The sequence below is a fragment of the Neolamprologus brichardi genome, chromosome 23, assembly GCF_056152115.1.
Source record: "Neolamprologus brichardi isolate AB-2024 chromosome 23, ASM5615211v1, whole genome shotgun sequence".
In the NCBI taxonomy this organism is placed as follows: Eukaryota; Metazoa; Chordata; class Actinopteri; order Cichliformes; family Cichlidae; genus Neolamprologus; species Neolamprologus brichardi.
In genome coordinates, this window is record NC_142125.1 from 11,881,025 (window position 1) to 12,138,511 (window position 257,487).

The 257,487-nt window shown below is 41.5% G+C and overlaps 4 protein-coding genes across 10 annotated transcripts in view; 1 reads left to right on the forward strand and 3 right to left on the reverse strand.

Annotated features, from left to right (window-relative positions):
• The window catches only part of creb3l3a (cAMP responsive element binding protein 3-like 3a), a 5,825-nt gene extending 5,269 nt beyond the window's left edge, over positions 1-556 (reverse strand). For both annotated transcript variants that reach the window (XM_035907537.2, XM_035907536.2), the window contains exon 1: positions 254-556. In XM_035907537.2, coding sequence (XP_035763430.2) covers positions 254-274 — 21 coding nt within the window. In that variant the 5' untranslated portion in view covers positions 275-556. The remainder of the gene's footprint in view (positions 1-253) is intronic.
• Positions 557-21,550: 20,994 nt separating this feature from the next.
• celf5a (cugbp, Elav-like family member 5a) lies at positions 21,551-215,703 on the forward strand. Of its 6 annotated transcripts, none has more exons than XM_006790373.3 (12): positions 21,551-21,997; positions 41,727-41,809; positions 127,528-127,576; positions 171,786-171,914; positions 174,120-174,199; positions 182,044-182,190; positions 189,307-189,472; positions 207,242-207,457; positions 207,775-207,870; positions 208,661-208,804; positions 210,748-210,911; positions 211,380-215,703. In XM_006790373.3, exons 1-11 carry the CDS (start codon positions 21,640-21,642, stop codon positions 210,873-210,875), a joined length of 1,596 nt encoding a protein of 531 aa, XP_006790436.1. In that variant the 5' UTR covers positions 21,551-21,639; the 3' UTR covers positions 210,876-210,911; positions 211,380-215,703. The 6 variants fall into 6 exon arrangements, with proteins under 6 accessions (XP_006790436.1, XP_006790438.1, XP_006790437.1 ...); XM_006790375.3 differs by having other exon boundaries at positions 207,775-207,864; XM_006790374.3 differs by having other exon boundaries at positions 207,245-207,457.
• Positions 192,598-194,234, reverse strand: LOC148096019 (uncharacterized). The gene is made up of 4 exons (XM_087835728.1): positions 193,704-194,234; positions 193,394-193,549; positions 193,036-193,128; positions 192,598-192,909 (listed from the first exon to the last, which is right to left on the reverse strand). The coding sequence occupies exons 1-4, from the start codon at positions 194,148-194,150 to the stop codon at positions 192,598-192,600; spliced, it is 1,008 nt and encodes a 335-aa protein (XP_087691854.1). The 5' UTR covers positions 194,151-194,234.
• A 4,877-nt stretch (positions 215,704-220,580) lies between the features above and the next one.
• On the reverse strand, positions 220,581-232,204 carry rgmd (RGM domain family, member D). The gene is made up of 5 exons (XM_006790377.3): positions 232,144-232,204; positions 228,770-228,810; positions 226,950-227,098; positions 223,814-224,325; positions 220,581-222,083 (listed from the first exon to the last, which is right to left on the reverse strand). Exons 2-5 carry the CDS (start codon positions 228,805-228,807, stop codon positions 221,391-221,393), a joined length of 1,392 nt encoding a protein of 463 aa, XP_006790440.3. The 5' UTR covers positions 228,808-228,810; positions 232,144-232,204; the 3' UTR covers positions 220,581-221,390.
• Between the last annotated feature and the right edge of the window lie 25,283 nt (positions 232,205-257,487).

Below are 257,487 nucleotides of genomic sequence, written 5' to 3' on the forward strand. Positions count from 1 at the left end.
AACACAGCAGTAAAGATTTCAGATACTATGAAAATCTGTTTCACTGCCAACAATTCACCAACCCACACAAGTCAGTGTGATTTTTTTTTAAAACATTAACATTTTTAAATTGTTGGTTTAAGAATATACACTAAATACAGGTTTTCAGTTTTCTCTCAAGCGTGAACTTTGCTCTCCAGGTCTTGAAGGCTTCCTCTGCAGCTTTGTCTTAAATCTGTAAACTACGATACAATGGAAATACTAAAATGTTTACCTGATCCGGGTAATGCTCCATAATTGTCCTGCTTGAGTGGCACACCAAAGAAGCTGTCAAAACAACTGCAACCCAAACAAAATATCTAATTTACTCTGAGGTCTCCGTTTCTGAAGAGTCTGCTCTTAATCTCTCAGCTCTTCTGGGGTCCAAAGTGTAAACTCCAACTCAACACACCCAGCTGACTAGATTGCTCCGTCCTTATTGGCTCTTAGAGGATATATTAGTAATCTTATTGGTAGTTAAGAGTACACAGCTACCTAGATAGAAGACCGGGATAGAAGAAATGAAGTCACCAGTTAGATGTGAACATCAGAAAGGGCAAAGTCTCCTGTTTTCTTTTCTCTTATTTTTTTTTTTTTGATAGTTTGTTGACATAGGGATAGTTGTGACCTTTAGCACATATCCAAAACACAATGATCAAACAAAAGTTCAGCCAAAAACTTTGGTTTTGAGGAACTTTATATTAATTTATCTGATCATTTCACAGATGTGCATCCTACAGTTGTGTCTCAAATCATGTGATTAATCAAGAAAGGTTACAGTTTTATTGACTGACAGAATAAACAAAACATGTTCTTTGTATTTGTGGTTTAAGGCATTTCTGGGAAAATTTAATTTGAAAGTTGAACAAAACATTTATATATTTTAAATCAGTAGCACTTTCTATTACAACTCGGTAAAAAAGGGGTAATAGTAGGGTGACAAGGTTAATAATGTGGTAATCTCTAAGTTATTACTATGCAATTACCAAAGTAATAACTATGTAATATATAAGTAATATCACATTAGCAACAGTGGTTAAAGTTGATTAATATTACCTTGAAAGGATAATAAAAGCCTAAAAACTTTGTTTAACAATGTGGAAATACAAATCGGTAATAAAGTGTTAATAATTCAATTTGTTTCAATTCAATTTTATTTATATAGTGCCAACAACAGTCATCTCAAGGCGCTTTATATTGTACAATAGAGCCTACAATAATAGATGCAGAGAAAAACCCAACAATCATATGACCCCCTATGAGCAAGCACTTTGGCGACAGTGGGAAGGAAAACTTAACTGTCGGAAAACCGTAACTGTATGCTTTAGCAAAAAGTAAAGTTTTAAGCCAAATCTTAAAAGCAGAGATAGTGTCTGTCTCCTGAATCCAAACGGGAAGCTGAAAACTGAAGGCTCTCCCTCCCATTTTACTAGGAACAACAAGTAAGCCTGCAGTTAGAGAGCAAAGTGCTCTAATAGGCTGATATGGTACTATAAGGTCATTAAGATAAGATGGGACTGGATTATTTAAGACCTTGTATGTGAGGAGCAGGATTTTGAATTCAATTCTGGATTTAACAGGGAAGAAACAAGGTTATTAATATGCTATTAAATAGAAACAGACAGTTTTGCATTTTGCAGCTCTGTTTCGAACTTATGACACAGAAACTACCACAGTTATTGAAATTACCACATTATTACCCTATTATTTCCCCCTTGTTATCCAACTATTACCTATTTATTACCAAGCTGTAATAGAAAGTTCTACCTTTAAATCTTCTAAATAAAATTTTCTGTGGCCACAGATGTGTCCCAGCACACACACTCCTTGTTCTGAGTTATGTATTTCTTTTATTACTTCACACTGTACAATGTAATGTTTCGGGCATCGCCCGGTGTAGCTTTAGCAGCATCGCCTGCTGTTCACCATACTGCTCCTCTTTAGTCACAGCACCGTACTGCATAAATAAGATAGACAGAATTACAAAATATGCACCAGCTGTGCCATCTGGATGTTCCTAGCACTGCCACCTGAACTCTTCACTCCTCACATCCTTCTGCAGCTGAGCTACAACCACACCCCATACAGTTTCCCTAAAATTATTTCTGTATACCTCTTCACATACAGCACTCTATGTTTTCATGTACTGGCATCTACCAAACCAGAATTAGTCGGTGCAGCTATCAATGTTCAAAGTCACAAGGTTGTACTTTGACACAGAGCTTGCACTTGAAGTTGCATTTGTTTGCAGGTAATAGATGTTGCATTTTTAGTGGATTTTCATATAGTTGGATACAGTTAGACTTTCAGGTTTGGAATTGATTGCATCCTCTCCTTTTTTTCCACCAATTACCACAATAGCTGAATGACTGGTACACTTGTTAGAGCTGAGGGCTTGCAGACATTTCCCTCTGATATGTCTGACTGTGGCTCAGAAGGTTGTGTGATCTCTGGCTGCTCAAGTATGAGTCACTTGCCCGACACTAAATCCTGAGTTTCTCCCAATGCATCCATCAGAGTGTGAATGTGTGCTTGAATGTTATATATGTTATATATATTTGTATGTAAAAGTGTTTGTATGAATGTGTGAATGAGATATGTTGTATAAAGTGCTTTGAGTGCTCAAATTGAGTAGAAAAGAGTTATGTAAGAACCAGCCCATTTAACATCCAATATGCTTCTTGGGTTCTCAAACAAACAATAGAGTCCCAAGTATTTTAAGCCCCCAGTGGGGCTGTCCTGTCGAAGGACAACCTCCAACAGGCCAATCTCAGTAGTCTTCGTAAACTGAGAAGTTCAGTTGTCTTTTTTCTTTACCCATGCACTCAGAACGACCATGACCTGCATGATTAAGAACATAAATAAGCATATTTTAGATTGTTTTGCTTACCAGTTTCAAATTTGGAAGATTTCTACCATTCAGAGTTTACTTTTCAATTCAGTTTTATTTATACAGTTTATACCGTTATTTATACAGTGCCAAATCACATAAACAGTCTCCTCAAGCTGCTTTATATTGTAAGGTAGACCCTACAATAATATATACAGAGAAAAACCCAACAATCATATGACCCCCTATGAGGAAGCAGTTGGTAGGAAAAACTCCCTTTTAACAGGAAGAAACCTCCGGCAGAACCAGGCTCAGAGAGCGGCGGCCATCTGCCGTGACCGGCTGGGGTGAGACAGGATAGAAATCATGCTGTGGAAGAGAGCCAGAGATTGAAAACATGTCATGTCGTGTGTACTTGTGTTCTTTTTTTAATTAGACTCATAAATAAAAAACTAATTCCTTCAGTAGGCTTATTTTAATTTTTAAAGGTATAATTCCCTAAAAAGCTTTCAGTCTTAAAACAAAGTTTTGGCATAATTTTTTTCTGCCTTCATTCATTACAGCATTGAAATAGCTTGCATACAGCATCCCAGGAAACAAAAGTTCCACTGCAAGACACTTTAGAAGAGAAATAAACAACAGGGTTAAAAAAAAAATCAAAGAAAGTGCTCTAAGCTAGAACATAAATTTGACTGGTTAATTAAAATAAATTACTAGACAGGGTGGAAAGGATGTTTAAACCATGATTGCATTTGAAAATTGTGAATGAAAATGTAATTGCGGGGAAACCGTTTGCACTGTGGCTTTATTTTCTGCCTGATGTGTTTAAGGCTGTAATTTAGTTTTCACCAAAAAACCAGACCAAAAAAAAAGATAAAAACTGAATTTTACAGTTAGAACGAGGCCACGATACATTTTCAAAACTGGCAGAATAAGAAAAATACAAAACTGGTTAGTTCAGTGTTTTCCAACATATTTTAAAGAAAAAGTACAAGAACAAAAAAAGACACTGACTGAAAATTATTGTGCTGTTATTCTTGGATACAGTAGGTGACTTTAGGGGTACAGCTCTAATGTCTACCAGCACTAACGGATGATGGCACTCTTAAAACCATAGCAGAAATGTTTTACTGAGTTACTGTCATTTAAGTGTTACTAACATCTAACTGGGAATTCAGTGCTTATAAAAATATAAATTTCTGCAAATTAATCCGCTCTGTTATGAGATTTCCCAGCTACTTTATGAATGAACTGTGCTGTCAGACTGCTGGTTCCGGTGCAGCAGGAGGGGAGGACTCATATACAGAGCCATTACCAATACCAATTTCACCTTAGAAAGGCAACTTTCCAAAATAATAATGAATTTGTAAATGAGTAAATCATAATCCACAATAAAACAGCTTTTCGTGTAATCTGAAACTGTTTTTGTTATTTATAGGAGAACTTGAATGTAAATGTACCTGACATTTTTCATAGTGCATGTTTGAGGTAATAATAATAATGGATTTATATAGCGCTTTTCAAGGCACCCAAAGCGCTTTACAAAGCCACTATTCATTCACTCTCGCATTCACACACTGGTGGAGCAAGCTACGGTTGTAGAAGCGAACTGAACAGAAGCGAGGCTGCCATATTGCGCCATCGGCCCCTCTGGCCAACAACAGTAGGGTAAAGTGTCTTGCCCAAGGACACAACGACCAGGACAGAAAGCCCGGGGATCAAACCGGCGACCTTCCAGCTGCAGATGCGCTTCCCAACCCCCTGAGCCACAGTAATGGCTCTGGGGGCAAATGTGTGGTCACCCCACATTTGCTGACTTACTTACTTTTATTTCCAAAATACAATATCATTAAAATACATTTAACACAATTAAGTGGCCTACATGCTGAACTTTGAGGATATAAACAAAATATTGATCCTATCACTCTGTTCCTCGCCACAGTCTTTGTAATCTAGCTTATGTTCTCTGTTACTCATAGAAGTTTCTGGATTTTAGTTTGTGGACATTTTGAATATTAGCTCCTTACCTTTGAGGGTTTTTAAAAATATATATTTTATTGTCTTTGAGTCCTACTTTTAAATCTATTTCTCCTGCAAATATTGACAGCTGCTAAGCAGACTTTGTTAAATTCTCAAGCTAGTTTCTACCCATTTACAATCATTGTGCTAAAGGAATGTTAGCACAAGCATGAAAATCAAACTATCAAACTATTTGATATATTTCACCAAACTCTCACCGTCATGTTTTCTCTAAACCACCACTATGCAAAAGTTCAAATGAAGTCAACCCCAGTAATTATCATTTTATCAGTTACTGATGTCAGCTATTGCATTTACAGATGGCAATAAGGTTGTCTGCTTCTGATATGTTGTTGGGAACAAAAGCTTTCAGCAGTAGGAAACATAAGAGCTGGCACATGAGAACATAAAGGGAGCATGCCAAATAACTAAAGAAGCAACTAATAATTAGAAAAACACAGCAACCACAGACATCAGAGGAAGGCAGAGCCTGAGTAGGTGGAAGAACAGGCTTTTATGAAGCTATAGCAACAGTGCACAAGCCTTTAAAACACAGCCAAGTCAGTGTGCTGCCTTTGATGAGTAAGATAAACTAGCTGTCTGACACAGCACAAAGTCAGAGACTTTCAGGGAGCAGTCTATTGGGATTTCATAAAAGACATATTACATAATCATTATTGCTTTGTTATCTGAATAAGGATGGTTCCAAAGGGCAAAAACACTAATTAACCTACAAGTTGATACAGAAAAAAATCCAACGCAGAATAAGTAGTGTACAGTAGAAAACAGTTTAAGTAGGGCCTCCCTGCGTCTGCGCTATATTGGCATCAGCATCCTCAGAGAGTAACAGATGAATCAAATCCTCTGACTAAACCTTCATGTATGTCTTTCATTCCTGCTGTCTGAAATAACCCGAGCAAGCATTTGAGTATCGTTTTCAGTTTAACTGTAGTTACCCAGTCTGTGTCATCAGAGGGCTTTTGGTCGGCCCCAAAGCTCGATTTTCAGCCAGCAGATTAGAGTACGAGTCTCCTGCAGTTTACTTTTGTTTTCACTTATGCTTGTACTGTGTTAGGAAAAGATCATGATTTGACAATCATCTGAAAAAAAAGGGGGTCAGGAGACAACATATTCCTAATTGAAAGCCACAGGGAAAAATATGGTAATGAGTCTGAATAACACAGTTACTGAGATATATAGACCGAGAAGACCAAATGCCAATCATTACTGTAAATGCCAGGCTGACAGGAACTGTCACACTGACCTCCCAAGTGAGAAGCATAATTAGAGATAAACATCCAGGAAAAAAAAATCAGTTTCCCTGAAAAAAGATCACATACTGGAAGAATATGCATTATTGAGCTGTTATACAGTACCCTGGCTTACAGATGTGAAATGTGAGGCAGGAGCTGTTTAATTCATTCCCTGATTCCTAATGTCTGGAATTCAAAGCATCCTTTGGCAAAATTCCTTACCCCAGAATGACTCTGATGCACCAGCCTACTGTCCTGATTCGTGATTTGAGGTGAAGACAAACGACTGCAGAGTCCCAGTAAGGTGCGTCAAAACAATGATTTTATTTAAGCACAAAAGGAAACACGCACCAAAAGGGTGTGATGTCCACAGTATTAATACAAGCCCCCTCTAGCCCATGTACCTATTATGGTGTTTGGGTCACTTACATTATTTGAGGTCCTTCCTGTGAGCGTCCTTTCACACCAACTTGGGTCAATTTCTCCTAAAGTGTATTTCACGCTGTCCGTAGAAAATTCAAAACAAGTGTAATTATTTTGTTTAGGTATGAATGATCCTGTTTGTGTACGCTTGTCAATTGGTGGATATAAACTTGACAATGTAATGCACTCTCCTGTAGCCACAGCTTCTCTAGTTAGTCTCAACATACAATTATAACCCCACGCATCCTCTGGATACAGAGGCGCAGGCTCAGTGAACAGACGAGGCCTAGCTGTGGCACAGGCAACACAATCATCTACATGCCGTTCCCTAGCATTTTGAGCCACCCAGTCCAGCCAGAGATTACTGTCACTGAATCCGGTGGCACGTTTGATTAAATCTTGTGGCTTCAGGCGAGTGTAGTCGACTACAACTACTTTCCTGTCTAAGTTTTGGTTAATTTTTATCAGTGATGTCCCATTATCCCTTACTTCAGGCCTTATTGGCTTAGCTTTATTAAGAAAATTAACCTTTATTAACCTCTTTGGATCTATCCCTACAGTTTCCACACCCAGAACTAGATATAAGGAATTTTGACGCCACCAGTTTCCCATTGACAGGGTCAATGGATTCTGGGTCGGACTATAATCCCTCTGAAGTTTTAGCTCATTCTCCGGGCCCTGTTCTGACGCCTCCCAATTTTCCCCAGTGTAACCCCTTACCTGATTCCAGTTCCGACACCAATTGTCATAAGGACGCCTTCCCCTTTCACAATGTGTGTTCACAGCATAATCCCAACACACCCACACATTAAATCCCCGCCAGCTACTATCTGCTCCCTTACAGTTAAAAACTTCGCACAAATCAAACGTGAATGAAGAGGTGGATCCATTAACATAATCTAACTCTAGTCCACCATATATGCTGAGGCACTCATCGCTTTTACCTGAGATTTCACGCTTAACTTTTCTCGGCGACTTGATCAATTTGGACTCTGGAGTGGGTAGACCTTTGCGTCTGGGCAATTCACCTGTCTGCCAAAAAACAAAGAAACATATTAGAACACTCACACATGCCAACACCCCGGTTATTTTACAATTTCCCCACAACCCCATGGTTTTGGTTCCCATACTCTCCTCTAACTCTAGACTGGAGCCCCAGCCTATCAAGCTTCACGCCTCTTTGCCACCTCCTCTTTGAGTGAAGAGATGCTCTGCGATCCTCCTCTTCTTTCTTCGACTTCCCAGGTAGACTACTGGTTAGTCGCTGCACGGGTGAGAGGATTATTCTGCCTCTTTTTTGCCACCCGTGTTATTTGGAGATGAGCTTGTCTCCACCAAGCTCTCATCCGCCACGGCACATTGAGACCAATGGAACCAGGTCTCGCCTTTCCCCTTCAACCGGACTGCTGTTGTGGTACGAGCCGTCACTTCATATGGTCCCGTCCACCTAGGCCCTTTCCACTTTCGCTTGATGACCTTCAACCACACCGCCTTGGCGTCGGGCACGGATCTGTCCACCATGGTCACTCCTGCTGCAACCTGTTGTGTGAAAATAGACACAAGAGCTTTTAATTCTTTCCAATATTCTGCATGCGTTCTGTTACTTTTTACACTCTCTTCGGGACTGCTGTCCAGGGACCTGGAAACTGTCGTCCTGTCAACAACTCGTACGGTGTGAAACCTGTGGATTGACTAACAGAACGTCTTATGATCATTAATGCAATGGGCAGGGCTGCGACCCAGTTTAGCCCCGTCTGAGCACAAATTTTGGCTATTTTGTTTTTCAAATTTAGATTCATTCTTTCTACTTTCCCTTGGGACTGAGGATGATACACAGTCCCAAACCTGTGTTGCAACCCCAGCCTCTGTTCTACCTCTGCCAAATCTTTGTTTTTAAAATGGGTCCCATTATCTGACTGAATTCGTTTGGGAAACCCATACCTAGGAATGTAATGATTCAACAGCTTCAATAAATGCTCTAATGAAATGATAATGATAAATCATAAGTGATGCAACAGTAATAATAATGGTTATGAATAGTAACAGTAAAATAATTTTCATCTCCACACTACCTATGTGTATGACCAATGGTAGATGAGGTTCTGTTTAAATGTGTGTTAACAGATGTATTCGGCACTTTGAATGTCAGAAACTGAAACTAGAGTACTTCTAAGAAGTTGAGCTACAGCAAATCTTCTGCAGCAGAGCTTCTCCGGCAAGAAGTTGTTAAGGTACAGAAAACTACATAGAAAACCAATTCAATTCATTTGTAACCTGCTGCTTAAGATTTCTTAAAAAACAATATTCGATATGAATGTGATTACCATACTAAGGCATATTTAAGTTTAATTTCAGGTGGTGGTTAGCAGTGTCACCTGACAGTAAGAAAGTCCTGGGTTTGGATGTTTGCATGTTCTTCCCATGTCTCCTTCAGTTCTCTCCAGGTACACCTCCCACAGTCCAAAAACATTAGAATAATTGCTGATTCTAAATTGACCACGGGTGTGAATGTGAACATGAACAATTGCCCTATCACAGCTGGAATAGGTTCCACCTCCCCCGCTCCCCGGCCCTGAATTGGATGAGCAGAAGCTCCATCACCTCCGAGTGTGGCCCTCGTGCCCAAAACCGAGTGGTGCACAATGAACTTAAATTTACATGTTGAGCTGAAAGACAAATGTCTGCACTCATTCTGCACACCTCACCCACCTGTGTGATATCGTGGATACACATCCAGAGTCATGTAATAACTCAAAATCCCACACATTCCCACACTGAATATTTCTGACATAAAATGTGGAATTACTGAATGACCTTGCTTTGTCACTCATAAGCCTCCTCATACAGGCTCAAAATGAAGGAGTTATATTCACAGTAAATGGAAAAACCTCTGTAAACACCAGTACTTTCCACATAATTCTTTTCCATGTGTGCATGAGTGACTGCGATTTCCAGTTTGGAGAATTTTATGCATTTTCTTACTGGCATTGGGTTATGTTGGTAAAACCATCAAATGAAGAGGAAGCAACAGTAAAAATCACTAAAAAAAAAAAGTATAGAAAAAAATAAGCCATTTAAACATTAAAAAAGATATTTTTCATCATTTTCAAACATTGAGGAGGAATTCATTCAAACTGATAAAAGAAACAGCTGAACTTTGTGACAGGGAGCTCCTACAGCTGTATGGCTTTCCAGATAACAGCCAGGTAAACATGTTTTGGCTGGGGTATTATTTTTCAGTATCCTTTGGATCGACACAAACACGCTGTCAAATAAAAATCTGTTATTTCTGGTAGACGTGTGCCGGTGTTGTTCTTGGTGCTTTTAATTTGCCCCTGCAGGGTCTTGAGCAGTGCACATCCAAAACACTGTGGTGCTTCTACTTGGAATATTTTCTATTGTTCCTTCTTAAAACTTAACATGATCATGAAGTAGGAATTTACCCTTATTAAGTTTCCCTTTGAAGCACAGTTTACTGTGAGATTAATGTATTAATTTAGTACATATACAAGTCAAGGGGATATTGTTTGCTCATTGACTTTTGTGTAAATGTGAAATGAATGCTTTTTGTTTTCAAAGCCATCCTCATACATACGTGACTGTGCCTGGGGTCAGGAGTTTCATCTTTTGTGCTATTTTTTCAAGCTGTATTTGGGATGCCACTTATATATCCTTAGAAATGTGTCTCTGTTAACATACCTCAGTCATATATCAGCAAAGTTAGAAAAAGTTTACTTAAGCACAGAGAGCTCCAGCACAAAACCAGATGAAAACAGATCATTGCTAAATGCTACCTCACTGTAGCTGTTTTACAAAGCGTGCTTTGACCTTTGTTAAATTTCCTTTCATGTCAGTGCTGCTCTGAAAACACTCGCATCATAGGAGGATTTGTCTGGATTGCAATAATCTTTCACTATAAAGAAGACATTTTTATAAAGAGAAAAATGGTTAATGATGGTTAACTTTCAACACGGCAGCAGCACTTTAGGGCATGTTCCAACTTGTCTGCATTTTTTCTGGCTGCTCCCATTTCCTCCTACAAGCTTAAGAGATGCAGGTCTGAAATGTAAAACACAAAATTACCCATGGGTATGAAAAATATGAGTAAATGGAATTGCCTGTGAGGACAGTTTGTCCCAATGCCTGCTAATTTACACTCAGATAAGCTCCATGACCCTGAGCAGGATAAATCTGAATGAAAGATGGCTGGACAGAAAAAACTCTTTGATGTTCCTATAATATTCCTAAAGACATTAAACATCAAGATTAACTAAACCTGAGGATATTTTTGTATAAAAACACAAAAGTGGTCAACAGTCCAGCAGCGGTCAACCACAATTTTAATCTTCATAGCCATATTTACTCACTGCAAGTCAGTGCAGCTCAACCTGTTCCAATTGAGATTTTTTGAAAATAAAAATGTAGGAAATGTGTTTAAGACTCAGTTATTTGGAGTTAAGTTTAGGAGCCAAACAACCTGAGCTTCCCAGAAATGTTATTTATGCCTTTTACTATTTTTTTGTTTTACCTTATGTGGTTCAGTGGTCTGTGTGGCTGATTTATTTATGCTCAGGCAGTCTGATCAGACTTGTGAATTGGGAAGAGACTGGAAACATGGTCAGCGGGTCCAGCAGAGAGGTCTGAGTGCGGGTCACCATCAGGGGGCCCCACAGTGGTTCAGCAAAAATAAGGTCTTGATGTTAAGAGTTATTGCATTTCTTTTGTCCTTCTTGATCTCATTTGCACCTAAAAGAAATTAATGTTTTTCCCTATTTCTTAAGTGCTGCATCACATTCTTAAGAGTTGCCAGCCATCATGAGAAATCTATATTTTCCTCTGTTCCCAGTATTTTTTTCCCCTATTACAATATGAAAAGTATGATGAAAAGTCTTCACTGGGTTAAAGGAACCACATCCACTCACAGTGACACAATAACACCCTCCACGTCACTTATTTCCCTTCATTGGGGAAGTTCTTGATAAGTGTTCCTCATATTTTGCCTTCTCGATGTGAAAAACAGTGAAAAAACACTGGAAACATGTTTTCATGTTGTATAGCTAAATACAAGATGATCCATCAACATTCTAAAAATAAAAAGACTTCTCAAATACACAACATATCATGTGTCTGCAGCAGTAAAGTCCATATTTCTATTTGGTGATGATGTGTATTGCTTTCTTGGCAAATGATGAAATCACAAGCTCAATAAAACACAGTGTATCCTGAAATAATTAACTTGCAGTAAAAGTAGCTTCATCTTGTGTCATAGCGAACAACGGACACGTGTGAATGAGCAGAGAGGGCTGCCGAACAAAGAGAAAATAAGAGACAATGCGCCGATGCGATCCTTTTCGGCTCTTGTTGTTTTCTCCCTGTTAGTAAGGTCAAAGGCATTCGACATGTCTAACACAAAATCTACCCCACTGTTCACCACAGAGTGAGGTCACACAGGCTGGACACTTCAGCTGCTAAATTTCCAGGGACTCTGTCTGTAAATGCAGATTCATTTTGACATTTTGACAATCTTCTGCTTCCATTATTAATAACAACAATGCTATTCTTTATTGGCATCAATGTATATTTCAGCCAAGTTGTGTTAACATCTTTTTAATTAAAGGTAGCGTTAAACACCTGACTTTATGTTCACTAAACTAAATCTATGTCTTTGTACAAATTAATACACTTTTCCCACACATTAGTAGCATGAATTAAATTATTATTATTTAATTAGGGATGAGAATATCTGTTAATTTGATCTAGCCAAACAATTTTTTGATGACAATGTTCTCAGAATTTTTAAAATAAAAGTACAGGAAGCAAAATCATGGGCTCAGTGACTGCACTATTCACTAAAATGATTGCAGTGCCATAAATATATGAATGTAAATGTGAAGACCTTTTACTATTTTTCAAGATATATTACTAGTTGTTTTATTAAACTAATGAAACACATAATGCAGCTTTATTAAGTATGTGATACTTTATTAAGTATCACATATTTATACTTGAAGAGGACTTCAGTATCATTCCTCCAAAGCTCTGGAAACTTCTGTTTTCCAACTCAAAGCAGAGCTGCTTTAATTCTACTTTAATTATGTGTCAATCATCAAGAAATATGGTGTCGAGCATTGTTGAACAATGTGACTGAACAAAGACACTGAAAGCTGAAAAGCCATAGAGTCAGTTAATGAGTTTTTGGGTCACTTTTTTAAAAACCTGTCTCTCTGAAACCTAAACGCCTTTCAGTTGTTCTGAAGCAGCCTTTTATCAGTTTGGACAAACCTAACAGCACAAAAACAGCTGCAAAAGTTATAAAAATGAAACAACATTAACTGCTATTATCCTTCCACGTGGTAGACCATTTTTAGTAGTCCGAAGAAACCTTTGTAGTAGCTTAGTTCACTTTGAGAGTGTTGCAGAATCTTTTCAAACACATCTTATCATTTTTAATGTTGTTAGCTAGGCCTACCAAGAAATTGAAAGTGACTGACTCGAAGCCCTCAACATTGGCTCGGCAGTTACAGTATATTCCTCAAAATATGTTGCGGAGTAGGGGAGACCAGGGATAGTTGTAACGTGGGTCAGTTGTAACACTTCCAATTTCTCCAATCAGGGCTAAGTGTCAAATGATGTGATTCATCCTGTACATGCTCAATTCAGTTCTGCTATCACATGTGAAAAATCAGCACATTTTGTCAAACACAGACAATTTAAGAAGAAAAAAAGTAATTTGTATGCCAAAAAGTAAGTTTTTTTTATACTTTATTTCAATTTTTAATAGCATTATCTGCTTTGCCGTTAAACTCATCAAACTTAAATTATTTTATTTGTCTGGGTTAGGTGTAACAATAATGCAAATGTTACAACTTAGGGCTGTGCGATATGACCAAAATCTTATATCCCGATATAAGAATTCTATCGTCAGATAACGATATAAATCACAAAAATGTAACATTTTCTGTAAATTCTGTGAATCTCGGGCAGCTCGACTTGCGGGAAGTGTTTCCTGCTGCGCGTCATGTAGCTGGAGTCCAGTGTTTTAACCGATGCATGAAACGATACATTTTTAGACATAAGTTGTAACGGCCGCCGTTTTCTTTGTGAGTATTTATTATTGCTGCGGGGAAAAGCCTGTTCTAACGTTTGAGTCTAAGGTTTATTTTTTAGCACCTGGCGGCTCTTTCACGTGATTCAGTTTATTTTGAAAAGTATCGACAGGATCTTGAGCTTTATTGTGAAAGGTTTATGTGGAACATAAACAAGCGGACACGCGATGGTGTGACGTAGTTGTTGCTAACCACAACGCATAAAAACAGGGAGAGAACTTTAAGAAATTAATATAGCCACTACAGTGACCATCAAAACGATGAAAAAATATTGCTGTAAACAGTTTATTTTGCGACACCACAAAACAAACGATAGCGTAAAATGAAACGATAGACGTTTTTATATCGTCATCCGGTATATATCGTTATATGAACAGCTCTATTACAACTTACCGCACTATTACTTTAAGTTATATTAAACAAGTTGGGGCAATGACATCAGCAGAGAGAGGTTCACTGGTCACCTTAGTACATGCGGTTAATGCCATTGGCAACACAATTTCTCCACTGTTTGTGTTCCCACGCATACATTATACAGGCCACTTTGTCAGAGATGGACCAGTAGGAAGTACTGGTAGTGGAAATAAATCAGGATGGGTGCAAGAAACAGATTTCCTCATCTTTCTGAAGCACTTTGCAAACCACACCAAGGTAAGCCATGAAAAAAGTAATGGAATTGTGATGCTGGTGCACAACTACATTTTTTCAGCTTCATTGTTATGTTCAAAGGTTGGTGCAAGAGTTGTAGGTTACAATGCCCACTGAGCCAATGAGGCCAAAATCAAGGAAGACCAACAAAAAATAATTAAATATTCAGTTGCAGAAAATTCCATAATTTGTCCTTTTTGGGGGGTTGGAATATGTTCAAAAGCTAGATTTCTGCATTCTGTCACACACACACATAGCTACATAAATGGCTCTAAGTGCATTCATGTGTTGAATAAAAAAGATTACATGTTAATGTTTTGTCAGTACCCTTATTTCATTGTGTTACATTTCACCCTGGGATATGTTACAACTAACCCAGACTATGGGGTTTATTGTAACATTTCACTCTTTGTGTTTGAGACCATACCATGCAATGAGTAATTTTGCTGCAGAGAAAATAGCTGTACTATTTAATAGCAGAGACATGTAAATACTTTGCATTCCATTTTGAATCCACTACCTTAAAAGAGTTCCACTTTACAGACAGAAATGTCAAAAATGTTACAACTATTCGGGTCTCCCCTACTGTTACCAAATAGAAGCTCCCTGACATAAAAGTTGTGCAAAAGCCTCCTCTGCACGGACTGTGCCAAAGCAGAGAAGTAATCAGCTAACGAAGGACGCCAAAATACAGAGCCAGCTACTAAGATTTGCTTTTTTGGCTTTCCTAGCACAGCTTTAGGGGAAGTATCAATAGTTTATCATAGGTTAGTCATTATTTAGACATGGGTGTCCTCAAATGACTGGGATCAGAGGGGAGCACGAAGTGGACCACGACTGCCACCTTGTGGTTATAATGTGCAAGTATAAACTGGGACTAGAGTCGGTGATCATTTGTTACATGTCATTTTGTTTTGGTGGAAATTCCCTTGAAACAATGCCCTATAAATGAGTATAAAGAAAATTTGTCGACTTCTTTTAAATCACAATGACCAACTTTTATAAGGATTTATAAAATGTTGTTTATAGTGTCTGTAATTTCTACTGTTCTGGTACAGATTTGTATTTTCTTTTTTAAAAAGGGTGTTTGGAAACACTTTCATTCATAAACCTTGGTGCACCATTTCACCTGTTTCAATATTGCAATGATTTACTTGTAACATTGCAGTGATTTTCTCTTTCCAGGCATATATACTTATCATATACACACACATAGGAAGGGCAGATCTGCTTACAAAATGGGCAGTTCTGCATACAAATAAAATGGTCACCGCTGACCCGAGGTTGTGGAAAAGCAGCTTGAACACCATGTAATCTGCTGATCTAATGATGTTTTTCTAGCGATAATTGTATCTATACTAAAACAGCAGCAGTCCAGGCAATCTTGAAATTGAGGTAGCTGTTGAGGCTACTCAGATCACAGCAGTGACTCAGATTAGGAGACATGATTGCTCTGCAGGCTGACTATTTCTCTCCTCTGCAACAAAACTGCAGTCACAGTGGGTGACAGGATTCTCCGGGAAGCAATTTTGGGTGATAAAATTAATCTACAATATGTCAAAATTATTTTCAATGATTGTCCCTTCTCTTATCCGTCAACACATATAATGCACAGCAAGAGACTGGTGCAGGAGAAAACAGTCTGCTTCACTTCCTCCATGGACAAAGTACAAGCAGTTCCTCCAATTCAGCTGGAGGAAACCACAAACTGGATCCGTTTAGTGCCAAAATGAACTGCTACCAACCAACCAGAGTAAAAACACGGAAAGTAAGCAGGGACAATTAGAATGAAATATAAATAAATACACCCCCTGGGTGCAGTTTAAATCTGAGGTCCCCTTAAAAATTATATTGCTCATTCTACAGAGAGTTAAGGAAGGTTGATGTAATTATTATTTAGACAGCTAGTTACTGTAAGCACGGCTCCAAGAGGCAGCTCATTTCCTTCTTTTTCCTAATGATTACACTCCTGGCCTTTCTTAACTGGAAATGAAAAAAGGAAATTGGTGTGTACTCTTCGGCTGCTTTTTAAATTGGCTCTGTTGGATAATTATGTATGCTCACCGAGATTGTAGAATTCATGTGCAAGTCTTTACTATTTTGTCATTTCGGGTTGTGGAGTTTTATTAGAGCAAACAGATGTAGTGAAGTAGCACTTATCTCTACTTTAGATCTTAAAAAATATATCACTGTTTCAATTATTTAAGCATTTAAGCTTATTTTCCTGATCTCGTTTGACACACAGTCAGAACGGTGCCGCAGTAGTTAGGCCTGTCCCCTCGCAGTGAGGAAATGCTTGCTGGCTTCGACCTTGTGGCTGGCTAAAGCCTTTTTGGTGGAAAGTTTACATGTTCTCCCTGTGGGTGCGTGGCTGTTCTCCAGTTCCCTCCTGACGTCCACTAACATGCATGTTAGGTTGCATTTCTAAATTTGTGTGGTATTTCTGTCTGTGTTAGTTGGGTGTGAGAACTCCACCTTCGCCTAGTGTCTGCAAAAATATCCCAGCGTAAACCTGGTAAGATGAACAGTAAAGAGAGTGGATGGATGGCTATTTGACACAGATGACGCTTTTAATGATTGCAACAGAACCAAAACCACAAAAAAAAAAAAATTCTAAAATGTCCTTCTTTGTTGGAATAACTGGTTAATATCAAACAGCTCTAAGCTACTTTCATTCCAGGGATCTAAGGCTTGTAAAGAAAGGTGCATCACCCCAGCTCCGCAGTTCAACCAGCTCTTATCACATCTCATCAGCCTGTTAAGTCACTGGTCCATAAAACTGTCTCAAGTGTGATACACCATCATCACATCACACCCTAATTTTCTCGAAAAACATCTTACAGCTGAACAAGCGTGCTTTGCAATGCATAACCAGAATGCAACGGTGAATTAGGCACCGGGGGACACATCTTACTCTTGCCGCTTACTAACCCACAACTGCAATCACCAAGCCAGCCCGAGCGGAGAGGAGCTTTCTCTCGACAGCAAAGTGTTGCGCACTTTGTGATGTCGAGTTCCTAATTCGCTCACCAACATCAACTCATAACAAGACAGCATGCAGCGTTTTAAAGTGCGCGTTCACATGGACGGCGTTTGCTTATTATGCAAGCGAGTTAGTCAATCTGGAGAACAATGCTGAATTTGGATAATTGGGTGGCGTGTGTGTTTATGAGTGTAGGAGTATGTCTGTCTTGACTGTACGTCTACAAGAGCTCGCAGAATGCAAAATGACTCCCAGAGCTGCCTTTGTCTCCCTCGGGCCTCAAAGACTTCCCAAGCTGAACAGCTCAAGCTAGGCTGCCTCCCTCTCAGGGTCCAGACTGGTTAACAAGCAGCAAAATAAAAGCCAGCAAGTTAAATTGTATGTAACTTTTTAGTTTGCACAAATAGTGTGACCTTTATTGATTTCTTGTCTCTGCCGTCAGCCTGGTAAAACACTAATGGCATTGGTCAATAAAAAACCATGAAGTGGAAGTTCTCAATACCCCTCCCCCTGCGCTGACCATATCCCTAAAAATAGCCACTCAGCCTCCCTCAGAGGCCACTGAGCCAGAGCCATGACAGCTCACTACCCTTATTCAATATGAGCTGTACTGTGTCCCTGTTTGTTTCCCCACTGCAGATGTAAGCGGGCTGACACGCTGAGCCATATGCCAAACACATCTACTTCGATTCCTGTCCCTGCCAACTCCCATTCAGATGGCCAGAGAACCCTGCCTCTTTTAATCAATAAATTAATAACACTATGAGTGGAGCATAAAATAAGACTTTGACTTTGGTGCGCAAATTGAAAACAAACAGCAGCTTCAGCAACTCTAACTTACATGGTGTTCTGGGACCTACTGCTTCAAAGAGTAACATTCATTTTTCAAAATGCCTTGTGTCTATGTAGTCACCACCCGCTGTTTTATTGACTGGTATGTGTCAATGTGTACCCCTGCCAGCTTACGTCTTTCTCTCTATACTTGCGCTTATTGAACTTTGCAAAAATAAATTATACGAGCAGAATTCAATAAAGTTGAAATGACCCCCACTTCTCTCCCAGAGAAAACAGCCATCTTCTCTTTGTAGCCCATGTTTTTTCTCCAAACTTCTCAACACCGAACTTTGTCGACCAGTCTGTGTCTGCTGCATGTTAGGCCCTTCGGAATTGAGACTCGCCTAGCTTTTCAGGTGCGCCGCGGAATTCAAAACAACAGGGGCTGCTGAAGGCGGTTCACTTACACAGTGATGCAGATATTCAGAAGTTAAAGTTCTGGGAGAGCACCCCTGTGGTGCCGTTCCTCCACGGTGAGAGAAGCAGCAGCAGCAACAGCCAGCAGTATTGATTCACCTCGCAGCCTTGAGCCTGCTGTCACAGACAGTATATCACTTCATTTAACCCACTGTTAAATAGGCTGTAATTAGAAATCTGTCCTGCAGATGTGTTTTATTTAAAGGATGGTTTGTGGCTAAGTTGCAAAACTACCTACTCTGTTTTGCATTAGTTTTGTTGCTGGCGTTCTCTTGTTCAGCGTTTCATTTTCACGAAGGATTTGAGTGCTATTGACAGAGTCTGCAAAGAGAAAGCAAATGATGCAAATAAATCCCCTCTTGGGGGATTAGTCTGCATGCTATTTGAAAAAAAATATGGTAAGTCTCTTAATTGTAGTTAATGCTTGTTGGTCTCTCGACTCAATCTGATGACAATAAACTGTTTTTACAGCCAGCATTTTAACTTTGAAAAGCACAGGTGAAGTAAAATCCTTTAAGTTTCCATGTAAGCCATGACAACAAGCCCGGCTGCACACAGATCACAGATTTTGTATCTACAGTTTTGTTGTATATGTGCAATGACGATAAAGAGCTATTCTATTCTATTTTAATTTTTGACAACAAGTTGATATTATTGCTCTGTAGGTTGATCCAACAAAAAGCTCTTTGCCTAGTTTCCTTGTGGTTACTATTCTTTCAAAAATTAATCATAAAATTTTGTCTTTTGGATGTTGGATTATGAATTTGTTGTGGTGAGGAAGAACAAGAAGTTCAATGCTCACTTATTTGTCTACAGTAGTTGATATTTTGTCATTTTATTTGCTGAAAATTGGCTATTGAAGAAGAGGGTCTGTATCTTTCCACGCTCTCTCTCTACAATACTCGCATGCCAATGCTCATTAAAACTGTACATGCAACTTACAATGAAAGCGTTGAAAGTGTTATTGATCTCTTCATTCATTCCTCCTCTCAGCACCGGCTGTAAAGTGATCTCTTTCAAAGCAAGTAAATGAAGGGGGGATAAAATCCACAGTCTTTGCTCAGTGCAGAAATCCTTATTCAACTCAGAGACCTAATATTAAGATTCGGGAACCCAAATTAGCCAAATGAAATGGCAATCTTCTAAAGGTACATTTTAATTAGAACAAAAGTTCTGCTGGGCTTTTCTGCGCTGTGATAACTTTGTAGGCACAGAAACAGAAAAAAGGAATGTCTTACTAAAAAGCCAATCTTTGATTATTTGATTTAAGAACAACCTTTGGATACTGTTACAGTGCCATTAATTCAAATACATGGTAATGGCCTGCACCATAGCACTGTTTAACCTTCAGCTGTTTTAATTTAGAGAAAAAAGAAATAAATGTGTTTTTTACCTCTCCTGATGGTCCTTTAAAGACAAAACAGTGTTGTGGACACCAGAGGGTTCATTCATTGTTGTTTACACACTGACAGATTTACAGCTGGCTTCCACATTTATCTCAACATTTAAATGATTTCTATGATGATTTGAGGACTGATGGGGTGCCGCAGCACTGTTTACAAACACGAACACAACTACGGCACAATGAAGTTGCTTAAATGTCTGTGAGATTTGATATATTTAGTTTTATACTGAAAAAACACATGAAATTAAGTGATATCGAATAACCTTTGTGATAACTTTACCACACATCAGCAATTTACTCAGTAGTTCAACCTCAGTTGGAACCAAAGGTCAATACTGGGGTTATAAATCATTTGACAAAATTAGCATTTAACCCACTTTAAATCAAAACCTTCTTTTTTTAAATAGTCAAAAATTTTTTTTTAAATGTGATCAAACTTTAAGAGAAGACATTTTATAAATTACAGCTAGAAATATGCAAGCGTAAATAGTCGGGCTATTCTGCTGCAGACTTGCATACTGGGGCGCTTAAACAGAACAGAGCTGTCATTATTGTAATTGCTAACACCTGTGTTTTCCCCACTGTGAATGTCAGCTGTGGAAAAAAAAATCTCTTGAGTAATTTTCTTTGTGCTGCTACTTTCACTAAAGTAAAGGTTTTGTCTTCAGTCTTGACAGCGATTGAAAACAAAACAAAAGCAAATCCATCTTTAATGTTTTTCATTTTTTTTGTTTTGTTTTTTTTTTTTTGCCAAAATTTCTTTCTTGAGTTGAGCTGAACCCAGCTACGTGGGGCCACAAGAGAGTAGGGAACATGTGGAAGAGAGCCTCGACAGGTGGAGGTATGCTCTGGAGAGGAAAGGAATTTAATTCAGTAGAAGCAAGACTGAATACATGTGTGGATATATGAGGGAGACTGGTGGAAAGGTGGATTATTGATAGTCAAGGTGGAGGAGTGTAAATACTTGGGGTCAGCCATCCAAAGTGACAGACAGTGGACAAGAGAGGTGAAGAAGAGAGTGCAGGCAGGGTGGAGATGAGTGACAGGCGTGATTTGTGACAGAAGCATAGCAGCAAAGAAAGGGAAGGTTTGCGAGATGATAGTGAGCCCTGCTGTAATTTATGGAGGAGGCAGAGCTAAAGATGTTAAGATTTTCAGTGGGAGGAACCAGAATGGACAAAATTAGAAATTAGTACATCAGAGGGACCGATCACGGTGAGCTGTTTGGAGACAAAGTGAGAAAGAAAAGGGTGAGACGGTTTGCACATGTGGAGAGGAAGGATTTTGGACAGTGGATGTTGAATATGGAGCTGCCAGGCAGGAGGAAAAGATGGAAAAGATGAAAACCTCAGAGAAGATTCATGTAGTGAGGGAGGACATGCAGAGGGTTGATGTGACAGAGGAGAATGCTGGGATAGGGTGGGATGGAGGCAGATGATCCGCTGTGGCGACCCCTAAAGGAAGCAGCCGAAAGAAGTCTTTTCTGAGTTCAAGTACATCATAAACACCACTGGGTGTCGCTCTATAGTGTCTCATATCGCTTCTGCGCGCTTATTTCACCAATATCAACCCCCTCTTCCTCGCTGTGTGTGCGTGTGTGTTGTGTGTCGGATAGAAAGTCAGCCTGGTTTCCAGCTGAGTGCTTGCTCTCTCACAGTGTGTGTGTGTGTTGTCATTATTATCCACTCTGCTCCCAGCTCAGAATGGCCAGATTCACTCAGACTGAAACAAGAAGGCAGCACCATCCACAGCAGCCCCAGCCCTCTCACTCCAGCCTGGTTTTCACCGGACCGGGGGCACCACCGACCCAACAACCACTACTACTTATCCCACATCAGCACCAGTACCCTCAGATCACATTTCCGAAACCCATGAACGGGTCAGAACCCATTTCAATTCATCCGGAGAGCGGCAACATGAAAGACCAAGATGCCATTAAACTGTTTATCGGGCAGATACCGCGGAACTTGGAAGAAAAAGACCTGAAACCCCTGTTTGAACAGTTTGGGAAAATCCACGAACTGACAGTTCTCAAGGACCGATACACCGGCATGCACAAAGGTAATGTGTCGCCCCTCGAATGGCTGCGAGGCCCATATGAAGCTTAATATCTGCTTATTAGTATCTGTACGTACTGAACTGATTTGTAGTGAAATGCGGATTTTTGTCACTTTTATTTTCATGTTTAATCGGGCTTAATCGCTCAGCTGTCAATCCCCCCAAATAATCTGTATCGTTATGCTCATCACTGCTCATATTTCTGTATAACATTCATGAGGTTTGGCATTTTGCTCCAGTTGCTTTTTTTGTGCGTAAGGCAAGTTTTTAGCTTTTTAGTAATTATCAGATTGGTTTGACGCGCTTTTGTATTTCTATCTCTAAATTTCAGCATTTATTATGACCACAAAAAGAAAGATTTGCACATATTTTGAGTGTTTTGAACACGAGGAACAATTCTTTATTTTATTGCCTTTGAGTGTTTCCTTAACACGCTCCTAAGTGGGGCAGAGGCGCTCGGAAAGGATGCATTTTTCAACAGCCTCCTCTTGCCAGTCCCATCTTTTGCGGAGGGGCGGCATCATTTATTCATCCATATGCTTTCTTTAACATCTCCCCATGTGCAAATAGAGCGGGCTGGGTGCAAACGCGACACGGCGAAATCAGTTCAATTCTACAACGTCTCCAAAGGGCGCACGAACTGTCACGAGATGACGGACGTCGCCACGGAGAGTGGGGCAGTGATGCTTCTGCTGAAATGGAAGCAGCGGGTGTAAATCCACTCAGCTCACTATACATACACTGACAACTTCCATCTTCCATAATGAAGTTGGCTAGCAAGAATATAGATCACTGCCTGGGTGGGAAAAGCATTTCACGATACAGCCCCCCCCGCACCCCCCATCCCCTAGATTCAAGCAGTGCAGACGTCATCATTGTCATCGTCATGACCCGTGAACCCTCACCCAACCTTTAATTTAGACCAGAAGTGCATAACCCCAGAGCTGCACTGGTTTAGCTGATCAGTGACATTCAGGCTTTGACTATAAGCACTGTGATCACTGTTAGTTTCATTGTAACGGTCAGGCCAGTGCACTGTACACAAAGTTTGCAACATCTTATTCATATAACGACAAAAGGGCAATTGCATACTTAATGCATTTGGAGAACATTTATGGTGATTTCATTGCTGACACATAGAAGCCACAAACAAAAGCATGCAATGGCCTCGACTATCATTTAATCAAATCCACAGTTATAAAAAACCCTTTTCTTTGTGTTTTTTTCCACACGTGGATTCTTCATTTCGCAGAGCAGATGCAGATGTGTGAAGGATGTAAGCACAGGAGATAAGCCTTTTATTACAGTGACATTTAGAAAAGACAAATGATAATGTATGACAGTAAACATTACAAACCCTGTCGTGTCATGCATCAAGTCCATCGCAAGATATTAAATTTGTTTCTGCTACAAAGGTCGTCCCCATCTCCTTCAGAATAATTAATACAAGTCTTTGTGAAGGTTTCAAACCAGGATACAGTTACAGTATATAATAATAATAATGCTTGCCACATATTTTATGACGGTCGTAAAGTTGACGTTATTGTTGTGGAAGTCATTTCTTCAGTATTGCACTGATCTGGTTTGCTTTGGATGCGTGTGTTTTTGTGCTTGTGTTCATGCATATACTAAAATGTCATTTCACCCGTGTTACAGTGATGGCAGTATTTTGGGTCCTGAATGATGTCACCTTATCGTGCTATCAGGGAAAAGACAATTTAGGCTTTCTACATAACATAAACAGGACATTTCCATTACGCATACAAAAACACTGATTTTTGGTAGACATGTATATAATTCAAGTGAAATATTTGACACCTAGGCCATAAATTTGATATGTCATAATTAGCAATTACTTTTTCAATTAATACAGTGGAAAAACTACATTGTTATTCATTTGAAAAGGTTTTTTTTGTCAGATTTCCTCGTAGCATTATATTATCATCAATTTATTACATCATTCTTGCCCTGGTGGTAAAGTAGAAGAAGTGGGAAAATGTGTAATTGAGATGTACTGCTTGCTTTCGGTGAGACTCTGTATGATCACCCTCCTCAGTTCTCTATGTCAGTTTGAAATGCAAAACTCAAAAGAGCCTTTCAACAAAGTGAAATCCCTTAAAAATATCCAGTGATCTGTTCATTGTGCATTATGATTTTTTTTTTTTTGCATTTTACTAAACAACAAATCTTGTTTAAATGTAGCTGGATAATCTTCTCTTTCTGATTTAGCAAAAATGCTAAAAATATGATTCCAAATGCATTTCTCATGGCATTATTTACCCTGAATTTTAACGTACAAACTGCTAATGAATTTTAGATAAGCATAGTTCAGTCAAATTAAATGAGTTAGGATGTAATGAAGCCTCGTTGCACAATTAACAATACAAAATCAAACTCTAATGTGTCAGTGATCCTTGATGAGGTTATTTTATAGTTAATCACGTTATTAAGCAGAAAAAGGATTATGGGGTACGCATCCTGATGGAAACACTGGGCAAGCACCCTCAAAGTGGCACATTCACACTAACAAATCGATGGACAGAGGAACACATGCACATACACACATGCGCACATGCGCACATGCTATTTTCATTATACTAAGTGTTGTGCATTCGTAGCCATTGTGCTTATTCTGTCATTTGGATTTTTTTGGATTTTCATTTCATCCACATTGTGCTCTCTGTGTTTATTTCCTCTTTTCTTATGCAACTGTTTTTTCCCCTTGGTAATCCGAGAGGGAAAACATGGAATTAGTTTGTAAAGCGTGATAATAATGCATGGCCATAATAACTTGACTCAAGAGGATTAGCAAATGTGCATTGTCTGAAGCAGCAGTCTCTTGGGTGATCAGCTGGTTGCCTCCCTAAACAGTGGCTGCCTCTGCCAATTAAAAATTCAGTCTAGCCTGCCTCTTCAAATGATTAATTCTGCCCACGCTGTCGATGGCCTGCCAATTATTGTCGCCCAATTGGTATTAATAAGTAGAGGATTTCCTGATGTTGAATTTATCACAGACTGTGAAAACTTCTCCCTTTGGCTCTAATTACCTTTGACCAGCACATGCAGAACAAATACATACATGCATATATGCACATGCATATATCCAGAACCAGTGTTCCTTTTATGCATTGTGCCTGTTATGTTGCTTGCTATATCAAATTCTTTAATTAAAAGTGCAGTTTTCTGGGTAGATTATATCATGTGAGTTTCCACAATGCACTCAGATCAGAGAGGAAATGTATAATTTAGCACAACAGGTAGATGCACAGACAAAAAAAAATCCCTAGGTTGCTCCAATCTGCCGGGTAAGGCTGCCCGGATATCAATACTAAGCTTGTGTTGAGTATTACTGTGTTAATGCATTTATAAATGGAGATATTGCCGTAGACCCCAGCAAGCAGAAGCACATTAAATCACAGAATAATCTAATGAAATATTTATTCAAGTTTTTATTTTTTCCTTCGTCTGAAGCAGTCTGATGGATAGGGTTTCTCTGTAAGTTGTGCTCCTCAAAGAATAAAGAAGGAAGGAAGCACAGCTAGTTGGAACAAAGCATATTCATCAAACCAGAACTATACATTCCAGTTTTCCTTTATGAAGATGGAGCTTAAAGGCAACAGCACTGGTTAAACCAACCGTTGGTTTGTTAAAGCTGCTTTCTTCCTTTGATATTATGGAAGTACATGCACACATTTCCATATTACGTGTGCCTTATGGAAAGTGTCAAAGATCACGGCACTGCTGTAGGACAGCATCCCTCCTGGGGAAACAGATGGGAAAAATTCGCTTACATCCATAAACAGAGCTGTAGATACGACATGGACTGTACAGAAAGACCAAACTGTGTTAATATTACAGATTTAATAGACAGCTTTGGAACTTATTCCTTTTGACATTATTGCCTATTTACTAATGAAATGAACCAATATCATAAATGCCATGAAAGCTACACTCCGTTCCAGCTGTGCGTGTGACCTCTGAGTCACCTGAAAAACAATTCTCATTCTCCGCGCAGTTTTGTGCAGTGATTCAATTGAACAAATCTAGAATAAAATCTCCTGTCAGAGTCTAGTGAGCGAAGGCCACCGAGCCAAGCTAATGCAGTAACAACACTCGCCTCGCAATCTTTAAACGTCTGTAAATATTGTAATAAGCAACAGGGCTTTCCTCATAAAAGATGCAGCAGCTCAACGGGTACTGACAGGCGCTATGGGCCTTGACTTCAGGATGAGGAGTGCTGCCTCCCTCTCTCTCCTGCTCTTTTCTGTTGGTTTTCCAAGCAGATTGGCAATCTTAGATGGCAACAAGGCTGCGCTCTGCTGGAGGTTTGTATCTGCTCACCAGGCTCACCTGACTTTTATTCCGTCTCCGCTTCCCTCTCCTTTAATACCTGCCCAGGAGAGCCTTTGAGATGGATTGATTTCCTGCACCAATGCAACATTCATTATTGCTTGCAGTATATTATACTTTCAGTTTGTTGGAAGTGCTGTTACTCCATGACCTTTGTGGAATGTGTTTGCTGTAAATGGGTGCCCAGAATGGGAACAGAGATGGGAAAATGAGCAGTGAGGTCTAACTCATTAATGAAACCTATAATGTTTTTGCATTTCATTAACTCAAGTAAATAAAGCTCTTTGGTCCTTCATTCTACATTTTCTGGACAGTGTTTGTGTTTCAAGGGATGGTGGTGATGCCATGGTGTTTTAAAAAGTTATATTGGTAAGTTGACTGTTTTGATGACAAACTATAATAATAATCAATGCGAGATGGAAGGCGATTTTAATTTGGTAGCACTGTTGATTTGATGAATGCTCTACTGGCTTTTTCCAGAAATTTTAAATGGAAGATTTTTGAGTTGAATTATTTTTGGCTGTTTTGTGGACACATTTCTTTTCTAAAGGTAGAGTTGGCAGAAGCGCGCTGCCTTCCTGCTCAGGCTCAAAGGTCAGAGCTATTTTCTTAGTCTAAATAGAGGGAGATAGAAGCCTATCTATTTTGAATGGGCAGCTTTGCAGAGTGCCATTGCCTACAGAGCAGAGTGTACTCTTATGAGGGGGGAGGGGGGTTATAAAGGCACAGAGGGGGGAAAAGGGAGAGCGCGAGGAGGAGGGGGTTGGTGGTTTCTGTTAGAATAGCATGAGCTCTTTAATGTTGTGTTTGAGCCTGGCTGGGCACAGATTCATTTTAGAAGGAAAATGAAATAACAAGGGAGAGGGGAGAGAGGAGATTTTAATGCAATGTTTTGTGATAATCCCTCTCCATTTTGGAATGGTTCAGGAGAACTCATGCGATAAAGCCTTGTACAAGCCTGGAAAATAATAAGTTATTTGTCTTGTCTTATAGTACCGTGCCCTTGGAGGGCTTGCTAGCCCCCGTGTTTTGGACAAAAAACAATCACAGATTAGTCAAGCTGTCACATTTCTCTGATTGCCAAATCGTCGAGTCCTTGATATTGGTGTGAATGAACAACGCATTTATGTCTTACATGAATCTGCCTGAGAGTGCACGTGAACACAAAGCTTTGTGGATACTGGACTTGGTACTCTCACCTAATCCCCCCCACTGTCATACAGCCCGGTGTGACAGAGAGCATTTGCACAGTTAGGATGGAAACACGTATGAAGCGGGGCTCACGAGGCAAATGACAGACAGACACACGGCACAGAACAATGGATGTATGGACAGATGGATAAGTGTTTGTCAGAGATGCAGAAACAAATGGCAGCTTTTATCCTAAGGCGCTGGGAGAGCAGAGTGATGGTTCAGCTTGGGACATGGAGGATGCCTCTGACAGGCTGTTTGCCGTTTGGGCAACAGTGGATGGGATGGATTGAGGAGGAGCAGAGGCCAAGCTTGGCAGATAAAATAATCACCTGAAAGCTGCTGACATGAGAAAATCCCTCTAGTAACACTAGTAATATGTAATTCAATAATACCGCTGCTACTTGTAATGTTAATTCTGTGCTGTCCAGAGGTGATTTCTTATTTTATGATTAGAATGTAAGCAGTAATAGCAAAACTGTTTATAATTAATGACAAAATATATTATGCGAAAAATGCTAGTATTTTGACAGTGTGAATAATATGGTAGTTTGCCACCCTAAGTGGGGATAAGCAGAACTATTAGCAGACCTTGTTTTCCACAGATATTAAGCAATCCTTGAAATTTAAGGAAGGCACATTTTAGATTGGAAAATGTCTAAGAATGCTCAAGTCCATGAGGGATGTGTGAAGATACATGCGGCTCAGCGCGGTTATAAATAGATATTCTGTGGTATTTCCGAAAATAGGTTAAGCTGCCATCGCTGCACTGCTGGCATGGCATCGCTGATTGCCTGCCAGCCTCCCCAAAAGACTGCTCCCGTACTGTGCTCAAAAGGAGGGAGAGACAGAGGGAGCATCTGTGGGCGACTGCAGGCCTCGTTTCCAGCGCCTTTCCATGCCTCCCCTCACACCCCGTCTCTTCCATCGCTCAGCCATCTCTCTCCACGCTCCTTCCATCCATCTTTCTCACTTAAGGAGTGATGCCGCAGCCAACAGTCTCTGTGCTCTATTGCCAGTGACATAAACTGGTCAGAGGCTTTGTACGAGAGATGTATCGCATCCATTTTTTGTGTGTGTTTGATACAAGCAAATTGCATGCCAGAATAGAAAGATGAGAGACAGAATTTGTGTTACTTTTCTGGTGATCAAATATTAATTTTGTAGAATAAGCAAAGTATATGGACTTTATATGAGTTCCATTATGGCATCTGATCTGTGGTACACTGTACAACGGTAGATCTGGCTTAATTAAAAAAGACTGCTCAAATAATTAATGCCTCGTGGGTTCTCATATCTGTTTTCACTGCTCTTCAGACTCTATCTATCTATCTATCTATCTATCTATCTATCCATCCATCCATCCATCCATCCATCCATCCATCCATCCATCCATCCATCCATCCATCTGTTTAATCCAGGAAATACAGTACATCGAGGCAATTAACACCCCGGTGTCTGCTTGTTAGTCACACCATTAGTGTTAATTAATTGTCTCCTCCAGCTGCAGTGGTGATATGAGATAAATAAATAAAAGTTAGGACAATGACACAAATTATATTGTTGGCAAGCAGGGTATAAGTGAAAATGAGCTTTTGGAAGATGGAAAATAAAAAAACAGTATTCAGTGCCAGCGTCTTTATAAAGGCTTGTGTATATACATCAGTCTCGAAGAGGAGGTCACTGATTGCATCGTGACTACCTTCGGCACCACTTGCTGGACATGCAACGGAGCACCTTCTGTAAGAGACTGATTCAGCTTCACTGCCACAAGGACAGATACAGTATTGGACACATTTTATACTTACTTCACATTAACAAATTAATTTCCCAATGTGGGATAAATCAAGTGTATCTCATTTCATTAGGTTGCCCATGTACAGCGGTATACTGATAGAGAATGAATGTGTGAATGATTTCACCAGGTAGTGTTTTTTGCTCTCCTTGCATGTCTGTCTTTCTCATCCCTCTTTCAAACAGTCCATCCAAGCAACCTCCGTGCCTTTGAAGCGATGTCTTTTAAGGTACCTTTCAATTTGTAAAATCAAAGTGACTGAGAACCTGATCTGTCTCTTAGTCCATAGTCAGTTTGCAGCTGCCAGTCATCTATGATTGTGGCTTTGCTATGATCAATTGAGCTGTCTCAGAGGTTTAAATGCCTTTTAGTTTTAGACAGAGCACATGCATTTTTAGTAATATTGCATCAAATATGCCATACATTAAAGGGAATCTTTAAATACAAACGGTGTGGGCCAAAATGAAAGTGATTTTAGGGTTTCCTTTCTTGTAGTCCTGTTTTCCTCTTTCAAGAGGTTGTTAGAGTACATGAAGAGGATGCAGTTTTCTGACTTTGACTCGGACAGAGGGAGGTGGGGTGGGGGCACACAGAGTTATTGATTTCTGTAAATCCCTTGGCCGGAGCAGACTTGGCTCAGGGAGGGAAGCAGGGATGACAGGCTGGAGAGACGGGACTTGGCAGGTAAACTCTTGTTGCCCTCCCAGAAGTAACACGGCAGGAGGCAGTAAGTGTGAACCTACACATTATTTACAGCTCTGTGAAACTCTATCCATTAACAGTGTCAATTAGCTTGCTCATCAGGGATGCAGGGCACTGGACTACTATTTATAGATTGGACCATGGCTTTAATAGCAAAAGAGGGATGATGTACTCAGAGAGTCTACAAAAGTCAAGACTTACTTTAAAGGCTATAGAACAGTGGAGGATGCCAAAGTGCTGGATCATAAGTGTTATCCAGCCAAACATCAGGGATTCTGGCCAATTCTGGGGATGGGCTGCTGGTTGCAATCTGCCATGTCACCAACAAAACCTGCATTTGCTGCCAACTTTATAAGGTGCTTGTTGGAAATTCCTTTTTAATGCTAATACGTGTATATGTCATAAGTATGTTTGCCAACATGCAGATCAAATATAACATGGACATCTACAACTGGCACAAGTTCCCTTAATAGGAAATATAACAAGTTGATAATTAAAGGATTTATGAGGTTTCTCTTCCAAAGTCTCTGTGAGTTGAGACTTTCCCGCTGCTAGCAATCCCTGTGTTTATGCTTGCAACTGATTGTAGGAGTCTTTCCTTTGCTTTTATTAAATAGTTGCACATTAATAGGATAACATTAAGGAGATGGCTGAATATTTGCATCCACAAAGAAAAGCACATTTATCGACATGTCACAACAATCTCCAGATGGGTTGTTCTGAGTTTGAGCTCTAACCTCTATTATATGTTCATAAAAATGCGGTCCATTTTCTCAATTTAAAAATGTATTGGAGTGCATGATAGTAAACATACAAAGGAGCCTTGCATAATCTTACTGCCAACCTTACAATCCTGCAACAAGAAGTCTAGTGACAATTAAAGTGTTTAATTGTAGCACACATTGCATAATTAAATATATTATAACTGAGGCATTATAATAATAAGACTTATAATTAATGTGAACAACATTTTCAGATAGTTTGTGATTATAAACAAACAAATACAAGTTCGTGACAATGATTTGACATGTCAGTTTTAATTATTTATGGTTTATTAGGGAATGAACTATTGATGTGTTGTAGTACGTTGAACTTTTTAACTCTCAAAAACACTTAGTATGTCTGCTTTATTTAAGGCTATAGTTCACAATGATAGTTTTAACACATTTATACAGTTATTCTGTCATAGAAAGATAGTCAGTCATGACTTACCAGCTGGAATATATATGAAGTACCACTTAAGCAACACTTATTCTAGTAAGTGACTGTGAAGGTATCAGTATACAGTGTGTGCCTGCATTGCTGTGATGGTTTCTATTTCCCTGTATTGATCATGAAACATATACTGAGCATTTCAGAAAGAATTAAATGTAATTGTCACACTCTTTAGGCAATATATCACATGTACACACAAATACATGAATGCATGCACAAACACACACACGAAATCCTTTGGGAGGTTCTGCCTATGGATCTGTTTGACCGCTTCTTGGAGGCTATAGTGTAGTCTATGTGAGCAAGTAGCAACAAATCAATGGCTGAGGTTCTTCTACTCAGGGGTCAGAGAGGATACCACGAGGGTGCAGGGGCTATTTGTTGCCTTCATGATAGACACCGATGCTCCTCAGTGCTCTGCAGTGTTCATCCTCCCCCAGTTTACTGCTCATGGTGAAGGTGTGATGGGAGGGTTAGTGAAGGAGGAAATGGAAAAGGATTTTGGAGCTGGGTGCAGCAGAGATGAAGGGTTACAGTTATTAGTGGAGGAGTGATGGAAGAGTGCACGAGGATTCAGGGTCAGGAGATGTTTACTGTGCACAGTTTCTGGTGCTATAGAAGGTGAATGTCGGACATAATTAAGGTTTACAGGTTAAAGAAGGCTACTGCTTTTATTACACTATCATTATGAGGCTCATTACTAAGCTGGGGCAGCAAAAATGTTGTTGTCAGAACAATGACTGAGACTGTTTTGAAAGGTCCCTGCCATCGCTAGCTGTTCTTCTTTGCCCTCTTTCATCCTTCACCCTAATTATTGACATGAGTGTTGTGTGTAAACAGATCAAGAAGTGTGGTTGTGTTTTTTTCAAAGATAAGAAAATGATTAGATCAACTAAAAGATTCTATGAGACCAGACTGATTACCCCCCTCGTGGTCAATCTGAGAGCCTCCCGCCTAACCGACTGGCGATGATTCAGGTCATAATCACGTTGCATCCACGCCGATGATGTGTGTTTCAGCTACCGACCCTTCTGAAAGGCTCTCAGTTCCCTTAGAGCCCCGCATGGCAGTAAATGAAGTAAGCAAGTAATCTAGCCACAGTGATAGCGTTTTCCAAAGAGTGCAAATGATGTGTGAGCGAGCAGACAAGGCTGGTGCCAGGATTGGCTCAGTTTCTGCTACCTTCACACTTTCTATCCAAGGAAATGCCACAGTGAGAGCAAGTTCACACTTTTTCATTACACTGGGGCAGCTTGGCTCCTCTGGGGCAAGGAGATGGAGAAAAGAGGGTAGGAAAGGTGGAGTTTAAAAGAGAGAGGCTGTGGTTTAAACCGGGCCTGTCTCCTCGGAATTGCATTCATATTTGACGATTCTGCAGTACACATTTTATGCCCACTGCCTACGTAGAAGTAGGGTGCTCGTATTCAGCTTACCAGCAGCTACCAGAGTGGCAGTGCAAATTACTAAATGCTGAGATTGTGAAAATTACAAAAGATGGAGACAAACACTTTAAGTAAAAGTTCCAGACTCAGAGAAACATTCAGCAAAAATTCTAACAAATGATAAAAAAAATAAAATAAAATGAGGGGACGTGACTTAAATTTGGGAGCTATTTTAGGTCAAACTTTAAAAAAAAGAACCCACAAAAATTAAAAATAATCATAATAAAACAAAAGAGCCAAACATGAAAAAGCTGCATATATCCAGACAGAAATGTACCAAATTGAGAAACTTTTCATTTTGTATAGAAGAAGGAAGGCACAATGCAATAATACTCCAAGTATTATACTTCATCTTGCACTTAGACCAGTTACAATTCTGCACCAGGTTATTATAATTATGTTAGCCAAGGGAGTAAAACAAATAAAGCAAACTGTAAATTCAAATCATTTCAGTTTTATTTTTACGGCGCCAAATCACAATGACAGTTTCCTCAAGGCACGTTATATTGCAAGGTAAAGACCTACAATAACAAAGAGACATATTTCCAAATCATATTTCCCAGGAAAAGTCTGTTTGCTGAGACTGAATTATTAATTCTAGATGACAAACTTGAATAAACTTGAATTTTCTCTAAAACAGTAATTTGAAAAAATATCCTCAAAGACTTTGTTTTGGGGGGTTTGGTGGGGGAATTTTCTTGATGCACAACTTTAATGCCACTACCAATAACAATAGCCAAAAATAATTATTTTAAATGGCCAATAAAGTAACAGCAGTTTTCAAAGGAATCACTACTGGTCAGAGTATTTCTGGCTGACTAATTTAAAACAATATTTCTGAAAGAGTAAACAGATAGCTGGTCAAGGAACCAATCCAGCCACAGTATTCTCAGTAATATCTCAGTAATATTTTACTATCTTTTTAAAATTCTTTTTAATTGTCGCGAAATCGATCAATGTAGAGCAGTGAGACAAACCACGGAGGCCCCAGAAAAGTGCAATTAAACGATGAGTTTATTAACACACAGGAGAAAACATCAGCATATGTCCTCTGACCAAAATACATGTTGTGGACACTTATAAAGCCGTAGGGTACACGCCCCCCCATGGCGTCAATTACAGATTAAAATAGGGTCCAGACATTAGTCACAATTAATGGTACATCTTGTACATTTTTAATGGCTATAAACAGACATAGAACTTCTCTTTTCTATAACACCTTCCATACAAGGTAATAAACTTCAAGCCCTCAGGGTCTCTGGGGCTAATTATTGACTCTGGTCATCTGTTGCCAAGTAGAGTAAAATATAGTAAGACACCAAATGAGTTAAGGCCTCAGGCCTGACACATTCCTAGATTATATGTGTTATATGTATTGTAAGCATGCATTGCAGTTATCCTTCTATGTTCTAGTTTCCCTCAGCATGTATTACCTGGACAGTCACGCCAGTGAAGCTTAAGACCCTTAATGAACCGAACATCAACTCGAAATAAGCACAAATATGCAATGTGTATGAAATACTTCTAACTGTACTTGTAATAAAAGTTAACATAATGGAAGGATCCTCAAATGGACATCTTCAATAAACAACTTTAATGCAATATCAATACTGTGTGAAATATTATTAAATGGAATAATGCTGTAAAGAATGTTATTAATGCAGTTATAATGCATTATAACTGCATTAATAATGATGCAGATTGTATGGCAGCAATAAAAAACTTCTGTATCTCCACATAATTTAGGTGCGTGAATTTTTTTTAGTGTTTCTTCATTTGAGCTACTTATTATTCTTTACACCATAAAGGAAACATATGTGTGCTTTTGCAGGACTTCAGGAATGTATTTCATTGCCAAACAGACCTAAAGAGCACTGAAGGATGGCACAGCAGGAGTGCCTCCTGTGTCTCACAGACCCCGTGGACATACACTCGTGATTTCTACGACTGAGCAGGAACGCACTTCTTACTTACTGTCTCCCGTTCTCCCTCTGCCTCACGCGCTCCCTCCCTCTCTCCCATGTAACACTCTTTAATTACATGCCAATTCAGTGCAGAGGAGATGGAGAGACTCGGCCTTATTTCCCAGTACACACGTACCCCACTTAAAAATATATCATTAAGAAATGGGAGACCAGACACGGGGAGCTGCTGATGGAGATGAGAAGCTGGGAAAGACGAGAGGAGAAGAGGAATCTCTTCTCTTTGCAGCTGAAATCAATGTTTTAGACAAAGCTGTTTTAGGTTTCTGTCAGATGATGCAGAGGATCATCTCCTCGCAGTGGGAAGGCTTCCCCCATTGCTGTGTCAGCAGGCTCTGATTACAGTGGCTTTTTGTTGTATTTCAAACAATTTCATCATGCTCCCCCCCACTCACACTTTTGCACTTGGTATGCAACGCAGCGCTGGCAATTTGTACGTGTTTGGATTCCAATTATGGAGTTGTTAAAGCTTTTTCGCCTGTGGCCTGCAAATTCTTATTAAGCCATACATTAAAGAGCACAGAATCACATTTAAATGGAGTTCATGTTTCTCTTTTGTTTGCCAGTGTTGTGGTTGCTATTAATTTATTCGCAATGCCCTATGCATTACACATTAACAAATAAGTCGCGTTTGTGATTGTAATGCAAAATACTTGTTTCTTATTCAGAGATGGGGCAAGCGTTTGTCAAGTAAACCAACAACAAGCCCAGAGAGAGTGAAAAAGAGAGAAAAACAAGCACCAAAATGGAACCATTCCCTTCTGCTACCCTCGCCCATTTAAGAAACAAACAAACAAAGCCAAAACAACAACGTGTAACAGTCCGGGTATTGCGTCAAGTTCAAGCTAATGAGCAATACAAATTAAACGGTAGTGTGAGTGACTGAGGGGTTTAATTGGGGAACGCAGTTTGAAACGATTATTTTTGGGGTAACTGGGACAGGTAAGGCACCATTAATGCTGTCAGAGACTTGAAAGATCGCAACCTGCATACACGTCGCTGCTGTTTGTCTTTCATGCGATCATTTAGACTATAGTGGTTAAATATTGTAATGAGGGTCAGCGCATCCGCAGCCATGAAGGCACATATCCACGTTACAGACACTTTAGGCAGCGAGGCAAAAAGAGGTCCAAATCAATGAATAGATCAGTGACTTATATGACAGTTTAACCTTCATTGGAGAAACAATCGTAGTACAAGGGTCAGTAAAACTGTAAATACCGTACATGTGCTGTTCTGCTTTATTTATGCTTGTAGAGGGGCACAAAGAGTGGTGCATGGATGGGTAAAAGTGATCCCATCTGAAACAAGAACAACAGATTGAAATATTGTCTGTATGAAAACTCTTAATATATCACCACCCACTGAATATATTTGGCTGTTGAAATGAGATCCAAAATGCAGCGGCTGCTAATAAACCATATTCAGAGTGGCAGAAATATGATGCATGCTAACCCATATGAACCTCATTAATAGAACACAAGCAAATCTATTTATTCAGATAGTCAGGGGGAAAATGATTGCCTCATTTTTCCATCTGGCTTCTCTCCTCTCCTCTCCTTCCTGCACTGCATGCTGGGAGTGTGAGTGAATGGGTGTGTGAAGGTGTTTGGTGAGTGCGTGGAGCTGCTGAGTGAGTTTGGGACGTTTGGACTGTTTTTTCCGGAAAACTTTGGGCTTAATGGGTGGTTAAAAGGTAAGGCAAGTTTATTTCATTGTGTTGTGTGAAGTGAAGAATTTTAGTTAATTGGCCAGTTTTACCTTGAGTCATGGCGTCCCTCCCCAGTGAGGGTTCACCTCCCCTGTCTATTAGACATGGGGCCAGGGTGGTGGCATCCCAGCAGTACACCGTGGAGCAGGTTCTGCTAGCTGTTGGTGAACAGGTGGGCCATGAGAATATAACTTATGGCTCTCGGATGAACAAGGCTGTGATCCGCTTGGTTCACCTGTTAGTTGAAAGGGGGATCATTCTGGATGATTTGTTTGTGGCTGTTTCGCCACTGTTTGTACCATCTACGCGGGTCACCCTGTCTGGTGTCCCGCCGTTCATCCCCAATGAGCTACTAGAAAAGGAACTGACCCGCTTTGGAAAGTTTGCTAGCGGGTTCAGGGTTGTTCATCTTGGCTGCAAAGACGCCAGACTGCAGCACGTTCAGTCACTAAGAAGGCAGGCCTTCATGTATCTGAACGATCCTTCGCAGACACTGGAAGTGTCGTTTAAAGTAAGATTTGAAAACGGCTTATATACTGTTTATGCCAGTGCAGGTAGCATAAAGTGCTTTGAGTATGGTGATGTTGGCCATAAACGCTCATCCTGCCCTCACAAAGAGCAGGAGGTGCGCCGTGAACAAGAGGCTCATGCTAGTGGGGCCAGTGAGCAGGAGCGCGCTGTAGATGCCGGTGTCGTGCCAAAGTATGGAGGTCGCAGCCAGTGCTCCACAGGCTGCGCCAGAAGAACAGGGGATAGTACAGGGGACCAATGAGGTGGAGGATGGATGTGATGACATACAGGAAAGGGAAAGTGTGGAGGAACATCAGGACAGTGGACAGACCAAAGCAACGGCAAGTGAGGTGGGTATTGCGAATGTAGTTTCAGGTTCTTTGAGCGTAGAAAATGAGGAAGACTACTTGTTGGAAGATGATTCCCTGTCACAATGCTCTGATATTGTTTTACAAGAAGACCATCAGCAGTCGTATTCCTTAGAAGATATAAACCGCTTTTTGGATGAGACATTTGGTGTGCAGTCTGTGGAAGTCACTGAGTTTTTTTTCCAGATGTTGATCTTTTTATAAAATCTGTTCTGAAAATAAGAAGAGTTGTTGGTTATGAACAATTGAGTAAACAGAAAAGATTCCGTTTTAAAAAGATCCTGACTAAGTTGAGGAGGGAAAAACGAGAAAAAAGCTCCTTTAAACTAAGGGTGTCTTTCTGGAAGCGTCTCACTGTCTTTTCTCTTTTTCTCCTCCTCTTCTCTCCGTCTTATATGGCAAATTTGAGAGTAGGTACACTTAACATTAATGGGGGTAGGGATAGGGAAAGGCGTGCAGTCGTGGAGCTTAGCAAGAACAAAAACATTGATGTGTTCTTTTTGCAGGAAACACATAGCACTATAGATAATGAGACAGAATGGGGAATGAGTTGGAGTGGGCAGGCTTTTTTAAGTCATGGTACTAACCTCAGTGCAGGTGTAGCAATTTTATTTTCTAGGTACCTTCAACTGTCACATGTTTCTGTCTGTGAGATAGAGCAGGGAAGGGCACAGTTAGTAAAAGCAACCATCAAGGGAATATCTTTTGCTTTTATGAATGTATACGCCCATAACTCAGCTGCGGGTCGTGTGCGATACTTCATAAAATTAATGATGAGTTATCAAAATTAAATAGTGGTTCAATAATAGTGGTGGGAGGGGACTGGAATTGCACAACCCACCCTTCAGTTGACAGAAACACAGGGGGGCCTCACCCACCTTCGGGCTCACTTTTGTCTACAATCATTCTTCAGAACGATTTGACTGATGTGTGGAGAAAGCTCCATCCCACAACCAGACAGTATACATATGTAAAAGTTTCTGAGAGCAATGTGAAGGCAGCTCGACTTGATAGATTATATATCAACCAGATGTATAATAATAGACTAGTTAAAGCAGAGATTTTACCTGTTGGTTTTTCTGATCATCATTTAGTGACTGCAGATATTTCTTTATTGATGCATTCTAACATCTGTTCCCACTGGCACTTTAACCCGCAGCTGATTCATGACAAAGAGTTCTGTCAAGCTTTTTCTGATTTCTGGTGCCACTGGAAACAAAGGAAAACGGACTTTTGCAATTTGGCTCAATGGTGGGAGGTGGGGAAAACACAGATTAAGCTTTTTTGTCACCAATACACATCACATGCAACGGCCACTGTTAAAGACTACTTTGAGGACTTAGAACGAGAGCTCAAGAGGCTAGAGACTGAGATTATAATTGGGACAGATAATACAAATAATACCTGGGACAGTAGGAGGAAGGCTTTGGGCAAGTTTCTTCACGAAAGAGCAAAGGGTGCTCTTATTAGGAATTTCTACTATTAAAGAAATAGATGCCCCAACAAGGTTCTTTTTTTAAGCTGGAGAAAAGGGTTCGAGAGTCACACCAAATCTTGCACTTAAGGCTTCCAAATGGGAAGGTGACATCTGACTCAGTAGAAATGAGGAAGCTTGCCATTGACTTTTATGCCAGCCTCTTTAGTGCTGACACGTGTGACCCTGAATGTGTGACGAAGATGCTGGTGGGGCTGCCACGGCTGTGTTGGAGTCTGCTATTTCCTTTGAGGAGATGTCTTCAGTGGTTCAACAACTCAACGGTGGTCAGTCATCAGGAGTTGATGGTCTTCCTGTGGAATTTTACCAGGAATTCTGGTCGCTGCTAGGAGAGGACATTCATGAGGTTTTCACATACTGTATGACCACTGGGATCTTGCCAACAAGTTGCACAAGGGCAGTTTTGACTTTACTGCCAAAGAAAGGGGACCTGGGCTTGCTCAAAAATTGGAGGCCTGTCTCTTTTCTTTGTACGGACTACAAGATTCTTGCAAAATGTCTTTCTAACAGGTTGAAGACCTGTATTGACATGATTGTTGATGTGAATCAAGCATACTGTGTCCCTGAAAGAGCTATTATGGAGAACTGGTTTTTAATTCGAGACATTGATCTGGCCAAGCTCAAGGACTTGGATGTGGGGTTTTTATCTCTGGATCAAAAAAAAGCTTTTGATAGAGTGGATCACCACTATTTGTTTAAAACTTTGAAAGCTTTTGGGTTTGGGAACATTTTCATTTCTTGGATCCAATTGTTGTATTCAAACGCTGCTGTCATGTTAAAGGTGGGGGGAGGGTTAAGTCGGCCTGTTCCAGCTCAGAGGGGCATCAGGCAGGGATGCCCTCTTTCTGGTATGTTGTATACACTGGCCATTGAACCCCTTTTACACCATCTTAGACAGGGACTCTTAGGTTTTACCTTTGATGAAGCAGGAAGTCCAGTAAAATTGTCACCTATGCTGATGATGTTACGGTTTTTATAACCGGTCAAAGTGATATTGAAACACTCAGACAGACACTGGACTTATATGAGCGAGCATCCTCCGCGAAGGTTAACTGGTCAAAGTGTGAAGGTTTCATTTTGGGAGGGTGGGTTGATAAAGAGGAGCCAGTGTTACCGGCAGAATTACAGTGGAACAGGGAGGGACTGAAGTGTTTGGGAGTGTTTTTGGGAACTGATGCTTTTCAGGGGAAGAACTGGGAGGGTGTTGTTGAAAAAATTGCTCCCCGGTTGTCTTGATGGACTTGGGTCCTGCCACAGTTGTCTTACAGGGGAAGGACTTTGGTTGTTAACAACTTGGCCGCTTCTGTACTCTGTCACCGTGCCACTGTTGTTGAACCTCCAGCCTCTCTTATCAAGGGGATACAAAAAAGACTGGTTACTTTCTTTTGGGGAGGGTTTCATTGGATCAGGTCTGCTGTGCTGTCTCTACCTGTGTCAGAGGGGGGTCAGAGTTTGATTGACCTTCGCAGCCGTATCACAGCGTTCCGTCTTCAGACAGCACAGAGTTATCTTTATCAAAGACAACAACCACCCTGGTTCAAGACTGCATCTACGCTGCTTCACAGAATAAAGGACCTTACATATGACAAGCACCTGTTTCTTATAGACCTAACTGGCATGGATCTTTTGCAGACCTCTGTTTTTTACCAGTCTGTTTTGACTGCTTGGAAGACTGTTTTTTAAAGTACAGAGAGACTGTTCTCAATTTTATGGTGATGTTGGTGAGGAGCCTCTTTTTTTACAATCCCTTGGTGCCAAGTAGGATGCTCAGCACTGCTAGTGTGCAGAGGTTCCTCGTAAATGCTGGTCTTATCAAGCTGGCGGGCCTAATTTTTAATTATTAATTTTTTAATAAGTCAGGCGAAGATGAGTATATGGCTTACAAGGAGGAATAAAATTAAGGGAACAGGATCTGTTAATTTAGGAATTATGTTTAAAGGGTTCGTAGGTGCACGTTTGAAAGTAGAGTTTGTTTTTTACAAGATGGTGTCCAACATTGAAGAGTTTGTCTCTATTTGGAGCATTAATTGAGTTTTGTGTAATATCACTGATGATGATTTAGTTTTGAAGCCGAATGGAGTGTCCTCTGGTTTTGTTTTTCTTTTTTTGTGTTTATTGTATTTGGGTGGGGTTGATGGTGGGAGGGGAGGGTCGTTCATATGTTGATTTGGCATTCATTTTCGGTTATGGTTGTGAGTTGAAGTATTGCTGTAATAAAGGTGTGTTAAAGGTCAAAGGTCTCTTCTCTTCTCTTCTCTTCTCTTCTCATGTGCAGTTAATTCCACAGATGTGTGTATGCTTTGGTTCTAGATCAATGTCTCATAGTTGGGCATCAATCCAAGAGAGTTTTAATGGCCTGTTCTGTCTTTTCTTTTCTTTTTTTTGGCAACATCTCTTTCCTTTAGCCATCCCTAAACTATTACATCCCTTCTTCTCTCCTTTTCCACCCCACTCAATACTCCCCTGCAGTCTTGTTTCTTTTGTCTCCGCTGCTGTCACAGCCTCTCAGGGTGAGGACACTGGCCAGGCTGCTAAGAGCTTTGAACAGGACATGGCACTAGTGTTGGGGAAGCTGGGCAGGCTTGGCTATTCATCCAAATAATGCTCTTTGCATCTCCTACTTTTTTTTTTTTTTTATCTGTGGTTGGCTCTTCTTTCTCCCTTTGCCATCATCAAAAATTTTCTACATGTAGCCTTGTGTCTTGCATGGTTGCCTGTTTCTATTAACTTGCTCTGTTTAGTCTAAGGGATGTTTTCAATGGGTTTTCAGTAACTCAGGAGACCTTCAGCACAGATTTGGTTCTTTAATTGTGTTTAATTGCGTGCTTGGTAATTGTCCAATTCCTTCAGTTCATTCTCATTAATGTACCAGTTTCTTTAGCTGATATTTCTTGCAAATGGCTGTGTCCTTTTGCCTTGTGTGCATAATTTATGTGTAAGTGTTGTTCTGACTTTGATCTTTGTGTTGCAGGTTGTGCATTTCTCACCTACTGCGCCCGAGAGTCGGCCATAAAAGCCCAGAACGCCCTCCACGAACAGAAAACACTGCCAGGGGTAAGTGTCTGCCTCTCTCTCCACCGCTTTTCACCCTCTTTCTTTTCTCTCTATGGTGGTCAGCCATGCCACCTGCACCCGGCTGCACATCAGCCGGAATTCTCCTTGTATAGTGTCAGAGATGAAAAACACTTTAGAAAGCAATTCAATCAATAGCTCAGCCTTTTGAAGGCCCGGTTGAAACTTTTTCATGTGTCTGTTCTCAAGGGGATATTGCCAGCATTGATCAGACCCACTCTGCCTCATACTTTCGAAGTAATAGCATAGAATGACATAGAAATAGAAAGCTCTGCATTTCTGGAAAGTCAAAAAGACAACGTGAAACGGAGTGTAGGTTTTAGTTTCATTTGTATTTGTTGAGGCAAACACAAGTTTGCACACATTTTTATTTCGCAGGAATAACATTTTGATGTACATTTATATGCATGTATGCATTAGTGCAAAGCTTTTGTGTGAGTTTGTTCCTATGTTCCAACAGTGTAGGTGGATTGAGTGTCAACGCTGACATTGTGTCATGTGTCCTGCCCTCTACATGCTCTGTCCAGGTAGCGCCCTCGCCACACGGTCTAAAGCAAATATTTCTAGTAGCCAGAATATGGCTGAGGCAGAATATCTTCTCTGTTGTGCTACATGTGGGCAACTTTGGACAGAAGCCCTGCGTGATTCTTCCAACAATGTCTGAAAGCCATATGTGAAAACAACCAGAGAGATGCTAATAATACGGGAGTGGGCAGAAGTGACTATCACAGAGTCACTGCTGCTTCATGCGGTCAAGACTGCATCGGGACAGTTCACTAGCTGGGCCCATGTCCTCAATTCAGGTTTGACAGCGTTTTGTTGTAGATAAAGGCGAATGGCTTAAATATGAATTGAACTGCGGTTTGGGGAAGGCCTCAGAGGGGACTGGCGACGGCTCCCGGGCCTGGCAGATCCCCATGTACTAATGAGAAGTGAAGAAGTAAAAGAATTAAAAAGGGGCAGGGAGGGTGGGGCACAAAAACGAGAACGAACAGCTCATAGAGCTGGGGGGTCATATATAGATGAGAACCGGAAGGGGCGTGTTTAGAGGCGTGGTTCCGCTTCTGAAATTCAGATAATTTATCTCCAATTACGCACATACACTTCCAACACCCTTTCTGATAGAAGACAAAAAGCCAGAGAAATTCAGACAAAAGGTGCATGCCGGAGATTAAACATATAAACACAACTACCAGCTTCCAACGTTTCTCTGGAAAAACTTTTCGTCCTGGAAAAACAAGTTGTTTCATTTATCCAGCAAATTAGCCAAGCGTGAGGTTAGGAGGCATAACTCTGCTCCCCTTTTCCCTCTGCATTTGTATAATAGGGCAGAAGCAAGAAAGAGAGGACATTAAAAACTCTTACACATAATGCCAGAAGATGTGTTCATTAGAGTTTTTTTTTTTTTTTTTTTTTTTTTTTTTAGCTCTGTTCAGTTATGTGTTACAAAAGGCAGATTTGAGTCTTGATTTCTTGATTTTGTCTGTGGTTTGGCTTTCCACTAAGTTTTTCCTCCCATGGCTCGGAGCCATTAATAACTTCTCTCTTAAAAACCTGGAGGGGCATCCATAAGGGCTGATGTGCTATTAGGATTAAATAGAAGATGTGGCTAAATGTATAAAGGAGAGATTCAAGTCCTCATGCCCCTTTGTTCAAAGCGAAGAGAAGACCTCCAAATCACCTGGGCTCAGTGAGGTTTAACAGTCACCTTAATGGAGAGCTATAAACAGCCCCAGTTAATAGTAACAAAATAAAAAATCGTATGATTGTACAGCTGTATTTATAAATTTAAATGGTGTAATTTTTACACAAAGAGTCTGAAAGTTTGTCCTTTCATGTTTGCACACACACACACACACACATTCACTGGCTGCTGAAGTTGCCGTGTATCACATGTGAGAAATAAAACCCTTTTCTTGTACCTTTCATTCCTACTTTAGCCCTCCTGCTGATTTTTCCCCTTTACCCCACCCAGTCCTATCCACCCCACATCCTTCTGTCTCCCCCGCTCCCACTGCTCCACTGCTGCTGCTCTCCCTGAGACAAAGCATGTCATAGAAATGTAACAGGCAGACGCTGATGGGTGTCAGGCTGAGGGTGCTTTACTCTTCCCTTCAACTTCACTCACACACACAAACACCACTGGTCCAAGGAAGCACAGGCAGTGCGTTCTGTATACTCGACTGGCCATAAGTAAAACAGTAGCTACACACGGCACGCCAGTGTCTCTAATCATCCTGTATGCATGGTTAGGTTTAGGAAGAGTAACTTTCATTTACATTATAGAACATTGTGCACATCATAGGAAGAAAATCCATGCTGCAGTGTGTGTGTTTGACATGGGCCTGCCTCCCATAGCTTTTACCGTCCTCTCTTGAGCCTCGCTGCTCTTAAATCTTTTGCGATATGACCCCTGTTGCTTCGCTGCTTGATGGTAAGTAGATATGCCAGTTGTTTGTTTGCAAAATCCTGCTTGATATGCAGTTTGCCAGGGGCTATGGTATAATTAATGTAAACTAGGAATTCTCCCGAGATGGGTTATGAGGTATTAACGTCTGCGTTTTGTCATTATCCCCTGCATCGTTGCTCTCGAGCATTTCAGTTTGACCAGTGTGGCTACCCATCCATATTTGCTGTTTTAAATGCCTGAATTGGAATTAATGCCAAACCACCAAAATCCTACTGGACTTTACTTTTTGCAAATGACTAGAACCATGCATGGAAATTGTACAACCTAACTAGCTTTTCTACGCCTCGAGCAGGGCCGACAAACAAGCACCCCCACGTACACACATGACCGCAAAGACACGGACACAAGCATTCACATACTTGAATTTCATGAGATGGACTGTTTTGAATTTTGGGTAAGTGTATAATTCAAACTCTGTGTATGTTGTAATGTCCTTGAGCAAAGTGCTGAATCTCTGACCTCTACTTTGCTTTTCCTGCTGAGAGGGGGAACGCAAACTGACTTGAGACTTGTAACTTGTAGGAGATTTTTATTCCAGTTTGATTTTGAAACCACCCCTAGTTACTGGTTCCGTATTCAAAGGTATAAGACTTTGCAAATTTAGCAAACCTGTGCGTGCTTTGGCAAAAGACAAGCAAATGTTGAATTCGTAATGGGCACTATTAATCTACTGTGTTCTCAGCCATATGTTTTTCTGGTGCTAGTAGTTGCTCAAGGTCAAAATTTCCTTCTAACAAAATCTAGATTTTTTTTGTATCTCTGTGTAAATAGAGTTTCTATGCAGGAGAATTTTACTTTGTAAAACAATGAAAGACAGAAGAGTACAAAATCTGGTAAAAAAAGCAGGTGGATAATAAAAGTATTAAACCTTCAGGTTAATTCAGGTTTACAGTTTTATTCCAATGTTTACATTTTAGCTTTACAAAAAGCTATAATTATGACTTATTCATATTTCATATCTAAACACTCGCTGAGTCACACACAAAAACACACAACCCAGTGTTATTAGAAAGAAGTGCTAGTGTTCTTGGATGTTATTATCTGTGTCCCCCTGTTACACATTAGCTGCTGAAAGGAACAGTATGGCCTAATGGAAGTGTACTGGACTGGAATATAGATTCCTGCAGTGAAGTGTGATGGGAACCTCGGGGACACGAGTGCCTGACATAAGTTTGGCCACAGAATAGGAGAAGCTCTGACAGTTTACCAGGTGTGTGCCGCTTGGCTCTATTAGTCGTGTGTGTTTGTGTACATGTGCTAAGCTGGCTTTGCACTGCTGCCAGTTCTGTGTATATACAGATAGCAATGTATAAAGGTGGGACGAAAAACATGCGCACATGGCGGTGTGCCCTGATTGCATACCCCCGATGACAGCGAGTCTGGAATATATTTGTGTGCCGCTGATGGAGAGACATTTAATTTTCTAACATATACCAAACTAGTGAGCTTTTGAGTATGTGACTGTTCAAGCATGTCCTATCAGTATTTCTTTCCAAGCCAACTGAAATATAAATATCCCCTGATGGCCACTAAAATGTTTTCTGATGACTCTTTATGGCAGTTAATGCCCACTTCCTACCGCAAATGGTGAGTATACTTGTGAGTTTCACAGCTCCCTACACAAGTCTGCAGGAGATTTACTCCTCCCAGCTTAGCATCATGACAAAATCCCGCATCCCTCACACTATCCGCCCACCCATCCCCCCTCCCTGTCTCCATCCTCCACCTCCCCCCACTCTCCTAAAACTCTCTGTCCTCTCACTGCAACTCCTCAAATCCAACAGATCCAAGAAATAATCTCAGTCGCAGACTAGCAAGTCTACCTACTGTTGCATAGAACAAATCACGCTGCCGTCCCTTTTTTTTTGTGCTAGCACTGTGTGTAACGGTGATTGTCTTTGAGAGGCATTGGTGGAAATATGTTTGCTGCATGCATTTAGTCCTAGTATTAGTACAGCCCGACCTGGGGGGGAGTGTAAGCGGCTGGCAGTGATTCAGGAGGCAGGTTTATGGAAATAGCAGCCACATTAAAAACCCAATGAGAGCAGGGGGAAGATTATGCTCCGGCACACACATGTAGCCTCCTGCAATGTCAACACTAGTAGATATCCTCCCTCTCGATTGCTTTCCTCTGTCTCCATTTCTGTCTCTTCTGCTCCCTCACTGTTGCGCTCTGCCCTCTGCTACATACATACCTGCACTGTTAGTCTTCTGTGTGAGTGCACACGGATGCAGTCTGTTTCTATACGTGTGTGACTTTGCATTTGTTTGTATGTGTAATTGTGTGTACATGCCGGTGCTCACCTGAACCATAACAGCATGAGAGAGGAGTGAGAAGCAAAGTGTGGTTATATTGTGGAGAATGGCTGAGCTGGTACTGGGGAAATGAGGCTGGCTCCACCATGCTGCAAATGGCCCATCTTTACGTCATTGGGTTTTATTCATACACGTATATGCACGGACACACACATAACATATTTACCTATGCTTACTAATGCATCCTATCCACCTGTTTATTGTCTACAGCCAAGGCTTGCTGTGTGCTGCCTGGCTGCTGCAAAGGCTGAATAATTCAGTGCTACGCTACGTAGTGTGTTGACATTGGTGACAAAGTAAGAAAAAAAAAACTTGAACCCTTGACCCTGCAGTTAGGGGATTTGGTAGCTGTGTTCTGCTGTCATGGTTCAGCTCCACATGGCCCCTCAGTGGAATAGCTTATTGAAAATCTAAAGAACATCGCGTTGGCTTCGTGCCTTTAGGTTATAACGAAACACGTCTGACCTGATGGAAATGCTCTCTTCAAGAATGGCATGTGCCTTTCACAATCAGCAGATCTGAACCCAAATGAACCCCTACAGGGGTTTTTGCATATAACACACTCCACTAGAGTTGCAATGATTTGTAGAATTGTAAGAAGCACTAATGCTGTTTCAGTGGCATGTGGGAGAGCTGCTTGTGAGAACACAAAGATGCATTCAGATTAGAACCGAGCTGGTCTTTGCCCTGCCTGCTCTGCAGTACAAAATGTGTGTGATGTCAGATTGTGCCACTATGTGCAAAGCTAATATTCTGGCACATTCAGTTCTGCTAGTTTTTGGGAGTCACGTGTGCCCCCTGCACACTCTGTCCAGGTTCCTCCCTCGCCTAAACCACATCAAGTATTTCCAGAGGTGCAGAGATCTCCGAAATGGAGCGCTTCCTGCTTTCCTGCTGTGCATTACATGTGAGAAAGGATAAGTGTGGAAAATATCTTGACCTGAGTTCGCCTGTGAAAGAGTTTTTCCTTTAATATGTCACCCCTCCGTACATGAATGTAGTGTACTGGCTGGTTGTGTATGTGCTGTATGTGACTGTGCTGAGTGGGTGAGAGTGGGGGTGGATATAGAGCAGACTGGTCAGCATGAAGCCAATCGGTGCTGGCAGGATTGGAGACCTTGTAGTCAGGGAGAGGGGACTCGTTAGAATTTAGCCTTTGGGTAACTGCAATATGTGTACATGTGTCTGGGTGTGTTCGTATGCATGTGTGTATATTTTCAGGAAAAAGATAACATTATTGTATATGTTAGAAAGGGCATGGGGGTGGTCTTTAATTTTTTTTTTTTTCAGTTTTATGAATTGGACAGGATTTTGTGTTGCAAAGTTTATACTGAAATGAGAATAAGATATTATAGATATTAGTTTTTAAATCATGTTTGTGATCTCTTTTGTTCTGAACTTAATACCCAGGTCTGCTGATGTGCTACGAACTGGAGATCATTTATCCAAATTTCAGGAGCCGACCACATGTCGTACATTTCTCCTTCTGGTTCTTTGACTATGCTTGTCCCGTCTTCCATTCGCTTATCAGAAGGTTTGTCAAATGTAACTGAGGGCGTGGTCCCTACTAATGCAAAGTTTTTAACTTAGTGTTAGTGTGCATGTGTCAGCAAACACTTTTTATTTACCTATTATTGGTGGGACTGTGGTATATGACACCTAACAACGTTCCCAAATCATATCAGCGTGTGACCGCAACAGAACAATAGTTTTTATGGATTGTGTGTGTGTGTGTGCCTCTCCACGTGTCTGTGTGTATGTCTGTTGTAATGGTATATTCGTGTAATGTACGCAGCAAAGAGCTGTGGTGCTATAGTGCTCCCAGAGGAACTGAATATCCTTAAACACGCACGCACACACACACACATGCACGCACACATACGCAAAGGGTAGCTGTGACAATGTTGCTTGCAATCCACCTTCTGCTTCTTCTCATTGTTGGTCCTCTGGTACCCATTTAACGTGCACACACACACACACACACGCGCTCACACACACCTCTCTTTTGTTCGTCTTGGTTTTCTGTGTGGTAGATTAGCTACATATTTAGAGAAGCCTTCTTTCTCTCAGGGGATTGGCCTATGAGAGTATTTTGAAGAAAAAAAAGTCTGGATCTGCTCTCTGCACCTGCCTTTGGAGAATAAAGAACACCAACTGAAACATTAAAATGTGTTTCATCATAGAAATTTCATGTCATTATATACAGCCAGTGCATATGAACTTCTAAAACTTGACCTGTTAAGAGTTTTATTGTAATGCAATTATCGACACAAGTAAATGAAAAGTAAATGAATATAAAGAAAATATTATTTTCTTTTATGAAGTTAATAGTCAAAAATGACATTCAACTTGTGGGGAAATACAAAGCAAAGCAAATCCCTTACCAAGGTTTAAAAAAAATGGTAAGAACTACCTCAAAGTTACCTTTGAACGCTTGTTGATATCACCTGTGACATTAGCAGGGATGACAGTTTGGTGCTGTGGCCCCTCCCAGTGCTCACTGCTAACTACCCTACCCATTAAACCACTTCACTGTATAATGTGTGCTATTTTTTTCTGAGGTACAGGTTTGCAAAAAAGCTGAATTATTAATGTTTTTGATATTTTTAGCCTGTTTAACCTATTTTTTAGTTATGGCTGGAGACTGCTTGCCCGCCTGTCTGTGAAAAGCAATCATGTGACACAGCTATGATCTGGGTTATAGAGCTGGGTTTTGTGTCTAATGGGTGGGAGGGGCTTTTGTAGGTTTTGTTTTTCAGTTTGAAAATCACCGCTTGCACTTCTGTGCCCGTTTGATCCGTTTTTATGCCGTACAGTTGCGATGACCTAATGCCAATTTGGCACTGTGAAGCATCACCTGTACCAGTGGAGCTGAACCAGATGAGTCTGGTTTTATTCCAGGCTTGCGGGCATGGCTGTGCAGAGCCTTGCAAGAGGCAAGGCCCAGATACCGAGTGACAATCCATCTGCGAGTCCCCGTAGAAGCTTGTAAAGGTGCGATTCTGCCCGCAGACACAAAGAAAAAAAAAAGTGCGAGGGCTATGCGCGTGGATCATAAGCTATAAGCAATAAGGCCCTGAGTAGAGGGGTGTGTATGTCTCGCAGTGTGAGTGTGTGTCCTTGCATGCGTGTTGAAATAGATGGTAAAAAGGATTAGCTCACAAAAAGTGGATATCCAAATAGACAAGATGACCGTTTTAGAGGCAAAAACATGCATGCCTGAGAATATTTCACATTACTCAATAATGAAGGACAAACTTAAAACACATCAACTCGATGTGGCTAATCGGGGCTGACATCTCACTGGGTGGACCGTGTGCCTTTGGGAGAGAGTGGGGGTGAGGAGGAGTGTGTGAGAGATTAGAGGGGGATGAAGTGACAGAACAGTTGAAATATTGAGAAAAGAGGAGAGGAGGAAGAAGGAGCCACGGGGTCACGCTGCCAGCTTTAAGTCATACCTCCAATCTTAGAACATCTATTCTCATGTATTTGGATGTCTGTGTGCGTGCCATCCGCATACACAGCGAAATGGTGCACTCGCACATGTTGGAACCAGAGAGAGCTCATTTGTAAGGCACATCTCGCCATGCTTTGGTGTAGTGTCCACAGAGAGAGGGTAAGGGGGCTGCGCAGCACGACAGCCAGCGTTTGTCAGCAAAAAAATCAGGACTAATGATATACAGTACACATGGCTGGAGGGCAAGTGTGACTGACAGGAGGTATGAGTAGAAAAAAAAGCCCGTGGCAGCCCTCTATCATGGCTGTGAATGCATGAGCCAGACCGATTTGTTTTAAGCCCCAGCCCCCTTCTCGTCACAGATAAGGGTAGCAGCATGAGGCATAGGGTAGACGAGAGGAACGGCGTGCGAGTCCCCAGGGATAATGACATGGAATACAAGTGTACGGGGAGTGCTAGTGATGGTTCTGCTCATGTGGAAGTGGTTATTTGCATTGCAGAGGAAGGTTGTCAGTAGAGCTCGCTCAGGGAGCCAGTGTCAGGGTGATCGCTGCCGGTGAAGGCTTCTGTCGTCTGCCCCACAGAATACCCGGACACTGGATATAGCTGAGCTTGCAGAGGCGAGATCAAGCATGTAGGCATATTCTTTTTGCTGGGATTCTGACAGTTATTTTTTTGGGGGGGGGGTTTCACCTGACACTTATTTAAAGTAGTCATGTTTTGTCCATCATGGCAGTTGTATAGCCTTTCATATAGAAAAATAGCAATAAGCTGGATGGCTGCAGAATAGCTGGGAATATAAATTATATAGTTTTATGCCAACAGCTGTAGTCTGTGGCATCTAAACTATTTCAGTCCAAGCTGCAATAACAGGCAGCTTTTAATAATTCAGAGTAAAACAGTATACTCGATGTCTTCCAGGCAGCAAGCTCACATTTAGGTGAAACACTAAATTCCCCTCAACATCCCACTTCCACCACAGCCCCCAAAACCATTGCAGGGCTGTATCATAAACCTGCGAAGGGCTCGTAGGGACACATTGGGTTGTGTTGTTGTTTACAGAGTTTGTCGGCACACTGAAGAGCTTTACATTTCTGTGCGTGTCTGCGTGCGAGACAAAGTGACTTGTGCTGTGCTGTGGATAGAGAACGCTTGGTCTTTAACTCTTGTCAGGCCTTGGGGTTCCCTGCGCAGCTGCGGCACACATGCAAGAGGCAAGTTTTAGAGGATCCAATTTAGAGTCACGCAGCTCGGCAGGTTTAGCCAGTATGCATCCTTTAATGTGCTTTCTCCAAGTTCTCAGACAGGAGGCGGGTCTGTGAAGTGAGATTGGAGGCAAAAAAAGAGCGAGAAAATGGAAAAGGGGAGAAAATGATGAAGATGTGTGGATGAGAGAGAGAAATGGAGGGAGAGCGAGAGGAGTAGGTAGGCATGGGTCAAAAAGAAGACTTGGAGACTGTGAAATGGAATGAGAAGTAGGAGGAAAGGCATTTGAATCACTGAGTTGTAAAGATTAAGAAATGAGATGGAGGGCGTGAGATAGAGGGAAATGGAGAGTGGGAGGTTATTGATGGAGGGCCTCCTTGCCTGATCAGGACTCCAAGCTTTAACCTGTACTGTATCAGTCTGAAAAAAGCAGCATAGCCGTGGTCCTTCCTATTTTGAATCCTGTGGAGAAGTCCAAAGGCATCCCAGAGGCAGTCATTAGGTTTTCAGTGTGGTTTTCGCTGTCTGAATATGAGCTACGTCTCAGATTTTCATAAGGATCGGCTAAAGGAAAAAAAAATGATAAAAGCAGGGAGGAGAATCAAGTGAACAAAAGACTTAAGAGCCAAAGCAATCCCACAGCTTCAATCCCTGTATATTTGATGGATAATCCATGTGATGGTATGCTATATTAATATCTGATATTGATCATGCCATTAAACCTTTCACAACAATTCTCTCTGCAAAAGACTCACCCTAAGCACCATACTTTTACCTCTGTGCTGCCGTTGTGCACCGAATTTAATGCATTTGCTCACATTATTAGCAAAAGGACTAGTTATAGCAGTAGATGTGTAGTATGTGAGAGAACATTAAGTGCGTTGAATCTAAACAAGAATGTCTTTTGAAATTGTTTCGGTGTTGCATGCATTTGCAGTGCTGTTGGCAAAATCATTACAGAAAAGTAGAGAAGTTAATACAGTATATTTGAATGCGTTGGGAAGTTGAGGATATGAGTACTTCATTCTGTGATTTTGTTTGTTTTAATCAGGGAGAGCCAGGCTCACTCAAATTACTTACTGGGAAATAATAACCTCTCCAATTTGACTGTTTGATTGTGCACAGCTGTTACAGGTGATGAAGCTCAGTCTGGATGTGAATTGCAGAATTATACTGGTGGTAATCTTTCATTTTGAAGTTTAGGGTTGAATTATCTTGAACTTTCCTTCTCGTTAATTAATTTCCACTTTGTTTTAGAAACGCATGTGGCAGCGTATAATGCAGCCTGCGGAATCTGGTAGGACATTTCAGTTGTTATAGATTTTGATTATGAGCGCTCATAAAAAGCTCACTGATACATGTGGCGATGATCGTGTAGCCGTTTGTGTGTTTCTATAAGGTAGGGTAAAGCTGTCGCTCATCATCATCACACATCAGTAATGGGGGCTGAGGCAAATGATTACCATGGCAGCGTGGGCTGCGACGCATTTAAATTACGTACACACGCAAGCGAAATCCATTAGGCGATTGGGGCAGAGGACACAAGGCGGCACATTTATTTACAGAATTTATTTTATCTGTTTTTTCTTGACTCATTATTTATGAATCTATCAGTCTGTACGACATCACCGCAGCATATAGATTTTGACTGGCTGCTTGTCCTGTCTGTTTCCTCTGCCAGCTTATGGGTTCTGTCTGCCTATCTGCCCTTGTAAGGCTACTTCTTTGTCCATCAAAATATGTCTGCTGTCTCTTTTTCTCACTTCATTTCTCTCTTTTCTGCCTCTCCTCACTTTCCATCGTACATCTTTGTCAGTCTAGTTCCTTTTATTCTTTGATCATTTATTCTGTCTCTAAAACATTTTAAATTATGATGATGACTTGCAAATTTATCTCAGATTAATTTGATGGGTTCAGCTTGTCCCCACCTCACCGGTGTGCTTTTTACTGCAGTGTTATTAATATATTCTTGAAAGGCTACTCTCCCGTGCCCCCCCCCCCCCCCCCCCCCCTTTCAAGATTGGGAAAGGGCAGAGCGTGTTGTCCAGCTCACTTCTTTGCCTGCTTTTCTATCGTGGAAGAGAGGACTACGTCTTTCTACCCACTATTACTAGTCTAGTATTCTAGTATTTGCTGGTCGACATGCTTTAAGTGTACTTTCTCGGGCTTATGACCACAAGTGGCACTGCAAAGCAAAGATTTCTGAAGCAGGCTGTAATGTCTTATTAGTTTGCCACTAAAAAGCGAGAAGGCAAGAACAATGGCTTTGCAAAAGTTTTGTGAAGTGGGAAATGCATTCGTGTCGTCGTTAGGTCTCAAAGACACACAGACTGCTTTGGTGAAAAATGCTGTATATAAACAAAACCACAAAAGTGAACATTTAAGGCTCTACAGGGAACTGTTAAGTAATTTTACAAAGGATGAATGGGAAGTCATCAGCGGAGCAATGAAAGTCTGTCATGTCCTCTGACACATCTAAAAGCACTTAGGCTGCGTCTGCTGAATGACTGGGATCTGATAATGCTGGATTTATTATTGTGTCCCTACATACTGAGAGCCCTGTGGGTATAGTCTGGCCATCTATAGTTACACTGCCTGAGTATATTTCAGTTTGTAGTGAAGACTACAAAATAAAAACTGCCCTACCCATCTCCCTCTCTCTGGCTTTTTCACCCTCTCTCACACCTCCTTTCTCTGGAAATACTGCTGTTCTTCTCAGCCCGGCCCCCTTATTGGAAGTTGGTCGAAAGCCGTCTGCTCTGCCGTTAGCTTACCGAAATGCATACAGTAATAAAGGCAGGGGAGAAGATGAGATGACAGGTTATCTATGGATCAACATGGAGCCCTGGCAAAAGCAAAGAAATGAAAAAAAAAAATTGTATATCTCATAAAACGTTGGCCCTGCTCAGCCCAGCCCCCGTCTGTGAATCCAGGCTTATTTCTGCCGCAAACTAAAAAGCTATCGCCTCAGTGACACATTTCCCGGTGCAACGTGAATGGATCTGTATGATGAAAGGGTACGCGCTTGATATCTGCATTTGCTGGTGAGACTGATATCTGCGTATGCCAGACGTTGCTCTATAGGCGCAGAGTGTGTTAGGATGAACAGTTTGGGCTGATTTAAAATTAGGGAATGAGATCAAAGTGTTTTGAAGTGAAGTGGCTACAGCAGAAGAGCTCCACTAGTAACATGTTTTTCATTTTTTCTTCATTTTTTTTTATTTTTTGAGAGTGGCACCACACAGAGCTTGTAAGACAAATCCTTTCTAATAGGAAGCCTCTGGGGCCGCGGAGGAGCACGGTCGATACAGAAACACACAGAGGGCTTTGAAGATGGCCAATCTCTCTGCCTCCAACCAAATGGAAAGGCAAGAGAGGGGCCCAAAGGGACAGAGCCAGGCTAAGTTTCTATTAAGACTATCTACATAACACCTAAGATGTCCCTGCGTTTGATGTGACAGCATCCAGATTAACTCACATTAGGGAGAACAACAAAGCCCTGTGTGCCGCATGCTCTCTTATTGCCCGGAAGACAGGAAGCGACAGGATGTTTTCTGACTGACACAGAAACAAGGGCGTTCAAAAGCAACGATTTAAACATCTAAATAGGAATACGTTTATAGTTTCCATGTATTACACATTATGTCATCAACATATAAAGTCTTGAATGTAGTTCTTTTCATTTTTTTTAACGGTTACTTTTTCAATAGAACAAGATTATCCATTGTGGCTGCAGTCTTACTCACACAAACCCATAGTGGATGGCGTACAAAATAGTCATGACCAAAGGCATAAACTGTTCCCAAGATTTAAAATGACACAAACATTTAAATATCCCCCCTCTGGTAATTTCAGATTGTGCATTTTTCCGCAGTTGGCAGATATTATTCACCAGCCCCCATTTCCAGCTATCACACTGTTGTAAAACAAATTATGTGCTACCTGTGTGTTTGACATTCTAAGTGTCAGTGTTTGGTTTGACTAATGGATTTCTTCTGACAGAGAAGTGGATGGGTTCTCTTAGTGTCACCATGTGAATTGCAAACACAATGAAGGAAATGGATGTCCTCGTGCTTTTTAAGTGACTGTTATTCTGTTGTTAGCATCCTCAGTGATGGATGGACCAAGGTTAATAGGAGGTTTTCATCTGTGAGCATGTTGTTGTGATGTCCTGGCCTGACATATTGGAGACAAAAATTATTCCGATGATCTTTGAAAATACGTCTAAAGACGAGCACGTAAAAAAAGCAAAATTGAATCGGTCTCATTTGTGGCCTTTGATGCGGCTTTATTATGGTTTTACACTGAACTTGGATTAAGTGCAGAGTGTTTTCTTCACAAGTGTGTCTTGTTATTGAAGATGTATATGTGCTAGCATTGGATGCAAGTGAATTTGTTATAGAACTTGTTCTGCATTTGGGGAGAGGCTTTAATATAGTATGCAATACATAGCAGTGCTCAGGTACTTGCCTTAATAGTTAAGCCAAAATAATAGCAATATAAGACTTCAAAAATAAAGCGTGGGTCTTAAAAATATTAGAAAAAGAATGGTTTTAGTTTATCAGCTCACTTATGCAATAAACAAATAAGCCAAATCAAATGAATATTCAGTGAGCAATGTGCTTTTAAAACTGTACCGCTGTTTTGTACACTTGCACTTGGTTTTGGCCTAAAAACATCATATGCATCTAGTGAAGGGTTTTAAGCTGCATACTGTTGTGGTTATATGTATATATATATGTATATAAGGCATTATAGAAAAGTAAGCCGACCCTTATGTTGTTGCAACGTTTCGTGCGTATATAACGTTGCAGCAGTGGCATAAATGTAAAGTCAGCATGGAGAGGAACATGTGCTCTTTGCCCTCGGGGGATGCACTGGTCCTCTGGACCTCTGATTGAGACCTGCTTGCTGAATTATTGCTTAATCATTTAACATCACTGGTTCAAATGAAATGTCTTTGAGTAGATGATGCTAGTTTAACGCTGTAGTTGAGTAACTATGGAATGTCTTCTTCTTCTTCTTCTTCCCTTGAGCCAAAATGTGCTCTAATGCATTTCTTCTTCCCTTTGATGTTGGCTATAAATATGAATGGGCTGTGGGTATTATTGTATAGAAATCTTTTTTTGGACTTGTTTGTGAGTGTTTATGGAGAGGAGCACTGACAGCAGGGGAAAACAGCGCACCACGAGATCTAGGCACATCTTTGTACTCTACTTTAACAAAGATATTAGAACGTTAATGATATCATTCATGGCATCACGTTTCACATCGTTCCTCCCGAAATATTACGAGATAAATGTGTCCTGCTAAACTAGGCTATGTGTTGTGGGAATGTACTGTTCAGAGTAAGGGAAATGATGAGAGATAAGGCTGTCTTAATATTGCAGAGCTTTGTTGAAGTAAAGCATTGCATCTTGAGCTTTTCACCAGCCCACACGCTCCCACGTCAAGCCCATATATTTAGCAGGGGGAAAGATTTTTGTCTTCTCCGTGCGCTGTGGTGCGAGAGGTGCACGGGAGTTCTGAAATGTTTGTCTTTGTTCTCCTGGCAGAGTTTTCTGTGTGTGGGCGTTTACAGTTTCCAGGAGCACCTCGGGAATGGATTTCAACAGATGGAGGTTTTAACTGGAGTGTTAGCTTCCAAAATCAGGGCTATATGCTTTTGTAGCCTCCTATTTTAATTTGTTTGCTTGTTTGTTTGTTTGCTTATGTGTTGTTTTTCCAGCAGGATAATTACAGGGTATGCAGACAAGCAGAGCTGCAATTATGTTGTCAGCTACAGGTTTTAAGTGCTAATCCGATATATGTGACATCTGACACAATATTTTAATTGTCAGTGCTGTTTTAATGTCACAACTGATCAGGGATGACATGTTTAGCAGCTTGAAGTTTCGTACTGTACAATCAGCAAATCCTGCTGCACTGCAAGATTCACTTTTTTGGCAGCGTGTGGTGCTGTCCATGGTCCTAAATGGCTAATAATTCAATTCAATTCAATTTACACGGCACCAAATCACTAAAACAGTTTCCTCCAGCCGCTACTACTTTCTTCTACTACTATGTACAAGCTTATCTCTTAAATTTAAATGCTAAATATCCTTAATTCATCTGGTAATATGAATTTGGATGCTGTTTTTTTTTTGTAACAGTATGGCTGTTTGCAGTAGTAGTACTGATGCTATCCAGTGGTGGCTGAAAATTGCACATTAAAGAAAATACTTTTTGCGAGGCAAAACAATTCCTACCACCCCGGGGCAAAACTGCAGTGTGTTATGACACCCATCTAGCAGACTGCTTTCCGTCTTTTGTCTAAAACACATTTCTTATTCGATTTGACAGCCTCAGAAAAGTGTAATTGCTTTTCTGACCTGTAATTTTAGCTCAGCCTTTGTATAAACCAAAATGCGTACCTTTGATTTATGTCTTTTGTCATGCTGCCAAACTCCTTTGAATTACCTGAACCCACGTGGGCCCTGGCTGTAGCAGTATTTTTCAGCTCTCCCGAAACCCTCAGTGGAGTTAACACTTTTAGTACACGTGAGCTTTTTTTTACGTTCATAGGCAAATGAATGTGTTTTATAATTGCGGATGCATCATATTGCCCTTCTCAGTGCTATAAATAACAATGGATTTGCTACTGTATGAGTCTGTCCTCATATTTAAGTTTTGGATGGAAATATTTCAAGTGCTTATCTGAATGCACAATGCTGTCCTCAGTTTTCTGTCTTTGTGCTTTTCTTCCTTACTCTCTCTTACCTTTTTTATTTCCCACTCGCTGTGTGTCATTCTGTCTTTTCTACATTGTTCCATCTCTGTATCTCAAAGCCATGTTTCTCCTTACTCAGCCGTGGTGGCACTTCTCTTGGGACCATTGGTGCTAGAGTGCCGCAGGGTTCCCTGGAGCAAAAACGTAGCCTACAAATACTCTGTCCGAGACCAGACAGGACTCCTTTATATTAGTCCTGCTTAAATAAAGTACAGTCACCCAATATTCGGTAGTAATAGGTGGTTGACAATGTATCCAATGTCAAGGTAGACCAGTGTAGCAGTCTGCAGTTTGTAGCCTTTAATCCCCCCCCCCCCCCCCCCCCCCAAAAAAAAAGAACCTTTGATTGTAAAATAAAATTCCCGAAATGACATGTCCTTCATGATGCAGTCTCTAATTTCATCTCGAGTTGGCATGCAGTGTGTGCGGTATAAAATGCGGTGCCCAGACAGTTTAGAACCAAACAAATAGGTCACTGTTATGGTAATGTGCTATAAATAGTTGTGTGTGTGTGTGTGTGTGTGTGTGTGTGTGTGTGTGTGTGTGTGGGTGGGGGGCATGCATGCATCCTGGCTACTGTGTTGTAGTGTGTGTCAGGGATGTTTTGTCTAATTTTAGTCTCTCGGGAGAAGAGAGCAGCGAGGAGATCAGGAGAGTGAAGAAGGACTGAGCCCCGGCTTCGCCAACTAATGGTTTAGTGTTTTTAATAACTTGCTTGGGAGGTATCTCCGGCTGTAATATATCTCTTCAGCAGCAAATAGCCCTTACATACATTACCACTGCGTGAGAGCATTATAAACATCTGAATACAGCATTGGCTTTCCAATAAACTGATTTTATTAAAATGTCCATGTCTAATAAATACAGTAAAAGGGGATTTAATCTACTGCACCCCCCCGTTTAAACCTTATTCCGAGTCAGAGTGATAGCACAGGTTCAGTGAGAATAAAGCAGATCCTGACCAAAATGAATAGAGACAGGGGGAGTAATTTATTAATGCACTTTTCCTAACCTATTCTCCATCAGACTGGCTTGCTCTTTCTGCATAATTTTTAAGAGAGGCTCATTAAAATCTAGATGTGCATAAATAGAGATGATAGAAAAAAACAGATAAAATGCATTCGCCGGATTTTGGATATGAAACAACTGTTTTGGTTTCCAATTAAGCTTACACTTTATAATTAGCCAGTAGGGTCCCACGCCTCAATATCAACTGAGCTTTTTCTTTTATTTGTCTTTTGAGCCTATTTTTTTCTCAAACCACTACATTGCATAGGAAATGAAATCAGTGTGCACCCAGTCATTCATGTGGAAAGCTCTGTTCCTGTACATTTTCTTTTATTGCAGTGACAGCTCTGTCCTTTACCCCTGAGTTCCTGACAAACTGACCCTGAGCCCTCCACAGTCAGGTGCTACAAGCACAAGCCTTCTGGTCACTGCCTTTAGTAAGCTCCAGATTCTTGTAATACTAATAAAGATGGCTTCTGAATAGCTCTGGATTCTGACTGAGCAGGGAATGCATAATGCTGACACTGGTGATATACTGTATGATGATTCAATGCACAGTAATACAAAATCTTAGGATTCAATTGATTTTATTACTTATCTTATTAATATTCTGCATTGTCAGCATCACACACCGCTTTGCTTGAGCCTTTTGATACTTGCTAAGCATCGCTCTAAGCTTTTATCATCTTATATAGTGTCAGTTCTCATTCGAGGCTCCATGCAGCACAGTCACAATTCAACGGCGGCTCCTGCTCGACTAGAGTAAAGCTGAGACTGTGAGCAAACTCACTCGCTGCGCTCTTGCAGCAGAAAGCCATCTCTCTCATGACCTAGCAGAGACAAACAGCACACATAATGGTCATTTTTTACTCTCCTTTGATATACCTGCTCAGTTGCCTTGAGAGAAAACAGCGGATTGTTTGTTTTGCTGAGGCCTCTTTCATTTGGCACAGGTGAAAGAGACTGTCTCGCAATTCATTTTATATACTGATAATGCAGGCATTGCTTGAAGATGAAAAGAAATAGTGCATTACTGTCACCTTGGCAGATGACACATGAAGCTCTCGCTGGGTGCTTGCTTTGAATAACCTTAATGGTAGGGGAAGCAGATGGAAAATGCACACCAACAAATTGAGAAAGAAATGTGGAAAGAAACGTAGGTGATGTGGTGAGAGATGAAAAATTAGGTTTGATTAAATGGTAATTTTGGGAAGGAAAAGGAGATTCGAGTAAATGCAAAAAAAGACACAATGTATGCGAAAGCAAAGAAATCCACAAAAGCCGTTGCAGGAAAATCTCAATATTACTTGTATGATTCGACTTCCACAGAAAGCAAGTAAAAGAAGAATAGTGCTGAATTTTTTACTGCAGTCTTCACTTGGATTGGCTGATTGAAAGCAAGATAGGGTCACATACAGAACATATGCACATGGTCTGTATGTCCTAGGAGACTCCAAAACGCTACGTTTCAGTAGGAGCAGTGTAAATAAATAAATAGGATTCAGGACGATAAAGGAAATTTGAATACTGACAAGAGAATGCCTTAGAGTCTTATGACTTTTATCCAAATGTTGGATTACATGCATTCATAGGGCTGTGCGATATGACCAAAATCTCATATCCCGATATAAGAATTCTATCGTCCCGATAACGATATAAATCACAAAAATGTAACATTTTTTGTAAATTCTGTGAATTTCGACTTGCGGGAAGTGTTTCCAGCTGCACGTCATGTAGCTGGAGTCGAGTGTTTTAACCGATGCATGAAACGATACATTTTTAGACATAAGTTGTAACAGCCGCCGTTTTCTTTGTGAGTATTTATTACACGGCGTGCTGCGGGGAAAAGCCTGTTCTAACGTTTGAGTCTAAGGTTTATTTTTAGCACCTGGCCGCTCTTTTTTACTTCTCGTCCGTAAATAATCTGCTCTTTCACGTGATACAGTTTATTTTGAAAAGTCTCAACAGGATCTTGAGCTTTATTGTGAAAGGTTTATGTGGAACATAAACAAGCGGACACGCTTGCTAGCAACTGTCGTTGTTGCTAATCACATAAAAACAGGCGCTTGTCCGTCTGTAGTGTGGTTATATTAAATATAAGAGAAAGAGAGAACTTTAAGAAATTAATATAGCCACTACAGTGACCATCAAAACGGTAAAAAAAAAAAAAAAATTGCCATAAACAGTTTATTTTGCGACACCACGAAACAAACGATAGCGTAAAATGAAACGATAGACGTTTTTATATCGTCATCCGATATATATCGTTATATCGAACAGCCCTATGCATTCATATGTGTAACAGATGTCCAAAGAACACTTGAATTCTTCTAGTTCACATACACAATTCACAATTATTATTTAATATTGTAATGTTACACTGCAGCAGGTTCATTGACAACATGCCATGGTTTTAGCCTGTTCCAAGAGTGTCTCCTCCCATCTGCCTGCATTCATACTTTACTATCCTGAATCGTCACACTGCAAATTTTATATCAGTTTTTAAGTATTGAGAGAACAACTAGAATGAAACGGAATCAAAATGCAGCTCCTTTTTGACGTGAACTTTTTAGTGCTTAAATATCCTCCAAAGAAACCCCAACTAAAATATGAACTTTATTATTTATATATATATGTATATATGTGTGTGTGTGTGTGTAATATATATATGTATGTATATATGTATGTATGTATATATATGTATGTATATATATATGTATGTATGTATATGTATATATATGTGTGTGTATATATATGTGTATATGTATATGTGTATATGTATATATATATATACACATGTGTATATATATGTATATACATAAACACATGTGTGTATATATATATATATATATACATATACACATGTGTGTGTGTGTATATATATATATATATATATATATATATATATATATATATATACACATATACACATGTGTTTATATATACATACATATACACATGTGTATATATGTATGTATATATGTGCTTGGTTTCTAAGGCCATTGTATATTTCTTAAGCATTTCACGTCTCAAAACATTTTGTAAGTTCTCATCGTCCTCCATTTTCGTCGGGAGTTGCTGCTCTCTCACTCTCTGATTTTCACTCTCCAGCTGTCTCTCTCTCTGTGTCTCTCTGGGCATGTGACCTAGCAGTAGACTTGTGGGAACTGTAGTGATGCTGTCAAGCTGAAAGTCTCCCTGGAGCCTCAGAGGAAATAACAGAAGGAAACATTAGAACAACCCCCAATGTCGACAAAAACCTGTGTATTTGTCAGGCTGACCTGGATTTACTTAAAACAGCACTCAGTCTTACCACAGAAACTGTCACCACACAACATATTGCTTTTTGAGAGATAGAAAAGCAGATGGGTTTGACATTGTTTAGTGTAGCTCCCCTCTTCGGATGCAGCTGTGCCTGCTCACATGTCTGCTAGAAGACCCATGCCGAGACTAGACATCGTTAAGAGCAGGAATAACTCGTGACAACAAACAAGATCTTCCTCTTTAAGTGAAATGGGACGTGCTGCATGAATGTAAAGAGGGAACAGAAGTCAGCGTGAATCATAGCGCACCAAAGTGCATCCCCACTCACGGAAATCACACTGACATGCATGCACAGTCTGGTGCACAAATCTGCTCCTATACACTCAATCAGCCTTACATTTCTGTTGGAAACCTACAGTAAGAGTATAAAACACAAAGACTGCAGCAGGGAGAATTTTCTCCATATGCCCCCTCCAGTTTTCTACCATTCCACTTTCTACCCTCGTTTCACACTGCATCCATAACACTCCCACCCCCGAACTCCTCTCCCACTTTTGCCTCAGTGGCAAACCAAGGTTTATTTCCCTGGTGGAAATATTGGACTGTCAGTCAGATCAATTGCCAGTGTCCAGGGCACTTCATGGTCCCTCTAATTATAATCCTGTGCAGCTGGCGCGGGCCCACGTAGCTGTGGGGCAGCCATTGTAATAGAGGCATCACTGGGCTATAGATGGATGGAGCGAAGCGTCGGCCAAAGCCTTGCAGTCATTGCTTGCGTTGGTGGAGAGGCTTTACTCCAGCAGTCAGAGCAGGGGCCAGGGTGTCTTATCTGGCTCCTCCATGCGGCTCGTTGTATGCTGGGGGAGAGCATTACCAATTCTCTACCCTTCTCTCTCTCTCTTCTTTCTCCCTGTGCTGTTCCTCACTTCTCACATCCTTATGAGAAGTCTAGGCATTTTGCCATGTTTGCGTGTAGAGACAGAGGTGCCGTCTTCTCAGCAATGCTACATTCTTGATGGCACCTAATTATGGCTTTGATTGTTTTGTAAAGTATTTGGAGTGCTTGTGGAAGTGAAACTTTGGATTTTAGGATGCAAACTAGTGCATCCGAAAATTAAATTTTAAGCAAGTGTGAATACTATGTAGAAATGGCACCGTGCCGTCCTCCTCTCCTCACTGGAGTTGTGCGATCTCCACGTGCAGAGGGAGGTGTGAGAGAGGAGAGCATGTGAGCAAGAAGGGGTGAAAACAGGAAAGAAAAGGGAAAAGGAGTGAGTGTGACAAGGAATAGAGTGAGGGTGGAGACGAACAAGAGAGAATGAAAATGAGTGCAGACAGCAAATGGGTGGGGGTGGCGAGCGAGGAAGTTAAGAGATGTGGTGGAGGGAGAAGAGAAAGAGACAATTGTAATACAAAATGACACTAAAATGAGAAAGCCTGCAAAAGTGTGGCGTTCAAGTGCACAGAGGATGGGAGCAACCGAGACAGGGAGACACAAGACAAAGAACAACAAAGAACAGAAACGAGGGAAACCAGGAGAAAACCAGCATCTAAAATAAACAGGCTAACTGAGTTACATAAGCAGATGATGCTGCCGGGGAACTGTGGGCATCTGCTTGAGACAAGGACAGCTTTCTGTCACCAGGAGAGGGGAAGGAGAATAAAGAAAGGGGCAATAAAAAGATGTGGACAAAAACTGACAAGGATATTGAGAAGCGCATAAAGAAATGTCGAACAAAACATGAGAAGGACGGCGTCAAAGGCGCGAGGTGTTATGGAGAGACAGGCTTGAGCTTCCTGTGTGGATGAGAAACTAGCCAAAGGTGGAGAGACTGTAGAGTGATGTGTGCAGCTACTCAGGGAAGAAAGTAAAGAAGCTATAAGATCACCAGAGTCCCTAAAAGCGAGTGGGTCGATGGGGGGATTACATGGCTTAGAAGGAAAACTGGGAATGTGCTTGTTCAGACTATTACATGTGGCATGTATGTGCTTGTGCTGCATCTTGTAAGTGTGCCCTTGTACGAAAGGATGTTCAGAGCCACTCAAGACATGCTACACATGACTCCATTGTTTTATTAATAATTTACATGCCCTACGATACTCAAAAGCAGAAGCATCTGGAGTCCTCGATATGCGCACATCATATGCATGCGTGTATCCTGCTACGTGTGCATGTGTGCTTTTGAGTTCAGACATACGTATTGCACTAGCACTTGCAAAAGGAAGGAGGAAGGTATTTAAGCTGCATGGTCTGGCAAACCAAATAGACCATGAAAAGGAAAAATAACAAAATCTGACCCCCCCCTCCCGCCCCACTCCTCAATTCCCAGCAGATCACAGACTGCAGATCTAGCCCACTCTTCACTCCATTCCTTTGTGTTTCAAACCACTGACTCCCTTTGCTTCCCTTTATCTTTTATTTTGTTTCATTTTATTTTTTATTTTTTGGGAGGGGGGCGTTCTATCTTAGGTAATGTTTTCCTTCACTGCCTTTACTGTTACACCCCCCCCCTCCTTCTGTCTTTCCTCTCTCCTCTGTCCTCGCAGCCCCTTCCATCTTGACTCTTGGTCTGTCAGAGGTGTGACAGGTGTGTCACGGCTCTCTCCATCACTCTCTCAACTTGTTGACCTTTGTCTTAGAAATGACTCGACTCACAGTTCCTCCTTGCCAGCTAGGATTGACAAGATTGCCTGGCAACAAAAGCTCCTGCTGATGCGCTGTGACCGTGCCACCCTGTCGGCTCCCAGTCAGCTGCCCCTATCTCGATCTGCCACCAAGTTGAGATTGGGCTGTGAGTGTGCATGTGTGTGGGCAAGTTCATATTTATGTGTGGGAGTGTAACCTCTGAGACACTCTTTTAATTCTCAGTCGATGTGGGAGAAAGAGGCAAGAAAATGGGCAAAAATTTAGAATCACAGGCATCATAAAATAAAGAAACTGTGACGGTAATGAATAGCAGAAAAAGTAGAGAAGACAGAGTGAAAAAAGCAAGGAGACGAGAGTGGGGATGGGGGCTCGGTGGCTGAGGGTGTCAGTAAAGATGCCTATAGAATTCTCAACTATTGTTTCTCCCAGTGTGAGCAGTGTATAATCACTCAGCCTTACCACAGTAATGACACCATCTGGGCCCAGAGAAGACGGCAGCTTCTCTCCAGCTGAAAAATGGATAGCAAAGATCCAGGGCGATTAGAGGATCAGCTGTACGGGACCTACTTAGAATGAATTCTAGCAGCTAATAACTAGCTATTAGAGATAAGTCTGTACCCACAATCATGAAGGTGCCATGATTTTAGAGAATGTATATATTTTGATATATGCGGAAACTGTTTGCGTGCGTACGGTTTCATTTCTGTTGGTGTTTACGCGTGGTTTAGCTGTCAGGGTCTGAGGCGTGATTACTGCATACAGATATTTCCCTTTAAACCTGCAGCCTAGGCCTCTTTAGTCTGATTGGACATTGTTCACCCTAATCCGTCCACCTTTTCATTTGCTAACAGCAATCTCACTTTAAGCCTAGACACATTGTTACAAGAAAATGGCTTCTAGTCCTACAATCAGACATGCTCAAATAAAGGTCTGTGATGTTACTTCAGGCTGCGAGAGTTGTGCGTTCACTGTATCTGTATTCGAGCGTCCATTTTCGTTTTGAAATGACACATCTTATTTATATTTTGTTTCTGTATTATGTTTTGTGAAGATGGTGCTAAAAAAGAGGAGAAAAAGAACATGACAATGATGGCTCTCGATGACCTGTTGCCATGGCAACACTTCTCTATTGATCTAGCCAGCCCTCATCTCCTTTTACATTCGCCTTCACTCTCACTTCGCTCTCACTTTTCCACCCTCTATCAGTCTCTCTTTAGTTACTCTCTCCATCTCTGGCCTCACTTGCTTTCCATCTGTCTGTCGTGTTCTGTCTTGGAGATTGATGCCTCGTGGAGCTATGCTAACCTTCACCTGGTTCGAGAATACATTCTTCTCTTCTGTTCCAATCTGTCAGATTGAATCCACCGCTACCTGCCTCATCCATAAACACATTTATTCAGAATTTAAATCCTAACCCCGGGCGATGATTCAGTAAATACTTTGAAGTGCAACTGCATAACGTGATTGCATTATTAAATGTTCTCGTGCCCAAATATAGACAAACTGCAGGCTAGGAACAAAAATGTACTTCATGCTCATTTCATCTCATTTTAATTCATTCTGTAATCTTTGCTACATTTGCCCCCTGACACACTGTTGATAACATGCCATGCACATTTTTTTTCCACCTTTTATTTGTAGACCTGCTCTTGCATCAACTCGCGCACTTCACTCGGAAAGCTATAAAAGTTGTTCAGAGTGCACGGCTGCTGATTATAACATTGCATAGTCTTTCGATCCTTCTACCGTGCTATTAGTGCATACCACACGTCGAGGTAAAGTAAGAGTAGCTTTGCAAGTTACGATTTCATTTTGAGATATTTTCTGTACCATCGGCACGATGAAACCGTTTTTTCATGTTAGATTAATTTCAGAGTTAATAATCTGTTGCAGATAGAAATCCATTTCATCTGCAATGGAAGCATGTACACATGCAAACACCACCTTACTTGCAATCAACGAAGCCGATTGAAGTCGAAGATCACGATGATGGGATTCACCTGATATTTGTCAAATATTTTCTCTCTTATTACGGCACATCTAAGAGCACATGTTTTTTCTAAGGCCAGCGTAATTGTGTTTTTGTGTATTTCTTTTGCACAAATTAACCTTAAAATTCAAATCCATCTCTGTGCCCTGAGGGTTTCTCCTTACTTTCAAAGTTTATCTGTGTGTGCTTATTTAATTTTCCTGTTCAAAGGGTTTTTTTCCCCATTCCTATTCAAATAAATAATTTTACCACAACAGGAAAAGAGCTTGCTTGGTCTGTGTAGGAAGTCGAGCGGCACGCATGTACCTGCTTGTCACAGACATGTACAGTCATGCAATAGATTCAGCATTTATACATTGCCACCCTATGCAGTTTCCTCATCCCTTTCTTTTGGATGGGACCGTGACTAATGCTATGGAAATGATAGGGAATATTTTGGAGCATGCAGCAGACATTTTTATGGTCCAAGAAGAATACATTTTAAAGTATAAATTGCATGGGCCTCCTACACAATAGCACCCTTGTAACACATGTGTGTACGTGTGCGCACATGTGTTGTGTGGGTGCATGAGCACGTGCTGCTCCAGCCCTCTCGTAGGTGGCTGATACATCAGATTATGACTGTTAAAAGACAGCAGGCATCATTGCAATTTACCTCAGTGGAAATTTTTTTAACCCACTGAAATACATATTATTATAATAAATGTGTATGTCTTATGATATCATATATCCTTGGTCCTAAAGGTACAAATAAAATTAGTATTAAAATATGCGTTTAGTGAAACGAACACACTGACAAGTGGGTTTGCCAAATGTATGTATGAGAAAGACGAAAATAGTGACCCAACTTTCACCAAAGTACTCCGACTTTACTTAGAGCAAACCAGCAGTAGTGTTTTTATCTTCCTCTCCATTGTCCAACTTCAGAGTCTTTCAGAATATGATAACGGGGACACACAACTGATTCTTTGCATGTCTTTGTGTCCTGCACTCTACACTGAAAAAAAGGCCATGTTGGATTTACTTGATTCAATAGTGGACATTTGTTGCACACAAATGTTTTGCTTTGGCAGAAACCTAAACAACTGAGTTAAATCAACACAACTTTTTCATATTCAGTAAACCTGTGCATTTTGTGTTCATAAAACACGGTTGAAACATGTTCAGATGAAGTAAGTTGAGCTCTTGGAATATTTTAATCCTTCACAATTTTGTCATTTTATTTCAACTCTATTCAATAACTTTTACCCCAATACTACTTGGTCACTTAAATACTACATGCTGTCTTCATATTACATAATGTTCAACAAAATCTACAGTCTGGTTACCATAATAATTGAATGGATTTACAATGACTACCATCCTCCGGGTTGCAGGAGGGCTGGGAAATAACCCTGAAGTGATAGGTTACGAGGCAGGGTACACCCTGGACAGCTCACCAGTCTATCACATAGAAACAAACAACCACGTGCACTTACATTCACGGGTAATTTAGAATCACCAGTTAACCCTAACTCTAATAACTGCATGACTTTTAACTGTGGGAGGAAACCAGAATACCCAGAGAGAAGCCACTGCAAACTAGCCAGAATGTGGATTTGAACCCAGGACCTTCTTACTGTGAAGCAACAGCACTAACCACCATGCCAACAATCTAGGAAATACAGGAAAGCTATGATTCCCTGTATTTGATGCAGAATTTTTTTGTTTTTGTCCTCGACAGGTTAATCCACAATAAATAGCAATAACATGCACGTGGTGTGTGTGTAGTTCTCTGCCTCTTATAACTCCACTGATTTTCCTGCAGTTTGAAATCTTGTGCGATCTTGTGAATTTCATGAGTTCAGCAACTCACCACTCTTACTAGATTGTATCCTGTCATCTCAACAAGAACAAATTAAGTTTTTGAATTCCATGCAAATCCTACATGATTTAATTACGTTCATAGAAACATGAAATTATTGTGTTCAAATTACAAGGTAGACTTTTTTAATGTAACAACCACCCAATTTACTTTTTTTGGTATACCAAAAAAAGTAGAGGTGGCTGCTCGACTTGACTGAGATGGATGCCTTCCTGAAACCACGATCCAAAGAGTGCGAGACTGAAATCCCATGCAGTGTCGCGGGATTTAACATTGCTATATTATTGACTTACTTCACTTGAACATGATATGAACAATTTAATCTACCCTCTCTGCATATCATGTAGTTTCTACACTATATAGTTACACTTAACTTTAAAGCATGAGGCAATTGTGTTAAATACACGCAAGATGCTTACGTAAATCCAAGAGCTGGCCAATCCCTTTTTTTCAGTGTAACACCACAAATTAGGCCAAGGTTTTTGGTGTTTTTTCTGAACCATTTTGCAGGTATACCAAAATTCGATAGCCATATTTGACTGAAGATCCAAACAAAGCCTCATGGAAGTTACCAGACATATCTTTGTTTTCAAAGTTGGCTAAGAGGAAGTTAAATCTATCAAAACCTAATGTGCTACATGACCCCGGCACCCATTTTTGTGGAAACACATACAACAATTATGCAATTTGACCATTAGAGAATGCTGCAAGAAGCCAGAAATGTTTTTTTCCCTAATAAAGTTTTGTAAATTATAATGATTAATATGTCATAATTTCATATCAACCTAAGTAAATAACATTAATGTATTTTGTAATTTATAAAAATGGTTCTCTATTAGAAATTTGAATCAGGATCTTTAGCAGTAATACCAATATTATCAGATGGATGAATTATTCAGCTTCACTTGCCTTATTAGGTTTACAACATTTACAGAATTCTCTAACTTCTCATTATTTTCTTCTTCTTTTTCTTTCTATTATGAAGCGCTTTCCCCAAACAAACACAAGACATGCACTCATAGGTGCAAAATTTCATTTTTCTATTACTGAAACAGTCCTGATATAATAGCCTGGAGCCTTAAAAAAGGAGAAGTTTGAAGACACAAGGCACAAAACAGGTGCTGCACAGGTGTTGTTAATAAGCCTGCATCAGTGCAGTTTGTGTGTTGGAAGACTTAAGATCACCTCAAGTTAGGGTGCACGGGCCAGACTGGAATTGGGCTTTAGTTTTTGGACAAAGCATCACTCCTTGAGGTTTTTCAAAGTAATCAAAATAAAGTTGAGTGATTTGACCATTAGGGATACTTTAATAAGCAAAACGTACTTTTCCTGTCAGTGCCTGTCAGGTAAGTCCAGTGCAAACTTTTAACACGTTCTGGTCAAGTTGGCATGGCAACTGAACTGTTTGATTCTCTCATCACTGCCCTTAGAAACATTTGTGTCTCTTGGAGCGAAGTTACCATGTTTTCAGACCTCAGCAATTATTTTCATTGTTATCACTGAGAACAGAAATGATGGCAAAAGGCATGAAAATTGGATTCGTAGTATAAAATTTCTTAAGGGCCATCTCATGTCAACCTCATCATTTGGTTTGTGAGTCATTCCAAAGAAGCTCTTATTCCAAAACAATGGATATGTTACACTGTAGGTCTCACATTATTTCTTCTATCTGTCTCCATTTCTGTCTGCACTGAGTCTGCCTTTCCCTTCCCCTCCTCCTTTCTCACCTGCGTGACTCCCTACTAGTCTAACAGCCTGCCTGCCTGTTTCATTCTCCAATGCCTGCCTGCACTCCTGCCTTACACTGTGGCTGCCGTCACAGTATGACAGCCCACTAATGAAAGCAAGATAAGCATGCCAAGCAAACTGTTCATTTCAAATAACAAAAAAAAAAGATCCCCTCGCACATAAAAAATACAAGTCCCTCCCACCCCCACCCCACCCATGCCCTCGCTATCATTGCTGTATTCCTCCCTTCTCTGCCTGTCCCTAGCTAGCTGGAGCAAATTTGATTGGGTCCAGATAGGGAGAGAATGGCAGCAGATAAGGAACTCGAAACTGTTGCCAAACGAGGCCTGATGCAGCAGAGGATAAGGGGCGAAACGCAATTATGCTGGCAGAATTCTTGTATTAAACCCAAACACCAGTATAACACTGCTGCCACCACCGCTGCCAGTCCTCCACCCCTCATCCCTCTATCCTTCCGTCCCTACCTTACTGTGAATGACGAGTGTCTAATCTCTGTGGGTACAGATCTCTCTCTCAGGTCTTAACATGGCTGTAATCACACCCCTTACCCCCATTTCTCCCCACCCTCTCTTAGTCAGATGGACTGTGGCTGATAACGGCAGCAGTGAAGAAACATTTTTTTCCCCCCTCCGTGGAATAGGCCAGCACTCCTGTCAGCTTGGAGATAGTTACAGCTGTTTTCCTCTTTCTACCTTAATGCATTTCACACTTACTCTGAGCATCTTTGAGGCGGTAATGGGGGAATACATGTCACAGTTAACAGCCGCGCACATTATTTTGTGTCTTCCATTTCCTGGCCCACCAACATTATGTGTGTGGTGCCATATTCCATTTTTTCCCCATTATATTTATATTGCCTTACCTTCTGCCTTATTTATTAGGAAAGGCTCAAGGAATTCTATGGAAATACTCGACAGTCGCTCCCCTAGTCACTTAGTCATGACCCTTTCAGGAGGCAGTTACTGGGGCTGGAACATTTTCTGCTAATGACAGAGGGGCATTCCCCTTTCCCAAAGCTCTCTGTCAAGGAAAATGGAGTCTAATTATAATGGTGACTAGCTGTGACAGTCAATAGAAACGGCCTGCCATTATTCCAAACATGGCAGTATCAATATCAGAGGACAAATGTGTTTTATTTTGTTACGCTTGTGCAATGCCGGGCAGTTTTAAAGATTTTTGGAGCGTGCTAACACACACAAAGCAACGTAAAATCCCACTCCCAAATTTTGATGTAAAAGAAAATAACTATTCTTGTACTGAAATCGGACAAAGCCGGGCTGGTATTCAGATGAACCTGATGACATTATTATACAGGAAGAATATGTTTAGTAGCTGGCATGGCGTCGGTGTGAATAGGACTGATGATAGGGTGTGAAGAAGGGTGTATGGGATATTTGCAGGGAGCTGCAGTTTGGACGATGTGTGGGGTGGTAGTTGGGCAGGCGGACTGGCCATCACGCAGGATTCTTCGTTTTCCTGTTCTCCAGCTGCGAGGGCCACGGCTGCCACAGCACTATTAGGGGGTCCGGGTCACCGCCTGCGGAGTGCTCCATTGTCAGCTGCCTGCTTAACAGACAGAGAGGGGAGAGAGAGGTCCAACCTCTATTGTGGCACCGTTGCAAAACAGCAGCGGAGATGAAAAAAACCCACATCTGATGACTGTATAATTACACAGTGAATACAGTCCCTCCCCCACCAGCATTTTTTTTGTTGTTTTTCCTTTTCATTCCTTTTCTCTCCCCCCCCCCCCCCCCCTTCTTTTTTTCTGGTAGAGTGTCTGCTAATTAAGCACTTCCATTAGGCAGCCTGTAATTGGTTTGAAAAGTAATGACAAGCAAGTTTATTTACAAGGTAATTAGAATAAAGGCAGGCTTTGTTCAGATAATAATCATTTACAACTGCAGTAAGGACAGGAAAAAAAAAATCCAAACTCACTATTATTTGATAGACAGGCACACTATATGTAGTTATCAGTGTTTTATCCTACTTGTAAACACCACTGCACTCTACACATGGGCAGACCTTTTTTCATCCCGCTGCTGTTTTGTTCTGTGTTCAAATACAAGCCTTTCTTTGATAAATGGATGAGATTGAGCTAAATCAAAGAAGACATGCTGGGCAGCTTTCTTCATCTCTTCCCTCCCTGCCATCATTATGCTAAATGTACAGAACTGGTCTGTCAGCTGAAAGCTGGGGACTCGGCTTAGTTGGTGTGCAGCCTTGAAAGGAAGAGTCAGACATTGTGTTATTCCAATAATGTACAATTTTCCTCTCACAGCAGATTGGTAGGTTGATGCAACAGAGATGGCAGGCTAAAAGAGGGAGGGCTGACAGAGAAAGAGTGAGAGTGTGAGAGGGAGGGGGTAATGCCCATACACTTGGACATCTCTGCCCTTCACTTTCCAGGCAACAGATGGAAACAGTGTATTAAGGCACCCAGGGGCAACCCTGGGCACCCTGGCATAGCTGAGGCATGGCCAGGTTCAGAGGGAGCAGGTGGGCATCTGTTCCATGCCCTTAATCGCTTGCCGCACCCGCCATCCCTGTGGTGAGCTTGGCTTTGTGTGCGTGTCTGTGTGTGCTTGTTTGCGTGTGGATGTGTGGAAGGATGTATTTATATCTGTGTACAGTATGTGTGTCTAGGTGTGTCACCCCTGTGCTGCCTCCAGTCAGGGGTAGGGGGGATTTACTCCCTTGTTGCAGCTTGGTTTCACATGCAGAAGATTAGGAATAGCGGTGCAGGAGGTTTATTCACCCTAATGCCACAAAATCAAAATCATCTTTAACTCCAACTCCAGGAAAATGTGAGACTGTGTCAAGCAGGAGCAACAAAATCTGGTGACCATAAAGACTCCTGAGAGTCAACTGGGAGTCATCACACAACATGAAAACAGAGACGTGGGTTACCATGTGTGGTCATTCTCATTAGGGTATGCAAGTTTTTTAAAATCTGCTGCTTCAACATCAGTAAACATCATCAGTATTTCTAGTGGTGCTAGAATATTTGATCCAGGCTGTGGATTGAATTTAATTAAATGTAAAGCTCTTTGTTGGTACCGCAGATAGAACATGAAACTACGTGAGGATCAGAAAAATCCAATCAAAACAGCCTTGCATGTGTCTGTGGACTTAATATGGCCTTGTATCTTATTGCTTTTTTTTTTTCCTGAGCTAAACGACTGCAGACAGCTTCTCCTGTGTTGAAGAACCAGTGAAGTTTTTGTCTTTCCTGTTGTCGTCTCTGTTTCTATGCCTCGCTTTAAAATATTGAGTCAGCCTCTACAGTAAACATAAACAGCCTTCAGTAAATATGATTGGCAGCCATGTTTCAAAGCCAGGCTAATTCCATTAAGCTATTGATCTCTCCCCCTCAGCTTTGGCTCTGTACTAGCTATGAATACCTCTTTACTTTACCCTGGCCCTGGGCGCTAGCTCAGTTTCATGCTGCCCCGTCCGTCTGCCCAACTATTTGCCAATCTTGCAGAATAACTTTTCAAACGTCTCTCAATGCTCAGTGTTTAAACAAGAGAAGCAGCCTGCCCCCTGCGTAACAAAGACGAGATGATGGTGGCTGGTTAATCCAAAAAAAAAAGGCAGTTGCACTTCTGACATCATCCAATTCTTCTTCCTAATCACTTATCCAACCCCATGGTGGTGGTCATGGTGATGCCTAACCCAACTGAAATAGGGCAAAGGACAGAGTAGGCCTAAAACACAGAAAGAAAACAGTGATTCACACTCCCATCTACACATAACTTAACATGCATCCAGAACAGCATCCAGAAAGGCCCCAGCTGACCAGTAGGCTCAAACCCAGAACCTTGTGAGGCAACAGCACTACACCGCTGTGGTACCAGCTCTGCACCGTCACTGTCTGGGTCTAAATGGTCATAATTCAAAGCATTTTGGTTTGATCACTGAATAAAGTATTCATACGTGTAGCCTTATTCTCACACTACCTTAAAGGATTTCATGTGTTCTTAAAAAAAGTCACCGTCTTTGGCTTTCTCTGTAGTTTGTGAGTCATTCTCTGCCATTCCTTTGTACTATATTCATCTTCTGCCTTTGGCTATATCTCAGTTCAAAATTATCTGTATGAGAAAGGTACATTACTGGCTCTCTGTGCCTGGGCAACAAACTTTATTGCTGTCAAACCAAGCTTGAGATTTGGTAGGAATTGGGAGTAAAAGGGATATGAGAGAGGGGGGAGACGGGGTGAGGGGGAGCGAGTGAGAAAGAGAGAGTTCGCTGTTGTTCCACTTGAGTTTAACTTTACAGAGCAAATCCCCCTCACTCTACCCCCACCCACCTCTACACACACATCCCATCCTCCCATCTTCTGTGCCCCTCTGCCATCTCCTCTGGAGTGAAGAGTAAGGTGCGTGTACGGCGGTGTGAGTAGCTGTTTCCCCCCATGTCCCGCTGATCACGAGCGGGGTTATAAGCAACGATAACTCACCACAGCGCCCGGATCGCTGAGCTGTATGGGTGCAGATGGGGCTATTATGTGGCCTCACTCGAGCAACATCATCGAATGAAGTGCGTCTGTAAATGTTGCTGTTTGTGTGTGGAAACTGTCCTACTTTATAGTCAATGAGGAGCTTATGAAATTTTAAAGTTAGTCCCAGTAAATTTTCCTTTGGTTCTTGTGCAAAGACCACACAAAAACACGAGCCCACACATGCACACAAAGACATATAAATGATGCATTATCAGTCTACAGTAGAGTTTATTGTCTATGCCCCTAGGTATGCTCTGTGAGCTACTTCACAGCACCGCCTGACATATTATGGACTGAGGAATGAAGTGCTACTTAGAAAAGCAAGACCACATCCTGATCTTGTTTCTCCTCTATACACATAAACGCACTTAACTACACACGCAGACAAAAGCCACACATACAAATACAGGAACGCACACGCGCGCGCGCGCGCAGTAGCCGAGCTCTGAGGAGTAACGAAGCAAACAATGAGTTTCCCCAGTGCATTGTGGCTCGGCTGCCCTGCTTTAAATGTGAGCCGAGTCATCAGCACTTAAACGCTTGATTGATGGCACAGAAGTGAGGATGATTGTGGGATATGCCAGCTCCAAATGACAAGCAATTACTCATTTTGTGTAATGAAAACCTTAACACCAATCATTGAAGCTTTACACCGTGCTAAAGCTTTATGTAATATTATATGTTCCCTTCATCCACCCCCGCTCCCACCCCCGCTGCCATCCCTCGGGTGCCGCGGCAGACGTTTACTAAATAACATAATTTGTAATGGCTGAAGTGATGGCACAACAGGCCTCCTAAGTGAGTGAGCAGAAGCAAGCGTTTTATGGCTGAGAGTTTTTTTTTTATTATTATTATTTTTTTTTTATTAAAGCAGATCTATGGAGAAGTGCCGAGAATCCTGGCAGGTCTACTTATGCCAGTCGTGCAGACATCAGTGCCATTAGGTCTTCTGATTACCATTCTAAATATTTGTGCCTCCGTAGCCTAACGCCATCATCCATCCAGCTAGGAGTTGCCATGGAAACTCAGACTTAATTGTGATATTTGTACATGTGTATGCGTGTGTATGGGAGCGTGCGTGCGCACGTCGCCCTCAGCTTTAGTCATTATTATATCAGTTTGTGTGTGTTAGCGCGCACGTAAGCGGGCGTGTTCGTCAACAGCTCTGTGCTGTAAGATAGCGAAAGTGCTGTCCTCCTTTTTCTCCCTCTTCCCTCTGCTCTGCCAAAACTACAATTACCCCTGCACTCCTCTCCTCCACAAAATCACTGTAATTATCTGTGGCCTGCATGGGCACACTGGCTGGCAACAGGTGCCATGTGAATGCTAATCCCCTCCCCCTGGCCACATGCTATTCTTCTGCCTGGCCTCTGACAAACCAACTGTCACTGGCAGAAGGAAAGACACTCCAAAGCTGCACAGTCCTTCAGAGCTGCATGCATGTGGACAATAATCAGGCCGCCTGGAGATGTTAACTTGTGGGATGTCAAGAGTAGTTAAAATGTAAAGCCGCTGTCGAGTGCGTATAGGACATATGTGTGGATTATGTCACGGCAGCCTTTCCTACTTATGGTAGTACGTGTTACTGAGCCTAGTCTGCACACACAGGCACATGCACAGGTTTGACATCAATCCATGGCATTAAATGAAGTGTGAAAAACAGGTCAGCGAGGACTTCCTGTCTTTATAAACAGCCTAAATGCTATCCAGATGCTCCATGCCTCCCCTGTCCCTACGAAATCTGCTCACGTCAGCGCTAAATGGCAAAATATAGCCTCTTTAAAGTGATATACACTAACAGAAGCAAGGACATCAGTACGTACTACCTCAGCTGCTGCACGGTGACTATGGTATGGAATAAAAATGTCAGCTCCTGTACCTGTATTTATAGTCCATTTCACCGCCTTTGCTTGAGTGCCATCCCAATGAAAATGAGCAATATCTCTTTATTTCTAGCTTTGCCTGGCCACTGGGGATCAACTTTTCAACACACTTCTTATAGACCTCACCTGACTTGACAGAGGTACACAGGAGGGTACACGCTGGCCCACTCACTGTTATGTAAATACGGAAGAAGGTGAGCAAAAGATGAGGAGAAAACAGAGAGCACTGTGGAAAGCCTTCGGCAGCATCAGTACCAATGTTTTTTAGGAACGAACAGACTTCCTCCGCGGAGCCAGTATTTGTAGAACATGCACAAACAATAGTTGCATGCACAGTCAGTGTGGTATAGGCAAGTTGGTGGATTCAGTGTCCCTTGTCTCCGTGTGGTTGAGTGTATCCTGGGTATTTGAGGCAGAGCTGTCTGGCTCCTCTCTCACCCCGTCTGCACATGAAATTGCTGCAAATGCACGGCAATGTCACAACGAGGCATACTGAACATAAACCATTTTGCTGGCTTTTATTTTGAACACAGTACATTAAGAGGAACAACACAAGTGGTGGGGACAAACCGGATCAATAAATGAATAAATGATGATGGCTCTTTACTTTCGAGGAACCCCTGAATACTCACAAAGCGCTCCGGCGTGGCAGCATTTTCTTGGGTTGCTCAACCTTTCCGTCTCTGCAGAGAAGCAGAATTACTCGGGACGTCTGGTTGTCGTCTCTCTTTTCATCTCACCTCTTCTGTCCTGGTAACGAGCCCATTATTCCAGACACAATCCTTTTGACATGGGGGCCACGTTCAATGTTTAATGCTGTTTGTTTTATATTCCTCCCTCATTTCCTTATATAAAAATTTATGATGACATTCTCTACCTTCCATAAAATATTCATAAATGTCATTACTAATAACTTTCATAGATCATCGAAATTGATCCTTCTGTCTTCTTTCATCTTTGCTGCCCAGCATGGATCCATTAGTCTGAAGTGTGAGACATGCTACTCGTGTATTTGGTTATGTATGGACATGAGAGAACAGATGTATTTGTGCTGTGTGTATTCATGTGTGGGTTCGGCATGAATGCTAGCAGATGTAATTATTAATCAGAGAGGGGCTTTTTTATTACTCTTTTTTAACTAAACAAATAACTTCATGTACTTCAAGGTGGCTAAGGACAGTCTACTTGAGACATTGAGGGAGGGAAAGGGCTGATGTGGCAAAAGACTCAGTAGTTTTTTGTCCTAGTTGGGATGATTTTTGACACAAATAATTTGCAGTTTTACCATGAATTAATGTTTGACTTTGATTAATGTATGACTCCCGCCTCATTCCTGTGAGTCTGGCCTAATTTTTAATACATGACATATAGAAAAGAAGATTTTCAACTTATTGTACTTATTGCAGTTAAGGAATTACTCATTTAATCGAATGTCTATCCAAAAAGAGTGTTAGAGGTGTCATAGTTTTGATTTCAAGACAACGTGCAATATAAAGATATAAACTTCCACTTCTTATTCTAGTTTGGTGTAAAACTATTTCCAAAATTAAAGTTGTCCCAGCATCCTCCACATTAAATCCCCATCTCCTCGGTTTCACCTGTGACCTCCATGTCCCTTTAGATTAACTTAGAAAAGACACAAAAATCCAACGATTTTCACCATCATCAGAGCTAATTCTGGGGAGGACGTGAGCGAGACTCATTGAAATGACAAGAATTTGTTGTATTGTTCTCCTTGACTGTTCCCCTGGATTTGCTGGATGTCTGTTTTAATGATAGGTCCGTGCCTCAGAGTGTCCTTCTGTCTGCCACCCTGACACAGAGATGAGAGATGAAATGGAGATTGTGACTGATGCAATTACGTTGGTGCTGATTGAAGGAGAGGCCAAATTATCACCGCCCTGATTGGGCTTTGTCTGGACTGAGAGCATGCCACGCTCTGATTAAAGTGCCGCAGAAATATGTGTGCCTCTGTGTCGACGTGTGTGTGTGTGTGTGTGTGTGTGTGTGTGTGTGTGTGTGTGTGTGTGTCTTGGGCAGTAGAAAGGCTTTGGAGGGTAAAGAAAGAAACAAAAATTGACCTTCCTTCTTCAGAATACCCGTTCAGAAAATCAGAATTGATGTAAAATCTACTGAATCTAGATTGTATGTGTTCCTGGATTGTGTTAAACTTCTCCCATGTGCTTTTTTTTTTTAACAATAATGTCCCTTTTTTCAGTCTCATTTTTATTGCATATTAAATACCTACTGCAGCAACTAGTTTGGACCACTGGAGGCCTCCTCTCTGTTTTTCTTTCTCTGTCTAGTTCCTTGTCTTGCCTTATAACCTCATGCTCGTTCCATACATTCCTCTCTCTGAGTTTATGCGTAATTTTCTCATGGATCCTTTTCTCTCTCCCCTCCACCCCTTCCCCTCTGCCTCTCTGTGGCCTCTCTCTCATCTCCTGCGCCACTCTTGCATCAGTCTTTTTCAAACAGCTTGTGTTCAGCTGAACCCCAACTTCAAACATACATTTTAAAAGAACCGAAACTATCTCATGTTTGAAAAAAAGAAGAAGCCCCTGAGTCTTATTTGCCCAGCACTGCCACACTCCCTCCTTCCCTCCCTCTCTCTCGATCCAGCCCTCCATCCGTCCCTCCCCATCCAAAATGTTGTTTGTTTATCACCATTGGAGCATTCTTGCTCCAGGTTGTTGCATCAGCATTAGCAGGCTGACTAGCACCAACAAATATGTGTGCGTGCGCATGCGTGTGGAGCGGTGCTGTTGGTTCGTTCGTGATTTCACAGGGAATTAGTTCATCCCTGTAGCTGATCCCAGGAGCCAGCTGATGGCTGTAGACATCGGCAGCCTTACAGCGAGGCAACATGGAGGAACACATAATATAAGTTACCTCAACATCTTTGTGCACAGGACTAACTTTAAAGGCTTTACTTCTCTCAGCAGGAGACTGATCCCTCCTTCTATCCATTCACCCGTCCCTCCATCTCTCCCTCCCTGTTTCTGCTCTCTCCCGTTGTAGACTGCAGTACAAGGCCTTTAAATAATTACACAGAAAAGTCTTCAAGAGCGGCTGAATGGGAAGCTAGGGCTCAGTGAAATTTAACCCTTTCACCACTCATTGGTTTATACCTTCTTAAAGGATACTCCCAATAGGTTAAGCCTTCATCTCATGCGTGTCCCTTTATGTCTGTTTGGCTGGCTGTTTAAAACCAAGTCTGATGTAATCTGTGGGAAAAACAGCTTTCTAGTGACAGAGTATCTGCTTGAAGATCCCCAGGCTTTATCTGTAAAAGGAATCTGTCAGCTGAGAGCTCTCTAAGTGACAAAGTCTGAAAAAAGAGGATGATCCCTGCTGAAGAGTTTATAGAGATCAGAGGTTAGGTTTCTATGTGGCTGAGCATTGGCTGGAAAATTTCATAATTTCTCATTTTTTCACTGTTTTTGGTGCAGATGAGTTCTCCCCGCATTCTTATACAGCATTTACTGAGGCGTTGAAAACGCTGACTATTACGCTGGATCCAAACATTGCAGCCAGAAGTATATTATGGGGTTAGTATATATAGTTTGAGGTGATGCAGATGGAGAAACACGAGTTTAAACTCTTTTTATATTGCAAACAAGCAGCAAGTACACAAACCGACCAAGCCTTGTATTTTTCAGCTACAGTTCTGTGCGGAGGTATTTCAAAAAGTAGCATAAAAGTAACACTCGCCCACTAAACACTCCAAACTAAGATCATGTGGAACAGCTATATATGGCAGAGGGTTACTGTAGCATCAATAGTCGAGCTGTACTTTGCACCATCTCACCTGCCAAGTGTAGGTTGCTTTGGAATCGGGTGCTGGGATTTGGCTTTGCCTTGGCTCTCACTGATGTATATACATACGAAGAAGGGTGGCGGATGGAGCCGAGCTCACAGCTTGATTCCCGTTAATGCAGATGGCTGCTTCGGCTGGCGTATGGATAGGGTTTATGTGTAAAGCCAATGAATATTTATGTGTTTAAAGCACATTTGTGGTGGGAGGCTCCTGTGGATATGAGAACAAGAATTTCACTCAGAGCCTCAGCGAGTGTCAGGGGCCTGTAACGGGCATTGGAGTGTGGCTTAGGGGGATGAGGATTCCTATTCACCTGGCTTTATGGCTTAAAATGTCTTTGTCTTTATCGCTGAAACTTGAACGTGAACGTATGTTCTGGAAGTGTGAGTGGGAAGCCTTCCTTTATTGGAGAATTTTAATACTACGAAATTTGAGGTAGAAGAGAAAACAACATTACTATATTATGACTAATGTGAACATAATGTGCTTTATTATCACATAAATTGTCACCATAAATCCTTTTTTTTAGCAAATAATTACATGGATGGTTAAAAAAAGTGTCTTGGGTTTTAACTTGTGTTTGGGCTCTTGATTTACAAAAAGTCTTTCAAAAAGCTTTTACGATCTTAAAATAATGTTTTTGAGTTTGTAAAGCTCAAGGTGTTTTTAAATCCATGAAACTGATACTACCACATAGGAAATGTTGCAGTAATTTTCAGGGCGGATTCGTGCAGACTTTGACAGCAATAATGGAGTGTGCTCGGCTCCCTTAGTACTTCTGTGTTGAGCATGTACTGTAGACAGTACAAGGCCATCACTAATCAAATTCTCTCTTTTTCTCTCCCCCATGCCATCGTCTCTGGTGCATCTCCAACATCAGGTAAGAAATTGTTTTATCATTCCACCAATCAATAGTAATATGGCCCATAGCTAGCTACGCACCGGCACTGTCTACACTCAAAGATTTAGATACGTGCAAATAGCAGCAGTGATATTTTACTTCAGACACCAACAATATTATCACAGCCCGGGTGGAGTAGCACAGTAAATCCACCTCTTGTTCTTTGTTTGGATCTTTTATCAAGACTGATACTTCCCGTGTAATGAAAGCTATTTGGCAAGAGCTGTCGCTGTGTGGCGTGCTGGGAGGGAGCTAAAGACGCTCTGGCTAATGGTGAAAACAGCTCAGCGCCTGGCTCGGGCTGCTTTAGTGCTGCTGCCGTTGTGTGGTGTGTCTCCACAGTCTCCAGCTCTCCTGTGACAGCCCTCCCCCCCGGTTTATGACAAATGGTGGGGCACCGAGCAGGCTAACAGGGAGGTAATGCCTGTTGGTTCATTAGTAGGCCAGGTCACTGTGGGCCCAGGACCAGGCGTTGGCTACTCCATGCTCCTTGTTCCGAGGCTGATGGACGGATATATGCACATATAAATGCATGCATGGATGTAAAAATACCTCACTGACATTGCAGAGTGTATTTTTGCCATTTCTGCACCTAGAAAAAAAAAATCATTGTGCGACCTAAACCTTGACCTATGTCCCGTGACCTTGGCCCAAAGGACTGGGATGAAAAGCTTTTCTAGGGATTATCTTGCAATGGAGATGATTGCACTTTTAATTGCGCCACTTTTTGTCCCGTTTTTCTCTACTGGCAGCTGTGAACAATAACACTTATTATAGCTTGCAAAAAGCAGGAGGAATCCACACATCCGTTCTGTCCTTCATTTGCTCAGTTGCAGCCCTGACTCCACACCCTTCCTTTTTTATTGTAGTCACTCACACACACTCTCCATCGTAACTAAATGCTCTCTGAGGGCCAGAGCCCAAACTGCTGGCCCTGTCTGTCTATTAATAAATGGCATTAACCACCTGGCCCTTCAGGGACAATTCATTTTAAAGATGAACTACCTTAAAGTACAACACAATGCCGTCTCATTTTTACTGCTTCCTCATTACTGCTCAGGGCGGCTCAGGACTCATCACCGACCCTCCTTCTCTGTCCCCTTTACCCAGCACCCCACTATTTTTTCCATCCTATTTTAACCACTCCTTTCCCCCACTGTTCTTATGAGCAGAAAGCAAACAGAGCATTTTTACCTAAATCAATAGTAGTACAAGAAAAATGATTATGATCACAATGGCAAGAAAGTTGCCTTTTCTCTGGATGGATTTCTAATTTTGCTAAACTCCCATCGACTCAACGGTTTGGCCTTTGAATAGCCAGTCCCAATTCCCAGCTCTGTAAATGCGCTTAAAGCAATTGTGATGATAAATCTATGCACTCATGTCAAATGTTTTATACTTATATAATTACCATAATAATCAAGTTTATTGTAGAGTGGCATGCCATGCAGTACCATGGGCGTTTCATTCGTAGCAATTACTGTTATAAACGTGCTACAGTGACTGTGAATCTGCAATAAGCTGCCCGGGCCAATTTACTGTGATCCATGACAATGTGGTACACTGCTGGCCTGCTAAATCATTTACAGCATAATGTATAGAGCCTGTTCTTGGCTTTAATTGCTCTCACTCTAAATAAGCTCCAATATCATGCTTACAATTTTCACAGTTGACAGCTAATATCGGGATCAAAGAACTCACTACAGTGAAAAAAAAGAAAAGAAAAGAAACAACATAAGCATTTGATTGGTCTCTCGTTCTCATTTACGGTACACTATTTTAAAGGGTTTTTCTCCTTATTACTTTTTTTTTATTTTTCCTTTGTTTTTGTAAAAGATGAATCAGAATGCTTGGAATCATTGCACACGTCTTCCCTTGTGTCTGAATGTCAAAATATTTGTTCCGGGTTTGTTTTAGAACCCTGGCAAACGGGTGAAGGGAAGGTTTGAAGTTGTAGAGGAACAGCCTCATTACACTCACCAAGCTGCACAGTTATTCTGTATGAAGTGGAGATAAAAGCAAGAGAAAAGCTGAGAGCAAGAAGAAATAAAGAACATGGGGAAAAAAAAGATGAAGCTTGGAGGAAGAGAAGTGTGGAAAGAAAAGGAGGTTGGATCAAAAGGATAAGGGGGAGGAAGGAAGGAAAGCACCATGTGTTTCTAAAACAGAAGCAAAATACAAAGAGAAAGAGATCAAATTATTGCAAGAGATAGTGACTCCACCGGTATGACTGGTTTATCAGCTGAGCGTAATGGTTTAAAGTCTCTGTCTCTCAGTCTGTCTCTCTGAAGTCCTAAAGACAATTTCAAATTACTCCGTGCTGATATGGCTAATGTTAATTAAAAGCTGAATGCTTTCGCCCTTATTGTGCGCTTGTGTTTGAAGCATCAGACCCATTTTCTTTATTCTTTTCCTTTTCATTTAATATGCCCCCAATATATGCGCACATAGATATGCTGAGTATATACAAATAGACACGTCAAGCAAGATGAGAGTATACTCATTTTCTCTTTGTTTTGTTTAGAGCTTGTGTGTTGGTGAATGGATTTAATTGCAGGCAGCTTGTGGAGTGCAGTGTGTTCAATTCCAGCCATGGCAGCAGCGTCCACATCAGTTTCTGTGTCAGCATGAGTACACGACAATATGGCTTTGACTTTTTCCTTTTTTCTCAGAGAAAAAAAGCTTCTATTAAAAACTGAAAAACCAAGAAGCAGCCTGGGATGTCTAACAGTCTAATAAAAGGATATTATTCCAGAGGATATGCTTTTCAAGTCTATGATATTTTAATCATAAAAGAAACTGAACGTATATATATCTTTGTTCTGCAAGCGGACTTCCTCAAAACACTGGAAAGACAATAAAGAAACATGTAAATCCATTCTTAAGGGCTTTCTCTGCATATGAACGCTAATTCTCACATGTTTGTCTGTGTTCATGTGTGCGTGTGTTTTCATGCCTCTGAGTTATAGTCGTTGCATGGCGTTCAGTACAATGGACGCGTCAGCCTAGCATGTCTTTGAAGACCAGTTCAGAGGCAGCGGCATGCACATTCTTTAAGCTCACTAAAGTAAATGCCTCTTGTGCAAATTTGTGCAAAGCGATCGAAAAGATCCTGAGCTCCAATGCACGTGGACAAGCAAGTTTGAGCGCACACACACCTGGAAACACACTTACATGCTTTCCCCTGGTAGGTGGGTTCAATCTAGACACAGTCCCGACATTCTTCAAAGACCAGGCTCCACGGCTCTCTTTCATTCTTGTCTTGTCTCTCTGTTCAAGGAGACAGATGTAGTGTATAGTTTTGTTGAACTACTGAGTCGAAGAGAATCACTCTGTTTTTGTACTGAGATGCGTCAATCACAATCCCTCAATAAGCCATCTGGCATCTTCTTGGCTACGGCTACTGTTTATGGACAGCATAATTATATTCCGATTGCATGACTGATTGTTCGGCAAGTAAAAAAGCGTGTTGTTTTCTGAGACCATTCTAACCAGATTGAGTCAACTAGAAAAACCACGGTAGCGAACACAAAGCCACTAAGACTGCAGAATAATTGCTTTTATAAGGGGTTTTTTTGGGCATGTTTTTAAATACATTGCCACATGTTTGTTACCCACTAAACTCTGCATTTGAAGCTGCACATCACAGATGAGAAGGGATAATCTGACACGTGGAAAAAAGCTACCACTGCTACTATAGCTTCTATAGCTGCCTGTCTTGACATTCTATCATGTTTGTATCCTCCCACATTGAATATGCAATAAAATTGCTCCCCCAGCAGATGAAATGGCATCCAGTTGACTCTCATATCCTCCACATGCATGATGCGAAGATTCCTCATAGTGAGTGTGTATGTGTGATGAGCGCGTTGCATCAACCCCTGGGATCTGGTCTGTGATGAAACATTCAAGAGGAGTTGCTAGAGGAGTGTATTCAACACAAAGCTGTAAAATGAAGCTCTGGAAAAGCAATCTCCACTAACAGAAACCTTATGCTTTCATTACCGCTGACGGTCTGTGCATCACAGGCTGTATTTGTTATGTTTTGATTCTTCGACAGTGGGAGGGTCTGAATGGTCATTTGCATACCTTATGCCGTGTGCGCAAAGTGCTCGATAAAAATATTACTGAATTCTTTTTATTCCATTCTAAACCCATCATACATTATAAGTGTGGCACTTGTACAGTTGCTCATCCCACACATATTAAATGAAGATAAATAGATTGCATTAATTGTACAGTATCGGTGCTAAATCCGCTGATTAATGCAACTGTTTGCTGATTCAGACCTTGCCATGATTTATGAGCAGTTTTACAGCTGATAATTTTCAGCACACACATTGTTCATTTTAAGTGTGTTTCCGAAAGCGAGCGAGGGAACATTCAGCATTTGTTTAGCTAATCAGGCAAATGAATGTCATAAAGCGAGCCAGAGGCAAAGTGCGGCTGGATGGGGTGTTGTGGGGGGTTGTAGCAGAGTACGGCGCAGAAGAAAACCCACCGAGTGAAGAGTCTCATCCTTGGGGAATACGCAAGCCCACTCCGCCACCCATGTCCCATACAACATTTGAGCAATTAAAAATTGACTGATGACCTGACCGATCAAGGTTACTGGGCCAAGGTGAAGCCACATGATCAGTGTCACATTGCTTTGTAGTTCCAGTCACACAGGTCTACATCGGTGTGGAGTCTAAAGTGCACTAATGCACTCTCTACATTAAAAGTGTCAACATTACTTTGCCTACACTTGTGTACTTCTGGTAATTGACGTTGTGTGGTCATGGAGCAAGTGCAGCTGTCATCTTTGCTGTTTTTAATACAAAACATGTTTAAATTTCTTTTCTACAAGAAAAGTAACGCTGCTGTTCTGATTCATGCTAGCCTTTTACCATTATAAATGTCTGTGTGAGAGACTGGGATGGATGGAAGGATACATAGCACAATTGTGAAACCCTGTGCATTGTTTATATACAGGGTGGGCCATTTATATGAATACACCAAAATAACATTGGTTGGTGATATTAAAGTCCTGTTTGTCGCACATTAGTATATGTGATTGGGCAGACTCCTCAAGATGGGTGGTGACAATGGTGGCCATTTAGAAGTCACCATCTTGGATACAACTTTTGTTTTTTCAATAGGAAGAGGACCATGTGACACATCAAACTATTGGTAATGTCACAAGAAAAACAATGGTGTGCTTTGTTTCAACGTAACTTTATTCTTTCATGAGTTATTTATAAGTTTCTTTTTGTTCACAGCCATTGAAATGTCAAAGAGGTTAACAAGTGAGGAGCGGATCGAAATTGTGTTGATATCTGGTGAACGCAGTAACCGGGTCATTGCAGCAGATTTCAATGCAAGACACCCTACGAGACCACCCATCTCCCATGCTACAGTTAGCAAACTACTTGCTAAGTTTCGTGAAACTGGTTCAGTGTTGGATTTGCCAAAATGTGGACGCAAGAAAACTGTCACTAATGAAGAAACATCAGCAGCTGTCCTAGCTTCATTCAGCAAGAGCCCACAGCGTAGCACTCGCCGCATGTCACTGGAGAGTGGCATTAGTCGAACATTCCTTCGGCGGATATTAGCTACTCACAAATGGCACTCTTACAAACTCCAGCTACTGCAGCATCTCAACGAGATGACCCAGATCGGCGCACAGAATTTGCAGAATGGGCAAAACAAAAATTGGAACAGGACCCTCAGTTCATGCAGAAGATTTTGTTCAGTGATGAGGCAAACTTTTATGTGAATGGTGAAGTTAACAAACAAAACCACCGCTATTAGTCTGACACTAACCCACATTGGATGGATCCCTCCAAGGCTGTTGGAACAACAAAAGTGATGGTTTGGTGTGGTATATGGGGTACAACGATAGTGGGTCCATTCTTCATCAATGGAAACCTCAAGGCCACTGGATATTTGAAATTGCTACATGATGATGTGTTTCCCTCTTTATGCACTGAAGCTGGCATGTTCCCTGAGTTTATCCAGCAAGATGGTGCACCAACACATTATGGGTGCCAGGTCCGAGCATTCCTAGATGAACAGTTTCCTGGAAAGTGGATTGGTCGTCGTGGGCCAGTTGAATGGGCCCCAAGGTCTCCCGATCTGACCCCCTTAGACTTTTATCTTTGAGGTCATCTGAAGGCAATTGTCTATGGTGTGAAGATACGAGATGTGCAGCACCTGAAACTACGGATACTAGATGCCTGTGCTGGCATTTCTCCTGCGGTGTTGCTATCAGTGTGTGAAGAGTGGGAGAAGAGGGTTGCATTGACAATCCAACACAATGGGCAGCACATTGAACACATTTAATAAGTGGTCAGAAACTTGTAAATAACTCATGAAAGAATAAAGTTACGTTAAAAACAAGCACACCATTGTTTTTCTTGTAACATTACCAATAAGTTTGATGTGTCACATGGCCCCCTTCCTATTGAAAAAAACAAAAGTTGTATCCAAGATGGCCGACTTCTAAATGGCCACCATGGTCACAACCCATCTTGAGGAGTTTGCCCCCTCATATATACTAATGTGCCACAAACAGGACTTTAATATCACCAACCATTCCCATGTTATTAAGGCGTATCCATATAAATGGCCCACCCTGTATTACAGAAGGCCAGATATGCCAGAACACTGATGTGCAGGATTTATGATTAAAAAGTCTTTTGGTGTCCATATCGGTTGACTCTTCAGTTTAACAATGCTAAGCTTGTGGGTGATGGATCAGAAGGTTCATATGACTGTGGCACTTTCTGACGCTGACAAATGACCTACTTTTGTGTTTCGGTAAAATGACTCTTACTGTATATGTATAGCTGCAAAGAGCTGTTTCAGACATAGGGAAGTTGTAGTTTAGAATCGTGACTAATGCTGATTTTTCTTACTTTAAGCCTTTATTTGAAGCAGGCAGGCTTTTATCTCTGATTACCTGTTCAGTGAGTATAATTGATAACATTGAAGTATGAAGGCTTGTTTAAATCTTCTGCTGTTCTCCCTGTTCAACACACTGCACTTAAATATGCCTGTGTGACTCAAGAGTCAATGGAGTTCAACTCCCATACATTTCTTCATCATGGGTTCATGCATATTAATACCCTGGACATATTCATACCCTGCAATTTGTTGTCAGTGCTCAGACTGCAGCTACAAGGGCACAGACAGACAGACAACTATAAAGTAGAGCACTAACAAAAACTACACATGATGTCCACAGCTTACCTTTAAACATAAAGGAACAAACTACAAAGCTATTCATTATCACAGAACACAGAACATGCCTAAAATATGCTTTTACAAATTTAGAGTAGAACCTCCCCAACATGTTTGCCTGGCCTAATTAAACTATCCAATTAAAAGTCCTAGTCTTTCACTGGACAAAAACCCTTCATTTCTTAATAAGGCTGTTATTGTGAAACATTTACTGACAACAGTTGTGCGGGATTGTTCTTTTTCCAGCTTTAATCTGGTTGCCAAATTTTTATGACTACAGCTTTGATTTGAGGAAATATGGAACTCCAGAAACCAAAAGCTCCTTCAAATTCCACCTAAAGTAGGCTAAATTAGGAAAATAATGTGCACATGATCGAAACAGATACATGAACAGCAGTGACCTACAGAAGTTAGATGTTGTTATATACTTGTGAATGTGTGTGGAGGTGATATTGCCCATTTTGATCATGTCTTGTTTTGGGGTTTTTTTGGTCCCAAAGGAGAAATGTAGGTTAATCAGACATGTTGCTCCGAATTAGAGTTTCACAATGTGTCACCACCACACTTCCTCCCTGCTTTTCTCAGCCCGCCATCCTCCATTCTGTGACTTTTAGAGACCGAGTTGCTCAGCAGTAATGGAGATAACTGCTGTGTAATAGACTTTTTTTGTCATATCCACTGGTGTCAAAGCAGCATGTGTTCCCTGTGACATGGATATTGATTCCTGATTGGACTTGCTCACTAGAGAGGTTAGAGAGATGAAAGGCCAGCCCCAGGGCTAATGGGCCAGGAGGGTAGTGCTGAATGGTAGGACTAGGCAAGAAAAGAGTTCTTCAAAAACAGTTCCTTGAAGCTGAACTATCCTTTAGATAAAGTACTCATTTCATTAAAATGATTTACTGGAATTTCCTCCTTCTATCCATCTCTCATTGCTTCACTTTTTAGCTGTCCATTGCTCTCTATTGTACTCTCACACGCTACTTTATTTTCTCCTCCCACCATGCTTCCATATTTCTATCTACTAGCCTATCAGGGTTTGGGTCATAACTCAGGTCAGGTCTATAAAATCATCAGCATGGCAGCACGCGTGGACCTCGCATTATAGGGTCAGCCTGGACTTCATTACCACAATTAAGCTGAGGTGCTGGTGGCCAGCTTAATGGGTGACTGCTCAGCCCATTTGCTACTGTGTGTTTCTTTTAGCGCCAAATGATTGGAAACCACAAAATGCTGTGAGCCTCCATTAGACAGCCTGTTCTAAAACTCTCAGTTAGTGCTGCCATGTTCGCTGCCAAAAACTAGCACCAAAGAATGTTTGCAGTAGAGGACACAAGAGCCAAATTGATATGTAACAGAATGTTGCTGCTGGAAAAAAAAAGGGAAGCAAGCTGAAAATTGCAGTTAGCAGGGTTTGTTTGGGGGTGGGGGTGGGGGGGGGGGGGGGGGGGAGAGAGTGGGGGTCTGGATTTGGTTTCCGAAAGTTTTAGAGACAAAAGACGAAATAAATAAATAAATAAACACAGCTAAGCCTAATCTAATACAGTATGTGAAAGCCTGTCAGAGGAATGGGGGCTCAGGGGGGAATTTTGTGCATGTGAAAGGCCAATGGAGGATTAGCGTGAAAGGCCAGACAGGGAGAGAGGGAGCGCAACATAATAAAGGCAGTGCAGCTGTTCAAAAGAGGACAAGAGGCAAAGACAAAACAGAAGGAGGGAATGGCAGAGAAAGTGAGAGCGATACTGCAGGAAGACAAGACTGTGGGTTTTTTTTTTAGGAACTAAAGATTTATTGAGTGGCAGAAGAGCACGAGCAAAGAGAGAGGGAATCCAAGAGAGGAGTGAACATGGGCGATCTTTTCAAAAGGCCTAATTGGAAACACTTTTGTCCTTGTCATTTTAATTCAGAATTGAGCAACACGTCTCAGTTTAGATGATGGAGGGCGAACAATCATGCAGGCACACAAATAACCCTCCGCCCCCCTCCAACCTCCACCAACCCCAGAGGCTTGGCAGTTTTCTTGTACCTGATCCAAGTTGTGTGAATGAGTAGTGAGGGTCAAAGGTTGACCTCCCTGCTGCTAGGTTTCCTTCATTAATTCATGGAGCAGTGGACCTGGGTGCTTTCAGTGCATCAGGTGTAGCCTTGAATGATGCCGTTAAAAAAAAAAAAAAAGACCTCATTTCCATTCTGGGGACTTAAAGCACTTAGGCCTGTTATGCCCTGGAGGGCAGTATGGTGCTGTATGGAGTAAAGCAAGCAAATCAGTGTGTGAACCAAACCACTTTGACTCACACTGCGTAAAACTGAATGGGAGCATGCTGTGGTCTTTGCTACTGACTAGCTGTGACTTTTAGAACTGGCTGTGAGGCTTTTTTGTCGGATTCTTCAGGGCGATCTGGCACAAAACCAGACCCCCGTTGACCCCAACGCCCCCCACCCACCGCAGCCCCGATAGCATTAATATGCACCAGCAGTATTTCCCCTATCCTTTTTAGTACCTAATCAGACGTTATTCAGATTTGCACAGCTGTAGTTCATGTATTATGCAGCATTAATTGGTACTTCAGTAGTCATTAATAAAGCGTTGGCTGGCCTCTGAATAAGCGATGATGCAGGAGGATGATGAGGTATGTGAAAGACAGAGGGCACGGAACATAGCCTGTCATCTCCTACAATCTGTCCTTCAAATGGTTATTTATTTCCTTATCATGTGCCATATTATGATGTCAACGAGGACAATGGCATCAAGCATAGTTATAGCAGTGGCAGCTTGGGAGACCCAACTTTCAGTTTAAAAACTTTTTGAGGTTTTCAGGGGGCCCTGGGTGCCCTCTGTTGAAAATTCTATTGAAATATTTGTTTGCACGGCTCAGTGGCATTTAATCTCCTGTTGTTCATCAGTTTCTGCTTGATTTATTTCTTCACCTTCGCCTATTTATTGAATTTAATTACACCTCAAATCCCAATGCAAACCTGCTGCTGTTAAGGGCTCAGGGAGGCGGAGATGGAAGGAGGAAAGGGGAGGAGAGCGGGGGGCAGCGTAGGGAATAAGGCATGACTCAGACAAATCAAACAAATAACCTTCCCTTTCCAGAGACATATAATATGTGCCTTATTTTTATTAAAGCAAGCTCACGTGTAGGCAAACGCAGACACAAATTAGCAGTGGAGGGCAGTAAATCTGCCTAAGAAACCATGCAGTAAGACATACATCCTCTCAAATCTTGGCAAATAATCTGCAGTCTGTCTGCGGGCTCACTGACCACATAAAATATCGGCCGGTTAATTAGACGGTAATTGCGCAATGTGCTCCCCTTTTTAATGTGCCATGCATTGCACTATAAAGAGGCCAGCGTGATGATGACTGGGAGAGGGGGACACTGGGGTTTGTGCTGTAGCATCAGCCCATTTCAGGGCTACACTATAACCAGAGGTCATATATATTTATTTTTTCAAGGGAAGTAGCAGGAGCCAAACTCTCAGCCGTATTTCTCCAAAAGGTCTCATGAAAGAGGCAGCCACTTTAACTGCCCGTGTGCACATTTCACTCTTAACTGCAGTATCAATCTAAGATAATGAGCTATACTTTACTGCCACTAATATTTCAAATGCGTTGTTTCTTTTCTAATATCAAATTTGCTTCCAGTTGAATAAATCTACGGGTCGAGAAAGAGTCAAGGTTTCCGTATTGTGATCTGTCTGAACTGACATGTTAATAGAAGACATTAAGCGGGAAAAGTTTTACTTGCAAAGAACTCTCTAACGGTGATGCTACCAGCACAGACACAGAGCTGAAGTATCATTAGAGTAGATCATGTTCCCCTCTAAACCTTCACTCTGCATGACTTTGTGCTTGTAGAGGCACAAAACTTCCAGACAAGATTCTTTGTACATATTTGCTGAATACAGCAGAGCGCAAGGCTGAGGCGATACAGCAGAGACTACGAAGCAGACTGCTGGATTAATTGTGCTCACTCCACTGGTGATTGAATGAGTGTGGACAAGGTCATCAAGTTCACATACTGTATTAGAGAAGGGACGTGCATTATGCTTTCCATCTCAGGAATGTAAAGGACCGTTTCAGTGATGTATGCGTGTGTGTGTGTGTGTGTGTGTGTGCGTGGGGTTGTTACATGCTGGAGCTAAATTGAGGTTGATGTAGATAGAGCATGTGTACTATGCCTGTGTGACATCTCACTCTGTGGGCTTATATGTGATTCTCTGCTTATGTGCTTATGTGTCCTGAGGTTAGTGTTGTGTGCTGTGTCTGTGAGCACGTGTTGTGTATGTGTGTGTGTGTGTGTGTGTATCTGAGCCACAGGACTCAGATGTGCGCGTACGCGTGAGTCATTCCTGTGTGCTGCTGTGCTGCGGGGCCAGCAGCACCCAGCAGCAAGACAGAGATGTGACAGTGATGGCTCCTTAGCCCCGGGCCACAGCTGGGAGGCCCGAGACACACCCACGCTGCTGACCTTCACTGTCACCACTGCGGGAACGACACACACTTTGCAGACACGTACACACCTCAGAGCCACGCACGCTGCAGAGCTGTGCACTAACATGGGTCCGCGTTCTTGCAGCCATAGCGGGGAGCAGTATGTGGCCAGAATTACATGTGGCGAACACATGGGCACACACCACGTGCACGCACGCGTTCTCATGCATACGCATTCAGCTCGTTTTCCACCTACACTCGCTGCTTTTTCTGCTGTTTTCCCCTTCTCTCAGTGAGTCAGAGCTTATCAGGCAGGGCACAATGATTCACCACAGTGTGAGTAAGCTGCTTTCTGCATCCACTTCTGTCTCTCAGACCAACTCTATATACTCACACTTCATCATCATCCACACCCCCCCCCCCCCTTCCCCCCCACTCCCAACCATTTCATCTCAAACACTCACTCTTTCTTTTGGCGGGGCTTGTTCCCCTTTGAACGTTGTCCTAAGCTTCTACTGTGGTCATCACGCTTTTAACAAGATGCTTTCTTGTCTTTAATTGTTCTTCTAACATAATATGCCTTTGAAATGGCTCCTGTAACATTACCTACTGTGGTGATGGTGGTAAAACATAAGATATCTGACTTATGGATGCTTTGCGTAGGTCTATGCAAGGTTATAATGACTCTCCTTGGCCTCCTGACTTCTCTATTAATATTTATGCTTGGGGTGGTGAGCCTACAGGACATCATGTTCTGTGCTTGGTTTCTCTGTCAGATCAGTTGTCAGACCGAAGCATGATGTGCATAAGTATGCATCAGGCAGATGGGGAAAATTATAAATTTAACTCACAGCAGTAGCCATGTACTTCTGAACCCATAAGCTTCAAAATCTCAATAGTCTCACAGTTGATGTCTAGTTCATGAAAACCTCTTATCATTATTGTTGTTAATTGGCACCTCATATACAATTTAACACTGCCTGTATTTCCCAATTTTAGTTGTGAGCGAACATAAAAAAACTGAAAAAGACATCTGAGGCAGTGGCATTGATACTGGGAGACCTTGGCATATGTAAAATAGATCATAGTGGGATTTATATTCAGTGTCCTTCATGTTGCATTAAACTACATCTCAATCAATAGTTCAACCTAACCTTTTGCTCTTACCGTTATTCAGTATGTACAGTTGTGCTCACATATTTTCAGACATGGTTGGTTTTCTGGCACAGATCTGGCTTTTTTCTGGCTTTTAATGCAGCTCACAGATTTTTAATAATGTTGAGGTTGGGCTTTTGGGAAAGCCATTCCAGAAGCCTTCTTTATCCAATCAAAAACTAGCTTTGAAGTGTGCTGGGAACCTTTGTCGTGTCGGAACACCCAGCAGGTCAATTTTGGACTAAGCCTCGTCCAGGTTTCAATTGTCTAGCTGTTGATTTGAAGTGAAGATGAAGAATTCAGAGGTAGTTCTTTATTTTTCCACCTACTTTTTGTACCAGTATCACTGGAAGGAAAACAGCCCCCGAGCATGATGCTGCAACCGCCACGTTTGACAGCTCGTACAGTGTTCTTAGGTTCAAAGGCCTCACCTTTCACCTTCAAACAAATCTGTCGTCGCTGTGGCCAAATACCTCAGTCTTTGTCTTGTCTGTCCATCAATCCTTTCTCCACAAGGCATTTGGCTCATCCTTGTGAGCAGCTGCAAATCTCAGCCAAGATTGAAGGTGTTGATATTGGAGCAGAGGCTTCCTTCTTGGTCAGCACTCTTTCATCATGAAGATGTAAAACTGGCCTCGCTGTGGATGCTGGTGTTGCAGCAGTTTCCAGTTCATGACAGGCTTGAGTTTTGGTGGTTCCTGCGTTGTTCCTGAACATCCTAATCAATTTCCTATCAACTGATGGTCAGGTTTGGGTCTTCTTTGGGACCTTGGCAAAGCGCTGAGATATCTAAGTAAGTGAGTATATGTACTTATTTGTGTCTGTATCTATATTTTTTTGAATAAAGTTGTATTTTTTTGGTAAAAGTAATTACATTTAAGTGATTAAATTTCACCAAAATTACTATGACATTTGTCATGATAAATCAGTGTAGGCCTGACCCCGACTGTATGTATGTATGTATGTACATTTTAAAAATTCCAGTAAAATACAAAATTGTTGCACAGCACATTCTCTAAAGCGGCAAATCCTGTTTTTAGCTTTACTGTTAATGTGTTGAGATAGTGTCACAGTATACTAAGAAGCATGCTAACAAGTGTTTTTTTATGGTTAGTTAGTCTGTTATGCACTGCAGGGAAATATCTTTGATGGTACACAGAAGAACAGAGGAGGATCAGCGATAATAGGGCACAGGAGAGGAGAACAGGTTTTAATGGGGCAGAAAGGAGGAGATTTGTTTGTTTGTGTATTTTAACCACAACAGTGGCTTCAGTCCTCCTGTATTCTCCTTGATCCACCATAGCGAAACAAAATACACAAACATGGGAGACGAGTGCATTTTTTAAAATCCTTCTTCTTGTACGTGTGTTTGCGGCGGCTATGTGTGAGCACATGCAGCTCATTGCAACAACAGAGATGCATTTTACTGACCTGCTGCCCTTAAACAGGGAAGCCTTTGTGAAATAATTGCCACTTTTGGTGCAAATCAGCATATATTGTTTATGTATATTGAATCAAATGGTAATTTTGATTGGACTTCACGCTAGTATTATCTCCGGAGAATCCTTGAAACGAGTAGAGCTGCAGTAAAAATACAAATTCATTACCCCAGTTCAGTGGAGGATTTTTCTTGTGCTTTTCCAAGATAAACTATTACTGGTGGACTAGAGATAAATATTTGGAGCTGTACTCGTTTTTTAGAAAAAGGAAAAAAATAACGAGAAAAAGAAAACCGAAAAATCAGAACATGCATATCTGAAACCTCTGTGCATGCTACATAGGGTGCATGCATCTGTCATCACAATACAACAGTGTATATCAGGCCAACATAGCACCAGTAGATCTTCTTATGACATCTTGATTTACACACGCTGTCAAGAGCCTTTTGGGTCTTTCTATCCTGGGAAAACCCTCTCGCCCCACCCCCCAATAAATATATTACATAAAAAGAATAAAAGCACTAAAATAAAAAGGGACCCGCATTTAGAGAAGGAGTTAAATAATTAGCGACTGAAATATCTGCACATGTTTAAGGGAGAAAGCAGCGTTTGTTTGTGTGCAGTTGGAAATATGGTGCAAAAGCACGCGTGACTTAATACGACTGCATGCGTGCTGCGAGTCCATCCAGCTCAAAGTTGAGTGGTTGCAGTGAGCTGAAAAGGTGAAAAGGCCCCTGCTTTTAACTCTGGTGGATTAAGGGTGTGCTGTGTCCGGGGTGACCGTTCAGTGGTTTTCCGATTTTCTCGTGACATGCAAAGCACCAACATTTGGAGCAAAGCTTCAGTCATTCACAGAGCATCGAGCGGTCAGGGCGGGGAAGAGCTTGTTGTTTGTGTATCCCTGCTGTAATGATAATGATGTGATGAATGAAGAGAAAGAGGGAGAGAGTGGGAGAAAAGAGAGAGAGATTTCAAGGCTAATGCCTGGGGGGATGTCAGACAAACCTGTATATGTGTAATAACCACGGAGGTTAAAATGCTACACCGGCACTAGAGATGGCTGCCAAATATTTTGACATCCACTCTACCTCCTCCGCGCAGCTGCTGCTGAGGTTGAGGAAGAGAGGGATGATTTACAACGGAGAGAGAGATGGATTAATGTGAGTGAGAGGAGGGAGAAACTAGAATGTGAAAGAGTGTGGGCAACAGAGGTGTTGATGTACAGTCGGTAAGAGAGATAGGAAGAGGGAGAAAGAGAAAGCTGCCTGTTTGCCTGCCTGCAATGCCCGCCTGTCTGTCTCCCTTGATTTCTTTCTCCCAGCGCTCGTTGCCTGAGGATGCGTCCATAGTGCTATTTGTTTCAAGGTTGTTCTAAATGTGACTGATGTAGCCAACATGCTGTTTGCTTTGCTTTCCTTCACTATGACTGCATGCAAAGAAACCATCATACACCATTAAATACGGCAAAAACACAGCTCGAACAATGCAGGTGGACATTTCAAGCAGGGTGACTGTTTAGCGGGGTATTCAGCTTAACAGAACAATCTACAAACCTCAGCTATGTACTGGAAGATATGTTTTTCTGTTTTTTTCTTTTTCTGGAGGGAAATTATCTTGCAGGTCATAGGAAATTCGATTTGCCTGTGTATGTATGTGTGTGTGTGTGTGTGTGTGTGTGTGTGTGCAGTTTCTCCATAACCCTGCCCCCAAGGGCTGTATGTATAGATCTGTTACCCACCTTCTTTTTATTCTGCCATGTATGGATAAATAACTTCTGTTCTCTTTAGATTAGCCGTGACCTTTCCACCCCGTCTGTATGCACTGAGCAGCCCTTTACAACTCTTATCCCATGATTGCATTGTGAATCCTTCACAGTAACAAATGTCAACTTCATTGATTGGCTATCTTCACCCAAAATAACAGACATCTAAAATAAGGGGGGTGGGTGGTGTACTGCAGCCACGGGTCCCCGGGCTGTGCTGAGCACGTATGTCGTGAGAGATTGCAGAGAAAATAGAAAACCTTACTCATTAACTTCAAGTCCACAGCCCCAAGATTTCATGGATTAATCAATGCTAACCTACTTTATCAAAGACACTTATCTTCCACATACAGAAATCTATGCATGTCCCTGGCCAACAGGTCGATAGCAGGAAATATTTCACATTGCCCACCCTTTTTCCGTCGCTGATTCTCCTTCTCTCTCCTTCTCTCCTTGCCTCCTTTCTTCTTTTCTCTGTCTTGTTCTGTCAGTACATCTGTGTCTCTTCTTTTGCCTAAATGTCCTTGGGATTGGAGCGTGCGTGGAGAAGGGAGACCCATATCAGATAACTTATTGGTTCATTTTGCCCATCTCTTTCCAATAATGTGTAACATTACCAGTGTTATTAGATAGGAGATTAATGGTGCTTGGCCTGCTCCTCCTCTTCGGGATGGGACATAGAGGAGAAAAGATAAAGGATAGAGAGGGAGAGAGAATGAGAGGTAGGTGAACGGAGAAGGAGAGGGTGAATGAGAATGAGTGAATCCTCTGACTCTGGAGGCTTTAATGTCTGACTTAGCCCTGTAGTTAGAGGGTCATTTCATGGAGCTGAGTGACAGGCAGCAGTGCCAGGAACTTCTCTATCTGCTCCAACTTTAGCCCTACACCCCCATGCCTCCTTTGCCTTCATTCTCCTCCCTTTCTATCTATCTCTCCATCTTCCTGAGTACCGCCGTTCAGCAGCCTTTGATCCGCCTCCTTCACATCAATCAGTGCAGACAGCAAAGAGAAGAGAAAGAGAGAGGAGAAGGATGACTTGTCTTCTAGTGCTTCAGGTGCTGTCACTGCCATGTCAGTCTAATGCTCTGTTAATATATGCACTTATTTATGTATTTATTAAACTGGTATGCTCCCTCCAAGGTCCAAATAGGCTGGAGGTTGGGGGCTGTCAAGTTGTTTGTTTTTACCACAATCATGATGCTATAAACACTGCTGATGTTAACCAAAGCGAATTTGGATGCCTCCCTGTCTTTGCCGCCTTTTAAATCTGCATGGATTTCCAATCTCTCTGTATTTTAGCTGTCTGTGTATTTGCTTACAGTTTATTTCCTTTTTCCTCCCTTCCTTCCCTCCTCCCATCTCTCCTTTTCCCCTGATCCCCTCTCTGCTTCCAGTTTCTGTTGTATGGAGTAATAACTTGCTCATTATTGGATGTAAGAAATATCTACTAAGAGATTATGCCAGATATAAAAAGCTCACAGGTGATGGGAGTCAGAACCTCTCTGCATCCCTAATGAGGCCTGGGGATTGCAAAGCATGCTCTGCAGAGAGCCAGCATCCTCCACCAATAACCCCGCACAGAGGCCTAAATCAGCTTTGCGAGAAACAACCCAGCCCAGCTCAGCTCAGCCTGGCTCGACTTGTGCTCTGCTCAACCTTGGTCTGTGTAATTAATGCATTTACTGCAAGCTCATCTGCTCTTGTCTGTCAGTTGTTAGGGCTTGGGAGTTTTGTTGGCTTCTGTGTTGCTGATTGCCCCCTGCACCCCTGGTTTCCTCTCATCTGCTCACCTCCACTGCAGAGTTGTGAAGAATGAACCATATCTCTCTGGAGCTCTGTCTGTTCTGTCTCACATTTAGTCCACTTGCCAAGAACTGAGTAAAGTCTGGCATTTATATCCAAATGCATGTCTTTCTGTTCCAGGAATCAAGAAATTGATTTTTATTTTTATTTTATGTTATTTTTTATTCTTTATGGCCACCTGTATTTTAGAGTTAATAGCCACTTTGCCTCCAGTTTATATTGAATTAGGATTTTAATAAGCTTTTGCCCGCACCGAAGACTGTATAAATGCATATGTAAATGTACAAATGCTTATTAGCTCTAACGTGTACTGAAAACAGTGGGTAAGGGTTCATTTATTCTTTGGGCTATTAAAAATTCTACCTGTAGCAACTTATTTTTACTGTTCTGGATGGAGGCTTCGATCAGCAAATTGCTTTAACAATGCTGCCCTAAAGCTAAAAGACTTTTGGCAAAAACAACTAAACCTTTAATGAAAAATGAAAACTAGAATGGTGCAGGAACTCGTCCAGATTCACACTAAAAAAAAATGAAAGGGTCTTTCCTGGCCCATTGTTTATCTTTCTAACAGCTTTCATGCAATTCCGCTTGGTAGCTTTTGCTTGCTGACAGACAGGATCAGAAATACCTTGTCTAAGCGCTCATTCTGGCAGAGGAAATAGAATAGCAGTAGTTTACTAAACCGGGCAGACACTGGATTCCCTAAAGTTACAAATACGGCAGTCTTAACTGATGGATTTGTCTGAGAAGCTCGGGGGTAACAAAGGGGGACAGAGAGAGGAAGAGGAGGAAGAGTGAGAATTGGAGAGAAGAAAAGGAACATCCTTTGTCCACCGCAAGAACAGCGAAGGGCAGATGTTTGAATCATTTAAAACTCCAGAGACATGGATCTGTTACAGTGGCCAGTGGCAACAGTGTCTATCTGCTGGCGTGTGTGACACACCATGGGCCATCACTCCTCCCTCCCACCCCTCCAGCACTAACATTTAATTGCCTCCGAGTCTGGAGAAGATGTGTTGCAGTAGAGAAGTGTTTGTCCACAAGAGAAAAGGTTAGAAAAGAGGTAACAAGACAGACTGAAAAAGAGTTCAGCAAAGTGTGGAGTAAAAGTATTATTGAAATGGGGGTTGCACACACACATACGCGCACACATACACACACATATCGGATATTCACATCTTCTGGGGACATCTAATTGACATGGAACAAGCCGCTTACCCTAACCCTTACCCTAGACGCAAACAAAGGAGTACATAAGTCACACTGAGAGACTGAAGGGAGAATAAGGGTCCAGTCGGCCGCTTGGATCATGCACCTAAGCTTCAAACAAGTATAACTAAGCCACAATCTCCTAATACTGAACCATAACCCAATTGTAACCCTGTCACTAAAACCACATTTTGAGTCTCAAAATGCCTTCAAACTTGTGGGGACCAAAATCCTGGTCCCCACATATAGTAAACTTCCAATTTTTGGTCCCCACAAAGATATGAATACACGCTCACACACGGAGACAAACTCATTCACTCAACTACAGAGTGAGGGTTGTCCTTTTTTTAGGCATCTGACAGCCTTTATTTGGTGTTTGTTACCCTCTTTGACCTGTGGGAACTATTAAATGTCACTCCACTTTAGGTGAAGAAGAAAGACAACTTCACCTAACTTTGGAACACCGTTAAAGGTCAGACAATTCTGTGGTGACTATTACATCGAGTACACACATGGACATTTTGCAGAAAAACAAACATTCAGGTTAAACTCTTACAAATATATAATCTTCCACTTTTTTTGTCGCCCTTTCTTCCACTACAGTGCATCTCTTTTTGTATTTCATGTGAGGTCTTCCATTAGAGAAGTTTGTTTATGAGAAAGCAGCAGCTCTGGCACAGAAGGCATTTGCAGAACCGCTCCCATCTGAAAAAAATCCATGTAGGCATATCGGAGTGCTTCAGCTTTGAAAGAGTGTGGAAGTGCACATCAGGACGCAGGTGTTATTGATGATAGTGATACTGGCACTAGCAGACTTGACTTTCACCACAAGACTGGAATCACGTCTGGGACAGTTTTTAAGTACTTGTTTTTTTACTTTAACTTGCGCGTGCTGTTTGGATGAACATACTGTTTTATACCTTTAGGAAATTCATTTTGGAGTGTTCCAGTGTGGATAGTTCCACCCTACACCAGTCTGGACACGCCTTCTCATTTAATGGGTTTTCTTTAATTTAATGACTATTTACATTGTAGATTCTCACTGAAAACTATGAATGAACACACATGGAATTATGTGGCAAACAAAAAAAGTTTGAAATAACTCAAAACATGTTTTATTTTTTAGATTCTTCAAAATAGCCACCCTTTGCTTTGTGCACTCTTGGCATTCTCTCACTAAGCTTCATGAGGTAGTTTCCTGAAATGGTTTTCCAACAGTCTTCAAGGAGTTCCCAGAGATGCTGAGCACTTGTTGGCCCTTTTGCCTTCACTCTGCTGTCATCCCAAACCATTTTGATTGGGTTTAGGTCAGGTGACTGTGGAGGGCAGGCCATCTAGTGCAGCAATCCATCACTTTCCTTCTTAGTCAGTTAGCCCTTACACAGCCTGGAGGTGTGTTTAGGGTCATTGTCCTGCTTTGAAAAATAAATGATGGTCCAAACCAGATGGGATGGCATGTCGCTGCAGGATGTTGGCTCACTGTGCCTTCAGTTTTGAATAAATCCCCAACAGTGTCACCAGCAAAGCACCCCCACACCATCTCACCTCCTCCTCCGTGCTTCACGGTAGGACTCATGCATGTAGAGACCATCATTTCACCTTTTCTGCATTGCACAAAGACATCGCGGGTGTGTGAGGTAGTGTATAGGAAAGTGATAAGTAGACAGCATCAGCATACTGGTCAAATTTCTTTTAAGTGTATTTTATTTCCTGGCATCTCTATTCTACCATATTAAAACAACCCTGGTTGTCAAAATCTCACTCGTTTTATACAGAATTTTTACACACACCTCTACCTTTCGTCTCTACCATTAAGAATAGGTTAGACCAAGCAATACAATCTAAACAAAGAAACAGGAATACGATTATTCATCCAATTGACAAACTCATTTACACACCTAAATGGTTTGAAAAGTAAAACACTCCATACAGTATAACTCAAAAGGTTACTTTAAAGAAAATAAACAATACTATACAAAATGAAAAACCCTTCATTTGGTTGAACCCAGAGATGCAATCAATGCAATCAATGACATGACGGCCCCTCCTGCACACCTGTTTTGGATATAGGACAAGAACAAAGGAACAAACAGAGGTAAATATATCCAAAGCAACATTAGCAAACATAATTGACCAGAAATGCACCTGTCAACAGAAGAACATTCAAATCACCTGATGGTTAAGTAGTATTTGCTTTAAAAGCATATGCATGGATGTAAACTGTAACATAATACTACGACGAACAAACCCGGGATAGTATGTAGAGTAAAGTTACACCAGCAATGTCTAAACTAAAGCATCATGGTCAACTGTAAAATAACATGGGATAAATAAGTTCAAGCTTACCACTTTGTCACAGGGTGGAACCAAAGATCACACATTTTGACTCATCAAAGCACAGATTTCCACTGGTCTAATATCCACTCCTTGTGTTTCTTGGCCCAAACAAATCTCCTCTGCTTGTTGCTTTTCCTTAGTTGTGGTTTAATAGCAGCCATTTGGCCATAAAGGCCTGATTCACACAGTCTTCTCTGAGGAGTTGATGTAGAGCTGTGTCTGCTACTGGATCTCTGTTTGGCATTTATCTGGGCTCTAATCTGAGGTGCTGTTAACTTGCGATTTCTGAGACTGGTGACTCGGAGGAATTTATCTCAGCAGCAGAGGTGACTCTTGGTCTTCCTTTCCTGGGGCGGTCTTTACGTGAGCCAGTTTCGTCGTAGCGCTTGATGCTTTTTGCGACTGCTCTTGGGGAGACCATTAAAGTTTTAGCAATTTTCCAGACTGACCTTCAGTTCTTAAAGTAATGATGGATTGCTGTTTCTCTTTACTTTGCTGATTGGTTCTTGCCATAATTTGAATTCTAACAGCTGTCAAATAGGGTTTTTAGCTGTGTACCAACCTGATTTCTGCACAACACAATTGATGGTCCCAACCCCATTAAGAAGGGAAGAAATTCCACAAATGAACCTGATGAGACACACCTGTGAAGTGAAACCATTTCAGGTGACAACATCATGAAGCTCATGGAGAGAAGGGTTTGCAGCACTGTCAACAAAGCAAAGGGTAGCTACTTTGGGGAATCTGCAGATTACAAAAATAGCCAATAGGGAAGCTGTTTCTTTTTAAAATTTGTATTTTTATGGATGCAGTCCTTTCAAATGTGATGATAATCAATGCAAAGTCTAATATTCAATGAATATACAATATGCATCTGTGTGTGTGTGTGTGTGTGTGCACACTGAGTGTATTTATTATGTGTTTTCCTGTATTTGGGTATGTGTGTCAGAACACCTACTTTTCAGTCACAGCACGGCACTTTATTACAATTTGTTTGTCTGGCCCTGAAGTCTTCATTACGCAGTCACAAAGCACACAGAGACAGGGCTGCAAGGTCGCCATCCGGCAGGCCACACGGAGATGCGGCCCTCAATTTAGCAACTCTCAGGGGAACACCATAGACATATATCCACACAGATGCATGAACATATAGATGCATATTATACTCCTTTCTGAATAATTACTTTGAAAAAGAGAAAATGCATGAACTCCCAATCATGAAATTAAACTCTTTTTCCACATATAGACAGAGAAAATGTGAAATATCAGTCGAGCACAAAACTAAATCAAAATGCTAAGTGATGCTAAAGAAAGTCTTATTTCACCTGCATATTTCATAGTGGATAAATGATCAAAAATAAGCTTTCCAATTGATCAGCCTGTCACTGGTGGGAGAATGATGTTTCAATTTGGTGAAAATGAACCTGATTTCATATTCTTCTGCGTGTAACGTTATAGCTATTCATGCTAAGGATATCATTTCTGAGTGTATTTGATCACTTAACTACAAACAGTCCTGCTAGACGGCTTTGTTGTATCTTCCTTTGCCCATTAGCTGTTCATTAAAGAGCGGCCTTGTCTGGGCCCAGAGGGTCTGTGTGTGTGTATATGTGTGTGTGTGCATGTGCAAACAGGTACATTATAGTATCAAATGTATGTGTCTGTGGACTAGGGATGGGTATTGATAAGATTTTCACGATTCCGATTCCATTTTCGATTCTGTTTAACGATTCGATTCTTTATCGATTCTCTTATCGATTATTTTTTTTTTAAAAAAAAGGAGAACACTAAGGTCAATTAGCTTAGATCTTTGTTTTATATCTTCTCTTTGAACAAGATAGAAATTTAGGAGTAACATGGCCTTACAAACCCAACAGTGAGATCTTAACAGATCCAACCTACGGCTCTTCAATGGGGTGTCACAGGGTCCCCAGGAAAAAAAATTGTGAATGTAAAATAATAAAATAAATATTCTTCTGTAGCAATTACACAAGAATATCCTATAATGTCCCTGCCTACAATTAAACACATTCACTTACCGAAAATCGGGGGCATCTGCTGTGGCAAATGGGTGCAAGCCTTTTACCACAAACTGAGTCTCTGCTCGCTGACATTCGTCTATCCTGCCTGAAAGGAGACGCTACCGGTAGACTGCAGCGAGAACTGCCAGCATCTGAGCCAGACTCTGTCTCTCTCATCATGGTCACCTAAATGCACAGTAATGGCAGGTTTTGTAATGAGGCAGATCGCGCTAACATAATCTGCACTGTTAGTTGATTATTTACCTGCCGCATTAACGGGAGAGGACGTGCAAATGTTACCGCTGCTGCTGGGTTGAGATTCACGAGTCCGGAGCGGAATTAAAAACATGACATTTATTTAAGGTTATCGCGCGTTTTCTGAGCAAATGCTTTTGCATATTCGTAGTGTTTCCTCCCTTAAATGAAATATCTACTTTGCAAGTATTGCAAGTTGCCCTGTTGTCATCCGTTCTCGTAAAGTATAACCAAACGTTTTAGCGTTTGAGCCGCCATGTTTCCTGCCAGGTAAATGACGCTCCGCAACGTGGTGACGTCATTCGGGGCGACTGGAATCGATAAGGGAATCGTTTGCAAAAATGGCAAACGATTCCAAGGAATTGAAACAGTGGGAACCGGTTCTCAACAAGAACCGGTTTTCGATACCCATCCCTACTGTGGACATACTTGCAAGCATTCGTGTGTGTCAAAATATGGTTTGCCGATCTTGCACGTGCATACCAATGTGGACGTACATACACGAGTGTAAAGCTTCACATTTGTTTTTATGCTTCCCAAATTTTCGAGCTTTGTGGCACTGTGAGTCGTGATGCTTATTTACTTCTGTCAAGGTTAATAAATGAAGAAATCAAGGTGAGTGTGTCTCAATTCAGATACAAGGACACTGGTGGATGGTGGGGGGAAGGGGATGGGTGGGATCAGACACCCAGCTGGTAACTCTGAAATTTTAATTAAGCTCTCTCTTTATTTCTCCTCCACAGCCAGACATTGTGGTTGAGTATTCAGGCAGTCAGTGGAACTATTTTTTCCCTCAATAAAACCCAAGCCTGTGATGGGATAGTGGGGAGCTGTGGGTTTGCGTTTAAAGGAAGCAGCCTTTTCCCCGCACTCTCTTATCACCTGCCTCACTCAGTCCCCATCCTCTTTAAAGCGCACGTGATTTACTGTGTTAATAGTTCTACAGCGCGGCGTCATTGTGGAGTATGTCGAGTGCACAACAGTGTGCTATATTCAGTTTACATGGAAATGTGCACGTTAACACACAAAAGTGTCCACATCAGCATCACCTTTTAAAAGTGAAAATGTAGAATAGTTCATGCTAACACGATTCCCGTCAGGAAAGCATCACGACAAACATTGTTCTTTGACTCCGTGTTTGTTGATGTAGGTTCGTTTTAGCCTTTCATCCTATTTCAACTCTCCAGTTTCACAAATTTCACTCTAATTAAATGTCAGTTTGTTTGAAAAGAGTTGGACTTGGCCAATGACCAATTTAATGTGGACTACATAATGTTATACAGACCATTTCTTGGATTTAAACATTGATGTAATTAAGCAGTTCTTTACTTTTGGACTTCTTGGATGCCCTTCAAGCACGGTTGCTTCATCAATAGTCCAATTTAAGAACACAAATGCACGTGCATATTTATTGGTTTTAGCTGGTGTTAATTGCACCATGGACCTTGGCAGTATGCATTTTTAAAATACCCACAGAATTGAAGATTTTCACTGCTAACAGCTTGTATGGATGTGTATGTGTACCCAAACAAATCAAATTTATTAGCCACTGTTCCAGTGTGATGTGATTTTATTGGCTTGGCAGTTAGGAGGAGATTGGAGAGCAGAGCAAATATATCTGTGAGGAAACTATGAGAATGGTAATGCAGCGTTTTGTGTTTACAGTCATGTTGAAAAGCAAGTGCACTCATTTTTTTAATTTTAAGGTTTTACATATTAGCATCGACCTCATATGAACAGCAGGGGGGCTGAAGCCTATCCCAGGCCTCATAGGGCAAGAGGCAGAGTACACCCTGGACAGGTTGCCAGCCTGACGCAGGCCTAACACAGAGAGACAGACAACCATTCACACTCACATTCACACCTGTGAGCAATTTAGAATTACCAATTAACCCAACCCCATTAATTGCACGTCTTTGGCCTGTGGGTGGAAGCCAGAGTACTCGAAAAGAACTTTAGCTGTTGGACAAATGGCCTTGCAGTACATTTGATTCTAGAATACTTTGGTATACAGAGGAGTTCATGGTCGACTCAAAAACTGCAACGTGTTCAGGTTCTTTGGCTACAAAACAAACCCACACCGTCATGCCTCCACCACCATGTTTGACCACTGATATTTTCTGGATTTTAAAACCTCCCAAGGACCAGATGATTATTTGTTTTTAGTACATCCTGTTACAAAACTCTTTCGTACTTTCTTTTTCAAATGACTAATGTTTCAATGAATATCTTTGTGTCTTTGTGTGCATTTTCAGATATTTTCAGGAACTACAGAATGGTACTTTAGGGTCTGAACCACAAAAATGATACATTTTTTCAATAGTAAGCCTTAAAACTTGTGCAGGGCCATTATTGATGACACACTAACCCAAAGTTTTTAAAATGTTTCTTTGAAACTTGTCCTGTGGGATTATCCTCTACTTTGAACAAACTTTAGGGCATGTTAAGATCCCTACCTTGAAAGGGACAGCAAGCAGAAGAAACAAGTTTATTAAAACGGTATTTCATTTTCACAACAAATACAGTACGTGAGATTCGCATATAAATTGTTGCCATCCTCCATATGTATAGCAGATGGAACTATTTGAACACATCAATTATTTACTCAGCTTTAATCCAAAACAGTTGGGTCCAGAAAACCAAATTAGACGTTCCCACATATTTGAGCTTTTAAGATTAAGCATATATAAGAGCGATGCTCTAGATGAAAGATAACTTAAAGATACTGATTTTGATAATGAAATCAGTGCATCATCAAAGGCATCGCTTTCATGAATTAGTTATGGCCAATAAACATGATACACAGGCATTGCAAAGTAAATGCAGTGCAGCGATGTATATAAAAGCTCTCTTTAACATGTTCAGGACTGTCAGTTAGAGGAAGAATAAACATTTTTTTTTAAAGATTTGATGAAGGGAGTTGGGGGTTGTTTGTTGTTTATGAGACACTTAAAAGAAACATAGCTCCATTTTTTTTTTCATGCAGACGAAAAAAGCAATCGCACCAGTCTGTTAGTGCCAGTGGAAAAAGTAAGAAAAAGAAACCCGCTGATTCAAAGTGTACCGCCTCTCTCTCTATTATTTCTGAGTATCAGTGCAAAAGACTGAGCCTGGGAAAATATCCTTTGTGCTTTTATTCTGAGGGACTGACACTCAAACCTGTGCATACCCACTGATGAAAGCTGAAAACTTTTCTCTCATTGAACATTGTTGTAGCTGTGAAGAAACCCCACGCTTGATGGTGCGCTGTCAGCATTTAGCCAATTGTCTTTAAGAATAGGTAAACCTTATATAAGGAGAATTGGTGACCATATTTACCTAAATCGAGCTGCTTGTTAACCTTTTAATCTGAATTATAAATGAGCATGAGTTGTCCTCTTTGTGGTATTTTCGTGTAATCTAATTTGCAGTAGACAAAATTGCATGGAAATTGGTTTTGGAGTTGACAACACATAGTCAGCAGCTGTTCAGAACTTTTTTTGGGGGGTTGGATTTCTGAAACTACAATGAAGAAGAAAAAAAGATTTACCTATCAAGTGTTTTCAGCTGCTCCCTGTATATTAATCTCATTAGGAGAGTTCTATAGGAAGTGGGAAAGGCACACTCCATTATTTATGGAAGTGTAATTATCTATGGTGTCACAAGCAGGCAGGAATTTACAGGACCCCGGTTCTGCATCAGCACAATGGCTAGCTAGGTAATGAAGCGAACACACCTCCAGGCCCTACAATACACTATCTGATCTGCACCACTGTTTTTAGTGTTGCTTTTTGCTACACTGTTTCTTACTATTGCAGTATCTCAGGAATGGTGTGCAGGGTGTAGCTAGTAGGTGATGACTTGCTTGTACTTGTATTTGCTTTATGATTACAGTGTACAAAATAATAATTATAGTTATAATAATGAAAGTTCACTGGAAAACAAGTAAAGACGTACGTCTTTGATAACAGATTGGAAACAAAATTGCAAGTATTTGCTTGTTGCAGCTTTCGAAAAAAAATTTCAAATTAACTGCAAATTATTTTTTCATTTTGTTTTATATGACTTTAAGATCGGGTGACCTGCGGTGAATTTACAAATAATTTAAATATCGTTAGAAGCACAGAGATGTTGAAATAAAATCGCTGTTCATTTATTGGGCGTGTATTTTGTGACCCTATAATTTGTTTTTTTACATGAAGCACACCATTTTAAAAATAGGTAAAGGATCCAAACAGCAAAAGCATGCTTACAGTAAAATGTTTATGACTTATATATTTGATTAAACCTCCTTCTTGGGTTTAAAAAGCCCTGATTATATAAATTCATACAGTTAGAGCTTTGAAATATTTAATGACCAAATAAATGTAAAAAGTTTATCAGGAGAGAAATACAGTTAAGGAGCATTCTGAGGGTATGTCTTAATTATTGTTAGTTTATTGTATGCAGAAAAAACCCGGAAACAAAATGAGATAAATAAAGAGAGAAAAAATCTAGAGCAAGCACAGAGATAGAGGAATAGAGAAGCAGAGACAGGAGTCAGCCAGGCTGGCATGCTTTCTAACTCTCGTCCAGCATTTGACTGTGTGTACAGACTTAGCAGCAGCTTCCACAGCAGCTGCTGCTGCAACGATGGGGTCATTTACATATAAATGAAAGTTGCCGATCACACGCTGCTGACCCCATTTATTTCAGTGGACAGACAGACGGGCAGGCAAGGCAAGCGCCAGCGAGTTGCCGAATTACTCCAAATTACCACATTTCCATCTCTACATCAGCCCCGTCAGGCCTGTAACCATCGCGTCCCAGTCACTTTTTTTCCACTGCTCCCTTCTCCCGCATGTACCCACCACCAGGTCTGGAGTGACTCTAATTGGCACTGGTGAATTTAAAGGACCTGTCAGTGGCTGAGGCTGTCACCACCCAGGACAGCACAGCAAAGAAACAACATAGCCAGCGTATCACAGCATGCCACAGCATTGAACAGCATAGCGCAGAAACAACACAGTCAGGTTAGCATTGCACACAAACAGCAAAGTTTGCACATCACAGTGCAGGAATAACAGAGCTCAGCATAGCGCAGTACAGTACAACACTATATAAGCGACAACTCAGCTCATCGAGCACAAATTTATGCGGGATGTAGCATCCTGTGTGTTTATCTGTCATACACTTTTATTATTTTTACTGGCAAAGATCTCTCAGGTATTCATTATTTCCTTTATTTTCAATTACAATTCCTATTTCAAGCCCAGTTTTCAGTGTGTCTTTCATCCTCCCACATTTTGCTTCTCTCGCTCAATCATTTTCTCTTCCTGTATTACATTCGTATGTCATTAGTTTGCGTGAGCATCTGGATTTGAATCCTGAACCATATGCCCTATTAGCATCTCTATCTCACTCCTTCCTTACACATGAAACGACGCAAATGTTCAAACACGCACGCAGGCACACACATGCACACATTCGCTCAAAGTACCACAGTCTCAAGGTTTTACAAGACAGATTAATGCTAGAGGCCTGGATGATCTTAATGTGACAGCTGTGTCCTTTCCCGGGCTGCAGCCCACTCACACACATACACTCTGGCTATCTCCACACATAGGACGGTGCTATTTTCTTCTACTCTGAAAACGAGAGTGATGAACCTTGCTGTAGGAAGGCAGGAAAAGCTAGTACTTGTAGCGGCATTATTTAGCTGGTAAAGCAGCCTCTCCTCCAACTTATTTGTCTCTTTCCTGTCTCATTCTTGGCTAGCCAAGCACGCAACCTTATTAGTTCATTAAAAGGAGTCTGCCGCTTCTGCCTGACTTTGGTATAAGCAAGGGAAAGGGAAAAAAGGAGGAAAAGAAAAGGGAAGAGAGTCAAAACACCACTCTCTAATTACCCAAGATTGATGCATCCAGTGAACATCCTGGTAATCAGTGTTGTTTTTATTTGTTTAATGGTAGGACAGGGATCACAGGCAGGCTGACCCTCTCTGATCATTAACAGAATTAATGCAGGGAGAAGCGCACGCAACTCCTCTCTGCTTGCCTGGTCCGGAAATAAGTGTCAGTGTGTTGGTTTGCGAATGCATGCGTGTGTGTGGGCCTCAGTTTATGTTCGAATTTGTTTACATCATTGAAGACTAAAATGAGCCAGCCAACCATACCTATCTAGATTCACTTGTTGAGATGGATATTATTCTGCATGAGATCACTCCACTGTGGAGCTCATTCACTTGCTACGCGAGTGTAGATAGGTGATTTTACAGGGCTGCATCCAATTAAAAAATACAATTTACTTTTGCTGAACGAGTTGACAGACAAAGCTAAATTTGTGTTAAGTGAATGTTTTTCTATTATAATAGGTTAGGGAACATCTGCTGACCTTATGTGGCACACGTCTTCTAAGTTTGCTGCATTTTTGGTCTCTTCCCAGCGCTTCTTGTCAGTAATCCCGGCAGATTAAACTCAAGTCTTTCTCATAGCTTACTAAGAATTACTTTAAGATAGAAACATACATTAATGAGGAGATCTTGTGACCTGAAACAGGGACGGCGTTACTGATGGTGTTTTCTAAACTGCCTGCGTGGGACTGATGCTACTGAGTTCAAACAGCAGTTTAATCAGGATTTTGTTTTCCTTTTTATGGGTATGAGGCTCAAAAGCTCAGTATCTGGCCAGGCTGAGCCATTCACTACTTCAGTGGCTGCGTTGATGTGTTTAGATATCTTAACTGTCCATCTGCCTTTGTCCTTTACCATGTAAACATTAACAACTTGTAAAATATACTGTAGCGGCACATGGGTCTCAGTAAAGTCACTGAAAAATTGATGGTAAGCGTAATGGATGCAGCCACTTAAAAAGATGATTCTTGGAGTCGATGGTAATTAATTAACGTACAGTAGCTGTTTTCTGAGGATCTCCAGTCGACCCCCAGGGGCTGACATGCTATATAAATGTCATGACTCACAGTGACAAGAGGAAGAGGATGAGCCTTGATGGGCCAATGAGTAATTAAAGTTAGTGTAGAAAATGAACTAAATCTCAACTGTTGACACTGTTTAAACATCTTCATATTTAATCCTGACAGTAATGCCAGTCACACTCTTGGCCAGGATCCGTAATGGATAGCCACACGACAAAAGTCAAGCTTCAGCGCCAGTGGTAGGTTTTCTGAAAAATGTGTCCTCAAGATGACGTATAAGCATTGATGGAGTGAAAGTGGGTGGCTTAAGATCCTCTCAGACATGCTTGCTCTGGTAACCAATTCTTCTTCTGAACTCATGGCGTGAGTGTGAATATGTAGGCACACAAATTCATAGATGAAAAAGTTTCTCCTACGAATCAATGGTTTTGCTACTGTACGATGTGGACGGATGTCTGTGGTGTTAAAGAAGGCCTTAAGTTGTATCGATCTTTGAACTGAGAGTGAGAAGAAGATCATTTACAAAATGCAAAAGCATGAGTACAGTTTTAAAGTGACACAAAGACTGCAAGGAACCAAATAGTTTGGAGGAAGATTAAGGAAGTTAAAGGAAGGTGTGTAGCAACACTCCATAATGATCTGTACTTTAAAACTAAGATGCACCACTCTGCTTGTAAATGCATATTCAGACTTTTGTTCTTTCATTGTTCTCATGTATTTATCAGTAGACACACACAAAGACACAGACACAAACTGGTAGCAGAAGAATGTATAACATGAAGACCTTGAAGGCATTTTAAACCATGGCTGTCCTACTGTCCTGCAGGCTAACCTCCAGCAGCCCTGGCGATGTAGTGTCAGCAATGACATTGGGATTCTATTAGCAGGTTGTGCAAGGTGCTGGCCCCCTGCCCTGTGGTAAGACCTACCATTGATCTGTCATGGGAGATGGCTGCTCTCCGCTCCCCACTCCCATAGGGCTCAATTTGAACCTTTCCAAAACCCAGGACTGAACCCTCTGCTTGAAATCTACCTGGGGAGCGGAGGGAGAGAGGAGCAGAGAGCTCAAGGTCAGGCGTGACATCGGTGTGCAGATAAAGACCACTTGGTATGGTCGACACGGACCATAATGGCCAGTGAAAAGTGAGGTTATTTGTTATCGATTCCCAATGAGGGAAATCACCAGGTCTATATAACGCTGTTTATGGCTGGGCAGTGTATGTGTGTGTTCGGCAGGGCGGGGGGGTCGATGTGAGGCCAAGCGAACCTTCTGAAGGACGGACGAAGAAAAGAAAGTCTTTTCTCTTTCCTTTGCTCTTTCTAGCCTTCTGTTTTGAATGAGTGCATAGTGATCTGCTTTCCCAGCCAGCCTCATTTGTATTTTTACTGAATTACCCCGGATGCGCAACCTGAACCCACTTAAGCATGTCACTTAGCGTTTGTTGAAGTTAGCCTAGACACGGCCCTCATCAGGTTTCAATGAGGGAGGCTGCGGCTAAGTGGCCACTTGTCATGTTTATTTATTTCATTTTTCCAGTTTCCCACATGATGCCGATGTTTACTGTCCAAGCTGTTTAAAAAGAAAAGCAAGACAAGAGGGAGAGACGTAGCTGATGAACAACGTATAAGCGCCATACCGTGTCATGATGGTTCATAAACTTCTGCTCGTAACTTTTCTAAACCGCTGCTTTAGCGTGGTAGGATCGAGCATGTTCTCTTTAAGTGTGGATGGAGGTTTAATATGCCGGAGAGGAGCTGTTTGAATAATCTTGAATAAAATGTGTTTACATATAGTCATAGAGTCTTTTAATCCTTTTTGACTCACACAATATGAAGCAACACTGAGGAACACAGGGGTGTATGTGAATTAACAGTGTGAAAGTACAAACAGAACAGAATATTGAAATTGCCCCCACGGGCGATGCTCGTGTGTGCTGTGGCAGCGAGACACTTCCTGGTGCTGCTCCATTTTATATGTATGAAAATCTCTCACGGATCCATGATATACATTATAGATGAGGGCTCCCATTCTGCACACCAGTCACTGGAGCAGAATTTTCCATGATATGCACCCCCACCGACACCACCGCCACTGCCGCCCACTCCTCTCCTCTCTTTCTCTCATTTCACTCTCTCTCCATTCATTTCTCCTTCCATATGCCCTCCCATTGGAACATTGTTTCATCCCTCACCAGTTTCCTTTCATCCCTCTCCAGCCCTTTGGTCTCTTATCATTTTATCCTTCCATAAGTCAAATCTTACGTCTTTACTTCCACTCATCCACCCTTCCTTCTTTCACTTGTGCCTCCCCTCCCCCCGTACCATGGAACAAGCAAGTGAGCACAGAACATGTGACCGGAGAGGTGGGAGCCTGCCCGGCCTCCCCCTGCGGTGCCACCATACGTTGATTTGTCTCCTCCGGTTCCATATTGATTTTGTTTTAAACAAGGGAAAAATACAAGAAGAATGAGGTGCCAAAGGTGACGTGAAATGGGAAAAAAATAAAATAAAAAGTGAAAAGGGGAAAAGGGAGGGAGGGGGGGGAAGAAGAACAAGAAAGAGAAAAGAGGAAAGTGTTTCTATGTATCAAATCTATGAGTCGGGTCCCAGGTGGTGCTAGGGTATTATCAAGAGAGACTCAAAAAGAAGGGAACAGAAGTGGAAAGAGACTCCTTTATTTAAAAATCTCTTTTTTTATTCCACCCGTTTACTTTGTGCTTGCAAAATGAGTCCTGGGGTCGGCTATGTGGCAAATGCATCTCATTCTACGTCATGGTACAGTTCCTGCCTTAAAATGATTCTCTGCTTAGTTCAATTTAAGTTGTGCGCAGAATAATCGATCCCCCCATTAATTCTACTTAGCTGAGCTTCACAGTACAAGCCTGGGCTTGACTGGTCCACCAAGGCCAGTGCTGCTGAATGGCTGACCTTTACACGGCTCGGACTGCCATTGATTTTCAGCAGGACTTATTTCATGAACTGGGGGTTGGGATGGGGCGCCCAGATGAAGATGAACTATGAGGTAAAATCACTTCTTTGGCCCTTTCCATTTTCTGTGCACTCTCCTCTCTCCTATTGCTTTCTTTTTTTCTCTGTCCTCGTTACTTTGGAATAAGCACTGTAAACCATATTGGCTGAGGACTGTGGGTGCTATGAGCGCAAATAAAGTGTCGCCTCTGTGGACCCCCGCCCCACTCAACTCCACCACTGCCATGAGTTACGAGCCCACGCTCCAACCCTCGTCTTGATGTGTTTGTGTGTGTGTGTGTGTGTGTGTGTGAGCGTGTTTTCATATCTTTGTGGGACCAAAAATTGGACATTTACTGTACTTATGGGGACCAAAATCCCCACAAGTTTAAAGTCGTTTTTGAGACTCAAAATGTGTTTTTTTCTGTCTGGGTTCCAATTGGGTTATGGTTAGGTATAGGGTAAGGGTTAGGCATTCATTTTTTATGTTTATGGTTAAGGTAAGTGGCTAGGGAAAGCATTATGTCAATTGGATGTGCCCACAAGATATGAATACCCGACGTGTGTGTGTCTGTGCTTTAGGTTCACTTGTGAGTATCTTTGCATTCATTTTCTGCCCATGCTTGAGTGTATGTAGGTTACATCCTTAAGTGCTTTTAGATCGCTCTCTGAGTGACATTGTCCCTTGGTATTAACACTCAAGAACAAATGCAAAGCGGCATGTGAACTAGTCTTAGTGCTCACAGGACTGGCATTAAAAAGAAAGAAGTGAGAAAAACAATGCTGACCTAATGGCTTGACACATCGTCCACGTTACAAGAGCAGGAAGGTGAGAGAAGAAAAGAGAATGCGGCTCAAATCTAAAGTATATTTTTTTATGATTTAAACATTAGATACTGAACAGTGGTAAATATTTAAGTGTCTAATTTTTTTTAGACAGATGCGTGCAGATAAACACAACACCAGTGAACAATATAGTAATTGATGAACGTTAAACCAACAAGGAAGAAAAGCGTAGGAGGCTTCTGTTCTTTTTCTCCAGTTCATGCAGAGTGCACTGAATGTCTCCCTTTCTCCCTTGCCCTCTCTCTCCGCACCTCTCCCTCCTCTTGGCCTGCAAGAGCTGTATATCAGTGACTGTTGACTGTAAAAAAAAAACATATTCAAATTTAATACCTGCTCATGAATACATGCACGCATACAAAAATCCCTGGGCGGAGGGAGGCATGAGAAGCAAGTGAAGTCATGGTCTGTAGATGCTGCTGTAAAAATGGAGGAGGATACGTTATGAGGTTAGCGGTGGGGGTGGCAGGGGGGAAGATGCGTAGCATTTCGATGCTCAAGGTAAGGCATCGTAACTGGACAACTGAATCTCTCACTGAAGCTTAATTCCCTTACACCTCTGTAGATGTGAAAGAGAACTGTCTCTACCATGAAATATTATCAAAGCTAACATATGCTTTTTTTTTTCTTATTTACCCTGGTCATTTAATGGCCAGTTAGACACTCTGCATTGCTATTTTTAGAATCAGAGCCCAAAAAGGACACCAGCTAGCACAACCTAGATGCACACCCCCAGTGGCACAGGACAACCAGTCACACAGCAATCCCTACCCCTAGCACCCGCACCAACCCTGGAAGATTAAGTTGCACCCACCCCACCCCAGAGAACTAGGGGCAGGGACACGGCAGCGAACCTGCAGGGAAGACTCCCCCACACAGGGCAGCACAGAGTAGGGGGGCAGACCAGGGGAAGGAGAAAAGAAAGGGAGATTTTTGGTGACCCTCCACCAAAGGAGGAATTGTCTAGGTGTCACACCTCAGGCAGCATCTAGCTGTTTGGAAGGTGTACTCGTGGCTGGAAAGAAAACCCTAAATACCTGTGTCAGTTTAGCTCGAATCTTTGGCAGAATTTACAGTTCTTGTGATTCTGGGGCAAATCCTTCACAGTTGTTTGCATTGGAGATTGGGGTTAATGATATTATGAAATAATGTGCAATGCTCAGACATGTGTGCTTTGTTTCATAGGTCTTTCACTGGGTTTCAGTGCAGTTTAAGGAAACGAAAGAACAAAAGCAATACCCAAAGAATGAATATAATGCACCGGGCCAGTCTGGACAAAAAAAAACACTTGGAGCCCTCGTCACTTTTTTGTAATTTAGTTCTTTAGCTGTTGTGATAACTACCCATAGCCTCAAAGAACATATTCGTCTATGTGTTGGAAAACACAAATCCCTCATCCTCGGTTCCAAGCCACAGCTCACTCTGCAGTGCAACTTTTCCCTGCAGCACCTTCTTGTCTTTAAACCTGAATCTATGCCTCTTTCTAAACTGTGTACAGAACATGACAAAATTTCCCTTATTCCCACAGCGTCCAAAATTTTGACAGAATTTAGACGCAGGCACACATGCTGAACACTGCCCCAAACTCCATTTACTCACCCACTTCAAACCTTACCATTGAAATAAGCCACACAAGGCCTTAGGAGGCAGTGAGGAGTGGGAGTTGGCAAAGACACTTCCAATGTGTTTTCCGCTCCAGTGCTTCTTGTTCTCACTTCGTCAGAGTGTGTTTGCTGCAGATTTGGAGAAATGGCGAGAGGTCAGGCCAGTGTGCTGCTTGCCTGGCCCCCGGGTTCTGTGCAGTTCAAGGTTGAAGCTGACACAGTGAGAGGGGTCTTTGTGTTTATTTAGCAAACAATTTCACCGTGTTGTAGCCTCAGACTTGAGGGGAGGAGGGAAAGGAGGAGGAGGCGAGAGAGGCTAGAAGACAGGCCCGTTCCCTTTGTGTGGCGCTGAATGCGCTTATAGACAAGCAAGGATTTTCTCTAAGTGTCAGGATGAAACATAAGCAGGCTTTGCAGCCAAGGGCTGGAGTGGTGGGAGAGTGATGGGACCAGGAGAAGTCGCAGGTGACAGAGTGCTGTGTGTGTGCATGCGTGTGTGTGAAACACGGGGTATTGATATGCTGGGAATGAAGCTTGGAGCAGATGGACAGAGCAGGCTGGATCTATGTCGATCCTGTGAGTTCTGGCTCCTTGTCACAATCCGGCCTTTGATGGACTAACACAAAAACATACACATGTACCAGGCAACTGTGCCCAGTTGAGATTTTACCAACTTGATAAGAATCCTATTCAGTTGCAAATGGTTGATCATTCTATCGTTAATAACCATTGTGTCATACTGCGAGAAGACCAGCGGAGACTTACTATGGTTCATCAGAGAAACCCTCGGGATTCAGGCAGGAGGGCATTTATACTGAAAGGAAGGGAGAATCGGAGTTAAAGGAGGATGTACTAAGATTCTTCTGAAAACAAAATCAGTTAAAGAAAGTCTTGTTAAGCTCTCTTCATTTGTAGATTGGGTTCGTTCATTGGTCTGTTTCATTTCCAGGTTCTATTTTTTTAGCCTGTCTCACTGTTTCTGGCTCCTCTCACACCTTTCTCCAAAGCAAAGCCAACATGCTTGGCGCTGTCCCTGTCTAAGTCCCTCCTTCCATCTATCTCTATCCTCCTCTGGCTTCACCTTCTGCTGTTCCCCTCTTTTTCTGTGAAGGGTAGCATAGGGAGTGGAGGAAAAATGCAGGTGCCGGTGAATTTCTAATAGGCAATCATAGTGCTCAGGACAAGATTCCTACTGGAGGTCTTGGGACCATTAAAGAAACGTCAACTCGGCATAGGTATGCCAAGAATTATGAGTCAGTGGGCAGACAACACTTTTTGGCACCTATTGGTCAGAGCAGCAGGCCGTAATCTGTCACAATCCTGGAGTTGCTGTGACAGCAGCAGGAGCATTCTGGGCTCAACACAGAGGGTAAAGGAAACATGCAGGAAACATGCAGCTCAGGATGTGTGTGTGCATGTGTGTGCGTGCAATTGGATGGATAGGAGCATTTGCGAGATTTGCAGAACACAGATGCCATAACATATTTGGTACATTTAGGCTTCCATTAACAAACCTAAATGTTTTCAGAATAAAGTCATGGCTTCAAGAGCAGATATTCAGTGTCTGTTTCATTGCCTGAAACATAGCACAGACATGCCAAACGCTATAAAGCAGGGACAGGGCTGAGGGAGAAGTAACAGCAGCAAATCCAACACATGACCGGGGCTGCTTCAAGTAGTTTTTGCTATCTCTCCATATCAATAAATCAATAACATAATAATCAATAACACCTAATTAAATGAAAGAACGAACAAGACAGTTATTTTGTTTTTTTATTGTTATTAATGAAAATTCTGCTGGACGTAACACCATATGATCTAAATTGAAGTGCATGTGTAGTAGTGTGCTTGCATGTGAGCATCCAGGATGTGATTATCTACATCACTACCTTAGCTGTAACTCACTGATGGTCAGGAAAGATGTAATCTTCAAAGCAAATATCAAAGCTGTGGCCAGATAGGAAACATGGCATCGGTGCATAAGGGCACCTTTAAGCATTAAAGCCTCACACAAGTCCGGATCTGTAATTCTGTCACGGCACATATCCTCCATCATTCCACTACTTCCTGCTCACTCCGGACCCTTTCTGTGGCGCATGCTGGGATTGGCATGATGTCGCCCTTCTGAAGCCACCGGGTTGGGTCTGTCGTCGCGATCTTATCTTTCTAAGGACAGTTCCTCAAAATGAACTGAAGAGAGTAAACCACATGAAACAGCGAGCAGAATAAAAAAGAGAGGGATTCTGTCTGTGTGTGTGGGAGAGATGTGAGCCCACCAAAAGCTTAAGCCTCCAGTGTGCTGCGCAGATAAGATTCATTAGATAGGTTGGTAAATGCAAGAGAGAGGCAAAGCAAGGCAGAGAGAGAGAGCGAGCGAGCGAGAGAGGGAGAGATTGAGCTTGCTGCTGCTCCAGCATTTGTTGACACAGATTTACAATGAGTCTCCCACTGCTTCACGCATTACAGTAACACACCATGTCAATAGCTCTCTGGGCTAGAAAAGCAGCCATGCCAAAGATGTCTGGGAGTGATGCCCTTCCCCTGATAACCAAAGTGTGGCTCATAAGTCAGGACGTGTAGGAGAAGGCGGGGTGGGACATGAAAAAAATGTTTCTCTTTTCTGTTTTTAAACACCCAGCCCTCGCCCCGCTCTTCTCTCGCAATCTCTCCATCTTCTCACTCATCTTTTCATTCGTTTTTGCTTTTCTGTCACTTCTCTAAGATCCTTTTCCTCCCCCTGTCTTTCCATCTCCCTGGGTCTCTTACTTTTCTCCCCTTCTGTTTCTCTTTATCTCTTGGACGCCCCGCTACAGGCTCAGTAGGACAGGATTTAGGCATTAGCTCAATCCCCCTATCTACTCCCCCTCATGATTGCACACTGTTTCTATCACCCACATACCCAAGTCCAGTGCACAAGTCTTGTAGGACTCAGAGTCTCTCATACAAATACTGTTAGAGAGCTTATACTCCACAAGGCAGGAAGACATAATCAACTAGATGGACAAGCGTGGTGTGAAAGCGAGCATGCCTGTGCAGAGGGTTTGAATAGTAATAAGGAAACTCAGAGGTGGATGGTGAGATTTTTATATGGTATTTTGGGCTAATTAGACTCTTTACAGAAGTAATAAAGAGTCCGATCAGAACCAACACATCCACGCCATGCGTGTCTGCTGAGTCATGGGGCGCCACAAATGAGGTAGTTCTGATGTGTGGCATTCACCTTCATGAAATCTTGATGAGAGCCGAGTTCTGTTGTCTGTGTAATGAGGGCTGTAGCAGGCAGACAGCTGGCCAACCACTTCAGCTACTAAAGCTATGATAATAGAGAGGGTTGGAAAGTCTTTTGGAAAGCATTCGGTAGATGGACTTCAGGCTGTTTCTGGGAGGCAGTTAGTGTTTTGGGGGAAGAAATAAACAGGAACTTGGATGGCATCAGACAACAGAAGGTCTAATGGTCTTAATCAGAGATGTTGTAGTGGTGCTAGTGGTTATGGTACTACAGATTGCACATGTTCGTGAGTTAGCTGTGGCTTCATTGCTAATTGGTGTATTACAAGAAGAAGCATTCAGTGTAACAGATGGATATTAACAATTTTGTTCCAATATAAGTTGTTCAGCCTTTGTAAAAAAAGTAACACTTAATCATACAGCATAAGTACAGAGTAAAAACAAATTGCACCCTGGGCAGCAGTATACATGTTTATCTTTCAGTGCACCTCCACAAATGAAATCCTGCAAGAAAATCATAATAAAGCCTGTGTCTTATTTCTATTCAAAGTGAATGTAGATTTATGGAGTAGAACTTTTCTTGCTTACAAATCTGATACTGACTAGCTGAGGTCTGCAGGTGTCTGTCAGTCCATGTCAGTGCCTCGAGCTTCAAATCCTTTTGCTTCTGATAGGAATCCCAAAGCTTATAGTGGCTGCCATCTTCTCAGCACTGACTGATGCTTCTTATCAGGACCACCACACTGCTGCTGCCAGCACATTTCCACATATGGCTAAATTATAAATCATTTGCACAAACATTCTCCCTCATGCATTCAAACACATGTGAGCATGCATGCACAAGCAGTACAGGATGAGTATAGTGTAGGCAGCAACGCCTCATTCATTCAGAAGTGTAGTTATTAGTTAAATGCACATGAATATAAACCCATGCATGAAATTGTGTTTATTTAACTGTTTTTATTTAATCCTGTCTGACGTCACTAGTCATGTCTGGGCCTAAATTCCGCTGCAGGTCCATATATCAAACGATCACTATGGCATTACTGAGAGTTGAAAAACTGTCTAAAGTCTTTCATCTTTAATAAAATGATCAGCGTTCTGCTGTACCAAGTGTAACAATTGAGTTTAACATCCAGGCATCCATGAAAACGGAATTTATGACATTTAACGGAGTTAGAAGTTAGCAGGAAGTTAGCTCGCTAGCTTCTATCTAAATACAATGCATGTCCTGACTGCGGGGTTTTGGAAACAAACTAAAACGTACAGCTCTGTATCGCTTCCAACATAAATGAAGACAGAAAACTAAACAGCAGTGACGTTTGTAGGGTTACTGAAGTTTGGCTAGCTGGTATTTAATGATGTGCTACGTGACCGCTAGCGACACAGCTATGTTAGCATAATCTAAACAAGCTAACTTTTTTTCACTCGATAAAAGTTAACGTGAGTGTTCTCGGTGGTCAGGAACAAATGTAATCGCATGGCAGGATGCTGTAAAAGGACCAAACGTCAGCCAGGAGAACAACTGAGATAATCCATCCACAATACGAGGTTAGTCATTCATATACTGCTGCATGGGCTGGGCTGTAGTTACATCCTAAGGTTTTAAAAACTGAGCTTAAATAAACGATTAGCAGTAATAAAAGCAGAGGGAGGTCAACAGTGATCACTGACTGTTTTTAGGAGCTTTTTGAGATTAAATAGAAGAAAATACAAAACATTAAACATGTTAACAACACAAAAGCCATATTAAACACAGACTACTATAGGCCCGGAAGTAGGATTCGTCACGTCATCCTTTACAACCGGATTGCTATGCTTGATGACTGAGTTCATTTCCTGTTTTATTTTGGTAATGAGTTTCCCCTGCGTTTGGCTGTTTTCGCCTGCACCCAATCACATTTTTGTATGTAGGTAGTGTTGTCTCTGTCAGCTGGCAGTCTGGCTTTTTGCCCTTGTGTTCTTTCTGTGACTATCTCTGGTGTCTTTGTATTGTTTTGTTCCTGGACTTAATAAGTGATTCTTATATTTCATTCAAATATTCATTTTGTTTGCTACACTCCTGAACTTTATATTTGGGACCATACTTGCTAACATCCAACATCTAATGTATTTGAAATCACATACATTGTGTTATAGGCCCACGGTAATGGGAATATATCAAGAACTTGTGCTAATGGTTGGTGACAACAAGCAGGGCTTTCACTTTTTTAATAAGTAAAATCTAATTTGTATTACACCTTTCAAGATAAACATGACAAAGTGCTTCCCCCAAGAATGCTACAGCATAAAAACAAAACTTAACCAAAACAAAAATGCACGGAATTTATTACTATTGTGATTGCAACGAAGCACTTTTAAAGTGTAAAACATTACACAAAGGCTCTCTGCTGTCATGCTCTCTTCCTCTCTACGCTCTCCTTCCTACTGTATACAGTACAGATTTATTAGCTAGAGCCGGGGCCCCCGGACAGTCACCACTCAGCACTCCCTCAGATCAATAATTGGAAATATTAATTATATCAGCTGAGACGGCCTAGTCGGAAGGGGGCTGTTTATGCTCCTGTTACTGAGCAGTGCAGCAGTATGAGCTCTGATGGCCCACTAATGCGTATTAATGATCCCAGAACAAACATTACTCTATATTAAACTGGAACGAAAGCCAGAAGACATCACACATATTATATGGCTGTTAGAGTTATTTTATTGCAGCCCTGTAAGTAAGAGCTGTTGGATAACTGTTTCTAAAGGACTGCTTCTACTGAGGAATTGGCTTTTTAAAAAACAAGACGGGATTTACTGCAGTTTTATTTCTGTTTACTGTTCATGTTTTCGTGTATCTCTTTTCATAAATATGAAAGTTCAAAATTTGCATTGTTTGCGGCTTGGAATCGCACCAGGTCTTGCGTTATTGTCTCTCCACTGGCCGTCTCTGGGGTTTCACCATTTAAAGAATGGGACTTTGTACTGCTCAATCCTGCTAAACTCTAGTTATGAACTTCCTCCTGTCACAGATAGTGCCAGCAGTAGACTTGAAATCCACCACACACCTGGCTGACAAAATCTCAACTATACATCCTTTGACTTTTGTGGTGAAATATAAAATCAGACACTCGAATGGCTCGATCCCAGAGGTGAATAGGGATTGCTTAAATAGAAACCGCACCTGTCTTAGGTGCCATTTTACCAGGTTAAAAAAGTGTGATATGGTACTTAGATATGTGTATCACTTTGTAACAGTATATGTAAAGAGATAGCTGACCATCAGTCCTGTAGACTAATGAACAGAGACAAACCAGCTGGCTAAGTGTGTATATTCCAGGCATAGTGCACACTACATTATGTTCTGCAAGCCCCGGGGTTTCCATCTGACCCTTCTCATAAAACAGCAACATACTAGTGTTAAAAGCGTTAATTCAACTGACTGCGGGCTTAACTGGGCAAATGAGGCGGTTCAATGAAAGCATATAGATTTGTCAAAGCCCTTAGAGCAACACAGTGTGTGGAATAGGAAATGGAGAAAGACCAGGGCGCTTACTGGGAAAACCAGAAACTCTTTTCGCTCGAGGTGGAATTCAAAGAATGTTAGCTAGTTTGAAGATCGTGAAGCAACTGATTGAAGCTTATTTATTGGCTTCAGTCAAACACGATCAGTTTACTTTCACAATCTCCTTGTAATAACCTCTAAGATTCAGAATAAGTAATGTAAAGAAAGAAGAAAGTCCCCATCTTTTCTTCCACACAGTTTAAAAAACATGTTTAGGACAGAAGGCACATGCATCAAACTTTTATTTAACAACGATTCTGTGGGAGATACAAAACCCATTAAATAAATCAAAAATCTTGATTAATGCAGTATGTGGTTGGTTCCCCTTGTAGATCCTGTGATGCAAATAATAATGAACAAATTTAGAAAAAAAAAAAAAGAATATAAGAGACAAATTATTTGTGCTCCACAATATCAGACATATAGATATAGCGAGTTTCTCTCCCAGTATTTAGTCACATTCAAAATGCATTTTCATCGTTTTGCCAATTATAATCGATGTCCCACAAATATGCAAACAGTACATTTGAGCAGAGGGTAGTCTAGGGAGGCAGGTGGTTAATTTGTGCTGTAAATATACAGTGTTTGTATAATGCAGGTGCTTTTTTTTTTACCTCTTTGTTTTGTCTTTTTTGGGGTTTTTTCACTGTGTGTTTGAAAGTGAAAGGCAGGAAAGTGGAGTCAGAGCAGCAGAAATGGCACTCAGCAGAGAGGCAATCTTATCTAAGAGCTGCAGGCATCTTTTTCCTTCACTCTCTTTCTCCCTTTGGCGCTGTGCTTCTCTTACGACTTTCTCCATTTCTTCTTGTCGTTTTCCAAAATCTCACCTATTTTATTTTTTTTATTTTCATTCGAGGCTCTAACTTGATCATTCCCAAATATTTATTAATAGATAAAAGAGAGAAAAGAATCAGTTACTGTTTCATTCTTTATTAGCATGTCAATAATCTGCGAGCTCCAGTCGTTAAAGGGCATAGTGAGAAAAGATGCCCTAAAGTAGCCGAGTTAATTAATGGTTTCCTTGGCAACACCAGTACTTAATAAATTTTACTTAAGTTACCTTGTCTGTGCATGTGTGAGCACGCTAATAGTACGGGTGTACAATTTGCACTTAATTTCTGCTGGAATTACACGATTTTCTTTATGTGTTCAAGGGAAATTTAACAAACTGAGAGCCATCAGCTGTGACTGTTCTGGACCATAATGCATTGCTCTCGGGCAAATAAATAGACCATTAAGCTGGCATGTTGGAGGCTGAACAGTAACTAGCTTTAGAGAACTGCCTCCCACACACAGGCACCCTGTAGAGATGGCTGAGATCATAGCATTGTAGAGCCACAGCCGTGGATTTGGCCTCCTCCATCATGCATTTGAACAAAAATCAACTGGCAAGATCGAAGCGTCTTTTGTCCGTTTGACACGTCAAAGGCAAATTCAAAGATTTCCTGTGTTGTTGCGAAGGAGCCGAGGGTTGTTAAGTTATCTGCGAATTTGTCTTGCGGCTGTTTCTTTCCCCGTTTCAGAGGTGTTTCTGTCTCGGAGGTTGCTTTGAACGTGCGCGATAGTATTGCGGTTGACTCTGTAATCTATCCGAACACGCTGTGGAGCAGTGCACCCCGTGGCTTGGCATTAGCATACCGTAGTGCTACTTTGCTTGTGTTATACAAGGAAAAGAAAGCACTTGTAGATGGATAGGGAGAGAGAGAGAGGAGCCACCCAAGACACGAGGAGCTGAAACCACAACCTTCACAAGGATAACATCCTCTCTGTTTTCCTACAAAGTCTTAGCTAGTTCTAGTTATTATTTACGATGGGTAAATTTATGGAATAATTTCAGCTAGGGAAGGTTACTCAGTTCCTCAAGGTGAAAATGGATACGTTTAGCACTTAATGAATCGGGCCTGGGCCTCTGCCCCATATATCAGCATGTTATTAAGACATTTTAAAATCCCATTATGGTGTTTCTCCTTGAACATGTCATGCTTTTATTGGACTGCCCTGTCTTTAAATCTGACCTTTTCAGCCCTGTTCTGGAATTGAACGGGAAGGAAAAAAGATACATGACGGGACGATGGTTCAAAATATACATATCTGGCTATAAAAATATCAGCACATGGCGGTTTCTTAGTCATTTGACTGCAACACCGGGAATGACAAGTGGTCTTAAATAGCAGCTACAAATGGTTCAAGAGGTTGCTTTTATATTCCAGTAATCTTGTTACACGTTTGGGCTATTTGTGGTCTCATTTTTTTAATCCAGTCTTTTTGTTCTCACAGTTGTTGCCTCAGTCAAAGTAGGGTGTGATGCTGGCATTTTGACGTATGCAGATAAATCATCTTATGAGCTTTACGCTCTGCTGCCGTACATATACACATTATATGCACAGGTGGGTGTATAACCAGCACGTAAGACTCATATATTCAATTTAAAAACAGCTGCTGCTGTAACAAACATTTTGGGAATCATAGTTCCATCTTTCACCCTTCTTCCAAACAAATCTGCCAAAGTCGGGCAAAACTGTTCAGCTTGAACAACAATAATGAAAAAAGAAGGAGGTAAGATTGGGGAAGGAGGAGAGCGTGACACAAAGGCTGTGATGACAGAGGCATCTAATCCAGGCAATGCCATTCTTATCAGGGTCCAGTGGATTAGAGTGAGCCTTCTAACCAGAGAATCCTTCCCAGCCAGACACTCTCCACAGCCCAAGGGCCTGGATCAATAGGCCTGCATTGATCTCTCTCCTCCTGTGGCTGGATTCACTTTTATTAGGACTGCCTTGGTCTCTCTCACTTAGACACACATATGCAGCCCTTCAACTTCTCCATGCAGCCGCCATGAAAAATCCCAAATAGGATTGTGTGTGTGTGTGTGTGTGTTTGTGTGTGTGTAAATGGGAGCTTAGATTGTTTTGTTTTCACTAAGTAGCCAGCTCCAGAAACACTACAGTATCAAGTTGACTCAGCTGTATGATGGTGTTTAGCTTGCCTCCGCAGCCACGGCACTTTGATCAGTATTGCAGAGTAGCTATTCATATGGGAGCTTGACATCCCTGGTTTGTGGCCTTCTGTTGTAGCAACGCCGGCCCAAGTCGCCACCTCTAACCTCGCTGACACTCTTTCTTTTCTCTCTTCCAGATGACTCGCCCCATCCAGGTGAAACCAGCTGACAGCGAGAGCCGTGGAGGTAGTTGTCTTCTTTTCTTCATCATTTATTCACATCCTTCTTTTTCATCTGCCTTATCTAGGCTAATTCTCTTCATTTCTTCCCCTCTGATCTCATCTGTTCCACTGCTCTAAATGCAATAATAATAACACTCTTCTTTTGTCCTATCCCACTTCCCTTTCCTTCTTGTTGTTGCACTTCTATTCAGTATGGGAGCAATTTGAACAAAACGTAACCGAATTATGTGAATGTAGATTTAAAAGACTGGGTGACATCAAACGGGAAGTTTGATGTAATCTTGACTTGACTGCATGTCACCAGGTTTGCAGCAATTTGTAATTTTTTGTTGTTTTTTTTACTGATGGTAATTCAAATACTGGATTTATGGATTAATCTCTCATGCGTACGCTTTTTTTGATTAAAGAATGTTTCACTGATGTGGTGAGCTCTGCCCATCTCTCTTTCCCTGTTTCCTGTTGTGAACACATTATTATTACACTGTAATTTAGATAGTTATTAGAATCAGTACTGGAACCGTAGCCATTGCAAAGATCCAGTTAAAACCCACACTGCTTGATCTTGTGCATTTGAATCACAAGACTAAATTGTATAGACAGGAAAAATGGAGCAGAAGCTTGTTCAGCTTGCCAAACAATCAATAAATGTGCAGGGATCTTGCCAAGATCCTCATTATTTGGCCTTAATTCTGTCCTCTTTGATCTCTCCCATATTTGGAGGCTTTTATGTACTCACTGTCTCTCTGCATATATGTTAATGGGATGCAGAGGCATCCTTCAAGTCAGTGGCAGAAACAACAAAACCTCACTGTTATTATTTGGTGTGCATCTCATCTCGTGTCACCACGTAACAAAGCAAGTTCCTTTTTGTTATTTAAAGGAGGGATGCTGTTCAGTATTTGTCATCCTGGTGCAAAGAGAGAGGTTTGGATGGTTAAAACAGAGGCAGAGAAAATGAAAAAATGATGCCAAATGTGTGCAGCTGCTGTGCAGCACTTCTGAGGCTTTACCTAAAAACCCCTGCCTGTTTTGGGTGAATTAGGATTGCTGGTCACTTGGCTGCCTGTCACATGCACAATCTTCAAAGGACAGCATAACCCCTTGAGATGAATGGAGGAAAGGCCAATAAAGATCACTGTCAGTCCCCCATGCTTTCATTGTTCGTTCTTTCTTTCTGTCTTTCTGTCTTTCTTTCTTTCTTTCTTTCTTTCTTTCTTTCTATGCCATCCTCCCTCTTTCTCTAAAACATTTACAGGAGTGGTGAGACAAGCACAAGGGTCTTGTGCTGTCAAGATTGATGTCCCCTATAGCTCCATTGATTTTGCCATTGTGGTGCTGTGTGTCCACATTAACAATGACACTCAGCTGTCTCTTTACTTGGTTGTGAGTAGCTGGGTTTAGAGCTCCCAGGGCACTTTGGTCAGTATGGGGTCTTCTTAGTGGCTGGCCGTGGGGACCCCGCTGAGGAACAAATGAGTGCTGGAACAGACCTGAGAGTCGCACATCATCTTAAATGAACAGGTCAGAGTGCCACCACAGGGGCAATCAAACACAAGCGTGACTTTAACAGGTTAGGACAGAAGTGAAAGCGGGGAGACGTAGTTTGTGGGGAGGGGAACGATCTGACTGTCATTTTAAAATCTGCTGTTCTTCTTCTAGTCTGCTGTCCTGAATTCTTTCCTTTGTAATTACTGGCAAAGATAATTTATGTTAGCTAATAGCCTGTGTTATGTCCTACTTTCACAAGCTTTAGCGTCTTATTCGCTGTAATTCTGATGATTCTCAGTAATCACTGCTAAATTTAACTAACTATAATATTATTATTATTTGTTTTTTGTGCTTATCTGCCTGCCTTCACCGTCCAGATCAGTAACTTCTAGAGTATAAATCAACCCAGTGTACTGCAGAGCGGATGCAAAAATATTAATTAGCCTCTTAGTGCAGTGGAGGGAGGGACATGAGGGACAGACTCAGCGTGGCCTGCTCTCTCAGGGGCCACGCCGCTAGTCCGATAGGGGGCATATATTCCTCAGTGCACACAGTCACACTAAAACACACAGTCATCCTAATTAGTCCCTTAATCTCATTATGAGGAGGACAGTTCAGATCACCTGCACTAGGTTTCCATCCATGAGGGAAAGACCTGTTACTGTGGTTTTATGCCTGCTGGACCTCCGCTTCAGTGGGAGCAACTCTCTGCTGTTATTAAGCCCAGACAGGCCCAGGCGAGCACAGCGCACTATCCCTGATTATTATTGCAGTAAAAACTGTAATGACCTCACACAGGAATAAGGTAGAACATATTCTCCTAATTCCACTAAATATTTGATGACTCTTGGATACCTGAGCAAAACCGAGCATTTCCTCTTTTACCTTTCTACGGAGCGTTCACTTTTGTTTGATATTTAGAGCAAATTTATGAGAATTGGAGAAGACTCGGCCAATAGGTAGCTTGACAGAATCCATATCAGGAAACTGCACTGCACTATAGAACTAAAGGAAATATATATGGTAGAGTAAATCCATCCAAACACTGTCAGCCCCTGCTGCCGCCTAACAAAGACACACTGTGAAATGAATATTAATGGCCAATCACCTACCTAATCTAGCAGAACAGCAGCCGTTACACATTGAGCCACCAGCGCTGTGAACGTCTCCGTCACCGATGACGCAGATCGTTCTGGGATGTTTCTGTTGGGGAGACGTTTAAAGAGGCACAGCAAGGAGGCAGCAGGGACCTGTCTCTCTCATTTTCTCCTCGCAGGTCTCTGATATGAAATAGATTGATTTTCCATCACACATGGCACTGATGACTGGCACTGTCTGCTGCTGATATTTCATTTTTGAAAGGCTGTTCAGTCCCTCCTTAGAGAGTTTGGCGTTCTTAGGCAAGATAAATCAGCTTTAACCACTTTGATTTCATCCTAAACCTTTTACCAGCAGCTCGTCTTTTAGCGTTCCGTCATTACCGCCTGCCCCTTAGTGTTTCCTTCCTTTGTAGACTGTCATTTCATTTGATTTTGTCTTTTGTATCAGGCTTTTTTTAAAAGATCCATTCTGCTCACGGGCTAAATGATATTTCTGTGCAAGTGCTGCATTTTTGTATTCCTCCGTGGCTCTTTGTATTTTCCAGCTTAACCTACTGTTAAAGTTTTAAGCTCAAATATTGTCCAGAAAGCAGAAAGAGGAGCAGGCGAGCTGTCAGCTGGGGCTCTGTTGGTGTTGCAGCAGGCCTGCCTGGCACAGCTAGAGCTACAGCCCACTGAGGAGGCCTGGATTAGAAACAGGCTCTGGCATTTTCAAGGCAGGCCTGCCGCCCACACGCACACCCACACAGAGAGGACAAACAGGCGAATTCATACATACCCATGCAGCTCTAACACACATACACACTTTCTCTGTCACGCGAGCACACACTCAGTGGGAAGTCGGATTTGGATGATAATAGGAACACATACGCACACAAAGAGACATGCCCACTATAGGTTACATATTTACACGTAGACTCATACGGTGTGCGCATATGCTGAGTGGCACGGGTCTGTTTTCCTTTCATGAGCTGTGTTTTATATTGTGGGCCCAGCAGCAGCATTGCATTTCGTTTTTATGTTTACTCAAACTGAAGGACAATGAAAAGGTTTGCTGCAGGTCACTGAGATGTGACGGAACAAGAAGAGAGAGGAGGATAGAACCAGAACAAGAGGAAATAAGTAAAATGGAAAGTGAAGATAAGGGGGTGCGGAGAAAGATTAGAAATCTAGATTGAGACTGCAGGGTACGTGCAACGTTGCTGTTCTGTGCTCAGGTTTTTTTTTTTATGTGGTATAAAAGACAACACAGTGGTCTGTGCTCTTCTTCTTCTCCCGTTTTACTAGAGAGACAAGTTCTCTGTGTCAGAGGAGCTTAGTAATGAACCAACAGGAAGGCCTCTAAGCTCTACTGATCCCCTTTAGAAAAGCGAGGAGGAATGAAGGAGAAAGAGGTAGTTAGAGCAAGAGCAATCGGTTGGAAAAAAAAAAAAAGAAACAGCAAAAATAGAGAGGTGGACAATAGGAATTTGTTCTGAGATATAGAAAGTGGGAGAGACACACAAACACAGACCGTGCAAAATAGAGAAAAGTATGGCTAAACCAGTGAGATGGAGGGAGGAACGATAGGGGCAAAGCAAAAAAGCTGAACAGTATATCTTCTCCCTTTGGAGAGACGAAAACTATAGATTACTGGTCACAATGTGCTTGGCTGGGCATAAATGGAGAGATCTTGAAATAGTAGGGAGTATGTTCAGAGGTTGTGGGGATCAGGGTGAGCTAATCCAATAGTAAAGCCAGCTCTGGGTCACACATTCAGAGCTCAAACTCCTTGTCCAAATCCCCTCTGGTGCTCTTACACAAACAATACTGATACACAGGCCTTTGCTCACCAAGAGTTCAGTCAGCTAACTCCACCGAATCTGCCTGGGATGTTCAGGTCACTCTGCCCGTAAGCTCTTACATTTACCCTCACATCAGCACGAACTGGGCTGTTTTGAAGGGGAGGGGTGGGGTGAATTGGGTTTACGAATGACAGACAAGGAGAGAGAAGGCAGGAGAGAGAAGGCAGGAGAGCAACAGAGAGAGAGAGATGATGAAATAATTTCTATAGGGATGTGCTTTGCTCCTGTGGGTCAGATTGTGCTGAGGCTGTAGGAGTTATGCAGAGTCAGTGGAAGGAGAAGCACAACAATTCACTAATACACTGGGTAGGTGGAGATCAATTAGCCTTATCTTACAAACTACTAATGATAATACCAATGCAAAACTTGCTGACAAGGCAAAGAACAACAAGAGCTCAGAGTGATGATGTAATGAATTCAGCCAGTTGAAAGATACAGTATTTCTGCAAACACACTAGCTTGTGCTCTGTTTTTTTCCGAGGCAAACACACTATTGTGGCAGCTTCTGTGATACTCGGTCAGCATACGCAGAAGCAGCATCAGCGTACAGACAGTGGACAAAATACCAGGAAGACTTTTGCAGTATAACACATTGCAAACTTAAAAAAAAAAGAGAACGTGAACACTGAAACACCTTAGTAATTTTTACTGCAGTGTTTTTTGATTGTACAAGTGTTTCATGCTTCAGGTATTTCGTCTACACTTTGTACTTGCCCATAAATATTCATGCATACATAAATTCAGCTAAACACACATTCATCCTTGCGCTCCTTAAAAAAAAAAAAAAAAAAAAAATCCCCTCCTTTTCGTCCTTTGCTCGTTGCAATGGTCTTGTAGCGTGGGCGGATCAGCAAAGGTTACTGTTGAACACAGAAAGGAAAGGTCAGAAATCATGTTTAGTTTTCCTGGGGCCGGGAGGTAATTCCAGCCAGCAGATTGCGTTCAGACGAGCAGGCAGGCAGGCAGGCAGGCCGGTGGTGGAGATGCTCATGAAGAAGGAAGCGAGGCGGGGATGGGGACAAGGTTATCCAGTCAGCCACTGCCTCTCAGCCCCTTCGCTGTCACCCTTAATAACACCCTCTCCCTTATCACTGCAACAATCACCTTGAGAAACAAACTTGTCTTCTTTGAGAGAGGGATGAGGAGAGGGAAGAGACGGCCCTCGTATGCATCTGGTATGCCATTCTCATTACAGCAACTCCACCTCTTTGGGGACAGGCAGACCCCAGGTCAATTTAGTACTCAATTCTCTACACTTTGTATTTCATTCTCCCTTTTTTCTCTCCCTTTGACGCCCCTCCTTCTTCTGTGTTCTTTTCCCTCAGTGCCCTTTGAAAACACTGGAACTCTAGATAATATACAACAGTTCAGGGTCAATATTTTTTTAAAGTATAATACATACCATAATCCTTTGTGTCACTGTCACTAAAAAAGAATAAAAGATGATCTTTAGCAATACTTAACTTTAAATTATTCAGAAAAATTTCATCTGGACACAACATCATTTTGCACGATTTCTTGCAAGACTTATGCGCAAATTTGATTCTTTCTCATTGCACTATACTCTAAATGTGGATTTTGATAAATTAGGTCTTTGTGGAAGCTCATGCATGCTTACACACTAGCTTAACAAGGCTTGCAAGGCAAACACTTTCAGTGACACAAACTCAAATAAGAAAACTGACTTTTTTAGGGTTTGCCTCATTTAGACCTCATCATTTCACTTCCTTTCACCTAAGAACATTCTGCATTAACCTGTTTATCATTACATTACATTTTAACAGGTATGACCAAACATATTCCCTATTAGGAGATCTCTATGAACACCTGATGTGAGATCTTCTGGTTGTATAGTCTGTCTTCCACAGTTTAAGCTGATAATAGCAATGCCAAGCCCGTACCTGCGGCTGATAAACTGATGTGTCGATTTGTGTGAGCATAAGTGTGTGCCTGCTCTCCGCGGACTCGCTGCTCTGTGATTGCAGTGGAGCTGGAGGAGGCCAGGCAAAGGCTCTGATTGGACGGCAGAGTCTTTGCAACCTTTGCCAAATCACTGCAATCACCCGTTTGCTTCTTCTCTCGGCTTTAATGACACCACTTCATAAGGAATCGGGCTCATCAAGTAACCCACACACACTCTCGCTCACACAGTCACCTACACGTACACATATACACAGTGAGGTCAGACTTGGCAGATCAGGCGGGGGCGCGGCAGGCCTCCGAACAGGGAGAGGAGGTCCACTAGCAGATGGGAGGAGATTAAAGCAGACCGGAGACGAATGCATGGAGGGAAATTTGTTCACATTTGCGCACGTAACACTAATACATCACGGATGCAGGTTTTGCTGTCCGGTTTGTTTTGAGTTAAATTGAGTTAGTTACGATGTGGACTGAAGTAAACAAGTCGGTACACAACCCAACAGCAGACGTGCGATTGCTTTTAGCAGAAGATTTTTGGGGTAGCGCTAGATGTTTTGATATTTTTCTCCCCGACAGTGGAGTAAGATTTGCTCTCCTTTCTTCGCAGGCTGGCCTCTTCCCAGCCCTGAATTCGGTGCCCCAATTTTGTGAGACCTTTGCTCCCATGCACTCCATGTGGAAAGAAAATGTCCTGTTTGTTCACTGAGAGAGGAAAAAGCCTATTAGGAGCTTTGCCGTAAAGAAAGAAGGGAAACAACGATTGTGTATGAGCAACAGAAATTGGCCCATTTAAATCCACACAAACCGCAAGTGTACAAATAAATAGTTGGACACAAATCATATTTTACATTACATTTCTTAAGCGTTAAATGCCAATAGATGATTTGGTCTAAATTAACCTGTTTACATTCATGAAGTGTTTACACATTTGCATTATTTTCAAATGTGCTTTGTATGTAGGACATATTTATTTTTTATTATAGGTTATTATACATTGTCAGTAACCTGTCAAAAAAAATAGGAGTGACAAAGAAAATGGGAGCGCATAAGAGAAAAATGCCAAGGCAAAAAAAGAAAAAAAGTGATGACAAAGAAAGAGACAGGAAACAAGAAAACAAGAGCATCTTCTACCTCAGGATATGAACACAAAGAAAATGCCTTTTCAGTCAGTATTAAAGAGAAGTCAAAATATATGCAGTCCTGTCACTCTAATTGTACATCAGTACAATTTCACTCTGAGAGCGTTAGACGAGCACTTTTGCGTGGGGAAATTGAATGTAACAATATGCCACTTCCAGATGAATAAAAATGTCAGCTCAAGTATTTAAATTTTTTTTTTTTTTAAATCTAAAATCAAAGTTTTACACATTAGGCTTAATGTGTGAAAACAAGATTCGATTTTGGAGGATGTTTAGACTCTGCAAAGTATAAACCAGACGCAGGTTCATAAAGTTAGCAAAACATGAAACAAAGTTACTGAGAAAACCAAATTAGATCTTCATTACAATACCTGTAACTCAGCTAGCTTTCCACGTCTGTCCCTCCAGCCGCTCGTTCCCTCTATCTCTTCATCTCAGTATTTTAACTCCATTAGCCTCTCGCAGCACCCTCTGTCTCTCTCACTGTCAGTCACTTCACTTAAATCACTGCGCCATGGTACCACTAGACTGGAAAGGACACTTGCTCCAACCAAATGATTCAGGCACGGATACGGGCGCAGTGGATTAAAGCGCGATTAGGTCAAAAAATACAGTTTTTAGTGGAATATTAAATTAGCATAAAATTCATTACTGTTTTGTTATGCCTATATTGTCTGTGACTTCAGCTCTGGGAGCTATTAAAGCAGCAACATCAGACAAGGACACAGGACATAAGGACAAGGAGGAATCACATTGGATAACATGCTTGTGATGCACCATTAGTGAATGCCAACATTGGTTCAGTGGGCACCGTAAAGAGGCTTTTAAATTAGGCCCAGCCACATCTCACCTGCCTTTCCCGTTTCACCTGCTGAAACGACAAATAGTGAGCATGCACGCACTGTGACACACAGTCGTGTGATTACCCACCCGCCCACTCTCTATTCACCCTCTTCCCACCCATGTGCCAGTCAAACAAGTGCAGAGCTAATGGAGAGAGAAGAAGTCATTCTGGGGCTGTAAAACCGCAACAGCTGAAAAGATGATTGGGGTAACCTTTGGTTTGATACGCCGAGGAAGAAGGTGTTTTAACATTATTCATAAGTATTCATGTGTGTATTCGACACCGCTGCCTTAAGTGTACACGTGGTTATGCTCAAACTGCCATGGCCTGACCGTGGCAGCTCATCATGTAAGAGTTGGGTTTTTTCTCCTTTATTTCTTCAAAATAAATAAATAAAGGAGATAAAAACACACAAAAAACAAAACCCTTACTATATTTCTCTTCTCTCACTTGATCCCTTAGATCTTGCACTGATATTTGTACAAGGTTTATACTATCCCCCAAAGTGTGCTTTGTTTTCCTTTTCTTCCCTTTAGCCTTCTTCTTCCACACTCTTTTGACTTCTCCCCTGGCCCCAGCTCAATGATGAGTCTATCAGGCGAACTGGCATTGTCAGGGATGACTGGCGAATGGGACTCCATATAAAAAAAGTTCTTGAACATAGCCCCAGAGACTTTGGTTCATCCTGTGGCCAAATCCAAATCCAGGCCATCCTGATTGCCTTTTTGCAATAAACGTGAAGAACGCCCCTTTCTAAAGGCTGCGCTAGTGAACGCTGTGAGCAGAGAGAGGAACAAGCTTTCATATGATTGCTCTACCTTTGGCTGCTAAAGCTCTGACCTGACACCAATTTTAGGGAATGTGAACTTCAAAGAACGCTTTGATGGTGGAGAGGGTTATTGGGCGAGATCTGACGGTCAAACTGTCTTTTCATTCTAGATTAGCTTCTGAGTTGGGCTAATGACAGAAGCAAAGCAGTGTTGTGATAAGGAAGAGATCCCATCTGGAACTGATGTTACCGGTTGTCGAATGACAACAGCTGATAGAGGTCCACAGATCTGTTTCCTTCTCTTTTTTTGTTCATGACTATATTGCAAACCCTATCCTCCTGTGCTCCGCATCCCCTGCAGCAATAAACTTGTCAGAAAAACAAAAGAAAAATATGACAAAAACTTGCTTGAAATACAAATAAATCCATTCGTCACCTATTGATTTTCTTACCATTAGGGAGAGGAATGGCTCGACTGTTGTTGATGTGGAAAATATTGTGGGTCAATACTGTAGTGCTCTTAAAAGCCATGGGAGATTTTCAGGAAATTCAGCAGGGGCTAAGAAAGGAGGCCAGCCTCCAACTCTGATATTAAGAAAATGTCTGGACTAGTTCAGCGACATCTGTCTGGCATTAATGTTATCAGGGAATCGGGAAGCAGTGCAGGCACAATGTGCTTTAGGGAAAGGTACGGCTCTGGGCAGCTGCCTGCATGGACTGCTGGCACACATCAGCCTAATATGCTGGATTGGAAGCATGGATTGATTCCTGAATGTTAAAGTGAAACCTTGAAGCACTACTTTGACTGTTGGAGCAAGAGATGTTTTGCAAGGCTATTTGGCATCCTAATCTGAAAGGGTCTCTTAATATATGACAGCTCTGTTTAGCAAGACCAGCCTGACAGCGAGGGGAGCAGGGGATGGCAAGGTGAACATGTTAAATCCGGGTATGAGACAGGAAGATGGCATCTTTTGGTTCCATGGTGGGTGTAGTTATGGCTAATACAGTAATTATATCAACAGCTGCCTCCTTTCTCAGGTCAAGGAAGGAGTGGAGGTTGAGGTGCTCAGGGATGCCAAGGTCCCAGGCTCACTGACTGTCAGCCCCTTCGGCCTTACTCCTTTCTACAACCCACCTTCCTCCATCCCTCCTGCCTTGTGTTATTTTAGGAATCTATTCTTGGCCTGCCAGCGTGTACAATCTGAATTATTTATATGGAGAAATGGGATCCCTGCATGACAGTGGAAACAGGATTTTATTTGTGCCATCTAATTAAAATATAAACAAAGTGAGCCTGCCTTTAAATAAAAATCAAAAAAACAATATTTGCCATAGTGTTTATACCTTATATTGTTTGTAGCATGATTTACTCGTTAAAGTGGCCACTTTTGCAGTATTTTAATACGATTCATTCATATATTCATACATGGTTATATTTACTGTGTATTGCATGAGGAAATTGCATGCAAACTCTCCTGTTAATAGGCAAATACAGCAACAGACATGCTTGCACACGACAGAAAAAGTGCGAAACCCAGCTGGGAAATGCTCGTTGTTCAATCCTTTGTGGCCTTTTAAGTTTGTGAAGCGTGCTACGTGTCACATGTGTTGGGTCTACGCATTTCTGTTTTTGGCTGTGCGTCTTTGTTGCTTGACTCGTGCACATTTGCAGCACGTGTTTTCAAACTGATGAAGATGTTTCCTTAATATGCTTTTTTTTTTTTCTTCGCGTTGCCTTAAGTGGCGGTGGGTTGAGCTCTCTTCACCGCCGTGCAAATTGCCCTTTTCCATTCTTATCACACGAGCCCACAAACAGAACATGAAAAGCTGAAAGCAGTCAACAGAAAGCTCAGTATGAAACGAATGTGACCTACAACTGCAGAGAAGTAATGTACAGCGGCAGCTCACAGAAAACAAAGGCTTCTGTCAGAATCCTCTGCTATCTCGCTAGCGTGCCTGCAAAATATGTTTCCCCGCTTGTGTGTGGATGTCAAGCTGCTCTGCCTTCTATCTGGATGATATTAATGAAAGGTGAAACAGGGAATAATCAGAGATCACAATATTTTTTACCCTTGATACAGATGCCTATTCTTACGCTGCCGGCAGGAGAGATCTCCTCAACGTTCAGCTCAGCTCTGATCTGACATTAGGATTCAATGCAACATTTCTCTCTTCGGCTCACTCGTCTTGCTTTTTCTGCCGTTCCCTCTTCCCCTTACACTCCCCCCCACCTACCTCTGTCCCCTCAGCCTGACTGCAGCTAAAGGGTAAAAAAGGCTCAGGGGAAGCGCACTTCCTCCACCGCGAGGTCCCGGGTCGACCATGTGACACGGACCTCCCGGCATCTAGCTTTTGCTGTTCTTCTCCTCTTCATGCTTTTTTTTCTAGACAACGAGTCTCTTTATCTTTATCCACCTTAGTGACCTCATCCAGAGAGACTGATAAAATGAACCTCTGAAGAGCAAATAGCTTCTCCATCAAACAAGGGTCAGTTCAAAAGCTCAGCCTTGTTGTAGAATAACACAGTTGACAAAGCAAAGTATAAATAGGGTGTTTTTCTATACATAAAAATCACCCGAGGACATTTGTAGTCGCACAGAGTGAAAGATGCATGAAGACTCAACAATAAAGAATCACAGATAAATACCAGTGATTCATCCCTGTTTCTGAATATAAGAACTAGGACATGATTATCTATTTATACGGACTGACTTTTTAAGGATGGCTAAAGAAGGCAAAAAATTAAGCTACCGAAATATCTTCATATAACCTAAAATCAAACGTAAAAAATAAAATGTGAAGATGTAGAAGTGATTCAGTAAATAGCAAATACTCAGAAATTTGTTTATATCCAATTCCGTATCAAAGAAATTGTAAAGTTACCAGAAATATTCAGGCTTGTACTCTGTTCATGTTGGTTCGTGTCATACTGTTGGTGCTCTCATACATGTGTTTGTCTGGCTTGTTTTATCCAAATAATTGTGAATGGATGGCTCAGCTGAACAGGTCAGGTTGCAGTGTGTAGACAGCAGAAGGTATTCCTTGGAATATGTCGGCCTTAGGGCTTGCACTCTATGTGTCATCCTGTTTGTGTGTGTGTGTCTAGCTGTGTGAGGCTCAGTGGCACCTTTCAGAGTGGGGTGAGACCATGTGGTCTGCACTGACTGCTTTGGAGGGAGACAGGAGGGCCCAGCTGGTTCAGGCAGAAGAGCTCTCTGACTAGCCAAGGCAGCCTTACAGCCTGCCAACCAACCTGACACGCACGCACGCACACTCGCACACTCGCAAACACAAACAACATCATGCTGTGGTTAGACAAAGATTTTCCACGGCGCAAAAAAATTGCTGGGAATTGCACACTACTCTCCATGCAATTAAAAAGATTTCTCTTTTTTTGGGCTGCCAGTGTGGTTTGGCTAGGAGCTGTGCAAAGTGCAGCTTGTCAGTGTGTCTCAGCTGAGCTTGTGCATGGATATAAACACAGGAGTGAAGAACACGTTCAGGCCTCCTGGTTACACGAGGACAGCGATGCTCACTGGAATTCCGTCATTTCAGCTGACTTGCAGGCAGGATCTTGGTGAAAATAGCCACCTATTACAAATATCCTTGAATGCAACGTGCAGAAAAGAGTGGGGGGGAAAAAATCTTTATTTGTTGGCAGTCAAGTGCTTGTCCTGCAAATTATACATGACCACAGGTCCTATTGATTCTCTCTTGTTTTTCTCAGTCTGATAACACATTGTTAGAGGAAAGTTGTTACAGCGGACTCTCCCAAATTGTTTTCTAAACACAGAGGGAAAAGGAACAGTCTAGAAGCTGCCACGTGTAATAAAATTAATTTCTCGCCAGTGTAATTCCATATTTCTCTTCAGCGTGATTGGTTGTTTTTAACAATTTTACAGAAAAGCACAGGTATTTCTTTGTGATTAAACAATCCAAACCTAATTAAAAGTAACTCCAGCTAAACAATTCCCAATTTAAAGTCTACCGACAGCTGCTAGAAAACATTTACAATAACAGTAGCATTGATTGCTACTTCAACAGCTTTGACAGAGAACAATGGTTGGAGAAACAATACTTATTTGGAATTTATTCATCCCGTGTTGTAGCAGCTCTATTTATTCTGACCCCCATCCCGCCATACGGTCCACTGGCTCTCTAGTGAAATCTGAAGTGTATCTCTAAATGGTGTGCAAGTGCTGCAAGACTTGCACAAATTAGCTGTGTTAAAGTATATGTATGCCTTCAATGGAGGAAAGGCTCACTGGAGGCACTGTGCTGCTTATCTGAACAGTAGGAACGTGGACAGAATGATTAGGTAGTCTAACCATAGGCGTCCACCCCCTCTGGCCTGGCCATTTTCACTACTTTTCTGTAAAGCAGTTTCTTTTTCTCTGCAAATGGTCTAAAGGGTAAGCTCAACCAGGGGCCATGTGTGAGTGGATGGCAAACTGAAACAAGAGATCTAAAAAAGAATTTGTCATTTTAAACAAAGTGGTTTGGAGAGACTCATACTAAACTTATTTTCTGTTCAGTTTTACCTGTCGGAAAGGGCAGAAAAAAAATGACCCGAAGAGGGAGTGCTACTGCCTCTTAGGTAACACCTGCCTGTAAAACCTGCAAACCTGCGAGGGGACCGAACAGCGTGTGGTCCCCGGTTTCTCCATTAGAGAGCTAGCTTGGCATTCGGAGGGAGTAATTGGCTGGATAGGGTTTCAGCAGGCTTAGCCACCCTGCTGGCACAACAAGCCTGTCTGTCCCCATCCCTGAGTTGCTGCTCTGCTTGGCAGGAGTGTAGCCCGCTCAACTACTGCCATGTTTCCTTCAAAGCCTGTGGAGAAGCTGGGGATGGCAGCAGCTGTTTTCCCAGGGGAGCCAGAGGAATTCAGGGCCTCTGGTCATTAGTAGGAACCAGCGTGCTGGGGTAAACCTAAGCCTTATACAGCTGGGAGACCAAACCTCATCCCTTCATTTCTCCATCTATTCATTCATCCATTCTTGTCCATGGAGGATTCTGCATTCTTGATTTCCTCGCACGAAAAGTAGGAAAGGCGAGTGTGGAAGTACTAACCCATATGGAAATGAATAAGGAAAACCGGTTTTGGTTGTTTTGTATTATATTCACACGTGTCTACTATGACACAATTAAAAGAACTGAGTGGAAATTTAGTCAAAATATTGCACGAGAGAAAGTCAAAGTGCTACAAGACATAACATTGGCAAAACTTCTATTGCAAAAGAAATATTTACTAGCCTTTTGGAGGCAACTGGAAACAGTTTAGCTGGTGCTCTGTGAGAAGCAGGTTTATAGTAATAAATACAGAAGGAAATAAAATGTGCAAGAGGACAATGTTTTTCTAGGAAGGCTTAAGAATGTCTGAAAATCTGTTTGTTCAGATAGATATTGTGGTCCAATTGTTTAGCATGGTGCTTCAAAATTTGTGACTACAAAAATGTCCACATTGTGAAAGCAATTATGAAACCAAGGACCGTTTTATTCTGTTGCCAATGCCTTGGTTAGATTTAACAAATGATGACAAAAATCTGCTTCCAAGCCTAACCACAGTGTGGGTTTTTGTGATTTTTTTTGTGGATACGATTGGATAGAATTTGTTTTCAAAGCAACCAAAGTTGTGTGTAAAATAACAAAATTGGTAGATACATTGATACCCAGCTGAGTGTGCTTGAGAAAATGTAAGTAGTGCGCAAGATTTTTGGTTATCTTGTGTATATGAGTGTGCGCAATTCTGAGCACGTCGCGAGTCACTGACATTTGGTGTGTACAGGGACATAAGTCTCTGAGGAGTGTGAGTATGATACAATATCTGAACATCTGGAGGGGCCTAAGCACCACATAGGTCTGGACTGCTGTCAGAACTCACCATAATATGTTGTCCCCGTTTTCACAGTACAGACATTGTACATATGGACGAAGTGAAAAGCAGCCTACTCAAATTTTAATAAATGTATTATAGCTGAAATAAATATCAAGTATTTATTTGTGTAAACAAACTCTTTACTCATGCAGATGAAGTTTAGATGATAGAAAAGATTTGAGATCGGAGAACAGGGCCTAGTTTCAATATGGCACCTAAGCAAATGCAATGCCTGTTTTCTTCTGTTGCTATGCATGCGTCCAAAGCCTCGTGTGTGATTGGCAGTGATGGAAATAACGGCGTTACTTTTTTCAGTAACGAGTAATCTAACTAATTACTTTTTCTATCGTTACAACGCCGTTACAGTTACTAACAAGAAAATGCAGTGCGGTCGCGTTACTATTTTTCAACAAACAGACGGTTGAAGCTGTCTTCAGCTTACCGCATATTATATCAGCTGCATGGAAGTAGCTGTAAGTAATCTGGGCGCTACAGCTTTAAGCTGCTACGCGCGCTCCCGTGGACGGCAATCACTTTCTGCCCGATGATCACTTTTTGACACAACACCTTGAGCTAAGGGGGCAAAACAATCGCACCAGTGCTGCTGTTTGACTGAGGAAGAATAAAGTAGTCGTGGTAAGCCAATCACATGACCACTTCAAGATGACAAAGCAACAAGGTGATATATACCAGTTTTTAAATTGTGCTGATAGGCCACGTAAAACCAGAGTCATGATAAACGATATATACGCGGTGTTTTTTCCTCAAAAGTTTCGTCACGTTTAACGTCTAAGGACAGTGCAGCAAGCACTCTCTGCTTATGAGCAAAAAAAGAAAAAGAAAAAAAGAGCCCATTCGTGTTGGTGGAAAAATGCACCATGTCGACCAATCAAAAACGATATGGCAACATGACATTTGGTTGTTTAGGAAGAGGGGGAAGTTTTAGGAGTGAGGGTGAGAGAGAAAGAGAGAGAGATTTTTGAGATGTGAGTGATTTGTGATGTTTTGCGTGTTTGGAGTATGTAGTTAATGTGTTTTCTTGTGTAGTTAGTGTGTAGTGTTGTGGATAGTTTTGTGTTGCGTGTCAGAACAATGAGGCGACTGCTGTCTCCAGGTAGAAACAGGAGTGATGCACCTGCTGTCAGACCTGCAGGTATCAGGCTGTGATGTTCTCCTTTATAGTGGACAGAAATATTTGGAGTGGCACAAATAATTTGTGCAGCATCTTATTGAATGCAGAACACCTGATTGTTCTGTAAATAGTTTGAAATCGTTATAAAAAAGGGTAAAAGCTAAATGGCTGCAAATAACTTTGTTGTTTGCAAAACTTGTACATATGATTTTAAAACTGACAATTTATATTTGCATTTAAAGTTACGAAATATGATTCAATAAACATGTTTGTGGTTGTTACAGTAACAAACATAACTTTTTCTACTCGGATTTTATGTTTTTTGTCTGATTTCAGATCAATTGTGTTAATACAGTATGTCAAAATGAAAACATAACTGTAAATTCAGACACGTGAGGTTGTGCTGAAAAGAATGATACCAAACAAGCCAAAGTAAATAGTTTTTAAAGGTGAAATGTAGAGGGAAAATCAAAAGTAGTTAAAAATGGCCAATTATACCCTGGACCCCAGAGGGTTAAACAATTTTTTAATAAAGTAACGCAATAGTTACTTTTCAAGTAATTAATTACTTTTAGAATCTTTTAACTCAGTTACTAACTCAGTTACTTTTTTTGAAGAAGTAACTAGTAACTATAATTAATTACTTTTTCAAAGTAACTTGCCCAACACTGGTGATTGGCCAATAGAACCCAGACTACAAGTGTACCTTATAGTACTTAAAATAGTGTGTCTTTCCTGCAGATTTTGCGTGTTCGTATGTAGATACTTGTTTAAAGAGCATACAGAGAACAGTTAGACAATGAGCAGTGTTTTAGCTTGAAAAACTCACAAATTGTGAAAAGGACATATAATCAAAATGTATTTAAAACTGTAACGAGGAGAAGAAGATGCCAAATCTATGATTATACAAAGTTCTTAAAATGAGCCGTTATTGAGCATCATTTAAGGCCCCGGGGCAACTTTTTCTCTGCAGACAGCAGTGACTGAGGTCGGGTTGACTTCATGTCAGATAAAGTACTGACAAATGATGAGTGGAGCAAACAAACAGATGGATAGTGGATAAGTGGATTGTGCTGCAGGAATGGTTTTAGAAGTCTATGTGGGCGTTTTGATATTTTTTCCAGTGTGAGTCATTATGGCGGATGATTGTACATCACTGAACGACTCCAAAAGTATCGTAATGTTCAAACATCATCCCATCATAGAGTTCCTCAAACACGAAGACGCTGCTAAATCGGCTCAAAAGTGTAATATTAATTTCAAAAATCGTTTTATCTTAATCACTAAATTACATTAAAGCTACAGAACGTGCTGTAGGTAATCGTTTAGTGTGTTGTTGTTTATTCATTTTTCACACGTTCTTTTGTCTTCGACGGAACCAAAATGAGAGAATTCTACTAAAAGTGATATATGAAAATAAATCCTGTTCTATAAGTCTGAAATTTGATGTATGTATCCTAATAGGCGGGGGGAAAGTGTAATATTTCTGTTGCATTTACAGCGCTATATATTATGTGATAAAGTGCTAAATGCAACTCTGCACACATGCCCGAGAGAGCATTTACTTCTTTCTCTCTCCCCCTGCATTTTCCTCTGTTGGCTTTGCATGCATTGTTAAATGGGACTGATGGAAGCACCCTGGCCATTACTCACTGCATTGCCTGGCTAATTTCTGTGCTCTTACAAGTACAAAGATGTCAAGCAGGAGCAGCAGGCTTACCTTGGCTTCCCCTGAGACCATTAATCCTTTGGCTGGTGTCGTCCCTGCCTGCACCAGCTCACCTGGTTCAGAGCGCTGCCAGCAAACTGCTGTTCCCAGCCCTTTTTGCTTACTATCTATTTATTTTGGTTCCGAGTCAGTTCCCATCACCAACAAAATCTGATTGCAGTAGAAGAGTAAAATAATTCTTTAGGTATGCTTGCTTCTTATGGGTAGCATTGGCGTGTTTATGTGTGGTTTTTTTTTTGTTGTTGTTTTTTTTAAGTCTGTGTATGTTTGTGTGTTTTAGATGAGGCAAACTCACAGTGCCTTGAAGCTCTCTGCTTTAACCTCATTACTTCATATACATTGTTTTCTTTTCAAAGAGATATCCAACCTTATAACAGAATACAGTTATTGGTTTTTTTTGTATATTTTTCTGTGTTCGTGATTTCGTTCGGCAACACATCTGCGATGCACTGACTGATAAAGGAATCTGAATCTGATCTGGGACAGACAAGACTGTTTCAAGCAATGAGAGAGAATGTCTCCCACAGGCACATTCAAAGAACTGAAACAAAAGAAATAGATTGTGAGATCAGGCAGCAGGGGAGGGTCACTCAGTGGATATTGACATTTTACTGGACGCCCACATGTGGGAGGCTATTTGGTAGGTTTGCAACCGCTGAAATGATCTTTGATCTTTGAGTACTGTTGTGAGCTTTTAAAATGTTCAACATGCACTTCCACATGCACTTTTTTTAACTTGAATATAGAAAAATAAAATATATGTTGTTTGTCAGACATACTGGAAATGTTTCGATATATTTTCTTTCTGTAAAAATGTGAATAACATTCCTCTGAACTCCTGCGTCTTTTAGGAGGCAGGAGGATTATCGTATGTATTTAGATGATTCGTCAAGGATACAGTACTTGTACATGCATTTATTCATTAAAGATAATAGCAGATAACACCCAGTCAGTAGCAGGATTTATTGCTGTTTGCTACTACTCTTTGTTTCTTACGCTTTATCATCAGAGAAAGCCATTTTTTTTTTTTGAAGAATGTGATTGTTGTAGGTTTTGGCTTCTGCTTAAAAAAATCAGCATTAGTGTTGACACATTGGGCATTGTCTAATTTTCCTGCCTGTCCTATTTTTTGGGATTGATCTTGCTTTGGCTTCTAAAACGGAACTTGTAAAGACAAATTAAAGGAAAAACTGGGGAAATGTAACCTTCCCCTACAGCCAGGAGATTTAGGTCAGCATTTTGTTAGGATGGTTTAGGTCCACTTATCACTCCATATTAATACAAAGTGTTTCTGGGTGGTCAACTATTTCTTTTTATGAATCATATCTATCCTGATGATTTCATTCTATGACACAGTGCCTTATCCATGGAGTATGAAAGTTCACAAGATGCGTTAATGAGGATGAAAGTATGTGGACCAAACGCTCTGACCTTTGCAGTCCCCAGATGCCAACCCAGTTGAACACCTATGGGACCTTTTGACGGATGTGTTAGGCAGTGCCATCGAAACATGAAATGAAGGAATAACTTTTTGGAAGAACTTTTTTTTTACTGCTAGATATATTGAAGCTGTCCTGATGGCACATTTCAGCCCAAAAACTTTACTTCATTATGTCTGTGAAGGTTCTCAGTCATCCAGGTCATCGTAGTCAAAGGAGCTTGCAAAGAAAAGCGTCTGGACTTCTTTAAGTTGCTTGAAGACGTTTCACCTCTCATCCAAGAAGCTTCTTCAGTTCTAAGGTCAAGGAATTCAGGAATTCGCATGATAAGGTGGGGCCAGGTTTCACAATGAGCTCACCCGAAACCCTGGTTGATTGGGACCCACACCCAGTTTCACACCTTGGCTCAGACGATTAGAGGATCATCAGGGGGTCCTTTTGTCCTTCTGTGGGGGGATACTCCCACTAGGTTTAAATCTGGGACTCTCCACCATTTGACCTTAGAACTGAAGAAGCTTCTCGGATGAGAGGTGAAACGTCTTCAAGTAACTTAAAGAAGTCCAGACGCTTTTCTTTGCAAGCTCCTTTGATTTACTTCATTATCTGATTTGTTTGTTTATGTCAGGAACTAGAAATAGAGAGCATATTTCTCCCATACTAGCTTCTCTTGATTGGCTCCCTATTAAATCCAGAAAAAAAATTAAAATCTTTCTCCTCACATACAAGGTCTTGAATAATCAGGACCCATCTTGTCTTAAATACCTCATATTTCAATATGAGCACTTCACTAATGGACTGCAGGCCTACATGTGCTTCCAAGGGTATTTAGAAGTGGATTAGGAAGCAGAGCCTTCAGCTTTCAGGCCCCTCTTCTGTGGAATCACCTCCAGTGATGAAGCGTATAGCAACGCCTGGATCGCGTGACCCTGAATCCCCCCCCCCCACTGCAATAGGCCCAGGCTGCTGGCGGCTTCTCATGATGCATTGAGTGCTTCTTCTTCACTCATCTCTTTTCGCTCAATATGTGATAATACACCACTTTACATTTAATCATTAGTTTTTATTAATCTCTGGCTCTCTTCTATAGCTTGTCTTCTGTCCTGTCTCCCTCCCCTCACCCCCAATCGGTCACTGCAGACGCCTCCCCCTCGCTGAAGCTGGTTCTGCCGGAGGTTTCTTCCTGTTTAAAGGGAGCTTTTTTTCTTCCCACTGTCGCCAAGTGCTTGCTCATAGGCAGTCATCTGACAGCAGGGTCTTCACCTTACAATATTAAATCCCTTGAGGTGACTATTGTTGCAATTTGGCACTATAATTAAAATTTAATTGAACTGAACTGAATATGTTACACCAGGGTTATTAGATTTGCAATTTGTTTGTCCACCGAACTTTGCAGGTATTTAATCTTTTTTAAAAGATCCTTACATTAACAAGTTGTCATAATCGAAGTCTGTAACGCTATGTATCATTATAACCCTAAAGTGTAGGAGTGTAGAAGTTTAAGATTAACTCAGCGATGTACTGTAGTGTTCCCACTGTTCTCCTTCATTCCATTGCCTGCCGTTCATCGCTTTTTCTCCAATCTTTTCCGTTACTGTTTTGAGATGGAAGAGCACGTCTTCATCCTGCAGTGAATCTCTGGAAGCAAGGATTGTGGTAGTTTTGGGGGTAAAAGGAGAACGAGGAAGCTGGACTGTAGATTACCTTTGCAATTTCAAGGGAGAATTCAGCTTCTAATGATCCTGGATGTTCCCGGGAAAGGTCAGCTGAAATTGCAACAAGCGTAATTAGTAGCTTATCAATAATGCATCCAAGGGTTCAGTGGATGCGCAGTCTTTGTCTGCCTTTGTGTGTCTGGTGTGCGTGCGCATGTAGAAACACATAGGCGTGCCTGGGCAGAGATGTGGGTGTGTAAATGCGCACACGAGACAACAACTCTCATCGTCACCTCATCACCTATACGCCACATCTGTGTCACTGCTATAAACATTAACATGCACATCTTCACTAGCAAACCATACACTGCCCTACACCAGTGTGGACATAAGTGGTGGCAGTACTCATGGAAAACTTCAAGAGACACATTGATCAAAAAGTCAATTACTATTGATCACAGTGTCAAAATTAGGGGCCAAAGGGGGTTAAGAATATGAGATAAGGGTATATTTTGCATGACGCATGCAGAAAATATTGGAGTATTATGCAGAATCGGTATCAGCTTTCATGCAATCACCAGCTAATTATCTAGTAGTGGAATACATTCCCTCAAGCATCGTCTAAGTCCAGGCACAGTCTGTATCATTGGCTACTGTTGAATGTCAAGCCCTCTCTTAGAGGAGCTATATTAGACTTTTTCTTAGCTCGGAAACTTCGGGAAGATGCATAAAAAGTAGGCAAACTTTCTAGCTGAATAAAATCACATAAGCGGCCAGACGTTTATGTTTTGTTTTTATTATTATATATATGTAGTTTTATATTTTTACATAGAAAGTCTTTAGTAAATAAACACATTCAACAGTGTTTTATTTATTGGGAGGGCATCAGAGACACAATGAAAATCGTTGCTCATTAAGCTTGTTTAACTTCTTGTTTACACTTTATCCATTATCTGCCATGATGCTGCACACACAGGCGAGGGCTGACGTTACAGTGAGTAATTTTTGCTGAGTGGATCATTGAAATATGTCAGGCAGAGCATATGATTATACAGTCGGAGCATATTTTACGCTAGAAAAAGGAAAGTTGAGTATATTGCATTATTCATTAGGAATATTCTTAGTCATACCCTGGCTGACTGATAAGGAGATCAAGATTGAGGTAGATATTACCTCGCCCACAAAACCTTTATCCTACCTCCTTCTCCTCCTCCTACGGCAAGTGAAGGATGCAAACTCATCACAGATCATTGCGAAGCGCTGTGTTCGAAGGAAGCGAGAACCCTGATGTGCATGACAGCAGTGGGGCATGGAGAGCGAGGCTGCGGAGGCTCGAGTGGACCCCGGGGAATTCGTTCGTGCACGTGTGTGTTTGCAGAATTGTTGCGTGTGATGTAATGATCCCAGGTTCTCTGGCCCCTGCCTGTTGATAAGTTGCTGAAGAACACATGAACGGGGGAAACGGGAAGCAGGCAAGATGAATGTGATTGGATTGCCGGCCGAGTGTAGCCTCTCCCATCTGTCTCAGAGTCTGCCATCCCATCTCACAAGCGGCGGGAGGTAATTGGGTTCATTGTTCTCACCACAGGATCCCCCGGATTGAAAGCTTCATTATCTGGATAACCATGAATGTAAATGAACCACACGTATGCAGTAGGGTAATGGGAAAGAATAGATCACTGCTTGCCTCAACCACAACACACAGCACATCTCCAAACACATGCATAGCGTATGCCTTTTTTGTGCAACTGTTTTGCACGTGTGCAAACGTGTCTTTCGCTTATTTTTCTCTTTCATATACATGAAGACACACTGTATTTACTCTTCTTTTTCCTTTTTATACAGAGATAATTTGTTGCTAGTTCTGTAGTTTGGCCTCCTAAACAAGCCTTGCTCTATTACGCTGCATGTCTGCGACTAAAGGGACTTGTCTCTATCTTCACAAGAAATAAGAGAACATTTCTGACTACTGACGAGCCTTTACAAGCTAGTAGCCATGAGTTAAACTTTCATGACTGTGCTGATTTTTCATGTAAGCATTTTATTTTTCTTTTGTGCTTTGAAAGAATGAAACTCTCCTTTATTCTGCTTTATTCCGCTGGAGCTTCTTCTGTAACGTGAATAGCAAAAGGGGGCCTGAAAAACAACGGTGAGCCTCGTGTGCCTTGAATTATTCATGCAAAACCAATGTATAACAGAAACCCAGGCACATCTTTTTCTCTAATTAAGCAGACTTTGTGGGCGAATGTTAGGACTAGCCTTCAAGATTCAATGGCCTTCGATTCTTACTAGCGCCAGCCACAGAAGGGTTAAAGCCGCTGCCTTCTGAACATGAACGGAAGCTCACAGTTGAGCCGAGCCATTCTCAGGTCTACTGGCAAATCCATCAGTTAGTTGCAGATGTGATCTGCAGCAGCGATTACTGCAATTAAAGCATGGAAGGGAAAACTAGTCTCTGATGGGCGCTCCGGGTTTTAATTTACTTTCCAGGAGGGACCCCAGATCTGGCCCAACCTGGAACAGCAGTAGCCTGTGAGAACTGCCGTGATACTGTATACTCTACCGAAAATTAACGATCAGTCTGTCTCTTTAGATAAATGCGCTCCATTTATATTTCAAAGACAAATCTAAGCTTGATATGAACATTACACATATCTGTACGCTCGTGGAAAAGTCCCCAAATGATCATATTAATTTTTTCAGATTCCTAAGTGAGTGTGCAAATTGGAGACAGGTCGCAGGAAAGGGATAGGATCGTGGAGCCTTCATACTCGTGTGCCATGCTGCGCCTTTGAGTCTGTTGCAGGGCCCTGTCAGATTGTGTTTGCTTTTGTGAAGGACATTTCACCTCTGGAAGCCTGGGACTGAATGGAGAACTCATTTCTCCAACAGAGACTAGTCAATCACTAAGCATTTATTCCCCTCCCTTGCAGTGACCTCTCCCCAACCAGGTGGAACAATGGCACCCTTGAATACTGCAGATGAGTATAGCTTAAAGCAAGGCGTCATACGTGGGATACATTAATACTACTACAAAAGTGAAATAAGATAGAAAGTTTGCTTTGCACAGAGGCAAGCGGGTCGTTTTTCTTTGTGAGCATACAATGACTGCAGTGCACTTACTGTTTTATTGGAAGTAGATATGTGTGCATTTGTTTGTCCATCAGCACTTTGCATAAAGCAAAGAGGGCTGCTTCATCTAAAAGAGGTTTAAAGCTTAGCATGGCTGCATAGTTAATGTCATGACTTGGGTCTGGCAGATGGCAGAAACAGTTAGGGATCTCATTAGATCAACCAAGCGTCTATTCCTCGTTGCAAAACCTTTCATTAAAGTTCCATTGCTGAATACCACTATTTCACAATATTGGTCAAAGTCAAGAGAGGGTAGAGCAAAGTGTTGAAATCCTGCATCTGTGTGAAGCTGAAACGATGCATGTGTCTAATCAGGAAAGACAGACACCCATGCTCATGGATGCTTTACAGAAGTGCACATATGTGTGTTAACTGGGGTCTTTATGTGTTTTCGTTTATCTGCGCACAGCGCTCGTGTGGGTGTGATGAGCGATGCATCGTTGCTGAGCGTGGCAAACAGGATTGTAATGGTCACAGAGCACATTTTGTACCATTTGCCTTGTAATTAACTGGAATCTGTTCAGCACAAACGAACGGCAAGACTAGGAAAGTAAAAAATAAAATAAAATATTCTTCCAGTGCAAATCGTTGACAGTTGGTGAAGGAGGCAGATTTTGCTTTTTTTAGGGGAATGATTCAAAGTGCCTTCATGTTAACTGTTATTTTATTTGTATTATCTTTAATGACACAGAGGCTAAATGGACCATAGAGGGAACTGATTAGCAACACCCTGCAGCTTGGCAGCCGTAAGTCAGTATGGATGTTTTATAGGTTGTAGAGGACATTTAGAATGAATTTTCATATAAGGTTGAAGGCATGGGGCTAATCACAGGAAGAAGTCTGAATGATGTTAAGCACTCGGAGGCATCAGAATTGCTGTCTGACAGAAGTCGTTACAAAAACAGAAAGGCATCACTATAAAGGGGATGCTCTTAGACAAAGCAATAGATACAGCAAACTGAAACAGCTCTCTTTAAAGGGCACGCTTCTACTACCAAGTGAAGACGATACCATTATCTTTAATGTTGATTGATGCTATTTGAAAGAGGGAGGGAAAAGATAGCTTCTGACATTCAATTCTTGGCCTGTTTTTCTGTTCTTTCGGCTTATTTTCCTCAGTCTACTGAGTACCTGAGCTGAATCTCACCAATTTACCTCTGTGCGGTTTAACTCGGGAGAGACACAATACATACAATCTGCATAAGATTATGAAACTGTATTTATTTATTGTTCTCAATCTGACTAAGCAATGCAACCACAACTGTGCTAAACATTTATATGACAAATGCTACGCCACGTTTATATTTGATTTGTTAGTTTGACAGTATCCGATGGTAAAATTCATGTCGTATCCTATCAAATTTAACCTCCGTTTATTCAACCTGGCGTCGGGATGCGCCAAGTCATATCTCATTTTATCATTACTCATTTTTGCTTTTCACCTGTCATGCCTTGAACACAAACCCCTAACCTTTTTGTGTTTAATGTCAATCTGCAAAATAACAGCTTAAAATGCGCAGACTTCCTATAAAATCTGCCCCGAGTTGCACGCTCTTTATATCCAGTCCCATGATGTCAAACGCGTTTACATCCTCGCAAGACTAACACTGGATAAAAGAGACCTGGAATGCTTAGAAACTTGTAGTGCATCACTGGGCCGCACCATCAAATACACAACTAGAAGTTTGATCTTTCAAAGGTGAGAGGCAGAACATAGTCTGGATGCCTTTCCCCTGGCTGACTTGCTTTAGCTGTTGTGAGCGTTACCGATCAACACCTTAGGAAAGCAATCATCAGAACTATTATGCACAGTTATTTTTCCATCTTACCTCTGATAGGAGAGCACGGAAGCCCATGCCCACAGCTGTCTGGTAGATGGTGCTTTGCTTGAACAGAAAACCAAGCTATTTACAGTGAATACAGCGGCCTTAGAAGTAGTTCCTAGCCTCAGGGTGCAAAATACTTGAAAATAAGCTCCTGGTCTCTTTGATGTGTGTGTCTGCACCAAATATAAAGGCACTTCAAGCGGTACTGCCTTTGAGCCAAGGACAAGCCTAAATTGTCTGTTGGAGCTGGAGATGGGCGAGGTGGGGAATAGGGTTAAGTAAAAATCAAGAAATATTATTATTTTTCTGATAGTTGCATTACCATGGTGTATATTTCATACACTTCTTCTTAGGCCTAATCCCGGTGGCATTTTTTTGAAGATAACTATCAAGGATATCTGGAGCACAACAAGTTTATTGTTCATCTACTGATGAGTGAAGACAATAGTCTTGGGAGGCGCTACTGATGAGAAGATGAGTTTTCATATAGTGGGGACAAAACATCTCTGTGCAGCACTCGGTCCTGTTTAACAGCTCTAATGTGATAGAAGGAAACTGTTCTGCAGCAAATTAAGTGAGTGGTTTATAACATCATGCCTCTTCGCAGCTTTTTCATTTTGTATCGCCGCTGCATTAAAGGCTCTGTTCTGCATGATAATCTGCTGTTGTTGTTGCTGCTCAACAGTTATTTGTCACAGCAGATAAGGCATCTCAGAGCCCAAACGCCGATTGCATGAATCGGAGCTCGGAAATTACCAACCAGAGAGAGCAGAACATAGGCAACTACAGACTTTGGCAATATACACAAATTGATGCAAGAGATATGCAATGATTGTGCATTGAATTACAAGTTTAGGGCACAAAAACAAAAGTGAGTAAGGCTGAACAAATGGAGCACTCATTTACACCAGAACACATTAGCGCCATTGCTACTCTGCATGGTTCCAGGGAAACTGTGAACTGGTAAGGAAGAAATATGTGATGGTATAGTGTATTGGGGGGGGGGGGGGGGGGGGGGGGGGGGGGAAGAAAAGATTTCCACAATTTTATCCAGTAGGCATGGTAGGACTTGTGCAGCACACTGCAGAGAGTCCCAGGAGGTCTGAATGGCACACAACATCTGAAAAGACCTCAATTTTGAAATAGGATGGTTACTAAACTGCTGTAACCATGGCTTTTCAGGGTTTCTTTTGCCTCAGCAAAGGCAGATGAAAAATAACATTTCACAATCTCTGGACCTTGAAAGCTTCCTTTGCTCCAAAAGGAAGAGGAAAAGAACATTTTCAGACATTCATGCTTAAACAGTTATGTGGCTTTTTATTCTGGCCAGTCAGTCGGCGTCCTCTGTTTTCTTTCAAATACAAGAAAGGTCTCTATCTCTCAGTGTTTCCATATTTTGACAAGAATAAGCAGCAAAATAAAGACCTTTGGAACTTGATTGATTTACATGGCCAGGTCGGAGTTCAGACACGAGTGTAGTGTAATGTGTTTATTTCATCTGTGGCCGGTACAACGAGTTTCATGAACTATTCCCAATTCATTTGATTGAATTTTTCTTTATAACATACTCTTGTTTTTGACTAGATACACTGTTTCTGCTTGTTGCTGCACTTAGCCACTAAACTGTTACACTCATAGGTGCACCTGTTAATATGGTGTGTTCTGTACAATATGTAGCTCGGTGTAAATATAAATAAAGTATAGTTCCTTAATATTTCGTCACTTAAAGTGGATTTTAGAAGTGTGGTTCTATTGCGCAGAGATATCCACGCAGTCAATTTATAATCCCCACTTTACCTGGGATGCATTTATTTGGACTGTAAGAGGAGGCTGGTCGTTCTTTTGTTGTATTGGCTGTACCCTATATAAACCGAATTATTGAGGTGCACTTCTTGATGTTTGAATTCAGGTGTTTTCAGTCCCCGTTAGCCCAGGTGTGTGAAATCAACACCTAGGCATGTAGTTGGCCTTTCCAAATATTTGTGAAAGAATGGGTCGCTCTAAAGAGCTTATTGAATTCAAGCATGTAATAGGATGCCACCTTTGCAAGCTGCCAGCTGCTCATGGGCGAGTAGCTTCTGTAGGCGTAATGCGTAGGCGGCCCAGTATTTTTAACCATAAAGTGTCTTTTGATTCGTCCGACACACAGAGAAAGTGTGAGCGAGACAAGCGTCATGCTCATTCACTTTCACTGCATAAGCACAACACAAATTATGCAACAAAGAACATTTATATACAGGCCATTGTATGGCCTGTATATAAATGATGGATGCTACCACTGTCACCCTTTGGTTCATGAATTTGCATTTTAAACCCTCAGCTTTAGCATTCTAACCACAGTCGTCTTGGGTGATAGGATGATCTTCTGAATGACTTCTGTAAAACTGCACTTCTTTAGCAACCATCTGCTGGCTAGATGACTGATTTCTGGTTTAAGGCACTTCCACAGTGACTTGAAATTTCAACTATATATTCGTTTTCTTTTATACAGTCTGTGTGCCAATGCAAAAAGTCGTTACTTTTTCTGACACGCCTTAAAGCTTACTTCCGAGTTAGAGAGTAGTGTTTCTGAAGGTCTGTTCTCTCATTCAAGTCAGCAGATGTGATGTTCAGCCAGTCCCAGTAGGCGAGGTCTCCATCACCGGCTGCCATGGAGACGGTACTTTTCTCTCCCTCTCGTTCCTCTATTATCCCTGCGTCTTTGATGTCTATAGAGTGAAGTTAGGGCTGTAATTCTGGTCCGGATTTCTTGTCTAAGCCTCCTGTGTTCAAAGGAGGCACCTGAATTAATCCCAGGTAACACCTCTGATCAAGGATTTAATTTAGGCCTGCAAAGGGTGCACACAGCACAATCCTGCAGGCCACATTGTTGTGTTGACGACACGGGTGATGGATGGGTTTTGCCTTAGGCGGAGGGAAAGGTAAATATCTCTCACTTTGCTCCCTTTTCACATGAGTGTGACAAGAAGTATTAGGGAATCGCTGTCTGTTTTTTTTTTTTTTTTTTTATTGACATTTGTGCTAATTCCCTCTGCCGCTGAATCCTCCTGATGAAACACTCGAGGTTAATGGTATTTTCTTTGCCTCATCCTGACAAAATATGTACATCTGTGTGCCTAATTTTTCTTGTTTCGATTCGAAACAACGCTGAGCACATTACATTGTAGGAGTTCAAAAGCTGTGATGTAATGGCCACACTTGAAAGCTGGAGAGAGCGCATAGGTTAGCGCCTGCTCCTGCAGACAGCCAAAGTACGAGTATTTTACTCTAGAGAGATTTATTTTTTTCAGCGAGTGATCTTCCAAAACAAAGACGGTCTTTTGCTTTTACGAGAAAAAAGGAGACTATTGCCATCCCTCACTTCAGAATGCTTTACTCCAAGCTGCATTGATTTCTCTTGTACCAGCAGGTCAGCATGAGGAAATTGAATTGGAAATTTTAGAAACACTCCATTATTTCATTTTCTGGCATTTGTACTTTCCTTACCTTCTTTGTATTTTTTTTTTTTTTAGGATTCACCACTGAAACAAATGGGAGAAGCAGTTACTGTGAAGACAGTTAAATGACTGCTCTGACTTTGGCTTTGCTAATAACTCTGTCCTCTGATGCAAAAGGTTATATTCACCCCTGTGGTTTTAGAGCACACTGGTTTGCATTTATGAAAGCCCTCTCCCCTTTTCTCTGCCCTGCCTCTGTGCACATGGGGTTAGTTTTGCTTTTACAAGGAGAACATTGGGTCAAATTTTGTTGGATTGCTTCCTGGGATATTTTACCTTCGGGGAAGGGGCGAGGTACCAGAGCAATAGTGAATTGAGTGAAAGTGGTTTGGAGGAGTCCAGGTAGAAAGAGGCAGACAGGGTTGACATAACACAGTATATTCAATGTTCTGTTAATTTCACACGAGCTTTGACTTCTAACTGGGCTGGTTTGCAATAGAAACCCTGCTCCCCGCCAGCTCTCACTGAAACCAACCATGTAGCTTACCTTAGGATCCATTTTCTTTCTTCCTTTGATATGCGCCATGAAACATGTGCATTGAAGTGACGGGGACACACACTTAACGTCATTTCTCACTTTGGCGCTGAATTGCAAAACGTATTGAAATAGTAATGCAAAAACCTCCATGTAAAATGAATCAACACTCTAGAAGAAGAAATTGGACTTCCTATAGAGAGCTGCTGATTATTAAAAGTGATCATTATATAATATTCTGTCTGGAAGCCCCAGTGTGCCCCAGGTGTTTAGTATGAGATGTCTATGAGGTGTATAAGTAGTGCCTGTTACTGACTGCAAGAGGCTCAGGATTTTTCAACAGCCAATTAAAATGAGTTGTTTTAATGATGCGTGATACCTGTAGCTATATTTACAGGTACTTACAGCGCTGGCAGAAATGTACAGGTGTGGTGAAAAATACTGATCGTGGCACCTGTTAGCAGGTGAGATATATTAGGGAGCGAATGAACATTCTGTCCTCGTGGTTATGTTAGATGAGTTACTGTAGCTCGTTTTGCCCCAAAATTGAATGCTGATTCGGACAGAAAGGTGTCAGACTACAGTTTGTTGTGTATGGGGCTGCATAGCAGCAGAGCAGTCAGGGTGCCAGTCACACTGACCTCTATCCGCCGCCGAAAGTGGCAACAACGGGCACATGAGCATCAAGACAGAAACGTGTTAGTCACGGTTTGAGGTGCACAAAAATAAGTTGGACTCGGCCTCCAAATTTCCCAGATCTCAATCCAGTCGAGCGTCTGTGGGATGTGCTGGACAAACAAGTTCCGATACATGGAACCTCACAACTTACAAGATTTAAAGGATGTGTCGCTAACATGTTGGCGCAGATAACACAGCACAGCTTAAGAGGTCGAGTTACCCATGCCTCGATAGGTCAGAGCTGTTTTGGCACTAAGAGGAGGACGAATACAACATTGGGCAGGTCGTCAAAATGTTTTGCTATTAGATGAGAGTTGGCAGATATATTTTGCCCACCGTTATTTACATCGAGATGGTAACATCGACGAGAGAAAAAGGAGAAATGAATATTGTGGGTTACTGAAACAAGACAAACAGCAACTGTAAAGCAAAATCAGTCGTCCCTGTGTTGTTCAGGTGCAAACAATGCATGAATAGATTTGAGCTATTATTATTTTGGGTGTGGTAGTTAAAATCATTTTAAAACAGAGTTTGGAAAGAACAGTGTCCTTGTTGTCCGCGGACATTTTAAACTTGTTTATATTTTTCTCTTTGTCCTTCTCTGATGATTTGTGCTTTTAAAACATGTTTTCTGCTTTAAAAACCTATCGTGTCCACTAAGATTGTGTTCATGATATATGGTTGAACAAAATAGCATGCTGTCTCTTGCATTTTTCACTGGGCTACCAGATTAATCAGAAAAGCATTTCATAAGTGAATAACGGGATGCAGTGAAATGCTTGTTCAATGTCAAATAAACCTAAAATACTGTTTTTCACACTTCAATATTGACCTCACATTCATTTTTTAAAAACTGCTTGCTTTGTTATTTAGTCATATCATTTATGATAAATGGGAAAAAATGAACTGTACATTTGAAATTGCATTAAATACGTTACTGTACGTCCTCATTCAGTGTTTGTCTCTGACCGGGTTTTGACAGGGTTTCTCTGTTTAGCCATTTATATCGTGGTGAGCTGAGCCCAGTATCGTAGCAACAGTAACTATGGGAATAGAAACCTGCGGAGAGGTCAATGCGATGGTCTCCACTTGGCCTCTTTGTACAAAGACTCACACATTGATTCTTCTAATTCACAACATCTATAACCGCATCCGCCACACAACATCCACCTCCACAAACAAACCAGAAAAAATATTTAGTGCCTTCATTTTTTTTTTTTATTTACTCTGCAGCTATATCAACGTATTAGCAGGGAGACAAAAATATTTATCTTTAATTTCAGTGAGGTGATGGCTGAGTCTGTTCCTTCTGTATTTTATTCTCGAATTATTTCTCTGACTCCTCTACCAGACTGTCTCCTTTCTTTCTTTTCCTCACAGCGCAGACTCTCCAGGGATCTGTAATTGACAAGTGTGTACAATAACTAATCAGGAGCAAAGCAACTGTCCTTTAAAATGATGAATTAACTAAACTAATTTCAGATAATCCTTCAATAAACTGGGCGGTGATTGATTTTTGAAATGCAGACGTCCCTCGTCTCTTTTGACTCGCTAACACCCAATCCTCCCAGAACAGGTGGCGTGATTGATAAAGCGCTGATGAAGCACTGAGAGGATTAAAATCAAATTCGAGCTCAACATGTCTGCGTGCCGTCTGACAAGCATGACCTGTCATAACAACACCCAGAACATAACACGTGCGCAGCGACATTACCTTAAGCACGAACCACAATTACTAGCGTGCATAAATGCCCAAGCTACGATGAATTAATTTGAAAGAGCAGGGTTTGGTCTAGTAGGCTCATTCGAGGTGTGTCTTACAAGAGCTTTGCCGATTTACATTCTGTTTCTGTGTTGATACCTAACCTTTCCCCCCTAAAGCTCTATAACTGGGTTTGTCAACATGGGCGTCTTTTGCAGATTAACGTTGTCGTGCAGTTATGCAGTAAAAATGAACACCGTGGGAAAAGATAAAGTTAACCAAAATACCTGTAGTGGAAAATGAATATCCATAGCATAAATACATATGTTGACAAATCACCTTTTTCTTATGTGAGCACGGTTGGACAAGTTGGTTGTCTTCAGATTAATTGAGTTGTTCTGCAGGTGTCTAATTACCAGTGTTTCTCTATCCTTACATCACCTCTACAGTGTGATTAAGGAGACTTGTGAAGGTTGTCTGGGAGAATAGAGAAGAATAGAGCCGAACCGTACTTCTTTGATTATAACCGGCACCAGACTGTGGCATGACAGCTTACAAGGTTTGCAATCAACTAAACTGAAAATGTGTTGGAGGAGTATTTGAGCATCTATTTTATGCTGTGCCGTGCTTTGAAGCAACCTTTTTTAGCAGGAGAAAGGCATTATTACTTATTACATTCTGAATCAATTGTTTGTATATAATTAATATGTTTTATTTTCCTTCCAAACTAATTTTGCACATGAGCACGCTTTTAGAAAAAGTCACCTTGGTTTAGTACTTCGTGCTGCACGGATAAAGCTCTGTGCATTTGCATTTATGGATGGAAATAAAGTTAAAATAGTTTTTCAGCTGCTAACTGCAGTTCTTCACTGTTTCTTTTGCAGAACTAAGTGTAAACCGCTGGTGTTCCAGCTGCAATATCTACAAATATTTCATGTTTGAGGATGCATACGTTTATGTAGTTTCACTTTTAGAGGTGTGTGGTCAGTCAGGGAAGCGGGCACTGTCAGTAGAGGCAACTGGATAAAGAGTGTAAAGATCTTTAGGAGCTTCCTAGTAGACAGCTGTGTACAGGGAGCCTCTGTCCCCCTTTCCCCTCCATGCATTTTTCATCACACACTCCCTTTTTTTTTATACTATTTAGCTTTTCCCTCCCCTCTAAACTTCCATGTGGTACGTGCTGACATGGCATTTCTCAGCCTTGCACACAAAGCCCTCTGGTGCTCAGTGTGCTGGAGTTGGAGTTGGAGCACGTCTGTGTTTGTGTGTATGCTATGTGCTTGTGCACACATACATGCGAAACAGAGGCCTGGGTTGGGGATGTTGTGCTCACTCAGTCTCCCCTGTCTTTCCCATTCTCACACGCTCAAATCACACTATATGTGATCCCCCAGTCCCACAGGCGAAAGAAAAATAGAGGGAGAGAGAGCGCTCTAACGGAAAGTCTATTTAGTAAGTTGGCAGCACCCAAACTACAAAATAGTTGAGACTCCCTGCATAGAAAGGATCTTCTTAAATTATTCTGAGCGGAAATTCAAATTTCATTTTGTTTTGGCCCTAAGCAATGGGCAAAACTGCCTGGGTGAGATCAGTAAAGGTCAGGGGGAATTAAAATGCTTACTGTAAGGTTTGTCAGTAAGAGAGAGAGGAAGCAAAGAAGAGAGAGGGATAGAGGAAAAGGCCATCTGCCTGATAGTTTGGTCTAAGCTGATGAAAAAGAAAAGACAGTCCTTTTCCAAAGTAATGCTGTAACGTACTATCTTGACGGGTTCAAATTTTTTGCACTACCTCAAAAAAAATCCTATTCCAAGATCCACATTCTGCACGCTAAATCGGAAAGTATGGTAGTCTTACAGTTCACTGGTTTCTTAGACAGGGTGTAGGCTTTGCAATTTCCTTTAATACAGGACACTAGATGATTTGCTGTGACAATAAACAAATCCAATAAAACTGATGGATGAAGTATAATAGCAATGCCAACATGTATCTGACATCGGATGAGGAATGCCAGCTTTCCTCTTGATGATTTGCACAACATATAGATGTTTATTTCATTATATATGAAGCAAAATATCCTCGAAATGAAAACAAATGGGCTGTCAGGAAAATTAGGGAGGTAGACAAAGAGAGCTGCCCATTCCAACGAATGTGCAAGCTGAAGAAACACAAATTTACACACATGCACAAGTCTCAGTGTGTGCTTCGAAACATGTGCATATCCACACTCATCTTTCTCAGTTCTGATATCAATCGACCATCCTCCATACCAGCCCCCCCCCCCCCAAAAAAAGGAACATGCCACAACGTTCTAAGATTTGTAATGTCACTCAGCCTCTCACCTGCAACAATAGTGTGTTTTTAGCATGTACGGTCGCTTTTTTTGAGAAAATTGAAATGCCTTTATCCGGGATGGCAGAGAAAATACAAGTGAAAGAGAAAAGCAAGTACATTGTTATATTGTCAAATGCGTATTATTTTTCTCTCCAGTGAAATATCCTTACAAATATGCTGCAAAGAACTCCCTGCTCGGCTGGTGTATGATGTTGTTTCATCCACTAGCATTAGCTTTGATGAAGATGGCGATGCATCTTTCCTTTCTTATAGTTCTGCTCCTTACAAACCTGTAACAATTTTTGTCGTGTTGATAAAACACAAACCGGCGCAGCTTCTTTCTTTTTTTTCAACAGCAAGCAGCTCACGTCAAATTTTTGTGTCAGGAGCCTCCAACGTAAGCTTCGTGCTGTATCTACAGTAATAATCGTGCAGATACCTTCAGTCATCACACACATTTCTCTGCTATAAATGCTCTGCTATAAAAACCTTTGCAGGAGTTCATTAGTACAGTGGTGCAGAGCTCCCCGAAATGATTATTCTTACAAGTAGGGATAAAAAAAAAAAAATCACAAGAATATGAAAGCCTCGTGCACATGCTCGCCTTAGGCCCAAAAAACAGTACGGCTGTCCTGGATTATGAAATGCTTTTGGTGCAATTACATCCTCTAAAAGGTGCAGATTGACCTTCTAGCCAATTAAAAGTGCACCAGCAGAGAGCAGATAAGGCAGCTTAGCTGTCAATGTGACTGACAGTGTTAGGTCCTCCCCCTGCAGTCATATCAGCAGTACAGAGGCTGTGCATACAAAAAACACACGAGAAAAAGTAGGGAAAAGGTTCCCAAAAAAGCACCTCCAAGTTTAGCATCTTGCCTCCTGAAAAATCTGCTCCAGCTAATAATATGGAAACAGTAAAATATAAAAAATATGCCAGTAACGTGCTTTAGAGCTTATGCATTTACTTATGTATTTGCACCCTCGCCTCATACATCATTCCCCCCCCCATCTTATAACTGTTAACACTGCAGTTTGTTTGTTTTTTTCAAGTAAAGAAACGCTCTGCCCCAGACTACAATTTATGGAAACCAAAGTTGCTGGCTGATGTCATTCTGTATAGTCATAGAGCAAATCTGAATCCACTTTCACCGAGGTCTCTGTAGGTCTAGTCAGGTGAGTGCACGAGTGCACCTTATATTCCCCTACAGCTCTCACACTTCTGGCTGGGGAAAGCTGACATGCAGGGTGGCCTGTAAGCCTCTTTTGTCCATGTGCAGCAGAGTCATCTGCCAGCTCAGTTGCTCTTGCAGACAAAGCTTCAGAGAGATAGCCCATATTCTGGTACGTCCTCACTCTCTCTTGAGCTGGAGTTAGGCATGGCCCCTCGCTCTCTCCTCCTAAGCTTCCTTCGGTTCATTTCTCTCTCTCTGGCAAACTCATGTGCCCATTTTCCCATCATTTCTATTCACTTTTACTTGCTTTACTGTGTTGCTCTCTAAGATATTCGTTCGGATTTGCGTTACTGCGAAAATTGAGCAAGCACTTTGGCGACAGTGGGAAGGAAAAACTCCCTTTTAACAGGAACAAACCCTCCGGCAGAACCAGGCTCAGGGAGGGGCACCCATCTGCCGTGACTGGTTGGGGTGAGAGGTCTAGAAGTCAGAGGATACTGATATGACACATCGTAGGGGGGATTGTGGAGCTTGGTTTGATTCAATGTATGGTGAAGTCCTTAGTCACCTCTTTATGAAGTCCATTTTTTCTCTCCATATAAGACAAAGTGAATTAATTGAAAATAAGCATTATCTTGGCTGGCTAATGAGTTACCTTCATGGCAACTCATTAGCCAGCCAAGATAATCACAGGGTAATGTGAGAGAAGGAAAAGACATGGAGATACTGAGGCAAAAGGGGCCAAAAATGGGACCAGAGAGAAAGAAAAATAACGTCCGGGAGATGATTGAATCTGTAAGCTGAGAACAACTCTACTGTAAGGAAGAGGTAGGAAAGAGAGAAAAACTATGTGAAGGGGTGGTGGGGAGGAGGCTGGGCGAGGGGGCTGGCCATGGGGGTGTGTCCACCGTTACCCTCATGAATCAGTGTCAGTGGAGCGATGAGAAAATAATTAAGAAACAGGCTAGCGCTGTGTTGAATACTGCCAAAGGTAAAAGGCCTTCTACTGTATAGAAATACAATCTGGACGGGAAAGAAGAATGGCAATAAATGGGATAGAAGAAAATGTGGGAGAAAAAAATCCATAATATAACGGATGCCAAAATGCCCTTCAGATGGCATTATGAAGGGAGAGAATATAAATAGCAGAGCCATATTGTAAATGTTTATATACAGTAGCTACGTAGGCAAGTTGCACAGCAGTTTCAGGATTTATGACCAGCGCCTTAATGCACTGAAGTCGACACAAAGCTGTGAGTAATATTTCACATTTGTTATCATATTGAGTGTAAATTTGCTGAGACGTATATGGCGGCGATAAAATATTTTAAGCAATTTCTGCTTCTATTCTTCTCCTTTCAGCTGCTCTCCTCTGAGGTGGGAGTGTAGGCTGTCAACTGGATGAGCTGACTGTAACTGTACCGAAAGCAAGAGCACACAAAACAACCGTGCGCGCCAACATTCACACTTACACACCTCAGAGGTCTTAGATGGAACGTTTAGAGGAGGGAGAACCAATTCGGGGGCCTGTAATTGTATGTTCGAGGCTTCCAGCGGGGGCCAAGATGCTGCTGGGATCCCCCAGCCAGCAGCACCGAACAAAGCAGCCATTAGATCGCATTAATGCGTACAATCTTTGCTGTGTGTGCATTTTATGTGTTTATATGCGCGTACAAACATGTGTGAGCATGTGTAGATTCACGGGTGAGTCTTTTAGGTGTCATATATACTATCCATCATTATTTCTGCCAGCGCACACAAAGAATTCATGATCACTAGTTTCCAAATCCCCTCAGAAATGGAGAAGACTCGATTGGTGTGTGGGGGACATGTTTGTGGCATATAGAAGCTCTCTTTTCTTATGAGGCTGCTGTTTGGTAGCACATTACCGTTTGATCTTAAGCTCTTTGGCCCGATTAAAACGCTATAGGGCTTGTGATGCAACGCTTACCAACCGCAGCCTCCTACTTATTGCGATCGTGTTTGTTTGTACAGTGTTTTTGGCTCTCGGTGTATACGATACATGGACCATGCATAGTAAATGTTTCTTTTAGTGTGCCTGTTGATGTAGTTGCTGTTCTGTGCGTGCGAGTGTCTGTGTGTTTAGATAATTGCATACTTTGTGTGTTGCTTCCCGCATGTTCGCAGCGTATACCTATATGTATCTTAAAGCGGTGAAGCGGAATCTGTCCCAGAGGAGTGCTTACTGAGGGATGCACTGTTTCTGAAGAATTACTATCAAGGCCTTGTGTGCACCGCTGTATGGCATTTTTACTGATGGGTTTTACGGGCTGCGGCTGCCGATGACAAGCCTCGACACCAACATGATGACACTGTGACATGAAGTCAAGCCATTGTCACCACAGGCGCTGCAAGAGTTAGAGAAGCAGGTCTGTAGCGCCTGTTAAAGCTAACGTGTCAAAAATGAATTGTAGACCTAATGTATGGTTGACGGTGCTGTAGACTGTAGAGCATCAAAATAAAATACAGCGTGTTTAGCATTCATAAACAATTAAATTCAGTCAGTAAATCTAGTTTTCATTCTTCATGCAGTCATATGAGGTTCAACAATGTGTTGAATTTGCACATCAGCGAGCTCCAGGTTTGATGGCTTTTTGGTTGGATCTACACTATTGTTTTCTTTGCTGTGCTGTTTCCAAGCAACATCTGAAGTTGTAAGGGAAAAAGCGCTAATAAGCTACCTCATTAGGGCGGGCGCATGGTAGGCCTTACGGTTTGTGCTGTCAACTCAGTGGGTTAGCATGCAAACTTCAAAAGACAGCTGCACACACACAGGAGTGCTAATTTAGTTTAGAAATTGGTAAACAAACTATTCCATCAACCCATATTTCTTCCTTAGTTAAAGGTGTGCTGGTGGAACCTGCTAACTGGGTTGTGTGTGATGTGGCTCCAACATTATGACAAAATGTGTCCATCCTCTCTGTGGCATTAATGCAGCACATAAAAGACTCATTATTCAGACGTTAATTTGGCAGGGTTTTCTCACCTCGAGGCCGAGCCAAACCTCAGGCTCGCTGCCTTATTGGTCTCCATTCTTATCAGTGGTCCTTGCTATACCCAGGGTAGGAGGGATGCCCTCAGCACACCTATACACAAGAGTGCACACGTGCTGTACTTGCACACATCCATGCACGCATCTCATTAATGCAAACACAACCCTAGTTAGAGCCCTATATGTAATAAATTGGATTCAATTCCACTGGCTAAGAACTGTGATCTCTTAGGGTTAATTAATTTCATTCCATTCAGTCTGTGTTTTTTATGCTTGAACACATGCTGACACTGTTATTGTGTGGCATCCTGCTCACTGGAGAAGTATAATAGGCTTGTGAAGGAGGGAGAGTGTTTGGTATTCCTGCTACAGGGTGATTTTGGTTCTTTCTTTCTTCTGACAAGGAAGTATGCTACAGTAGCTAACTCTAATATGGTAGATCCTTCCCCTTCATAGCCTCTCCCTGGCTCTTATCTTCCCCTTCAAATGAGAAAACCTGGATGGCTTCTCAGGGCCCCTGTTTCTGCCTGGATGCTATCTCATTTGGTTTTAATATATTTATCCATTCATTATTGTTCCCTTTTATCAGCCTGCTAATATTGTTCATAATTTGTCCTTATCTGCAAGCCTGACAGTCAAATTTACACTCGGGCTCAGCAGACAGATGGAGAAATGACCCTTTTCCAACCCCTCCTTCCCCAACTCCTCTGCTCCTTTCATTCATCTCCTCCTCTCCAAACTCCAATGAAACATGACTGACAGCCCGCTGTATAAGTAGTTGTCATAGCAACCTCCCCATCCTTACGACAAGTACTTTTTCTCTATAGCGCACGCTCTCCCTCTGTCACAATATCTCTCACTCCCTCCATAACTACTGCCTTTCCGCTGCAAATAATTGAGAAAGAGACAGTTAGAAAAGGGAAATTTGAAAACAAGGGAGCGCCTAAAGCTGTTGGTATGCTTTCCCTCCTCCCTTCACTCCCATTTCCATCCCATTCCCTTCCTGTCTCACGTCCCTTTGCTTCCTTCATCCTACCCGCCGCTGACAATGATTTACCCACTCCAATGGTTTACCTCTTTCATCCATCCTGGCTTATCAAGGACTACAGGACTGTATGCACAGCAACTTACAGTATGGGCTCATCACTCTCACTCTCCCACACATTTACTCTCTCCCTCTCTCTGCATCTCTTCTTCCCCGGCTTCTCTCTTTTTTTCTTTTCATCTTGTTGCTCCAAAAACTCCCATTCTGCCCCATTGCTATTCACAAAGTCTCAATCCACTGTCAAATTCTTGCATAGTAATGTAGCGTAATCATCAAACGCAGCGCAATAAGTCTACAGTATATTAGACTGTGCTGGAGATGTGGTGTATTTTTGTTTATTGTGAGGAGGAGATTTTTTTTTAAAAAAACTTCCAGTGGAAACAAAGAGAAGAAAGTATTGTGCTTTTGAACTTGAGAACACATGCATGAGAAAGGGATTACTGCGCTATTGTTTGTCATGCACGTAGTTTTAATGGTTAGGCAACAGCATGAAAAATTGAGATATGAAATATTACTGATTTAATTTGCTTTAGTGCTGTTAACTCTAAGAGTTCATGCAGGGCCAACATGCTTAGTCTGAAAAGTTTATATTGATTAGAGCAGCTTCAAATAGACCTATAAATCTTATAGGAAATCAATATTTATAACGAGACAGCACACTGCCAATTCATTATTCTGGAGTTTAATTTCCAATGCATTTATTCCAAACAAGCATCTGTTTAGTAACTCAGAGTAAATTAAACATGATGGGGAGGTGAATATCAGGACATCAGTGGTGTGTCACTGAAGTTGAATACAGTACTCTGCTACAGTGAGCTGTAAATGCATCTTAATGCCAGCATGCAGTACAGTTTTCACAGTGAACTTGCTGGTTGTTATTGGACCCCCGAATTCTTTAGGTGATGATATTTCTTCTTAATAACTACAGGACCCGCAGAGTCTCTCTAATTTAATATGATATTCAACTTGACTAGGTTGCATTATGATGTAAGGAGACCACAATACAACTATTTTACTCAGTTTTTCTGTGTTAAACTGCACAGTTGGAGCAATTTGCTAGCCTCGAACAGCTATTGCTAAGGCATGTGTTTTTAAAGGTAGTGAAAGAGGAATGCTAGTTGCTAGCAGTTTTAGCCTTTTGCATTGTTTTACGGTCGTATGTGACCTAATATTCAGTTAAAACAGTACTCAGTCAGATACAGTCCACTTACAAGTAGCATTACCTGAGAAAGCTATTAAAAGCTGTCACTGAATCACAAATTGAATTTAGTTTCTTTCAGATAAAGGATACACAGAGGTGCTCCTGAATTACTGTGACAACTGAAATCAACTGAACATGGTCCAGGAAGTACTGGACCAGATGCATAAAGGTCTGCGCAAAAACGGCTACTATTTTATGTATGCACAAAGGCAGAAGCATAAATACACATTCCTCTTATTAGACTTATGAAAGCATGCATAAGCATGGCACTCTTCTGAATCTCATCTTTAGCCATGAATTGGTAGATCGCTGTTTCTGTCACAAGCTTTTTTTTTACACTAAATATGAAAGAAAGATACTCTCCAGAAGAAATGGAGAAAGGGAAAAATTGAGTATTTCATCGTATTAGTTCGGGATTTATGAAAGAAGAGCATACAAAAAAACAAACAGTAAAGGAAAGAAGTAACAGAGGCTCTGCCAATTTATATCCATGTGTCCAGATTCTTTAAAAGATCCAGATTCAGAATCGGTGTAATGAAACAAGGTATTGACGAAACCAAAGGAAAAGACAACCTTCCCCCCCCTCTGTTTAAATCAGTATCATTCACACAAACAGACATATGTATATAGCTTTGCACTGCAGTGAAAATGCAGATTATTTGTAATATGTGCTGCAGCTTGTAACACAGCAGTGATTAAACAAGAGATAAGTATTAACTACACTTGCAGCTAGCAGCGGCTTTGCAATTAGCAGCAGCCTTGGGTGCTGTGAGAGTTTTGTAGCGCAGTTAGCGGATGGAAGTTAGCAGCAATAGCAGTCGGCAGCACTCAGGCGGGTTAAGGTGATTACCGAGAAAATGTCAATACTCTGTAGTTACAAGATAGTTAACAGTGGGGCATGCACTCATGTGTATACTGTGCGTGTGGTCATGGGGGGAGAGCTGTTATCTCTAATCCGTTGTATCAGGGGACGCAAGGGTATCCTTGTTTCTGCGTCTAATTTTTTTCTCCCTCCCTTTGTCCCTCATTTGTTCGTTTTTTTTCTCCTCCCCTGTCAGATATCTGTAAATGACTGTAGGTGTTTTCACTCTGTTTGTGTCTGTTTGCACACCGCCTGTGCTGCAGCGTTGTAGATAAATGAGATAATGTTTCTATTGGCAATGAACACAAGACCTGAATTCCCAAGGGAGCGTTTTAGTTGAGAGCAGCCAGAGCAGAATCCTAGACAGTGGAACAGATCTACTAGATGATCTGTTTTCATGCATTGTTAGCTTGTTTTCAAAGCACATTTATGTTCCACAACATGTACTCCATCTCTTTCTCCCTCGCAGCTGCAGATTAGGAACTTCTGCTAAATACAAAAGAAGCAGATACTCTGCAGTCGCCATCTGCACATGTCTCCATACCTCTGTCACACATAATGCAAAAATAAATTAGAATAAACACAACTTTAAAAGACAATAACACTGTGAGCCTTTTGTGTAATTCACTGTGAACTGATATTGTGATACAGTAAAGAATGAAAGGCACAGAACTGTTAAAAGGTTCTGCACTGGTACTTTTCAGACCCACATAAGCTACTACCTACAGCCAAAGTAGGTACAGTAGGAGCTCAGATGGCCTCCTCTCTGTCACAGGACCGTATGTAAGATTTGGTCTGACGGCATTCAGGGAAATATGTGCAGTCCAGCCCCATCCCCCACTCTTGACTCATCTCGCTGATCCAACCTCAGAATTTATATTCTCCCTCCAGCAAAAGGAAGGACCATCTTGGCCTTTCATTTTCCAGTTCAGGGCTTTTCTTTTTTTGCAGATAAATGCTCTCCAATCCACCCTGACAGATGTCACATTGCATCACTTCCATTTTGATACATAGCCTCTGATCCTGCCACTTGCAATAAGGAGCCAGCACCAGGGATGCCCCTCCCTAGACAACGCTCTGACACGGGTGATTATTTTAAAGGTGCATCATTGGGGTTGCTGAGCGCTGAAACCGAAGCTGGGCGCCACGTCCACACACACTCTCTGCCGTGCTCGCTGCAGGAATGTGGGTATCGGCTCGGCTCAGGGTCAGAGAGCAGCAACGGCACGACACAATCGATAGCCGTCGCAGGTCACCCCGACACCGGGCAATACCCCTGGCGGCGATTTTTTTTGCTGCTCTCGAGCTGCTAGTCCTGCCTCTCACTCAGTCTCCTGTCATGGCACAGGTCAGTGTTGGAGAAACAATCTGTATAAAAGGAAGATTTTAGAGCTTCTGCTGCCAACTGAGACATGCTGCACTGTGGCATTAATCATGGAAGGCCAGAGTACATCAGTAAACACAGCGTGTCAGGTCAAGGTAAAGATCAGATCCCAAAGCATTTAACAGGACTCGGTGGCGTACGGGCTATCTGTTGAAAAGTCAGCGTTATTCATGGCGTGTCTCCCAGCCTTCGTTGCTCACTGGAGAGACACGCCATTGTTCACTGAAGAGCACACTGAAATATTTCTCTGGCTGCACAAAAAACACTGGATCAGCAGCAATTAGTAGAGTAAGAGAGAGATAAAGGGAGGAAGGGAGGGAGGCGGGCAGTTGAAAAAGAATGAGGGGAAAAATGTAGAATCAGCGAGAGAATAAGAACGCAGGAAAGAGATAGATGAATAAAGGGGAAGGAGAAAGAGTGAGTAAAAGAAAGAGAAAGAGGGAGAGAACTGGAGCTTTCAGCCAGTACAGTGTGGTGTGTAGGAGGTTAGAGCTGCCTGGAGCCCCTTCCTGCTTTTAAAAGGACCAAAGACTCTCTCATTGTCTTGGGTCTCTGTGGCTGCGTGTGTGAGCATGTGAGAAACCTCTTCATTAGTCTACCATTTCCCTCCTTTCTTCTTTCCAGCCCCTGACCACTCACTTACCCCCTGCTGCTATAGTATATGTGCCCACATGGGACTAAACCCACTTATAGTGGAGATTTAAAATGATCAGTCTGGGAAAAGAGATAATACAATGTGACTCGAGGCCAACCTGCACTAAATAAACTAGACAGTTACTTTACTGTACCGAGGCTCTGCGAAAGTGTCTTTGTTCCTGCGGAAAATGAGACTTCCCTTTTAAATTGCTGTCTGTGTTCCACCAACGGTGACTCTACTGTACATTTCACTATTGTATGCTCTTAAATTGGTTTCATAATTGAGGTCAAAGTTGTAATGTAATCTTTTGACTCTTGTTTTTGTTCCAGAAGACAGGAAGTTGTTTGTTGGGATGCTGAACAAACAACAGACCGAGGAGGATGTCTACCGCCTCTTCGAGCCTTACGGAGTCATCGAAGAGTGCACGGTCCTAAGAGGTCCTGACGGAAACAGCAAAGGTAAGAGCCGTGATACAGCTGACAGCATTATTTAGGTCACTGACAAAGGAGTGACAGTGCATCCGAGTGTGTGTGTCAGCTGCGGTGTCTCAAATCTGTGCGGCACATCCATCAGATATAGGTCAAGTAGCCCGACTGGTTAATTGATGTCAAAAATTTAACGTTATGTTGTTTGGGACACGGGATTGTCAAAGTCTAATAGTTTCTAAAAGATGCCATATCTAAATTTATCGTTACTCTAATTAGGATAATGTTTTTGCTTTTAGTCTTGCTACTAGTCCTGGAAAACCCAGCTCTCTCACCACATGTGATATCTTGCTGTGATCCCACCAAATTCAGCAATGATTTTAAAATTACCCTGTTGACTTTGCAAACGCTTTTTCAGTATTTACCTGAATTTCCTGCATAACAAAATCCCAGTCATTATCCTGCTGCTGTCTATTGTTTTGAATGTACCGCTGGACTTTACGCAGGTACTGAAGTGTTGATATCCCGAAGCCCTTTCTGAGATAGCCATGCAACAAAGAGCAAAGAGACCAGTGGTTTTTCATGTCTCTAAAGCCTATTCCCCAGCCGGCGCTTATGGAAATCGTTATGGAATTATATCTCAAAGGGTTTGAAGAACATTCTGACTCTGCAGTACGCTGGAGGAGGAGAAAAGAAAGACGGATGTCAAAACGATTCAAGTGTCCCCACTGTGGGGATGGGAACGAGTTGCATTCTTCTTTGTGGCTGTGCAGTATTTATGCTCCATCTAAGTTAACTGTCAACACTCAAGTCATTATCCCCCATTACATCATCACAATTCTTTTTTTCTGGTAATGGCTGAGAGTATCATTTGAAAGTATTTTTATAGTAATAATTAGTAGTAGTAGTAGCAGTAGCAGTACTAGTAGTATAATTATATCATATCTGCCTGGCCTAAACAAGTGAAAAAAAAATTCATCACCATGTTGCATCTTAAAGTCCTGTGATACAAAATGACATGTAGAGAATATTTTATGCTTCCTTACCGCTTCACACGTTCAGTTTTTTTTTAGTTTATTTAAAAAGGTGCAGGAAGTGTTAAATGCATAATTACACTGATGTATGGTTTGTACTACTGTGGCAAAATCCTTGTCCAGGTCATCGCGAGCTCTAGCCCTGTTCTATTCCTATCTCAATAGGGGGCAGTGCTTTGACAGCTGAATGGGCAGCGTGATAGGCTGGTGTCCATAGGCGTAAGCCCATTAACAGAGGAAGAATGGCAGGGTGACTGGGTCAAGCAGAGAAGATGATAAGGAGACTGACAGTATGACAGATTAAATAATTTTAAAAAAGGAAACTTAACATGAAAAAATTAAATTAGGTGAGATGGGGTGTAATTATAAAAGGACACGGTGGCTCAGTGGATAGTCCTGCTAGCTCAGACAACAGACCCAGATTTAGTCCGCATGTGTTTCTGTGTCAGTCGCTGGGCATCTTTATTCGCTCTAGCTTTCTCACGTTTTAATAAACTGAGCTCAGAGACCTACAAGAGCAGTCGGTTGGACAGTTACTGCAAGTTTCACAGAGAATGCATTTTTTCTTTTGTCTTGAATTAGATGGTGATGCATCTTTTAGTTTCTGCCCCTTCAATCATTTCTACTAAGGGTACTTTCTTGGTTGATTTTGAAAGAAAAATGTATCATAGCCAGACCCTAAAGAGAGAAAATCATAGTTCTTTAAGGACAGTGCAGCAAAGAGGTTTGATTGTTTCGGGCCTTGTTCAAATCAGAAGAAGTGATCAGAACATCTTGTCGTAGAAACAATTAATTGTTCTGAGAGCCTAGATGGTTTGCTAGTTACGTTTAGCCAGTTTAGCTCGTGTTTAATATGCACAGACAGGCATGTGGTGCTAAATAGCATGCTTTTCTGCTTCATCAGTGCAATCTCTTGCCTGCAGCTTCTGCCTGCTTGTCTGCCTGCCTAATGCCTGGAGTTGGGCAGCCTGCTGTGCAATGAGAGGCTCTCACTGCACAGCGATTTCTGTGGTGTCAAATATAATTCGACTATTATTATTAATTTATTAATATGATGTACACTGTTAAAGGCTCACTTGAGTGAACACTGTACAGGATATACAATATATTTCTCTCTATATTAATATATACATGTGTAAATGTACTTCTTTGTATGTCTGTGTGTGTTTACCTGTGTGCGGTGTGCATCTGCTCTTTCTTCCAGGTTGCGCCTTCGTTAAGTTCTCCACACACACCGAGGCTCAGTCTGCAATCAGCGCGCTCCACGGCAGCCAGACTATGCCAGTGAGTACAGCTGTCTCCCTCATATAAAAGCACAGAAACCCACTCAGGCCACAAAGCATCTGTAACATCCACAACACTTCAATAGCTGCAGTCCACGCGTCTTGCTTTGGAGCTGTAAATTCTCAGCTTCGACGTTTGAATCAACTGAATCCGTCTTTATAAATATGGCAGATTTTTAAAAAAAGATCCAAAAACAAATATTCTGCTGTCTTTGTAATTAACACGGTGCTTGAAAAAAAAATCCTAATCTGATTTCCAGATAAAACTGTTTAGAGTGATAATTGAATTTTGGATGAGTCATCAATCAGTAGTTCTGTTTGCATAATCAGTGGATAGAACCCCAGTGTGAGATTACATTAGCTCCTTATGTAAGCACACTGTGTCCTCTGAATTCTCTCCGCACTAGCTTTACCGCGAGCACAAAAAGCTGTACTGCTCATTTGTATGTGTCTCGTGTTTAAGCAGGGTCCCTGTATACCTGATTGTGTCAAAATAAAAGCTACTTACTCTGCACTTCAAACCTGAATAGAGTTATTCTCCATGACATTCGGCGAGCGGACAGAGAGTCATGACTTGTTTTATACAGTAGCCTGAAGTACACTTTGCTTTCATCCTCGTTTTTGTTTCGGCAGCTCTCGTCTCAGAAAGGCTGGGACAGTGAACTCCCTCCCACCCTATCTCACAGGTGTTGTGTTTCACTGTATGATTTCATTATTAATGGTTGCCAATGTGTGGCTCGAGAGAGAGGAGCAGAGAGAACCACTTGAAGCCAGCTGTGCCATTTTGGCGCAACCTCTGAGTCAATCTAAGTGCAAATGACTGCAGGTCATGAGGAAAGACTCTGGATGTCCATTTTCCATAGATACCCTCCTTCTGTGTTGCTCCATTCCCCTATCTCTGCTACCTCTCTGCCCTCGCTCGTCTCTCTTTGGCAGCCTCTCGGGATATTAGGCAATAGACTTGTTTACTCCACCTTTCACCACATTGGCTGCTGAATTATTCATCCAACTATAAGCAGGGTGCTGAAAGGATGAGGGGGGGAGACTTGGAGAGAGAGGGAGAATGAGACAGAGAGCGAGGGGGCAGAGAGAGAATGAGTGAATGGACAGGATTTATACCTCCTGCTCTGGTAAATTGATTATAGAAATCTGATCAGCATCTCATATCCTGTGGCTGCTGGAGGAGCAGGCACAGTGCGCCTGCCTTGCTGAGATTAGTGGACCTCCGATGGTCTATTATGCCTCAGCAGGACAGTTCTATTCAGAGCAGCGTGTTCGTCAGTGTAGCAAAGATCCTGGAAAAAACATGGGCCGCACATCCTGTGTGTTAATTTAAGATCGATTCGATTGCAGTCAAGCCACGACTGCAAAAAGAAGTCATGTACAAGCATGTTAACTGAATGAAAAAAGCATTTATTTACCAAATGTTGAGGTGGATTAAAAGTGAAGAAATCAAACAAAGAAAAAAATGCCACTGACAGCCAAAGAGACAGAGAATTTATTATCAGGCAAATCAAAGAAGCAATTCCCTCATTCCTTCATATTTCAGTCAAAAAGATGACAATAATAAAGACCTATAGCAGCAGTGGCTGAGGTGTACCGCACAGAATATTAACACTACAGCAAATGAACGCCAGCGCCCCAGAGCATGAACACTTGCTTCTTAGATTTTATGCGTGTGCACACAGACGTACACGAATGCATGTGTGCGCATGCATAAATATCTACAAATAGAAGCACTTTGTGGGTAAAACATTTGCATGAGCACATGCATGCACACTCGTTCTATACCGCTCACTGCCACATCCACGTCCAGCCACGGACTGGGGTCAAAGGCTCCCTGACTGATCTTATTTTCCAGCTCGGAGGACTTGAGCTGAATACATTTGTGTTATTCATGTAGAGAAGGAGTGGGCATTTTGTATGTATTAATCTGTGTGTGAGTTGGAAATGAAAAACGAAATCTGCATCAAGAGACTGCACGAAGAGTGCTGGCCGTTGCATGCTTAGAAGTCCATTGTGAGTGCACATACACTTGCATTGTTGGAACTACCCATCCGGCATCAGCGGCCGATCACACTCTAACCCATCATAATTCAAGCATAAATATCTCTTCTCCCGTATACTCTGCCACCATCCCTTGATCGCCAGCTGCTATCGCTGGTGTGCACGCACCACCAAAGTTCAGGCCACGAGTGCCTCAATTAAACATTTAAATTCTAGCGCTGTAGAGCAAATTGCTGGAATTCAGCAGGGTGATGTAGGAAGAAAGTCTCAGGACAAAATTACACAGAGATGACGGGGGTGTGGGTCAGGTCCGCAGAGCCGTGCTGATTTTTTTTTTTTTCCACTCCGTATGCGCATCAGCTGAGTTCGAGGCAGTTTCAGCTGACACAGGAACTGAGATATAAGCAGCAGAGCAGGATGATGGAAGGATAAGCACACAACAAAAGAAAGCAAATGAGGTAACGCTTGCTTAGAAGAGAGAGCTAGATGATTGAGAGTGCAAGAGAAGAAAAAAAAGACGTTTAAAATTCATCTAAATGTGATTCCCCATCTCCTGAATCTTGTCAGTTACTTCAGACAGAGAGCAGAGTACATATGCAAGTGCTACGAGTGCCAGGATTTAATACTCAATAAGGCACGTCTTTTAATGAAATGAAAGAGGCAGCCGATGCAGCGGTATACATATAAATACTGGCATAAGTAATAATCTTGTTGTGTACTCAATGAAATGTGGAGTGTTAATGTCAGTCTTTCACAGGGTTGATTAATCTTTGTGTTGCTGCTCCCTAAACAACATTCTGCTTTTATTTAAGTTAGGTCTTTAATTTCAATCAGTATTGTTTCTAGCAACTCAATTTACATTCTAATAACCAAACAAGTTCCCAGTCATCCATTATTTTAAGAGCTAAGCTTGAATAGGAATCCATTTATCCTTCTATGGCTAGCTAGGGTAGTGTAATGGTTGGCCTCACTGGAAAAACAACCATAGAGTAGCACCGTGCAAATGCCAAAAATTAATAGTTATATCATATAAGAGTACTTTATACAGCTTTAGTATAATTCTGAACATGACTGAAGGAAATGCCTTTCACCGTGTATTTAGAACAAACCACGGAGATCCTGGACATTCGTGTTCTCTGCAGGTTCCTCCTACAGTCCAAAGATCTCCATGTTAGGTTAACTGAGCTGCAGCAAAGGTAGACAAACACAGACTAGAAAGAGAGAGCATATTTCTCCTATATTGGCTTCCCTTCACTGGCTCCCTGTTAAATCCAGAATCAAATTTAAAATCCTGCTCCTCACATACAAGGTCCTGAATAATCAGGCCCCATCTTATCTTAAAGATCTCATAGCACCATATCACCCCAATGGAGCACTTCGCTCTCAGACTGCAGGCTTGCATAGAGTATTTAAAAGTAGAATGGGAGGCAGAGCCTTCAACTTTTAGACCCTTCTCCTGGATTCAGGAGACAGACACTATCTCTACTTTTAAGATTAGGCTTAAAACTTTCCTTTTTGCTAAAGAATATAGTTAGGACTGGATCAGGTGACCCTGAATCTTCCTTTAGTTATGCTGCATAGGTGTAGGCTGCTGAGGGATTCCCAGTGTTTCTTCTTCATTCACCTTTTTTACTCTGTGTTTTTACACTTCTCTTTCACAGTGTGTCTCTGTCCTGTCTTCCTCCTTTCACCCCCGACCGCTCACAGGAGATGGTTTGGGTTTCCTTTAGTCTCTTTTTATTATTGTAGGGCATCTACATAACAACATAAGTGCCATGAGGCACCTGTTATTATGACTTGGCGCTATATTATTAAAAGTGCCGTAAATTGTGTAAATTGTGTTAACTGGTTATTGTAAATCAGCCATAGGTGTGAATATGAGTGTGACTGGTGCCAATGGTGAGGCCCTGTAACAGACTGCCACTGTACTTGTATAAAAACTAAACAAAGGAAAGATTATACAGAAAATTTACATGTAATCAAATTACATAAAGTCAGTATGCATATTTTGAAATATTCTTTGAGTTTTGTTAAAAGATTGCATATATTAAATTAGCAAGTCAATGTTACTAATTAAAATTTTTCAGATCTTTAGTTTCTCTAAGTTGAGGTCCTTTGTCTTGAAATGATTGAAAAGTTGAATGAATGACTGAATGACCTGCTGCGAGTAACTGAGTAACAAAATTAGCAATTTGACAGATTTTGGCACTCGCATTAAAGAGATTTAAAGCTCTCCGTAGACTCTGACTTACTCCTATTAATAAAGTGTTTTGTGTCATTAATACACTTTTCTTTTATATCCATCTTTCCATCACACTGAATTATGGTTTGTAGCAAGCTGAAGCCTGTCACGGCGTTTGGAAACTCTGGACAGGAGGCTTAGGATGTTCTGATCCTGAGATGCCTTGGCTGTGAAAATATGTTAATACCAAGTACCAATGTGATACCAGTGTTTAAGTTTAGTGTGTTTTCCTCACTGTGAGAAAGAAATTTTAAATTATACTTTACATATAAGGAAACATCAGCAGATTCTTAACTTGGATTAAATAATTAAATGCATCAAAGAATATAAATTTTCTGAATTGTTGGTATGAAAAATCTAACTTATGTGCACCTGTCTTATTTCAGATGAGCGCGAGAGTCATTAGTCTGCTGAAATCTGCTGTCATTTACAGTCACAGCAGTTTCTCCTTTCCTCCTCACGAGGGTGCGGAGCTGACAGGAGGCAGCTGAAATGCAATCACATTTAACATACATGTTGCTGCTTTCACAACAACAAGTTATGTTACTGCAAGTATAATTAGAACTTACACCAAACCAACATCCTTCGAGCTTCCTGCTGACCAAACATGATGAGAGTGAAAGTAAAAGAGTGACTCAGAGAGAGTGGAACTATCACCATCTGTTTGTTTTTTTCAGCTCACAGTTTGCAGTTAAATTTGAAAAAACAACAACAACATAAACAGAAGCTGTTACCTTCAAACTCCTGACATCCTGTTGTGGACAGGTTGCTGGACCATGGCAGAGCTTCTTAAAATAAATGTGAAAAACATTCTGACTGTATTATGTTGATTTGGAGTGTTGTAAAATTTTTTAAAGTATTTCTTAATAGGTGTGCGAACACAGTTACAGCATGACTGACCCCAAAAGACAGGAACGCCATAAAGGTCTTCACTGTGAGACAAGACACCGACTGTATCTCCCAGTACTGGACAGAGAACCAATCTTCCTTCTAAGTTATCAAATGCAAGCAGGCATTAAAGTTAAAAGAATATGAAATATATATATCACTAGGTATGAGGCTTTATCTCCTTTATTCACATGAGGGTTTGCAGCTTGTGCAGCTTGAGCAGACACCAACACAACCATCCTTGGCAACGAGAAGAAGCCATAAAGAGGCAGACTTTCCTTTTGGTTCTAAGTCTCTGTAGTAGCTTTTTATCCTTCCTGTTTAACTCCCGCTTCTTCAGTGGCTCTCTAGGCAGCTGGGAGACACCCGGCAGGGGGATTCTGCTCACACTTGGCAGCTTAAAAATTTAATGAGACTTTCACTTCACACTTCATCCTCTTCTCTTTATAGCAATGGAGATTCTGCTCGCTGATATCCTGACAGGCCTAAATGGGAAAACCTCTGAGATAAACAAATGTGGCAATGGACGCTTAGCCGACAAGCCATAAAATTTACGTGTCCTTAGGAGAAACAGTGGGAGGGCAGTCTCAGTGTAGAGACCATGAAAAAAAGCTTTGCAGCGAGCGGGACATACATGCAAGCGTATGAAAGCAAATGGCACAAGGCCCTTGTATAATAAGACAGGCCAATAAACTTTGTTTCTCAAGAAGGGACACTTTAGTTCTAGATGGCAAAGGGCTGACTGCAAAGTTCCAACTTAATCTCCTTAACCAGAGGAAAAACTCGTAGTTCTCATTACCAAAGAGCGACCTTAAATAGCTTCTTTAACTGTGAAAGCGAGGTAAAATATTCAATATATACTAGAGTATCTTGACTGTATTCTGCTGCACACCCCCAAAGTTAAACCTCATAGCAAGGTTAATCGTACAGGTAGTAAAATGCTCGACAACAACAAACGCTAAACTTGCAATTGTGTCACTGTCAACCTTGAAGTGTCTCAGCTTAGTGTTAATATATGAGGTTTTGCTTAAGAGATTGAGAAGCATTAAGAATTTTTGTATTGTGTTTTTCTATCTCTTGTTTCTGTATTCGTTATAGAATCGTACGAGTCAGAATGAATGCAAGGCGTCTTATTCCCATCTGATAGAATGGCATTAGCACTGCACAAGCTAATTTGTCATTAGCCAGAGCCAGTAAGTGCTCAATTCGTCTGTTAGCCAACTAGCCTGCCAGTCAGTCAGTCACTCAACTAGCTATACAGTCAGTCTTTTAGTCACACAGCCGACCAACCAACTGACCATTGACATATAGTACTGCAAGCCTGTAATTCAACCAGTGAGTTAGCCTGGAGGAGAGGGCTTGTGGGAATATTGAGAAATGTGGGGAGAAAGGGAAAGGAAGAACATAAAATCCATATGCTACAGTCGAAAAGGTCCAATGCCTGTCTTTGACCGTTTTTTGCTGTCTGTAGATATCTTTATTAGAGCGATACCTCAGTAAGGGAAAACACACAGAAAAGAGCATAATAAAGTCAAATTAATTATGCAATAATAACCTGTTAATGCAGATGCCATTTGTAACTATGCACCTGTTGTCCAACACAGCTTCTTCGATATTTGACTCAGATCCAAAACATTACCGCCTTTAGAAGTTTGAAAACTATAACCCCAGTCCAGGCGCTTTACCAGTCACCACTGCTATTGACAATCTTGCATCAATTTCAGGGAGCCTCTTATCGTGACTGACACACAACCTTTCTACACTGTCAGATCAGAGTAATATTTCGGCCTTTTATGTGGATCGATTGGCCTGTTTGGGGGCGCAGAGGGGAGGAGAGGCGGAGCACACAAAAGGTCAACTGTAGCGCTAAATCATTTGAAGATTCTTTAATGAAGGGTGTGTGGCAGACACACCTGCTGGTTTCATTATTGGGCTGCAAAAAGGGGTAATAGTTTTGATATAGGGATGAATTGCCAAAGACACAGAGACGAGGAGGAGACTCAAACGGAAGCTGGGCAGAAGGAGAGAAATCGCCCTGAAAAGAAGAATTTTCTTTGAAGAGCACTTCTACCCAGGCCAGTAGGAACCGCTGTGCATTGCAGATCTTTTAACCTTAACAAAGTAGCTCTGATGTTACATATATGTGCCGTACTGGATAGGGAAAAGCCTGGAAGGGCGTGAGGGATATAAACTATTTATGATATAAACAGTGAGTCGGCTTTGCCCTGAGTGACTTTGTGTATGTCTCTCTCTGACTGAAAGAAAGCAGGCTGATCCTGTCTGCATATCTGAGCTTTTCACTCAATAAATAGAATATTTTATTCTTAACGCAGCTGTCCGTTTCATGTTTATGTATGCCAGCCACAATTTTCTGCAGTAATGAAAAGCAAATCTCTGACACACAATTAGAGATGCTCACTAGGTATCGATGTTAACAGCAGTTGTTGTTGCAAATGAACATGGCAGACTAAGAAATTTGAAATAATAACCACTAACGTTCTTAATGCAGTTTTTTTAAGTGTTGGTTCACAGCTGTCTCTAAATGTGTAGTTAATCATAAATGCAAATTTTCTCAAGGCCTTTTGCGTATATGTATGTACCACGTTCATTTGCTGAGTGTAAGTGTGAGGGCTACATGCAGTTAAGTGGCTGTTTGTTCCCTCATCTGATTTCTTCCCCTTTTTTTTCTTTCCTTTTTACTCACTCAGGGTGCTTCCTCTAGCTTGGTGGTCAAATTTGCCGACACAGACAAGGAGCGCACCATCAGACGTATGCAGCAGATGGTTGGGCAGTTTGGCATCTTTAACCCAGCCATCGCCCTTCCCTTCAGCACCTACAGCTCTTACGCACATGCGGTGAGTTGGAAAAGGCATATGTAGCACACACAGTAGACTTTAAAGGGAGAAACAATAAGATTATATTTAATTTTATGCATGGATAATGGACCTTATTACTTAAACACATACTTAAAATTTTAGTAGCAGTGAGTTTCATATTCTGGCAATGTTTTACATCTTCACTCTCAAACAATGACATTTTAAAGGATTTGATATACTGTACCTAACACTGGAAGAAAAATGTTAAAAAATATTTTATGTACTATCATTAATCACCATAAGCATGTATTTGCATTTGAGTATGCAGAATCTGTAGGCAAGGAATAAGCGATGTGGCGACTGGAAATCGTAGAAAGTCAGTAGCATTCAGCGAGTCCAAGTGGCTCCAACTTAAATTTTTCTCAATATCGAGGCAGTTGAAGCGACTATCAACAACAAACAAGCCACGGTGTATTTCAACATCTGACGAGGTAGTAAACATATTACAGGGTTACCTAAGCAGCTGGAGTTGCTAGCGACAAATCAACAACCACAATGTGATGTCCAGCGACTATGTCGTTCCCCTCATGGTGGAACTGTTTTGCTTTAAAACTCTTATTTTATCACTTTTAGCCACAGCAGGCATTGGATAAAACCTAGCAATTAACTTGCTTTTAACTCGTACATAGTGGCACATTTATCAGCTGAAAAGACAGAAATGTGGTAAACAGCAGACCAGAGTGACTACGATTGGGCCTCATTCATCGGTTGCTGGAAACGCCCAGCATAAATCCTGCTTTTGATTAATACAAAGCGACATTAACTCTTTATCAAGTAGACATAAAGCTAATTTATTTTTGACTTATTAACCTGAAAGGCAATATATTAAAGTGCTGCGCTCGCAGTGTCTTCTGTATTGGGGGCAGTTGTTTACACTGCCCCCAAGTGGCCAGAAGATATGTGAAATCTTGTTTAATTTAAGAATTCAACAGCCAATGAAAGCTGCAGATGGTAGATTTTATATTCGGAGCCAACATCTGGAGAATTTATACCCTTGTGCCATCATCATAACTCATTTCATTTAAAACAATTAGATTTTAGGTATGAAGGCAGAATAACAAAATAGTGTGATTTTAATGTGGCTCAGACTCCATTTTTTCCAGTATAAATCTACAAAAATTCTGAAATCAAAGTTCTAAAAAAGGGAAACATGCCGGTGGTTTGAAAGTAGGCTTTTTAACGTCTTTCACTTAATAATCCATGTTGGGATGATGACTGACCAAAGTGTTAGAATTTACATCAGTCACACAGGCAAAGAATTAAATGAAGATTCTGCTGTTGCAGTGAAACGTCTTTGAGCAAATTCACTGCACGCAGACTCTTTGTTCGCTGCTTTTTTCCCCTGTTTTTCCTTACTTAGCGGATATTGTTGTAGGTGAAAATTAGCCTGGCAAACTATCATCACTGCCATCAACACCACTTTCAGCTGTTCTACTCTTAAACAGTGCTGCCATTCCATTAGTGCCTGGATTTCAGCACTCTCAGCACGTAGACACGCACACATTTGGTTAGCTTGTACCCTCCAACCCCTTCATCAGCTTTACTCTGCCCTCCCACCACCGCCCACCCACCCCCCCAGGGCATGGCACCATACACGCACACAGCAGAACCTCGGCTCTTTGATGAGTTCAGACAGCCTGTGCAGCCCCTCTCACCAATCGCCCCCTCTACCCACTATCACACTGCTTCTCTACCCTTCCCCTCTCCCTCCCACTGTCCCTCCCTCTGGGCCCATGAGATGCTTCAGGGGACACAGTTGACTCAGAATATTCCATGGGCAACTTATCTGCACACAAACTTTCTTCTCTCCTGCTGAGGCAGAGCACACACATGCACCCCCTCAGTGCATATGCCACCGCATGCACACACAGACACACTAACTACTTGAAGAAAACTAAAATCAATTGAATCGGGTTGGATGAAATGCTTTCCGTCCGACTGTGTGATAAATACCTGGGCTTTAGTCGCCTAAATGGACGTGATCATCTGTGGAAAATATAATTTAGAAAGAAGGAGCAGTGCAAAATCATCTTCTCCTGTACTTACTTGGTTGTTAAAGTTAAATATTTTTTCCAATTTCTAAATGCTAGGATTAATTGTTGATGTTAGCCGGGTCTTGGGGGCTTATCCATTTCCCTCATTTTCATATCACAGCCATGGGACCCACTGTGAAATGTGCAAATTGACCATCCCCGAGTAATTGCAAGGCCATCTCTTGTGCTCTCTCCAGTAAAACTCCCACCTTCATTACCATTCATGAAATGCAGCCCTTTCCCAGAAAATGTGGAGAAATGCAAATGTTTAAGGGGTGGTGGAGGCAGTAGCGGTCTGCAGGGAGACCATTGTGCCCCGCACAGGTTGGCCATGACTCTTATTTACTGTGGCACAGACCCGTGTCGACTCATACAGGCACACACAAGAGTATACACACTCACGCACAGTGCGCAGTAAATGCTCTTTCTCACTCCCCTCCCCATCCCCCTCATATATACATATAATACGACAAACAGCAGGATGATGCGAGGAAATTGAGTTCGGAGTGAACGTAACAAGGGCACGGGGGATACTTTGGCATTAGAGAGAATCAATTACCATTAAATCTAAAGGAGAAATTGCACATATATGGTTTCTTGATAGAAAGATTACACAGCATGAAAGATGTTAGTGAAGGTGAAATTCTCCTTTATATTATGTATGCTATGTAATAGCACATAATCACTTTGCCAAAATAAAGAAAGTTGGTTTAGAAACGCTGAGGCAGGCCAACCTTGGAGATAAACTCATTCCAGCTTTTGATAAAGTAATGAGTGTGCAACAGACAGCAATGGATTATCAGCAAGGCGCTTATTTTCAGATCTTCCTTACTAAATGAATCTAAATACTGGTAGGGTCTGTTAGGTAAGAAATAATGTGGAATAAAGAGGAATATTAGTTATCTTGCATGCAGGTGTGCAGCAGTTATGAGTACAGTTGGATCACTGGTCCTGACTAAATCCACGCGGCGTGCAGCCTTGCTTCGCCTGTAGCCACAAGGAGGGTGCTGAAACGATACGATGAATGTTTCTTTGCTGCAAGATAAACTACATATATTCCCCAAAGACCAAAAAGCTGCAGTGACAGAAAAAAAAAGAGTTTATCTCTAAAGACACGCTATGCGTTTTCCTACTCTCCATATACACTAGCCAAGAGAAGAAGAGGTGGCACGGTATGGAATACAGACATTGGGAGAGCTCGTATATATAGTCATAACCAGCAAATACAGTAAATGGTAAATTCAAAGAGCTACCTCTCCACTACACCAGTGGATAGGATTATAGAGTTGAGCTGACAGCCAGTAAATTGGATTTTAGTCAAACCAGGAGGAGGAGGGGGCTCTGAACACAAATTGGAGGGGGTACAACACTGACAACATATGCCAAAAATGAGAAATGTGCCATTTTCACGATCGACACAGACACCGGTGTGCTGTGACAGGAGACATCCTATTTGCAAAAGGTGATTTTATAAAACACAAGGCAAAGGAAAACGAGAGCGAGATTCCATGTTTCAGTCCAGCGTTAGTGATGAGTTATAATAGTTCTCCCGTGAAACGCTGAATGCGAGTGGTAAAACCAGCTTTTATTGCTTTTTGTATTTTCCCTTCACGACGCAAACATCACATTGGCACACAGCGACATTTGACAAAAGTCACTTTTCTTCTCTCGTCATCTTAAGTGGTGTCTCTTTGTGAGGCTGGCCGTTTCAGCTTCCCCTGGTTCCTCTGTGTTTGAGTTAAAGTGAGAAGTTTCCTCCAGCACTTTGGCCGCCTTGCCTCCCTCAAAGATGCATTAGACAGAGCGTGAGATAGCTAAACTAGAGGAAAGCAAATGGTTTAACTTGGTGCTAATAGTGACAGTGTGTGGGTGGATCAGAGGGAGAATGATGGCTATAAACTCACATTAGGAAACATCTCCCCCTGTTGGAGGGACTCGCATTCAAAAGGCACACATGAGAAATGATGGTTACAGATTACTGCATCATTTGGCTGTACTATAAACTGCCCCCGCACGTATACACCAGCATGTGTGTGGCCTGATTTCACTGTGAGGACAGGCTTTGGACAGCTCCTGCATGCGTCTAGACACACACACATGCACGGTACGGCAAAGTGCATCGGAGATGAAAGAACCTATTATAATCTTTCTGTGAAAATACAGCCTTCGAGCATGGCGGTAACAAATGAGGCCCTTGAGTTTTATCCTTCAGTCTTTTAGTTATCCTCATTGACCCACTGTCTCTCTCGCTCACTTATTTTTTTTTTTTCTCCAACCTATTTCACCCCCTCTCTCTCCTCCCCTCTCGCTCCGTCACTGGCTGGTTGGGCTATAAGGGGTCACATGTGACAGTGCTGAGAGTCAGCGAGTCACAGAGCAGCGCTACAGAGATAATTGCCATGTGATAAAGAGGTGATTGCCTGCTAGCACCAGGGGAGAGTAATGCCATCAGGTTGCAATAAAAAAGCAGATGTCTGACACTAAATGAATGTTGCGGGAGCCTGGGCAACTTTCTTTGCTCCCTTTCATCTCGCCCGTTTCTCTTTTGTCCCCGTTGTTTCTGTCCGCCTGTTTCTTTCCTCTTCCGAGAGGAAAAGAAAAATGGAAGAAAAGGTTGAGTCTGTGATGATGAAGACTCAGTTGTGCTCATTCTTTGCCAGAGACATTTGCTATCTGTTGGGTAGTGCATAAATAAAGGAAGAGGAATGGCTTTTGAATATAATGCCTTTGAAATTTTGCAAAAAAGGACGGGGGGAAAAGCGTAGACATATGAAACATAAAATGGAATGACTTTGAAAATCTCAGTCAACATAACCACTCTGGTCTTTATTTTATTTATTATTAAAGACCAGAGTGTAATAACCACTGCATTCCAACATAACTACATGCTTCAGTTTCCAATTTGCTGGTATGAATTGATTTGCTGAAGCATCAATTAATTCGAGAGCTGCTATCCATGACAATCTGACAGCCGGCATGAAGGATTGCATTATCTAAAACATGCCTTGGGAGAGAAGATAGTATTCTGGGCATGCCAATATTTACTTCCACTGCGTTATTACAGCATCCGGACCTGCAGGTTGTACAAGGTCACAGGGCTGCCAATGGGTTCAAACTTATTAGAGTCATCCCAAAGTCCCTGGTACCTCAAGACTAAATAAATAAATTAAAAAAAACAATAGGTGGTGTTTCAATAAGACTCTTCCTCCTGATGTCCAACCCTGTTCACGTCCTAATAGGAGGGCAATCACAAAATTGCCAAAGCAAGTGAGCCCTAGAACCTCTGGACCTATTTGTTTCTATGCCATTGCTTTTGTTTAGTTTCTTGTTCCATTTCAGGCTCTTTCAGCTATATCCTCTTAAAGCCTCAATTCATCTTATTTGGAAAGAAATGGATGATCCCCATTTGTCATGCTGATAAAATTATGCAAATGACAAAAGGCGTTAATAGATAGCAATGGCAAGGCATGTGGTTAATGGATGAGATGCCAGCACTGGGCATTCTACAGCAGGACAGCTGCTTTCAGGTTACCTGACAGGGGCACTAAGGGAAAATAATTGGCTTTTCCGTTGCAGAGTCCACATGCAAATACAAGCAGAGTGACATTCTATACCTTCGCTGTCTCACAATGTCATCATTAGCATTAGTCCCAGTGGCGGAGGAGTTTGATTTCTGCTCATACGAGTCTCAGGCCATGGCCATCGGTGGCTCTCCAAAGAGATACAAGCTATGCAGTATTAAACAGATGCAAAGGTGAGGGCAAGAAGCTGGTCCAGCTGCGTTTGTATTCCTATACCGCACAGTTCTGCATGTCTGATGGGAAGCTTCACAGCCTGCAAAAGATTGTTGAATTCCCAGATAAACCCACAGGTTCACAAACTGTACACATGAATGTACCAAGATGGATTTTCTTCTGATTTCAGTATTCAGCTTGGGGTTTGCACAGGAAGAGTTTAAGTTAAGCGCAGAAGCACGAATATTCTCTGTCATGCATGTTGTGTGAACAGGTGAGTATATGTGTGGGTGCACTTCAAGGCAGCGGTGCATGTGAGCATTTCCTGTGCACATGAATAAGCACTCTGTGTTTGATGGAAAATAGCTTCAGCGCTCACTTCTTACTTTATGCTAAGCAGAAATGCAGAGCGAATGAAAGACTATTGATTTGATCTCTTTGTGGGATCGGCCAGTGGGTGAAAATTGACTGCTATTAACCAACTAACTGTATATTACCAACATAGTCTGAAACCCGAGTTGCTCGCTAAGCTCACATTAAAACATTCGTTTGATGAGTCGCAGTCTGAAAACAGAGTCAAACAACATTTTCGGCAATGAATAACTTTTCAGTGGCAAAGACTTTGGTCATTTACTGAAATCCCAATCCCAAATATATTCCGCCTTTTGTTTTGTTACTGGTTTCTGCCTGAATTAAAAAACAAGAGAAACTTAAAATATGGATGAATGTCAGGATACATCATCACAAATACATCACAGAAATTAGGAATGAGTCCGAGGAGCAGGGGGAGGGGACGTCTGTGGCATTTCTATAGCTACAGCAAACAGTATTGTGAAGTTTGACAATTGTAAGGGGGGGAAAAAGCATTGCAACTCGGCAAACTTTGCCTGTTCCCTGAGTACAGAGATAATGTGCACATGTCAATGCCTTGATTTGTGTGAGCCCAACAGACAGCTATTAAATCGTTTCTGCAGCTGGTGACAGGCTTCCAGCTGGGAGGAGAGACAGATTCACTAAACATAGGTTGACAGGCTTCTTTTTTCTTCTCTTTCTTTTATTCCGCTCTACTTTCTCTGTACTTTTCATGCACTATCCATCCATCAACCTCAACATACATCCCTCCCCTCTGTTCTACCCGTGCTATGTTTCTCTCTTGCTCTCCTTCTCCCGTCATTTTTTGACTACTTTGCAACTTACTATATTTTTCATTACCATCTGTCCTCCCCTGACCTTTCTTACATCCCTTCTACCTGCTGCTCCCTCCTGTCTCACGCACCCCATCCGACCATCCTTTCCTCCACCCATCTCTCCGTGTCCCTCTTCTTTAGCTCATGCAGCAGCAGGCAGCCATCATGGCAGCAAGCCACGGAGGTTACCTCACGCCTAGTGTGGCTTTCCCCGCCACACAGATCCACCAGATGGGGGCGCTCAACATCAACAGCCTCCCGCCCACCCCCATGACCCCGGTGTCGGGTGAGTTTCATCAAACCCTGGGTGAGCACACAGTTTCATTCCCTTTCCTCTTGCTTATGTTTGTTTCTTTGTACCAGGCCAGTGAATGGAACATGCCTGTATGTGCATTTACATGTTAGCCTTTATGTGCACAAGCCAAACGAAAGCGTGCCTCATTTCTGGTGATCCAAAATGATTCCTCTGGAGGGAGAAAAAATGAATATAAAAGTGTGATTTGCATGTTTATGTTGTTTGTGAATGCTAACAATATTTGGGGTTAGTGTAGTAGCAGCAGAAGAAGGAATATCAATAAGTAACTTTACAGATAAGCCGCTAATTTCCCCGTAGTATTTTGACCTTGTGCTTTGAAGCACTTGTGCATGATCTGCATGCACTTGGTTTTGTTTTCCATAACAAACACCTCCTATACAGATCCATTACAGAGGAAAGGGAAAGACTTTGAAACACCTACCTACTGCCTAACATTTGCTTATTCAGCAGTGTTTCATTTTTCTTGAGACAGAGAGAACTTCAAGATTCTCCACTCAACAAAAGCATGAGCCAAAATAAATAATACAGTAGCAAAGTCTTTGTTGTGCTCCCCTCATCTACTTTGCTAACACTGCAGTATTGAGTTTTTAAGGTGATGTCTTTGGTAACTTTAAACCAGTCAGTGTGAGCATCATCAGCACAACAAGGCCTAGTTTAGGGTTTTCTTTATAGGCATCATAAGAATCTCGTTTCTGCAGAAATTGCTGCGCTTTATCAAATTCCCGCTGAACTGCAGTTTACTTTGGGGGGGGAAAAAAAAAAGTTGGTATTTTTTTTTAATTTACAATTTTTCTGTCGTCCAGCTTAACACAACCAACAGTCAGTTGGATTAATAAGTGAGAAAATGAAATGTTAGGGACTCTTCTTAACCATTAAATTCACCCTTTAAAATCAATTTATATACATTTACAAAAAGTGAAAGAATGGAACATGGCAGTGGGCACACATGCCGTATGTGTAACGTATAATTTTCACCTTCAGCAAATATATCCAGAGAGGAGACCCATTTGTCAAAAATGCACAGTGATGTTTTCAGTGCAGTGTGTGCACTTTTGGGGTGGTCGTAATCAATCCGAGACAGTGATTAAATGTGGAGCTAAGCGTTGCTGAGAAACTCATATTTTGATGCGTATACCTCTGACAGTGCTCGAATTCACATCTTTGTGTTCAGCATGCATACCTGTATTTGGCAACACAATAGTGCTGATGAAAGACAGTGCAACTGAAAGGCTAGGAACATCTCTCCCTGCCTCCCTGCCCTTCTATCTTCCCCTATCTCTGCGTGTGCGTGTGTGTCCATGTTTACATAGCTTTGTGGGGACCAGAAATTGGAAGTTTACGATGCTTGTGGGGACCAACAGCCCTTCCCATGAGTTTGAAGACATTTTTCAGACTCAAAATGTGGTTTTAGTGTCAGGGTTACAATTGGGTTACAGTTAGGTTTAGGCTGAGGGTAAGGATTAGGCATTCATTTTTGATGGTTAGGGTAAGCGGCTAGGGAATGCATTATGTCAATTAAATGCCCCCACAAAGATATGAAAACACATTGTGTGTGTGTCTGTGTGTGTGAGGGCTTTGTCCAGTCTCTTCTCTTCTGCACTGAAAATCAGTGTCTAACTCTAAAGGAAGTAATGCTGATTTTGCTTTTGTCTGTCATTCAGTGTTATAGATAGTTATCAGTTCTTGGGAAAACAGTAGAGAGCAAGATATTTGTGGTCATGTGGCATAAGAGGAGAATCAAAAGCGTCTTTAAGCCCGTGATCCTGACGTGTATGAAGTGGTGCTATTTATGTAATTTTGACCATGCCTCTACACTGAAAAAAAAAGTTCTTTCAATTTACTTGATTTTATTGTGTACATCGGTCCCACATAATATGAATAAGTATGACTGACTTAATTTTCCACTTTCCAACAAGTAATAATTACTTGTAAAGCCAAAGTATTTCATTCACATCAGATTACTTTATAAAATCATGTTCGATGTACATACTGTTTATCTGTTACCAAAATATCAATGTATTACGTAATGTTGATATATTTCAAAGTTTAACACCAACGTATTTTTGATTGTCAGTGGTACTTAATGAAATTGTGTAACATAAAGGCATTATAATTATGTTCCTGCAACACAAATTATGGCTTTAAATCCTACTTAATTATTTTAAGTCAACTTCATAAAAATTCAGTCCTTGGTTTCTTCCCTATGTACAATATAATAATGTAAATATAAACTAAATGTTATTGACAAAAAAGGCACACAAAAAAAAGTGCTGAAAAGTTCACCTTTATTTTAACAGCAGTGAAAACAGCAAGCATATAAACTTGTTACACAGTTTTAGAGATTGCCTGCAGATATAACTGAAAGAAAGATTTAAAACATTTGTAAATATTTCCCCTGAAAACTGACCTTAGCAGCAATACAAGAAAGCTACAAATAAGTGCTTATTAATGATCCTGTCATCTTACACATATTTGTATTTAATTTCACAATTAAACGTTTGAAACTAAATTAAGCCTACTTAAAAAAAGAATCAAAAAGCATCCATGAACAAACAGGCTTCCACAAATATAACTTTTTTTGCATTTAACATTTCTACAACTCCTGTTACCTGGAGTTTAAGAGACAGAAACCAGCAAGCTGCTTTAAATGATCAAGTCTGTACATATGTAGAACAATTTCTTAACAATTGCTTAAATTGGTCTTCCAAAACTCAAAGAGGCAGCAAGCTGCTATTAATGATAAGATATATCTTCATACATATCACATTTTGTATTTAGCTGTACAGAATTTTTTTTACTAAATTGAAGCTTAAATGACACTGTCACATAATACCAAACACCTAAAGGAATCTTCCTTTTGAACGTATAAGCAGGATGTAAGGGTTGACCCAGAGCACATTGCTAAAAAACCTCTGTAAACATTTCTCGCAATACAATACCACCAAGAGGAAGAAAAGAGAAAAAAAAAGTGTCACCTTGAAGTGCAGTCACATGAGAAAAAACAACTACAACAACAACAACAAAAAAAACCCCAAACAAACAGTATCAGCAGTATAACATTGCAGTTTTTCGTTTTGTGTTCAGTAAAGAATTGCTGAAGTGCAGTCTTTGACTCTTCAATGAAACAGACGGTTTTTGAGAGCAAGAACTTTGTTGGAGAGTTTAGCTCCATCCAGTTCCATGAAAACCTTCTGGAAAACCTCAAAGGTGTAGCGGAGGTCAGCAGGGTAGGCAAGGTTTAGTGCATACATGAGTCCAAATAGCATTACCACAGCAAATGCTACATTATCCAAATTCTTCACCACCCTGATGCCTTCAAGGACAACTCCAATGTCTTCTTGTTCATCTGCTGAAGCTTGTTCTTTAAGAAGATAAATTCCAACAGTGGTGTCTTCAATGGCCTCATTGATGGCGTCTTCATCCATGTCCTGTAAAAAAATACATAAATAAAATAAAAGAAGTCATGTTACTCAATCCATGGCAAGTGAGCAATATGATGTACTGGTGAAAGTCACCCCCCCCCCAAAAAAAAAAAAATACCCCCAAGTACTTACCACATACTCCCGGATAAGGTTGTCAGGATCTTCACCCATGTAGATACACACTCCCTTAATGACACACTCACGTCGAGGATCAACATCTTCACACTGAAATGAAATTTGTGTGATTAGTATTTTCAGTCAGCCCTTCTCATTGATTTTAGGTTTTAGTACTGTACTTTACATGAATGCTTTCAAAGTAAAGGCACACATACTAATAAAATTGACAAAGTAAAGATTAAAACAAAAACAAGCAGATGTAAAAGTAGTACAAAATGAGAGCATTTATCATTGGAAAAACATTTACAATTTTTAACCAATTAAAAGTTTTGTCCAAAAGGGGTCATAGTTTTGTTAAGGCTTTATCACTTACATTATCCATTTGTGCCACAATTTTTTTCAGTCTTTGTCCAAGCTGTCCTCCTCTTCTTTTGAACAACTTCACCAGGTTGTCTAAGTGGAGATCCATCTGAGACAGGAACTTTGATTGAAGGGGGATTGTGGTAATTCTTTTAAACTCAGCATTGATCTGAAAACATCAGCACAAAAGAGTGAGCTTCAAATGTTTAACACCAGGAAGAAGGCCACAATCACCAATGCTGAAGAAATGGGCGGTTAAATGTGCCTAAAGTATTTTAGCTTAACACCTCTTTCAAGAACCCCCGGTATGAGTCAAACTTTACCTCATGGACATCAAATAGAGCAGGCCATCTTGCCATGAAAGCCTCTACCATTGGTGCATCACGAACAACTTCATGTCTTCTGTAGGCAAAAGTCTTTTCCATCTTGAATTTCACCAACTCTCTGTTGTTCTTCTTCTTTATGTCCAAGAGTAAAGTTTTCCGCATTGCCTCCAGGCTCTCCTCAGTTTCTTCTGGTGGGTATGTTGGGCAAAAGTTAACTTCTGCCCTCTTTGCTTTTTTGACACCAAAGGCTGCACTGCATCTTCCAACAGGTTTGTTCTTTAGAGAGTTTACAGTCACCTCTGGGCAGCCCAGTTTTCGTAGCTGGGTGCGATAGTTTGAGAGTTTATATTTTAAACTGGTCTTCCATCCTCCAAATCCAGTGTTGGAGCCTGTCTCAGTTAGACAGGGATGCTTCTTGATCAGACTCTGAGCAACTTGATCCATTTCTTTATCACTGACATACACTTTATACTTCACAATTTCCTGCACCAAACCGTCAAGGATGGCTGACTTCAACTTGGGATCTGGAATAAGTGCAGTTCCATTCTGATTGTACGCAATTTTTGCCTGCTGAAGTTGTAATTCAGCATCATACGAAAACTTGGGCACATAAAAGACAGCAGGCCAAGAAGATCGTGAGCTTGTTGACTCACTTGATGACAACACATCCGTGTCCACAGATCCACCAGACAGGTACGAAGAATCGTTAACAGAGGAACAGCTGAGGGCTTCGGAGTCCTGGACAGGTTCAAGAATGATATAATCCTCATGCTGCATAGTGGTGGGTCTTGACATGTCAATAACTTTAAGAGTCCCTCTGTCTGCCACTTCTGAAACTGAGGTAAGATTAAGGAACTCATTCCCAAACAAGGAATCCATAAACTGAAGTCTGAAATTGCCCTGAAGACCACACTGTCTCTTGACTTCAACAATGAGATCCTCAATTGATTCAGGTGGTCCATTGGAGAGAGTGAGCCTTTGACAGGTTCCATCAGTCAAGATGATCTTTAGGATCACAGGGGTCCCCATTTCAAGCAGCTATTCTGTAGACAAAAAAAAAAACAACACATCAGACACCCAGAAAGAATAATTTTTTTCAGTTTAGTCTTCATACAGTTACCCATACATATCAGTCAGTTATAAAAGGTCAGATATACAGAAAAAAAAAAAAAAAAAAAAAGATAGAACGTATCTAGTGAAATACGTGTGACTGAACTTATTACAAATATTTGCACACCTTTTATTTCTATATGCCTTTTTAAAGTCACCATGCGGACTGATCCGATCTTGTAGTCAACCAGTGGATAAGTGTCAAGGAGTTCACGGAGTGAAACAAGAGTGAATATTCTTGCAGACACTGGGTTGAGCTCAAAAGCTCTGTAGTGCTCCCTGTACCAGCCACCAATCTCTCTGACAATGTAGAATATGCTCTGGTTTACAATGCAGATGTGGTTTATTTCACAGAATTCTGGCAACCCACCAGCTGCCCTGTGGGCCAGTACCATTCCCTTCCTATAGGTTATGCCCTTTATTGTCACACACTGTGCAAGGTTTATCTCTAGAATGTCAGGGAATGTTTGCCTAATGACTCTAGCCATCTCCTCTTTAAGCAAATCCACTGGAAAAGTTGATACAGCCGAGACCTCTAGTTCAGACTTGCCAAGAGATGGGGAGCTTAGATGGTAAGCTATCATCATCTGATGCTTTGAGGCTAAGGAGAGAGGCACATTCTTAAAGCAGCTTGTGTGTCTGATGACCTGCTTGAAAAAGCTGTGTTTGGCCTCAAAACGCATTGTCCACAGCCAAACAACTGGACCAAAAAACCTAATCATCTGTGGATAGTGCTCCAAATAATGGTGTTTTGGTAGTAGCTTAACATCAGGAAACAATGCCTGGTATCGCTGTCTGTGCTCTATAATTTTGCTTTCCAAAAAAGCCAGAGAGTCATCACTATGCACAGGGGACACGACAAGTTCTGTGATATCCTTCAGAGTCATGAGAACAAGCCATGCAGGCTCATCTTCAGGCACAAGTGATCCAACTAAAAAAGGCAAGAACCGGAGCAAGCTCCAGTTCTCATGCGCATTTCCTCCAACTGTTTTGGTGCTAGAGAAAGTTTGTGACACTACATGAGGTCTGTTTGTCTTATCTTCCCATTTGTAGGGGAACTTCAGAATCGCATTGTTTAAGTCGGCTAAAGTGAAAAACTTCTTTGATATAAGAACTGTCAAGCAATGAGCCAACTCTACTGGGATTATACCCTCAAAAACATCGTGAGCAAGATCAGGCGGATAACCAAATATGACATGAAAGTGGGACAGATTTTTGGTGAAGACACATTCTCTTTTCACTCCACAACAGCCTGTACCTGTATCTTGGGCTTGTTTGACATGGACCTGGTGAAGCTCTTTGCTTCTTAGTGTGAAAGCACCAGACGCTACAGAATACAGCTGAATATCACTGCTCTTCCCTGTGCAAAATCTGCAATAGTATTCTACAGAAAAGCTTTGCATAAATCCTGCAACACTGTGTGCTCCAAGGTTATCTGCGATTACACTTACGACTGTACCTTTAACTGACTCTCCTAATAGTGGAACATAAACGCCATGTTCTTCAAGAGTTTTCAGATCCTGTAGAAGAGGTTCCAAGATTTTGTCATAACCATAGGTTTTAACGTCAGTGGTTTTGCACAACACTGACAAGTAGATGGACGATAAGGAGGAATGAGATCCTGAAGGCAAGTTAGTCAAAACCCAATAAATGGCACAAAGCTTGTGTTTCTTCCGTGAGGTACCAAGGGGGTTACAGACTTCAAAGTCATCCACATAAAAACGTAGGGAAATCCTTAGATTTTCTCCAGAAAGGAAAAAGTTTTCCTTAAATAGGGAACCATCACTTGAAGACCTGTAATGATATGACCCAGTAGAGTCTGTTCCCACCTGTTTTTTATGGCATTTCACAACTTCATCAACAACATCTGTTCTACTCAACAGCTGCTGTAACAATTTCAGTAATGGGACATATTGGAAACTGTGTTTCTTTTCAGCATCAAGTATATATTCAACTGGTTCTAAAACACAGAAATTTTCCTTGTAATACTGCTTACGCAGATATGCTGTGCTTAGCGGACCACCCTTTTGTATGGACCTTAGTACAGGATTACCTGAAAAAACTGCGTTAATAGTTTCTGTAATGAGATCTTTATCAATGGGGAGGTTTCTTTGATTAAAGATATTCGTCACAATATCACAGGATAATGGTACAGGTGCCGACCGTATCAAATGATAGAGTTCCTCTAAAAATACATCAATAGCTGTGCTTGGCACATGGACCAAATGCTCCAGCTTTAGCAGAGTAGTTGCAAATCTTTGCTCTATGACTTTTTGCAAGTCCTCACTATCACACTGACCATGTGAAGGAATGACAGTATCCAACTGCTCTACAAACTCCTGACTATTTTCCTCAAATTCATTTGTAGGTGCGGATCCTGTTCTAACTATACCTTGTTTAAAATCAACTGGTGTATAATGTCTGTGTTTACGGTTTTTGTGTGATTTAAATGTACAGTAAATGTTTGTTTTAAAGTTGCAGCCTAGAAACATACAAGTAAGTGTCTCATTTCTTTTAAGATGCGCATATATGTGAGCAAAATAATCACGCTCTGATGCTAAATCATTGCATTCGCAAAGGTGGCAACTGAAAATCGCCTTTTTTTTAGTAGTGACCCCCGTGCTGTGGATTTTATTTTGATGGACAATAAGGGCATTCCACGTTTTAAAGGTGCATGGACAATGCAGGTATGTACATGGAAAGTGAGAACGACGTCCAAAATGTGGATGTTTTAATCTGTAGTGATGCAAAAGCTTGGAACGACTTGATACCGTTTCTGTGCACCCCTTACAACTCCACATTCCCAGCACCACCCAACCCTGTAAGACACAGATAATCAAGAGTCAGATCATTCAATATCCAGAGGATTACGTCAGATTCAGAGATCTCTCACACACACACACACACACACACACACACACACACACACACACACACACACACACACACACACACACACACACACACACACACACGATTTATTTTGTTTCTTTATGCTAATCTACGTATACAATAACATTGATGTTATTGCACATAACAAGAATATAACCTCATTTTCCAGACATGTGTAATCATAAAAGTAAAAAAATGCCACCATCACAAACAACATTAACTTCTACTAAAAAAGTTATTCCGAACAAGCAGAACATTAAAGTGCCAATCTTTTGCTCATTTATACATAATGTTTTGAGAAGCAGCTCACATATGTTCCACACAAACAAAAAAAAACAAACAAACAAAAACAGAAAGGTTGTAACTTTTGTTTGGACAGTATTGGAAAATTCACAATCGAGAACTTAATTAGACAATTAGAACCACTGTTTATTGACCATGCTTTTCTTGGGGTGCTGGAAGCATGCTCCATTGAACAAATGGAGCATGCTCCCAGATAATAGTTAAGATAATAGTTAAGTAAGGGGCACTTCACCTAAAACAATGACTATGACAGATGATTTGCGCATTCATGGGCAAAGGTTCTTAAACCCAAGTCTAAGTCTACATCCACACACACACACACAGGTATTTTTGAAAACGCAGCTTTTTCTGTGCATTTGGGTCTTTCGTCCACACAAACGGGACTTTGTATCATTGAAAACTGAGATTTTCACGCAACGCCTTTTTAGACGTCACGCTGTGAGATGAATTTCTTCAGTAGCGGATACTGACAAAATACTGTTGCTGTTAATCTTACTGTTTGCAGTTTTTACACACTTACATATACATACGCAGTTACTGTGCCTCCATTTAGAAAGACAGGCGTGAGGGTGAACTTATACATTTAACATGGACGCTCTCACAACCTAAATACCTACACCAACTTTGTAGTCGGTTTTGCGAAAACATTTTATTTTTATTAAATTTCTGTATGCTGTATGAATTTTGTGCATTCCCCAGTTGTGAGTCTACACCAGTCGTATTTCATAGCGTTGTGAACCTGGCTATGAGAGCGAGAGACACAAAATCCAAAATACTGTCTTTAGTTATTAACATTTCAAATGCCTTCATCATTTCAAAGGTAACACAAAATTAGCTGCCTTTCTAAAAAAAAAACACAAAAACTTTTCAGAATTACCTCAAAGTTTTGTGAGTATACAAAACTGTTTACTCCTTCCGCTCCCAGGCTTCTAGACTTCTGATTAACCAACATTTCTACACTGTTAGGATTTGGTTCTTGACAGCATTTGAGTTTACATGTGGACGGAGAAATTTTTTTCAAAACTGCAGTGTGGATGGGATTTTTTTTTTTTTTTTTTTTTTAACTAAAATGGGAAATCTCCATTTTCAAAAATATCTGTGTACGTGTGGACGGATTCTTGTTATGACTTGCTGTGTGTCAGCCACCAGAATTAACATATCTCACAGTGGCAATCCCAGCTTGCTAAACTCTGACGGTTACAGCAATTAGCCACTGTAGCAATGACTAGCAGTGTAACACAAACACTACTGCGCTCTCTCGGTGAGATTTCATGAGCTTGTTAAGCCACTAACAACCCAGTGTTCTCTGCCACATTCCAAATCCGACCGATAACAGCCGCTTTCTCCCGACTATGTGCACTTTGTTAGACTATTTTTCAGCTATCGTCATGTAGCTAATACCAACACTAGCTAGCAGTGTAAAAAGAAAAGGAAAAAACAAGTGCATTTTGGTGCATGCTGTATGAAAAGCATTACAGATAACTTTTTTTCCAGCACGCAACCAAATAATTCTGTGAAAACATCCCCAAGTAAAACAAATGTATTTAATTTACTTACCTTCTCAGTATGCCCACTAACGCAGTGCCAAAGGTTGCATGTGGCTTAACAGTCTTCCAGAATATGGCGGTCAATTGCTCTCTCCTTGAATAATGTTGTTGTATAAAGGCCGCGCTTATGTGATTATCCAATCATATTTAGTTGCTGTCTTTGAATATATTACATCATTTCCGTTGGTGGTCAAACATGATTACAATGGTTTTAGTATACTAATTTAGTCATTTTATATCAATGCAAGAAAAATTAGTAGTTTCAGTATTGTTTATAATTATGTAAATGGTACTTTATTCAATAATGTAAATAAGAGAAACATAAAAAGCTTGTGTAGCATTAACTAAATTCATTTGTGCAAATTCAAAAGCCTGCCAATTCCCATTTTTTCAGTGTATACAAGCTTCCATTCACTGATTAACTTTTATTATTGCATGTAATACATTTTTAATCCCTGAGAGAAATCATCAATTTCGTGAAGTTCCAAGGACTATCATTAATATGAAATATCTTATTTCCCCTTTCTTCATTGGTTATTATGAGCGTGGTTGCCAGCAGTTGCAGCAGTGGTAGACTAACGTGCTGCTTTGGTATACACAGCTATTTTCTCTCTCCCTTTTCACACTTGTGGCTATGACTTATTTAGAGTTCATTGAATACATAACATTACTGGCAAGGCTGTCTGTATAAGTAGGCCAAGAGACTCTGACACTACTGAGAGACTGTAGGATGTCTGCCACGAGTCAGTGGAATTATTCATTGTAATATCAGAATCTGTTTTTTGGGGTCTGGGAGCACAGCGCTTCTCTGCTTCAACAGAGGTTTAATTTATGCATTAAGATGTCTCATCAGCTTAATTAAATTCTGACATTTGGCAGTTGTGTACAAAAGCATAAAAGGTAGAAAGGTTAATGTCCCCTTTCTTTGTGAAATGAGAGCTATTACCTATTGATAGCCATACTACTGCCTTTCTGAGTGACACATACTGCTCTGCATTAACATAAAGCTCCAATAATGGTTTTATAGATGGAAACCCTTCCCAATCTTGGGATAAAAGTGTGATGTGACACTAGTCTTTTATTTAAATGATCTCCATAACCTCTGCAACATACCAAACCTTGTTTGACAGCAGGCTTAAGTACAAAGAGGCTCCGAGGTTAAGGGTGTTACCCTGAAAACAATGAGACATCCATTTGATCAACAGATGCACAGCATTTAAGCTTGATGGTGCATAAGCCGTTTGCCAGATGGTTCAGCTGATTAGAGCATGTATCCTTACAATGATGCATGATGATGCTTTTTGAAAATAATGTTCACCAGGTGCCGCTCCCTGAGTGCTGCAGAAGAAATAAAAGTTAAACAAAAGAAGGGAGAGAGAGGAAAAGCTGGATTAAGAGGGTGGAGGGGTGGAGATAAAGAGGGTGAGGGAGGAGAGGAAGGAGAAATGGAGAGAGATGTGAATCCCGCTGGGTATATGTGGTGAGGAACACGCAGTGTCAAGAATGCTTTGTTAGGATGTGAGAAGTGTGTAATCAAAGTCGCTCTAATGTTCTGTTGCATGGCGCTGCTCTACACTGAAGATGTGCATGCACAAGTGCATATTACACAAAGTATAGTGCAGATGCTCCACAGCAAGAGATGAGCCCGTTACACTTAGAGCCAGCCCGAATGTGCCACAACATCCCTGCTGGATTCAAACATGGCTACACCATGGATACAGAACACTTCGGTGGTGACAAAGCACCGGGAAACTAATGAGCTGTTTGACGTGATGATCTTTCTTAATGCCACCTGTCCTCTATGGCTTCCTTGCACTGGCAAGGACTAATTCTAACGCAAACAATCAAAGGACAGTTAAGCTAAGATGTTTATTTAGAACAAAGTATCAACTATCCTTCACGTTTAGATCAAAACATCACATCCAAGGATAGCGACGGTCTGTTCAGAGCCAAAGGAAACAGCTGGAAAGATGAATACCTGTGTGTCCCAAGTGATGGTGTGACCTCGAGCTTTCAGTCCTTCTTAGTCTGAAATATGCTTTTACTCTAACTGCTTTCTTTAAGGCTGTAGAGGTGTCTTTCCAGTGCAGGCAAAGGTTTAAAAAAAATGGTTTGTTTTTCATGACACTTTTTCTGACGGATAAGTTGCCACTGTTCCTTAAATGCAAATGCTTCTCCTCAGCCTTTTAGATTAAACCATGACTCTGGCATCAAAATAATGACATTTCTCAAAATTAGAAGTGAGCAAAAGGTAGCCCTTTTTCTGTTGCCTTCAAGTTTGTTCAGAGGCCACAGGCACTCCTCTTGCCTTGACCAGATTTGATCTCCGGTGCACGCAGGCAGTGGAGCTTCACAAGCTGCCCAGCTGGTCTGCTCAGGCATCTGAAAGCCAGGCACATTGCTTTGGTCAGTGTATTGAATGCATATGAGCTTCAGAAGTAGAGCAGGAAGCACTGGAGGCTTAGTAGTGTGGAAGGTTTTTGCTTTTGTTTTATTATCTAATATTTATTTAGCAATAAATGATTTGTCGAGTTTCACATAGTCTCATTTTAATATCAGCTGAAAAATATGTTATAATATTTTTTCGTATAAACTAAAGCAAATTAAGATTGTATATCACATGATTATACATTTAGAGGTTGGAATCATTTTTCTGGCGGCTCACTTTGCTCATTGCAGTGTGCAGGGAAATAAATTGTGTGGTCTAGAAGTGTGTGTTTACGCTTGCCTGAAAGGCTTGGAGGTCTCTCTCTGTTATCTGTCCAGCTCTGTACTTGGGGAACTTGTTTCATATTTGAATAGCAGTTTGGAGGAAGATTCTGTACGAGAAGGTGCTGCTGAGCCTAGAGTGCAAATGAGTCTGGAAATAGATTAGCATTGCATATAACATATGGTCAGGGGATCCTTTCAGTAGTTGCATTTTTATTCATTTTATCAAACATGCCAAAGTGAGGACTGTAAGTGAAGCACCCTCCAAGACACTATAGATATGCGATTTACAGACCGTGGCTCAAGCTGTGGCCACTGGTTTGTCCCCATGAGGAAGATGTTGATTAGGTGTTTGAACTTTTACGCTATGGGATTCGTTCCCAACAGATGCTAGATGCTGGCACCATTAAAGTGCAGTTCAATCTTTGCTGGAATCCTTTTCCTCAGGTGTATTGTGTGTTAGATCCCAGTCTGCTGTTGGATTTTTTTCGGTTTCTTGTTTGTTTAGCTCTCATTTGCCGTTTTTATTATAAATATCACTTGTGCTGTTTCATATATTTTTACCTTCTGTACTCATGCTGCCTTTCTTCCTTATGTGAATAATGTTCCACGCATTTTTCTTTCTGCATAACTTGCGTTTCAAACTTTTCCTTGCATTATTTCCATACTGCTGCCTCCAGTGTTTTTTCTATGTACTAAAAATCTACCATGAGTAAGAATTTTTTCTTTTTTTTTTTGGAGTTCCATGCGTTTGAGTCTTTCTTCTGTTGGAATTTCATCACGTATCATATGTACTCAGTATAACAAAACTAAAGTAGCCCCAGGATCTGTAAAGTGGAGCTAATGTTGAGGTTCCTTAAACTTGCCTTAACTTAAAAAGTTGGTATAAAATTTAATGCAGGAGCTGCTCTGCTTCTCGCTTGGTTTATAATCTCATTGCACATTTTCTTCTTGAATTTATGTTTTCAATCGCCATTCTTCAAGTCTTATTTAGTAAAGAAGATGATTGTTTTTAGAATAAACAAAAATAGACAGTCAATGGTTACTCTCAGTCAGAATGTCCCCACATAGCAAAAATGGTATGGCCCCAATCTGGCCCACACAATGTGCTTACACGTCCCCACATATCGCAAAGAATAACGGCCCTTTGGTGGCCCAGATCTGGTTTGCCAGAGGTGGCCCACAAATGGGCCAGTTGCAGACACACTGCTGGCCCTGTGATGGCCCAGATGTCAGCCTAATGTGTACCTTAATCAAGCCATGTAATAACAACAAGTGGCGGAACATAACAGTGCAAAAGTAACATGGCAAATCTCTATTCAGACAGTGAATGGACTGATTCTTATATAGCACTTTCCTACTCTTCAGGATTACTCAAAGTGCCCTCTACAACATGCCACATTTACCCAATCACACACTTTCTCTAAACTGAGTGCTTCCTAACCACATTCATACTCTAGCAGAGACTGGGTTCGAACCACTAACCTTCCTATCAGTAGGTGGCCTGCTCTACCTCCTGAGCTACGGCCACCCACAGGGAAAGATGAGTAAACCGTCACTAGGTTTTCGATAAAGTTTACACTCACGAACCTGTCAAATCTGTATTTGAAACGTTGGCTAGCACAGCAGTATAGTATTGCAACATGGCATTTGGGTCTGCTTACTAAGATAGGAAAATAGGAACATAAATAGTGCCATCATTGCCAGACCTGGCCACATCTGGTTGACATACACCCTGCTATGACACCAGTCAGTCAGAAGTGTCAGCTTGATGCTGGATCTGGGCCAGACCTGTTTTCTATGGGCCTGGGCCACATAAGCCAAACCATAATCAAGCCATCACATAGACAGTACCATCTACTCCAGGCCTGGCCCATATCTGGATGACATACGTCTCATCATGCCAGAAGTCAGCCAGCAGTGCCGGCTTGATACCAGATCCGAGCCAGACCTGCTTGCTATGTGGGTCTTTGATGGCCAACATGTTGTTCCTCAAAGTGCTCTATACAACATGCCAGTGACAACATGAAGTTGTCACTTCATAATGGAAGTTCAGAAACCATAGTGGCTATGTCCACTGCAATTTTACTAGTATTTATTTTTTACCCTGGCTATTATTTGGTTATTTGTTTGGGCTCACTGCTACTTAAGCCAGAAAAGCTGTTGCGGCACAGCTGATCAGAGTTAAGTCATCAGCGTACACTTGCATTTTCAAAACCATTTATTAAATGATCTGTGGAGATGACAAGCAAGGGGGAGGATTTCACAAATAATTAGCGTACTGACTGAAAACTACTTATGTGCTTTGAAATATTCACTAGATGAAAAATTATATCAAACTCTGTAACAATAAAACACATTCATTTGGAAGTGCATTTGTTTTGTGTCACACTTGATTTGCTTTATAAATATTTATTCCTTATCTAAGGGGCAGTATTGAAAGTCAGAGTTCTTTTTAGGATCACAACTGGACTTTGAAAGCTACCCCCACCCTCACAGTGTTATTCACAGAAGACAGACATTTTCTCTTTGACTCTAAATGCGTCGCATTTTAAATCAGTTAGATGAAAGCATCTGTTTTGAGTACTTATTACTTGCTCTGGCAAAAGACGGTCCTTCTGCCGGTAATGACTGCACTCTCCAGTTTGGGTATAGCATTCCTTGTTGATTTCAATATATAATTAGCATAATAAATACTTGAATGAAGGCTTTTTCTCCTTAGCAAGGAGCAAATCAACTGTTTTTCCCTCTAAAAAGAAGCTTTCAAGAAGATGAGAGTAATTTTGCTTCCACAACATAAGTATATGTATTGGACAAACACATATGGATACTGTTTAGCAGTGCAGTGTTCCTTGGTGAAGTCATAAAGCACAGTAAATTTATAGTTCAGAGCAAAATGTATGGAATATGTAATCCTCTGTCCTACAGCTTTGTATTCACTCATGCCAGAGTGAAGAACAACATGTCATTACAGCCTGATAGTTGCAAAACATCCTGACAGCCACATGTATATCAGCACTCTTGGGTGCGCATTGTAAACAAGCTATGAATGCAGTTTTTCACAATGCAAGAACTATGTGTCCACTGAGGGATAAAATGAAAATATCTAGTTCGGGAGACTTAATAATACTTCCCTTTTTCACTCTTTACTGACTGTGGTGCGATAATGTAGTGTTTATAAGACTTCTGTTCATTCCTTGCTGTGGCATTTCCAACATGATGAACAGACTGGACTCAGTGGCCCCAATCTGCGACTTCTCTCGTGTGTTCTCCTTCAGTACCGATGTCATATGTAATTGCTGACCTCGGAACTTATGAAATTGCACATAAGGGGTCCGTGCTACCACCGAGTACTTCTGCTGCTAGTCCTGCTATCACTGCACAACTGCTGCAAATACATAGGCGTGTGCTCCCACACTATGGCTAAGGCTTGGAAAAATGAATTTGCCTGATGATGGAGAGGGTGCATTATCTGGTGGTACAGTAAAGTGCGTGTGGCCTGAGCAGACTGGCTGTCTCTAGCCCTCAGAATAGGAGCGGCGCTCTCCTGGGTCCTGGTAGGAGAATGGGCTGAAGCTGCAGTCTAATTCATCACAGCTCTGCAGGAAACAAGCAATCATGGGGAGGCTTCATAAAAAAAAGATAAAAAAAAAAAAAAGTAAAAGAAAATCAGTGCAAAAGACACAACAGCTCTCGCTGGACTGGGGCAACTCCCCTGGTCACTGCATCTGCCTCCTCCACTGTCAGCTTCCTCGTGGTTTAAATGCTGAGACAGGGAGAGAAGATGGAGAATAAAACAGAGTAGGAGAGGTGAGGAGTGAAGACAAAGGGGCAATTATTGATAGAGAGCAATAAAAATAATCCAACATAGATGATAGGAGTCAGCAGTAGGGGGGTTTCAGCTTGTAATGTAGTTTTGGGGTGATGTAATGCTTTTGAGTAAGACCCCAGCTCTGGTGATACTGCGTCTTTTTGTTTGCACTGCCACATATCTCAGTGTACAATTTGCGTGAGCTGGTTGTGATTGTGTACGCTATCTAATCTAGTCATAAGAAGTCCCTTATTGAGGTCCCAGATTGTGGAAATATGGCACGCTGAAGGGTTTCTGTGACAACCTGGGCTTTCTGTCCAATCAGAGTGAGGGCTTTGAGATTGAGAGGTGGTCCTCGGGGGAGCTGTACTTCAATGAGCTTGGATGCTTTGCCATAGAGAAGCGCTTTTAGAGAGACCATCACAAAGTGAGATTCTGCTGAGAATGGGCACTTTGACGTCCCCGCCATAATTGGAAGCACTTTCTAAAGGAGGGTCCTTTTTAAAATGCATTGAATGACAGAGAACACGGAGCATCCAATTTTGATTCCACTCATGAACCCTTCTGCAGCTGCCTTTCAGGCGTGCGCCATATATGTTACGACCCACCCATTTGTCAAACTGCCAACTGTTGTTCTTTTGTCTTCTTTTTTTTTTATGATGTGTAAAAGTACGAGACATCTTTGTGTATTTGCTACCTGCTCATTCAAGCAAATCTCCCCCTGTAATCTGCTTCTATCTAGTCTAGATCTGTTTCGCCTTTTTCTTTTTTCTTTTTTTCTCAGAAGTTGCATAGTGGTTTCATCATCTTGAGCAGTACAAGCCAGCAGGGTATCGCACAAACACTACAGACAGGCTCATTTTTCACAGGTTGACTCCCCAGCTATCCTGCAGGATGTGTCACGACAAACGGCGGATATGTGACAGATTCACGTTGCACCCGTGTCCTTGCATTAGAGAGAAGACACAGTGTAGCTCGTGGTCACGAGTTTTGTGTGTTTAATGCGCGAGTGTGTGCGTGTGCGTACAGAGAACTGTTTTTCTCGGCACTTTATGAGAAAAAAGCGTGTCTGCCTGCTAGTGTAAGTCTGAGTGCTGTACAACTCTTGTAGTATTATGCGCAGAGATCCAGATGAAGTGCTCAACAGCCAACCTTTTTCCCAGCAGGCCTCAGTTCTCCACCAGCCAACATCACCACCTCCGCTGTACCCAGCATCGTCACGCCTATCGTCAACGGATTCACCGGCATCCCTCATCAGCCCAACGGACACCCTGCCGTGGAGACCGTTTACACCAACGGCCTGCCGCCCTACTCCACCCAGAGCCCCACTGCTGCCGACACCCTCCAGCAAGCCTTCACCGGTGTACAGCAGTACACAGGTAGGAGACAGAACGGCTTTGTTTACAATTCTGTTATTCTGAGGTTTTGCACTGGCGTGTAAACACTATAAATGAGTAGCAGCTATGAGACAATAACTGCAGGCTATGTGGTGCGTGAGTAGTGTGAGGTGGTATGTATTCAGATAGTGTAGGACAGCGCCTTAGAACGAAACATCAGAGAGGCTTTGATTACGTGTTACGCTTGTGTGATCGACCTTAAGCATCCTTGACACCGTTCTCTGTGGGATCCCCAATTTTACACTCATCTCTCTCACATTCCCTCCTTCCTTCCTTGTTCTACTGCTTCGCGTCCGCAGCGATCTACCCGGCCACTACGCTGACTCCCATTGGCCAAACGCTGCCCCAACCAGCACAGGTCATCCAGCAGCAGCAGCAGCAGAGAGAAGGTGAGGGTGAGAGAACATTATTGCTTTTACACTTCACATGCCTCATACTTTGTAATGGCTAAACAGGGAGATGAGCACGAGAGACCAGTCTTGCTTTGCTTTTACACTGTACACACTTCATTTTGAGTGTTGTTGTACAGCGAGAGAAGAAAAACACTCTAACATCATTTTCATTGTGTTTAATAGATAAACAGAGCGGACTGTGTGAGACTGTAAACAGGTCTCGTCTCGACATAAAACATGGGGATTGATGTAGAGCAGTATTATAGTAATATATAGTAATAGTGATAAGTAGTAGCATATCTGTTAAAATAGCCAGCTGTGACAGTAAGTGTGGATGAAACACACATATAAACAACATCAATGAAAATATGGTTGCAGGCAAATTGGGACAGCTTATTTGAAGATTTTCAGCGTGCAATGTGATGATTTTAATAAACTCGTGTTGCGTTTTTATTTAATTTTTTTTATAAAATAGCAACACATAATGTATATTTTAATTATGATTTGAGCCTGTGCCAGGTGTGTGCAGGAACGGTGAAGATACATCTAAAGGCCACATATGAAGGAATGGATGCTCATGCATGAATGCTCATTTCAGACTGTACTGTCTAATTCTACCAATGTTAATTAATCATTTATTTATTTTTGTATGATGGGTAGTGCCACATATGTCTGAGACAGCTCTTTGCACATATTCTGTATTTATTTTGGGTGATATGTAGGTCTGAAAAAGACAAACTGACTGCTTTTTCTCTCTTTTTCTATCAAACTTTCGCTGCATCTCTGCAACCAGGTCCAGAGGGTTGTAACCTGTTCATCTACCACCTGCCACAGGAGTTTGGAGACAATGAACTCATGCAAATGTTTCTGCCCTTCGGTACCGTCATCTCCTCTAAGGTCTTCATGGACAGGGCAACCAACCAGAGCAAGTGCTTTGGTGAGTCCTACACTGCAACACACACACAGTCCAAGACCGACTTGATATAATATGAAATTATATCAAGTCAATTTGTATCGACCCCGGCTTGAGAGATAAAGACACTTGGTTCTGAATAAATCTAATAATAATAAATCAGCCCTAGTGTATACAGGTTAAATAGTAAAATGTTTGTCTTTTCTTTATTTTCAAACACATAACACTAAATTTGTTATATATATAATGTATATACCATTGCCTCTGATGACATTTGACAGCTCACCTACCTGGAGGACTGAGCGATCTTACCCCTGACAGACTGACCTAATTTTGCATCTTGATGACTGTTGTGTTTTGGCACCGGCGCTTTTAAAGCAATGCGCAGAGTACATTGCAGCCAAAATAAGCGGGATGTAGTCAATCAGACCGCACGTCCTTGTTTCTGCTTGCCGGCTGTGTGACCTGGAAACCTTGAGGTGCTGCATCAGCATCCTCATCACCATTGTGTAACCCCAATATCTGTCAATACCTTCACCGCTGAGGCTGATTCACACATTTCCACACCTCTTGTCCCATTTAGCTCTGGCAGCCTACATGCGCGTCCAACCCCAGGGCTTACAAAAAGGCAGGCAGTGATGGTTGAGGGGGAAGGAAGGAAAAGGACAATTATAGATCAGCTTTTGTTTTCACTTCAGGGAACCAAAGAACCTTGGGCAAAATTGATCACCAGTTCCGTCTCCCTTGGGGGACTTAATAATATATAAATTCATGAAAGAGGAGCTATTTGCAGTATTGACTTATGCACTATGCATTTACAACATAATGTTAGGCCTGGGGAAGGAGGGAACACATGTGTGTAATTAATCTAGAGAGGAGAAAGAGGGAATAAATTTAGATTGATGGGGTGTAAAAGAGAGAAACTGAGCTTAGACCTCTAAACAGGTATCTCCTCTCTGTTTCTAGCCTGAACGCATTAAGCTGATGGCGGGTTAGGAGGTCACCTCCTTTTCCCGCCTCTATACTTTCTTCAGACTTCCGTTCAGCTCGGCTCTTTGTAGCCCAACTTTTCCCCTGTAATGGGCCAAACCATGTAGACTCCCTCCCATGTGGCGGTGGACGTGGAGAGCCTCCTGCTGTTTTTTTCATGGGTCATCAGCTGTTCCTAATGACACCACAGACACAGCGGAGCGCATCAGCGGAGACACACTCCACTGAAATTTCTGGTCACTGAATTCTCGAGGCTTTATTTTTACACATGATGGAAACAGGATGTTCATAGGTTTGAGGAGGTGGTTTATCTCGGGGAGGTTTTGTGTGTCTGCAGCAGATTTGTCTCCTATGATCATCGTTCTGTGTTTGCTCTTGTTTTGATCAAACTCATTTATTCAGTGATTTTTTTTTTCCTCTTTTGCTCATTCACAGGTCAGAAAATTAAAAGAATAGCACTGAGTCAATGAAACTTTGTAGGCGTGTTAACCCTCAGTCATTAAATTTCGAAGGTTCAAAATCCAGGCAGCTGTAAAGAAAGTGTCTGCATGCTATAAAATATAACATTTATTTCGAGTTAGGGTCATTGATTCTCTGCACTGTTTCGTCATTTTATTACACTGCACAAAATCAACAAATGCATGCTTCTTATCCAAATCCTGGACATGTCTTCATCTCTGAATGCAGCTTAATATTATATTCCCAAATATAATCCCAAAACAGTCAACTAGGAGAGAGCATGAGCGCAGAGCGATGTCGTTTGGCAGTAACAGCCCCAAACTTTTTGTGGCCTATTTTTCATTAAAAAGCCACCTCGTGTCCGGCTGTCACCAGCTCTGAGCAGCTGTTAGGCTGCACCGCAGTCCTTCCTGCATCAACAACACCATCTAGACTTCCGTTAGAGGTACACAGGACGTGATGAGGAAGCCTACATTATTCTTAGTTAGTGTAAATGAAGTTTTGCTTTTCTTACACAGGTTTTGTGAGCTTCGACAACCCTGCTAGCGCACAGGCAGCTATTCAAGCCATGAATGGCTTTCAGATTGGGATGAAGAGGTTGAAAGTTCAGTTAAAGAGACCGAAGGATGCCAGCCGCCCTTACTGACACAGCCTACCTTCAGTATTCATCGCAGCAGCACAGGTGAGCCCATAAGAGTATTACTGATTTTCACCACTCTGTCCTTTTACGCTCACGATGCAACTAAGGTTCAAATAATGCCACCTGACTGTTCCTGGCAAGTAAATATTGTTAGACTGATAAGTATTGGGTTGCTATATGTTCTGCGAATGCAAAGCTTAAACATTAAAGGTTTCTACAGTTTGAATATTTGAAGAAATGTAGAGGGGTTGATTTGATGTGCAGCACTGTAGGCATATTAATTAAGGAGAAATCTGTCATCACTGTGACTGACGATGATTGATTGGTGTGGCAGCGTGGGTTAGTTCTCTCCAGACCATTAGACTGATATAATAGAACCATACTGAACTACTCAAAGTTTAAAGAAATTGATCTTTAGATTGACAGTTTAATGAGCAGTGAGATTTGAAATGGCCTTTTTCTTCTTTTTCTTTTCTTTTTTCTTTTTTCTTTTTTTTTTTTCGTTTCTAGGTTTTAGAGGACACGTGAAGATATTATCTTTGGAGGAGTTCAACTTTTTTTTTCTCTCTCTTTGAAAGCAAAATATGTTTTAAAAAAAAATCAACACATATGGAATTTTTGAAGACATATCAGCATTTACTTATGAAGATGTAGGTTACGGCAGAAGAGGAAGATGCGAAATGAGGAGGCGCTTCACCGGGGGACGTTAACAGTAACAGATGGCACAGTGCAAGAAAGACGAGAAGAAGAAAAAAAACTGGAAAAAAAAGAAGTGATGAAACTGAACAACAGAACTTTTTCTTGTTGAGACTTGAATTGTTAATTAAGCAACAAACTAACAAACGAAAAGCAGCAACAACAAATAGATTTCTATATACATATTATATACACACATATATATATATAAGGAAAGAGGCGCTTGTGGCTTTTACTGTACTGGACAAATGAGGGTTCAAACTTGAAGATCAAAAAAAAAAACCAGTGGAAAAAAAGAAACTATTCTATATGTCCACTGACAGACTTTCTTTCTCTTTCCCTCTTTCTCTTATTCTCTCCCCGTCTCTCTCAGCAAGCGCAGAAGTGCAGCCACTGAGGTTTCCATTAGCAACAATAGGACTGCAAATCTTTCACCCCTAAGGGACCAAAGGACCAAACATTTTTATTGTTCTGAACAGTAATATATAGTATTAATGATACTAATACTGCAAACTACTACTAATAATATTACAAGTTAAACTTAAGAAGAAACACTAGCTTCAGGTTGAAAAAAAAAGAGCAAGGGTTTTTGATTTTTTTTTTTCCTTTTACATTTATAGTTACTGGGTTTGAAAATATTAAAACAAAACAGAAAAATGTATGAAAAAAAAGTAAAGCTATACTATTTTAGTGCCGTAGAATACATGGGTTAGACATTGTTTCGGGCATGTTCAGATATATTCTTTTGCCTCTCGTTACGTCATCCGCATCGCAGCATTTCATCTCGGAAGCGTGATCCGTCTGTGTTATTGTGTCAGAAGAAGAAGAAAGCAGTCCTTTAGTGCCAAAAGTGACACAGTAACCTTTTCTCAAAGCAGACATCAAAAGAACCAGAGCGTATTTAGCCAAGCGTTGCTGTCCTCTGTTCTTGCCAGCGTGTTGCGGTTCCATAATTGATCGTCATTGCGACTCATTCCATGTCATCATTAAAGCCTTGATAGTACAGATAATCTGACCATAAAGCACTGTGGTAAAAGTGCCACCCGGCTGAGCTGGATACGCAGCAGTAAAACAGCACAGCATCTGTAACTGCTTAATAAAATATACAAATGAGCCTGACAGCAGTTGTAAAAATTTCCATCGGCGTGTCACAGTGGTCCCTCCCGGGTCGTGCCCTCTTCCACTGCCAAGCTCCTCCAGCTGCTCTCAGCAGGCGGGAGCAGACTCCCCTCCTATTTCTCCTCCTCCCTCCTGCTTCTCTTTCCTCACCTCCAAGTGCCAGCATATCTCTCTCTTAATAGGGACCATCGGTTCACGGGTGCCCCAAAGCTAACCCGCAGCATAATTAGGGTAATGATAATATTGATTAGATGGGGAGCAGCACCGCAGGGCGAGAGATGTGCAATCAATTACACATTGGCATTTTGAGTGAATTGACTGAGTGACAGAGTTCATTTCTCTCTCAGTAGCTGGATGTTAGTCTTTTTCTCCCGTGTTGTCATCCAGAGTCCCTGAAGGAATCCCAAAACGCAGAACGGCAGCGTGTCCTGTGGGACACTTTGAAGGCACTTGGATCGGTGTCATTATGGTAAAGGGTGGAGGCATGGAGATCTGTATATGGTGCTTAGAGGAGATTGTACATGTTCTTCAGTGAAGAGCAACTGTATTTTTCTTCTGAAAGGGTATAATAGCACAGTGCGAGCTTCTACAAAGAGAGAAGAAGCCTTGGCATTACCAGCCTTAGGAGGTCAAATTAAGAGCAAAATGATCCATCAATTAGACAGCAGCGGGCCTGTAAGTGTAGCTGCTACAGCTGCTGCTGTTTCAACAGGATGACAGCTTACCATTAGTGCTGGTCACACATGGCTCCTGTGCAGTGTGGTCACGACACATCAAGCCTGGAAGATACGATTAAATAACCAAACTTGTGTTATCTGTGCTTCTGTTTTTGCAAAGAGACACACATTCAATGCGTCCGAGATGAAATCTGATGCGCTGTTTGTTTTTGGGTTGTTTTTTTTTCTATTTCACTCTTTGATTTGTTGAGTAACACTTACATTCTTTATTTGAATATCAGATTCATTGACTCAGTTTACACTCTGAAGCATCGTACCCCTCAGGACTCTGAGAGATCTCAGCACTCTGATCATCGCTCTAAACTTCAGACACATCAGTGCTTCAGACATGTAATCACAATACTGTCCCATACACTAAAGCGTCTTCAGATAGCATGACCACTGCGTATGCCTCTGTAGTCTGGAATAACAATTTTATCCTCCAGAATGACTCTCCAGATCCTGATGTCTGCATACGTTCATTTAGTGTTACTTTGACCCAGCAATTCTTTCTTTTTTTTCTTTTATTTGTGTGATTAAAGTTCACTGGATCAGTATTATAAAAAAGGGGAGGGTGCATCATTTTCAGTAGACTAGGAGTAAATGTTATCCCCGGTTACTATGTGTGTTTTATTCTGTTGCAAGCAGTATTTAGATGCGCTAGGAGGGAGTTTTTTGAAATGCCTTTTCTCGTCATGAATTGCCAAATTATGCAAGTTTAACCACCACATTTCCTCACCTGACTGAAAACTTTGTGCCAGACTCTTTTTTCTTTTTTTTTTAAATCTACTCTTATAAATATGGTCATTTTCAGGAAATATTTAGTCGAATAAAATATTTGATTTTGTGAAGTAGTATAATATTGTAGGGGGAGGATCAGTTCAGGATGTAGTGATATATAATGTACATTTTCAGTAAAAAGGTTAGATTTTTATATATTTGCCTGAGGGCGTCGTCTTTCCCCTGAGAAGTTACTCTTATTCTCTTCTCACAGCTTTAGGGAGCTGTGATATATGCCCTCCCTTTTCCCCAGGTGGTACTGGGCCATGTGAACCCAGTCAAAATATCTTCTCTCATGGGATCTCTACTGGAGATCTCTACTGGAGATGGAGTCATTAAAATGAAAATAGACTTGGCCATCGCAGAAGCTCGCGTAACGTCTCGTTTTTGGCCAAAAGAAAAGAGACAAATTTGACTAAATTACAATGAGTGTGCTGTTTTATATGTAGTGCATAGGCCTCTATATACATATCTATAGATTCAGAAAAGAGAAAGGGGCTGCAATCCCACCAACAATAATTTGTTTAAAATATGTAAGTTACTAATTATTAGTAATTATCCCTGTAGTTTTGAAATTAGAGTGCATGTGGTCAAGCTAAAGTCAATCTTCTACATTATTTTCACTCTTGCATCCATTTATTTATTTATTTGTCATGTTGCCATTGTGCCCTTTTTGATCTCTGAGCATGCTCAATGGGGGCTTGGGGGCGTTAAAGATTATGATTATGGTACTACTCATATTAACAGTATGATTCTTTAACTATGGTTTGAATGCTAAGGATAGTAGCTTATTATAAATATGAAATCTGTAAATTATGGAAAATCAGCACAGGACCTTTCTTTGGGTACGTACAGTTTGGGTAATGAAATGGGTGAGGGGAGGGGGGGGAGGGTTTCGCTTTCTAAAGATATTAACTTTCTGGTTTCTCAGCACAAAGCATACAAAAAGCATAGAAACAGCAGTATGGAGTCTGTGAGTAGACTTTACTGAAATACAGGGCGCAAAAAGAAGAATCTCAGTATTATTCTTTTAACCCGGAGGAGAAAATGCTGTTTACAGGTAGTAACGTTTTTCTTTTTTTATTGAAGAAAAAAAAAAACAAAAAAGGAGAGCGCCACCTGTTTTTGTGGCAGCGTCAGTACAGCATGGAATAACTGACAGGGAAAGCAGTATCTTTTTATAAAAAAATAAAAAATAAAATTATGAAGAAAAAAAAATATGTGTTCTGTATTAGCCTGAGAAACCAAACATTTTTCCCCTGTTGAAATTTCTTAATACTTGCTGCTTAGATTACTTCATATTAATGACTGATGATTTAATAATTTTATAATTATCGGGTCAAATATGTAATTTGATGTTTATTTATTTTATTTATTTATTTATTTTTCTTATTTATTTTGCCAGTTTTATTTATTTGATTTTACGGTTATGGTAAGATAAAGATATGTATCAAAAAAGAAATGCTTATCGAGGCTTTTCTCTCTTTCTCTCCTTTTTTTCCAATTTTACAATAAAAATTCAAACTGGATGTTTCGTTTCTCACACTTGCATTGAAGCGCTGAACCGCGGCGGCGCAAAGAGAGGGGGAGCTGTTGCACAAGCACTCGCTCCCCTCGGCATTTCCAAGAGCTTGAAACTTTTACAGGACGTAGATGTTGCTCACCACCTCAGAGGCCGTCTCTGACGCCGAGTGAGGAAGCTGCGGTGATTGCGTAACGGCCCTATATGGATTCAGGACTGCTGTTTAATACCATTTTAAACACTTTTCACATGAAGCCGTTTTCTACAGCTCTCACATCATCGGGAGTCGACTCTGGAATTCATCATGACTGGAATTCCAGTCGTTTTATTCTCATGTGATAACTATGGTCCAACATATAGAGCTGTTTTGGTTATCTTTCACTCCGTTTTTGGAGCGTACTTCTCAGGAAATGGTTGATGGGAACAAAATACAAAAAAAAAAACCCTAAATATATAAATCCCAGTGAAGAGGTGTCATAGCAACGCTTCACGAGAATAACGGGGACAAATATCATTACAATGCAGACAAGCAGGAAGCAATAAGTTGATATAAGGCAGGCACGGACCATCAGTCAAGTTTAGGAAACCGTGGCACTGTTTTGATGCCGGAAGCTAAATCTAAAGTAACATCTGTTGACATTTGAATTGTCTCCACATACATCTTGTAATGATCATCTTCATACATCGGGAGTCACTGTAACAAAAGAAGCAGAACAGCTGAGACATTAGATTCCTATTTTGAAGAGCGGAGATAGATATGAAAGAAAAAAGGGGGAGGGACAAAAAAGTAGAGCCACTGGCTCATGAAATAAATTGTCCCAATTACAATAAAGTGTGACTCTTGGTCAGTGTGCACGGCAGGCAGTTCATCTTTATTACAATCAGTTAATGAAAATCAATCCCCCTCCTGATAAACTCTTATCTCCACGGCCTTTGCGCACCCCTCGTGCCGGGAGATAATAAATTAGGGTAATATTGCCTTTGATGAGGGAGTGAATTGCAAATTATTGTAACTTTCCAAGATTTATGATGCAGATGCTTAATTTCCGAGCTGGGTTTTTCAGGGCGTCAGGGTGCCGGGGGGCCATTTGTTAAAAGTTTGGTGACATAGGCTCGTTAATAAAAATACACACTCCCGACAGCCAGGTGTTCTCAGCTGTTCTCTACTGTTACAGTAGCGGAGGTGCTGAAGCCGCTCTAACTCCAAGCTTATAGGATTTGCGGGACGTTTCTCTTTGCCGTGCGATTTTTGCCTATAACAAATACATACGATGAGGGAGATACCCGGGGGATGAAACGTGTTTACCAAAGAAGGCGCTGTCAATCATACGGCACCCCACCACCACCCCCTCCCCCATCTCTATCACACAAGCCAGAAGTGTATGATTTGATATGTAGGTCAATACCCATTCTGCAGTGAGCCAGCGGGTGAGATATGTCTAGTTGCTCGCTGTCACTCTGATTATTGAGGAGACACAGAAAGATTGAGTTGGTCAGGTATGAGGGAGCCTGCAGTATGAGATAGCTGTGTAATCGCTGCAACTAGAAACCACACACACACACACACACTGGTGCAAACTCCCTGAGAAATGAGTAACTTCTCACTCTTTGTTCTGCAGCGCTGACCCATGTAACAGGGTGCAATATACGAGTATGTTAGGTGCCATTTACGGGGTGCAACAGTCAGACTGTGAGTGCGTCATTAAGCAAAATGCTTCAGCAACAGAAGGTTAAGGTTATGAGTCACCAGGAATTGCGGGAATGATGCAAGGTGATTATTTAAGGAGCAAACAGAATCTCACAAGATCAGATGGGGGAAGTTACAGCAATGGTTGACCAACATCTTTTGCATTATTTAGCATAAATGATGTGTCTTTTTTTAAATTTACATATGCAGTAAGCTCTGTTTATTCTCTATTATAGTCGTTGTGTTCTTGTTCTTGATAAAACCAATTTATTTAAAAAGACCTCCAGAGTCCCTGTGTACTTAAAAATCAGTATCAAAATAAATATAAGCACTTAGTGCTCTCAACGTTTGATTATCTCATGACACAAAAATCTCTCCTCATCAAGACCACCTCATTTATGGCTAAGGCACATCTTGCATTAAGACAGCCATCAATCTAGCCATTATCAATCAAGGAGAGGACTAACACACCACTATCTATTTATCTTGCCAAGTGCTCTATTAATATCAAATTAATTTCCCCATTAAGAGTATCAATCACTCAAGCAGTTTTTCCTCAACTCATTAGCTTGGTAATTGTCCTTGTTTACAGGGGAAAGTCAAGATAGCATGGCTCAAAGAGGGTGGACAAGCAATCTTTACAGGCTCTGGCAACATGTTACATCCACTGTGCTAATTCCCTGACAGGATTCCTGTGAAGTCTGTGGAGCGTGGAACATTTCACACAGTTTTCATTTACAGTTTTTGAGAAAATGTGTGTTTTTACTGCCAATCAAAAGTGTGTTTCATGTTTTAAATGTTCAAAAGATGTCAAGGAGCTCACCACCTTTAAACTGGCTGCATAAGAGGATGCTCTTGCATCGGGTTATTATTTAAGCTATAGTGCCAATCTGTCCTGCGAGGTCACGAGACTTGTGGCTTTTTAACTTTAAAATTCTAAAGCAAACCGGAAGGAACACGGTGCGATGCCATCATCTCAACCAAGCCGAGATCATTTGGAGGAAAAGATATGTTAGATAGAAAGTTGTAAGGTAAGCATTCAAAGTCTTTATCTAAAGCAGGGGTAGGCAACGCCAGGCCTCGAGTGCCGGTGTCCTGCAGGTTTTAGATCTCACCCTGGGTCAACACACCTAAATCAAATGATTAATTCATTACCAGACCACTGGAGAACTTCAAGACATGTTGAGGAGGTAATTTAACCATTTGAATCAGCTGTGTTTAATCAAGGACACATCTAAAACCTGCAGGACACCGGCACCCGAGGCCTGGAGTTGCCTACCCCTGATCTAAAGTAAAAGTACCAAAATAGCAATGTTCTATTCCACAATGTGTATCTGACACATGCATTAATCAGTCATGGCATTAAAACCATCATCTATAGGACCTAAAGACCTTGAGTCCTGCCATCCCTGTGGATGTTACTTTTACACATACCACCCACTTGAGCCTTGTTGTCGACCACATACCTCCCTTCACAGCGACGATCATCCCTGTCAGCAGCGGCTTCACACTCTGCCACAGCACAGAAACAGCTCAGGAATTGCTCAAGGAACATGACAAAGACTCCAAGGTGCTGATCCAGACTCAAACTCCCCAAATCCAAATTTAGACAAGCATGCTTGGGATGCATCAGAGCAAGCTTAATCCTCAAAGGTCAAACCCCACAACCCCACAACCCAAAGAATCCACCGCCAACAGCACAGATACCCCCAGAGCTCCCTCGTCCATGTCCAGACAAATCAGAGCTGTTTAGAGACACTAGGGAGACCTGCACAATATTAGCCATGTGCTTTATGTCATGTATAAGACATTAATAGATTGTTGATATCAATACATTGCATAGGAAATAATTTCCTGTTGCAGGTCTAAATGGTTTTCATTTATAGTTAGGTATTGGGATTTTGATTTGATTCCCATCATAGTTGTCAGGCTTCATCAAAGGGTCGTTGGATAAATGGCATGTAGTGTTGTTGATCTTTTAAAAAATAAAATAAAAAGCATAATAATGAAAATAGGACATTTTTGGTTAAAGCAATTTTTAAAGAAATTCTTGGAAACTGCATGAGAAGTATCTTGTAAGCTGTTCATTTTTAATGTCTAAATCTGAAATTGTTCCTTTATATGGATGACAAACAACAGCTTGGGAAATTATTTGGATATGAAACATATTTAAATCTAAAAGTGCAAGTACATTAATATCACGCTACAGTAGAATACTTCAAAAAAAATGTTCTTATTTCTACTGCTGGACCACCCAAAAACTACATTTTTCCTGCCAGTACTATTCTCCATCCTCGCCTTCCTTCCCGCTAACACCGAGAAAGAGGTGATGAAGTCTGCCAAGAAAGACCTGAATCACATTCAGCCATCTGCAATGTGATTCACATGTGAAAGATTAGAAAATCGTGGCAGGTTTCATCTGTCTTCTCCCACATCATGCAAATGTCACATTGTCTTTATTTAAAGAAATGGGACATGGAGAGATTAAGTATGGTTGCATGTGTGATGAAACATGCTGTCACTCAGTATTATAAAATTACAGTCAGCTTACCTATAATTCAATTCAAGATATAAATTACATCCATGTAGACTGATTATAGAGCATTAATTCTTAATGTCTTCATAAGGAGTGTGCCCGGGCTTTCTTAATTGCATTTTTAATAGAAATAAAAACTGATCGCAGCTCTCTCTCTCTCATCACAGCACTCACTGTTCATATAGAGTACAAATATACGCACCGCGTGTTGTTGTTGACTCTAACCTGGTGTTAACCACAGACTAAATCCTATTTAGAGCCATGCAGCATTCTGGCAGACAAAAGCAAAGCCAGCAGCCAACTCAGCACTCTGAGGTAACATTTACACAGGGGACTGAGAACATACTGTGGATCCCTACAGCTACACAGCCAGCTTGTCAAAACTGTCTTTATACCAGGAGCCGTCAGGACTTATGGACTGAGGACACCACCAGGAGAGGACAAGCACTGCAGGCACACGTTTGTAAAGCAGCACTGCTGTCATGACGTGGAATTGCTAAATGTGGCTCCATGTTCGAAGTAACTGTTGGTTCCACCCGGACGGATACGTTTACACATCATCCTAAGTATTTGTGTAATGACAGGAAATGAAAAAATAAAATATCAAATAAAACTGCTGAGACAGGACTGAAGAGACAAAAAACAAATCTTAGTCTGGAGTGTCCAACACTTTAATAAAGAATATTACAGATACAACAAAACACTTATTAGTTTACTTTAATTACAAAGACTCAAAATAACCTACTAAGCACAACAAATGGAAAACATATTGCAGTTAAAACATCTATACACAGGCAAATTTACATAATATAAAACACATATATACACTCTTTTAATATATTATTATATAAAGATTTGTGTTTTAAACCTTTAAAAACAGGAAGCCAAACAGCTTGAAGAGGGAGCGCTTCACAGGAAAAGAACAGAACTGGTGAAAAATCACACCAACGAATCAGGTTTTAAGAGATAGGTAGTTTTTACAAACAGTTGTTGGATTCTGTGTATTTAGAACATCAATTTTCAAAACAACAGATGAAATAGAAAGATATTAAATACACAATATTTGCAGTTAAACTGTTAGGTGCTACCGATACTGGACCACTGAGGATCTAGAAACCATGTGGTGGAGCATTTAGAGGTTGTGCACTTCCTTACTGAATGTGAATGAAATATTTACAAAAACCTTTACGAACAACTGTGAGCTTAACTTTTCTTTTTAAACTGAATGTAGACAAACTGCTCACGTGATAAAAACGTGTACTAGACCACAAATTGTGTGAGATTTATGCATTCATGTTCGCATTCAAATGATGTGTCCACAGAAGGGAAAAAAGGGGAAGAAATGCAATCTTTTCGGAGTGCGAAATCCTTCAAATGACAACAGAAAGTTCACAAATTCCTCAAGCTTGTAATGCTTCCATGATCCATCTGCGTCCATGTCATTCATATTCATTTATGTGGTTTTTTACAAAAGCAGCAGAATGAGGAGTGAGAGCAATGAGCTGCTGGTTGCAGTAGCAGCGATAGTCTGAGACACTCCTCGGTTGTGAAGGCGAGTGGGCCTCGGTGAGTTCTGCTTCAGTTTACTGGGTGGCAGTGCCTTCAAATCCTCCAGAGCACCATATGCAGCCATGGAGAACTCGGGGTCTCCTGTGGTGAGCAAGTCAAAGACACAAGACTGAAAGTACACATCCTCCACCTGCAGAGTCTCTCTACACTTGGCAGTGGCTCGCTCCACTGTGTAGATCTGGTGAGGAGGCCGCAGAGGGCCCAGCTCTGTGTTGGTGCCTTGAAGGTGTGGCTGCTGGCTCTGATGGCCCAGGGTGTGCTCTTTGATGAGCTCGTTGCGTGGGCAGCCGTGCAAGCACAACTGTAGACCGCCGCTGTCTTCTGAAAAGTCCAGGGTGTCTTCTGGCATGCGGATGGCAAAGGTCAGGTAGCTGCCCACGCGCCGGATGATGATGGAGGTGCCAATGTAACGGGCCTGTATCCTCACCTGCCGACCGACTCCGGAGCCACCTCGCTCTGCGATGGTCAGGCTGCCACTTTCACCGCCACTGCGAGTCCCATCCTGAAAAGCCAGGGGTAGGTCTTCAGTGGTGGCCTGGTACACCTTCTGATCTGTACAGCCATGGTAAGACTTGAAGATCACTGTGATCTGAAATAAGGGCAAAAACATTCAATTAGTGTCAAGTGACTGATTGAAACTGTACACTTTTCTCCATCAACTATCTACAGCTGGTTCTCCAAGTCATATCACTCCTCTAACTGATCATAACAGATGCCCAATAAGTAGTACCACTTAGGGCCACAAGGTGGCAGCAGAAAACCAAATATTTCCATGCATAGGGTGTTAGTGGTTCACACTCAGCTTGCTAAAGAATGATTTGTCTCTGTTGTACTCTTTAGCCAATTAATTCATATTGATTACAAAATCTGTTTCATATAAGAAAACAGGCAACATAATGGGGCTAATCGAGGTCAAAGTGTCACTATCATCACCCATCTATTTCCATGTAAAAGCAAACAACTGATGCTAAACTAGTACAACTCAAGTAGTTGTCCATGGATGTTATATCTAAAGGTTGCATTAGATAACTGTCCAAAACCTCCACTTCCACTTCTGAGCATCAAAAAGGGGCCTAACCTCAGTTTCATGAAAAGATCCTGACAAAGCACTGGTTGTGGGTACGTTTACACTTAAAGGTTGTATTTTATTTGATGAATGAGTTCCTGTCTTGGGTCTGGCAGCTGAAAACAACTCAGAAAACATGATGGGGGCATGTGGGTGCTGGCAAAGATGCACCAATACTATAGTCTTACATCAGGCTGCGCAGCCAAGACGCACTACGAGTTTTACGAGCAATCCTATTACACAACACCATATAGTTTGTTGGTTTATGTTTAGCTTGGAGAATTAAAATTAGCTTAGGACAGTTAGAGTAATGCCTGATCAATGAGAGACCTGTTTTAACTATCTGGGCAAAAGACAAAGAAGAAAAAACATTAATATTAAAAACTCAGCTTCATGAGCTAAATATTAAGTAGTAAACAGAGAGAAAACGTGCACACATACACAAAACACAATCAGGCCAGAAAGACCATCCTATTTAATTAAAAGAATTTAAAAAAAAAAAACCCTCTGCTCTTGGCCAATTATTCCTTTATTTTTCCAAATGATTCCATATTTACACAAAAAGCAGTGAGTTAATTATTTGACCAGAGGGTGAAAAAACATTCCAGATCGTGGCAGCGGAGGAAAATGTTTGAGTGAGCGTTAATCACTACCATATGACCACCCATGTGTTAAAGGTAGAGCGCTCATGCATGTCTGTGATTCAACACCGCTGAAGGACTCCCCTCCTCTCTCTTCTCCCCTCATAGATCTGAAGGAGCTCCAAGACATGAGGAATGCTGGAGACTCGAGAGGCACCATGGAATGACGATTAACTTCACATGTTTGATACTTTATGGCAATACTTGAGCTCACGCCCCAAAAAAAAAAAAAAAAACATCCTAATGTGCAGGGCATTAGTTTAAAACTTAGTATTGCATCAGTGTTCGTCTCCAACATGGACATAGGTGACCGGAGGAAGTTTTTGACATTTTACACAGATTAAACATGACCAGTTGGAGTGTCTACGCGAGCTTCACCTCCCCCAGTGGTTTGTGAGATTGACATTTTTGGGGATATTTTAGTAAAATTTTGCTCTACTCTTTAATTTTCTTTAATTAAATTGTGAGCAGTTTCGCATATTTTGGTGTTAGAATAAACACACACGAAAGAGCAACTTAAACAAGTTAAGACATGAGAAAAAAAAAAGGACATTTCTTAGATTTAAGCTGTGCAGACCCAGCTGGGCACAGCTGTTCTGAGGTTATCCTTACCTTACTAGTTGCTGTGGCGCTGGAGCCTAGGACAACAGGCACATTGGTCACCTGTACAGACAGGAAGCGGTTATCGATCAGAGGCCAAGCCCCCTCGACCTTGCAGGTCTGAAACTCATCTCTGAAAGTCCGTAGGTGCGGGTCTCCAAATAATCCACAGTGGGCGTATTTCTTCTGCTGACCGGCTGAGCCCGACACGAGGACCCGATTCTCGTAGTTGCAGAGCTCTAAAAGAGCTGGCCGAGACGTGCTGGGGACCTTGTCGGAAGAGGTCGGCCCATCGCTGGAACAGTTATGCTGAGAGAATAGCTCCTTAATGCGAAAGACGGCCGAGTGGTAGACCAGGTCGCCCCTACAGCTGCGTGCCTGCCGGCGGGTGCACATGGCATAGGCCCGCAGGGCGATGCAGTAGTCCACATCTAAAGCCACGTCCTCCTGCAGACCACTGGACGGTGAGGTAGATGCCACATATTCTGCATTACAGCGCTGGATTCTACACTGCTGGCAGTGTGCTAAAAGAAACAAACAAACAAACAAAAAAAACCCATGATGATCACAAAACTGTACTACAATCGGGGCGGTTGCGAGGGGAATTTCTCTTTTTGAGTAAGAACACTTCATCCCCACTCTGAAAAAAGAAAAAAAAAAAATCCTGAAAAGTTCAACTAATGTGCACCAGAAGAAAACAAAATCTCCCAAAACGCCCTACCATCCATCTGACATTTACAGACATATTACCTCAGTGCATGAGGCAGCAGACACAGCTTTTCCACTATCAAGTTTAGCTCAATCAGGAGAGCCATTAAAACCCAAATGCGTGAGCTCACGAGGCCTTAATCCCAGACTGTGCTCCAAAGTCAGTCAAAACTTATTTCCCCCAACTAGCTCTCACAGAAATAGCATGTAGCCTCACTGCAGGAGGCGACCAACCTGTGTTAGTTTGGCAGAGGGTGTTGAATGTGGTTTTGGCTGTTGCTGAAGGTAAGTGAAGTCCGGCCACAATGCATGGCACAGTGAGGCTCAACGTATGGGAAGAGCAGTATAGGCTGTGAGGCCTGAGTTTTTGGTGGTCTGTTTCAAGGTTCCCAGTTAAGTAATGATCCACCAGTGGGTTATTTAATATCAAGGAAAACAAAGACCTACATCTACTTCTGGGAGAGAAGTAAAAAATGTGGCTATTCGTCAATTTCCTTTCAGAGTGTTCACATTACTTTTGGGTATCGTGTCTCATACGCTGACCGGGATAGTAATTCCTGCTGCAAGGTAGAAACATTTCCATCTCAGATCAGGATCAGCCAGAATCTCAACACATACTTTTACTGCAAGAGTGAGATCAACTGCAATAAACTGCTCTCTGTTTGCAACAGAATAATCTTGTATTTACTCCAAAGCTGCACCTAATCTCCAAAACAGCCTGGACAAAGACAAGATAAGCGCAGAGATTTCACATCGGTAAACACTATGTTTTTGAGGGTTTTGTTTTTCACCCTTTCTTCCTTTATGCAGAAGTCTGGTGCACCGGATGATTAATGCCTCTCACAGCCAACGCGCTTCAATACCAGCGCTGATCCGAGATGGAGTGCGAGAGGTCAAGTCAGACGCATCCCTCCTCTGAATTCCAACAGGCCTTCCCCCGCCTTGCTAAGAGGTCACCCGAGTCTGCCGGGATTGACACTTTTTGACAATCGCTTGCCATCAACAGCCATACAGCCCCCCAAAGGCTCTTTATGTTCGAGCACTTAGTTAAGCTACCAACAAGTTTGGGGACCATGTGGGAAGCACTAAAGCGTGAGAAAAGCAAAGCGACCACACAAAGAGTGGTTCTATTAGTAAATCACGCATTAGTGTATCTGACGCGACGAGTTTCTGTCGGAGCCCAACTCAGTGAACTTTTTTTTTAATAGCACAATAATGCCATAAATGCAAAAACAGACAGATATGGTGGCTCATATAGGTTACAATAATAACCTCTTAAGCTTCCTGATGGGTTTAGTGGACTCATCATGACTCTTGAACAAAGATGAACCTGAGGTTTTATTTTGAAAGTCACTAAGGCTGTTGTTTACTTTTGGCATCATGATTGAACACTTCCTTTGAAATGATAAGCGTATATATCAGTAATGTGCATTACTGTTAAACAAACAAACAAACAAACAAAAAACCACACAACAAACAAACAATATCTTAATTTTATCATAGTGCTTACAAGCATGCGCACTAGTTACTTTCTCATATAAACACAACAAATAATACCACCGACAGAGTTTAAAACAAATCTCCATACCAAGACAAATCGCCTGTGTGAGAAACAAAACTTAAACTTTACAATCCAAATGAAGAATGCCTCTGAGCCGAGCTGGTCTTTGATCCCGGGTTGGGAGAAAGCAGCCACCAACACGTTCAGAGGCCAAAAAGTTGGACCCCCATGCATGGTAGCTAAATGAGGCATGAATAGGTGAATTAACATGCTCTCCTTCTTAGTTTTTCCAACAACTCAAACAACTGAGACGTGAAAGGAAAGACAGGGCGCTGTCTACAGTACGAAATGTGTCCGTCTGCGGTGTTTCTGCCTGCAGAAGAAAAAGGGGGAAAAGCTCCGCGGTTTTGTTCTCGGGCTGATTGTGGGTGCTGGACGCCAGCTGCTAGCGAGCTATGCTAACGGGAAGCTAAGTCGTAACTTTACACAAGTTGGTAAAAAGATAAGTGAAGTAATGCGGGCGTGCCAAAACGTGCTGGCCACTGAGCGGTTAGGAGCAGATTGTTTGGTGTCCCTGTGTGGAAAGAGAAAAGCGGAATGTTTGACCCTAAAATGAGTCCAGAAAGCGAGTTAACTCGTGCTGATCTGCTAGCAGCGCTGGAGGCTGGGATCCTGCAGCAGCAGGACAGGACCTACTTTGTCCCCGCAGCCGACGACCACCGCTAAACAACGGCCGCTTTCCTCGCTCTGTTCAACCCCACATTAATTACCCCTTACCGCACAATGCATGCAAGTACAGCATAAAGTTGACAAGAGTCACATCTGAGCCACACAACAGCAGGAAAACTTTTCCCTATCCACCTCCATTACCGGGACACAGCTTTGCATGCAGGGCATTAGGAGGAGTGGGGGAGCACGGATTGGAAAAGCAACACTTACCTGGTCGAAACAGCAGCGAAAGTAAAACCATCGTCAACGTTACACAGTCCCAAAGCTGCCGCTTAGCCGTGGTTTGAGGTCCGCTTCTCCCCATACCAATCCATTCAGTTAGAATGGAGTTCCTCGACTGCTTCTCATCGACGCTGCGGCTGCGAGAAATCAGACAAAAATTCGTCTTCCTTCCAAAGCGCTGTCATTCAAAGGGGCCCCTGTCTTCAGGGCGGCTCTACGAGGGAGGGGTCTAAAGTGTAGACGGGGCCCAGAGGTGATTGCTGGCCAATGAAAGACTAATTATTCACTAACCACTTGATATTTACATGTAGTGGCAATTACTGGGGGGGGGGGGGAGGACAGTGGAAAAGGGCCTTCAGCGACAGTCGTGGCGGTGTGAAGCTATAATTGCCCCGATTATAACCGAAGAATCACAGCATGCCTTGTTTATAGTAGTTAAACTGTGTGCGGATACATAAGATGAGAATTTGGAGCATTTAGTGTATCCAGAAGTGAAAAGTAATGCAATTTTGTCATGCAGAATTACGATATAAACTTGTGCAACAGACTTTTTTTTTTGCACTTCCAAACACCAACGGGCAAATGTTCTTTTTACCCCCCCCCCCCTCCCTCAGCCGAGGGGCAAATGTTTTTGTGTTTTCAGCATGGAGCAGGATGCTGTCACCTGCTGTTTTCCCCCACTACAGATTTGGTGGCTATTGATTGACAGCATTTGATACAGTTCTCAGATTATGAAGTGAACATTTTAAAAGCAGAGCAGGGCATTAGCTGGCACTGAGTGAAAAATCCTTAATGACTGACAATGGCTTGCAGTTTACCATTAACGTGTAAATTATTATAGGCATACTTGACACAAATACTGACACTGTTCTCCAAAATTCAGAGAAAATACTCTACAAATTCATTTTCTCTCAGCAAAATCTCAGCGTGCTATTATTTTTTCCATTACATTTTCAGTTAGCAACTTGTGTGTTACTCTTTTCCCTCCGTGGCCAACTTTCCATCTCTCTCACTCCTTCAATGACACTCTGTCTTTCATTTGCACAGCTGCTGTGAGGCCGGACCATCTGCAAGGCACGCAGACTCACCAGATTCAGCCTTTCGCCTGTGACACACTCTGCGGTTTTTGTGCCATGCAAATAAAGAATGTTAATGCGCCGACCCATTACTGAATAAAATGTTGATATTTAGAAAATGGAGACTGGTGTAGTTTCAGTTTGATTAAAAGTTGAGGCTTTGTTTCAGCACAACTGGAATGTTTCTGGTTGTAGATGTGGGTCTCCTGCGCACCTCCCTCCAGACTTTATGCGAGAGAAGTGAACCCACACGCTTACTGGATCACTGGTTTTTCTGTACACATGCAGGCTCCTCCAGCAACACAACTGTGTGATTCAGGTGGCCTGTCATTCGAGCGAAAGGTCTTCAAGGCCTATATATATACATATATATATATATATATATATATATAGGGCATTATATATATGTGTGTATGGGTTTGTGTAGTTTTTGTAATGGAGGGGGGCAAGACAGCTCCACCGAAGTGGAACGTTTGGATTGTTCTGAGCTGCCAGAAGGGCCTCTGTCACACTGGATCCACTGTGCCAAGTTTATTCCCCCAGAGGGATCTACCTTACTCTGTTTGCGCAGCTAATTTTGGAGGTTTGTTTAGTTGATCTACTTTATGGCTGTGCTTTAGGTCATATTTTAAATTCCCTTAAACAGGTTGCGCTTCGTTTTCCCCGTGACAGCCTGGACAGAGAGCACTGCTTCAGTATGACAGAGAGATCTGCTGATCAGGTTTGTCTCACCTCTTATAAAATTTGCCTTCAGAGGAGTGCGATGACATTTCCTGGGAAAAGAAAACACATTTTTTTACTTCCTTTTATAAGCACCGAAGATGAAAAACCTCCATACATACATCTGCATGTCTCTAAAAACCACAAAATCTATCATACTTGATTTTATATATTGTTATAATTATATAATAATTATACTTAAAAAGCTCCTGTCTACTAAATGAGCTGAGGTTCCACACTGTGGGGTTGATGGCCACTGAAGCAAACAGTTAATTGATCCAGGTGGATGGTAAGGATGAATTCAGCACATGAAAGAAACTCAGAGACCGCCTGTCAGCCTTGATGGGTGGAGAAAGACCTCTTTATTCGTTTCTTTCCTTATTGCCGTATTGCATTGCATGACCCAGCACTTATGTATACAATACCAACTCTCTCTAAAACAAACTGGAGAGAGCGGGCACATGACAAAGGTGTCTATCATATAAAAAAATCAAGGCTAGGGTTTTTCTTCTAAAATAGTGGCACAATAGAAAAAGTCCAGAAAAGAAACTTTTATCCCCCGAGAAAGAATACAATAAAGATTTGACATTTCAACAATCTAAAAGAAGTGCTAAAGACCCCGGGTTTTGTGACAGAATGTGGAAAGTGAGGCAAAAGAGAGTGAGAAAGAAAGAATGGGAGAGTAGGGGGAAGGGGTAGAAAAAGAGGGAGTGAAGGATTGGGTTTCCTCTGACAGTGTGTCTGGGCAGCTCCACATGTTCCTCATTAAGGTCCTCACACTGTGGGACCAGCTCCACACCAGGATGCTTGTTTTTGTTATTAGGCAAACGTGCTGTGGTCTGGTGGAAGCCCCAAAACGCTGCCAGTTCAGAATCATCTCCTGAGCTCGCTGTCCTCCAACCAGAGAAGAAAACGGCTCCGCTGATGTCACATATCTACTGCTCAGCAGTGTAAACATAAACTGCAACAGGGTACATAAAAATGTAGCTTCAAACATGCACGCATCCTGCACTTTAACCTGTAAAGCCACTTAATTTCACAAGTCTGAACCATCTTTACTCATTGTTAGACACCGCAAACCTTAAACGCTTTAGTTTCCCCGGAAATGGGATGTTTACAAAATAATAAAAAAAAAAGTACAGTTGCAGGAAATTGGTATTGTTTCATGCTTCTGATTTTTGTTTAATTTCATGCCTGTCTAGATTTGTCAACTGAGACATGTATCATGTTTCTTCTGGAGGCTGATAGCATCAGAGATTGAAATCAAAAGCAGCACGTGCCCTCTGCAGCCTCCGCTAGCACCACGCGGCTGCAATTTAAGAGACACACTTATTGAATTTTAAACAGGAACCAAAGCAAATTGACTTTTTTTTTTTCTGAGGGCCCCCCATCTGAAATGAAGGGGCCTATGGCACAGCTGAGACAGATAGCGAGAGAGATGCAGAAAGCGAGTGTGTCTGGTTCAGGCCTCTCCCTGTGAGAGGGGATCTGTTATCTCTGCGAAGATAAGGGAAACTGTGGTGTGAGTGTATATGTGGCAGTGCTGATAGCATCTCCACTCAAGGATCCCACTTACGGCACCCCGATTGATTGATAGCTGACAGCACACACAAAGGGGGCTTTTGGAGTGTTTTTGTAGGAACCCCTCAGTAGGTATCCATGCGAGCGTGTTTACTGTGTTTCTTTGAATCGCCCTGTCTCTGAGTAAACAGGAATGATCACACATTCATGTCATCTGCGCACAGAGTGTACTAGTCAGGGCGCTGCACAGCTTCAACTTGCGAGTTTGAAAGAGAAAAAGAAGGAAGAGTTATCCAGTTAAGCTGAATGTGAAGCAGTTTCTGTAGTTAGACTTGTTCTGTCTAACTATTCTATTTTTTCCCTTCTCCACACAGAACCAAGCTCCTCTGTTTTCCTCACTCCTGTTTTCTAGGACAAATGTTGACACAGCATCAAGCCCCATGCTCAAGAATGGACAGTCAACTGACAGGTAACCCTAGCTCTGGGGTCACAGGGTCATCCCAGCCTGATGAGGGATGATGGGTAAAGTAAATGGAGAGCAGCACACAAAGGGACCTGTGATGTCCTCAGCCTAAAGGGAGAGTTCAGGGCAGTTTCCTCTCTGACCTCAGCCTTACTTATTTGTGTGGGTTTGTTTCTGCCTAAATTTATATTTTCCAATATTTTTCAGTCTTTTTGTTCCTTTCCAGTGTTTTTTTTTTTAAAGCAGCAAAATCTTTTACCTTTTCCAGTGCATACATTTGTCTGAACATGGCTCATCTGTCTTTTATCTTGAACACCATCCCATTTCTAGTTACCTGCATCATGATACGCGATGATGCTTTGTGATGAGTTATGACGACTTCCTTTGCTCTCAGAGGCCTATTCACAGTCCAGCTTAATGCGCAGTACTTCACTCGATTTCAGATGCTAAATGTAACATTTTTGTTTAAACCAGTCAAGTTTGCACCAGAATGATTTTTTTTAATTAATCAATGCATTTTTCATGCCTAAAACGAGGGGGGAAAAATCCAACCTTTTCTTTTTTATCACACTTTCTCTAATCTTAATTTCCATAAATAAGTAGATGGTTCGTGAATGTGATTTAATTCAGTTATACCTATTTTAATGTAATAATGTTTTGTCTGTGAAGGTTTTCAGTAATAATGTTTTACAAGATTTTATGTTTTACATATTTTTAGTTTTGTTTTTTTCCCTCTCTGCATCTAAAGCTTAATCTGCATTTGCAGTAAACCCCTACGTTTAACTGCAGCTGTTGGCATTATTTGTGCTCTTGCCCTCCCAGATAACTGCCTCAAACCAGGAATAGATGGACAAGAACCATTTAGAGCATACATTTAGCATTTCTGATCTATGGTCTTTTATCCCAGAAGGCATTTACAGATTTTTTCTTCCTGTTTGAGCAGGTTTAAGGCGGAAAAATTTGGATGAACATGCAACGAGTTGGACTGACTCATTGCTCACACTGTACTTTGAACACTGCTTTGTTAGGTGGGGAAAAGTGTGAGTGGAGTGGAAGGAAACTGATACAGCTGTTTTTCTCACCCTGCTTTTCAGCAGATGTTTCTCACATTCACATTTAGTCTGTAGTTCAGCCAATCCTTATATGGCTATATGGCATCATGTACATGGAAGACACAACCTAAACCCACCTACTGTGTTTATAAAGTCCTATCGACGCTCCGGTGGGCTCAAAAAGATCTAGTCATACGGTTTTGTCGACTATAGTGAATTTTATTTTAAACAAGAACTTTTAAAGCAACCTAACGCAACCCCTTATAATGTTAATTCTTTTTTTCCTAAAATGTTGAATAGCATCTTTAGAAATCTACGAACATGCCAGAGAGGAGAAAAAAGAAACTTACCTTAGATCAGTATGTTTGTGGTATTGTGAGGAATTTGAACTGGTGGATGCCGTTAACCCTCGTTCCCCCTACAAATTCAGCTGGCCAACTAAGAACTCGGGCAGCTACAGGGACATATAGCCATTGGAACTGAGGCACATGACAACAGCTGTCTGTTTCAAGAATCGGCACTTTGATTAGAGCAGGATGGTAGTGAGCGATGTGGCATAATTCCTACATATCTGGGTAGGGCACTTCTGAGAAGAGGAAAAAATGAAAGCATTAAAGCATAAAAAAAGAAGCAGAAAGGCTGAAGCGCGATCACATGCACATTTGCAATCACACCCATGCTGATAATATACTTATACTAGCTATATTCAGACATATTCATAGGCATTAAACCATGTGGCAAACTTGGAAAGCTTCCCGTACAATCCAAAGTCCATCAAACACAAAGACATAAGGATATGAGTGCGGCAGACCATTGGCCCCAGTGAAAGCTGAGAATGTGTGCAATGTGAATGAGACTCCTGTCTCTTATTGTGGTCGTTTTTTATCCACTACTACTACCACCCCTGCCCCTCCCCGCCTTCCATATCTCTGTTTTAACACCTATACTGCATGTGTTATGTTTGTGTTGTTCACTAGGGACACTGCAGTTTGTGATTGGTAACAAAAAAGTGGAGCTACGGCTTTACCTACATCAAACTCTTTCATGTGGCATCACTGGTAAAAGATAATATGAGCAGAATTCACAAACAAGAGGGATCATGCCCTGTATCGTGTGTTTGGTTATCAGTTGCTGCTGCAAACAGGCTGAGGAGATGTGAATGTGATTAACCTTGCCAGACTGACTCAGCGTGCTTGCTTCAGGACATAAGCATGCGTTCCTGGTGATTTATAGATGTAGGGTAGTCAGCCACAAGGCCTCGGGCTGAGGCAGACAGAGGGAGTGAGCAAAACAACAGTACTTAATTCAAGTCTGACAAATATTCTGCAGGAAATCCATACAGACTGCTCCATCGAATCTCTTAGACCCCCTAGTTCTTTCACAGTTGTAAATTGCAACTTGTGGGCTCAAAGATTCCACGTAAACAAAGCCCGAAGAAGAAGAAACAATGACAACTTCAGTTTATTTTATACACCAATACACCTTGCTGCTTCTGCTTTCTCCAGACAGCAGAGAAAATACGTCATTGCAAGTTCCCTGGGAAATATGTCCTGGAACAGCTGTGAATTTTCAATAAAAACGATTCCTAATCCTGCCTGCATTTTTCAGAGTTGTGAAATTACAAAATACCTCATAGTCCATATGATTCTTCCTGCATTGTTCTTTCCGCTCTCCCGGAGCCTGCTCTGTCCAATCTTTTCAGTCAAGCAGCTGTTCACGCAGACAGCTGCACTGGCCATTCATTGCAGCCGAGAGGCAATTAAAAAAATCAAGCCAATGTTGTGTTTTAGTTGATGCATTGCTATTTCAACATGTAATCTCCTTTCTCATGCATCCCCCTTTTTCTTTTATGTACACACATCCACAAGCCAGCTCTTTTCTAAGCACACATATGTGCACATGCTCATGAGCAGGCCCGTCAAGAGTGTCAGCGACTGAAGATCTGAGATGGAACGGAGATTAGATTTTTTTTTTTCTAAAGAGGAAAGCCCCAAATTGCAGTGACATGGTACCACTGGATTTGAGGCATTATTGAGGCCAGAGACGAGAGGAGCCATGTAATCTCTAAGACTTACTGGTCCACAGATTTTTTCCATAGCTTCTTCAGTGGAGGCATGCGGCCACACAAAGTCAGACTGGCGTCACGGCGGCATTCGGCAGAGGGTTAAATCGAGCCGAGGCCCTGCCTTGTGCCACAAGCACTGATGCATTCCTATATGTCCGCGCACACGTAAACACGCACATTCGTACAAGAGCTTGCATGTCCATTTGTGCTTCTCTCTTCCAAACATGCACACATACACACATTGTCTATCCCTCCATTTGTTCTTTCCTCTCACAGCACACAGCAGGTGCGAGGGGGAGTGTGACAGAGCTGGGTTGGGTGGGTTGGGACGGGATCATCCGCAGTCTTTGGAACAGCATTTCTATTGTTTCAAAAGCGTCCGCTCTTTTGGAACTGATTTGGAAAATTTAATTGGATTCAGCCTTTGGCTCTTCTTTTTTGTCTTTTGATATAGCACAAGTGCATTTTGGGGAGTTATTAGTTTTACTTTCCCTGGCGCAGAGTAAATCCAGTTCTCACTGTGTTTAAACTCATCACACAACATGGTGTTGGTCTGAGCGTAAGCAGAGATCAACCGTGGTAAGAAGTAGAATAATGACTTTGAGTAAAAGGTAAAGGTCTGTCAGCATAGGATTAAAAAAAAGCAAAAAAAAAGAAACGCATATGCATTTTCAATCTGCTGCAGTGTACAGAGGATTGTGTGATTAGAGGCCACTCTCCGAAAATCGTGAGATATGTTGTTAAGCTTGGATGGAGGCGAGTTTTCTTAGATTTCTTGCAGATATCTCAAGCGCTGATGATCCATGTTGTTGCCATAATCTGGTGGATATAAGTGGATAAAAATGCATCTATGAAGAATGAAGATATAAAAATAGCTTTTTAGGAATTACACGAGAAATCGATGTTTTTGGGAAGTAAAGGCTTAAAAATCAATTATTTTCCACACCTCAGACAAGAAAACATCTATGATGCTACCAGCTCTTGTAGATGCAATGTATTATGTATAATTTATGGCTGAAAGTTACCCGAAACCTCTCATTTTATACTGTAAGCCTAAACTACTGGTGGTCGATCATGTATATGGTTCAAGATTGAAGTCTACTTATTATAAAGGTATTCTTGTTGCTACTTAATGAATGTAAAATGTGTTTCTTCTTCCTTTACAGACTTAAAACGCATGTGAGATGTTGGATTCAAACGAATAATCTGATTGAATGAGCAGCTGAGAGCAGTCGCTGGGAGCAGGTTTACAGTCTTTGTACTGAAGGGATCAAAATGACTTTAGCATCTGGAGCTGTGAGTTCATATATTTGAACAACAAGCTTTTTAAAATGTGAAGTGAGTTTACTAGTTTACTGAACTTGCATTATCGAGCTAATTTTTTCTCAGATAGTTTCATAGTTTCACAGTACATAATTGATTTGAACTATTTGAACTTGGAGCTGAATTAAAAAAGAAGATGTATTTATTAAAAACCCTCCTCTTGGTTAGAGCAGACTGTCCCTAGCTGAAGTGATGCTCCAAAGTGATTTATTTCTAACGGCTGGTACACAGACTTACCATTATGCACAATGAATGGAAGCTTTAACCAGCTGTAGACAACACAGTGAATGGTCTAAAAAGCACAAATCCTATATTCTAGGAAGACGGGAAGTATGGATCATATGGTTTGCTGATTTCTGACTTCCTCTGGAGTCTTGTCTAATGATTGCTGGGAATAAAGGGGCCATCATCTCTCCTGCCCTACCCCCCACCCCAAAGTACTTCCTGCCTGCCACATGTGTGCTACAGCATCCAGAAATGTATAGTACGCTTTATCCTTTCTTTTACTCAAAGCGGTGCAAGTGAGAAAGTTGTCAGTCAGTTTTACAAGCCTGTTTTTTCTCCTCATCATTCTCATTTTTCTCCAACTCTTCATCTCTCTTTTCTATGCCCTCCTCATGCTCCAGACAGGGGCATTACAGACTAATAGTAGGCAGCTAGGAGCACTTTTATAATTGCCTGGGCTCATGTGCTGTGGAAAGCCAGGGCAGGGGCCAGCAGCATCAAAGCCTGACTGATCATTCCTCAGCCTCCTTCCACTGAACGAGAGGGGTGGAGGTGGGGCACAAATACAGATGGACAAACAAACCAGGGGAAGCAAAAACTGAAGCAGATGTGGTGATAGCAGTAGATGGACAGATAGACGGATGGACAGGAACAGAAGAGCCAAATGGATTCATTTCACCTCCTTGTCCTCTTCGGCTCAAACACCTGTTAATATTTAACTAACAATGGGGGTGGCACCAGCAGGAGTAATGAAAAACATATCAAGCAAAGCAAAAAAGTGATGCTGAGGTGACATCATGGATTATTAAGGTGGGGGTGGGTCTAATAAGGGCCTGGTTTGGCCTTTCGGGTAGAAAGAGCAGGAAACTGAGGCACAAGCAATTTGAGAAGCTGAGGCCTCAGTCTGCAGCTGTGCACTCAGTTTTCCTCTCTCAGCTACACAGCTGCAGGACCGACAATGCTGCAAGTATTTACCCACGACCTCTCCTCTACTTCACAATCCAGTGCATATTTATTTGATGCACATGCTACAAAAGAGTAGAGATTTGAATCTATCCAATATTTCTTTGTGGCTGCATGCACGAGTATGTCAACTATTGCTTAGAGCCTATTTTTTGAGTTATGCTCGGCATCGTATTCCACAGAACTTGAGTCAGTGGAGTATCTTACCTCTTGTTCGTGTTGTGTTTTTCCGTGGAGACATTCTGCAGCAGCAGTGTTAACATGGAAAACATGCAGTCATCCTCGCAGATGCTGAGCAGAGTAGAGAGATTAGTAAAAGCTACAGCGGCACACTGAGACGAGGCTTTCTGTGACGCATGCAACTGATATATTTGATGTAAAGAAAAAACTAAACGAACTCTGCTGATTGTTATGCACCACTATTGAACAGGAGGCATATGTGCTAAACAGTTCCAAACATGGATAATTTATTACGTCAGTACTTTTATTAGCTTTGTTTAAAGTTCACACATTGTGAGCAGCTTTCCTTTTTGAAAATATGCACGCTTGCAGCATCACAGCGCTGCGTTCATCTCTGCAGACGCCTCAGTTACAACCCACTGATACCCTTAAAGTCAGAGATGTGCTCAGGAATGCTCCGCCAGGACAACTGCCAAGCATCACCACACAACACCATCAGCTCCAAGTGCCCCACAGAAAAAGGGAGTGGGCTGGGGGTGAAGATCATCAGTATGTGTGCAGGCCAAACCAGAAGAGAGGAGGAGGCGGAGAAGAGTGGGGATAATATGTGGCACCACTCTGAGAGCCGAGCCCTCCGCCGCAGCACTTTTGTTGCCAGATCACAACCAGATGTGCCAAGTGTGTCCAAACAGGAATGACTGCGTGAAGGCAATTTTCAGCAATTTGTCAGATTTTAGAGTAGCCCCCACCATCCCCCACTATCCCCCATGTCTCCTGAAAGACAAATGTTAGAGAGCACAACAATCACAGGCTCCCATGAATGCTTGCTGCACACTTTGCCTCCAGCACAGTCATGACGAGACATATACGATCTGAACACACAGGGGCAAGACCAGGCCTGTAGTATTAACAAATAATCGCCCGCCTAACTTCCATGCATCAGCATTACTTAATCAAATTGGACAGCATATTGATTTACTCTTGTTTGTACAGTCAAATACAGTGACGACATCCCACATCCCGTAAATCCACCAATCTATCTCACTTTGGATCATTTAAAAAAAGGTGTTTAAATTTCTCTGTACACTTCAGATTGCTGTCAGCGTATTTTCTTGCTGCTTACTCTCCTTCTTCATACGTTTTCTACCCCGTTACGGCCTCTCTCGCAGGAAATTGAGGGCAGTGTCTTTTCTTTACGGCAGCCGTGAAATGCGTCGGCTCAAGGGACAGGAAAACGGGGGTGGGGGTTCGGCTTGAGTGTTGTGAGACCAGGTACAAATATGAGCTTCACTCCACTCCCTTCTTCTACACAGCCTGGACAAACAACACAGTCTGGCCCTGAACTGTGAAGAGGATCACCTGAACCCAGCTGGTAGACCTCTGAGGTCCCGCCCTGTTGTTTTGCCCCTTTTAACATCATCAGATAAATCTGTTTTTGTTTGTTTGTTTGTTTGTTTTCTTGTTTTTTTGTGTACCATTCTATGCAAATAGTCAATCAGTTGACAGAGGTAAAGAGGTATGGCCTGATCACGCTATATTTTTTGCCTACTTTGCAAGTCGCAGTGATCTAGACGCACAAGTAGACAAGCAAACTGATTCTGTAGAGTGCAGCGACACATGAAACTCTTGGATGCAATTATGCAAACACATGGAGGTGGTTGGAAACTGGAATGCATGTGAGTTCTTAGTTGTTTTGGAGTTAAGATAGATTTTTAAATAAATCCCACCTTCCTGGTCCTCTCCCTCTACTTGAGTCACTCGTTTGGAAGGCAGAAAGTCTGTATCCTGGGATCGATGAAAGGGACAATTGTGGGAGAGTTTGCATAACGTTTCTGTCAGTCATGTGTCTTGTTACTCCCTAAGAGGGCTCATATTCACCACTAATGCCTGTTTTAATTTGTTGCCTCATTGCTCTGGAATCCAGGATAAATTGCCACTGTTGTTCCTCTTGTTTACAAAATGAGCAGGCCTTCTTGGAACCTTGGTGAGCATTTACCATATTTATTCAAGTTTGCAGGATTACATAACAGAATAATTCTGCTTATGGTTAAGGAAAACGGAATGCCAAATCAAATCACTACATTCAGCATTTAAACCACTGGAAATTTGTCTTTGTGCAAGAAATAAAAGCATAACATAAACAGTAAACAAATTTCAGCATATGAGGGCTTGACATTTAAAGAAAACTGAGGTGGCCATAGAGAAAGACACGTTGGCAGCGAACATTGTCATAAATCAAGAGTCAGTAAAAGTGTAAAGTTGTGGTTTTTCCCTTCTAAGGGTGTGTGTCTAGCATTACAGCTGAAAGATGGACAGCAACACTGGAGTTTTCTCTTAGGAATCTATGTGGGTGTGGGAATGGCTTTACATGAACATACGGTACCGTTCTTTTTTTTTTTGGAGTGTGAGGTGCTTTTTTTTTTTTACTTCCTGTCTTTTTCTTTCATGTGTGATTACGGCTGTGCAGGGCTAACGGTCCATCCGACTTATGCGTGGTGTTTGCATACGTTTGCGTGTTTATCGCATTGTGTCATGAGGGTGTAATTCTTTTTCTTTGGTTCTGAGCGACAGGCGGTCTTTGTGCTGGCATGTGGGATGTGTGCAGGCCAGATGCGAGGAGAATATTTAAAATAATAGCCTGGTGCAAGAGTGTCTGTATACAGTATGCATCATTTGGCTTAGCGATGGATTATTCTAGTGCAGGGAGTATCTGTGTGACTGCTTAGGCATGTTTATGAATGTGTGTATATATGTACAAACATGTCTCCATATCTTATAATCTATTTCTGTGGGCTTGCAGGTTGCTGCCATGCATTTATGTGTGTGCGCAGGTTTTTGTTTTGTGTCTTTCTTTGCTAATTACATTGGTATGCAGTACACACATATATACGTACAGTTAGGCATATGTCAGATAGGGCATACTCAGGGAATGGGCATTAGTTTAGGCTATGTGTGTTTGGGTATACAAAGCCATAGCAGCTGCTGGACACCACCTGTGGCCAAGCCCTCCTTTAGGCCTGTTGTGGCTCCAAGTATTCCCTCTGGGCTCACAGGCACAAAGATAGTGAGGCTAAAACAGAGCCCGCCCCCATCTGGATAGATCCATGTGTTATGTTTGGCCCAACAAACCAATCTTTTTTTTTTTTTTGTTCTGTAATGCAAAAGAAACATTTTACTAAGTGATCAGAGGAGTGTTTATTCTTCTCCTTCTACACAACTTTCCCTCCATTTTGGGCCATTTTTGCGGATTTGTTTCATTCACTTGAGGCTGGCTGACAGATGCCCATCAGCTCCACAGTTTGCTCTCACCCAACACAGCTCCAGGCCCCACAGTGAGACAAGAAACTGGCAATTACTGCTCTATGAAACATGGCTCTGTAAATGGACACCCCATATTCTTGCTGTAAAGATCTTTATGATGTTTATAAAGCCATTTTTTTCACGTACATTTGTTACCATAATTACGGGGATCTGAATAATGAACTCAGTTACCACAATCCTTCTAGCAACAGTTGGAAAATGTTTATTGTCACAGTTTGTTCCACATGATTTCAAATTACTCCGCTCTCACTCAGTTTTATTTAGTTTTCAAACTACACAGTGTAAACAGAAACTTTTCACAACATTAATAGGTCTAATAATGACACGTGGCAGGTTTCTGTCCCTGACTGAGAAAAATCCACCGCTCAGGTTTCATTCTTTATCTCCCTAATTCAATTTCCTGCAGGATGGCAGATAGTTACAGCCCATAACCTTTAGGTTTGATTACTAATAACCTGTAATTAGTTTCAGAAGAGAAGAGAAGAGAAGAGAAGAGAAGAGAAGAGAAGAGAAGAGAAGAGAAGAGAGGGAAGAAGAGAAGAGAAGAGAAGAGAGGGAAGAAGAGAAGTATAGTATGTGATGAATAAATTAAGCAAATCACAAAGATTTGCCTCTCATGAAGAATTGTATTTGTCTGCCTCATCTTTTCTTTTATGCTGCAATAGTGTGTACTGTCTCTGTTTGGTAAAGGGATAAGACTAGGAGGAGACTGGTACACAATTAAAGCCTAAAGCCTAAAATCCAGCTTGTGTTATTTAGTCATCCAGTGACATTATCATAGGCAATCTCAGATAAGAAGGAAAATATGGAAACAGGTCATTTTACACTGAGGTTTATGGCTAATTAAGATCTAATGGAAACTACTAAATAAAATACGAAATAATCATGATTTGTAATATAACTTACTTGATTATAAACGTATTCTTGAACATGTACCATTTTTATTTTCTCAGTACACACTTGTTCCATTATTGACATGCTTCTGGACATTACATATTGCCATTTCATTTTAACATTTGCCATTTTTCCACTGCTGAAACTGCAGACAGGTTTGAGAGTGTATGTGTTAGTAATTTGGAAAAAGTTGCAGGGGTTACCAGTGTCATATCCCACAATGCACCACTAAATTCCTTTAACATGTGGTGAGTCAGGAAAGGGGTGGTTGACCTATGCCTTCACATGAGCCCCTTGGGAACAACGTTGTGAGGTTGCACAAGAAATCTAGGATCACTGCACAAACTGCTGTGCTAGCTGTGACTGGAATTATAATCACCTTATTTGCCTTCTTCCTCTCCAAACTAAATACTCAATGTTCCTTCTTCTTCTGTTCTTTTGGCATATTGTATTTATGCCTCTTTTTTTCGGCACTATATCTGTTTAAGTCTTCTTGGAATTCAGCACAACACCAGCTCTGTACATGTAATCTATTAAGGTAGTTAGAGGAGGGAGAGAGTACAGGAAACCAGGGGTGCAGAGTGTTGCTCTACTTTCTCCTTTCGCCACTTTCCTGGATGTGCACATCATTTCTGTGTCTTCCCAAAGTCTAACTGGACAATTTAACTATGTTTTTTTTTTTTTTATTAGGATCGCCACACTGTACAAAAAATATCTGGTAAGATAATTGTTAAAATTTCAACTTTTAAAATTTTGCACATCAATACCAAAATATATGTATAAAATGTGGTGAAAGTCCAAATTCTTAATTTAAGTTGAAGCACAGATTTGAAAAAATACTGTGTTTAAACTTGAAGTACAGATTCAATTTCTTTACTCTAGTAAAAGTGAAAAGCTACTTGAAGTATAAGTACCTCTTCTAACAGGTGTTTTTGTGCATCGTTGCCTTATTAATACAGTAATAAAGCCATATTAATACAGGTGAATACAGTCTTTGTGTCAACTAAAATTTTCATCCTAAAAAATGAACTTGAACAGTATTATGTACAACACAAGCAGAGTGAAACAAAAAAGGTTATAGTGTACTTCAAACCTAAACAAATTTCACAAGTGTGGGAACCCCAATCACTTAGACATCCGGTTTGTGTACATGATGTGATCGACTGAGCTGTGCTGCTCTTTGTAAATTCACCAAGATGTACGCAGCTATTATACAAACTAAAGCTGATTTCCAGCCTCTAGTATAAATGTAGAATTCAGTGAGCATAAATAATATCACTAGCTTAAACAGATATCACTGTCTGCTACCTTTGATGCAACAAATCATTGACCATGAACAACACAGCTGCTCTGCACCATTTCAGTATCGTGCATCACTGCAAACATCACTGCAATGCTGCAAACTAACCAATGCTGAACTGCAACATATTTGTAGTTTGTTACATCTTCCCTCTGATTACATATAATCAGATATAAATAATCATATTTCCAGGATGTACAACAGAAATTGAACAGTGATGAAAAAATAACTTGTTCCTTGAATATTTCATTCTTTGTTACCTTAACTATTATAGAGGTTCCTTGCATGACAGCATTTGCAAATGTTTGAAAATTGGCTGTCATGTTAAACAGGATACAGTCACTAGTCTTCAGGGAAAAAATGTGTGTTGCCTGACTGGTTGGTGGCAGTTTGTAAGAGGTGGCGGTGTGTCACAGTGTGAAACTGGTTGCAAAGAGAGTGCTTCATCAAAAACCAGTCAGGTAATACACACTTTTAATCTATGTCCATTAGTTGTCAGTTTGCCCACGTCACTGGAGCCTCATTCAGGATGTTATAATAGTTGCACATCCAGAATGGCTGACAATTAAATTTCCACTGGTTAATAGTCACATATCAGCAACACCTCAATACTTCATGAGAGAAAACGACTGGATCGAGTACCAGTTCGTATTTACAGAAAACTAAATTTATTCATTCAGTTCACTGCTTTGGTCTGATGAAATTCATCAATCTCAGCTTTTTAATGGTCAGTACTATTTATTACACATGTGCTAAAATGCAAAATATGCTAAATTTGGTGATAACTACGTTAATGTTAAGTGTATGCTAGCATGCCAACATTGGATTGTAGACCAAAGTACTGCTGTGCCTAATTACACTCTCAAATATCTGATTGTATTGTAGTAAACTGGCAGGTTTTTATGTGCTTTTCTATTTCACATTTTAATATTATTTATTTTGCATTATCTGGAAATTCCTAATAGTAAAGTTAATTGCTTTGTTGGCACCAACTTGCTAATCTAAAGAGAAGACAACAATAGCACAAACAGAAATATAAACAGAAAATAAAAATGCAGTCACCTTTATAAAGTAGTAAATCTCACATATTTGTACTCTTGCAAAACAATAACAAAACATATATTTACATTTTCTTAATTAACAAAATATTCATCAGAAGCATTAATTAAACCCTTTGGATTCCCAAACTGGAACTTTTCTTTCTGTTTTTTTAATCATAGAGAACTCATAACAGTTTCAAAGGTCTTGGAGATGTCACTGAGCCCTGAGGGTATAAGGAGGCTAGAAAGGGGTTCTGGGTCAGGGTCATGAGAAGCCTGTGTCTCGGCGGGTTTACCGTGGCAGTGAAAGGGGTTGTGTTTTCGAAATGAGCAGTGCTTAAGCTCTTGCTTGGTGGGGAAATCGTTGGAGGGGATGCTACAAGTAGGGGAACGGAGACAGGAGAATGGGAAATAGACAGCTGTGTAGGGGTGAATAGAAGGTCCTTTTGTGACCTGCCAACAGAAATCTGTGACCAATTATCTATGTCTGACTCTAAAGGGGGAATTCTTGAATACTTTGGGTGGATGTTTGGCGATGGAATAAGAGACAGTTGTTGGAGAGATGATGCATTTGTTAGTTTCAGCTCTCGTCTTTTGTCTGCGGCCTCAAATGTTTCAGAGAAACTGCATTGAACCAATAGCTGTTTACTATCTGCTTTAGCTTCCCAATTAACGGAAAATAGCACACAAGAGTGAGGGGAATGCGTAACATTTCATTTACTGTATGCAGTTAAAGGTAGGCCCAGGATAAAATGTTATTTTGCATCTCGTGTGTGCCTATTTTAGGCACAGGAAAATAACAATTTGTCCCGCAATTGCTGAAATATGCCTGTCTGTGCCTCACCCCCACTCCACAGGGAGGGCTTCCTATTTGTGCGGTTAGATTTCCAGCTATGTGAAAAGTGTGTCCTACAGAGAGAAGGTGAAAGTGGTTGAGGGAAGGGAAGTTGGACCCATGGATGGTTTGTAAGCCATGTGTTAGACATTAAAGGGCTAATTACAGTTTTAAAAGCTCTCTGTTTACCGCTGAGAAAAGCCCTGTTAGGTATATTTTACTGTCTCCCCTGAAATTATTCATCCTTGACAAGCTCAATTGACATTATCATAATTAGAAATGTGATTGCTGCTTAATCACTCCAGTCTGCAGTGGAAGTCAGTAATGCTCAGCTGCTCCTCTCTGATCATTTCTGAGAAAACAGGATAAAATAGGGTAGCTGTTGTCTTCTAATGGCATGTGTGACAGGAAGTCTAACCCTAAGGCAACACAGGTATTAGAATTGATCACATTCAACACTTCCTGTTGACAGAGGAGATGTACCAACATAGGGAAAATGAGAGGCTGCTTCTCTTTTTGCCTTTGGAGTTCAATCTGAAATAGTTTTGCAGTTTGTTTGCAGGAAGAGAATAAAGGTATGTTGTGAACTCTGACCCAAGTGGGTGTGTCATTGCATGGGTATAAAATAACTCTGTTACCAATGACCCCATGACCGCCTCTTCTCTTCAGTCCCACATGGTTGAAAGTAGTGATGACTGCGGGTGATCTTCACCTGTCAAAGCAAAGCTCGGACTAAAGACTTGCAGCTTGAGGAAAGGAAGCAAAACAAGAGGAGAAGAACAAACAAGCCAACAACTGGCTCGATTGGCAGGTTTTTTTAAAGGGTAAAAGAATAGGCAAAGATTTGCTTATCCAAAAATAAGGCAAAAAAGGCTCAAAGGGGTATATTTTAGATGCAAAGGAATACACACTCCAGGAAGCAGCGAAATGTCCTTCTACACAGTAATACACTGTAAAGCTTGTTAGCTAGCAGAGGAGTTGCGGCTGACTTCCCTGCAACCGCTCACTCTGGGTAATCTGTCTCATTACACTGACCCTTAGATGAAATTAGATTTAAAACAGTAAAGATCCTTCATGCCTCCCCCCAAGTAAGAAAAATATACAGCACAGGCAATTAAATAATGCAAAACTATTAAAGATCGCATTCCATAAAAAATGCATAGTTTAAACTGCTCAAAAGCATCTTTTGATTTTTTTTTCTCCTTCAGCAATTTGAAAACAAGAGAAATGTGACAAGTCCTAATCAATCAGTCAGCAGGCAGCAGGAGGTTAGCGTTGTTTTGCATTTCTTCAGCTTGTTTCTTCCTGGGATTTTTCTTCTCTTGACAGGAGGTACTGCAAGAAGAGCATACCAGCAGTTGAAAGAGGAATCGCATTCCTTCAACACCGATTCCCCCATACCTTCTTTGTTTGAAGTTAGTGTTTGTCTCAGGACTTTTCTTTCACTACATTTAACCAGCTTCAGGGTGAGCTTGGATAGGCTCACTGGCCTCTATGGAAAAAAAAACATAACACTTGGGAGGTCACTTATTTTATCAGAGAAAGTGTCATTTTTGCAGAATCACTTGCTTTTAAATTGTTTGTGACATGTTGCTGGAGCTGTTTTTCCTTGTGATTCACAGCTTGATTCGGACATACAACACTAACTGAAAGAGCCACAGCATGCTGTGAGTTTTGTCATAAGTTTTGAAAGACTGTTTGTACTTCGTGAGTATTGACATCAGTCATTCAAGTGAAGCGATTCATTCTTTTGTGTGTGTGCACCCTGCAGCAAACAATTGCTGCTTCCACCATTTGCAAACAGGCTCCGGGGGAAGCTGTTTCTTGGATTTGGAATAAGGACGATGCCTCACACACTAACATCTTCACATGGCAACTTAAAAACACTGTTAGCTTTTTTTGTTTGTTTGTTTTTATGTTATTGCTCGCTTTTAAGGAAAGCTTTTTGATCATCATGGCAACTCAAGACATACTCAGAGGTCATCTTGTGTGCTTATCTATTACTGTGGGTCCAAGCATCTCCGTAAATCTTTCTTGTCCAGATCTAGTATGTTTGTCCTCATGACTGTAATGGAAAAGCGACCGTGTTGCTCATTCGGGCATGAAGCTAAAATGTTCAGATGCCATCAGATTAATGGAAAGAAGAGAATGGGGCTAAGAGTAAATGACACTAAATCCTTGGTCTTTGCCAGACTAGCGTCTGACCTTCCTCCCTCAGGTTTAGACAGAAGAAGTCAAACATTCCAGGCAGTGTACTCTACTTGGCGATCTTTTTCAAAAAGATTAAATGACAAATTTGGCCCCAGATCCCTTCTCGGGGAGTTCTATTTGTCTTGCATTAGGGTTAAGAAAACAAGCTTGTGTCTTTACCCCAGCATGGGTTAAGGTCAGGATGGTGTGGGGGCTGGGGTGGTAGGTGGTGCATTTATTGGCAGGTCATTGTTACAGTAAAAAGAGGTATGGCCACGGTCACAATGGTGGTGTAGGGGGAAGAAACTCTTCTCTGTTGGTCGGTTCACAGTAAGAGATCTGCAGAATTGCTTTTTTCTAAGCTGTGGGGGTGAATATGGAAATTGAGGCTACCTGTTGCTTGAAACAGCTCAGGCATTATGCATGCTGCTGGCCAGCCACCCTCAGGGGAAGGAGAGTGCAGGCTGTTGATGGAGAGTTGGCTGTGGAGCCTAAAAGCACATCTGGTACATGTAGTGTGGACTTACTTTTTCTTGAAAGCGCAGATGGTCTTGAATTCCTTGAAAAAAAAAAAAAACATCTCTCCCTTCGACAAAAAAATAATACAAAAAATGGAACCTAGGGGAATTTTGACTTTTCCCTGTGGGAATTTCTTTTGCAGGTTCAGTCCCTCAGCTGCTTCTCGGTACTTAGAACCTGTGTGGAAGTGAACACGGTTCCAGCTGCTGAGCTGAAGCAGGAGAATAAAACCCTGTAGAAGTAACCACTCTACACTAACCAGTTGTTCTCTAAAGAGGTTATGTAATGAAATCTAAACAGGTGATGTATGAGTGAGCAGGAGCTGCAAGCCTTGGCCTCGCTTCTGTTGACATTGGCCATGTTTCCTTCAGGCCCAGTCGAGGAAAGGTTCAGGACATAGACTTTTCATCCCTTCCTTAGTTTTTCATATTTTCCCTCCCCGTTCCACACATCTCAGCTCTCTCTTGCATACTTTTTACTCACATGCATAATGTGAGAGACTTGAAACAAACAACTGTGAAGAAATAGCAAATACAAACTGTTAATTAAGATTTGGGAAAGGAATTTAACGACAAGACGCATAGCCCTGAGTCTAGGACAAACAGATTTACTTGTCTCTCCATTAGCCACACACCAAATAGTCCTTTTCTGGCAGCCGCTAGTTTCTGTTGACTCACTGAGGTGCACTTTGCCAGCTATTCATACCTTCCTCCCACTCTCATTTTACTTCTCAAGCAAGTCTGTCAGTTAGCCAGTTAAGAAAGCCATCAGCCAGCAGTCAAAACAAATGAGAAATCCAAGACTAAAGGCCCCAAAACTACAAACAAACTACAAAGAATTATAAAATGACTTCTATTGTCTGAAACTATTGTTTAGTCTTGTGGAACTGGACATCTTTTCCTTTTTTTATGGCAGAAAAGCAGTGTTCTCTCACGTGATGTCTGTTGTTTGGTTGTGGCGTCGCTTTCGCCGATGGTCCAGAGCGTTGCTGTTGTGGGAAACACAGCATCAGCTCCTTTGTTGAATGGCTCTTCAGATGTTTTGTGGTTGTGTGCGATCTTTGCCTATCCACTGCACCTTAAGTCACATGATTCTTGCAGTCATGACATTCAGAAAACACGTTGCTCCAATATTGCATCAACATCACGGCAATAAAGTCTGATTAGAAAAAAAAAAAAAGACACACGAGCGCTCAGATATTGTAAACAAGCCAGAGTATCAAAGTCACTGTGAGATTAAACAAAAGTTAAGCACATCTGAAACTATGCTAGTCTGTAAACAGTGATGAATGCTTGCATTTGATAGTTTAGACAACATCTAACCCGAACTTGTATGTAGCTGAAAACCAAACACTGTCTCCATCTCCATGTTACCCATCTTCCATGGCATGAATAGTTCCACATCCAAAAAGGGAAATAAAAAAATAATAACCTGGATTTTTGTGATCCAATACTTATCTATCTCTGCATGTACCTGATGAAAAAACAGTGCCAGAGTGGACAAACCGCCGTGATGAAGATGGAGAGAGTCGATGCAGAGAAGAACTTTACAAAGTTGTTCCAATGTAGAACTACTACAGAACAAAAGTGGGCTCTCCCCCACTGGTCTGGACCCGGGCTGAAGTTTTTGTCTGGAATGCAATCTGCCTGCCGTCTGCAGGCCTCTATTGCTCTGTTTGATATTCAAACAAACACCTGTCAAAAGTCCATGTCTCATCTCACACAGCTCTTGGAAATTGGCAAAAAAAATAAAAAATAATTCAACTTATTCCTTCCACTAAAATAGAGGGGCGAATGTGGGTTTTTATTTCAACCATCTGTGCGTGTGTTAAATATAGATTTTTATGGAAGGCTCAACGGGCTAGTTCTGCTTTCCACTAAAATGTCAAGGAATAATAGGCTATTCAAGGTGCTGTGTTCAGCGAGGTGTTTGCACAATAAATTACTTCAAATTCCTTTTTTTTTTCTTTCTAACTAACATCAGATCGCACAGCTGACCGGACTGTGTGTGTAGTCACGGTATAGTGGTGCCAAGAAGTTTGGCAGATGTTCTAAGATGGAGGAATAGCCTTTGTACCAAATCTATCCATGTCCCCCCTCAGCTCCTCCTACACCCTGCTGTTTTCCACATCTCTCCCTCTTTCCTTCTCTCCTTTTTTCTCACTCATATTGAGATGAAGGGTCTGCTGCATGATGACGGGCGCTGCTTGGCAGCGATCCAGGCAACACATCTGCCTGACTGCTGTTCCTCTTTTTCTTCCACCACCACCCCCAACAGTATTGGTTCAGTTGTCAGCCCATTTCAGGGTCTGTCTCAAGGTCTGCAGATGTGTTTCTTAGAGCAGCAATGATGGACTCTTGCAGAGATCTCTAGTGTGAGTGACTAATGGCGCGGAGACATCTCTGAGGGCATTGAAGAATGGATTTATCCAGTGTCATTCATCACACTGCCTGTCACTGCCAATATAAAATGCCTGATAGAAAGCATACATTCACCTTTGAGTGGAACTGACTCCAACGCGCCACAAAACCTGAAGGGAAACTCTGCAGTGAGACACAAGATAAAGGACGACAACAAAATTTGAGAGAGAAAGATTTGTATTCTCTTTAATAATCAAGTTAACATTCTACCTACATATTAAAGCCAGTAAATCCTGCATTCCTGCTCAAGTTCTTACAAATAACCTGGTAGTTCAAAGTACAAAATATGCACTGAAAATTCCTCTTTGGGCAAAATTTTCTCTGAAAAGGACTTTATGGGGTGCTTTTTGCATCAGCAATCGGTGAGGTTTAGAAAGCATTACTCTCCAGCGCGTCATCTACCGTGAGGATAACCTTGAAGGAAGAGGCTGAAATTTATTATAAAAGTAAAAGTATATACAACAAGTCTCCCTTGGTCTGAATTTGCCTGCTTCTGAAAGTCTAACAGGTGCAGCGTGTCCCGGGCTCTGGATCACAGAACGCTCAGATTGCAGATAAATTTCTCATGAATCTGTAACAAGCAAACTCACGTCTTGATGCAAAAGGAAGACTTCGAACAATCCGAAGAAGCAGAAAGGAACACAGCCGAGCCCATTTCAGGGACAATAAACAAAGTTTTATGTAAATATGTTTTTACTGGTGAGAGGGAGGGAGACAGGAAGAGAGGGAGAGAAAGGTAAAAAGGAACAAGGAACTGACAATTAGGGACAACTAATCACCAAGTGTGTAGCCAAGCGCATCCCCCCACGCTGGTGCCAGCGCTTGCACTGTGCTTGAACCTGCGCTGAATGCCAACGGCAGATAATTATAAACCCGCAGGGCAGCCTCCTCTGTGCAGAGGGAGGAATGGAGCCTCAGCCAAGCCTGAACTCCTGACCTTCTTCACACACCAAGCGTCTGTTGTGGGCTTCAGGAGGTGCAAGATGGGTCACAGCAAGCCGTGAGGCAACTAGGAGAGAATGGGGGAGAGGGGAGAGTGAGTGGTTGAAGGCGGGTGGTGAGCAGGGAGGGTACAGTGGGGGGTGGAGGGATATGGCGGAGGAGGGTCACTTCTTTGTTGGCATTCTTTGGTTGAAGCTCTTGACCAATCATGGAGAAGAGCGAAAACACTTGACAAATCAGAGTGAAACCAACAGTAAAAAATCCCCTTTGTTTGGTTATCTCCTCTCTCTTTATCAGCATTCATTAGCTGGGGAAACGTAGCCTGTTTCAAACCTTTGCATTGAAAGAAAAGCCTTTGTTTGAGCTGGATCATCTTTTAACTTATTATTACATTGTCCTGCATTGTTAACATTTAACTCTTTGATTCTTGATTGCTTAAAGGTCCTGTTCTTGCAAATTGTTGTTCCACTGGAAAGGGCATTTAAGCAATAACAACAACAACAATAAAGCCTTTTCAATATACTGGGAGGAGATTTAAAATGGAATAAAGGCATCACCACAGACACAGTGTGAAGACTCCAAGGACAAAGGTCTGGTCACCTTTGTTTACAAGCTGAGATCCAAGAATAACTCCATCCACCGATCAAACTCGACTCCTTGCCATATAAGTAAATCCTTGATGTGATTCAGGTCCTGATACGTGATGTTTTAAAATTTCCATATGTATTTGCAGAATATTTTTACTGCAGTGTTGGAAAAAGTTACTTTAATGTGCAAAAATGTAGTTAATTTAAAAGCTATTTCACCATTATTGCATTAATATACTCTATTAATTTGTCTTTTTTTTTGCATTATTTGTCTATCCTGTTAAGGGGGCTGGAGCCTGTACCAGCTGAAGCTGGTCAAGAGTGCGGTCCACACCCTGGACATAGTTTGACTCTCACAACTGATAATACTGCTCGTTACTTCACTTTCATTCCTTCAGCCTGGCTTTGTCAAATTAGGCTTTTGTTCATTTGCAGAATTAGACACATTACGATTTAACAAACTCCCATCTGCGAGTGTGCGGTCTTTGTTGATCAGCACCCACTTGTTAATATTGGCCAAAGTGGCTGCACAAAGTCCCATCCCACCTCATCCTACTGTCAGTTAGGCCAACTTATTGCCACATGTTTGCGATGTTTTTTACCGCAGGCCAAGAGCACATAAAGAAAATGTAACAAACAACTGTCATAACCGAGAGTTGAATTTCTCTTCTCTTTAGGTGGCATGCAATCTCCAGACTGTAACTAAAGCACAGAGGCCAGTATTAGAGCCTTTCAGTGTTACAGCGATTAGAAACTGCAATGCAAAAGCCAGGCAGTATTGCACTCATATTACGTCACTGCATGTCACATGCTAAAGTTACTAATGTGGCGCCGCAGGCAATTTATTTTTGTTTTTTCACTCCTCGCTTACAAGTGTAAATCTTGTATTCAAGTTTATAAAAAAGAAGGTTGTAGTTAAAGTCACTGTGACCTCAACACACTCCAGAAACAAAAAAGCCATTATCTCCAGGATCCTGGCGTTAATTTTCCTATCTGCTCTGTCAAGTCAGAAATGTCGGCAGACCACCTCGGCTCATCTGGTCTCCTGTTCTCATCGTGAAGATCTCTCTCGCTTTGCACTTTGCCAATTTCCCATGATTGAATGTAATTGGGACCAGATAACCCCCTCCCCCTCTCTCCTCAGCAGTCTTTGATCACTTCTGACCTGGCTCCAGCTCAACTCTGACACACTGGCAACCATTTCTTGGGTGGTTTGTGATTGCTCACAGACAGACAGTGAGATATATTGAGTATTGATGCGTGAGCCACAAAACGCAGCTCACTGCAGTGAATATTACATCTGAGTTCTCAGGGACCGTTAGAGTTCGGGCGAGAACAGAAACACCTATATGTGCACTGGGATAGTGTGAGGGTGTTTTATTTATTTACTTACTGTTTTTTGTGGGGTTGTTTGCGTGTGTGTTCGTGCATTTCGGGAGTTATTGTCTTGAGAGAAGAGAACAAGATGTGCAAAAAGATTCCCGAATTTGATTCAGGAGATTTGTAAATCCTCTGCAAATTACTGTTGCCTATTTCTTTTCTCCCCGCCGTTCTCCTCTTTGAAACTCGTCTTCTGAGGCAATCGCTCCCAGATGGAGAATATTAGATGTAATCACTTCCATTTGCTGGCTCTTTTACTCTCACTGCGAGGTGACACGCTGTCTCCGTCTGACATCTCCTCGCAATGGACAGTTACCGAGAATTCATCAATCACTTGAGACGAGGAACTTTGACACCCCGAATCTGGTAGAAATCTTGTTATTTGATAACTCAGAGGAATCTACAAATCTGCTTGTGTGACTGATAGGTGTATATTTTCTGCGCTGTGTGCGAGTGCCCCCGTCAGTGCCATTCTCTGTGGTGTTTCAAAAGTGTCAGGTGCACTCAATATAAATTTCATAAGCGCATATAGTGCACAGGGCACATACATACTGATGGAGGTTGCCGTTTGATTCTAATACTATGTCGAGGGTATTGGCTCAGCTTTAAAGTTAGCCATGAGCCTTACAGCTATTCTGCCATCAGAAATTTTAACCTGCCATATGGAAGAGATGAAAATCAGAGATGAGCGAGCCTGACATGTGGAATTAATGGTGCCCACGTTTCTACCTTCAGACTTTATACATCTTTTGCTCCATCTTAATACAAGTGAAAGCCTCTTCTTTGAATTTGTTCCTCTTAATCTTAATCTACTTCCTCTATCTTGCCCAACCACTGCTGTCTACGCTGACCTCCTACCATTGCTCACTCTCTTTCGCTCTCGCCTCTATTCTTCTTTCCCTCGGACAGACAATAAAGCAAGCTTTTCCATGGCTGACCTGCAATTCACCCCTCCCTGTGCACCATCCCATACCAGAGACAGCGAGGGTGAGTTACAGCTCAGGGTGTGGTGCTGTGCCGTTGCAGATTCTGGACCAGAATTTGGGTCCCACAGGACCAGTCTGCTGTGTACCGTTCAGCACTGATGGAGTCACGTAGACTCCTGACATGCACGCACTACTGTTCTTTGGGGAGGGGGAGTGAGATTTAAAATGTAGGAAAGAGCCAGTTCTGGCAAAGACCTGCAGTTCCACTTAGGTCAAGGTGACTCCTCGCACCTGCACGCCTTCTTGAGACAAAACCAGAGCAAATTTTGACCTTCATCTTATCCCACGTATGCGCTTCTCTGGGCTTTTCTCACGACCCTCCTTTGACACAGACACATCGTCGACCTTTGCATCTGTCAAATTATTCTTCATGCGAATCAGATGTTGCAGAGACGGGAAAGAGAGTTCTCCTTTGCTGCTCGGCCGTCACTAGAGGAGGAGCACCTGTTTCCAAATAAATCTAAGATTAAAAAAAAATGATACACTGCAGCTCGATTGTGTGTCTGGAAATGTGGAAATCTGATTCCTTGTGCGCACACAGATATTCCCTCCCACGTGAAGTCTTCATTTATATCTCCTCAGGTTGCAAGTTTTTGCTTATCTTAAGTGCATTTAAGAATTCTACATTTGAAATCCCGGCTGAGAGTCACATGTTTTGCCAGCAGCTTTCCTCCCAGTGAGGCTCAGAGCATTTTGACCTCAGGGTCCCAGGGTTGAGGTAGAGGCGCAGTCAGCCCTCACTGGTGGAACCATGAACCGTGTCAGGTCATGTCAGCTCTCTGCTCAGCTCCCCTTACTTGAATGTAAATAAAGCCAGTCTAGCTTGGTTCCACATCAACAATACTACTGACTCTCTTTTGTTCGGGCTAACGGATGACATTCTGATGGGAGGCTCTGTTATTTAAACCTCTTTTTTTTTTTGCCACTTTTGAAAGCTGGAGCCTCACATTAAATGGACAGACGCTTGAATGTTGATCCTCTCACCTATTTCTCTGCTGGACATTAAATAAACAAATTTATCGAAGATGCAAGACGTATTGTGACCTAAGAGGACTAATCAGATGTTTTCTTGGCACAAGCGAAATCCAATTCGAGCATTGCTCCATCGCCAAGAATAACCCATTTTAACTCAGGACCTCATCCCAAAGTAAAGAACGAGGAGAGCAGAGACCAGGTCCCAAGAGGTCATAAATTGTTGAGACAGACCCAGTTTAGGCAGGGAATTGAGCGCTAGCAGAAGCTCCCTTAAAGAGTCTAGTGGTCTCTGTTTCTCCCAGAGTTTAACCCTATCACCTCTTCTTACTGGCTGCTCCTTTATTCAGTAGGCTGATTTATTGAAGTTCACAAGGGAGAAAAACAAGCGTAGCATAACCATCAGCCCTGCCTGTGATAAATGACCCACACCGCTATCTTCATCTCAAGTGGGACCTACAGTTTCAGTGGGTGAGAATGAGTCTGTTGGCATGTAGCAGGATTATATTTTTATCTTATTTTATTTTATTTTTTACATAAGAGAGACACTTTTATGTTTGTTTTATGCTTATCCTTGTACAAAAGAATGAACAATACATGGAAATAAATATTTCAAAGCAGCTCTTTTTGCTGTACTTCCACTACTACTTTGTAGTTTTCTCTATTGTCTTCCACTGTGTCGCCCAGTGTCCCCCTTATCCCTTGTCGTGCCCCTGGCTGTCCCAGTGCAACATAGCCCCTCTTCTCCCCAAATGAAATTCTTTGGAAAGTCATTTTATATCACCCTTTGACTGTGCATTGAACTGTAAAACCACCCCATTGGAAACAAAATAAAAGGATAGGAGAGGGAGAGAAGGGGGTGGGAGTGGTGGTGGGGGTGGGGGGCGCAAGGAGGAGAATTATAATTCTTTGCAGGCCTTTGGTATTAACCCAAACACCAGAGCTGTCAGCAGTTCAGAGAGGGAGGTGCGAGGGGCAAACATTCAGTGTTAATTGGCACTTTGTAAGCTCTGAGTCTTCCTTTTGTGAGGGGAGTGGAAGAGAGAGTGAGCGTGCAAGAGGGAGGAGGAGGGTTGGAGGGGGGAGTGGTCAGCAGAGGAGGGGGGAGAGAGAGAGAGAGTGAGCTTGTTCTTGTAGGTTTGTTGGGCCTTGTTGAGGGTGTTTACGGTTCACTTCTTATCCTTTGTTAATTGGGCATTCTCTCCCCCAATGAAAAAAAAGAAAAAAGAATTCATGTAACCCCTAGCCTGCCACCCATGCTCCCTGTGACTCACCCCACCACCCAGATCAGCAAGAGAGGGATAAATGACAGGAACATAACGAAGGGATTGTCCCGGGCATGTCATTTAAGTTTTACACGCTCTCAGTTTGACCAAAATCGCTCTGACGTTGTCCTGTTTGTGGCAACCCCTACCAAACAATTGGGGAAAAAATAACATGGAATTATGTTATTTCTTAAATTTGCTCTGGGAAAATTTGGGCTTGTTTATTCTTATTTTCTCTTATCTTGTTTCTTCTTCTTCATCTTTTTTTCCCCGCCTCCACAGATGCCAAAGAAGCAAACGTGAAATCCTCGACTTTATTTTTAAGATTTAAAATCTTATTTTTCTCCTTGGGAGCAAGAAGACTCAGCTTTCTTCAGGCAAACTTCCATCTGATTCCCTGGATGTTAATGATGATAGAGGACAGCAGGGATAGAACAATGTTAGACCATTTGGTACAGGATGTGAAAACACCCTGTTTGTCCTCTTTGTGGATCCGCTTCCTCCGGCAATGTGTTTGGAGTTATCTGAAATAATTAGACAGGAACAGACTGGCACACACACACACACACAAACACACACACACACACACACAAATAGAGAAGGAACGTTAGGAAGGCACCTGTGTTTGAAAAAGTTCGGGGCAGAAGAGGGGGGTGTTGTTGGCATGAGGCTGTTGCACTCGGCTTCACAGCACCTCTGGCCTCTATCTGTCTCTCTCCCACCGACTGATGTAAATAATAATAGAACCAGTACTGAAAAGACACAGGTGTCAACCATTGTGCTGCTCTGAATGGACCTGTGGGAAAGAGGTCAGGGGTCATAGGGCCACCTCAGCCACCTCGCACACACCCACAGTTTATATTCACACTGGCGCTCCCTTTCATAGGTTCTCATCTCGTTGCCCTGTCCTCCCCCGTCTCACTCGCTCACGTTCTCCTTTTGTTATCATAGCTGAATGTTTTGTGAAAACTTTTCAGAGGTCACGAACGAGCTCGGCGTTCAGGAAGATTAACGTTCTTTTCAAACCAAATCATCTCACACGGCTAAAAAAACCAAATAAATGCATGGAATATATAAAATCTAACACTTACACGAAAGAAAAAATGAGAATCTTTATGGTGTTTGTTTTGCAGTACCATGCTGGTACCTGCAATTCACGCAAGCGGCTCAGAATTCACATAAATTTCAGACTTGACCTTACACTCACACTCTACAGCTTTAAAGATGTTTATATTTCTGAGATAACTTATAGAAGAAAAAGGAACTCTGTCAGTTTCACACGGGCATTGTAATAAAAATGTTGAACCATTGCTTTAATAACCCATTGCTTTTCTGGATCTCAGATTTTGAAGCATGTTATTTGCATTGTCTAATAATTTGTTTGTTGTTGCTGTTGTTGTCATTAACAAACCCCATCTTAGTAATGGACAAATCAAATACTAGACTCTCAGAAGGACCTCACAGTAGACCATATTTATTAGAAATTTTGATATCCAATGACTGGATTTAGACAAGAGGAAGCCAAGCAGGCAGCTACTAGCTACTACTGCTGCTGCATTCCTGTCATAGTACATAGTATAGATCTGTGTGTTACCTTTGACCCTGCATAGATATTAACAGTACCTTATCATGAGACACCTATTTCCCATTCTCAGCATTTGGTCAATTATTTTCACTGCAGCAGTGACCGCGATTAATGTCAAGCACGAAGGCAACATACACAAGCCGGCACACACGCGCAGCATGCCAAGGCCCCATTTTCTGTTGAGCTCGACGAAATGATGGATGGAGCCGGACAGAATTTGTGGAGTAGTACCTTTGTGCTCAAAGAAGCAGGACAAGAAAGAGTTATAAACTGGGACTGGTGCATCAGATTATTTTCATGGATAGGTGACTATTTATGGTGTGAAACATGACATGTCTGCTGCATCAGCAAACTTTGTGTGCAAATGTAAAACTGAGGACACACTATATGATATGTGCAAAAAGGTAATAGACTTATTTTCCATTTAATTGATTTTACTACTGTAGCACACCTAAGGTCTGTCTGTAGATACAGAGATTAAATCATGCTGAATCGCCGAGAAAAAGCTGGATTCAAACTGCACTACAGGCCTCAGTAAGTAGGAGTCTGATTGGCTGATCAGTCGGCTACCTTCCAACTTTTATGTGCAGTCAGTAAAGCAGAGAGGATCTACTTTATTCCCGGCCTTGGCTGTTTGCGGTCACAATGAAAATGTTTGATCTTTATTTACAGCTTTGACTAGGGGAAAAAAACCCTTGATGA

What these genes read in the sequence shown, in the direction of transcription:
- celf5a (XM_006790373.3), top strand. Translation starts at nt 21,640, where the DNA reads ATGGCCAGATTCACTCAGACTGAAACAAGAAGGCAGCACCATCCACAG. An exon ending in ATACACCGGCATGCACAAAG is followed by an intron (nt 21,998 to 41,726) that starts GTAATGTGTCGC and finishes TTTGTGTTGCAG; the next exon opens with GTTGTGCATTTCTCACCTAC. An exon ending in TCCTGACGGAAACAGCAAAG is followed by an intron (nt 171,915 to 174,119) that starts GTAAGAGCCGTG and finishes TCTTTCTTCCAG; the next exon opens with GTTGCGCCTTCGTTAAGTTC.
- LOC148096019 (XM_087835728.1), bottom strand. Translation starts at nt 194,150, where the DNA reads ATGGATCAAGTTGCTCAGAGTCTGATCAAGAAGCATCCCTGTCTAACT. An exon ending in TTGTGGCACAAATGGATAAT is followed by an intron (nt 193,129 to 193,393) that starts GTAAGTGATAAA and finishes ATTTCATTTCAG; the next exon opens with TGTGAAGATGTTGATCCTCG. An exon ending in ACCTTATCCGGGAGTATGTG is followed by an intron (nt 192,910 to 193,035) that starts GTAAGTACTTGG and finishes ATTTTTTTACAG; the next exon opens with GACATGGATGAAGACGCCAT.
- rgmd (XM_006790377.3), bottom strand. Translation starts at nt 228,807, where the DNA reads ATGTCATCGCACTCCTCTGAAGGCAAATTTTATAAGAG. An exon ending in TTCGCTGCTGTTTCGACCAG is followed by an intron (nt 224,326 to 226,949) that starts GTAAGTGTTGCT and finishes TGTTTCTTTTAG; the next exon opens with CACACTGCCAGCAGTGTAGA. An exon ending in GCGCCACAGCAACTAGTAAG is followed by an intron (nt 222,084 to 223,813) that starts GTAAGGATAACC and finishes CCCTTATTTCAG; the next exon opens with ATCACAGTGATCTTCAAGTC.